General features: G+C 39.2%; 4 protein-coding genes across 5 annotated transcripts; all 4 read right to left on the bottom strand.

Annotated features, from left to right (window-relative positions):
- Positions 1–15765: 15765 nt before the first annotated feature.
- col12a1b (collagen, type XII, alpha 1b) lies at positions 15766–174178 on the bottom strand. Its single transcript, XM_062436907.1, has 76 exons — positions 174079–174178; positions 169410–169526; positions 166682–166825; positions 164709–164768; positions 163478–163741; positions 162915–163079; positions 161335–161508; positions 160414–160704; positions 159367–159969; positions 155730–156017; positions 155356–155631; positions 152060–152332; positions 141823–142092; positions 138344–138610; positions 137017–137209; positions 135658–135782; positions 132821–132970; positions 132072–132191; positions 131741–131905; positions 131250–131396; positions 129776–129915; positions 122621–122750; positions 120297–120442; positions 119797–119926; positions 117556–117692; positions 114672–114801; positions 114198–114337; positions 110989–111116; positions 107799–107964; positions 100872–101001; positions 98478–98626; positions 97280–97409; positions 96098–96237; positions 94633–94762; positions 93944–94083; positions 89625–89754; positions 88294–88436; positions 86037–86166; positions 84540–84679; positions 84225–84354; positions 82911–83050; positions 81849–81978; positions 80645–80784; positions 79366–79495; positions 74962–75104; positions 71939–72068; positions 70408–70550; positions 68761–68890; positions 66757–66876; positions 66045–66191; positions 65105–65221; positions 60118–60270; positions 59007–59081; positions 56611–56750; positions 55010–55133; positions 54582–54725; positions 54016–54180; positions 53857–53895; positions 53554–53692; positions 50716–50858; positions 48313–48422; positions 41789–41947; positions 40326–40403; positions 35690–35776; positions 33869–33922; positions 33308–33403; positions 31845–31898; positions 27682–27735; positions 27525–27578; positions 27089–27160; positions 26950–26985; positions 26189–26255; positions 25895–26077; positions 24546–24614; positions 20896–21066; positions 15766–16742 (listed from the first exon to the last, which is right to left on the bottom strand). The coding sequence occupies exons 1-76, from the start codon at positions 174155–174157 to the stop codon at positions 16618–16620; spliced, it is 10971 nt and encodes a 3656-aa protein (XP_062292891.1). The 5' UTR covers positions 174158–174178; the 3' UTR covers positions 15766–16617.
- A 7010-nt stretch (positions 174179–181188) lies between these two features.
- Positions 181189–192895, bottom strand: LOC133997344 (cytochrome c oxidase subunit 7A2, mitochondrial). The gene is made up of 4 exons (XM_062436919.1): positions 192809–192895; positions 190037–190126; positions 184309–184393; positions 181189–181463 (listed from the first exon to the last, which is right to left on the bottom strand). Exons 1-4 carry the CDS (start codon positions 192824–192826, stop codon positions 181405–181407), a joined length of 252 nt encoding a protein of 83 aa, XP_062292903.1. The 5' UTR covers positions 192827–192895; the 3' UTR covers positions 181189–181404.
- Positions 192896–193624: 729 nt separating this feature from the next.
- On the bottom strand, positions 193625–201936 carry LOC133997341 (cell cycle control protein 50A-like). Its single transcript, XM_062436915.1, has 7 exons — positions 201525–201936; positions 200191–200310; positions 199972–200079; positions 197683–197770; positions 197392–197535; positions 196364–196573; positions 193625–195250 (listed from the first exon to the last, which is right to left on the bottom strand). Exons 1-7 carry the CDS (start codon positions 201765–201767, stop codon positions 195057–195059), a joined length of 1107 nt encoding a protein of 368 aa, XP_062292899.1. The 5' UTR covers positions 201768–201936; the 3' UTR covers positions 193625–195056.
- A 2635-nt stretch (positions 201937–204571) lies between these two features.
- filip1b (filamin A interacting protein 1b) lies at positions 204572–248732 on the bottom strand. Of its 2 annotated transcripts, XM_062436909.1 has the most exons (7): positions 248719–248732; positions 228362–228643; positions 222961–223134; positions 221290–221468; positions 210312–213072; positions 207972–208029; positions 204572–204653 (listed from the first exon to the last, which is right to left on the bottom strand). In XM_062436909.1, the coding sequence occupies exons 2-7, from the start codon at positions 228635–228637 to the stop codon at positions 204613–204615; spliced, it is 3489 nt and encodes a 1162-aa protein (XP_062292893.1). In that variant the 5' UTR covers positions 228638–228643; positions 248719–248732; the 3' UTR covers positions 204572–204612. The 2 variants fall into 2 exon arrangements, with proteins under 2 accessions (XP_062292893.1, XP_062292892.1); XM_062436908.1 differs by lacking the exon at positions 204572–204653 and having other exon boundaries at positions 207460–208029.
- Between the last annotated feature and the right edge of the window lie 1268 nt (positions 248733–250000).

A 250000-nucleotide genomic window follows, 5' to 3' on the forward strand; every position in this document is an offset into this window, starting at 1 on the left:
GCCACCTGTTTCCTGTTGTTTAATTAGTTTGGTTTTCTAGTTCAGTCTTTGTTGGATCTTTTTGTCCTTGTTTGTTCAATACTCTTTTAGTTTTTATTGCACTTTCCAAGGAAATCTACCTTTTTCTGCAGCCCTGTCTTCAGTAGTACTGACGGTAATTGGCTTTATAATAATAATATTATTGAATTTTCATTGATAAGTGACTTTAAAAGCACTCATAGATACACGATAAAACAACTGTGCATCAAAAATCATAAAATCATCATAAAGAGCCATACATGTTTACGTTTGCAATGTCTATTTAAAAGGATAAATACTATGATAGTGTATATTTATCCTTCAACATATGAACAGAATAAAATATCACATGTAACTGAATTGCTAAATTATAAACTGAGTAGTTTAATCTTATTAAAATGCATCATATTTTATAAAGTGATGTGCTGCTGTGATACATTTAATGGACCAAACGGTACATAAACACAGTATTTGAGCAACTTTCCACTCGTGTGTGTGTGTGTGTGTGTGTGTGTGTGTGTGTGTGTGTGTGTGTGTGTGTGTGTGTGTGTGTGTGTGTGTGTGTGTGTGTGTGTGTGTGTGTGTGTGTGTGTGTGTGTGTGTGTGTGTGTGTGTGTGTGTGTGTGTGTGTGTGTGTGTGTGTGTGTGTGTGTGTGTGTGTGTGTGTGTGTGTGTGTGTGTGTGTGTGTGTGTGTGTGTGTGTGTGTGTGTGTGTGTGTGTGTGTGTGTGTGTGTGTGTGTGTGTGTGTGTGTGTGTGTGTGTGTGTGTGTATAATTTTTTTTACTTTACCAGAAATAATAATGTGTGAAATTGAGAGAAAATGTCCGTAAAGACCAACCAGCCTGCAACAATTAAACACATGAACACAAGACATTTTTATTGGGTCTAAAATAATAAAGAAGTGCCTTAAATTTGATCATGTGATCCGATCACCATGACGACCGTAAGTGTTGTGTCAAACACAGAAATTCAGCTCCAAATCTTGACTGAAACACTGTCTTCAGACTCCGCGTCGTCATCGTTTAGCTTTGCCCAGAAGCAGGACGAGCATTTTATTTGATTGTGTGTTAGTGAACAAAGCTTCATTGTCAGATCTGGGGAAGAAAAAAAAAAAAAAAAAGTTCATGTTTATGTTTCAAAATAAATCAATATCGGGCTCAACTTTTTAAATTTCCTCTGGAGATCGTCTGACTTTTCTTTGGAGGCTCTGCAGCAAAGTCTATTAGTGAGTGTCAGTGTTTAACGTGGAGGCTTTTGATTTGGGGTCAGACATCAGCCAGTTTTACTCTGATACATGAACAGAGGTTCACCCTCCTGGTGTCCTCGAGTTAAGGAAGGAAGAGAAGGAGGGAGGAAGGAAAGGAAAGGAGGGAGGGAGGAAGGGAGGAAGGAAAGGAGGGAGGGAGGGAGGAATGAAGGAAAGGAGGAAGGAAAGGAGGGAGGAAAGAAGAAGGAAGGAAAGGAGGGAGGAAGGAAGGGAGGAAAGGAAGGAAGGATGGAGGAAATAAGGAAGGAAGGATGGAGGAAATAAGGAAGGAAGGAAGGTAGGAGGGAGGGGGGAGAAAGGAAAAGAGGAAGGAGGGAGAAAGGAAAGAAGGAAGGAAGTATGGAGGAAATAAGGAAAGAAGGAAGGTAGGAGGGAGGGAGAAAGGAAAAGAGGAAGGGAGGAAGAAGGAAGGAAAGGAGGAAGAAGGAAGGAAGGAAGGAAGGAAGGAAGGAAGGAAGGAATGGAGGGAGGGAGGAAGGAAGGGGAGAAGAAAGGAAGGGAGGAAAGAAGGAAGGAGGGAGAGAGGGAGAAAGGAAAAGAGATGGAAGGAAGGAAGGGAGGATAGAAGGAACAGTCAAAACAGACGGGGTCAATTTGACCCGGGAGGACGACACAAAGGTTAAACTTCAGCAGCCGTAACTCTCACATAAATAACATGAGTAACATACATGTGTGGCTCTTCTCTACAGAGCCTCAAAGGATCATAATCATAGAAGAAGAATAAAATACACTAAAATGGTTATTAAGTCAGCTTCTTTTGGTTTATTTCATTTATCTTTTTAATTTAGAAACATTCTCAATCATAATCTCTCCCTGATACGAGCCTAAACTTTCATTTCTGAATCATATGTTTCCAGTTTTTGACATGTCGGCTATCTGGGTGACATAAAAGTGTAAAATACGAAGCAGCTGAGCAGACCTCTTACATTGTTTCCCGCCGCGTCATGCTGTTCACACTTTGTTACAGATGCAGAGTTTTAATGCCAGACTATGAGGTTTGTGTTCGCGTCTCCTCCTCCATTACCTGCTACGATGCTAATAAGCAACAGAACAAAGAGCCGCATTACGTCAAAGCCGATGTGATAATCAGTCAAATTCAATTTTTTTTTAAAGACTGGTAATCAGATATTTCACGGGCCTTTTGGGGTAGAAACTTTGGGGCAGATTTTAGTAGTTTTTAATAGAATTCAACTACTGCTGTGATACTTCTAAACATTTACTGCATTGGCATAAAAAATTTGGTTCAGAGTTTCTAATGACTTTGTTTTTTTTTCTGACTTTTCCACCATCAGTTGTAATTTTTTGTAGCTCTTTATTGAATCGTCTTGACATTTATGTGATTGCTGTGAAATTTGGTACAAACGTTTACGATCCCTTCAGGATGAATTCGTTTTTTTTGGAGATCCGTCGACGTCAAAACTTTTTTTATTTATCACCAAAATACCTTCAAACTAATAACATTCCCATCAGCGTCAGATATAATTTATATTTAGGGTTAATATGATTAACCGACACAGTGAATTACACCTGCTGGACATTAGCACATTAGTGAATGGTTTAACCTCATCAGTGGAGAATGTGTCCAGGATGTCTTATGCTCTTATGCTGAAAATGTTTATTGAAGCTCAGCCGAGGAGAATCAAAGTATAATCAATACACCGTCTGATGCATGATGTCACCACGACTCAGAGGAAACTGTCCTCCGTGGATAACGAGTTAATGATCAGAATCAGGTGTGATAGAGTGAGGAGATACCTGAAACATGTGGAGCAGTAGCAGGGTTAGAGATCACTGGGTTTAAACCTTCGTGTCGTCCTCCTGGGTCAAATCCCGGGTCTGTTATGACTGTTCCTTCTTTCTTTCCTTCCTCTCTCTTTCCTCCCTTCCTTCCTTCTGTCCTTCCTTCCTTCTTTCCTTCTCTCCTTCCTCCATCGCCCTTCATTCCTTCCTTCATTCCTTCCTTCCTCCCTTCCTCTTTTCCTTTCTCCCGCCCTCCATCCTACCTTCCTTCCTTTCCCCCCCCCTCCCTCCTACCTTCCTTCCTTTCTTCTCTTCCTTCCTTCCTCCCTCCCTCTTTTCCTTCCTCCTTCCTCCCTTCCTTCCTTTTCTTCCTACTTCCTCCCTTCCTCCCTCGTTTCCTTCCTTCTTCCTTTTCTTCCTTCTTCCTCCCTTCCTTCCTTTTCTTCCTTCTTCCTCCCTTCCTCCCTCGTTTCCTTCCTTCTTCCTTTTCTTCCTTCTTCTACCCTCCCTCCTTTCCTTCCTTCTTCCTCCCTTCCTTCCTTCTTCCTCCCTTCCTCCCTCCCTTCCTTCCTTCTTCTTTTTCTTCCTTCTTCCTCCCTTCCTTCCTTTCCCTCCCTTCCTTCCTTCCTTCCTCCCTTCCTCCCTCCTTTCCTTCCTTCTTCCCCCCTTCCTTCCTTGACTCGAGGACAACAGGAGAGTTAAACCTTCACGGATAGAACAACTAATACTCTTCGCCCATAAATGGTCATACTCAGTGCTTCTGCAGTAGTGCAGTTAGGACACACAGTTACCCCTCTGTGTGTTTAGGGAGTCAGACAGTTACCCCTCTGTGTCTTTAGGGAGTCGGACAGTTACCCCTCTGTGTGTTTAGGGAGTCGGACAGTTACCCCTCTGTGTCTTTAGGGAGTCAGACAGTTACCCCTCTGTGTCTTTAGGGAGTCAGACAGTTACCTCTCTGTGTCTTTAGGGAGTCAGACAGTTACCTCTCTGTGTCTTTAGGGAGTCAGACAGTTACCCCTCTGTGTCTTTAGGGAGTCAGACAGTCATATAAACCTCCATCGTTATCAAAGTGACTCCAGCTTCTCCTAAAACCCGTCACACAGCAGCCTTCACCGTCTCAACGAGAGAAACAGTGTCTCTCTGCCAAGATGATAGCGCTGCCTTTACGGTGATGTCAAGGCTCGTACTTGACCCCTAAATATGGAAAATTCCCCAACAGTTAGCATCATCATTATGAGTCCGTCAGCGGTGAGAGCAGCTTCACACACGGAGAACAAATGGAGAATCGGACGTTCCAGCTTTGTTAATGTGAATATTTGCTGGTTTCTTCATTTTTTACAATAATAAATAGATTCTCTTTGTTGAGTTTTGGACTGGAAATTATGATATAATTAATTGAATTTAGTGCTTTTAGTTCTGCTTCCTGACCAGCGTAGCAACTAATAATGAAAGATTAATCAGTTATTATTTATTTGGTATTTAAAGTTTTGATAAAATGGTGAAAAATGTTGATTACTGTTTCCCAAAGCTCAGGATTTAACCTAAAATATATTCATTTGTCCGCTACCCAAAGATATTCACTTTACTGTCATAGAAGACCAGGAAGTAACCAGAAAATATTCATATTTAATAAGCTGGAATCAGAAATGTAACAGTGACTCAAAAGATCAATCAATTATAAAATTGGTTTCAATTAAATACTTTGTTGCTGGACTAATTGATTACTCAACTAATTGTTTTGACTCTACCCCAAAAGTCAAACTGTGCATCTCACTTTGAAAAACTGCTTTTTGACTATATTTGGACCTCACCTGTTGTATTAATTAGGGTTAGGGTTTATATTTGTAATGTTCCTAGTTCTTCTTTTTTCATGTTTTATAATACATGTTATATTGCTTTTCTTTTCTTTTTTTAAAACTATGATATGTGCTATATAAATGAAATTATCTAATTATATGTTAATTAAGGAAATTTTGATTTTTCATTTTTGCCATTCTCTGACATTTGGTCAAACAATTAATCAATAAATGATCTTTAGTTGCAGCTTGACATGATTCTTCATTATTATTATTATTATTATTATGATTATTACTCAGTGAGACTTGCAGTCGGGGGTTCAGTGCAGTGAGACGGACCTCATGTTGTCTGACGGCTGGTGTGAATCTGACATTTCCATGGAAACAGTGACATCAGTGATCTCTCAAGTTTATGGAACATTTTCCTTTTTTTTCTCCTCTGACTTTTCATGATAATCCAGTGACAGTGACGACACGTCCTACTAAAATAAACGTAGAGTCATCATGTGTCGAGAGATGTGGGCGGCGGAGAATAATCAGAGAGAAACGCATCAAAACCTCCTCTGAACGCTAAATCAACACTTTAATCACACCAGAGGAAAATGTTGTTCTGTACATGAAAACACATGAAAACACATGTTCACAAGTACAGTTCACTTAAATCTATTTACAATTTTTATTTCACTTTAACCTTCGTGTCGTCCTCCCGGGTCAAATTGACCCCGTCTGTTTTGACTGTTCCTTCTTTCCTCCCTTTCTTCCTTCCTTCTTTCCTCCCTTTCTTCTTTCCTTCTGTCCTTCCTTCCTCCCTCCCTCCTTATTTCACTCCTTCCCTTCCTCCCTCCTTTCCTTCATTCTTCCTCCCTCTCTCCCTCCTTTCCTTCTTCCTCCCTTCCTCCCTTCCTTCCTCCCTCCTTTCCTTCCTTCCTTCCCTCCTTCCTCCCTTCCTTCCTCCCTCCTTTCCTTCCTTCTTCCTCCCTTCCTTCCTTGACTCGAGAAAAACGTGAAGATTAAATGATTGTGAAAGCAACAAACTCTTCTGAAACTGTTTTTGACCCCCTTTTTGAAAAGCAGATTTCAGAGAAGAGATTTTTCCTTCAGAGGTCTCGACTCCAATCTCACAACCATCTCTGACACGCTGCCCAGGAGAAATCAGCTCAAACTGGAAACGTTTTAATTACTTACTCTGAATTAAGACGCTTCATTTCCCAAAGATTCAGCTCTGCAACGCTTCACACTGAAGGTAGAAGTGATGGAAGTTAAATTATAACAATAAATCATCTTATATTAGCTTAGCAATGATAGAGTAGGGCTGCAATGAACAATTATTTTCATTATCGAATAATCAGCCAATTATTTTCTTAATTGATTGTTTGAATTTTTTCACCATTTTCGGACATGTTGTAGAGAGTCGGTGTTTCCCAAAGCCCAAGATGACGTTTTCAAGTCCATGACTATCATGTTTTGATCCAATCAACAGTTCAAAACCCAAAGAAACTGCTCACTGTCAAACCAGAAAATGTTCACATTTGAGAAGCTGAAACCAAAAAAATAGTCAGTTATCAAAATAGTTTGCAACTAATCATTGCAGCTCTGATAAATAGTAGTAATCTATGTACTGAAATACCAAAATCATGTTGACCAGTAGTTGATAACTGTGTCTTCTTTACATAATTCGTCCACTAGACAAGTTTAGTCTTGAATTGTAAAATTTCTTCGATAACCAAACTTGAAAGAATCCTCAACAAAAAATGTCTTGTAATATTTGTTTATGACAAAATGAAAAAAGGAAAAACACTTAATTATTGATATATGTTTATGCCTCAGTAGTTTAGTAAGGGTTGGACTCTATTAACCCTCCTGTTGTCCTCGAGTCAAGGAAAGAAGGGAGGAAGGAAGGAAGGAAGTAAGGAAGGAAGGGAGGAAGGAAAGGAGGGAGGAAGGAAGGAAGATAGAAGGAAAGGAGGGAAGAAGGAAGGGAGGAAGGAGGGAAGGAAGGAAGGAAGGAAGGAAGGAAGGAAAGGAGGGAGGAAGGGAGGAAGGAAGGGAGGAAGAAGTAAGGAAAGGAAAGAAGGAAGGGAGGAAAGAAGGACGGAGGAAAGAAGGAGGGAAGTAAGGTAGGAGGGAGGGAGAAAGGAAAAGAGGAAGGGAGGAAGGAAGGAAAGAAGGACAGAAGGAAAGAAGGAAGGGAGAAAGGAAAGGAAGGAAGGAAAGAAGGAGGGAGGGAGGAAGGACAGACGGAAGGAAGGAAGGGAGGAAAGAAGGAACAGTCAAATCAGACGGGGTCAATTTGACCCGGGAGGACGACACGAAGGTTAAAAATACCCCAAATTGTGTTAAATACCCAGAAATGTCCTTTTTAAAAACAATCCAGTAAAACTTTTTGGGGAAAAGAAGCTCAACACTTTATTAGACATGTTTATAGAACAAATTAAACAAATGCTGCTGCTTTCATTGACCGTAGTTTGTACTGAAATAAATTAGATAGGAACAAAATATTTATATATAATCTTTCTAAGCTTCTGAACCTAAGATGGGACGAGTTCTTAACCTCCAGAAAACATCTCACGCTGTAATTTATTCCAAGTTGAGTTTATATTTTGAGTGAATAACTTTCAAAGGTCAGTAAGTGTCATGACGGGAAAGAAGCTCTCATGTAAATATCACTGTTATTGTTATTAGCAACAATAAGCAGCACTGTTACCATCTCTGGCTTTGAATACCTGCAGCACACCAGATCAAGACCAGGTCTCTTTTTGCACCACCTGATTTTTAATCCTGATTCCGTTCAATAACGTAACACAACCACACAGACACCGGCAGACTCTCACGCTAATGATTCACCCGAGATGAGTTCCAGGTTTTCGTGCAGATAAACTGTTTGTTGGATAAAACTTCACAGTTTTCGCTGGAAAGAGTCTGTGCTTGTTTTATAGAGGCGACTCACGTCTCTGTGTTTAATGTTACGTTCCACTTACACATCATTACTTTCTGTCTTTCCGCTGCCTGACCTCAGGATTTACGGTAAGTCAGCAGGTAGTCATCATCAACAATGGTTCTCTTTGTGAGTTGTACTGAGGGTCGTCAGCCCGACATCTCCTAACGAGGTAAAAAAAAAGAAAAGCTCAGTGAGGCTGTAATGGTTTGGCTCGTTGCTGCTGCAAAAATGAGTCAAATTTGTTTATCAGAATATCAAACTACAAATATTATTAACCCTCCTGTCGTCCGCCCAGGTCAAATTGACGCCATCTCTTTTGACTGTTCCTTCTTTCCTCTCTTTCTTTAATTGTTCCTTCAATCTTCCCCTCCTTCCTTCCCTCCTTCCTTGCTCCCTCCTCCTTCCATACTTCCTAACTTCCTTCCTTTCTTCCTTCCTCCCTTCCTTCTCTCCTTACTTCCTTCCTCTTTCCCTCCCTCCCTCCCTCCTTACTCCTTTCTTTCCTTCCTTCCTTCCTCCCTCCCTCCTTACTCCTTTCCTTCCTTCCTTCCCTCCTTACTCCGTCCTCCCTCCCTCCTTCCTTACTCCTTTCTTTCCTTCCTTCCTTCCTCCCTCCTTACTCCTTTCCTTCCTTCCTTCCCTCCTTACTCCTCCCTTCCTCCCTCCCTCCTTACTCCTTTCCTTCCTTCCCTCCTTCCTTCCTCCCTCCCTCCATCCTTTCCTTCCTTCCTCCCTCCTTTCCTTCATTCCTCCCTCCTTTCCTTCCTCCCTTTCATGTAAATGAATTAAACTTGTATTGTCCTTCTGGGAATTTATTGCCTTTTAAAAAGATACATCACATATATGTAAGTCTGAATATGGCTGTAAATCTCATTATGTTGAAATTAAATTGTTGAATGGACGAACGTAGAAATTTAAAAGCATCACCTAAAACACTGAGAGCTTTTGACGCACTTTTCCACCATTTTTTTTTTTGACTCTTTATCATCTAAACATTCCCCCCCGATCCTGCTGAGTGGAAGTTTGATTAAAGAGAAGCACCAAAGACAGGATGCTGGCATTTCTGATGCTTATGCCACCCTGATTTGATTATACAGTAAAACTACTATAAATCCAAAAAGATTGATGACTGGTTGTCTCTGTTTTTACACCAGTGGTATCATTAGCACTCATCATTCTACAAATGAAGGCCACATTTCCCATAAATCTGTTGTTTTTGGTTGCAAAGAAAAGATTTGATTCTTTGTTTGAGGGGAAATTAATGTTAGTTCCAGTCAGAAGAAAACGGGGAAATGAACAGTGATCTTCTGTGTTGAAATCAGATTTTTATGCTCTGGAGGTAAAAATAACCTCGGTTGTTGATTTAAACTTCGGTGGGTGAAGCCAAATAATCACAATCCTTATTTCACTCAAACTCAGAGAAAATTGAAACTAACTAAATTAAACTCCCACTCTGCCTGTCCTCATGTCTCGCTCATAACGCCTGACAGCGTCAATCCCGCCGAGACAAACTGCTGTAATAAATATTGGAGTTGTGGACTGAAGTGATGCTGGTTCTGCCTCTGAACAGTGGCGGCTGGTGGGACACCTCAGACTGAGCAAACCAACACCGCTGCCAGACTTTCCATGAGGTCATCGCTGGCCGGCAAAACCTCTCAGAGTTTAAAGTTCTGCGAAGAGCCTCAAAAAACAGAGCTGGAGGATGAGTTTTTATTGCACTTAATAGCGACATATAAACACTGGTCTGCCCTCAGCGTTAACTCCTCCTGAACGCAGTGAGGTGTCATTAAACGAATTTGGATTGATTGTATAAAAATTTGCAGATAATTTGCTGCTCCTTCTGTGCAGCTGAAAGCAGAATGAAGCTCTGGCTCGGTGTTTGTTGAGCAGCCGCGCTCCATCAATCAAAGGGTGTCTCGTTAACAAATGAGGCGTCGCTCTGGTGTTTGATTATTTTGACCAAATGTGAGATGGAGGCAGATGAGCTCAGAGCTGCAGAAGCTTTTCAGATGCTGAAAACAAACCATTTATAAGTGTAGAAACTAGGACGGCGACTTAAGACTGAAGCTGTCGGGTCACATCGGGGAACCACTGTGGTCTCTCTTTCTCTGATCTGATGCCAACACCACGTTGCCCACTGTGGTGTCTCCTTCATCTGTAATTTATTCTTCTTGTTGATGACTTCATGTCTTTATGTCAGTCATTCAGTTTCCTTCTAAATCTCCCTGGTCTACTTCGTGTGGCTTTGAGGTCAAGTCGGCGTAGTGGCCAAGTTGTGTAATTACAACTCCAAGGTCTGTCAATTGATGCTATTGAGCCCAAAGAGATTTTTCCCTATAGACTTATATAGTAAAAGACATATGTAAATTAGCGAAACCCATTTTTTAGTGTCACAATCCCCACAAAATGACTCTCTCATTCAGTTTTGAAAGTCTAGAAGAACCGCACATTGAATCATTTTATTCCCATTCAAGCTAGCTGCAGTGCTAAACTGGAAGTTAGCCATCTTGGTTGGCAAAGGTCTCTAGAGAGCAGGCTCTACGGATTCACTGGGCCCATTGAGCATGCGCATTATGTTTTTATCGAGGTCATTTTTTTTTACAGAGGGAGGTTGTTTTTTTGTTGTTGTTTTTTTTTGGGGGGGGGGGGGGGGTTGACTTCATGTGACATTGAGCAATTGTCATATGAACGTACTGAGTCCTTCCTCCAATACTGTATCCAGTTCTCTTTATAGATCCATGAGTTAGATATTTGCATTTTTCATACTCCTCTGTCTCCACACTAACTACAAATATGAGTATAAAACTGTGTCCTAACTGCAAGACTTCATGTGTTGCAGATACTTTGGGCTCCTTCTGTGCAGCTGAAAGCAGACTGAATCTCTGGCTCAGTGTTTGTTGAGCAGCCGCGCTCCATCAATCAAACAGTGTCTCATTAACAAATGAGGCATTGCTTTAGTGTTTGATTATTTTGACCAAATGTGAGATGGAGGCAGATGAGCTCAGAGCTGCAGCTACCAAACCTGCTGCTCTGCAGATGCTGAAAACAAACCATTTATAAATGTAGAAACTAGGACGGCGACTTAAGATTGAAGCTATCTGGGCACATCCGGCTTTCCCTTACCTGACACTGATGTTGTTGGGTGCATGGCAAGTGACCATCTGGCTATCATGTCTCATTACGTAACACTCTCTGTCCACACTGAATCCATTAAATATGTACTTCTGTTACCTCATGAAACCAATCATGTACCTATCATCTGTGCACTCAAGATCAGACTACAGATGTAACCACTCAAGTAAAAGATGGGTGATGACTTGTTACTTTTGTTTGTACATTTTACATTACGATATTTAGATATATTTATTTACTGGAAATGACATACAAGCCATCTGCTCACCTCATTTAGGTTATAGCAGTGAAATGAGGAGGTATCATGGAGGAAACTCCTCATTTCAACTAAATGAATCAGCTGTTCCTAGTCCATGACACATTCCTTTGGCAGGTTAGAAAACAAAGCAATCAAACAGATTTTGTCACATCACATTGAATTAGGACAAAGAGATCATAATTCAATCTGGACAGTGGTAAATTCAGAACCAACATAATGTTAGTACTTTTTCTTACTTCATGAAGTGTTTCTGTGAAAATCTTCTGGATGGTCTTACTATATGAATACTTCTTCTACAAATTAAAACCTAGATGATATAATCCCTGTTGTCTTCTGTTGACCGCTTAGGACCTTTTTAAAACCTTGCATTTGGGTTCTTCTACTTTTTTCGGTATTTTAACTTCTTTCTTTACCCTGAATTTTTGAGCTTTGTTATTGATATAAAGATAGTAACAGTCCAATGCTACAGTAGCTGGGTCAGTGTTAAAGGTTGAAGGTTGAAGATGTGAGCGGAAGTACAGGACCAAACTGAATGTATACAGTTGGAAGATGTTCCACAGACAAGACTTGAGGGGGATGAGTGTCCCCAGTTTAGTGGGTTGAATGGTGTGACTGTCACCCCAGCATAGCTCTCCCTCTTTTTCTTTCTCGTTCTTTTGTGCTGTCTTTTTCTTTTCTTCTTTTCATTGCATCCTCCTAATTTGTGTAGCGGCTCAACTCGAAATGCCCCAGTACTCCCACTCCTTTGGTTCCACAAATAAACTGAGCTAAAATGATCAGAGCTTCTGTTGATGGCAGATGGTGGAATGGCCACTGGGGGGAAAACCATATTAAGTCAAAAGAAAATCCCTCAAGCAAAGAAGCAAAGACCCTATTTGCAACCGGAAACAACAGATTTATGAGAAATGTGGCCTTCATTTGTAGAATCGTGAGCGCTAATGATACTACTGGTGTAACACAGAGACAACCGGTCATCATCAGTCTTTTTGATTTAAAGTAGTTTTACTGTATATCAGTGTGGCATAAGCAGCAGAAATGCCAGTATCCTGTCTTTGGTGCTTCTCTTTAATCACATTTCCACTCAGCAGGATCGGGGGAATGTGCGTGCAGTTTGGGGTTTATTTCTAATGACCTCCAGTCGCCTGCAGTTAGAAAAACAGTGTCCTGAAAACATTTCATCATGCTGAGATATGTTTTTAATTTTGCCACCATCAAAGATCATATCTTAGTCAGTATTCTTTGTAAAAGGCCAAGGGAGGAACTTCAAAGCTGCTGATAAACTAGACCCACCGAGGGAACAAGGCTGTTCCGCCCTCCTCATCCCTTTCCAATTAGACTGCCGGAGGTTTCTGATTAAAAACATCAGATACAACATTTTCTGAAGCGCTTGTTTCCCCCTTCTTCTTTTTTTCCCCCCTCAGATACTTCACTAGTGTGCTGTGGTCACTGCTTTTTGTTTTCTTGATTCAACCAGTGAGGAAAATATGTAAACGCTCTTGTTTAGTCTTGAAGCAACAAACCTTCTCGTTGACAGTCGTCCAAACCCTCCAGAAAAACCATTGGGTCTTCACACACCATTAAAACACTCAGCAACAAATATGCCATGTCATCTACTTTTTACTCCCTGGATAATTCTCTCACCTTTTTTAAATAGCAGTAAAATGGGCATTTATTTTGGGTGTAGGACCAGTAAAGAAGCACTCGGTAATCTTTTCATTGATGCAGGACTTTAAAAAACGGCTCAGCGCAGATGTGAAGTTAAGGCCAGTTAGTATTTTTAATTTTTCCTCTCCGATAATCTAAACTGTCTTCATGGGATGATTGCCTTGTGTAACTGGTAGCTACAGATGAGTCACACTTGAGTAGAGATGAACTCATCTGAACAACCAAATGCTAGTGATGAGGTGTTTCCATGGTGGGAATCTGATGTTTACAGTTTATATGTGATTAGTGTGTCTCACTTTTGTGCTCCATTATTAAGCTTCATGTTTGTGGCAGTGATTCAGGGGGAAAATATCTGAGGAGAAAATAGTAGTGAGCAAATCAGGCCAGTGAAGTTAGCTAATCCTCAATGGCTCCTGGGTTCAGAGTCATAAAAAAAAGAAAAAGAAAGTGAGTGTTCAAAGAAGCTGAGAAGAATAGCACTTTAAGACACTTTCCCCAATTTCCTGACTGCTGTATTTATGCCTGGCTGTCCAAGTTTCCACTCCAGGATGGAGGTCTTTCCCTCAGAGAAATAAAACAGTGCAGATGAGCCTGTGCATGCACTGGGATGAAGAAAGACCGATTTTCTTAAAATTTGTACTCCGTTTGATGACTCATTTATAAGTAGAGAGGCACTTAAACTGTTCAAGATCCCTCCTAGTCTACCGAGGTCACCCCAAATACTGCGGTTAGCCTAAGTGGACCTGCAGGTGCCTCTCAAGTAGGAGAGAGTGTCTACCCGGTCGTCAAAAGTGTCCTCAAAATGACCCTCTAATACTAACTAATACCTCTTTAATTCTGATTAGCCAAAGTGCTTTAATCAGTCTAAGTGTCCATATAGTTGATGAAAATGCTCCTAGTTGGACTGATGGCCCTTGGGTTGAGCCAAAGTACGGCTCTAGTCTGTCCAAGTACCACCTTAGTCGAACTAGGTGTCCCTCCTGTCAGTCCAAGTTCTTCTCTAGTTCACCCTGCTTCCCCTTTAACCCTGTCTAGTCTGTCCAAGTACAACCCTAGTTGGTCTAATTGCCTGGGTGCCCCCGAATTGTCAGTCCAAGTTCTTCTCTAGTTCACCCTGCTTCCCTTTTAACCCTGTCTAGTCTGTCCAAGTACCACCGTAGTTGATCTAATCACCTGGGTGCCCCCGAGGCGTCTTTCCTGTCAGTCCAAGTTCTTCTCTAGTTCACCCTGGTGCCCTTTAGCCGATCACACTGCCTGTCTAGTCTGTCCAAGCGCCACCCAAATCGATCTATGTGCTGTTGTAGTGACGATCTGTGGTCCAAGTACGGTTCTAGTCTGTCCAAGTGCCACCCTAGTTGATCTAATTCCCTGGGTGCCCCCGAAGTGTCTCTCCTGTCAGTCCAAGTTCTTTTCTAGTTCACCCTGGTTCCCCTTTAACCCTGTCCAGTCTGTCCATGTGCCACCCAAATCGATCTATGTGCTGTTGTAGTGACGATCTGTGAACCAAGTACGGTTCTAGTCAGTTCAAGTCTTCCTGATCAGCCCAAGTTGCCCCTTGACTCTCTGGTTGGCTAGAACAGTGGTTCTTCATTTCTTTGGTACTGGACCCCCTGCATATTTTGAGTGTTCCTGAGGAGGGAAAACCTACATTGCTTTATTGCAATATAACTGCATAAAACAGCATAGGTATGCACAGTCAACATGAACTTGATGCAATCCTCTTTATATTGAATGGTTTTGATCTGTCATGGTTTTCTTGGCTTTCTGTGTCCGAAACAGACGGATTTGTTTAGTTTTGGTAATTTCTCCATATTGGCAATGCTGCTATGAAAAACAGTTCCACTTGTTCTTTGTGTTTGTTTGTAGCTACATTTCAATTGCCGTATGCTGAACCCTTCAAGTCAACAAGTTTTCCACAACACGTTCCTGCAAATGTTTCTGTCCGGGGTTTCTGTCCACTGAAACTCTATGGGGCTTTTAATATGAAATGGAAACGGGGAGTGTTGAGTTTATATTAACAGTGTAACGTAGTAACTTTAACAGGGCAAGCAGAAGCAGATCAATAATAGGCTTTGTACTAAAATATGACCAAACAAACACAGGGAATTATATAGATAATAAATAGAGGCCTGCCTCAAATAAAGGCCTGTTGCCTTCTGCAGCCAAGGTAAATAAAGGCCACAATCACTATCTGAGGACATACAATTTGTCTTTTTAAATGACATATTTTATTATTTCATCGACCCCTTTGCAATTACACAACAGACCACTAGGGGTCCACAGATCCCCGATTGAGAAACAATTGGCTAGGATGTCCCTGTTGTCAGCACAAATGCCCCTCAAGTGCCCTTCCTGCAGTTCTTTGTTCCTATTGTTGGCCAGCTGCCTCTCTAGTCCCCACTTTGGTCCAAGATCGTCAATATCTGATCAAACCGCCTCTGTTGTCAGGAAGAGTGCAGTTCTAGTTAGTCCAACTGCCCTCGAATGTCCTTATAGTGACCCAACTGTAGCCTAGTCTTCTCTAGTCCACCCAGGCGGTCCTTTAATTGATCACAATGCCAATCTAGTCAGTCTAATGGTCCATATTAAAAGTTTCGGTACCCCTCTAGATAGTCCAAGTATTCTTCTACTTGGACCAAACTGGTAAGCACTTGGACTAAGTTCCCCTATATTTGATCAAAGTGCCCTTTTAGTCGCAATGAGTGCCCTTTTAGTGTCCTTCTAGTACCGTCAAGTCAGGCCATGTGTCAGTTTGGTTAGTCCAAGTCAACCTTAAATGCCCCTCTAGTCAATCAACTCTCATGTGACCATCATACCCTCCTACCCAAACTACCCTACTTCATCTTTGCCCTCATCTTTGACAGTCTGTGCATTCCCTTAAAATAAACAACCAAGACTCACACAAAAAAAACACACCAGGTGTAAATTTTCAGTAGTTTTATTGAAAAATGCCTCTTCTGTTTTCAGAAATAAATAAGAAAATAAGGCTGTGGAATTCACAATCTGCAGTTGAAACGAGAAGCAGCAATACCATTTCCATAGTGTTGCATGCAGGCTTTGACTGCATTCGATACTGAGAAAATGACAAGAATGACAACAACTATATTCTGGTTAAAAACAAAAATGAAATGAAACAAAAACATGTACTAAATATACACCACAGACATGCAATTACCTTTGGTAAAATTAGCTGTGACGGAATAAAGGAAAACTGATAAATATTAAGTCTAGAGATACAAAATGAAAGCTGTGTTTAACTGCCATAATGAAACTGAACCTCCTTGGAAGACGACACTGAATGAAAAGGGTTATATTTAACATACTGGATGAACTGTGACAGAAAACAATAATCATTTCTCACCTGATGTCCCAACACTGTCAACAAACATTTTCATCCCTCCACTACCATCGCTAGCTTTGTTACAATGAGTGCACTGTTCAACACTGCTAGTTAATACAAACTCAATGCAAATATGTTACAAGCAAAAGACAAGTGGAAAAAGAAAAGCTCACAGGTTTTCATGGATTTTTTTTTCTTCCATTTAAAAAAAAAAAAAAAAAGTTTTTTTTTTTTGCTTAGCAATCGCCCCCCAAACTCCCTCCCTTTGTCCAAGCCCTTCACCTGCCACAAAAATGAATATTCACATACGTTTTAAGGCATTTAAAGGTATTTTTCCCAATAAAGTCGAGGTGTCAAACCCCTTTTTTTCTGTGTATAATGTGCATATTCCAACAACAAACACAGGTTGAAAAAAAAACAAAAAAAACAAAAGAAAAAGGAAAAAGTGAACGTGGCTTGTCTTATGATGTTAGCCTGTTGGATGCCTTTCTTGATAGTGATCTCTTTCGACGCCGGTTTTGCCAATCATCCTCCTCCTCCTCGGGGACTGGGACTACTTGGGTGTCGGGTTCGGATGGATATTGGCCTGCTCGGAGATAGCGTTTGGGCCAATTGAACATGAGTTGGGTAATTCTCTTAGTTTGTCTCAGCATGCACAAGAAGAACGGGTTACAATTTTAGTTGTTTGATTTTTAACTTACTGCTAAAGCTAAAGTCAAGTGAGTTTTTGTTTTTTTTCTGCTCTGATATGGGTGGTTAGTAAACAGCAGGGGCGTGTCCACACTTATTCTGGTGGTTGAGGGTAGTTGGAAGCAGCAATATTTGTGGACTGGAGCTACCGATGCACCGAAATAAGCCAGAAACTATAAAAAGTTATCATGATCTAACAGCTGCTGTAGGGACCAGTAAGCTTGTTCATTTAAGCATCTTAAACCATTTTATAATGAACCTGCAGGCTTTTGCACCAGCTATGTTTAAATGTTTAAAGTAGAGCCGAAGAGATAATTGAATCTGCTACAATTCTCATAATCAATTACTTTTCTAAGTCCTTTTTTATTTTTAAACATTCCCTTTTTCCAGCTTCTCTTTTCTGAGGATGTCTTGTTTTTAATCATATTTAAAAAAAATAATGGTCGGATGAATCGACACATGTAGTGTGGGAGTTACGCTAAATCAGTTTTTCACAATACATGCTTGTCACAATGACATTTTCATTATTTTAAGAACATTTTTTTCACCCAGTGAAAAGTGCATGGGACCAAAAAGTCTCGATTTGGACATAAAACAAAGAATCCTAAACACTGTCCATCACTTGTACTCATTAGATTGTTTCATGTTCATGTTTCAGACCTCAGACAGTCAGTGTGCAGGATTCTTTGTCTAATATCAAATTTTTTTTATCATAAGAAGATCACTAACATGTCAGCTAGAACACATGATTGCATACTGTACATAACTTTTTCCTTTCTAAACAACAGTCTAAAGTACATCCCTTACTTCCTGTCACTGGTTAATTGTGTTTTATTCCATTTTATCTAAATACCGCTCAGGATGAAATGTCAATCTCTATTTTTATGACTGTTTTCTTGCAGAAGAATTAAGAGCTCAACAACAGAGCGTGTCGCAAGTTAGCATGAAAATAACTGGTTACAACAAAGCGGTTAGTGGTGCAACAAGCTGCAGGTTATTAAATCAGCTTAGGATTTAATAGTTATGTACAAACAAGGGCCTCTTTATTAGGAACACCTGTGCAATCTAATACATTAATTAGCTTCTTCAATGCTCAATGTTGATGCTTTAAGAAAGGTGATGATTCTTAGTTTCTGAGCAGAACTGCTGCATCGGATTGCACAGGTCTACCAAACTAAATGTGACGATAAAGAAAACAAAAGAAAACATCTTTAACTTTGATGCTCGGCAGCAATATCACCAAATCCACGGCTGCTAAATGAACCAAATCAAATATGAGGGTTAGTGTTTGGGTGGACGCGCCCCTGGTAAACATGTCAGTGCATTCATTGTTTCCCTTTTTTTTTTTTTTGTTGACTACACAAGTTGAGGCGTGTTAGTCCAATTTTGAGAATCAGATGACTTCATCACTCAAGAATTATCAACACTGTCATTTCTCCACAACTCATTCATTTACAAAATACACAACAAAACATTTTCTACATAAAAATCAAGTACAGTTCTTCTACCACCAGCCTAGAGAAACTTCTTTGGGGTTGCATTGTGTTAGTATTTAATAACATACAGATACAGTATAGCTGGTACTGGGAGAATTGTTAAAAAATAAAAATGGAAAGACTAGATTTGTTTGGATTTTTGTACATGAAGTGGCAAACAAAGTGAAATCTAAACCTCAGGGGTCACATGTGCAGAAGTGATTCAGTATGGCCCTGAGCAGTTTAAAACAGCTACAAACACATGGGCAGAAAAAAATTTATTTAAAATAAAAGAGGCGTTTTTGTTGGCATTCAGCAAGCAGCAGGTTGTTGGTTGCAAGGCACAAGCTTTAACACTACAGATGTTAAAAACTAAATTTAGTGGACTTGATTCAAACATCATTTACAAGGCACAAATTAGTTTATTTACACGTCACCTCGAGAGTAATGCTGTTAAAGTTGTTTCTGCTGTTGTTTGCTGGTGATGCTGTGGTAGTTGCACTTGTTTCTGTTACAAATCCACCTTTGTTAGTATTTGTTTGGGTTGTTTGTTGAAGTTGTTGTTTGGTACATGCTCCTCCACTGAACACAAGGTTTCTTTGTTTGGTCTTCAAGATGCAAACAGGCCACTAAACAGGTCGGTGCCATCACCGCTGCTGCTGGTGGGTTTTGTTCTACTGGCTGTGAGTCGTTAGTACAGGTTCCCTCTTTGTTGTTGTGTTGTGTTTTTCAGCAAAGTTTGTTAATGGTTTCCATCGAGCTGTTATCCTTTAAACAGCTCTAGAGCGTGTGAGCAAGTGTTTCAGTTACAGGACTTTGAGTTTTGTTTTTTTCAGGAAGTCAGTGAAAGCAGCACAGGCGGCATAGAAATTCTACTATGGTGAACCTGAAACAGGCCAAAGAGGATGGAAGGTGTCAGTCAGGTCAAAAGCAGGAGACAGCGAATTTACAACTTTTAAGTTACTCTGTAATGTTTAGTGACTATAAGTTATCAGACTCCTCATAAAAAAGCACTCTGACATTTCAGGGAAAAGCACCGGTTTACCGTCTTTACCCACATTTAGACGAGAAGATGATCGTTTTCATCTCTGTGCATCCAGTACAGAGATACAGGACCACACATGTTTAGCTTAGCTTAGCATAAAGACTGGAAGCAGGTAGAAACTGTTAGCATCACTCCATCACACGAGAAAAATATTCCCTCTTACTGCGAAACTGTCTGATTTACTGAGCAGGTGCAGAAATATAAAAGTATAAATGAGACTAATTTATTGTGTAACTGATTCATTGTTTTGTCTGCAAGCTGCCAGAAAATAGTGGAAAATTCCTGTTGTAATATTCCAAAGCCCAAACTAACAACTTCAGATTGACCAGATGTCCAACAAATAAAAAGATATTCCATTTACAATGATAGGAAAAAGGAATGTTGGTATTTTGGGAATGCCTCAAAACTGAGTAAATAAATGAATAAATCAAGAAATGCATAATGATATTGTGTGAATTGAATGTGGACAAATATCTGCAATGCTAAATTTGGTGATATTTTATCTCATCATCAAAAGCCCAAAATTGGCTGTGGCTAAAAACGACCATAAATACTCACTGGAGCACCGAATGTGGATTCATTCGCCGCTGAAAATAGTTCCCAACAAATGTACAGTTTCCTTCTATTTGTTTGTGGCTAGCTGTTTTAGGAAGTTACTGATCTTTTAAAAACAAAACTACTTATGTTTGAGCTGTTTATTTATTTATTTACATCGTCAGTAGGAACCAATGGGCTTACAGCTGAGACGTTATCGAGAGCTCGGCTAGCACATTGTTGCTTTTGGTCTTTTACTGGGATTTGTTGAAATGAAGAGAATTACGGACTAGACTTATCTTTTTATTGTTCAAAATCAGCTAAACAAAATCATTATTTTTAAGACAAAAACGGATCAATACCACAGTTTTTGTTTTCCGAATCAATTTCAGCTTTTGGTACTTGATAGTTTTTGGTACTAGCTTGTTTGCTAACAATGGTACTTGATGGTTTTTGGTACTAGCTTGTTTGCTAACAATGGTACTTGATGGTTTTTGGTACTAGCCTGTTTGCTAACAATGGTAATTGATGGTTTTTGGTACTAGCTTGTTTGCTAACAATGGTACTTGATGTTTTTTGGTGCTAGCTTGTTTGCTAACAATGGTACTTGATGGTTTTTGGTACTAGCTTGTTCGCTAACAAGATACATGATACAAATCAGACAGCTTTGGAGGTTGTTAGAAGTTCTTTTTTTCCCTCTTGTGATGGAGCGAGGCTAACAGTTTCCCAATGTTTCCAGCTTTTTGTGCTAAGCTAGGCTAAACATTTCCAGGCCCCTATCTAGATAATAGACCCATCGTGTTATCTGACTCAGCAAAAGACGGTAAATACAGGTGTTTCCCTAAATGCTCGAGTGTTCCTTTACAGCTGTGTTAGTTTCTGTTTGAAGGGGTTTAATCCATAATTGAAACACCCACCAACTGATCAGATAGGTTTAGCAGTTGCTGGACGTTACTTCACTTCACGCCAGGCTAAGTCATCTTCTCAGTACGTACCTATGTATCCTTGCCCATTGTAAGGAATACCGACACACTGAGAAGAGTCGCAGTATCCAGGAGGTCCGGGAGGCCCGCGGACTCCGGCGTAACCGGGACGTCCGGGGGGACCACGAGGTCCGGCAGAGCCTGAAGGGCCTGGAGATCCTGTCCTGCTATCTCCTGGTGGGCCTGAGGAGAGAAACGTAGACCAGTTGAGATCAGTCACACAACACAGGGACACAGTCAAGGAATTAAGTCAGAGATGTGTGTTATTTATTATGATTTAAGTCCAAATTTGGTCAGTTTGAGTTTCTCATTGAGGGTTTAGAGGCCTGATGCTGCAGCAAAAGTGTTTAAATTAAAAAGGATTATTCAGACATGATTCATCAGTTTGGTCGGTTTCTTTTCTCCCAGCTGATGCTTAATGTTGTCTTTGCTCTGTGGTGAATCACAAATTACTACTTTATTTAACCCCAATTCAGTCCTGAGTAGCTTTTTGGTTCAGTTGCATCACGCTCACAGTCCTTTTGGGTCATTTCTCAAATCTATTTACATTAAGTCTTTATCATTTTTTAGGTATTAAAGGATATAAATAACTAAAGCTCCTTCTATTTAACAGATATTCCTCACATTTATTGTCTTTATTTTCATGGTTTAATGTTTTTTTTGTTGCCTTGCTGCATCATTTCCTCTTGTAGGATAATAAAGATCAGAGAGAAAATAAACGAACATTGAACATTTCATCGTTGCAGCTTCTCCATTCTGAGGATTTGCTGCTTTTCTTTTGTCTTATGTGATCTTAAAGAAAACATGTTTTGGGGTTTTTGACTGTTGGATGAAACAAATTAATGAGCACAGTATGGGTTTAGGAAATTGTGGTGGGAAGTTTTTAATTATCTTTTGACATCTAATTTATCAAATGATTAATCTAATAATTGAACCGGGGAACTTTTTTGTCAACATTTGGAACTTCAAGGCTCGGCACATCAACACAGGTGTGTTCACTTATTGTGTGATTATTATTTGTCTCTACATCTTATACATCAAAGAATTCATTTAATAATCAGGAAAATACTCGTTAGTTGTAGCTGTTTAGATTCTAAAGTACAAACTGGGGCATGAAAATGGGAACTTTTGTCAAAATTTTGCTTAATTAACCCTCCTGTTGTCCTCAAGTCAAGGAAGGAAGGGAGGAAGAAGGAAGGAAGGAAAGATGGAAGGATGGACTGAAGGAAGGAATGATGAAAGGGAGGAAGAAGGAAGGAAAGGAGGGAGGAAGGGAGGAAGAAGGAAGGAAAGGAGTAAGCAAGGAAAGGAGGGAGGAAGGAAGGGAAGAAAGGAAAGTAGGAAGGGAGGGAGGAAAGGAAGGAAGGACGGAGGAAAGAAGGAACGAGGGAGGGAGGGAGAAAGGAAAAGAGGAAGGGAGGAAGGAAGGAAGGAAAGAAGGAAGGTAGGGGGAGGAAAGAAAGAGAGAAGTAGGGAGGGAGAAAGGTAAGGAAGGAAGGAAGGAAGGAAGGAGGGAAGGAAAGAAGGAAGGAAGGAAGGGAGGGAGTAAGGGAACGAATGAAGGAGGGAAGGAAAGAAGGAAGGACGGAAGGGAGGGAGGAAGGAAAAGAAGGAGGAGGGGAGAAAAGAGAGAGGAAGGAAAGAAAGAGAGAAGGAGGGAGGAAGCACAGATGGAAGGAAGGAAGGAAGGAAAGAAGGAACAGTCAAAACAGACGGGGTCAATTTGATATTTGTTGATTTTCAGCCTTGAAGTGACTTTTTCTCCATCTGGTCGTGTTTTTCATGATCACGCACAAAGAATAGAAAAAGTTTGGATTTCATACATCTGATTAATGTGGAGGTTTAATTTAATTTGAATCTGTTCCTATAAACTCTTCTTATAATCTAAAAACTCAAAGAATGAAGGCAGTGTTTCACGACCACTGAACCAAACAGATAATTATAGCTCAGCATCATCATTGTGCTGCAGTTCCAGCTGGAAACGCAATAAATTAATACAAAAAAAAAAAAAAGCTGTAGTAAAGGCTGCTGACAGTCCTGGGCACAACATTTGGAACATAGAAATTAAAAAGACAAATCAATGGAAGGGGGGGAGGGGGGAAGGAAAGGGCAGAACAGAACTTGCTGAGTCTTTTTCCTCCCTTCTGCGTTATGTCTAGACGAGGAGAAAGCCGCTTTGGAAACTCTCCTACCCGCCGTCCGCAGCATGTGTTGTGAATGAACCTTCTACACCAATGACTCACTTGCCGTCAACTTCCTCCTTTCCCCCCCCCCCCCTCTAGACCCCTTCCTTCCCTCGCTCGCTCTACCACTCCTGCTTCCACTCTTTCCACAACTTGACCCCTGTCGGCTTTTACAAAACGTGCTTTTCTTTTTCTTTTTCCTTTTCTTTTTTTTCTTCTTCGTCTGTTTTACTGGATTATTACAGCAGGACTGGATGAACGTGTGATTGGAGGAGATTTTTCAAATGTTGTTGTTTGAGTTGCATTTTGCAGGACGACTGAAAACTCTGATTTATTTGTTGGGAAGTGGCTCGGACTGCAACTAATGATTGTTTTCATTATGAATTAAACTGAGGTGATATCAGGTTCAAGCCCCAGAAACCTTTGATATCAGATAATTACAGATACTCACGCACTGAAATAACATAGTAGACATTTTTAAACATGATACTTAATCCTAATACTGAAAGTTCTGGTTCAAAACTATTATATGAATCATCTTATATATGATTTAATTGGGAGGTATGACTCCTGTAATTGATTTGAAGTGATCCTCTAAAGAGAAGAAGTCTCACTCTGTTGGTTTTGTCGGAGCTAGAAATACTCACGAATGTACGGTGGTGTTACAGAGTGAAGCTTCTTCCCTCATAAATGATCTTTGACGCACAAACCGACACCAGACTAGTATAATTTTGGCCTTTCATCAAGTTATTCACAGTAATTAATACTAATTGGTGGCAGCTGATGTGATTTGCAGCCTGTGTCGTCTCTCTTTTTATTATTATTATAATTGTTATTAAAATTCAGCCGCTGCTCACTGAATGTGTGTTTTACTGATCTTTGCTAATAAGAATGTGAGACGAGAGATGATAGATGATAGATTTATTAAAAACTGCAGCTCTAAAGAAATATGCTTCATGTTAGCTGGTTTTAGCTTCTGAAATATGATGATTTAAAGCTTTTTTTTGTCATGGATCAATAAAACAAGATGCTCCTCCACAATTCAGGGCTGCTAACTATAACTATAACTATACTGTTACTTTCAGCATCAATTAATCAGTCAGACTATTTTCTTGAATAGTTATTGGGTCTATAAAAACCCAAGATGATGTCCTCAAATGTCTCATTTCGTCCACAACCCAAAGATATTCAGCTTTTATCATAAAGGACTAAAGAAACCAGACATTTAAGACATTTAAGAAGCTGGAACCGGAGAACTTTAGTGTATTTTCTTTAAAATATGACTCAAAATGATTAATTGAGTATCAAAATGGGGATTGGTGGTGATTGATTGATTGAATTGTGAATCTGTGGAACTGAGCTTAAGTTAAGCAGTGGAAGTTCAAGGAGTTTTTTTTCTTCTTTTTAATCATGTATTTCTTTTAATTTCCTTTTTTCCCCCCATTCAAGTACTTTTGATGTATAGATGTTTAAACATACCAGCGGGCCCTCTCGGTCCTTTCTGTCCGATTCCTGATGTTCCTCGTTCGCCCTTCTCTCCTGAAGTACCTGAAGGAAACAAACATAATATAACACTGTCATTTGGCTGCTTTTAAAACTTAAAGGACATAAAACAAGACTAAAGACCTTTTCTTAACTAGATTAAGCAGTAAAATATGTGCTTATGATTCATCGGTTAGTAAATATTATGAACAGAGATAATTTTTTAAAACCAGTTTGAGCTGCTCTGTAGCGAGCATAGATGGCAATGGATCAAAAGTTTAAAAGGCAGATAAAAGCTTCACAATCTGCTGTTTCCTATAATTCAATTAAGGATATAAAACTGTCATAAAATAGTTAGATAGTGAGACATCTTCCTGTGAATTTGTCTCTGTAATCCAGCACTTTTGTTTAAAATTGAACAATGATTTGAGGAGAAGTGATTCATATCAGCTTGTAAATGAGTGAGTTTACATCCACATCAGATAAACAGTGAAGTATAAACTTTATTATACAATCTCTTAATTTTGGAGCCTGTTAGACAAACTAAATATGCTTAAATCAATGAATCATGAATAATATTTGGTGTCAGATTTTTCTCGGTAAATGACGACAGATCGGATTTGAGTTTCGGGGAAATCTAGTCGCCTTCATCGTGATCGTCCTCAGCGGTGAAACACGTGAACAGCTGGACTGAGATCAGCTGACTGACTCAACCTGGCACCTAAAACCTGTGTCTTAAATGTCATAATCGACTACGAGTCAAACACTGTAAACGCCCTCAAATCGAAGCCGAGAGTCGACACTTAAACCTCGCCGTCACCGTTTTACGTCTGGTCCGATTTGCTCAGAGCAGCGAGTCAAAACAGTAAGAAACACGTCGCTGTCTTGATTCTTTCTGACAGAACCATAAGTATCAGATGTTGATATTTTTCCAGCATGTTTACTGCAGCTGGCGAGAATCACTTTTTTTTCTTCTTTCTTTTTCTCTCTTATTGTCCTTCTGTAAACACAGTAACAGTCTTCTAGTGGAATAAGTGACACATGCTTCACATGCTGTTACATAAGAGCTCCTTTAGTATGATAAACAATACAATTTTTATATCTTTGATTCAGTTAGAGGATCATTAGCAGTGAGTAGCAGGCAGCATGTTGCGCAATCAGGAGTGAAAACGAGGAAAGAAGCCGCCGACCCTCGTTAGCATCTCGTGATGGTTTTGTGCTTCATAAATAAACCTGCCGCAGTGTAAATATTCACTGTGGTGCTCATTTTGTGGGTTGAGCTGCCTTTTTTTCGTGATCCTATTTTAGAAATCGTTGGACTTCTCCGTCTCTCTCCGAGTCTTTACCTCTCTCTCCTGGCTGTCCGGGTAAACCTGGACTTCCGGGTAAGCCGTTCCTTCCTGCTGCGCCCAGCTCTCCGCGGGGTCCCTGCCTGCCAGTAGATCCAGGTGGGCCAGGAGGGCCGGGGTTGCTACGGTACATGCCGTTGGGGATCTGGTTCAGTAACGTGTTGACACGAGTCATTTGTGCTGCAAGAAAGGGGGGAAACAACAGTCAGTGATCAGGCTCGAGATTAGGTTGCTTAATGTTGTCAGAATGATTTAAAAATGGAGTTCAGGGGGTTAAATGAGACTTCTTACCGTTTACTAGCTGCTCGCAAACTTGTCTGGCAATGGATCGCATCATGTTCTGAGGAGCAAAGTCGCCCTGTGTGCAGAGAGGCAGGATTTAGATAAATATAAGGATACTGAATTCTAATAAGCAATTTTTTTTTTAATGCTGCCTGAAGTTTGTTTAAACATCTTTCCTTTTAACATGCTCCTCTAAAGGTTCCTAGTTTAGACAGCTAGTATTCTGACTCTCTGTGTTGACTCATCTTTGGTTTCTTTGGGCATTTCCCACGTGTGCTTGCATGAAAACATGCTGCTCTGCTCTATTTGAGGTCAAAATGAGCTGTGAAATCCCCCTTTTGTCAAACATTTGTGACGATGAAGGTCTGCAGACTGAAAAGCTTGACTCTTTGATTAAATATCTGCTGAGTGTGCAGAGCTGTGATGTTTTTGGCCTTCGTGAACCTCAACATTGTATTCGTATAACAAGTCCACCAGCTGCTCTAACAATGAACAATTTATGTTAACCTGGAGTGCTAAAAACAATCTTTAGTTTAGTTTATTTCTAGAAAATTCTCGAAACACGGTGAAGTGCACGGGAAACAAATGAAAAGATCTTACCAAACTGATAAGATCTTTCCTTGTTTTATGATAAATAGACATGAAACATCAATATCAGCCTATATTACCTGTAAAGAGGGGATGCTTTCTTGCAGTAAAGCATCTTAAAATCATATCTAACACAGTTTCTGAGCTTCTTAGATGAACTCAGACATATTTCAGGTACTCACTCTCTCTCCTTTGTCTCCCTTGGGACCCATAGAGCCCTAAAAAACAGAAAAATCAGCGTTCAATTTGTGCAAAACTTCTTAAAAATTCAGTTGCTGCTGACTGGATGTACAAAGCTGCCATGACAACGAGGACACTTACAGGAGTGCCCGAGTCTCCGGGATTTCCTGGTTTTCCTGCAGAACCTTGTATTCCTGGAGATCCTGGAGGTCCCTGTAAGGAAACAAGGAAAAGGCAGTGAGAACATTGTAGAAAAACAATAAAAAACAATCACATCCATCTATAAAAATGTTTCTTACAGATTAATTTCTCAACTGAATCACAGAAAAGACTTTTATAACATCATCTGTATTGATAAAGAACTTTAAAAAATTGTTGTGATTAGAAAAATCAAATCAAATCAGCAACATCAGCTTGTTAAATGTGTTTGGAGAAAATAAATGAGTCATGTTTTCTCCTCCCTGAAGACTAATGCCAGTTAATCCTTAAGCAAGGCACTTAAACTCTGACTGCAGGTAACTTAACTGACCAGCAGCTTCCAGGTGTACGTGTGTCAAAGCATTAAGCACTCTCTTACCATTGTCCCTGCGGGGCCTCTGGGTCCAGCTGGTCCCTCCTTTCCTTGAGGGCCCTGGAATTACAAGATCACAACTGAACAACTGAACTGATACTGTTCATGTCAGAAGAATTCAGAGAGCATGGTTGCCATTAAAAACCACCCTGCTCGCACTCACCCTCACTCCAGCTGGTCCGATCGGTCCGACGCCACCGGGAGGCCCAGGTGAACCCTACAAACACAAGAAAAAAGCATCTTAAAATGAAGCCTACTTTACCTTTCTTTTCCACCTTTTTCTCCGCCCCCCCGCCCCCCCCGCCCCCCTCCTCCCAACTTGAAGCAGTTTGTTTCAGTGCTGGATTTCTCCGTGTCGAACAGTAAATCTCCCTTTTTTTGCGCTCATTTGGTCGGAAACCCTGCTCGCTATTTTTATTGTCAATCCTCTCTGGTCTTTGATGCCTTGGCATAAGATTTACTGGGAACATAATATATTCCAGATCCGTTTTATTGGCCATTATAAACCAGGGCCCGCGTGGTCTGCAAGTCATTAAATGCATGTTGCTATAGCATCTGCTCCAGCATGGTCACCTGCAGCCATGAACACCATCCACTCAAAGATAAACTCACTGGGTTTGTTTTATTTGAGTAAAATAGAGCTGATTAATCAGTCGCAGTGCTATGCTGCTCTGAACTGTGTCTGTGTGGAAGAGGAGGAGGAGGAGGAGGAGGAGGAGGAGGAAGCTGATTACTGAAGTCACAGGTTCGATCCCCTATAATATGTCCTACTCTAGAGTCCTTCACCAAAAGGTCTTTGTCCCCTAAATATTCCCTCTAGATCAGGGGGGTCAAACTCATTTTCACTCAAGGGCCACATACAGTCCAAGATGAAAAGATGGAAGGAAGGAAAAGAAGACAGGGAAGAAAGATGGAAGAAAGGAAGGAAAGAAGGAAGGAGAAGGGAAGGAAGGAATGAAGGAAGGAAGGAAAGATGGAAGGAGAGGGGAGGGAGGAAGGAAGGAAAAGAAGACAGGAAGGGAGCAAGGAAAGATGGAGGGAAGGAAAGAGGGAAATAGGGAAGAAAGGGAGGAAGGAAAGAAGGAAGGAGAAGATGGAGGAAGGAGAGGGAAAGAAAGAGGGAAAGACGGAAGGGAGGAAGGAAGGAAACAAGACAGGAAGGAAGGAAGGAAGGAAGGAAGGAAGGAAGGAAGGAAGGAAGAAAGGAAAGATGGAGGAAAGGGAGGGAAAGAAGACGGGAAAGAAAGTGGGCCGGATTGGCCCCCTCGGCGGGCCGGTTCTGGCCCACGGGCCGCATGTTTGACACCCCTCCTCTAGATGATTCAGGACGGTCAAACTGATCTAATGTTTTAGCAGGTTTGTGTTACAGTTTCAACAGGGGGCGCCAGATCACCTTTTTGTTCTGGCCAAGTCATGATAAAGGTGAGAAAGAAAAGAAAAGGATTGAAATATGACTTTTGTGACTATATTTTCATTTTTTAGATTATTTTCAGTCTTTTTTATTTGATAGTTGCAAGTTTAGAGAGACGGGAAGAACATGCAACTAAAGTGTGTGTGGCCGATATCGAACCGACGTGCGGACATCGTGATTATGTGGTTAGCATCTTTCTCTAAAAAGTGTTGATTTTTCACTCCTCTGTTCAACTCATGAACATGTGGATGTCTCCTTCTGGTTTCTGCCTGGCTGACAGCTCAGACATCAATCATAACAAAATAATAACTATACAGAATTACAGATGGCTTCTCAAATCCAATTTTAAACCCTACCAAATGTTTTCTCACACCATCCGACATGCAGCTTCCATTAGTGACACGAACCTTCATGTGATTGAACCAGCGAATTGAAGCCGAGTCAGACACACACACCAACCCTGACGTTAGCAGCTATCGTTGTCATCACCACATGAGCGTAAACAGACACGACGTCGGCGGGGAGGTTTTTGCACCAGAAGCTTAAGTTTGTCACAACATGTGTCTGAAGGGAATCGGGCTGTGACAGGAGGAGGAAGTTATGATGATGGCTGCAAGTTTTACTGTAGCATCTCTGAATTCGCTGCAGTGCTGCAAACTCTAAAATCTATTTACTTCGTTTCCAGGTTAGAAAATGAACGCTGTGATTGTCTGTAGCATCTTTACTTAGCTGTGTTGTAAGATTAGATGCAGCTCTTTATTTTAAACTTGCATATTTGAACTGAAATCACATTAACCTACTGAATACACAAGGCCTTTTGCTGTGTGATATAAGTTCTGCACATTTTGCATGAAGCTTAAGATGAGCCTGAGCACCTCTAATATATCAAGTTGTAGTTTAGTCATATGTTTGAGTAGGGTTTCTTTTTCTAGCATTGATATTTACTCTGAAAAGGTGTGATGAATTTACTGTTCTTTGTGCAATTTAACCTGCACATAATGCTCATATTTAGACTCTTTACAGTATCTCCTCATAATTAAGTCTCTACTAAATTAATGCAAAACAAATCAATCATGAATACGTCATCAGTCAAAGATAATAGGCGAGATTCATTGTTAATGAGGCTTCCAGAGAGCTGAGAGAGTTTAGACTGGAGAAAAAATATGAACCAGTATTTTTTTTTTTTTTTTTAATTTATGAATGAATATGGGTCAAAAACTCTTCAAATTATATTTATCAGCTGCATTCAAATGTTTTAATGAGAAGTCATCACATTTCAGGCTAAAAGTAAGAAGTATTTTGAGTATTTACTGCTTTCAAATGTAAAAAATGGGTCAGATTTTACCCTAAGCAGTATGTGAGGATTAAAGTCCAAAAGTCTAAAAGCAGGAGAATGAAATGAACTAAAAGAATCAGGATTGATGGTGTTTTATAAGGCTAGAAAATAAATGCTGTGATTGTCTGTAGCATCCTTACTCAGCTGTGTGAAGCTCTTCATATTCAAACTTGCACTTTTTGGACATTCATCCTTTAAATATGACACATTTGTTGCATGAAGATGAATATTATATCCCATAAAAGTCTGATAAGAGGGGGTGCTCTTTATTTCAGGTGAGGCAGGGCACCTCCAGTATAATAAGTTGTAGTTTTTCCATCATATTTTTGAGCAGTGATTATTTTCTGGCATTGATATTTACCAGTTAGCTAACCTGCACTCTGAAAAGCTGTGATTCATTTACTATTTTTCTCAAACACAGCTCAGCTTCCAAGTAATTTTCATGCAATTTAAAGTTTAAAAGTCTAAAAGCAAGAGAACGGATCTCTTACATCCATGTAAGGAGAAAAAAAACGAAAAAAACCACCAAAGGGAAAGTCCAAAGGTTTAGTTAAAAGGAGGTAAACAAGCACCACTCAACAGGTCAGCATCGGGCACGTAGACGACGTATCATTTGCTCGTAACTGCGCCTATAAACACTTTTAATGGATTATATCTCCGCTGATCACTGCAGGCAGACAAGAGGAAGGATTACTGAGCTTCAAGTGACAGAAAACAGGCCTTGGGGTCACTTAGAGGAAGACTAGGATTCTTTTTTTTTTTAAAGTCCCTCCAGCATTTAGAGATCATTTACCCTCTTAAAGAGCTCAGCTGTGATCTAATCTTAAATGTCATCAGGCTTTTAACCTTTGCTGGAGGACACCAAGCTGCACCAGTCAGTCAAATGTCTGTCTATTATTCCTGCTCTGATCGTCCAGTTTTGTTCATTTTTAGTATTCTGTGAAGCTTTAGGTAAAAACTTCCCTTAGTGATGCTGCAGTATGACTAAAAGAGAAAGCTTTGAAGTTAAATGGATGAAGCTTTGACTCTTATCTCTTACCACCCAATAAAACTGAGATATGAGGGAAAAAGGAGGGAGTTTCATTCCTGGAAGAAATCAAAATGCTACCTGATATTCGTCACTCTGTATTTCAAATTCAGAGATTCAACAGTGACCCACGATGTTCTTTACCTTCATGCCAACAATCGCTTTATAAGCTGTGGGTGTCATCTTTCTTTCAAAATCCTGGATATCCCAGTTTGGACGAGAGCTCCTCATATATTCCCAGATAAAACAACTTGCATTAGCTAGCCAGCTGACCGCGGGCCAACACTCAACCACCGCCGTTAATCAAGGTGACTTGTTCTTGGCTCGTTCTCCGCAAGAACTTCAAGAAGAAATTTAATTTAAAAGTAATATTCGGAAACCTGCTTTTGCCGAGAGAGAGAGAGACGAACTCCCCTCGCTTTTCCCTCGGAATCCTCCCCAGCTGGAAAACTGTCTGCACACAGCTACGTGGACGGACGCCAGACTAGTAGTCAAGCTGTGAATTATCCCCATTTCCTGTTTTAAAATCCACAAGCAAGAGGCAACACTTACTTTCTGTCCAGGTAGGCCAGAGTCACCGGCGTCTCCCTTTGGTCCAGGGCGGCCCTGAAGGCATAAAGACATGAATGAAGAGCGGGGAACAGGAACATTTGTGTGAGATGACATTTTTTAAGAAGAAACGTGAACTGCCAGCGCTGCGGCTCGCTCCAGGATAAACAGATTAGGGTTGGAAATGTTATACTTTAAATATGGTTTAAGGTGATCTGTAATGCTGAAGGAAGCATGTTCTGTTGGGTAATTTAATCCATTAAAATACATGAGCACAAGGGGCATCATTTCCACAGAGGTTTGGCTCCATTTTTGGAGTCTGATTCGTTAAACTCAGACTCTAACGAACCTCTAACTGATGCTTTTATCCATCCCTCAGTCATTTTTAGCAATAAAGAAGGACAAAGGTAGCAGATTCTCTCACTAATAGTCATTTTTACAGTTTATAATTAAGAATATCACCACCGACAGATTGCATAAACTGCAGCTAATTAACACTAATCCCAATAATTAAACTTTTGTCTGTCATCTGCAGGAGTTCAAACTCACAAAATCACTTTTCTTCTTACTCATTGACTTTGAGAGTAAACTGTTGGTTTCTGTGGTTCAAAAGAAACCAACAGAGTGACGCCTCTTCTCTAGAAAAAAGCCCAACTAATCATATCATCTGTATCATATCAATATTTGGTTTAAACTAGCGTTAACAGATATTTTTTTTTTTAAGTCTAATACTTTTCATTAGAAACGAGCAGTGAACACAACACTGACATCAGCTGAAGTTGATATGTTGAACTTGTTAGAAAGCAGCTGCTTGTTTCCACATGCAGCAGTCACGGAGCAACATTATCCTTCATTTGGAGTCATGTTTCTGTCCACCTGCTGAATTCCAAGTCCAATATTCATTCTCTTTTTTTAGCTCTGTTTTTGCTTTCTAACCAACTCCTGAGGGGAATATCTGGCTCTGTAGCTGCTAAATGCTCCACTATGTTCACCAGCTAGTCTACAGCTAACTGAGTGTGTTAGCTGTGTGTTGCTGAGCAGGTAGAGTACAGCGCTGAACCGTAAAGCTGCAGCTAAAAACAATGAGCTGAGTCTCACTATGAAGCTCGGTGAAGCCGAGGGGGAGCTGCAGAGTCACTGATAATCCTTTTTGTAGCCACGACCAACACATTACACACTGACAGCTCTGACAAAATGAAGGAACATTTTTGGTTTAATCTGGGTACATCTCATCTCCGAGACGGAAATCCAAACTGTGATTTATCGACACCAAGTGATATTGAGGTCTCAGGTCTTTCTGGTATCACTTCTTTCCCCTCAGACATGAAGGAATGTGAGTTTCTGCCACAGCTACTCCCCAGCTTGTAAATTCCCTGCATAATAAATCGCTGTTAATCCCTCAGCTCCTCTGTGCCGAGGCATCATGGGATTTATGTTTTGAGGAGGTGTGTTTTTTTTACACTTACAGCCTCTCCTGGAATCGACAGCCCGCTTGGTCCTTGAGGGCCGGGCAAGCCCATGGGCCCAGGTGGTCCGAGATCTCCCCGTTGGCCCATCGGTCCCTGCGGTAAAAGAAGAAAGAGAGAAAGAAGAAAAAAGGTCACAAATGAAATGGTTTAAACACAGAAGGAATTTGTTGATATCTGGCCGGACACTTCTGCTCAAGTATGATACTGTTGCAATCTGTGGACAAAGCAACGGGAGGCGAAGAATGCTGCTGGATAACGGATCGAACCAAACCTCTCCCCCTCCTTTAATATCAGGCACAAAGAGAAAAAGCACTCATTGGATAAGTGGTATCAGATGTGCTTATTCTCTCTTCACAAGAGACTCGTACTTTAAACAATTTCTTGTTTTTATTGAGGGCAGATAACCGAGGAGTCGGATCCAGCTCAGAAAAACTGTGTCATGTCTCGGTTTGTTTTCTTTTTCCTTTCTTTCCTCCAGTGTTAAATCAAAAGGTGAAGCAGCAGGTATTTAAAGAAAGAGGATGAGTTTAGAAAAAAAAAAGAAGGAAAGGTACTTACAACAGCTCCGGCTTCTCCTCTTTCACCTCTGGGACCTTTGCTACCGGGTGCACCCTAAAGATGAAGAGGAGGAACATTTGTCATGTTAAAAAAGCAAAAAATGAGACAAGAGGAAAGACCAAAACTCCACTGTGGACAATATCTACTTTAACAAGTCTTTTAATGTCACATTCATACTTCACTTATTCCTTCAGGTAGAGATTTTAACACTTGAAACTAATCCAATAAAAACACAAGATTACATGTTAGAATAATCCTGAGCAACACAAATTATTATGATGTAGATATTCTACATTTTCCTTATTGTCAACAAACCCTTTAACCAAAAAAAACCTGCTTTTGATCTTATTTGTTTAAAGTGAGACTACTAAAATATGAAGAATACAACTCTTATGATCTTACATTTCCTGTTTCCCACACTACTTCTCCACAAGTTTACTTACTTATAGGCTGATATTGTAAAAGTACTATAGTTCTACAAGGCAAATAGTAAGCAGTAGGTTTCCTTTTTGATGCCAAACCTATTCAAAATCTCTCAAAAGTGACTAATATGATGCTTTTAAGTTAACATTTAGCTGCTGTAGAGATCAAATCTTCATCTTTCCTTAATGGTCCAAAACTTCACAGCTTCTTTAAAGTTAATAAATCACAATGGCCATTCAAGTAATATCTATTATTAGCTTCTCTACTTAACTTAAATTGTTAAAAATTACAAACTACAAACCATAAAAACAACTTTTTTAAAGAATTTGAAGATTTATTGTCTCAAGAGAAGACCCAAACAAAGATTGAATGGATCTATTATTATAGTATTATTATTGATATATATTATTAATCAGTGCCATAGACTTGCACTGAGTTCCTTTATCACCATGAACACACAAACACTGTAGTTTATTTTGACTCAATCACTACACACACCTGCCAGAAAAGCTCACTGGAGCATCAAATGTGGATTCATCCGCCGCTGAAAATAGTCCCTGACAAATAACACTAGCACTAATTTCAACTGTTTTAGTAAGATTAGATTAAAACTACAGTTCAGTATTAGTGCTAATTAGGAGCTGAGAGATTAACACACTGTTGGCTTGTTGACGATAAGCTAAACACAGAATAACAGCGGTGTTCAATAGTCGTTTACAGGAGTGTGTTTCTTTCTGAAGATGGATATAAGTGCAGTCAGAGGGGAGGAGAGGAGGACGGAGGCTCATCCATCAACTGTCAAACAGGTCGGCCCCTCAACACGCTGCACCACAGTTTACCTTTTCCCCTCCTCTTAAAAAGATTTTATGAGGCATTGCAAAGAAGTTTCCCATGGTTAATGTGCTTCAGGGCGCAATATTCCCCCATGTATAACATATAGTATATAAATAACCAGACATGGGGGGAAGGGGGGGGGGGTATGAGTAGAGATACTACAGTGGAAAAATGTTCCATTTCAAATAAAAGTCTGACGTAACTAAAATAAAGAAAACAGGTATCAGGAGTTAAATGTGCTCAGGTAGAATTTAAAGTGCTCATTATGATAAATGGTACCTGTCAGGATGTTAATTGAATAGCAAAAGCATGAAAACCCTCGTCGCTGCCATCTCTAAAAGTCAGCTGAGGGTTCAGAGGGATTTATATTCTGCTTTAATGGAAATATTTGTAAGGCTTCATGGATGAGGAGTTCTCTGCTAATATATCAGGGGAAACTTTTCCAACAGGAGTTAGTCAGGAACAGAAGTTGGAAAATAGACGTCTTATAATCAGGCCAAAGAAAATTACACTATAGATTTACAGATAGAGCCAGAAAATGAATGAAGTTCAGGTGAGTCTTACCACTGGTCCCTGAGGCCCTGGGAGCCCGTTGTTCTCTGAGATGCAGGTGCAGGAGTTTGGAAGAGATGGACACTTCAGCTCATCTCGCTGATTAAGAAGAAGAAAAGACTGGTTAGAAACAACAACAACAACAATACACAACATAAAGATAGTTACTGAGTGAATCTGAGGAGGACTGTAAGAGCCAAAAGAAATCAGATCCAAGCTTCAGCTGATTTGACTTTGGATGGAAGGGGCTGGACCGGAGTTAAACGTCTCACAGCGTTCATGTCACGTCATCAGCAGCAGATGATTCATACAGTCACGGTTCAAAACGTGAAACATTAACACAGTCTCTGATATAAACTGTGAGTGAGGCCTAATAAGGTGTCTAGAAGCAGAAAGCATCTCTAGTTTCTTTTGAGAATCATCCAAAAAAACACACTTGCTGTATCTCCGCGCTGGACGCTACATGGCGAAAGGTTCTGTACATTCGACTCTTACACAAGACAGAAATCAGAGCCAAGATCGGGATCTGCGAGGCCTTGAAGAGACGTTTTGCGGAGCTGATTCACTGACAGAAAATACCAGAGCAAATCGGTGGGAAACTTGACACAAACCCTGGGTGATTTTCCAGTAGAAAGGGGGCAAATTATCTGGTCTGGAGGTTTCAGCAAGACGATTAAATTGAGCTTTTTTCTTCTTTAAAAAAAAAAAAAAAAGTCAAACCTCAACCAGAAGAAAGGAGGAGGAGGAGGAGGGGAGGACGTTTAAGGACACCCAAGTAGGAAGATCCTTTTAAGATGGAGAGATGGGTTCTGTGTTGAGTTAAATGAATAATATCCACTGTTCATTTTAATCTGCTGCTTTAATTTGAGTAAATCATTTCCTGAGGTTTTTGGTACAACACAAACAAAGAGATGATCTGCAGCCTATAAAAGACCCTGAATACTGCGTGATTTGGGGCGGTGTCACACGAAAGTTGATGAAATCTTTGCGTGTTAATCAGAAACAATGATCCTAGATTACACTGAGAGACGTTTTCTGCATTTTCCATCCACTTTCTTTTTATGCACGTTTCAATTTTTTGCATAAAAAATTGAGTTAAGAGCTACACATTTAAAAAGAAAAAGTGTGAAAGTTGGCGTATTAATAAAAACTACAGACTCCACCGAAGAGCTGAAACATCAGATTAATGTGGATCGACTACAAGACTGTAACGTTCCTCAAATTAACACACGAAACAAACAGAAACGTCATATTTCCATCATGGTTTTCCATCATTTAAGCTTTGACTGTCGCTCTTTTAATGACGCCATCTTGCTGCGTCTTCTTATTTTGCAACAGTTTAAGGACACTTGCTGGAGAGTTAGAGCCACCAATGGTTTATCTCAGATTTGGATGGAAATGAGCATAAATTTACATTTTCTGTTGCTAATTGTCTGGAAATTGGTTTAAATGTTGTGCTAAACTTGGATGGAAACATGTTGAAAGTGGTTTTAAAACTCTAGACAGCAGTGAAAACCTTTCTTGTGTCATAAATTAAGTGTTAAAAGTCTCACAACATCACTGCTGCTACAACCTCAATCATCTATAAATCAAAAAATTAGAGTATGCCATGAAATGACGCACTTCTGCCGACATTGTGGTGACTCAGCTGTTTACGTTATTCATCAATACACACTGAAATGTGCCAAACAATGATATTTCTCTCTGTTTATTGATTACTAACATTCATTAATGTCTCTTAAGTGTGAGGATTTCCTTTTTTTCTGAGTTTTATTTAACTGTAACTTCAATAAAAATGGATGTTGTTGTTGTTGTGAAATCCTGACAGCATCTTTCAAAAGTTTTCTGACTCTTTAAAAGTAAATTAAATAACAATTTCCTACATTGGCCTTCAAAATGAGCCTCTGCGTGTTAACTGAGCTGGCGTTAAATCTGCTGGACTGTTCAAACAGAGCAGAGGAGAGGAGAGGAGAGGAGAGGAGAGGAGAGGAGAGGAGAGGAGAGGACACTGTTCTTTCAACACAAATCCATCTTATTAATGGTTTTAGTAAAAAGCTCTCGTGATTGATGTTTGACTTTATAACTTCTAATTAGAACAGACGAACCAGAATGAAGTGTCATTAGCGTTCTTGGCCTCGGCTGTTTACTCCAAACTAAATCAAATTTGTCAAATTGATGCGGTCCGAAAAGGAGCAGCTGGGAATCAAAGCGGAGGCATTAAGCTCCACATTTAGTGTGTGTTCCATTTGTAAACTCACTACTTCTTCAGGCTGGTTTTAACTTCATTAATCGGTGTCTTCCCTTTTACTTGCAGCTCTTTTTTCGACGGGAGTTTGACAGCGTTTAGTTCATCAGGTAGAAATATTCACTAAACTTTTGGAGTCAAACTCAGAGTCTGCTGCTCTGCTGCATGTTTGAATCACTGAACCAAAAAAAACTAAATTTGATCTCCTCTTAGAGCATCTTTAACATAACTAATCAAACTCTCGCTGTCTGGTTGTATATTTCCACTGAGTCCACGCTAACCGCCTCAATTCCGATCGTTTTAATTATCGTCAAGGAAACGGCCCAATCAAGCAAGCAGCTGTCCCCCGCGCTGCAGCAATTGAGATAATAATAATCTCAGAGAGTTGAATCCTTCCAACGAGTCTTGGAGACCCGCTGCTCTCAGACAAAGCTTTTCTTGTTAAGGATTCCCCCCGGAGATCTCGGCTGGGGACCGAAGCGAGAGAGCGTCAGATTGAGAAAGTCCAGCAACTAAACCACAGCGTCATGCTCTCTGTGTTGCCTTGTTGAAAAAAAACAAAAAACCTGAAATACTGTAGCTGCGGAGGATGCCAAAATATTTAACAAATCCTCTCTTTTTTAGCCACAGAGACTTGAGGAACACGAGGAGTTCATGTTTGAATCTTTAGTTCAATAGGTACTTAAACTGTAACAATCATCCTATATGTTGTTAAACTGCATGGCTCATTAATACTGATATTATACATTAATCATTTACATCAAACTATAAGGTTAATTTGTTTAAAATCAGTAAATACTTCGCATTTTTGCAAGGAAATTGAACAAAAAGGAGGATTTGATTATGAAATTAGTTCCTAATTGATTAACAGACTAATTGTTGTAGATCTAAACGTCACACATGAACATTTTAATGGTTTAATTATAACAATAAAAACAAGTAGGTTAGGGTATTATATTGCTGGACAACATGTCAGTCTTTCTGCAAAGCTGAAGTGTGTCATTAACATTAAAACACCTTATAAATGTAGCTCATCTCAAAATGATTTTTAATTTGCTGGACTTTAAAAACTACAGCTCCCATGATGCTTTGCCAACAGGCTAATGACTTAAGGACGAATCACACTGGAAGTATTTCTGTTATAATCATCCTATGTATTATAAAAATGCGTGGCTCATAGATACAGATAGTACAAACATTTACATCATGATTAGGGGTTGATTTGTTTAATATTTGCCTTTAATTTACTTTCTGAGGCTTAAATAATCTGGTTAAACTGAATTTATCTGACAGTTTGTGCACCTCAGAGTCATTTCCAGATCTTAACAATGTAGTTTGTGTGTAAAATAGATAATCTGTAGATAATCTATTCTAAAGTTTATGCTTTACATACACAACGCTGTCAAATGTATGAACCCAGATGGAGTTTTTCTGACTCTGTGTTCTGTATTATATCTCACACACTACTGTCCTTTCATCAGATGCATCAGCTGCATATCACATAATCCTTGTTTATTTATCTGATTTAAAAAAAAACAGATCTGATTCTGATTAAACATCCGCTGCGCTTTGATCCGCCGCTAAAGAAACAACTCTGACAAAGTCAAGGACTCACTCATCTGTCACGAGGCTTATTATTACTTCCACCTTAAAAAAAAAAAAAAAAGCATCTAAATGTTTGAATTATCTCCGAGGCTGCTGCACGCTTTCTTTACAAAAGAGTTTGAGGGAAACCAGGTGGTGTGATGGTTTTTCTGTGAGAAGATAAACAGCCAACGCCCCCCCGCCCCAAAAAAAAGAGGCACGAAATAAAAAATAAACACACAAACAGGAAAAATCAACACTTGGATACATTTTTGGAGGTTTCTTTTTTGGATTTCGAAGCTTAATCTCAAGGACAGTGTGTATAAAATTAAAATGTGCTTTGTTTTTCCAAATCTGCCTCCCGTATCAAGATGATCTAACTATGGCCACAAGCGATGGGTTCAAGCATTTCTTTAACTGTCAGGTTACAAAACAAGACGTGCATTGGAAGCATATGTCTAATCAGGCTACGAAAATCAACAAACTTTTACTTCTTACTTCATTTTTGCCAATAATTTAGATTTTTTTTTGTTTAGGGCAGAGTTCAAAAATTATATCAGAGAAGAAAATCTTTAGTCGACAGGCCAAAAAAAACTCCATTTATTTAATAGATTTCAGAGCAGATGAGATGCTCCTCACAGAAGTTGATTATCTGGATGCTAACGTAGAAACTAAAGCCAAGTTGTGATCATAATGCAACTGTTGTTTATGTGTTTTAAAGCAGGGATAATCTAGAGGAGCCTAAAGCAACGTATGTGGCGTTAAAAAGGCTCTCAGGTGGAGGTGGAGGGGGAGGTGGAGGGGGGGGGGTTCCCTTACCATAGATGGGAGGTCACAACATCTGTCCCTGCTGGTCCAGGCCAAGCTGCAGACAATATCAAACATCTGGAGCTGGAACTGTAGAGAGAGAGAGAGAGAGAGAGAGAAAGAGAGAGGGGGGGGGGGGGTGGATCAAAACACGGAAATGGTGTTGTGGTACATGTGTCTCTGATACGCCCTTCACAGCTCCCAGAAGACAAATAGAAAAACAGCAGAGAATGCAGCGCAGCCGAGTCCCATCAGACCCGACAAGAAAGGAAACGTCTCATATTGCAGCCATGTGGACGGTCGAACATACAGACGCTGATCCACTGTCAAATCTGTCCATCACTAAATACAACCTCTCATATCTGATAGAGAAGCTCAGAATCTGAATGTTTTGGGAGGGAGTTTGGTAGAGCTGCAACATAAATATAGGGGGGGGACCTTTATATATTCACTTATTTACACTCACTGTCAAACTCTTATCATACAAATGCACATTGAGCTCAATCCAAACATGTTCAGTTTACTATCATTTGTAATTTATTATTTTTAAAGCCTCAATTCATCACTTTTGAGAAGCTGGAAAAAGGAAATATTTGGCTTTTTTTGCTTAATAATTGACCAAAAGGAGCATTTTATCATCATATTAGTTGCTAATTGATTAATAGACTAATAAATGTCACACATGAACATTTTAATGGTTTAATCACTACAATAAAACAAGAAGTAAAGAGATATAAGATTTCTGGAAACCTGAAGTCTGTCATATCTATATCTAGCTTTAATAAACTACAGCTCCCATGATGCTTTGGGGCAGGCTAATGACTTAAGGGTGAACCACAGTGGAAGTATTTCTTTTGTAGTGTTTCTGGAGCAGATACTGTACATTTAATATTTTAATAAATGTGCCAAATGTTCCACACAGAGATCAGGAAGATGCACATGTGATGCTGTATTTATAATAAGTTATTAACTATATCTATAATGAGAACATGTTCATTTTACTTTGTTTAGCACTACTAGCTCCTTTCTAACACTGCAGACTTCATGCTAAACTTGCTTTTATTTTTGACATTTTTTACAGTGTTGACATTACATTCTGTAAGAAATTAAGTTACTAATTCTTAAAAATAAATCTAAAATGTTGCTCCTGCTTCAGACAGTGATGAACTGGAACATAATTTTAATTCAATGATATTATTAAACACTACACTGGTTCGGCTCTTTTGTGGTTTTGCACAGTTGAAATTAATTCCTTTTCCTTTTTTATGTTACAGTTGTTGAGTATTGAGGGTTTTTTTTGTATTTGTGAACTGCCAAACATAATACAGCTCCAGGCAATAACAGATCATTTAAGCATTAAAATGAAGTCTAAATTAAAGTAAAATACAGTTTAAATCTTTGTCCAATTACACTTTAATCTCCCCCCTCCCTCCTCTCATGTGTGTTTAAGTGCTTCAGGATCAGAGTTCACTTACTGTCGCTGATTCTCCCTTGGAGCCGATGGACTTGGACATCTTGCCGAGAACCTGGTAGCCATCGCTGGATGTGTTCCCCGCGGCCTTGATCGGCTTCTCAGCCACTTCTTGGCAATCGATGTTGAGTTTGACGGCGGTGGATGAAACCAGGATATGGAGCTTCAGAAGGAAAGAAAAAAAAAGAAAAGAAAGAAGAATAGTTTTTTATTGGCACATTCTTTGTTCTACGACCAAGTCTTGTGTCTGGTTTTTATCCTGATGGCCTGCGAATTATTAGGTCAAGCCGAGTCTGGTGGTGGGGCCTGCTGCTGCAACTTGGGGTGTATGCTATGCGCTCGCTCCGTCTCTGCTGTAGTTCTGTTTATTAAAAAACTGCAGGAATGTCAGAGCTCACACAGGGGGGAAAACCAGCGCTTCCTTTTCAATCCATTCATTCATTCATACAGGAGAAGAAAAAGAAGAAGAAGAAGAAGAAGGAGCAACACTGCTGCAGAAAGAAGGAAATTAAAGTTTGGATCCAATGATGGACTCGTGCCCATGAAGAACTCCTTCCTGTTGCTTCCCTGCATGTATGAGTGATCAGGAGAATTTAATCTTGTTTACTTTCTTAGGTCATTTTCCATGTTGTTGTACCTATTTAAGATGCCAAATGCCCTAAAAACTACAATTTTTATGACCACTGCTTTTATTTTCCGGATAACAGGGCATTTTAAAGTGGTTACTTCATGACATGCCAGTAGTTTGATGTCAAAAATTCCAACCAGAAGACTTCTAAAGGATCTGTTTGCTCTGTTTGACCACATCTCATAGATTCCCCCTCCGTCTTTACCCCCTCCCAGATTCAGCTGGAAGTGCATCACATTTTGGAAGCCGTATCGCCCCGAATTCCCTTCCTTCCACCTCATTGGAAGACACGTTTTTAAGGCAAAGCATCAACTGTAAAATAACTGAGGCAGCAGGGGATTTGTCTCCGTTATACACACAACACCACAGAGTATTTCGTCTCGCTCAGATCTCCCTCGCCACATCTCCTCATGATGTCATCCTGCGGTAAGCCATGAGTGCTGCCTTTACAATAACTTTTCCTCAGCGCTGGCCCCTCGAGGCCGGCTGTAAAGAGGCTGCTTGTGGTCGATCGGTGTCCACGGAAATGCACGGGCACGTTCAGTGTCGGAAACTCTGACACGTCCAAGAAAAACTTTCAGGGTGGGGGGGCTGTTTCCATTTGCGCTTTAGATTTCAGGCATTTATCTAAAGATAAGCAGCTTTCAGTAAGTCAGCAGGTACCGGTGAAGGTTAAGTGAATCGCTCTCAACACTCAAACAAGATAAACTCAACTGTGTGGACACTGGAGTTTAAGAGATATGAGTTTTAAAAGCCAGTAACAACACTGATAGGGTTACGCTCAAGCTGCCAATGATTTCAAGCCAAAAAAATTCCTAAAAATGAAAGTATTCAGCGTCTCGCTCCGATTTTTATTCCTGTCAGGCTGGAAAATCCTCCTGAGATTTAAAGGAAACTCTGATACACTGTTCCTGTAACCGGGAATTAAGTCATTAAAAACAGCAAACTGATGTATTGGTTTCATTCTTCTGGATAAGATCAACTATTACTGGTATCAAATCTGCCAAAATAAAGCCAGTGCAGATAAAATACTTTCATTTAGACTCCTGAACACAGAACTTCATTCATTTTTTTTCCCCCCACAGGACCGAGCTGTTCTTTCAGCCTCGAGAGAAAACTCTTCAGGGATCTTGATTTGATCAAATGTCACATGTCGGCTTGAACTTCTGTATGTGTGAACAAGACACAACTAATAAAAGGAAGAAAATGAGAGTGACTGAACTTCCTCCCACGTCCTCGTTCCTAATAAAAAATGGACTTGATTACAACTTGTGTTTTACAGGCTCCTCTGGAATGCACCTTTAACCATTCATACTGGTGTCTGAACAACAGGCCGTTACTACGACGACGTTTACTTAAGTAGAGACAAAACGGTCATTACTGCGACGTTTCCTTTGACTTTGGGTCAGTAGGACACAGTTTGACACTTTCTCTCTCTTCTCTCCTTTGATAGAAACTCTGAGAGGAGAAGTTGACGCTATAATACGACTAGTTTCTCTCTTCGGGTTAAAGAAGGAGGCCGGTGACCAAATGCTTCATCCGTGGAGCCGCTTGGTGTCCAACAGGTCAGCTTCCAGGTATAAATGTGTTAAAATGTGAGAGGCAAAGCTCCCTAAGAACCTGCCCTGGATATGAATAAAGAAGAAAAATCCATACAAATCCAAAGGGTCGAAGGTCTAAAGCTGAGTGTTACTGCAGGTGTTTATGTTGGACGGCATCCGAAATACCTTTAACCTGTTCAAGCTGAGCAGTGTTTTAATTTAGAGATATTCTAGTGTTCAGTTTCCTAAAATGATGATTGTTTTAACAGAAGAAAAACAAATTAAATATGCATAAACTATCTCATTTCATAGAGCACTGCAGATTTTGTGCTTCTTGTCTTTCAGTTACTGCAGTCAGGTAGAAACCTTTCATAATTATACTGGACGACATGATGAGTTAATCTCATGAGAGGAGATATTATCTGTCTTAACTTATTTCAAACTGAACTAAATTTCAACTCTAACTTTTCATCCGTCTTTCCTTTTTCACGTTGACCTCTCGTCTCTCTTTACGAGCTCTCTCTTATACAAACAACCGTAAATTACCGAGTTTTTCCTAAATTTCAAACATGCTCCCCGCATATATCCTTCTCCTGTTTGATCAGATGTCTCCAAGATGTTCCCATTAATCAGAGAGCATTTTTATTTCCTATCTCTTGTTTTTTGGTTAGGGTTTTTTTTTTTTTTTTTGGCGTCTCAGCAGAAAACAGTTACTGGCAGGACTGTTAATCTGTTTCTCTGCAGTTGGCGCAGAGATGATCCAGTGATGGGTTAGGGAGGATCTTCACTTGCTCACATAATCCCCTTTTCAATCCCATCGGAACAGCGAGATGCTCAGAAACCTTTCAGTCACACAACAGCTCTGACTGTTTGACTGATCTGTGCTATTAAAGCGCATGTGAGGGAGGATTTCGGAGATCCATCGGCTGCTGAATTAGCTGGTTGGTGAGATGCTGCGAGGGGAAAAGGATTAGCAGAGGCAGACGTGGCGATGTGGTGAACTCTGACGTCTTTACGAATCTAGAAAAACAACGGATCTAAACGTCAATCTCACAGGGACGTTGCGGCCAAGGTTTCTAAATCAACTTCGATGCGCCAACAGCAAGTTCACGACGTTCCAGCGAGCTGTGGGGGGGGGGGCACCAGTTCTACGACTGACAAGCTTTTAAATCCTAAAGTTCACAAAATGATTCCTCAGTGAGCGAGCCTCAGAGGTTCCTCCCCCTTGACATGCATAAGTCCACCTTGCAACAGTACCCTTGAGCAAGACACTGAAATCCTGGCAGCTAGCAGGTTTATGGCCGAGCCTGACCTCTGACCTCCCAGTGGAGGGAGAGAGGAGGCAGGGAAAAAATAGAAGAATTTCACCCTCAGGGATCAATTCTACATCACTTTCTCTTTTTAATCACTTCTGACATCATTAAGCCAGAGAATCTGAAGTTCCCAAGAATTTTATCACATCTGAAACAAAGATGTCAGGGAGTCTGTCCAGTACAAACTCCTTCTGAAAAAGCTTTAATTGTATTTTAAGCTGTCTGGATGAATTTAAATCCCACCTGGATTTCACAAATCACCATTCTCATGTCAAGAAAATCTGCTCAAATGTCCCTGTTTAGACTCTCCAACCGTCTCAGTTTCTCGCTGCCTGAGGGAGGAGAGAAGGCGCGGACGAAAAGACGTAGATAAAAGGAGATAAAGACATTCTACATGAAGGGTAAATTATGGCTGAAACAGCCCAGAGGAGCAGTATTATTGAGGGGCAGCTGTCACACCGTGCAGCAGGTAATCTAAATCACTGACAGCCTCCACTATTTTCACAAATTGTTGGACGAGAGGCAGGCTTTAACGCCTCCATGCAGATGTTGATGTTTCGGCCCGAGCTCGGCAGGTCGCGCCCTGCAGCAGACGCAGCGCACAGAGGCATGCTGGGAGGTAAAACCACAGAGCGACAAGAATTCCCCTGCGGTCTGCTACCAGAGGCAAAAGAGGCAAGACCGAGCGCCTGCCTTCCAAAACTCCTGAGCGGAGAGGGGGAGACGGGGGAGAGGGGGGGGCAGACTGTTGGGAGAGATGGATGTGGGAGAAGCCCCGCCCCCCTGCTGGCGCTCCTCAGCCCCTCTGATGTAATTGTTTAATAGCAATAGCAGTGACCCAATATTTTCCAGGCGAGCACGCCAGCAGGGACTGAAGTGCATTTTTTAACAGTCTCCCCCGTTTTAGAAGAGCTTATGGATCCTTCTGAAACTTTATGATATTGTATACGGCTGTCTTTACCCCCCGACAGTCTGTGTAGTGTCGCTATCAGCACCACAGCTCTGCTCTCCACTACAATATAAAACATATTCCCTCTGCTCGGAAACTGTCCTCAACCTTCTTCCACTCCACTACACATTTTGGAGCAAAAACGCTTGAAAAGGTCCAAATTAAATACAGAAATGAAAAGTTCTGTTGGTTATCATCCACAGTGACTTTATGCATAAATCAGATCTTTTCAAGACAGGATATCTTCCAAGGTTTGGTGTAAAAAGTGTCAAAAACACTTGAGGTGATACAGAAACAGAGCAGAAGGTCTTTGAAGTCGGTGAAAAATGAGAAATTAAATGCTTGTGTCTGCTTGGGAAGTACGGAGCTGTAAACTATACACCAGTAAATACCTGACAAAGTATGACAATCCTACAGTGTTTTATCCATGAAAAGGTCCAGGTGGATTTGGAGACTCCATATTTTTTTGTAAGCATGAAATCTTCCTGATTACAGCAAGAAAGAAAAAAACAGAAGAAAGGAGCAGAGGAACAAGTAGTGGACTCTGGTTCTGTAGCAGAGTGAGATTTGAGGTTGAAGCCAAAGTTTCACTGCAGAGTTTTTTGCTCTTTGTCACATCAGGCCAAAGAAAAGAAAAGAAAAAAGAAAGACAGAAAGAAAAGACGGCTTGTTTCATAACTGCAGCACAAGACACAGTCTGTGCTTCTTGCAGTAGTGCAACACAACTGTGCTGCCATAAATCTCAAGTGACCATGCTGCTCTAATAAAGATAGAAATCTAATGTAATCATTGTTTTACTTTAACAGGGACACATCAGTCACAGAGCTTGCATGACAAAAGGATAAAAGTGCTATCATCAACTGTCATGTTTTGTCTGAAGATGCAACCAGAGAACTAATCAATGATTGACTTATTGTTTTATCTCTAAAATAAAATCCAACATGGTGCTTTGATGACATTTCTGAGGATATTTCCAGATTCGTCTCTTTGCTGCTTGACTCTTATCTTTTTGGCCATCGTCGTCATTTTCAAAAGGAAACCTCGTATCCATCTGAAACCATAACGACATAATTTAAATTGCGTTTAGGTGAACTACGAGGTCTCACTTTATGAAATAACTAAGAACATATTTTCCTGTGCAATGACTGAACTATTCCTCATGTTGGCAGATTCTTTGCAGAGTCCAGTAATCTCTTCTAAAACAGTGTTTTCAGATGACCAAGCCGGCTTTTCAAAGTCTGGGTCATATCAGTGACTCCACTTAATCACATTAAAGTCTCAAATGAAAAAAAAAAAAACAATCATCTAAGAGGTAGAAGTAAGAGCAGCTGATGCACCTGCACCCTTTCTTTCAAACGGGCCTTTAAAGAGTCTTTTAACTCTTAAATGTCACGTAACAATAAGTCAAAAAACGCCACAACTGCAGCTCCGCCTCTGCCTTGATATTCAAACCCAAACCACTTCAACATGACTCAGACTGTCTATTGATGAATTTATAACATCCAGAAGATGCAGATTACTGCCTCCATCAGTCATTTAAAAGGGTCTGAATTATGTGTAATCATTAAAAAAAAACAAAAAAAAAAACACACAGCCTCAGTTTGCAGCATCGCTCAGCTCTGCGTTTTTACAACCTGCAGAGGACCATCTGTTTGTGCGAGCCGACATAACTCTTCAGGAACACGTCTGTAGTTGCATGTGAGGTGCTCTGCCTGTAATATACAACACATTTGGAATTTGAGGCATCTGCAATGTCTGTATGACCTCGGGACGTCCAGCAAGAACAAAGCGGAGTGATATGATGGATGTGTCATGCCTCAGTCACGCCTGGAACCAAATAGTGTTATATAATCCAACCATTAAAAGACATATTTTGACATTCGGGCGTGTTCTGCTCAACTTAAATATGACTGAAACATTTAAATACACATATGGATTCAGCAATGCTCACACAAATGCTGCCACACTGGAAAATAAACGTAGATTTTTAAATACGCCTGTAGTGTGTTTAGTCTGCTGTCTGAGCATCTTTTTCTGCACAATACATAGCGATAGAGAAGGTTTGTCAGTTTCCGTCTCCGCTCGTGCTGTGTTTACCTTGTGGAAGCTTCCATGGAACATCTTCTTCACTTTATCGCCGTCGAATGTGACCCTTTGGATCTCGCCGCGCTCGTCTTTGTTGTAGAATGACACAGTCTGGCTGGAGGCTGAGCAGAGAGAGAGAGAGAGAGAACAGATATTACACATTGCTCTCCTTATTAGTAGGTAGTAGTAGTAGTAGTAGTATTCGGGTCCCAAATTCAAAGAGGAAGGCCTTAAGAGGGAATTTGTGACTCAGTTGGTTGATCTAAGAGTGTAAAGTTTTTAGTCTTAGTCATAAAAGCATGCAAAATTGTGGTGATGTCAGAGATCATTTCTTCTTTATGAGCTCAAAGGTAATAATTCAAATGTGGAAAAATGATGAAAGGAACAAACAGGAGCTACTGATCTGATTCTCATGCAGTTTTTTTGCAATTGTCTGCAATGTAAAGACATTTAATGAACCCTAACTCTAACCCTAAGCTTTATTTGCCAACTGTTTCAGAGGTCCGTTAAAACTTGATGTCTGCATCTCTGACTTGAAGGAAATGTAAGCAGGCACAATGAAAGGACAAAAGTCTTTTCTGCCTTTTTAACCAATCTTATGTTTGAAATACTTGGGATTGTAGTACTTGATGCCCTTAAATAATGTGAGTGAGTTGTATATATTGCAAAAAAAAAGATGGCATGTGCACATCCTATACCATATGTTTAAGTCAGGTGCAGGACAACAGATGAAATAACGGAGGGAAAAAAAGTTCGATAGCTTCTCATTGTGCACGTCCTTCTCTACAAATAAACCCGATGTGAGCAGGATTTAAATTTATAAACTTGAAACCACAAAGATTAATCAAGAGTGACAGAGCGTTAAAAGCTCGTAGTCTCCAAAACACTTCAAGCTGGGACTAACCCAGAGCCAGAGAAAACATAACACACCTGTTTTTCACAGTAGGAACCCTGATGATGAGTAAATTGATCTTTGAAACTGCACTTTGCACTTTAAAAACTAACAAAAATGTGTAATTGAAGGTTAAAAGTTCTTCTGTTATGCATCTTTAATATATCATGGATAATTCTGGCCTCATTTTTTGTCGTGCAACTTATTGTGTCATTTCTATGCAGACGATATGGCATTATATATTTCTGTTTAATCTACTTATTCTTGTAGTTTTGCTGCCCTAGAAGTTTTGATGATATTAAGAAATTGGATCTCTAGCTTAAGAAGGATAAGACCAAGACTATTATATATTTGCCTGATCCAGCCTGACAATTTAATTTAATGGAAAACATGATTTCATGCCAACCGATACAAAGCAATCTACCAGAAATTTGGGAGTTATTCATGATTCAAATTAGAACTTTGAAAACAAAGTACAAAAGATTTATTCAGTCTTGTTTTTAATCAGTTGAGAAGCAAATGAGAAGGAAAATCTGTTGGCATGGAGAAAGCTAGCAAAGCCTTTATTTCAAATTGCCTGGATTACTGCAATTCTCTCTATTCTGCACAAAACTGTCTTTATTAGTCCAAAATGCAGATTTCTGAGCTTTTAACTGACCCAGAAGAGAGAACACACAACGCCAACTTTAGCATCTCTTCATTGGCTTCCCATTAGATCCAGAATATAAAATAGTGTTAATTACTTGCACAGCGTTAAATGGATTAGCTCCAAGATACATCGCTGGTGTATATATACAAGAGTGCACACTTAACTCAGCAGAAAAAAGCTCTTCCTGCAGTTCCTGAGTCTACACTTGCATCCAAAGCTGCCTGTGAATTTGCTGTTCTGGCACCTAAACTAGTGAATGAATGTGGTGTTTACAACCTGTGCAGCTACTTCTGTCTTTTCTGTTAAACATCCGCTGACAACATGTCTTTTAATACTGCTTTTTTTTACTCTTGACAATAATAGATTTTTTTTTAAATTGATCTGGTTTTACTTTTTAAAGCAAGCTGTTTCATGAAATGTGCCGTACAAATAAAGTTAGTATTAATAGTTATATCATGCTCCCCCTAGTTCCAATTTAATGATGCAGAGTTTCTTTTTTCTGTAGATGATCTGAACCTCGGTGTCGTCCAAGAACCAGAACAAGCGATCATCACTGGAGGATTTCTGCTGACAGACTAAAATTGAGGCTTTACGAGAGCCAGCTGAGCTTGGCTGAAGAAACGAGATTCTTGTGGTAAAAAGAAGTCGGCGTGGTTATCAACTGAGACCAAAGCAGCCGGAGGGCACAGCCAGCTCATTACACCCCACTCAGCTCCTTTCATGAAAAGATACATTACAATGAGGCACAGCTGCTCAACATCCCCTCACACATTTCCATTTCGCTCTGTTTTCATGCCCCCTTCTTCCTGTAAATATCCACCACCCCTTCCCTTGACACCAACATCAGTGGATTAGAATAGAGGATGATATTTACGGTCAATGGTGACGCCGGTTTCTGGCTTGTGGTCTTTGGTTGACACCTGCCAGATGTCGAAGGCGTCGGTGGGCGTGTCGGGCAGGAGGCGGAACATCATGATGATGGTGAAGGCGTGGGGAAGACCGTCAGGGTGGATGTCTCTGTTGAATAAGAAGAGATATTGATATGTTAGCTCTGCTGTTGTTTTCCCATTGACCATGCATATTTTGTCCTCCGGTATAAATTATCAACCAATCCTGCGTTAGACATTTTTTAGACCCTCATTCCAACTTATTACCACAGCTTGTATACATATGTTTTGGAAATTATGGTCAATAGGCCTCATTCAAATGAAACTATACATAATTTTTGAGTTATCGCCTGTTGGAGAAGGGTTCGATTTACTATAAATATTATCTGTTGCTATTATATCCAGACTGACTGAACTTAAATTCCTGCATCAACACACAACTACAATAAATGAGGATCAATCATCAGGCTTAGAAATCCCTGTAAGAGATTAGTGTCAAAGGAAAATGAATGAGGGAGAAATCAAATCATAACTTAAAGGAGAGGTGAAATGTACATGTGTATTTGAGAGGCAACAGTAAGTAAAGGGGGAATGCAGAAGTAGAGCATCTGTGTTTTTGAAGTAAGGTGACAAATGTGGACACTTCCATCCGGCACATAAGGGACATTTATGAGACTTTTTTGTCCTTTGTCCAATCTGTATGTCACAAAATGAAGCCGCCCTGGTGGCCAAGCGGTTAAAGTGATGACCATGAACCACAACGTCATTGTTTTGCATCATCTATTGCATGTTGTTTCGTATTTAGTGGATTTAGTTGGATGCTAATTCTAAAGCATACTGTTTACTGTGTAAGCATGGAGCCATTGATGTTGTTTTTAACATTTTAATCAATGAAGTGAAACGAGAGCTTCCCAAAAAGTGTGTTAAGGCCTTTTCAGACCAAGTTTGAAACTGAGAAATTGTAGCAAAAAAAAAAAAAAAACGGCTTTATTTCGGTAATAAACATGTTTATAAACATATTCTATAATGTCTAGCCGAGTCCAGGACTGTCTCGCTGTGGCGATGCTTCATATTTTTAGTCTGTCCAATTACATTCATGTTTGTGGTTGTTAGAAATCTGTCCGGCCAATGAAAACAAATCTAAGGAGAAAATATTTTGACCACAAGATTCATTGAGTAGCTTCTGATCGTATCACATTATCTTCTTTAGCAGATGGCGCTGTCACAGAGCTGCAGAGGTTCACATTTTCATGTAATTCCTGAATCCCTTTTGGCTTCAAATTTCCATTGAAAAAAATTGAAGATCTTGGAATATTATTGAAAGCTGAAGAACAGCTACATTGTGGTGAGCTTGTTTCTCAAAAGGCTGATTCCAGGTCAGTGAGGCAACCGAGCAGCCGAGACTCTTAATGTTGCACAAATCAGACAAAGCTCTCTAAGTTAGACATCGTTAACACAATAATACATCAGTAATGAGTACTTTTACTTTCACACTACACCATACTTTACTGATAATACTTGATTACAGTTATTAAATCAAATTCCCCAGTAATGAAGCTGCTTTTTTTTTTTATTGTGGTATTTTACTTTTACACTTTAAAGGATTTAAAGACTTTTTCCAGCACTTTTTTCGAAGCAGGATGTTTCCCATTTGTCCCTCTGATGTCACTACACGTTTTGGAAAGTCAGACTTGGTAAACACTCAGAGCTCAAGCTGTTTTCCACCACATTGGTGTTGCATGTGAGATTCTGGGATACGGGACGCCTTCGCTGGGTGTCGGCCAGTATTAACGGGCTAGTTTGTGGTTGGTTTTGCACTCGTTGGCCCGACGGAGGCTTGTTGTGTGAAGCGGCGTCAGAATGAACTGAAACAGGGCCGGCTGCATTCTGTCATGACCAGCAGCTCAGACAGTCCCGTCTGACCTCACACAGCATCGTAAATCCACTGACCCAGTTTGTAAAACGAGTGAGCTCAAACCGTCTGGACACAGCTGCGGAGGACGCTTCATGATTCTGACAAGAACAACTTGGAAGTGTTCAAGGGATAAACAATGACGACTAATGCGCTCTGACACTGGGAAGCTCCAGCAGAAGGTGCTGGTTGTGCTCAGCTGTGAGTCTTTTTCTCCCCGCGGAGTTCACAGGTTTAACTGTACAAACTCTTCCTGGAGAAGTTCAAGAACACAACATGTTTGGCATTCGAGTGGCTGAAGTTGTGACAACACTGTTGCCGGGCGACCGACAAAACAGACTTTGCATTGTTCTCCTAAAATATGGTGATAGAGTTTGAGAGACAAGAAAAATGGCAGAGAATATAAGAACGAATAAATCAGTGGATCATTAAAACGCTCTCTTCTCGTGAGCACTATAGACAACTACTGTAAATTTGTTTAAGTGGCTCTGGAGAGAAGAAAAACCTCATTGGTTGAGCTATAACTCAAAGAGCCGGGCCTAACGTTTAGAGGTGGTGCGATTTCATACAAATTGCAATGCTTTGGCTTTTTCAAATTACTGATGAAAGACACAGACAGTCAGGCAGGACTTTGACCCTCCGGTTCAATGAATAACCATGCTAATAATTAAAAGAAAGGAACTGCTATAACACACTTTTCTGCTTGACATTTAAGTTTAAGAAACTTAGCATCTTCTGAAAACATCAAATCAGCAGTTCTTTAGATTTGAGGTGAACGTCCTCATAAGGTTATTTTAGCAGCTTCCCTTTGAGACACGTTTAAGTCTTAAATCTAAAACTTAAGCGATGTTCCTCTTCGCCTCATTCAGGAATGTGCTGACAAAATAATCAAATAGTTTGCTGTGACACTCACGTTGTGGGCTGATTCAGGAAGGCGTTTTTGTGGAGTCTGTATGCCGTGTAGCTGTTGAAGGAGCCGGGCTCCATGGAGACGCCTTTAGTGTAACTGTAGGTCTTCTCCGTCAGGTTGAAGGCCTCGAGCATCCTGAAGCCTGTGACACGACAAAATCAGGAGTTTTAGTCTTTAAATGAGACATCACATGGACGTCTGAATGAGGAGTTCAGGACAAATTTAAAGGGCAACAATGATGACAGTTCTTGGAAAACGATGAATTTCAGCGCTTCTGCTAATTCCTGCGTCATTGTTTGTACTTACCAGGTGAAGTGAATCCATTCAGGAAAATCAAGGGACAGGCTGCAGAACAAGAGAGAAAAATTATGACTTTTCATCATAAAAATCAACATCCAACGAAAGCCAGAACAGTTGGGGTGTTTTTTTTGTCGTTGATTGCAGTAAAAACTGATGTGAACTTACAAGAGGTTGCTGTTTCACAAATGAACGTAATCAGGTTTTCTTTAATGGTGTCAAAAGCGTCAAAGTCGTCCACGACAAAGACGTGTCTGTCGGTGGGCTTGCTTCCAATCCCCTGCAGCTCAACGAAATCCACGTCTGCTACACCGATGGCAAAAACACTGTAACCTGAAGACAAGATTAAAAAAATACCATACAATCACATCAGAGGTAACATCCTGTAGTAGTTTACTGGTAAGATCTGCACAGCTTATTCTGTCAAATCAACCCTGCGAGAGGTCATGAGAGGGGAAACAATGAACCACAGCAAAGCTAAATCATTTCAAACTTTCGCCAGTATTTTAAGTTTCTAATCATCAATCATGGTGATTGGTACAAGCTGTTTCTCTGGTTTTTTACTGACAAACAAAAAGCTGGAACGGCTCAACAGTCGCTAAAAGTTCAGACAGCGAAGACAGCCTCCTAAATGCTTTTTAAAGAAGCTGTAGATCAGATCCAGATCCCATGTGGACTAAAACATAAGTATATATATATATATACAGTGTTTTTTCGGGATTGATGCTCGTTACCTGCGTGCTGCAGCTTGGCGGCGTTCTTCTTCACTTCGTCCTGAGAGCGTCCGTCAGTGATCGTTACGACCACCTTGGGGACGTTTCTCCTCATGCCATTATCAGAAGAAAAGGCCCTGTCATAAGTGTGTTTCAGAGCCACTCCTGCTCAGCGGAGAAGGACAAGAAGAAGAAGAAGAAGAAGAAGAAGAAGAAGAAGAAGAAGAAGAAGAAGAAGAAGAAGAAGAAGAAGAAGAAGAAGAAGATTATGTTAGAAAAAAACACTTTGGCTGAATGAAATCAATGTGTAGGAATCAGAAGAAAAGAGGTTTTTGTGTGACATCTTTATCATTATGAGATATGGTGTGTGTGTGTTTGTGTGTGTGTGTGTGTGTGTGTGTGTGTGTGTGTGCATGTGTGTGTGTATGTGTGTGAGTGTGTGGTCGAACCTGTTTTGGTGTTTCCTCCTCGGTAATGGATGTAATTAAGTGCAGCCATGGCGATGCCTTTGTCTTGATAGGCGTTCAGCTTGAACTCTGTCTTCGCTTCATCGCTGTACTGCACGAATGACACCTGTTGGGAGAGTCGCATCGTTGACATCAGCATCAAGTCGAGTTTATTATTGTTTTTCCCCAATTTGCCTTAAAATCTCTAAGCAACACCATCTGTGCTTAGACTCTAAAAAAGTCTTAAAAAAGTGGAAAAAATGAACGGGGGAGACTTCTGAATGACAATGAGACACACAATCAGTCTGGTATGTACTCAGTCTACAATATAATACTAGCAGAGTTATAACATAAAAAAGCAGAATTTATGATATTTAAACAAAGAACTACAAGCTAACAACACTATAAAGTAATGTAAATACAGAATAATAGAATTACTGTTATAATAAAGAACTGCAAAGTAGAATTTAGTGGAAAAAACCCTAAAAAAGTGCACAACTCTGCAGTTTTTAGTCTTCTGCTTCAAAAAATATTACATTAACTGCACAATAAAATAAAAGATTATAAACTGATTTCCTGATTTTTAAAAAAATATATAAATGTAGTTATAAAAAGATGGAAAATAGTCATAAAAATTCCAAACACTTCATTATGAATTTTTTTGATTTTAGTTCACGTTTCAATGATGTGTCACTTCCTGTTATCACATTTTTTTGTGGACTTGTTAATAAAAGTTTCGACCTGGAAAACACGTTTAAAATCGTTTTTATTTTATTTATTTTTTTATTGTGTAGTGGAAAAAAAATATTTCTTTTTTTTGTCTCCAGATGGACAAAAGTGTGTTTTTGAGGATTCTGGGAAAAACTGCTCAAAACTGCTGGAAGTGATGTTAAACCATCTTCAGGGTTTTTCAAAGATCATCAGGGATTTATTTTTCCCGAAAAACAGATGCGGAGCTCCGTGACTTGAATATAATAGATGAGGCTGAATCACAATACCCCACCGTGTGAGCTTTCGTACGTTAAACAAGCCTAGCATGTGAACAAACTGGCAACTTAACTTTTAGACTATTCTACGATATTAAGAGCTTAAACTCAGTGTTACAGTTTAATTTACTCTTATATTTATCACAGTCCTTTCTCAAAGTGTTATTAATAACATTAAAGTAAAGCATGTGAGCTAGCATGATCGATGCCAGGACCTTAAAACTGAAGCAGCAACGTGGGATTCAACTATCATTCATGTCACGGAAATCAAATATAAAGTCATCTGCTTAATTTTAACAGGCAAAATATTTTATTTAGCTTCTTTTTTCATCCTTTTTTTTTTTGTTTAATTCCCTTTTTCATGTTTATTTTACCTGCTGTTTTATTATCTCTTCTAGTCTCTTCTGTTTTTCTTTGGTTTGTCTTGTCTGTTTATGATTAAACTTAATTGAAGCTCTTTCATATCGAGGAGGATTTTGTAGAAACCTCATGGCTTTTCTTCCTCTTCTTTGACCTCTTCGACTTTTACCCATGATGCTTCAATTGTGCAAATAAAAACAGACCGACTGTAGCGTGATGGAGGGAGCGCACCGCCGGGTCAACGTTCTCAACACAAACCTGCATTCCTGTGGGTCCGATGACATCAAAGGCGCCGATCATGCCGTAGACGAAGTGCACGACTTTGAGGAAGCTCTCCTCGCCGATACTCCAGGAGCCGTCGATGAGGAACACCACATCTGCTTTGGCACCTTTGCAAACTGAGGAAAGAAAACAAGTCAATAAGGAGCTTTAAAGTCCGCCGGCCAGACCTTGGGGGTAGCATCACCAGCAGAGAAAATGGCATCATCACACGGTATAATTATTGTTTGTGAGCTACAGCGCACTAAAAAGTCAGCTAGAAGCGTGCAACAAAACAAAACGATTGAGAAAAATGACGTGATGGGGCCATGTATAGTAATTATGGGTTTCACCGATAAAAGAAATACTGGCAACACTAAACAAGTAACATTTGGTCACCAGAAGGGTTGAAAGTGAGCTCTCGTTAATGGGTTCCTCTCAGACGAAAACGAATTGGGCAAAAAACTTCGAATAATCTTTGCCTTATGTGATGCAGCATACTTGGTAATCTTCTCTATCCTTTTCCTCCCGGTCAGAGATTTATAAACAAGTTTTACACAACAACGTACGACTAACAGATTCTTTGGACTGCTCTGTCTTTCTTTTTTCAACACCTACGTTGTTGGTTCCCTTCATACGCCCCACAGGGCCAGCAGCACATGTGGCGGCTATTAATTCACTGCTGGCATGAGTCGGATCCAGAAGGAGCTGGCGCTCAAACCGTCGCCTCGGCCAAAACGCTGCATTGAGGACTTTCCAATCAGAGCTAAGCTTGAATGAAAAGACTCGATCCATTCAGTCTGATTGGATCGATTTTCTGGGGATTGATCAACTTTGCTGGACCTGAATACAGTTCAGCATTATGGAGTCCTCGAAGGATGTTTTAAGATGCTCAATTCACTTCTAAACTTCCATTAACTTCCACAGCAAAAAAACCTTTTCTGTGTTCAATCTATTAAATTTAAATTTACATTTGAGTTTAACAAAACAGGAATGATTCATTAAACAAAGCTGCTCCTGTGAAATTAAGCTGATGGGAGTATTTGATCAAAGTCCAACTGAAATCACGGTTAATCTTCCCTTTTTGTATTCAGTAATCATTCAAAATGTGATTGAGTGATTTAATTTATTAATGATTAACAGACTCAAAAAGGTCTGAATAAGTACAGAGTCAACAGAGACGTTAAGCTACACTGTAAAAAATAAAAAGAAGTTGATATCTGCCTTGTGTCTGTGACAAATGAACAAAATGCCCCAAAATTACTGCACAAAAACAGGTGATGCAGCACAGCTAATAAGCTACGATGATGTCATTCAACATTATGGATTCTCAGCACCATTGAGAGGACTATGCTATTGGTCAATGGCACAATATTTTGGTGCATCCCAGTAGCTTAAGTTTAAGGTTAAGGTTGTTCCTCATGGCCGCAACATCACCCACTCACTTCTTGCCTATTAGACCCTTCTCTCAATCCTTTTATGCCCAATATAGTTTAAAAAAAATCTTCTTAAAGCTACAATATGCAAGTTCTGGATGAGACTCAAACCCCTCCAATCCTCATCTTTGTGATAATGTGCAACCATTTCACTGTTTAAAGGAACTGAGCTCTTTGATTGCAAGTAATCAGGAGCTCGCCACCTCATGAGAAACAAATGTTAGCATCTTCCAGCAGCTAATGCTAGCATGGAGTTGCACTACAAGAGGAGTCATTAGCCAAAAATTCATTCTCATATTGATTGACAGCCGTGAGCTCCTACACCTAACTCTGGCCTTCTCTGATTGGTTGGAAGAGTTTCAATGAGTTACAGAAGCCTTTGACAGCTGCTTTTCACATTTAAATATGTTTTGCAGCATATTTAAATTCATACAATATAAAGAACAAAAACTCACATACTGTAGCTTTAACAAATGTCTGTGTAATCATAAAACTAATGATTTTATTAGGTTTTAAATGTTAATGTGACTCAACCTTTAGGACTGCAGCATGGAGCATTTAAAATAACCAATTTGGATCATTTTTTTTAAAGATATTCAATGTGCTGCAGCTCACTATTCAATCAGCTATCAAGCCCAACGTGACATATTCAGAGCAGTTTTCTCTGGTAGATGTTTGGTCGCTTGATCAGGAACATTTTTAGTGTTTCTACATAAAAGTGAGACTTTAGAAAAAGCTCTTGTGGCTTGTGGTTAAAAGTGTGAGGCTTTGGTCAGAACGCTGATTTTAAGCTGCTTCATGCAAATTAGTTTAAAAGTAAAATAAACTGATTTGTTGTGCGCCAAAAAGACCTAAAAACTAACAGAAACCCAGATATCTGAGCTGTAGCAGATGAAAACATGCATTTTAATATCAGTTAAATGGATAAACAAAGTAATATTGGTGCCGTTGGATGCTTACCTCCCCATCCAGGGGGGATTGTGGGTAGTGGGGTCGGGGTGGGTGGGAGCGTTGGAGCCGGAGTCGGCTTCACCACTGTGAGAAAAAGGAAACATTGAACAAACTGTTATCGACATATTTGTAATAAATAGAGCACAACAGTAAACATGTACATGTACGATGAGGTCATTGTTTTGGATCGGCGCTGTCAGATAATAACTCGCAGAGCGTCTGAGTCATGCTCCGTATCTCGAGACGCCACAGCTCACACATCATGTCGACTTTATACATCTCAAGTGATGAACTTTTTCCATCAGTGATGTTTACACTGCTGGTTTCTTTTCCTTTATATCTCATCACAGTGTTTGTTCATTCATGTGTTTCTCAGTTTAGGTTTAGTTTGATTTTAAATGAACTTTTATACAGAAATCAGTTTCTCAAAGGTTTTTTCAATCAATAATTTCATCAATGCACCAATTAATCAGTAAAATATGTTGCTGTACATTAGAGCTTGATGGATTAGTCAATTAATCACTTCCTGGATTAACAGGAACTTTATTGGTAACTGCTTATATCATCGTTTAAGTCGTTTTTCAAGGAAAAAATCCAAACATTTGACAATTTCAGCCTTAAATGGGAGAATTGGCTGCTTTTCTTTGTCTTTTATTACTATAAATCAAATATTTTGATTGGTAGTTTTGAAGACTTGAGCTCAAGAAGTTGTGTTCACTGGCAGTTTTTAGTGTTTTCTGTTGTTTTTAAGATCAAACCATTAAACAAATAGTGAACAAATTGAGAAAATAGAAATAACATCTATAATATATATATTTATAAATGATGAAAATAATCATTAGTTAGACAATAAACAATGGGACAATAATGGGAATAGGAGTTTATCTCTCTATAACTGACAAATGAATTAAATATTTTACATCATCGTCGATAAACCGAAACCAAAGCAAATAATCTGGGATATTTTGGGGGATTTTTATATAAAAACATTTAAATTTTGATTCATGCCATAATTGTGCAGACTCTATTTTAACAGCACATATGTGTCTTACAAGAAATTCACTTTTCTTTTCAATACTGATCTGCTTAAGTTCAGATGATTCACAGACGCAGCACTCACAGGTTCTCTCTTTGGTGCTGACTCCTGGTCCCTCCAGGTTCGGGGTCTGAACGAAGACGGTGGCGCTGTACAGAGCGTCAGGAGAGAGTCCGTCGAAGCAGTACTGAGGCTGCCCGGCAGGGATGGTGATCTCATGTTGTCCTTTACTGGAGGCTGAAAAGAGAAGGAAACAAAGATGTGTTTATTAAACCTCCTGTTGTCCTCGAGTCAAGGAAGGAAGGGAGGAAGAAGGAAGGAAGGGAGGGAGGAAGGAAGGAAAGGAGGGAGGAAGAAGAAGGAAGGAAAGGAGGAAGGAAAGAAGGAAGGAAGGAAAGGAGGGAGGAAGGAAGGAAGGAAGGAAGGAAAGGAAAGGAGGGAGGAAGAAGGAAGGAAGGGAGGGAGGAAGGAAGGAAAGGAGGGAGGAAGAAGGAAGGAAAGAAGGGAGGAAGGAAGGAAGGAAGGAAAGAAGGAAGGAAGGAAGGAAGGAAGGACGGAGGGAGGAAAGAAGGAGGGAGGGAAGGAGAAAGGAAAAGAGGAAGGGAGGAAGGAAGGAAAGAAGGAAGGAAGGAAGGACAGAAGAAAAAAGGAAGGGAGGCAGGAAGGACAGAAGGAAGGAAGAAAGGGGGATGGAGAAAGGAAAAGAGGAAAGAAGGAATGAAGGGAGGAAAGAAGGAACAGTCAAAACAGACAGGGTCAATTTGACCCGGCAGGACGACACGAAGGTTAAACCGACTGTGAAAAAACCACATTCAGGCTTTTTTCTCTCAGTTACTTTGATGCAAAGAATCCAAAACACCGGCTCGTGTGATGAGCGAACCGCAACGTTAAAAACAGGCTGTTTGCGGACGGCTGTTTATAAATGAAGATGATCTAGACTTCCCCAGTGTGCGCTGGAATTCCTACATGTGACAGTGTTCCCACATTGTTTCCTGCTTCCTGCTCAGCACCCGAGAAGATGAATGAGTTTACAGCTGTGCACAAGATTATCAGTGATGCTGCAAACATCCCACAGACTCTGAAAATCTGCATCTCATTCACAATTTTTTTAAAATGCCTATAAATTATTGACTTATAAAACTGTTACTATATTTAAAAACTCACTCACAATATCAATTTATATTTATTCACCCTTTTAAAATCCTTCATTTCAAAGGAATCCTTGTGTTGTATCATTTTGTATGAAATGTGTGATTAAAACTTTATGTTTTTAAGATGTTCTTAATAAAAAAATGTGCACAGCTCGGTCATTTCATTATATTTGAAATGGGAAGATTAAACCTATTACATGAAAATGTGTGATTCTTTGTCACTTTTTATGATTAATTTCTGTTTTCAGACCAGGTTCAACCACTTTAGTTGAGTCACAAATGATGCATTGGGAAGATGCTCCACTCTTGCATCCATTGTTGATTGAACATAGCAGTTAAATGAATGCATAGCCATCCAATGAGCTTTGCTATTGGTTTACCCTCCAAAGCTTCACCTAGGTACTTGAGAAACATTTTTGCACTAACCAGCCAATCAGGACGGAGCTTCCACTCAGCACCCCCCACCTATACAGCTCCAATGCATTTGCTGCTTTTCTGTATTTGAAACTCTCAGCAACAACAACTGGTGCTATCCAAAATCTCATAGAACCAAAGTTACATCCTGGTAAACCACTATTTCTATGTCTCATGTTCTCCACCCTCTATCAGGCTTTGCTATTGGTTTAAAAACCTACGTAGAAGCGATGAGATGTAATCCCAGCTGGGCCGGAATGACACAAGTCCAAACTCAGCCCACAACCGAAAAGATATATATCAGTCCAACGGTCAACACGCCTGCCTGAGGGAGTCACAGCGGACTGCAACAAGCCAGTAATAAGCTGGACGCTCTCCAAGAAACCCTCAGTGAGCTCCAGATGAGGTCCCAACAGACGGAGCACCAAGCACCGAACGAGACGCTGACTCAGAGATTACTTCCCCAGGTGCTCACACTTCTGGCTTTTAAAACTTACACCCAGAGTCGACGGATCTCAGACTGTTTCTTTTTTGCTAAGTTCTCTGCTTCGTTTCTAAGAGTCTGTTAGGGTCGTTTTTTAAAAGATAAATGGTTTATTTCACAGATTTAGCATCTGTAGAGCTACTTTTAGAGCTTCTCTCAACTTGGTTCAGTGTGTTTTTTCTGGCACATTCGTGACTAAAGATGTAAGAATGACTCAATGGCTGGAGTCTTAAGTTCATGGGGAAAAAACTAAACTACAAATACACAAAATCTCTCATGTTAAATCACTAGAACTGTTCAGTCTTTGTCAGGAAATGGTGCAATGTACTGTAGGTTGAGTTTGCTTGAATAAAGAAACTGATGAAAAATGAAAATATACTTTCAGGGCCTTTAATTTACATCCTCTCATTGGTCTTATTCTTTATTTTTGAATTAGTTTTATCTGATGTGTGAAGTCATGATGACATCACTTGTGTCTCGTAAGAAAACATTGAGTCAGTTTTGAGACACCATCACGGAAGAGAAGAGTATTTTTTAATGCTTTCGGGCTTTCATTTCGTTGCTACACTTTCTGTTTTGTTACCAACAGAAGAAAATAAAAGCCACAGATTTCTTTAGCGCTGTTTAAACTGTATTAAAAAAACTGCTTTCCATTGACATGTTTACTTATCCGCGAGGCTGGACAGTGATGCATTGCTAATAAGGTTTCCTATTTATACTGTGTGCTTCACTCAACGCAAACAAACACAAGCGTGTTTATTGCTAAGACAGCTGCCATGCTCGATGATCGCTACTCTTCAGAGAGTCCTCCGCCGGACTCTTAAAGAAAGACAGATATCGTCATTGTCTGTCAAATCGCAGGATCAAGGCAGCTCCGGTGATGTAATGACTGATGATGAGCTTTGTAATATCAACAAGTAATGATGGAATTTGCTTAATATTAATTCTTGGAAGATGATGTGCGTTCTTCTCCAAAACGGTGGCCTTCATTTATCAAGCGAGAAGAGACACATAGATCATCCAGACGAGTGATGTTTGACATAATTAATCCTTGAACTAGTTCAGCTGGAGTTAAAACTGGCATCCGATCGTTCTCCTTCCAACCAGTCTTTTCCGTGGCTTTTTTTAAAAATATGGAGGAAATATTGCTGGAGAAGACGATTCCCACTGGAGGAGACATTTTTCCACTTACTCATCTCACCACCGTCTCCGACCGCTGTTTGCGTTTCCACACGAGAACAAACATTTGACTGATTTGTTGACTCGAGCGCAACGTCTGCTGCCTCTCGCCGGGATGGATTCTTTCTCAGGCGGAGGATTTCTGATCCCTCGGTGGTAAGTGGTTAACCCGCCATCTGTCTCACGCTAGCGGACCTGTGTTTGTTCTGGCAACATGTCACGACAACCCCGATGGCTAATGACTACCATATAGATATTCAAATATTGACGCTCCCCTTCCTGCTTTTTCCTGCTCTTTAAACCGCTAACCCATGTCCATGTGACAATCCGAACCAGATGGGATTCAAAGACCCTGCAGTAATTGAAAAGGATGTAATCTTTGCAGACACAGACACAATTAAAGCTTGGTGGTCGGACGCTTTCAATCCCAGCCAAAACTTGCATCCTGCTTCGAGTAATGATCACAAGGAGGAGGCCTGAAGATAAACAACAGCCTCTCTGCGCGAGAAAGAATAAGAAGAAGGAGAAGGAGAAAAAAATAGAAAAGTCTAGACACGATCCCAACAGCCGTCACAGTCTGCTAAACACTGAGGAAGGGGATCAGCAGAAGATCTGTGGCATCCACGACCGCAGCGATGGTGACTTCATTCACAGATATGCATCCAAACATCTGCTGGAACTGGAAGTCTCACTGCACCTCAAACAAATCGCCTCCGATCTGGATCCGACCGGTGGAAGCGGACCACACCAACCCTTCATCAGGTGACCACATGACTCTAACGAATCTGCATTAGTAACAGCGGCAATAGACACAACTCAACTAATCCTGTTATCGAAGATGTTGAACAGCAGCTTGGACATAATTTCCTCACCTGTGATCTATTGACGGCCATTATAATGGATTTATGTGTTTTAGCCCACAACACCACTGGAGATTACACCATGAAGCAGCTAATAAATTAGATTAGTTTCATTATTGATGAATCTTTTGACTCAGTTTTCAATAAAAAAATGTGGATTCTCTCGTTAAAGCTTCTGAAATGTGCAGATATGTTGCTTTTATTTGTTTTATATCGATGTAAACTGAATATTTTGGGGTTTTGAGAGAAAAAACGAGACATTTGAAGACATGTCGTTCTCTGTCAGACATTATAATATAAAATAAAATAATAAATATCTATAAATTGATCAATAATGGAAGTAAATGTTAATTTTAGCCCTACATATCAAAATAATGCTGTTGTGTTTTAGAAATGCAGGTACAGGTAGTCTATAGTGTTGCAGGCATCACTTAGTTTCCATTCATTTTGAGTGTGGCGGGGCTTTAACTACTCACTTATTTTCATTATTGACTGATTTTTTAATTATTTCCATGATAAATCAATGAATTGCTCAGTCTATAAAATGTCCATCACAGCTTTCAAAGGACCAACAGTCCGAAACCAAAATATTCAAATCAAATCTAAAGATATCAAACAGGGAAAAAAAGCAGCAAAAACTTAATTTGAGGATCTAATTGATGATTTTGGAACAACTACACAGAATGAAAATCAATTAGCAGAGTCTGGAAATGTTCAATCACAGTGAACATCAAGCCTGCATTAATCTGTGCCGTTTAAAAATATATCTATTACACAACTCAAACAACCTTCAAAAGCCTGATAATTGATATCAAGGGCCTCGTATGGAAATCAATGGCAGCCTCGAACAGTCTGTGAAATACATTAAAGCATCTAAACCTGCTTATGATGCATTAGAAGACGAGGAATTCTCCTATAAAGTACTTTCCCATCTTCCGGGTGAAAGTGACGCACAGTATGTGGTGGAAATGGAGGAGACTTACGGTCCAAGGGGTTCAGCTTGATGCGGTAGGACGTGGCCGATCTGTGAGGAGCCCACTTGATGCAGAACTTGTCGTGACCGACGTTGAAGGTCTCGATGTTGGTCACGTTCAGGTACACTGGAGAGCGTAGGAAAAGACAGTTTCAGTGTTCAAAATACCTAAAATGTTTTATAACTATGCAAAAAGGGAAAAAGCAACAACATGATAAAGAGTATTAATGTGTGCCCTAAAAATACAATTATAGTTATATAAAGAGTCAGTTCACCCAAGTTACAAAGCTGAGAAATCAATCTTATCGTGGCATCTGCCCACTCAAACAGTTTGTGGGAGTTTTGAGATCTTTTGAATTTCCGTCCAGAAACACTGTCCTGCTTAATTTGGATAATACATCAAAATGTTAATGTTTTTTTCTTGAACTTTTGTGAAGAAATAGTTCCCATTGTAAACTGATCACTGTGTGCCTGTGTGTGATCCAGAGTATCTGGAGCTGTTTTTAAAAAATCTCCTTGATGTTGACTTTTTTCAAATATGCATTTTCAGCGCTTTTTAATGAGCTTTGTCATTTTTTATCAGACCACAAACCAGAGCCATGTCTACACTTATAAGAGACAGTTCAAGTGAAATTACACAAACAAAAAGCAAGTCAAGATGATCCTCTCACAGTTGAGTTAAAAGTTATTTTTTCTTCCTGGCAAAAAGTGAGACAGAGTCAGAACTTAAGACTTGAATGTTTGTGCTTTCAAATGTCAGGTAAGCCTTTAGATTAGTCTAAATTAGGTCAAATCACAGCTTCAAATCCTAATTTTTGTGACTCAAATCTGAATTTAAAGTCTCCAAAAATCAGCAGAATATGTGGACGATTAAATGCAACATGAGAACTTGTGTTTATTTTTAAAAATGTGAATCCTTCAGAGTCTTTTCACACAGTTACGGTACTCACATGTTGTTCCTTGCCCATCGAGCGGGGCGCTCATGCCGCCGGTGTATTGAGCGATCACTTTGAGATCGTAGGTGGTTCCAGGCAGCAGGTTGTGCAGAGTGTAAGAGGTCACGTCGCCCACGAAGAAGTCAACGGTCTGGTTTGAGCCTGCAAAAAGAAATGAGACAAAGACCAGGTTGTTTTCATTCTGTAACCAAACTGGCAGAGGACAGAAATCAGATGCAGACGGATCACAAATATCTGGAAAAGCTTTTTGGAGTTGGTGACACGCAGCAGGCAATCTGTTCTTCTTCACAAAATGAGTCTGACAGTTTACTCATAACAGTTTTAATTAGTTATTTGTTACTTTTATCACTTTTTTAAAGGTTTTTCTATGTTTCCACACACATGTAAAAATACTCACCTGTTACCTACAATTATGCACTTATGTTTCTTCTAGTGTGGTTTATAAAAAAATGTATTAAAACCAAACTCAATGTGAGAGGGTGAACATTTTTCTTTTGTTAAACTGTGTAAAGCACTTTGGATTAACTGTGTTGTGTTTAGAGTTGTATATAAATAAAGCTGAAGTTGACTCAACATATCTGTCATTTTCAAAAGCCGAGAAAACATTAAATCCTGTATTTCATTTTCATTAAGTCAGATTTAGCAGTGAGAGCTAGTAACCAGAGTTCATTCATTGTGTGGATGTGTCGTTGTGACATCAGCTCACCTTCAGGCGAGTAGATGAGTTTGTATCCCTGGACGGGAGCGTTCACCGGGTCCCAGGCCACCCTGAAACGGGTGTACCACTCGTCTGAGACGCGAAGGTTTCTTGGACTCAGCAGGCCGACTGCGACAGAGGAGAGACAAGTCAGCAATTAAAATGTGTCTCAGCAACCAGTGGAAACAACTTTATCTTGTTTTGATTCAAGTGCCCAGAGGAGAAATGTAGTTCAGGTCCTTGATTATATCTGCCTCTTGTTTCTGATGCAGTGTCATTTTTCAACGATTTCAGTCATATCTCTCTAATTTTTTTGAATGAAAGCTTCTTTAATCACAATTTAGTGCTGTTCTCTTCATAGTATGACTTGATTTAATAAAACAAGAGCTGCCTATCATTGATATTTTGGTGATATTGATATTGACTTTTCCCACATAAATCCAAGATCCTGTCTGTAGAAAGGCTCAATGTTCATGGATCTCAGTTTACCTGCTGTTTTTAAAAGAAGAAAACTTGGTCCACATTCATTTTGTAGGTTTTTGCAAGTTGTAATGCTGTGTTTTTGCAGTAATAAGCAAAAGAGCAAGAGCAACCTGCTAATTAAGAGGCTGCATTTTTCATTTAGTTGATAGATATACACCTTTCTTAAAATAGGAACATTTTCTTATCTAACTGTCAGATTAGAGGTTCAAAATGATATACTATATTTAGATATGGGCACACTAACAGCCTCATTGAGGAAGCTGGGTGACTGCTGTGTTCAGACTTTGATCAACACACACACACACACACACACACACACACATGCACACACCCGCATGCATATACATTTCTTTTTATTTGTATAACTAATGCTGAAGTGTTCTCCCACTTTAGCTCCTGTGAGATTCCCAGTGCCCACTAAAACATGTTGGCACTGTTGACTAATGTACATCATGTCCGCTTATTTATTTTCCCTGTACAGTCTGCTCTCTTTAATGCTGCTGGCATGCGGAGCTGCGAGCTGTCGGCCTGTTAAACTGAGCAGCAGGCGGCACAGTGAGAGCGACCCCGAAAAACACACCGAGTTCACAGAGTTCAACCACTGTGACCACAGCAAGATACAGATGTGTGAAGTGTACTCAGTTAAAAGTGGGAGGTCTCACTTCTAACTGCTTTCATCCTTATCTAATAAAAACATTTGTCTTTTCTTAGTTTACTTTCTTGTGGGATTTTTTTTCTTTTTTCCGATAACAGCTGTTAGAAAAACGGCTTCGTTTAAAAAAAAGAACGCTCCACTTAAATCTGTCTTTTTAGGTATCAGATTCTCTCCGTCAAAAACGTTCTCCACAAATGAGCTAAACACACAATGTCTTTGTTATAATATCACTTTCTAATGGCTCAGAAGCTCCGCCACAAGCAGTTATTGGCAAATTGGTGATTATCTGGAACATACTGGCATGGACGGTGGAGAAGTAGAGACTGCAGCAGGAGCAGATTCAGCAGCTGTTTTGCTTGACTTTGGATTTGTATTGGACTCAATGGATTTTTAGAGGAGTATTCCTTTAAAGTCTTGTAAAAAACAGACAGATGCATCTTTGGCAATCCCCCAAAAAACTTAATTAAGTAGTTTTTCAGCAGCTTAACCAATAAGCAGTCACCTTGATGCAAAGTACTGCTTTCTCCAGCAGGTAAAGCTCAATGAAATCACTCAAGAGTTATTAAAAAAGGTAGTAAGAAAGGGCCAAAGTTTGAGTTCAGAGGGTCTAATTTAGTTTTGACCCCCAAAAACCAAAGACAATAATCAATATTTCTCAATACCAAAGTGTGCAAATGATCTTGTTAGTGCTCATAAACATCTATATATATTGTAACTACTTGTACACCAAAGGAGGATAGGATTAAAGGTTTTTTTAGGAGTAGGTCCATGTCCAAATTAAGCGTCTAAAATTGTGATATTGGGCTCTATGAATAAAACTGGACTTGATTACATGAATCTGGAGCACCGAGCAGCGACTGAACACTTCGGCTCACCTGTGCGTCCGTTGCCGTTCAGATTTCCTCCGGGACCCTCGGCGTAGATGGCCTCTACTGTGATGTTGTAGGGAGTGTCGGGGAGCAGATTCTGCAGCATGGCGTTGTTTCTGTTCCCAGGAACGACAGTCTGAGGAGCAAAACACCACAAAGTTAAAAGGTTTTCAGCTACCAAAGAAACATTTTAGGCAATAATGAGCGTTGACATCCACAGATTATCCTGAAGTTGTTTCTGGAAAGACACAACGTCACTCTAGCCTGACTTGATTTGTTGTGTGCTTGTCTTGTAGATACATGTAACTAGCAGATGGGGAATGGTCATTTGGGCCGCTGACTGGGAACAGCTGGGCCCATTACGCCCAGTTCCCATAAAAATGGACACCTTGGTCCTTTTGGAGAAACTCTTTCCATGTGTTTTGTTTGGTTCCTTTATCAGTTTTCACACATCCACTCACTGACATTCACATTTTGGTATTAAATGCATGTTTTTGTGCATAAATTAGTTCATTTAAGTGCAGTTTTGGCATCTGAGCCCTTTTTCTGCTATGATCTATAAGCCACTCATGACACATTGGGGGCTCCTCCAAGATTTTAACCTGGGACCTCTCGCACCTCTCATCAAGATGACATGTTGATATGAGTTTTTCAGATGCATAAATAGAGATTATTGGGAATTATCTTTTGGTTTTGATTCGATATGTCTGCCTTTAATACTTTTCTAGTGAACAAATATTCACCCTGACCTCATATGTTCTTTGGGTTCCTCTTACTTATTCATTTTGCACAATGGTCGCTTCCTGTTTATATGAGAGCAGCTCCTTCTCTGGAAACATTCAAAGCCAGATTTGAAACTCACCTGTTTTTCTCTGTCCTATAATATAAAACTAATTATAACCTTCTGACTGATTCGACACCTGTGTTTGTTTTTAACTCTCTCTTTGCAGCCTTGTTGGTTTTATTGCCTTTGTTTTGAATGTTTTGTCTCAATCTGCTGTCTCTCTTTCTTTCTCTCTTCGCTCTCTTCACCCCTCGCTCCTCTTGGACCACCGCCACCGCCATTTCCTCTATCTCACCCCACCCACTCCTACCTAATTTCAAATAAATTGGAATAATTGCTGCCAAAATATTCAAAGCTCAAAAGACACACAAAAAAAAAGAGTATTCAGGGCAGCCCTAATTTTCAAATAGTTATAAGCTGCTCAGTCATTCCCAGACTGCAGAAATCCTTTCATCACTGTCCCTCTGCTGCACTTAGCTGACTCATAATGAACAGGTGCTTCACTAACAAGCACAAGGGGAGCACAGCTGGGCCGCCGCTGCCCTCAACTGCTGCTCCGACTCATTATTTGGGACAATTAATAATGTTATTATGGCCCAAATTATGCTGTTTGTTTAACTGAGCCTGTAATTACTCTCACTAATCGGTGATTTATAAGCTGAATGAGCCAAGGGAATCCTGAGATGTGACTTCATTGCATATGGTGGGAGTCATATCAACAGTTTATCCCAAACAAAAATGCCATTGGTTGATTGTATGAGATAAGCCTGAGAAGTTTAGTTCTGATGCATTTTCTTTGTCAGGTCTTAACAAACACTGAAAATTCCTCAAACAGATGTAAATGTTTTGAGTTTCTTCTGTCGACTTACAAACTCAGTGATGGGGTCTCCGGTCATGGGAGCGTAGGCGATCCTGTACTGCCTCACAGGACCCTCCGCGTGGTCCCAGCCGATGGTGAGGGTGTTGGTGGTGGCGTCAAACACACGCATGTTCCTGGGACCGGCACGGGGCACTGCAACCAAAACACACCAGATTAACATGAGGAACAAAACACTGATGATAGATGGTGAGCTTCTGCATGTTCCAGCAACATCTACCTTAAATTTAAAAGTGAAAAGTGAGTTTTTTCCCCCAATTGTTCTTGTTTTCAAGGGTTTAAATTAGTGTTAATTATATTTAATTATAATTAAGGACTAACTAGAACCACCTCAAGTCAATTTAACTAATTACTGTTGCAAGTAACATCAAAAGGATCCCCATTAGCTATTACAGGTGGTAATACCTACTCTTCAAACTATAATAAAATAATATAAAACACATACTGTACATATCTCCTCTCCATCTACACTATACACCAAGGGAGGAGTTAGATAAATATGATTAACAGTATATATTTATGACAACAGATAATTCAATTATTTGTCATGTTTGCAAGATGCGTTTTTAGACTTTCTACCTTTTAGTTTCTGTGATCCTTAAAGGTAGAGAGTTAAAAATGCATACGTAGAACTGTTTTGTCTGATTATTAAAGGGAGTGTAGATATTATGCACAATATCAATATATCTAAAACCTGAATATACATGACAGTTTCTACATGAACCATGAAGGCACCCTTGAAACTTGTCCAACTGTCAATAATAAAAACTGACTACTTTTTAAAATAGTTTCTCCTTCAACAGTCTCTGGAAAGCTGCTAAAATGATGTGTAATCGATCAGTGTCTTATCAAAGCTAACGAGCTAATGCTAACGTAATTTCGGTAGATTTGGTGTGTATCTTTTTTGTGGTTAATAAAGTGATTGATTGTAGAGTTTACAGGACTCCAGCAGCAGTGTTAAAGGTAGTTATAGCTCAGTTTGATAGTCAGTATGTTAAATTAATGAGACTTTAATGAGATTTTGACTAGTTTTGACAACTTGACTTGACTGCAAAGTATTTGGAGCAAAAGGCATTGTGTTCTTTTAAAAGTCACCAAGCAAACAGAGACAGAAGCTACCTGGATGTAACTCCAATTTTAGCACACAATAGAAAAAGAAATAGAGCTAACCAGTACAACATAAGGTAAGAAAACAAAGATAATGCCATTTACACATTTCTAAAGCTCCAGGATGTGAACTACTTATGAAATTCCTAATATTTGGGGCAAAGTAGGATCCTCTGTAGTAGCTGTTTGTTTTATGGTCACCAACATATGTAAACCATAGTTTTGAAGCACCACTAAATCATTAAGTGCCACTCATTATGAGCTAGATGAATAGTTAAGATGGACTCTTCTGCAGTGTATACAGCTCGCTCTATGACTCTGTGTCCTTCCGCGTAGATCTAAACAGCCTTCAGCATGAGTCGATGACTTTGATTGTATACAGTGTCAACATGTGAGATTGTTGTTGCAGCGCTTACGTGTTTTGCCGTTGCCGTTCACGGGCGTTCCCTCGCCGTCGGCGTACAGAGGTGCGACGGTGATTGAGTAAGGAGTGTCCGGGATCAGGTTGTCCAGGAAGGCGTTGTTAATATTTCCTGACACCAGGACCTTTTTGGAGAAGAAACCAAAGGGTCAAAACACAAATATAGACCTCATCATCATCATCATCATCATCATCATCATCCTTTCAGACTATTCAAATGAGCCTCGTCAGAGATTACATAGAGATCTGGCAGCGGTAATGTACATAATGACCTCACTGCTCATCCCTCATCCAGTTATCTCTCGGCCCCCTTCTGCTGCCAAGGTTTTACTGAAACACTAACAAAGACCTGGGAGGTTAGACGCCAAACAAATAATTCATTCAGTAAGTGGACCGACTGATAAACAGTTTCTGCGAGGAAGCGGCTGGAGAGTGCGGAGTCTGTCAGCGGCTCCCAGCAGGTTCTGACACGTAGCGCGACGTGTTTTCTAACAACAAGGACGACTGCAGCCCGTCTCTTGTCACTGGGATTATCACGGCATCTATCCTCTTCTTTTCAGCCGGGGTTACGAGCCATGAAAATCAGAGGTGTTACATCATGGGAAATATATCTGCTGCTTGAACTCGAGTCCCCCCTCATTGAGAGATGTTGTTTTGGTTAAAGCAAATATCTCAAAGAGTTTTGGGCCCAAATCTTCTGGCACGTCGGACCATGAAATAGGTTCCTCACTGATGATGTAGTGGTTGAGATCCCTCAACTGGAAGCGCATATACGCCTGCTGGACTTGGGTCAAATCCCTCCGGTACACTCCAATGCAAGGCCAACGGACTGGCCACTGTCCTTTTAAAACACAATTAATTGCTTCAGATTGAGGGTTAGTCATACTGTCATTTCCTGAAGGCTCTCAAGGGTTAAGATTCAACTCACTGGTTGAGTTAAATCTCAATGGGTGGAGCCAAAGAATCCCAGTTTGTTCTGGGTTTATTAATGGGAGTTTTGACTGGAGATGCATTCACCGTGTTAAAGAAATGAGTCGTCTTGTTCCCATCATGACAGTGAATTACAGAAAATACAACGTCATTGGCTATTTCTGAAAATGGAACAAGTTATTTTCAATCCTGTGGCAACAGTTCGAACACAGAACATATTGTGTACTCGACTTTTCCCGAAAATATAACCTCACAAGTTCCTTTTGCGGACATTTAACTTAATTATAGAGCAAGACAATAATAATATTAAGCTTAATGGTTTGTTCAGACAGTACGTGAAGCAAAATGTCACCTTGCGTCATTCGCACCTTGACAGCTGAACCATTTCCGGACAAGATTAATGATTTTGGGATGATGTGTTTAACGTAAATGGGGGTAATGCTCAGGTGTCCACATACTTTTGTCCAGAGTGTATATTTTCTTAACTTTACACTCAAAACACTGAGATTTAACTCAATAAGATAGTTTACTTTTGTATAGCCCTTTAAACATATCACTACACTTAATTCCTCTGTTGCTTAATAGACTTAAAGGAGCTTCAGGGTCTGAATTAATACATCTGTGATGTAAAACAAAGCCTGCTTGAGCTTAATTACATTAAATGAGTCATAAAGAGTTGGTGAATCTTTGTATTTCTGAGCTCATCTTTGTGTCTCTTCTGTCTTTGCCAAACCAGCTTCCTCTCAGACCAAACAAAATCAAACTTAATGAAAATAAAATACGGCAGAAGTGAAAATAGAGGAAATGGTGACTACATGGGACAATAAACTATACAGCACTGTTAGCATCAAAGCTGATACTTAATCATCAAAACACCCTCATTAGATTACAGCCTTATGGCCTCAAAACCTCAACCATAGGAGCTTTCACTGATGTCAGTCACAGATGTGTCTGCCGTGCAGCATTTCCAAACTTCAGTCACCGAGTTCAAACTCTTTGTGAGGAAAGAAAGCCCCCTTCTCTCTTTCTCCCTGTGATCCAGATATTTGCACCGGAGCATGAAATCAGTGCTGATGGAGAGATACAAAAAAGCTGACAAGTCATGATTTCCATATTTTAAGAGCATCACCACAATTACTGCTGTGCAAACATCTGTGCGACATCTACGCGAACGAACGCTTAATGAAACAAATATCAGGGGGGGGCGACCAAATGGGACCACCTGTTGTTTCCATGACAGAGTGTCCTGGTGAAAGCAGTGACTGTGCATTGATTTAAGTTTAATTAGATGTGGAGGAGAGAGAGAGAGAGGGGGGGGGGGACGTAAGAGAGATTTAAGATGGAGATTAATAATTTCAACCACAGTTGGTGATGTAATACAATCCACACTCCATATAAAGACCTACAGTGGAAAATAAAAGTACAGAGGCTGGATAAACTCATAGTCGAGCCTTTGTTATGAAGACCCAAGTCCAGACCGGCAAGTCTCAAGTCAAGACCAGAGAGTCTCGGGTCAAGGGTTAGAGTTAGGGTTAGGTTTCTCTCTGTTTTATGTCGTTATTGATTTAATATCTTTGGGTTTGGAGCTTTGGATCAGACATATCTGAAGACATCTGAAACTGTCACCTTGGGGTCTAAGGACATTTTTTTCAAGTTAATAATGACAATAATAATTAGTTGCAGCTCTATCTGTCCTTTGTTGGACCAAACCTGCTGGTGGAATGAGCTAATTCCCCCCTTTCTTTTTTTTCTAATGTAATTTCACTGATTTTAATTGGATTTTTTGGTGCTGCCTCACATCTAGCAATGAGTTGTTTTGTACTGAAATTAATATTTAATTACCTGACCTCACCAGCAGATGTTTATGAGTGTTTAAAGTAAGATACCATTCCAGATGTTGCTGTTTTCTGTCTTTACATTCTGAGCTGTAATCCTTTTTTCCTCTGTGAGTAGAGACAGCGATCTCAGGGGAGGGACGGAGGAAGAGGAGGAGGAGGGGGAAACCACCACCTCCTCCTCCTCCTCCTCCGTCCCTCGAGGCAAATTCTGCCACTAGTGTGTTTTAACAGCCAGGAGAAAGTTACTCACCGAGCCTGAGGATGTGGCTCCGCTCAGGGAGTTGAAAGTGACTCGGTACTGCTGAACCAGGCCTGTGGCGGGCTCCCAGCGCACGTTCAGGCTGTTGGGGGTTGGGTTGTACACCTGGATGTTCCTGGGTGGTATCCGTGGGACTGTTGGGGTCACAGAGGTTAAGAGAAAGTGAAGTTAGGAGGGAGGAAGGAGGAGGAGGAGTGTTGACTTTCTTCACTTAGCAACGCCAAACATCAAAACCAAGGGCTCATTCCAAGTGCATCCCATTTTAGGACCCAGAAAATGACGGCCGACGCTGATGAATTTACAAACACAAGTGATTACATTCCTGAAAATGTCACTGTTAGGAAGTGAAGAGCTAAACAGAGCAGGAGTTGAACGTCACGCCAAGAATTTCAATTGTCAGTTTTTGATGGTTTTTTTTGCATTTTTAAAAAGCTACGGCTCAAATTTTAAACACCGAAACTCTTCAAAACTGAAATGAGATAAAAAAGAGAGAAAATAAATCTGTTGCTTTTCACTTTTTACAGTTAGATCTGCTAATTAAAGCAAGCTGATTTGAGCTGGAATAACTTGAACTGTTTTGATACCACTGAATCTTTGGCTTTTATCAAGAGAAGAAAAAAAAAAGGTTTAACAGAGGATTAAATTGTCTCTGCGATGGGACAAACTGGAGATCGAATACGAATGCTGAGTGCAGCAAAAGCCTCCTGCAGCAAAGTCATTTTATAGTGTCTATGTGGAGAATGTGTAGAGAGAAGTAGCAAAGTTTTGGGTTTATGTAAAAGCCCTTAACTTCCCTTTTAAACCAAACCAGATGTGCATATTCCCTTGGTTCTTGGAGCTTTAGCCCAATAAAAAAAAACAAAAAAAAAACTAGATGCAGTAGGTAGATGAAGACGGAGCCTCCACTTCGATAAGGACAAAGCCTCCAGAGCAAAACCAGCTCCCTTATGTTGTATAACCTCATTAAAAACTCATCATTTAATACCTTTAAAATAGAGACGACACAGTTTGACAGGATGTTTGCCTTTGGTCATCCAAGGACAAAATTACCATCTATCCTTCAGAGAGATTTGGTAATTAGTTCTAATCTTATGTTATTAATCATTTTATTGCAGTAAGCGCCACATTTTTCCCTCGGTTTTTTTGGGGTTTTTTTGGAACGAAACGCCGCTTCACTCCAGACAAAATGTGACAAATTCCTCCCGGGACGTAAACAGTAAAACTGGACTGTGTTAGTGGTAATAAAAGATGATTAACGTCAGCAGACAGACTCATATTCATTTATAGAATTACTCACAGAGTGTGTCACTGCTGTGATGGAGAGGTGGTCCGACCTGCCAGCAGACACACTGGTTCACCCCTCACCTAGCTTAGCTTAGCTTAGCTCCTGCTAAACTATCCTCATTGACGTAAATTAAGTCATTAAAAGCAATAACGCAACTTTTTCCAAACAAATAAATGTCTGTGTTGCTCTTCGCAGTGATGGACACCATTAGCAAGCTAACAGTTGGTAATGGATGAAATGGTGTAAAATAAAGAATGAAGCAAAGATCTGGCAGAGCTCGACTGTGTCAGCAATATGAGCCTGAGCTCAGAGGTGTAAGTTGACCTCCTTTGTTGGAATATTAAATAATAGCTTAACGTAAGTAGAGGTTGTGGCAAGTGTGGGTGACGATTCAATATCTATCTATCTATCTATCTATCTATCTATCTATCTATCTATCTATCTATCTATCTATCTATCTATCTATCTATCTATCTATCTATCCACCTATCTATCTATCTATCCACCTATCTATCTATCTATCTATCTATCTATCTATCTATCTATCCATCCACCTATCTATCTATCTATCTATCTATCTATCTATCTATCTATCTATCTATCTATCTATCTATCTGTCTGTCTGTCTGTCTGTCTGTCTGTCTGTCTGTCTGTCTGTCTGTCTGTCTGTCTATCTATCTATCTATCTATCTATCTATCTATCTATCTATCTATCTGTCTGTCTGTCTGTCTGTCTGTCTATCTATCCATCCACCTATTTATCTATCTATCTATCTATCTATCTATCTATCTATCTATCTATCTATCTATCCATCCACCTATCTATCTATCTATCTATCTATCTATCTATCTATCTATCTATCTATCTATCTATCTACCTATCTATCTATCTATCTATCTATCTATCTATCTATCTATCTATCTATCTATCTATCTATCCATCCACCTATCTATCTATCTATCTATCTATCTATCTATCTATCTATCTATCTATCTATCTATCTATCTATCTATCTATCTATCTATCTATCTATCTAGTGGCCTAAGTTTGTTACTTTACATCCACCTGAAGTCATTTTTCCAAGTGTCTGAGTCACTAAACCGACTTCCTAACATCCTGTGAGTTTCTATTTTCTACTTTCTACTTTTAATAAATTGTCTGAGTCAAGCATAGACTGAAATATGAGGGGAAACCTCTCCGCACTGAGCCCGAAACAAAACCCAAACACATTTCACAACTGCTACGGGCTCCAAAAATTGTGCCCGGCAGCCAAATGTTTGCCCCTGTCTGGCTCACGGTCAAATTTCATCACATCACACCTGGATGACAAACACACCCACACACACACACACAGGCATCCAACCTAACCCAGACGAGAAATAAAATGTTGTGTCTAATGTCTGGAACAGTTTGTGGAATCGCTGGAGAACGTCGTTCCACAGCTCTCCAATTAAAAAAAAAAAAAAAAAGAGAAAACCCCAGGATGCATTTCTGCTGACTGAGCATGGCACGCCATCTGGGAGGAAACACAACCAACGCAAACAACGGGACGTCAACCCCACACAAAACGCCAAACGCCAACCAGCCGCTAAGGCAGCTCTCTAAACATAAAGAATCCAGTCTGAGAGTGAAAGTGTTTCTTCTTCATCCAGAGTCTTCAAGTTACCAGCAGTAGTTTTTTTTATATTGTCTTTGTTTTATTTTGTGCTATCAATCACTTTGAAAGAAGAAAAGCTTTACTTCTGTTACTCCTCCTGGGAGCAGAGTTAAGGCTTTTTGTGTGATATAGGAGTTTTGGCTAATTCTGCAGATTACAGTGCTTTTTCCACTGAGGTCTAAAGCTCAGATGGGAGATAATGTTTGTCTATAAAGACGTTTTCTGATGTCTTTGCAGAAAGACTAGAAGCGAGGAGACTGGTGAGTGACTTCAAATGCAGAAGACTCACATTAAGGTTCACATTAGGACGATAAATCAACTAAACATTTATCTTGGTTAACCCAGAGGTGCATCAACATGTTGGTATTATTAACTATTGTTTATGTCAGCGGAGGAATGACTCTCTGCTCTGTTTCTCTTCAGTGCTGTACTGTCGCAGCTGCTCTGTACAAAACCGCAATCTTTAACCTTGTTTGCCTCGTGAGGTGATGGGTGGAAGTCTCGCTGCAGGGAAGTTTGACTCAACTTACCTTCACAGCATGTCGAGTATCATCTAAACAGCTTTAAATCTACTGGATGCAGAAGGTTTGTTCACACTAAAGATCTCAGATGGATCTCGTATTATATTGAGTACAACCTGCTTTACATAATAAGCCTTTAATATTAACCCTCCTGTTGTCCTCGAGTCAAGGAAGGAAGGGAGGAAGGAAGAAGGAAGGAAGGGAGGAAGAAGGAAGGAAGGGAGGAAGAAGGAAGGAAAGGAGGAAGGAAAGGAGGAAGGAAGGGAGGAAGAAGGAAGGAAGGAAGGAAAGGAGGGAGGAAGGAAGGAAGGGAGGGAAGAAGAAGGAAGGAAGGAAGGAAGGAGGGAAGGAAGGAAGGGAGGAAAGGAAAGGAAGGAAGGAAGGAAGGTAGGGGGGAGGGAGGAAAAAAGGAAGGAGGGATGGAGAAAGGACAAGAGGAAGGGCGGAAGGAAGGAAGGAAAGAAGGAAGGGAGGAAGGTAGGGGGACGAAAGAAAGAGAAAAGGCGGGAGGAAAGAAGGAAGGGAGGAAGAAAAGAAAAGAGAGGGAGGAAAGAAAGAGAAGGAGGGAGAAAAGGAAGGAAGGGAGGAAGAAGGAAGGAAGGATGGAAGGGAGGAAGAAGGAAGGAAAGGAGGAAGGACAGGAAGGAAGGAAAGAAGGAACAGTCAAAACAGACGGGGTCAATTTGACCCGGGAGGACGGCACGAAGGTTAAGAAAGAGTTGCATTATGGGTTGTTTTAATGCATGTCTACCATAAAAGAAACGCCGCCGTGGAGGATTTAATGAATTCCTAATCAATTATAAAGCTTTTCCTACAATCTTTATTGTAGAAATTTACTTTTTCAATTTAAAAAAAGGAGCCTTGGATCATTTTTCAATCACTCGCTATGTTCCTGTCCAATTTTATGAAAGGTCAGTGTTCGAGGACTTACGTGTCTTTCCGTTGTCAGACTGGCGCAGACCTTCTCCCTCTGGGTAAACGGGAACCACGGTAACGGTGTAGGGAGTGTCTGACAGCAGGTTCCTCAGTGTGGTGCTGGTGGTGCCGCCTGATACTTGCTCCTGCTCGCACATGAACAGGGAGAAATATCATCAGTAAAAACGGGTCTATTATCTATTCTGAAGTTATAGAAATTAATATAAAAAACATGCAAAAACTGAATGAACTGCACTTATTCAAACTGTCTTGCTCGAAGGAAAGGAGAGGCGAGAGATTAAACCCTCGTAGTTATAGTCGGAGAAAAACAAATGCCATTAAAGAGTTTTTTGAGTTTGTTTGTTTTGGGTTTTTTTGCCATAATAAACAAAAATCTCCCAAACCAGCTGCATTTATTTAAAACATCAATGAGCAAAATTAATTTAATGAGACTGCATCATTCTGAGTCATATGATTTGCATGGTAATTATTTATTTTAACATTTTCTGCTCATTATGATAGCTGTGATCACTGTATCTGCTTTGGAGCATTGTGTTATGTGATCCAGTGATGTTTATTTCTTGTGTATTGAGCACCAATTGCAAACAATCTGTTTTTATTATTTCTGCTCTGAGGGAGACCCTGTGAGGTAGAAACGTTTTAAGCGATATGCCTGACTTAATAAAGGCTTTTAATATAACTAAGGACAAGATTTCTGATGTCAAATCTTATGATGATTATATAAATGCATCACGTGTTGAATAAAAACTCAGACTGTACCGTTTATTCTGACATGTAAGATAAGATAAGACAACTTCATTCCCACTTATTACACATATTTATGGAAATTATGCTCATTGCCTCATTTAAATGAAACTATACCTCATTTTTGAGTTAACACCTGTTGACCCAAGGAGAACAGAAGGGGTTAAAAAGTAGAGATGGGGTTGTGAGAAATGTGGAAATCATTTTAAATGTTGTGAGCTGATGGGGAAAGTAATCTTGGGACTGATTTTATACACCTGCATTCATGTGTTATGGTCCATTAAAAGAATTACAGATACTCCAACAAGACACTTTAGATACTCTTCTTTATATGAACTCTGTGATGACTTGTGTTTGTCTGTGTTTTTGCTGTTTTTATGGTCTTATATGATTTAATCTGTTTTTTTTTAATTGGTTTTCTTTCTTCTACTTCATTGATTATATGTTTTTTATTGCCTTTGTTTTTAATGTTTGCATGTTTTTTATGGTCTATTAAAAAATAAGTAGTAACAGTCGGTCTGATGCCTCACCATGTCCTCAGCGCCGCCGGATGCAGGCACGTAGAAGATGCGGTACTGGCGGACGTTGCCCTCCGCCGGCTCCCAGCGCACCTTGAGGGAGCTGGTGGTGGGATCGGTCACCTGCAGGTTCTTGACTCCGCCAAGCATCTCTGTCAACACAAACACAGAGACATTACACGATTGTCAATTTCCTGCGTTAAGAGTTACGGCCCGAGTCGGGTCAAAGCTACAAATTATTGCCGATAATGTTTGTTTTGACCTTGTCGGAGCGCCAGATGTTGAGGTAAGAGCCTCGGGGCGGTAAAGTGTCAATCACAGGAAAATGACATCTGCTGACTTTTAAATACTTTTCTTTGGTTATCTAAACTTCCTGCTCCTGCCATTACACCAGATTCTCTTGTTAGTGCTTTGTTTGTTTCATATTTATAACATAGAGACCCTGAGGCTTTTCTTTGATAATCTTACCTCCCGATAATAACTTATTTAGTTTTAAATCTTATTTTCTTCATACAGCAAATGTCAGAATCTTACATTTAACCCTCCTGTTGTCTTCGAGTGAAGGATGGAAGGGAGGATGGAAGGGAGGAAGAAGGAAGGAAAGGAGGAAGGAAGGGAAGGAGGGAGGAGGAAAGAAGGTAGGAGGGAAAGGAAGGAAGTACGGAGGAAAGAAGGAAGAAAGGTAGGAGGGAAGGAGGGAGGAAAAAGGAAGGAGGGATGGAGAAAGGACAAGAGGAAGGGAGGAAGGAAGGAAAGAAGGAAGGGGGGAAAGTAGGGGGGAGTAGAAAGATAGAAGGAGGGAGGAAAGAAGGAAGAGAGGAAGGAAAGAAAGGAGGGAGGGAGGAAGGAAGGAAGGAAGGAGGGAGGAAGGAAAGAGAGAAGGAAAAAAGGAAGGAGGGAGGGAGGAAGGAAGGAGGGAAGGAAAGAAGGAAGGAGGGAAGGAAAGAAGGAGGGAGGAAGGAAGGAGAGAAGGAAAGAAGGGAGGAGGGAGGGAGGAAGGAAGGAATGAAGGAAAGACAGAGGGAGGGAGGAAGGAAGGACAGAAGGAAGGAAGGAGGGAGGAAGGAAGGAGGGTGGGAGGAAGGAAGGACAGAAGGAAGGAAAGAAAGAACAGTCAAAACAGACGGGGTCAGTTTGACCCGGGAGGACGACACGAAGGTTAAGAGTTAAAACCTTCAAACTGTGTTTTCAGCTGCTAAACTTTGGCCGAACTCACTCGTCTTGCCGTTCTCCGACACGTGTTTCCCCTCGGCGTCGGGGTAAACAGGCACCAACGTCACTTTGTACTCGGTGTCCGGCTTCAGGTCTCTAAGCATCGTGTTTGTCGTCATTCCCGATACCTGAGTCTGTGAAGAACAAACACACAAGATAACCTGTCAGCCAAAGGAATCTCAACCATGTAAACACGACTTTTCTACTTTCAGCTAATCCAGGGTTGCTATTTATTTATCAGCTCTTCACTGCAGCTACATGATGTTCCGACTGAGTGAAATATTCAATCTCAATGTTTTTATACTTTATACACATTTGACATATTTGGCATCTCCTCTAGCATGTCACAAGATTTGAGCAACACATCTCAAATTCTTCTCTTATTTTTGGATTGCTCCATCTCGAAACCAAATTGAATCTTCTTCCACTTGTTTTTGCTGAAAGAACAAAGTCTGGTGATATTTTTCTTCTTATTGTTGAGAGATTTCACGAAAGGATCAACAAACTTCATGTGGAATAACACCAACCTGATCCTTTAATGCCTCTCTGAGGGCTCAAACCAGGTATTATTCAATTTATTTGAATATCAGCACTGAGATTCAACAGAGAGGAAAATCATTTTAACCATCAGGCAAATCTCAAAACTGATTCTATTGAGATTCTTCTCTGCTTCAGCTCGGAGTAAAGTTTAGTTTAATTCATTTCGTTCTTTACCTTGGAAGCTGTTCTGGAGCTTTCAATCATATCGCACTGTCTTCGTCAGCACTTTCCTGGCATATAAAGACTCTACATTAAAACCATCTGATGTTGGAGATCAATCCACAGCTACTGTAAATAAACCTTGTGGTTGAGCTTGTTTTGTCAACTAGTTTAATCCAGTTTACTTGGATCACCGTTGGCTCCTGTCATAGCACTTGGTAATCTTCTTGAAAGCCCACAAAGACTTATCCACAATCAACATCTGAGACATTTAAAAAAAAACAAATCAATTGGAGACAATATAAGTATGGGAAAAAACTTGGATATCTTTTTCTTTTTTCATCATCATCCCACATTAAAAACTGACCATGCTCTCAGGTCCTCCGTTCACAGGGGCGTAGATGACTTTGTACTGCCTGACGTCGCCCTCGGCCGGCTCCCATCGAACCCTGAGGGAGTTGGTGGTGGGGTCGGTCACCTGGAGGTTCTTCACCCCGCCCAGCGGTTCTGAAAGAGACGAGAGAGACATCACAATCTGGAACAACTGCTGCACGTAAACCTCCACAGGATGGCTCGAGTTCGCCTCATCAAGGTAATCCAGATGTCTCAAATATCGGGGAGGTTGTCAATCAAAGAGGATTGTCCTTTCCTCTCCTGCGTCTGTCTAAACTTTCTGGTATTTGCAGGCACAGACATCTCTATTAAAATGCCTCTGAGGGGGAAAAAAGGTTTGAATAACTGCTGCAAATAATCCTTTGCATTTGTTTTATCCTGCAGGGTGCACCAGATGGGTGGCTTTACCACATCAGGAGGATCCAGATGTATCAGAGGGGGGGGGGGGGGGGGTTGCCTAAACTTTCTGGCATTCATTATGTTCTTTTGTGAGCCACAAACATCCATAAAAAACAAGCTCTGTACCTCTTGTTCTCAACCTCAAGCATCTTGTCTTTAAGGTGTTTTTTTGGATTTTAGCCCATTAACAATAAACTGAGTCTACATTACATCGCATGCAGACGTTCAGATGGTTTCAGTTCATTTCAGCACTCTGTAAAAAACGACTTTTTTGCCAAGTTATGTTACTGTAGTTTGGTTTCGCTGTTTCGTGTGGAGACCGTTTTTTAAAACCGTGTCGCAACAACCACGAGTCAGCTGCAGAAAACATTTATATCTACCAGTTATGCTGTTATGAACACATCATTCAAGTTGTCTTTAAATGATTTCGGGTCACATTGCAGCACGTACCAACCGACTATTCAGTCATTACTTCATCATAATAGGGAAGTAAAAATACCATTTGAGGGTCTTTAATGGCCTAAAACTTGTAAAAATTGGTGTTAAAGGACCTTTAAAATAGTATTTTATTGGGTTTGTGAAACTGTCTGGTATCTTGCTAAAAATAAGTATTTAATCCGTCCTTCAGGGTGGAGTTTAGCAACTTTAACAGGGGTTTAAAGAACGTTGCCAATCAGAGAAAAATGCACTTTGTTTACTCTCAGAAACATCCCTGTCTGGATCCTATCTGCTGAACTCCGACACAAACAATCCAACACAAAAGCATGAAGGGTATTTTCAGATTTGATTATTTGAATCTCTGTGGAACAATACACACACACACACACACACACACACACACACACGGCTTCAGGAATGTGAGCCGAATTTCTCGATATGATTCACTCACTTGTCTTTCCGTTCTCGCTCTGCCGTATGCCCTCCGTGTCCGGGTAGACGGGAACAACGGTCACATTGTAGACGGTGTCGGGGTCCAGGTTCCTCAGGATGGTGCTGGTGGTGCCTCCTGATAACTCCTCCTGTTTCGACAAAACGTTTAAAAAAAAACAACCTGCGTCAGCACCGTAACAGCTTGATCTGATTATGGAGAGCATGAATGACGAGACAGTGAACAGAGCTGGAGCTGAATTCAAGCTTTAAGAGGCTGCTGACAGCTTGTAAGAACCAGGCTGTCTGGGATAAACCTCAAATCAAAAGTCTCTACCATTCGTTCTTCTCCTCCTGGCTGAGCTACGTAGAACAGCTTGTAGGTTCGGACGTTGCCCACTGCGGGTTCCCAGCGGACTGTCAGAGAGCTGATGGTCGGGTCGGTCACCTGCAAGTTCTTCACTCCACCCAAAGGATCTGAGAAAGAAGAGCAGTTAGTTAAAGCAGGCTGGAGATAACGCTGGCGGGATTAGTCCATTCATTAAGGACTGTAGATGTTTTACTGTCAATAAATCCTAAACAAAAAGATTTAAAAAATCAACATTACATTAACAAGAAGTTTGATATAGATCATTCCTTTGTGCTGCAGAGGACACACACTTGAGTTTATTTAGACTCAAACACCACACACACACACACACACACACACACACACACACACACACACACACACACACACACACACACACACACACACACACACACACACACACACACACACACACACACACACACCGTCCTGCTGCCAGAAATACTCACGAGAAAATCAAATGGATTCATCTGTTGCTGAAAATAGTCTCCAACTAATGAGGCATTTCCTCCTGTTTGAGACGCAGTGGCTAAATATGTTCACCTTTATCCTTCTTGTTAGTAATTTATTTTAACTGTTTTGTATTTTCTCCTAACCTATTGTTCTTTTATTATTTATCTTATTTAAAATTAACGAGTCACCTTGTTTTAATTTGGATATATTACATGTATCTTGGTGTGCGTTAGTCTTCCAACCATCCAGTATGTTTGTCAGTCGCTTATAAAGCACTTTAAATTGCATTTTACTTGTATGAAAGATGCTATCGAAATAAAGTTTCATTGATTGATTGATTGATTGATTGATTGATTGTCTCCAGGTCAAAACATAAGTAATAAACACACATGCTTTAGAATATGTTTCCTAGGAGTACTTACCAGCTAATTTACATTTTACTTATATATTCAGTGACAGAGCATCTTGTGAAGTTAAGCTTTACACCAAAGGAATCTTAAAAAGACTATTTTTTGTCTATGTTTCCTCTAAATTCTGATATGTGAAGCAAACTCAGACATATTTCATTTGAGCAAACATGACGAATCTACATTATCAGATTAATAAAGGGTGGTTATTACTGTTAAAGTTCTTATTTCACTTCTTTATCATTTAGGACAATGAATCAAATGTCTGGATTGTTGCGCTAAAATGTTGCATGAGAGTTTTAGGAGCCACGTAGCAAATGTTTTACATAGAAAACATATTTATATCTACCGTATGTGTTTTGATGAAGTCCTCAAGTCTGCATGCGATCAGTATTTTAAAACTCTGAAAGCAGACTTGTGTGTTTTTTTTATGATATACATTTTTATATTTTAGTCTGGATATTTTTCTTTTTAGCGATGTTTTAATATATCATAGTGGCCTGTCATTTTTTTTCCTTCCACATTCATACGAAAGACTTCTGGCTCTGCTTAGCTCTCGAGGGCCCGACCATATGCTCGAGGTTACAAATCAGTCTGAACTCACTTGTCTTTCCGTTTGCGGACTGAGATTTGCCCTCCATCTCGTGGTAGACGGGCACCACGGTGACGGTGTACTCCGTGTCCGGGTCCAGGCCCTTCAGGACAGTGGAGGTGGTAGTTCCAGACACCTGGTCCTGGTCGAGGAAAAGGAGAAACAACTTTGAACCGGGTGAACTGTAGGATTTGGAGTACTCCGAGAAAAGCAATACCCAAAAAAAAAAAGAAGTTTGGCACACAAAGAAAAACTCTCAGACTGAACAATGTCACAACTTAATGTGCTGCAAGCTGAGTTTTCTTGGATGCAGCTTGGGTTAGTTGCTGTCTTTCTGCAGCTCAGCAACAGGAACAGTAGAGGCTCAGAGATAAAGATGGATTAAAGCCGAAAGCTGCCACTTCAGAGACCATCCGGAGACGGTCTGGGCCTTCAAGCAAAGCACCAAACTGGCAGCGAGGAGAAGTGTTTGCCTTCATCTGGATGCACTCCTTCAGGCTTCTGCTGCAATAAACTGCTTCTTTGTCTATTTAATCTAATACTAAATTCTTAAATCTGCCAGTAGGCTGAGATAATTTAAATTGTTTCCAAATCAAATAACTTCATTTCACGACATTTTCTTGAACAAAGTGGCATAATTTTGAGGGTAATGAAATGGACCCCCTCGAGATATTGTCACTGCTTTAGAGATAACAGCTGAAGCTGCTTTTGAAATAAGTTCAACCCGCCTCACATCATCGTCAAATGTTTTCCATTAGTTGTAAGAAAATGTAGATATTAAAAGGCAACAACATTATCCAGTGTTCCTCTTCTGATAACTTGATATTGCAAATTTTCCAAGACAAGAAAAGAAAGTTCTTGCATGAAACTGCCTTGGAAACAAGTGTAATCATCTCATGCAACTGGCATTTTTCCACTTTTGAGCAAATTTAAGGGCCAAGACTCATGATAAGCTCTTTGCTCACACGGCACATCACCTCCTCTCACTTTCTCTGTGATGCAGTCACAGGCCTGCAAGATACACAACTTCCCTATCAGGCAATTTTCGTCTGCACAGATTCATATTAATACCATCAAACCAACAAGCCCCAGGAGGAAGAAGAAAACTTTCCATCTAAGGTCCAATCAGACGACTGAAGTACAGTGTGACCATAAACAGCTTAACAGTTTCTCAGCTACAGTAAACAGTTCAGTAGCAATGCAACACTGAAAAGGCACAGAGTCCGTTCCTCTCTTACAGACGTTAATCCAGTTAAACACATTCTTATTTTATTTGTTTTATTCAATCAATCAAAACTAAAGTTTCCTCAGTTCCTTTAAAGGGGACATGCACATGCACATGCACATTTCTTGGTCCATATTTACAGTTAAAAACTCCTTATTTATCTTATACTGGCTCTTTTTGCAGCCCCTCAGTTCAGCCTCTGTCTGAAACAGGCCGTTTTAGCTCCTGTCTCTTTAAGGCCCGCCTCCTGATGAGCTCACTCTGCTCTGATTGGTCGGTTTCCAAAAGCTTCTGGTGGCTTGAGAGGCCACATAAGCAAACAATAGTAGTAGGATTTCACTACTTTTATTCCTTTTTTTACTTAAAATTTAAACTCTCAGAACATCCTTAGCAACAAAAGCTACGTACTAGACATGTTTTTATCGGCAGGTGCGATAAGCTGATGTCATCATGTTTAACACAGTATAGAAATGACAGGAAGTTTAAAAAAAAAAAAAAAAAGCAATATTCTACTTAAAGGTTTTAATCATGATAATAATAGTTAATTAAGAGAGTTTTTAAAAGGATTATATGTTAAAGACAGCATGTAAATAACAGGATTTACAGGAAGGTCTTAAGCAAATGTAAAAGTAAAAGAAGAAAGGTGAAAAAAAGAGAAGAAAAAGCCAGTTACAGGAGGACAGAAAGACAGAAAGACACATTTTTCTGATTAAGTCAAGGTTAAAAAGCATCTCCTGACTGCCAATGAACAATAATTTTGACATCATGGTAGCTGAAATGCTATAAATTGGTTTGAATTAGAGCAAATGTATCTCATTTGACATTTCAGACAGTCCAAACCCAGATACAAATGGGGCATGGATGAAGTTCTCAACTCTTGGTGAAAATCCAACATGTGGAACTGGCAGACCCCGAAGGGTTACATAAAGCTGGAAGATTTCTGTCTGATTTCTGCCACTGAGTTTTTCAGTAAAGATTGACTCGTCTCAGAGAAATGTGTGTTTGAAATCTGCTGACACGACAGGATGTAGAAGCAGGACTTACCACATCCTGCTCTCCCGCTCCTGAAGCCGGCGCCCAGATCACGATGTATTCCCGCACTTTTCCCTCTGCGGGGTCCCAGCGGACGTTCAGGGTGCTGGTGGTGGGATCGGTAACCTGCAGGTTCCTCACATAACCCAGCGGCTCTGAGCAAAGAGACACGTAACAGGAAGACAACCTCAGCACTTTGGATCAGAGTGTCACACAGCTGCTGTCTAGTCAGAGGTTACTGGTGTCCGGGGGGCAATTTGTACAGATGTTTCCACGACAAGAAAATGGTGCTTTTCTGGCTGACTTTTCATTTTGGTCCAATGATTTGACTCAGTGTTACTCTGCAGTTAATGAAATTGATGCCTCTTCTATATTTATGTTACATTGGAAAAGAAATTTGCTGTTTCTGCCATTCAAATTGTTTTCTGCTGAAGTCGTAAATCAACAGCGGTTCACTGGAGATTAAAACCAAATCACCTTCGAACTTCATTTTTATTTGTTAAAGATGTTATGGAGCTTCATGCCTTTCAGCCATTTTTTTTGATTGACACTACTAATAAAGTATACAATAGGTACTAGAGGATAATATGTCAGTTAAACTAATAAGTCATAATTAGACATTATAAAAGGGGAAACAGAAAAAAGGCCATAGTCAGACTTTTGGGAACAATTTATACACTTAATTAGAATTAAATTAAAGATTTAAGCTAAAGTGACACTTGAAGACTAAAGCACTAAAGCAGATGGATTGTTGTTTTTCTATTTAAAGGGTGAAAGGGTTAGAAATACGAGCTCTAAAAGGAGTTGACGTGTAATTGTTTTCTTGCTGTTTTTCCGAGTAAAAACACTGATATATAAAACTGTAAGTGTACCAAATTGAAAACTGTTTCTTTCCTGGAAGATCTTGGGAACACTCTGAAATTATTCGGAAATTACGGACCCATATAATATAGTGTTACTCCCTAACTTTTCCACCAGCACACAAAAATATGAAAATCTAATGACCAGAACCGTAATGACAATAACTGATCACATGTCTGCTCCCCAGAGGATGAACCTTTTAGATTTTAAATGATCATATTAACTTTCCTGAAGCACTACCTTCAGGAAATTACTGACAAGACTCTAAGTAAACCTACATTTCTCTCTTTTCTTTTTGACTTTGTACTGAACAATCTATCATTCTTTTTTACTCCTGAGTCTCAAAGCTCAAAGCCCCGGAGAGGAAACGACCTGTTAAATAGCTTCACGGAGACTCAGGCGCGTTTCAAGGTTCACGGAGGCACTTAAACTTAAAAATACCACACAGCCGACAGCACATGACCGCAGCTACAGATACTCACTCGTCTTGCCGCTGTCGGTCAGGCTCGGCCCGTCTCCCTCGGCGTAGACGGGAACCACGGTGACGGTGTAGCGGGTGTCTGGTAGAAGCTTGTCCAGGACGGCTTTGGTGGTGCTTTCGGACACTTGCTCCTGCAAAGACACACACGGTGAACTCAACAGAATAACACAACCCTCGCTTTACCCGAGAAGCTAAAATTCCTATAAGCCCTCAAGAGCCCCGACATTTGACCACCAGCAGGTGAAGAGATTAACTTTGCCCCTAAGGGATCAACAGTAGCTGCATATCAGCACACTGCACTTACTATTGAATTATACTTCATCTGTTTGAGTCTTTAAAGGCAGAAACTGATCATTTTGTGCTTCTCTCTCTCTCCTATTCTTCCTCTCTCTCCTCTCTACCCCAACCGGTCGAGGCAGATGTTCGCCCACTTTGAGCCTGGTTCTGGTTCTGAGGTTTCTTCCTGTTAAAAGGGAGTTTTTTCTTTGCCATTGCCGCCAAGTGCTTGATCATGTGGGAATGTTGGGTCTCGGTTTAGGACCTGCTCTATGTGTGTAAAGTGTCTTGAGATGACTTTGTTGTGATTTCGCGCTATTTAAATAAAGATTGATTGAATATTTTGTGACAATATTCAAAATAGCTTCACTTTCTTTTTTTAAATTCCAATTCCATGATCCAACATTACAGGAATCCATAGTTTTTAGCATTAACCCTTACATACTGTTCAAACTCAAATTTGACCCATTTTTACATTTGAGAGCTGTAAAAACATCCTATACACATTTCTTCTAGGTGAACTTTTCCTAATGTGACCCTGAATATACAAAAAAGGAAACACATTGCATCATTTTTTAATTTTTGTGCAGCTGATACATAACATTCAAATATGTTTTATCCTTCATAATCTATCAAATCAAACATTTATTTATGATTGATTGTGAATTTATTAATGTAAATTGGTGTAAAGACTAACTATGAGTCAGTATATGAACAGTATGTAAAGGGGTTAAGACCATTTAGACCATTATGAGACATGAAGATGCAGCTGAAAGTTGTGGAGAAAGATATATTTTTTTAATAATTTTGTTTCTCAAAGTCTGATTTTATAATGATTACAAAGGTTACAGTTACATTTACCAAATACCATTATTAACTATTCTTGGAAACAGAAGAATATTTGTAATAATAATATCTTTAAATGCAAATTTGTTTACATAAAGATTACTTAAAATGTTGAAAATATGCAAAGAAAACACATTTTTGAGTCAGATATCCTGTATATGAATTTGATATCGATGCGAGTTGCTTCTGTTATGAAAAATGTGGAAACGTTTGTTATTATGGTTCATTTTACATGTTGTTTGTGTCTTATCCGTTTTCTGTTTTCTGTTTAAAAACTATGAGATTCCTCCGATTTAGCAATTCAGATGTTCTCCAGATCATAACTGAAATTATTCCAGTTATTCCACTTTTTGGTGTTTCATTTTCTCTTATAAACATCATTCAAATATCTCTCTGGCATCCTGTGTAAAACGTACTTTGACATGCTATTTGAGAGTAACACTTATGTCACTGCCAGAAACAAATAAGTCATTTTTTAAACATACAGACACAAGCGCGGCCCAGTTGTCAGTCAGCCACGTTCGGAGGTTGTTATTTCACAGCTCTTTACAAGCAGGTTAGCTTCCAAACCGCCTGAACCAGCCTCGGGCCTTTGATTATTAGGATTAACACAAACTTAGCCCGAACAAGCTGCACTCCAGAAACATAAACATACCACGCAACGACGAGGGATCGACTCTGCTTAAAGGATTTAGACGCTATTGTGTTAAAATTGCACGATGGGATTATCCTGTCGAAAAGTATGACTTCACTAAATCTCCGCTGAGGGCTTCGATTGTTTCTTCTGACGGCTTTTTTATTACTTCTGCTGAAAAAAATGTCGTTTTCTGAAGTGAGCGAGTGATTGACGACGATAAGTTTCATTATTAGATTTTGTCTATTAGATGCTTTTTTGTAGATTTGGCCTTTTTTTTTTTTGTTGGAGCCAGAAACTTTTCTGTCACAAGCATTGAACGGTTTGACCCTTGAAAGAGGAGTTTAAATTCACACAGTTTTCTCTCTGCATTTCAACAACATGATGACTTGCCTCAGAGCAACACAGCGCAAACGTGCCAGAAACATTTGATACTAGTTGAACGTGCTCCAGATCAAATTGCAAAGTCACTGAAAAACAGCCTCAGATCAGATATGAAACAACGGAGGACGACGCTGGTTTGAACTCCGTGTTGATTTACTGCGTTATATCAGTGATAGGGCAGATAAATGAGCTAATATTAATCTGACAGCCTCTAAAAGCTCTAATGGCTTTCAGCACTGACTGGCCAACATCCATTTATGATTAAAAGGACAGAATCAGCTGAATGTACGATGATAAATGAAAACGTATTAGTGTAATGAAACCTAACTAAACTAACTAACGTTTATTCTATTATGATATGAGTCATATTTTCTCCCACAGCAAGACACTTAAGTTTCCCACACAAATCATGAAACTTTAGTTTAATTCAGCTCAAACATAAAACAAAGTTATTAAACTCAAATTTAAACTCAAGTAAATTCATCTTGACTCAAACTGACTGGACTCAACTGAAGTTAACCCTCCTGTTGTCCTCGAGTCAAGGAGGGAAGGAAAAGAAGGAGGGAGGAAAGGAGGGAGCAAGGGAGGAAAGGAGGGAGGAAGGAAGGAAAGGAGGAAGTAAGGGAAGATAGGAGGGAGGGAGGAAGGAAAGGAAGGAGGAAGGAAGGGAGGGAGGAAGGAAGAAGGAAGGATGGAGGAAAGAAGGAAGGAAGGTAGGAGGTAGGGAGCTAAGTAGGGAGGGAGAAAGGAAAAGAGGAAGGGATGACGGATGGAAGGATGGATGGAAAGGAAAGAAGGAAGGATGGAGGAAAGAAGGAAGGAAGGAAGGTAGGAGGGAGGAAGGAAAGGAGGGAGGAAGGAAGGGAGGAGGAAAGAAGGAAGGAAGGTAGGAGGTAGGGAGCTAAGGAGGGAGGGAGAAATGAAAAGAGGAAGGGAGGACGGATGGAAGGATGGAAGGAAGGATGGAAAGGAAAGAAGGAAGGATGGAGGAAAGAAGGAAGGAAGGAAGGTAGGGGGGAGGAAAGAAAGAGAAGGAGGGAGGGAGGAAGGACAGAAAGAAGGAAGAAAGGGGGATGGAGGAAGGAAGGAAGGAAGGGAGGAAAGAGATAGAAGGAGGGAGGGAGGAAGGACAGACGGAAGGAAGGAAGGAAAGAAGGAACAGTCAAAACAGACGGGGTCAATTTGACCCGGGAGGACGACACGAAGGTTAAATTCACTCGACTTAACTCAACTTGACTCCAGTTAACTTCATTCAACTAGAGTTACATTAACTGGACTAAACTTGACTCAACTTGACTCAGGGTAACTCCACTGGACGACACTCAAGTTAAATTAATTTGATCTCTGACTAACTTAATTCATGAAACAGTCTTTGGCCTCAACTGAAGACTGAACCAGGCCTTTATTATAAATATCACATATTCATATTTTTTCATATTTTAGAATCAAATCTTCTCATTTGCTGATCTGCTCCAGTTGTTTGTGTTAATCTACAGTTTACTGCTGTTTGTTGTTAGCAGTAGTAGCACTTTGTTCATGTACAGCAGGGGTGACCAAACTATTCCCCAAAGGGCCATGTGGCTGCAGAAATTTTTTTATTCCAACCAATCAGGAACACACCAGGCTTGAATCATTTAATCAATTGATCTCAGTCTTCAGACAGTTGATTGGTCGAATCATGTGCTCTTAATCGGTTGGAAAAAAACCTGCAGCCACATGGCCTTTTGTGGAATAGTTTGGACATGCCTGACGTACAGTGTTAAACTTAAATATAATCATTTGATGTACTGTATTAAGAGTTATCTTATAGCTAATTTTCATCTGCAGCCCCTTCCATAGGTCAATATTAGAACATAAACAGTACAATAACTACTCCTTCCTCCGTTACACATTATAAACCTTCCTGTGGAATGAGCGATGAACTTAATTTTTATATTTATCATTTTATTTATTTTATGCTGCATTGGATTACTCAAACAGCGTTTCATTGTACACTTGCAATGACAATAAGGATCCATCTATTAACAGTGTCTTTACCTCATGAAAGCATAGTAAACAAGAATCCATGTGGGGTTAAAACAGTAATTATATTGTTGTCTTTCTGCACATTTTGATGAATTTAGCATGTGAGCCTTTATCGTACATTTAACAGGATATCAGGTTTAATTTGTGATTCTTACCACAATCTCCAGTCCTCCATCGGCAGGAATGTAGATCACTTTGTAGCCCTGAACGTTGCCGTCAGCGGGATTCCACGTTACTGTGAGAGTGGTGATGGTCGGGTTGGTCACCTTCATGTCTCCCACTCCGCCCAAAGGCACTGGAGGAAGAGAGAATATTATTGTTACAACTTTTATGTCACTTTTAACCATCCTGTTGTCCTCGAGTCAAGGAAGGAAGGGAGGGAGAAGGAAGGAAAGGAAAGGAAGGAAATGAGGGAGGGAGGAAGGAAGAAGGAAGGAATGAAGGAGGGAGGGAGGAAAGAAGGAAGGGAGAAAGGAAGGAAGGTAGGAGGGAGGGAGGGAGGGAGGGAGAAAGGAAAAGAGGAAGGGAGCAAGGAAGGAAAAGAGGACAGAGGAAAGAAGGAAGGTGGGGGAGGAAAAAAAGAGAGAAGGAAGGAGGGAGGGAGGAAAGAAATAAGGAAGGAAGGAAGGAAGAAAGGAAGGAAAGAAGGAGGGAGGGAGGGAGGAAGGAAGGACAGAAGGAAGGAAGAAAGGGGGATGGAGGAAGGAAAGAAGGAAGGGAGGAAATAAAGAAAGAGAGAAGGAGGGAGGAAAGAAGGAACAGTCAAAACAGACGGGGACGACACTAAGGTTAAAACACATTCAACAGATTCATATGAAAAGTTTCCGTCTCCATTGTGACTTACGTGTCTTTCCGTTGTCTGACTGGCGTTTTCCTTCCCTGGCCGGATAGACCGGTAACACGGACACTGTGTATACTGTGTCAGGCATCAAGTTCCTCAGGATGATGGTGGTGGTGCCTGCAGGAACTTGCTCCTAAGGGACGAAGATTTTCAAAAAGGTGTTTTTGTTAGTTTCATAACTGATAAACAGTTCATTTATATGCTGTATGTAACATTAACCTTCCTGTTGTCCTCGAGTCAAGGAAGGAAGGGAAGAAGAAGGAAGGAAAGGAGTAAGGAAGGGAGGAAGAAGGAAGGAAGGAAGGAAGGAAAGAAAGGAGGAAGGAAGGATGGAGGAAAGAAGGAAGGAAGGAGGGAGGGATGGAGAGGAAAAGAGGAGGGGAGGAAGGAAGGGAAGAGGAAAGAAGAAAGGGGGGAAGGAAGGAGGGAAGGAAGGAAGGAAGGAATGAAGGAAGGAAGGAAAGGAGGGAGGAAGGATGGATGGAAGGGAGGGAGGAAAGGAAGGGAGGAAAGAAGGAAGGAGGGAAGAAAATGGGATGGAGGAAGGAAAGAAAGAAAGAGAGAGGGAGGAGGAAGGATAGACGGAAGGAAGGAAGGGAGGACGACAGGAATGTTAATTGTGTCAGGTATCACTCTTTGAACTCTGGAAATGCGCAGAAATTTTCTTTACTGATGATACGCTATTTATTTTAACATGGTTTGCCATCATATCATATATATATATTTCTGATGACAGTTTTGTTTAAGCTTATTTTTATATGAAGTTTTGATGCTTTTGTGAGAAAAATATATATAATTAGCAACCAGTTTTACAAAGAAGAAAAACTGCATTTAAAACATTTGAAGCAGCTTAAATGACCTAAAACATTGACTCTTGGGACCTTTTGAAATGTATTTTTACTGCTATTAATAACAAATAGTGGGATTAATAGTTCACTCTAAAGTATGTCCATCTATTCAGTTCACTTCAGTTTTATTGTCATTCATACATATTAAAAACATGAAGGAACGAAATTTGTCACTCAGCTCCAGCAGCGAATAAAGTTGCAGTTGAAGGAGCTGAATGAAGTTGACGGAGCCAGTTGAAGAGTAACCATGATGTGTAAACACTGAGGAGTTTAAATGCCATTTTTAAGTGTAAACGTAAGCAATGAAAGTGGCATAAGTGTCTCTTTCAAGTACCTTTTTTTTTTCTGGAAGACTGAAAGAATAAATAAAGCTTTTTGTTACGTTGCCTCGCCGAAGCTGGCAGGACAGGATCTAGTTTAGAAATGAGACTCGGCTTTGGTACGAGCCTTCCAGCAGTCATATTGGAAGTCTTAAACCTCAATAAAACTGTTTTTCTTTTAAGGTATTTGTCTTTTGTAAACTCATTACCTTACTCAGTGATGCCATGAAATACCTGCCCTGAACAGCAGCCTGGGCTATTTTTATTCTAAATGGTATGACAGATGTAACAGAGCCTCACCATGTCCTCTTGGCCTCCAGCGGCAGGCACGAAGAAGACTTTGTACAGGCGGACAGCGCCATCAGCCGGGTCCCACTTCACATTCAGGGAGGTCATGGTGGGGTCGGTCACCCTCAGGTTCTTCACTCCTCCCAGTGGTCCTAAACACAACGGATGAGACGTTTATACTCTGGTAGGATGGATGATGGATCTTTGGCTTCTTTCCTCCCTTCCTTCTCTCTTTCCTTCCTACCTTATTTCCTTCCTCCATCCCCCTTTCTTCCTTCCTTCCTTCCTCCCTTCCTTCTTTCTTTCCTCCATCCCCCTTCCTCCCGTCCTTCTTTCCTCTGTCCTTCTTTCCTTCCTTCCTTCTTTTTTCTTCCATCCCCTTTCTTCCTTCCTTCTTTCTTCCCCCTACCTTCCTCCCTTCCTTCTTTCCTCTGTCCTTCTTTCCTTCCTTCCTCCTTTCCTCTTTGCCTTCCTCCCTCTCTCCTACCTTCCTTCTTTCCTCTGTCCTTCTTTCCTTCCTTCCTCCTTTCCTCTTTTCCTTTCTCCCTCCCTCCCTCTTTCCTTCCTTCCTCCATCCCCTTTCTTCCTTCCTTCTGTTTTTTTTCTTCTGTCCTTCCTTGCTTCCTCCCTCTTTTCCTTCCTTCTTCCTCCCTTCCTTCCTTCCTCCCTTCCTCCCTCCTTTCCTTCCTTCTTCCTCCCTTCCTTGACTCGAGGACAACAGGAGGGTTAAAGTAATCCAGGTAGGTTACAAAGGGGGGACGGAAACAAGGCCCTTTCTAACCTACTTGACTACTTTAAATACTGTAGTAGTAAACTGGCTCATTGACAAACACTTTTTTTTCTATCCAAGTTTAATTTGGAGACACTTAAACACAACTTACATGTCTTTTTTTTAAAACTTTGCTTTATGGTGTTATTTCAGATGTCTTGTTTTCAGCAAAGACATTTAAGGTTATTTAAGGTCTTATTAATTGGCAGAAATGACAAAATAATATTTTTTCTAGCTGAAAACCTGTATGAATGGGCTCCTTTCAGCTCCAAACCACAGGGAGTCCCCTACTCAAAATACCACATGAATGCTGTGTAAATACAAAAATGATCGTCCGTCTTTCTCACAGACTTTATGAAAACAACAAAGTACAATTTCAGCAACAGAAAGCAGTGATACGTGAAGATTTTAGTGTTCGGTCTTACTTGTCTTTCCATTTTCCGACATGGTCTTTCCTTCTCCCTCGGCGTAAACGGGAACCAGAGAGACGGTGTAGAGGGTGTCCGGCTGCAGGCCTCGGAGGATGCTGTTAGTGGTGCCTGCTGACACCGTCTCCTAAAATGTAGAAGAAAAATTACACATTAGAGACAAAGAATCAAAAATACAACACAAAGTAACGATGAAAAGTTTCTCAGTCATTGGAGAGGCATCAATAACTGCTCCTGAGGTTCCCTTGATTAGCTCGTGTCGTCCTCCCGGGTCAAATTGACCCCGTTTGTTCCTTCTTCTTTCCTCCCTTCCTCCCTTCCGTCTGTCCTTCCTCCCTTCCTTCTTTCCTCTGTCCTTTCCTTCCTTCCTCCCTTCCTATTTTCCTTTCTCCCTTCCTCCCTCCTTTCCTCCCTTCCTCTTTTCCTTTCTCCTTTCCTCTGTCCTTCTTTCCTTCTTTCCTCTTTTCCTTTCTCCCTTCCTCCCTCCTTCCTTCTTTCCTCCTTCCCTCCTACCTTCCTTCCTTCCTTCTTTTCTCCCTTCCACTTTTCCTTTCTCCCTTCCTCCCTCCTTCCTTATTTCCTCCCTCCTTCCTTATTTCCTCCCTCCCTCCCTCCTTCCTTCTTTACTCACTCCCTCCTCCTTTCCTTCCTTCTTCCTCATTTCCTTCCTTCCTTCCTCCTTTCCTTCCTTCTTCCTCCCTTCCATCCTTCCTTCCTTCCTCATTTCCTTCCTTCTTCCTCCCTTCCATCCTTCCTTCTTCCCTCCTTTCCTTCCTTCTTCCTCCCTCCCTTCCTTCTTCCCTCATTTCCTTCCTTACTCCCTCCCTCCCTTCCTTCCATCCTTCCTCCCTCCCTTCCTTGAATCCAGGACAACAGGAGGGTTAATCTAGCAACAGAAACAGACTCTGCTTGTAGTGAGCTATCCTGTAGATTTAAATCACATATAAAAAGAGAGAAAAGAGAAAAACATGTGTCCAGTTTGTGTTTCCTTTACTCTCATTTCTGGTGGATTGACAGCAAATCTAAGCAGCTCCAAAGCGTGTGAAGGTTTTTAAATAAATGCTAGATACAATCAGTCATTTCTTTTCCCATTAAGGTTTAAAAAAATGACAAGTTCAACACTCAGGGTCAATAATTCGACTCTGGGTGTAACACTGCTCAGTTCCAGCCAACAGGAAGCTGACGGTTTCCCTACCAGTCCTACCATGCTCTCAGCTCCTCCGGCTGCAGGAACATAGACGAGCTTGTACTCCTTCACTCGGCCCTCGGCGGGCTCCCAGCGCACGTTCAGCGTCGTCATGGTCGGGTTCAACACCTGCAGGTTCTTCACTGCACCCAGAGGCTCTGAGAGAACAGAAACACAGGAGTTACAGGAAGGGAATCAGATTATTTACTACATATCTGTATTTCTGTATCACCATTTTGGGAGACTCTCTATTCTCGCTGCTCTTTATAAATAGATGAATATATTACTTTTATTTGACACTTGGGATGGTTTTATATTCAACATGAGATACAACAAGATCATAAAATATTACTAATATCATCTTATATTGCTTCCTGTTTCCCCCTTTTTTTTCTTCTCTTCCCTCTCTTCCATTTTTTCCCCTTTTTTCCCCCTAGATCTTTCCTTCCTTTCATCCTTCTTTTGTTCCTCCCACTCGTCTTTCCTTCTTTTACTATGTTTTTCTTTGTATTTCCATATTTTCTTTGCTGTTTTTCAATCCTTTCTCTTCCTCTGAAGTCTGTCTTTCTTTCCTCCCTTTCTTTACAGGATATAAATGACATTAAAAAAAACTAGAGATGCAAGCTTTTCATGCAACAGTAAAACTGAACTCAACCCTTCTTCTTCCCTACTTTTAATTCAGATGCCTTATATTACATTTTTACAACAAATTTATTAGAAGTCATTAAAACATTGTGAAATCAGGACTGTTTATTTTGTAATAAAGTATTTTCTCACTCTGGCATTCCTACTTTTACTTACAAAGTTATAGTTCCCCTTTCTCACAGAATAAAAAATAATAATCTCATTATTTTTTATCTTTAGCAAACGTTTGCACCTTTTTGTCCATTTTAGTACAACTTCAGCAACAGAAAGTGCTGATACATGACTATTTTTGAAGTGTTCGGTCTTACTTGTTTTTCCGTTTTCAGCCATTTTCTTTCCTTCTCCCTCGATGTAAATGGGAACCAGAGAGACGGTGTAGAGAGTGTCGGGCTGCAGGCTTCGGAGGACGGTGCTAGTTGTGCTCCCTGACACTTTCTCCTAAAATTTCCCCCCCAAAAAAAGACACAAATGAGCTCATTTCAAACCCAAAGAAGAAGACAGAGAACCAATAATGCAACATAAAATAAGGCTGAAAGGTGTCTTAGTTATTGGAAATAGTCATATAAAAAGTGTGGTGAAATATCTGTAAGGAAGTAGCTGTTTGACATATTAGGAGTAGAGTAGATAGATGTGGGTGAGTCATAAAAAATGACACTCGGGTCACTTTGGGTGTAACAGGAAGCTTCAATCATTCCTACCATGCTCTCAGCTCCTCCGGCTGCAGGAACGTAAAAGACTTTGTACTCCTTCACTCGGCCCTCGGCGGGCTCCCAGCGAACGTTCAGAGTCGTCATGGTCGGGTTCAACACCTGCAGGTTCCTCACTCCACCCAGCGGCTCTGAGAGGACGGAAACACAGGAGTTACAGGAAGGGAAATGAGATCGTTTAATACAGATCTCTATTTCGCTATCACCATATTAGGAGACTTTCTATTCTTCCTGTACTACATAGATAGATGATTATTGTAATTTCTACTCCACTATATTTATCTGGCACATGAGATGGTTTCATATTCAACATGAAATACAGCAAAATCATAAAATATTACGAATATCATCCTACTTTTTTCCCCCTTTTTGCTATTTTTTTGTACTATCTTTCCTTCCTTTCACCGTTATTTTGTTCTTCCTGTTCCTCTTTTCTTATTTCACTATTTTTTCTATGCATTTCCCTATTTTTTCTTTCCTTCCTTTTCCTCTGCAGTCTGTCTTTCCTTCTTTTGTTTACAGGTCTAAAGGGCATGAAACTCCCCAAAAACTAGAGGTGCCATCTTTTCATGGAACATAAAACTTAAGTACTTTCCCAGCATTCCTACTCTTGCTTAAGATCCGAATACTTCTTTTTGAAAGTTTTATAACTTTGCTGCCCCGATTTTATCACAATGAGGACTGTCTTCTCTAAATGATCATAAAATATTACTAATATCATCCTATTTTTTTCCCTGTTTTTGCTATATTTCGACTATCTTTCCTTCCTTTTTTACTGATTTTTCTTTGTATTTCCATTTTCTTTCTGTCCTTCTTTTTCCTCGGCTGTCTGTCTTTCCTTCCTTCTTTTATATACTGGATTTAAATGGCATTAAACCCTCCCAGAACTAGATATACAAGCTTTTCATGCAAGACTGAAGTACTTTCTATAACTCCAAGAAAACCAGACACTGATCAGTTTGAAACTTTATAAATTTGCTGCCCTGATTTTAGCACAATGAGGACTATCTTCTCTAAATGTTGTCTCCTCCTGTGAACGTCTGACACTCACTGGTCTTTCCTTCTCCGCTGATTTCTTTGCTGTTGCCGATTTCATAGACGGCCACCAAAGTGACGGTGTACGGTGTGTTGGGCTCCAGCTTCGTCAGGACAGTCGTGGTCTTCTTCCCTCCGACCTGAATCTGTTGTGAAAGAGAAAGAAACGTTTTCAGCTGATGAGAAAACACGACCGTTACAGCAACATGTATCATATGATGAAGCTAAGAATCTGTGTCAGTGTCCTTTAAGGTGGACTCATTTAGTTCAGATAAAAATATGACATATTACAAGATTAAACAGTGATAAAAATGCTAAATCAAGCACAAAATCTTAACTTTTTAGTATTGTAAAAGTTCATTTAAGGATTCTTTTTTGACCAATAAAATAAAGTTTCTTCTCTCGTTGTCAGCCGTCCCTTTATCCAAGTACAAGCTCACACTGCTTGCATAATGGAAACTCTTCATTTCATCATTGTATGTAATTATATTAATATTAGAAGAATAGAAATTAATAAAACAATGATGTAACGAGCAGAACTGACTTTTTAAATTATCCTTAAATCTATAAAATCTACAAAACTATGAAAAAAAACTTAATATCTCTAACTCTGTAATCATTTATCCCTGATCTCATGCTTCGGTCTTTCCAGAAACTAAACTGACCCTCTAACGTCACAACAATTCACACTGTGTAATTTCCTTAAAGATTAAGCTGCTGCTCGATGTCAGACAAACCAATTTACAGTATTTATACATGAGTATGTTAAGTATTTCCCTGGAAAAAGGAATCCCAGTTAGGCCCCTTTGAGACATGCTGAGCAAACCACTTGGCAGTATATCATGAAACGGACTCTGTAAACACATTCATCGAGGGCATAAACAGTTTGTGTGGTAGCTAAGAGATAGATGATGCAGGGTATCACATCACAGTTACATCAGTATTTTAGGAATGTGGCTGAATTTTAACGTTGAGACACAAGCAAAGAATTAACATCTAACTTAATACAGTTATTATGGATTATATATTTTCATTATATAGTTATTAGTAGTTTTGGATTAAATCTAATGAGTGATAGAGCCAGGCTAGTTGCTATTCCTTATTTCTAGTATTTATGCTAAGCTAAGCTAAGCTAAGCAGCTGCTGGCTCTAGCTTCTTACTGAAAGCAGCAACAATTAATCAATTAATCAATTAGCTGATCACCAGAAACTAAATCTGCAACTATTTTAATTGATGATTAATAATAAGGTCATTATTTTTTAAAGGAAAGTGACCCAAAAAAACCCTCTGATCCCAGTTCATCCAGTTGGAGGATGTGCTGCTTATCTTTGTTTAATATCTGTGTAAACTGAACGTTTTTGGGTTTTTTTTGGATCGTTAGTCCGACCAAACAAGATGTCAACACTCCATTTTTTAATATTTTCTGACATTTTATAAACAAAATGGTCATTTGTTATTATCATTATAAAAGGATTGAAGGGCTCTTGTTTATTTTTTAGAAGATAATTTCTGTTTTTTCCTGTTTTTCTTGTCGGTTTGTCTGTTTTTTTGGTTTTCTGATTTTACTACAAGAGACGCTTGTTTGTTGTAAACTGTGGTGAGATATAAAAATCCAAAAGAAAATCAGTTTAAACATGTGCTTCTTTTATAAAAAAAAACATCCAGTTATTTTGCAGCGTCAAATCTGTTAAAAACAACCTAAAAAGGATTTTGGAAATGTCCGTCACATCTCATCTTTCATCTTCAGGCTGCTGTATCTCTTGCAGACTCCTCCCCTCGACATAATGAAGCATTTTGAAGTTTTTGTGACCAATAAACTGGCAGTTTGAGCTCAGATTTGGTCTCTTTGATTCGAGGTTTTAAAAGCAACACGAGCACCAAAATGCTGAAAGCTGTCAGACTTTAATTATGTTTTACAGACTCTGAGTGGAATTTTCCTCTAATATCACATTCCTCAAGTCAATTTATGTGAATTATACTTGTCTTATATTGTCTATACTCATCGAATTATACTTGTTGTTTCTCCTCCATAAAGACCTTTACTAAATCCTTTCATGTTTTTAAATCTTATGCATTCATATTTTCTGGATTGTGCATTTTGTTTCATAGTTTTTATACATTATATTGTCCATTTGATCCATTTGCTTCATTTTGTTAAAAGCTTTCTGTTTTGAAAAAGGACTAAATAAATAAACTTTTCTTACTTTCTGCAGATATAAAGTGCTTTTTTATGAAGTGTTACTGATATTTTGTTGATATCCTCTATTAACTTGGCTGTTACAATAAGTCTGGTCTTAGCGGTATTTATTTGTCTCCCATTAAAAGACCCAAACTAACACTTTCTGCCCTCCCACTACCTTCCCTGTGTGGCCCACTGGTTGCTACAGAAGGCATTAATCACATATAATTTCATTTTAATTTAGTTTTTTAATAAACATCGCTCAGAACGGAGGAAATACTTTGTTTTTTGGGATCTACTTACACACATTTGGTGGTCTAGTGAGTATTTATGGCATTAAAACAGTGTGTGTGTGTGGGATTAAGTCTAATTAAACTGTGTATTAATAGTTATGAAGGAACAACATGTCACCCAGTGTGCAGCGATGAGGCTCATTGATGTGTTTTTAATGGTTTTTGGACACAACAGCAGAGCTCTACAGCACAGAAGCTATATCAAGCTGTGGATACACGTATTACTTGGTAGTAGATCAACTCATTGTTGGTTTTGGTCTTTTTCGTGGGATTTAATGACAATAAAAAAAACATATCAAATATCACCAGACAGCTAAAAATCCTCTTTAGCCTGCAGATTCTCACAGGAGTTTCTCATACTTTCATCTCTGTGTGTTTTCACTATGATTTAATATATTTTGATTTACAGCAAGACCACCTCAGTGTGCTGCTATTATTTCCTTCTGACTCTCATATTACACTATATTTATCAATACAGGATAATAATACGACAATACATAACACTGGATTTACATCTACGTCAATGCAGATTTAAATATATCCTTTTTTCCTACTTTTCTGCTGGACTTTGAACCCAAATATTTCTACACTTTTCGGAGCAGTGAGGAAACCCTGAGCTCATCCGGCACAAACAAACATCCTGTCTGATATCATATGACTGATGTTAAAAACAACACAACACAACACCAGATGCTCTCAGTCTTCTGCTGCTCTAACAATCACAGATCCATTAGACAAGATCGGTATCACTGACATCATGATTCGACTCTTGACATCTTGTTTTGGGGAACTCTGTCATAACATCTCCGGGACACAATAAAAATGTGTAACTCCGCTGAAATTCCTTTCATACAGTCTCTTCACTTTCCTTTCAAGACATTTCCAGCGCTAATCACTGTTGAGTCATGGTGCAGGAATGCCAGTTTGGCGGCCAAATGCAGGACTCTTCTAAATACACCATTACGCTATGGGATGCTATCCTAAACTACATGTCAAGATATGATGAAGGAGCGCAGAATGGCCCGGAAATTTCTCTAACGGAGCATTTTGAGCATCTCAAGAGAGACTTAATCCAACTTGTGTTATTTAAATGCAACATGTTTCCTGCAGCTTCTGTCCCCTGATTTATTTATTTGTTGTTGTTGTTGTCCTTGTCAAACATCTCTATTAAGACTGATGATGATGAGCTGATTTTAACTTACAATTCATCATCATTTCTTCTAACATATACTCCAGGAGAAGTCGTGCTACTATTCCCATTTTCGGAGACTACTTTTCTACTTTGGATTTTTTAATGTTTACTTTTTTAGTTTTTTGGGGGTTTTAAATTCAACATGAGATTAATAATGTTGTTTTAAAACAAGTACAACTAAAGGTCAGAATTCATTTGTTCTTCTTCGCCTTCCAAGTGTTTTTCTGATCCGACACATATGTTGTGATATTGTTTGTCATTGCTTTCCAAAATACTGACACAAAACTGATGAATGTAAGTGTTTTCTGATCCAGTTTAAAAAAACAGCTTCAAGCAGAGCAGAAAGGTCTGCTCGCTAATGGATCTGCTGTTGATTGTGTTTGTTTCTGATATCTGCAGACTGCTGCTATAGCTAGTGTTAGTTAACCAGCAGGAAGAGACAAACTGAATAGAGTCAGATATGGAAACTGTTCATTTGACTCCCAACGCTTTAACTTTAATGAGCAGAGATGAAACATAATCTACAAATACAAACCAAGAGCTCAGATCAGTGTGCAGAGTCATTTTAAGTCTGTCTGTCTCATAGATGCAACGGTTAAATTCACTAACTCAGAGTCAGTTTATGGGATTATTGTGACTTAAAACAGCTACTGCAGCAGCCAGGATCTATGTTTTACTTACTTTCTGACTAAAATATCAAGTTATATTATAGTTATATTGTTATGATGTCATGATTTTGACCTTTTACAAATTGTGCAAAAACAAATATTCAAATTACATTGATCTGAAATGTTGCCGAGCCCTGTGATCATGGTAGAAGACAGACTTTAGATAAGGTAGGAACTGCTAAGCGAACACTGGTTTCAACCATCGACATGAACCTCCTCTTGAAGAGTTTACAACATTAAACTATTTACTAACTTAGAGAGTCAGTTTATGGGATTATTGTGACTCAAAACAGCTACTGCAGCAGCCAGGATCTATGTTTTACTTACTTTCTGACTAAAATATCAAGTTATATTAAAGTCATATTGTTATGATGTCATGATTTTGACCTTTTACAAATTGTGCAAAAACAAATATTCAAATTAATTACATTGATCTGAAATGTTGCCCAGCCCTGTGGTCATGGGAGAAGATAGACTTTTGATAAGGTGGTTTCAACCATTACACTACTTCCTCTTTTCCTTGGGAGGATCTTTGTCAAGTAAATGTAAACTTAGGTCGTTTAAAGCATGTCAAAAAACGATAAAATGCAGCCACTTCTCTCAGAGTTAATTGGTTAAAATCACTTTTAGTAGAAAATGATCTGAAACTCTGAAAGTAGCCTGATTTTTTAGCCCTGTTAGATATAATGACTCATATTGGCTTTCAAAGAGGTTTACAAACCTTAAACTGGACATTTAAGGTTTTATTTATCTCCAGATAAGATTAAAATGCATCAGAAGTGATTTTTGTTTTGACACTTAGATTCTAATGCAGATATTTGTTCATTTTTGTTTGAGTAAAAGTTCAAATGGAAGGTTTTTACTTGTGAAAAGTGAGTATTTTTCCCCACATTTTAAATACGCACAAGAAAAAAATCTACATCTCCGGTTTTCTGAATGTTTTTCTTGCTAATAATAACGACAGAGATTTATTACAGTTCTTTTTCCTTATCTTTTTTTGCTGTGAACATCCTGAATATGTATCTCCAGAGGAAGAGAAAACCACAATATAACTGCTTTTTTCCTGTGTGTCCACTGAGACTCAAACTGACGGATTAGAAACGCTCCGTCATATTAAGACATTCATCATTTTGTCATTAAGTAACTTGAACCATCGCTGGAGAAGTTTCCCGGTTCACACAAAAAAAACACAAAAGAAAAGCACCACAGCTGACAGCACCGCACCCCGAAAACAACAGCAGAACAATACCTCCGTTTATAAGAACATATTAGATAAATACTCCCTAACATGGAATTCATTCATAATGTTCTTCTAATCCCGGACAAACAGAGGATACACAGCAGAGAGGGATTCGTTTTCTGGTAAACGTCAAATTCACACAAAAAAACAACAATCCGTGACTTGAAGCCAGTTTGGGTGTAAAAGGCTAAAAGGCTTAAATAAACATTTTACAAATCTCAGAAGCCGAAGACGATTGTTCGGTGTCAGCGGAGCGGCTGCAGCTTTCGTCTCTTGATACGAGCGTGAGCCAAGTGGTTACGTGTGTTTTTAAAGAGGGAATATTTTATGGGATTTCTGCTTCTTACATTTACTGTACGTGAGATTTACAGCTTAGAAATATACTACGACTGTCACAAAGAGGTTTGATTTTAAATACACTGCAGTTTGGTTTTTTTCCAGGAGACTCGGTTGAGAGAAAATAAACCCTACTGTGATCAGAAATGGTAATATTTGTATGTATGCTTATATAACCTATACTATATACTTATATTTAATTATATGTATACCTACACTGTTTAACTGTTTAAATTTATTGCCAGAAAACACTATTATACAATTATTATATTTCCTTCATGCTTTGATGTGTTTTTACATAGTTTTACACATTTCTACTTATTTTTAATTCAATTTTAATCTGATGCTTTGATAGTTATTTTATTACTTTCAAATTGGTGCTTTTAATTTAATAGTTCTTGCTGTATTTTTTTTAAATTTCTGGTATACCTTTTGTTTTTCTTCTATTTGTTCATTTCCTCATTGTAACTGCACTCTAACTTTTATTCCTTTGTCCATGATTCTTCTCTCTACTGTTATTTCATTTATTTCCATTTTCTTTTCTTTTACTTCTTCTTTTCTTGTAGTCTTTTAAATATTATCTGTATTTGTATATGCTTAGTGTAGATGAAAACAACTAAAACACATTAAAACACAACACCAAAAGGTCAGAAAACAATCATTACTTGCAGCCTTTTCTGAGAAGACTGCAGATTTTTAATCTTTTATTCATTTTTTCTTAATTTCCAGAAGAAGAAAACATGAATAAAAGCATCGTGTGTATCTCACTTTGGGGGTAAAGTGAATCTTCTGATTTACGTACGCTGACGAAACCGCTCTATTTTTACCAAAACATCTTGAAAAGAAAACCAAAAAATCCTACACACCGACCATCACTTGAACTCACCTTAATAAAACAATCTTTTCTTTTCAAGTTTTTAATGCTACCTGTAACTACGACCGTATGGTGTGCAGGAACGTTTTTTTAAAGTTACAACATATCTAAAAATCTTTCCTGCTGTAGCTTTAAACAGTAAAATGATTAGTGGACTTACTGTGATCGGGTCTCCTCCAGCAGTGGGCTCGTAAGTGAGCTTGTAGCTCTTGACGGGGCCGGGTGGGGCATCCCACTTCACCGTGAGTGTGTTGATGGTGGCGTTGAAAACCCTCAAGTTCTGAGGAGGCTCTGGAAGCACTGGGAGAATACAGACAAATAAAGTGAGACAAACAGTACGATCATTACACGCTGTGTTTGATGAGCAATGGTGATGGTGATGGTGAGGATGATGATGGCAGTGTTGGTGATGCTCCCACAATCCCGCGGGTCATGGTGCTGAAAGGGTCAATTGTAGGATGGAAGTAGCAGGGTTATGTGGTTCAAAACAGGAGCGGCAGCATGGACAATGAAGCTGTTCAGAGCAGGGCTGGAGTCAAGAAAAACCTACAATTCAAATCATTTCTTAACATTTTAAATCAGGAGGAGTCAATAATGGGGACCAGGGTGTAAAATTAGCATCAGCCACCAACAAATGATTGGTAAAATTTGGTAGATTTGCTTCATTAACCGGCCAAAAAAAACAACTTTAATCTATAGAGAGGCTGGTAACATTAGAACATTCACCAACTTTTGACTGGTGGACAGAAAACATTAATTTTGCACCCTGGATGTGGACATTATTAGACATTTGGGGATTATAAAAAATGTATCTAATTTAGGGTTAATAACAAAAACCCTGGTGGCGATACAACATTTTTTTAATGGATAATAGCAAATAAATCTACAGGGCAATGTAACAATTTTAAGACATTGGATGGGCATAATAACAGGTTTTATAACATATCTATAAAATTGATAATATATTAACCCTCCTGTTGTCCTCGAGTCAAGGAAGGAAGGAAGGAAAAGAGGAAGGAAGTAAGGAGAGAAGGAAGGGAGGAATGAGGAAGGAAGTAAGGAGAGAAGGAAGGGAGGAATGAGGAAGGAAGTAAGGAGAGAAGGAAGGGAGGAAGGAAAGGAAGAAGGAAGAAAGTGAGGAAGGAAGGAAGGGAGGGAGGAAGGTAGGAAAGGAGGAAGGAAGGAAGAATGAAAGGAAGGAAGTAAAGGAGGAAGGAAGGACAGGAGGAAGGAAGGAAGGAAGGAAGGAGAGGAGGGAGGAAGGAAGAAGGAAGGAAAGGAGGGAGGGAGAGAGAGAGGAAAGAAGGAAGGAGGGAGGAAGGAAAGAAGGACAGAGGAAAGAAGGAAGGAGGGAGGGAGGAAATAAGAAACAGTCAAAACTGACGGGATCAATTTGACCCGGGAGGACAACAGGAACATTATTTTAGAATAATAACAAATAGATTTAAGGAGCTCTTAAATATATTTTGGAACAGTCACAAATAAATGTAGGAGATCTATATAATAGATTTGGGTGGGCAAGTAGTAATTTTGGGGCTATTAACAAATATAATACATTTAAAAGGTAAATCTAGTATAAGAGGGTTTTTTTCTTAAATCTTGAATCTCTGAATCAGAAGTTCCCTGACACCCAACCCTGCGTCAGAAACACTGTACAATAAACACGACAACATGCGACAACATTCATTTGATGACTGAGATGAACACTGATGGAGGTTGACATGATCAAATGACGTTACAATGTGAGATGAATGTGACAAGAGAGAATGTTAAAGTGACAAAAAATGGTGGAAAATGGTGGGACAACAACGAAAAAATGGTTCACAGTGGAATTAAAAACACACAAGGATGGAGATCTATGGAGGATGACATGTTACTGGTCAATTTTCACACTTTTTGCATTTGAAGCTCTGAATCTACGTTCACACCACAATAAAATACATGCATACTGTGAAGCTGACCTGGGCTAACTTTTATATAATTATATAACCTTTACCATGCATTGGAAATAGAGAATCCTAATGTCCAGTGTTAAATTAGACGTATATTAATCTCAAAGAACATGTGTGTGCCTCAGAGTCGTCATATATTTAGTGAAATACTGTACGCAGGCTCATGCAATAGTCAATAATCTTGATAAATAAAGTGTTTTTTAATTAAATGTTGTTAATGTTACAACATAACTTAACGTGTCAGAGTCAGATTTTGGTGTTTCGTCAAGTTTTCTAACACACACAGAAACAGATTACTGCAATAATACAACTGCAGTAGCTCGTAAGCACACTAGTATTTAGTGATGTTTCAGCATAATTAATATAATTCAAATCATAATAAACATATGCACAGATAACTGTCGGTTGCACTGTACAATTCGTACTTTGCGCTCCTTTCCGGCCGCCACAGATAATGAAACAGAGAAGAGAATTAAATGCAAAACTATCAAAATTTAAACTATGAAATTATGGGAAATTATTAGGGTATCACTACGAAATAATTCTATATAAGGTGAACTGATATATGAAGATAATGGACCAGGTGGAGACCACATCCAGTTCTTTGTTTTTCTGCATTATCGTGTTTATACCATGGGCAAAAAAAAAAGAAGCCCAACAACAACACAGAAAGTGAAATGTATTACTTTCATTTCTGAACTTCTATTAGCTAATAAAGTGCTTACCTTTGCTTTATTTTATCTGTTTATAAGAAGCCTGTTTATCGACATTCTGGAACAGATCTCAGCCTTTATAATGATATATATTATATATACACTAATTTAAAATGGAGATTACACTGCTAATATATCATTTTAACCAAAGGAGACGTGGTTTCTCCGTCCACATGTATACATTTTCCTACATTTCCTTAATCAGGCAAACCATCTGGTTGGTAGCTGTAGCACCAACGATAATGTTTCATAAGACCTGAGCTTCATCCAACATTTGTTAAGCAACACACTGGTAAATAAACTATAAAGTATTAGTAGTCTGCGGAGCGTCAGTGGTTGTCCTGTGACTGACCCCTTCAGTTTCTTGTGGTGTGAACGCACAGAAAGGCACTGAAATGCACACACATGCAGTTATGAGGGGGAAAAAAACAAAGTGTGCTCCCGTCAACACTGTCCCTGATCGTCCACATTACCATTCCACACAAAATCATGAACATTTCAAAGAAAAGGAACCAGTCCTTCGCATATGACATACCCTCCGGAGCCGATAACACTAGAAAAAGAGACGTTGAAAAAACAACAATGTTATTCCAAAGCGAGTCACATCTGTGAGCGTCAAATATGATGGTTGTGTGTAAGGGAGCTGGCAACGCGCTGGGAGTCTGCAGCGGCCGACTTACGGGTGCGCTGCGTTCCCATCAGGTCTTCGCTCTCCGACTCGTCCGGGTAGATGGCCGTCACCGTGACGTCGTAGTCGGTGTCGGGGTCCAAGTCGGGCAGAACGTGGGTGGTCTCGTCGCTGTTCAGGATGGCCTAGTGACAGAAAAGAGAAGAAAAGAAGATCAGTGTTAGTAGTGTATTTAAATATGTAGAGTAATGTATTTATTTTGCCATTTTCTCAGTTCTAATGACAGATAAGAAATCCTGAGCAATAAGGGTGAGAAGCAGAAGCAGAATCCATTATTTCCATTAGTATTTTACGATATTTTATTATATACACCCACTCACAATGGATGGTTCCATGGACTGTTTACAGAGTACTGCTGTGCAATTACACTTTTAATTTCCCCAGTTTTATTATTTTTAATATCAGCACATTTTAAAATTATTCTGCACTATTTTTTGAGCCAATACTACGAAATTGGCAATGCATAGTGTATAATCTGACTGACAAATAAAATCTATCCTAATCTTTTTATTGCTTTTGTATTGTTTCTTTTTTATTGATGCTCTTCTATTTTTATTGTCCACTTTGCAGCTGCAATACTGCAAATTTCCCAATCGTTGGACTAATAAAGGAATATTTTATCTACCATTGGATTGTATTATCATGCTATCCAGAGGGTGTTTTTATGATTAAAATAGTTGGAGAAAGACACATTTTAAAGTAGTCATTTTGACAAGGCTAGGCTAAGTCTTTAGGCTAATTTTGCTTTAAAACGTCTCTGTACTAGTAGTAGGGATGAATCTGGTGTCTGACATCGAGTAAGTCCAATAAAAGAAGCTGTTGCGGTCGCCCGATCTGTCACAATATCCCTCATACCGCTTTAAAAACATCTGTCATCTCTGCATTAGATGTGCTCATTTTTTTGGTTTCGCTGACACGTTCACATCTGGTTGGTTTGCGCTCACTTTCTAATCTGTAAACTTCACTTCATTTAACTTAAGTTTAACAAGAAAAGACAGGAAATAACATTTGAATAGTCTTCTGCTATAAGAGCTGTTATTTGTCAAAGCACATTTGGGTCTGGGGCGAAAACATATGGTCCTTGTTTTTGCTGCAACCAACTGTTTTTTTTGCTTAGTGGTCACTGCATCTGTATAATATTATATTCTGGGTGGTAAACTGTGAAAAATCAATGTACAGACTTGTGCATTTTGTCACAGAAGGTGCAAAAAGCTTTGACTCTGCATGTTGTTTCGTTAAAGTGGAGCATGATGTCTTTTTCTCCACCATAATTGCAAACGACCTAATTCTCCCTTCTCGGTTTATTCTTACACTTTATTCCTTAAAATCTAAAAAGAAATGTCATATTTTTGGCTTAAAGCAGGTGATGCGTGACACTTCAATTAAGTTCTTGATGAAAAATAAGTAGGACAACTCCTCCCATCATGCTTCATTAAAACTGTGAAGAAGTTGCCGTTTCGTGTTTTCACCGGTGAATAAAGAAAAGTCTAACAATGTGGCATTTTTGAGATAAAACTAAGACTGCAATAAACAACCTGGTATGGATTTCATTCACAGATTTGTGTGTGTTAAAGTGTGTGCTGGGTGGGGGAGACAAAAGTGGGCTCAAAAACAATGTTGGAGGGCCAAAGAATAACAAGAAGAAAACAAAGAGCGCATTATTATTGCTTCAGTTGAACTGGATGTTTTTACTTAAGTCTTGGAGCTCACAGTAAATTTTGTGAGGCATGGCAGTTTAAGGGATCTGTGAAACCACAATGGATCATTCTTGAAATCTCTCTTTTTTTTTTAACATCACTAATAAGAAAAATCTTAAATGACAACTTGACAGTGTTTCTTGTTCGTTTAGCATTTTAAACAAAACCATTTTCATTTTCAGTGTTGTAATTAAACCGTCCTCGGGGGGGCGTATGACACGAGAGGCGGGACTGTTACGGGAAGGTTGGCAGTTCGAAGCAGTGAAGTCAGAACCTGCAGGTGTGCTTTAATGCTCTTAGTCTGAACTCAAGAGTTGCACTGCTGCGTTCGAGCTCCAGTTTTAATCAGAGGAAGGAAACACCATCAAGCTACAGGCAAAAAAAACCCTTCCACCATCAGTTGGATACGGAGGAGCAACTGAAACCAGATGTTTACCGTTACTGCAGACAGGCGGTGCTGTCCAAGCAAAGCTAATCTGCATATTTCAAGAAAAAAAGCACTAAACTGGAGTATTTATCCAGCTGCTGATGCTGCATTTTTGATAACAAATAGAAATGTAAAGTGGACAAAAACAAATCCAGATACAAGCCAAGAAGCCAGAAGAAGCCAGATGTCTGCTTCTCAACAAGTTTTAGATCTTGACTGGATGTTTCCAAACCAATTCTCTCCAAGCTCGGGAAAAACTTTCAGCCTGATTCCAGTTTAGTTTTTCAACCAGTTTAAGGGGAGCCACCTGTGTATGATGCACTATGATTTACACATTTAAATATATCATCACTTAAAACTTACATCTGCTGCTTAGTTTAAAGTATGTTTGTACGGCTGTCTCTTTAATGAATATATACAACTTGTGTGATTTTTTAGGTTTATTTGCTTGATGTGCAGCTTTGCATGATGTGTTGTTGCCATTTGGGAGATGTGCATGCCAGCTTTCCTACTTGCCAGGTAATATTTAGTAGAATTAATTTTATACTGACTGAAAATGGCTAATCTATCGCAGTAAACACTAAAAAACTTTATTTGGTGGTAAAGTTGTGCCACCACTGAGTTTTAATGAGGGGGAATGATTATTTGAAGCATTTTTTATGAAACTCAGCTTTTAATGAAATATTATAATATAAGCTTGAGTCAGCAGCTAAAAAGGACTGCATGTACGTGCTACAGAGTAGTGAAAATGGGAAATGGGAAAGGAACATTTTTGTTTTTCAGCAGATAATCATCGAGTTTCAACGATGTCCAAAAGTTCTTGAAAGTGTTAAGGAATAGTTTTCGAAAGGAATAACTAAGAGACAAAATGGGAAATCAACCTAAAAAACATAGGTAAGCTGTGCCTTAGTAGTAGTAATGTGTATGCATCTATGTAATTTGTCGTAAACCATTAAAAAAACTAATAAGATAATGCTATTCTAATTTTTCTTAAGACATGAACATTGTTTATTGTCTATTTTAGTCTTGAATAAAACTCTGATCTCTGCTTTAAAAAGGGTTGAAGGGTTTCGCTAACTTACAAATTTGAAGTCGCTTTCTCCCTTCTTGGTCCAGCCGATGCGGTAAAGGGCCACATCGGGGGCTCCGTGCTCCCAGGAGGCTTTGAAGGTGGTCTGGGTCACCTCGGAGAACTTCAGGTTCTTGGGGGCAGGAACGACACCTGTTCACACACACACAGACACACAAAGGGGGGGGGGCAGATGTGGCGGTGATTACGAGGAGGAATGAGAGATGAGGCAACGTCATGCTGAAGCTGGAAGTGTGTGTGGATGTGTGTGTGTGTGTGTGTGTGTGTGTGTGTGTGTGTGTGTGTGTGTGTGTGTGTGTGTGTGTGTGTGTGTCTTTGTGAGTCTCCATGCCTGCTTTTGGGTAAAAATGTTGTATTCCTATCTTTGTCAGGAACAGATTTTAAAGACATTTGAAGAAAAAGTGACGTCAAGGTGAATAATGGAAGAACAGAACACATTCACAACAAATGAGGAGCAGATTCAGACCTGTGGTAGCCGTTCCGAGCATCGGGGTTCCAGGTCCCTCGGCGTACACTGGGGTAACGGCCACATCGTACTCAGTCTGGGAGAATAGACCGGACAGGTCCAGTGTCGTGACATCACCGTTGACATCGACCTGACGGAGGCGAATGTAATGATCAGTGACTAAGAATCCTTCACTGAGCACGAACCCTCCGCTGAGACTTGCACAGTCCTCTTATTTCATTACAACAATCACAGAAAATGTTAAAACTGCTTCAAAACAAACACGTTGGAAATATCAGAATTCAAGTTGAAAGAAAAGTCAAACTCATGACCTCAGTCACCCGGTTATTTCACCATGTTGCCGTAGCGCCACATTTAGGTGAAATAAGGTTGAATTTGTGTTAATATCTGCATTATTCTTCTTTATAATTGGCTGCAACTACATGATGAGTTTAGAGGTTATGACAGTTTGTCCAATAGCCTGCAAGAATTTGAAAAAACAATACTCAATTGTTGTCATGTTGTGTAACGTGGCTTTTGAAAATCCTCTGTTCTGATTGGCTGGAAGGTGCAGATTAACTGTTACCTATGAATCTATGACTCAGGTGTTTGTTCACAGCTCTAAATTAATGCAGCTCTGTCAAAATTATAAAGAGCTAACCAATAAGAATGTGTTTAATATTTGCATGAATCTCTCTGTATGTGTGTGCTGCTGCATGTCAATAACTATACTATACTATACTGTACTGTACTGTACTATACTGTACTATAATATAACATGAATATAGGCCATGGTATTTAAAATACATGGCCAACAGAAAGATCAAAATTCATTATATAAGCCAGTAAACTATTAGTATTTCATGCTATGGTATGGAGATTTGTTGGCAAGTAGACATTTTTGACTTTTCTTTACTACTTCTGCAGCTTTAGTCAAGATTTCATGTGATTTTATGAGTTTTTGGAACGATAACCTTTACTTCTTTCCCTGAAATCACCATTTTTACCACTGAGTTAAAAGTAAATGACAGATTAAACTGTATTTGTCAGGTCTGAGTGGATGTGAGGTGCTACGATAAATGAGTGTAACGCTTTGATGTATAAAAGGCAATGACGCTTCGCTTGATTTTTCCATTTTAAAAAGGGGAAAGCTGAGTCAAGTAAGCGGCAGTAGAGAAAAATAGACTCAACACTCTGCAGGCATGAATCCAAAATGTTGGCTTCCTCTGCAGAGACAAGAAGCCTTCAGCAGTAATCCTTAAGAGGAGATGAGTTGATGCATCATCCATCAGAACTTTTTCTGGAAACTTCTCATAGGTGTCCAACGACGCCACCTTCGGCTGTCGATTCATCCCAGACTGTTTGTCCTCCGCTGACATCCAAGTGAGAAATTATGAGGACGGAGTGGTGCTGGGATGATCCAGTCAGGCTGGGCTGACGGCCTGCGCTCTCCTGCCAGCAGACTGCTTTTCTCATAAAGCTCAGCCAAAAAAAAAAGTGGAGCTAAGACTCCGCTGAGAGGGCGGCTATAACTCTTGACTTGGTTCTGACTTGGTCGCTTTCCCAGAATGAAGATATGACTACTGACTTAAAAAACTTCACCCTTATAAAGCGGCTCGGGAAGGTTTCACTGTTTAAACCCCCACCTTTTGAATGACTCTAAAAACAATGCGAAGATCTTTAAACGGGTTTTGCCGCCACTCGGAAATGAAAAAAAAAGGTCATGGCTGTTCATCCCGGCTGTTACACATGAAACCGATTTAAACCATTTAAGACATTTCTTTCAAAAGTTGGAGAGTGTTCGAACAGCAAAACAAGTACGCAGGAGGATGCTGCTCGGAAATCAAGGATCCAAACCAAATACGACCACAACCTTCGCTGCAGACTCTCTTAAGAAGCCAAACTACAAATCTTCCATAACCATAGAGAACTGACAACCATTAAAAGCAAGTCGGAGGCTATATGATGACTAAATGCAGCCTGAGATATGTAAACGTGTTCATTTCACATTGGTACGACTCAATTAGCTCAAATCAACCCCCCGTTTCTATTTTTACTGGTTGTAGTCAAACATTTCTTCTCAGGCTGAAGCTAACAATCATTTTCATCATCGATCAATCTCATGATTAGTTTTCCAAAATGGTTTAGTCTATAAATATCTGAAAATAGTGAGAAAAGTCCCGCGGAGATGAAGTTGATACCTCCAGAAGTCTTGTTTTGACCGGCTAAAACAGTCCAAAACCACAAACATACTCATGTGATATAAAACATAACAACACAGAACTTAAAACCCAACTGAAATCACAATTAGTCATCTTTGTTTTGCAATCAAAAAGATGTCAAAGTGATTTTTTTTTTTTTAAATGTAGCAGCTGGCAGGCCGAACTCTGGCAGCAGAATCAGAGACCTAAAAGTAAGCAAACTTGACTGCAGCTTACAGTGAGTTGTCAGCGGTGGTATTAGAGAGCGAACCAGCAGTTAAACTGATCCGATTGACGTAAACAGGGATGTTTTGTCAAGTTGTTTAATGCGCTGAAGCTGATTTAATTATCCATGGATGGATGAATGATGGATGTTTATGTTTTGGTCGCTCATTCAGAAAGCCGACGCACAAGATGAGTCCGTGTTTGTAGACGAGGAGGAGAAATAAGTCTTCTTGTTGAAAGTTCGTGGCTTTTGTTGTGTCTCGGGCCGCCGTGTGGCCGACAAATACAGTTTAAAATGAAACTATTGAATCGGCTGCGTTAAAATAAGTGCTATATCTACACAGACGGGAGAAGTAGGGGCTGTCTAATAGCTGGAACTACCAAGATTTGTTCCATGGAGGTGACTTGACAAGCAATTCAAGTCATTAAGAACATCTAGTTTATCCTGTAAGCCCAGAAAACAAAAACCCCAGTATTACCTCTTTGAGTTCTCCGCCATCTGGTTTGTAGGTGACCGTGTACTTGAGGACAGCTCCGGGAGAAGCGTCCCAGTTGAGCTTCAAGGTGCTGTGAGTAACATCAGTGACCCTCAGGTCTCCAGCAGGAGGAATGGGCACTGAGGGAGGACAGGGTAAGACTTTAAGCATCCTGACTCATGCACAAAAAAAAACCATTTCAATAATTCTGTTAGGACTTTAAAAAAGATGCTGATTGATAAGAGCAGAGCCAACGCTTAACGAATGGCTGGAAAACAGACAGCGGCTTCTTTTTAAGAGCTGCCACCTACGATATTCTGTTTTCTGGTTCATCTGTTTTCTATCGGTTAGTTTTCGATCCAAAATATAAACTCCAACATAAACAGGCTGCTGACATGAAAATAAAAGTCTGTTAAAGTTTGTACCTTTAAGACTTTTTGTCTAATAAAATTGGCATTTTAAACAATGTAAGATCCAGGACGTTAGAAAGGATATGCAGGGAATATGGCGGGATCACATGAGGCAAAGCTACTCTGAAGACAGAAGTTGTGGCATTACTTGAGATAAATATGAATAAGATAAGAGTGTATGAATAACTTGCCCACTTTCTTTTTTTGTGGACCCAGCATCAAATTTCTGCTTTTAATCCATTTTGAGAGAATATATTAGAGGATTACGGCAAAAATGTCTAAGTGGTGTAACCATAAAAACTTTGTACCAAATAATTCAACTTGCTTAAAAACAGTAAATTGTCAATAAAACACCATATCAACTAGTTTGGCATGATCTTACATTATAACTTTTATATTAAATAAAGGTAATGGAATACAATTGTTCTAAATATTACATTTAATCTGGGGAATCATGTCAATCAGAAACCATTTAAATTTTTTAAATGAAGTCATTATTAGTATAAGTCCACTTAAATACACTGCAGGTGGATAAAATATGTAATATTTATCATTCTTTTGTGGTTACACCATTTGACATTTTCAGGAGCATTCAGTCTTATTTTTGTTTAAAAATGGTGCAAATGTCATTTCAAATGACATAAAACCAACAAAAATACAAATTGTACATTTTAACAAACCTGATGCTGCTTTTAAAACTATTTTTTAACATATTTTTGAATTGCTCATCTTGCCAAACCCTTATTGTCACTGATCCATATCTTACAATGACAGGATATTTAAGGAGTGATTTATAAAAGTTTAGTCGAGAGTCGTATATCTTTTCATTTATCGGGTTGTGTGCTAAGAATATAAAACACTGGCCGGTCAGCTTGACATCATATCTTCATGTTGAGCCGCTTCCTGTCGTGAGAGTGAAGACAGCTATCTTAATGTTTTTCCACAGCAGACAGAAATATGTCAGTTTTTAAGAGTTGTTTTTTTTTTTTTTGTACGTAGACTTACAACAACCTGTGCAGCTGTGTTGATCTCATCCAATGCTTTGGTAACCAGCTATGTAGGAAGGTGATGTACCCTTTCTTATTACTGCCTAGAAAGCTCTAATTAGACTGACTGATGAAAGCAGCTTTCAATGAGCCACAACACCAAACCAATTTAACAAAATCAGAACCAGGCGAGGCTTATGTTGCTTAATGAGGTGGATGGTTTTATGCCTGTCGGTTATTTATCGTCCCTTTATTGGTTGCTTGCCTCGGCGTTCGCTCACATCGACTTGTTTCACTAACGACAAACAGATAAACTTGACATATGTTTGGTTTGATGAGTATGAAAATGATGGGATTCGTATGCTGCGCTTAGTTGCATTGAAAGGAAATCTTAATACCACCAGATTTAAACCCAACTGGACTTTTTTGGAGCGACGTCTTGGACCGAGCTTTACGTTACCACGGTTATAACACCACATGAGGGAATATCTACTGAGAGAATTGGGTTCAATCTTTCAGTGGAGAGTTGAGAGATTTAGGCAAGCGGCACCGCAGCTGTTCTCGAGCCTCGACACCTTAGTGGGACACTTCTGTTGGTTTTTCCTCCCATTTGTCACTCGTCTAGACAGCGGAGGGATAGATTATGCTTAAGTGGGTTTTTCTGGATATTACGCTTATGTTTTTTCCACCATGACAAAACGTTCAGTCTTACTTTAAAGCTTTAGTTCAGTTTGGCTCTTTGGCCTTAGAGGTTTAATCCAATCAGATAATTCGTCTTCAGAAGAGCTTTGCCCCCAATTAAATGCATGCAGATTATTTAATCTAAAGAAGTTCTTCAGGTTACATACAGGTGACTCCTTTCCCGTTCAAAGGGTCGCTGACAGCTTCGCCGTACAGAGCGTACAGATTGATGGAGTACTCCGTGTTGGGTATCAGCTGCACCAGCTGGACATCATTCGCATCGGCTCCGGCACGCACCTACAGCAGGATGAGAGTGGAAAAATAAGAAAATGAGAGAAGAAGAAGAAGGACGCAGGTGGACGTTGGACAGCAGAAAGGAAACACTGACTTGTCAGCAAGATGTTTTGGAGTTGTGAGGATTTTTTTTTTTTTTTTTTTTATACTCAACACCTGGTGAACAGGCTTGACTCTCCGCTGACCTCAGAAAACTACACACAACACACTAGTCCTTTATAACATACCTGCGCTAACACGTCATGGTTAACAAATCTTACTCTGCAGCCACACAAACACAACATGTGCACACAATGCGAAAGATGTCACGAACACCTTATTGTGGTTTGAATTAATGGTGTTTAATGGTCAGCCGATGGTTGTGTGGCTTTACCTCTTTCTCCAGCTGAGGCTCTGAGGCGTTGACGGACTTGTACCGCAGCATGTAGCCTGTGGCCTTCTCCACTCTCACCCAACGCACCTTCATGGTGCTCATGGTCTCATCGAACACATCCATGGAATTCACTGCTGGCAGCGGCACTGAGAGGAATGATATATGTAACAGCAGTGATTGGTAGGTTTTAGGAGATCAGCGATATGAAGTACAAAGAGAGAGAAGGCTGGACAATCCTCCATGTTTGAGTAAATGGAGGTTTTTATAAGACTAAGAGCAACATTTGGGGTCAGAAGTCTTTTTTGATATTCAGTATATGTAGGAGGTTTTGGCACAGAACAAAAGGGATAATGATACAACCAGCTGAGCAACTTCCACTGCATATTTCATCCACTGCATATTTTTTTAAAGCATCCCAGAAAGTCCCAAAGAGATCATAAAGTTCAATACTTTTGATGTCCTGCATATTTGGTATCACATGTCCAGTTATGGCTTCTGGGTTTATGGAATTTTTTTTTTTAGCTTCTGTTATAGGAATGACCTGATTTCTGACTGATTTCTGCAGGAGCACAATTTCTTATATGTTTCTAATCCAGTGTTCTTACTAAAACCCTAACCCTGAAACTAAAATGCATGAGTCTAAATAACTCTGCACAGCTGAGCAGATTATTTGTAAATGTTATATTCATGCAGACACAACTCATTGAGCTTCATCATTACAGAGCTTCATCTTCTTACAACACTCATGCTTCAAGAAATAAAGAAATAGATATCTTTTGGAACTATCTTCAGGGACGCAGCATCGCATTGACTCACTTAAAATAATCCAGACGCGGTTAAGACAATACAAGGATATGAAAGAAATATGTTGACCGACTAGCTGACAGTAAAAGCCATGTAAACAGTCGTTGTAATATATCCAAATAATCTGGTTTCTTTGTGTGTGTGTGTGTGTGTGTGTGTGTGTGCTTGTAAAGGCAAAAAAATTCAAACCCGCAACAACAACAGAGTCACCAGACCATAACGATATTTTACAGACATTTCATATGAAAAAGGATGCATCATTGTGAGCATCTAGACAACATCATAAACTGTTTTAACGCGAAAAATGTGTGATTTTTTGGCTTTTTTAAGAGTGTGGTTTTGGACTCCTATATTCTAACTGCTTTGGCTTTATAAACAGATCAATAGAGGACATCTCCACCCAAACCTCAGCCAGCCTTCAGCCTTTATAGATGGAGTTTTGAGTTTTTAAGAAAGGACATTATGACCTAACTGCGAGTGTTATTTTAAAAAATGACAGTATAAAAATAAATAAAAAGCCACAGTGATCTAACGGCTGCTGGTGCCATCCAAGTCAATGACAATAGAACAATCGGTTATTGTTTTATGACAGTGGGAAACAGCTCATTGTAAAAATCACTCGCACATTTAAGAACAAATAAAGAAAACATTAAAGGACAAATGAGCAAATAAAAGCACTTATAGCCATGCACTTAACACGTTGTTAAATTATATCAGTTTATTTAAGATATGCTCAAAGACCGCAGACCTGATGAATAAAATTTTAACTGTTGTCTTTATAGCTCGACGTGATTCAGACTAACATCAGCTCACTGCATTGCATCATGGGGCGTTGTTTGTGTTTGTCTTCAGCACTTTTCCGCCTCAGATCAGACACTAAATATACATTATATAAACAGACATGTTGTAGATTTTGCCGGGGGAAGAAAGAAAAACGAGTAAACAAGCATCCGTCGATGTGTGTGTGAATCGGGATAAAGAGCAGAGGAATCGAGTTGTTTATCTCACACACACACACACACACCATATGGAAGAAGCAGAACGCTTTCCCATAACAGTTAACCCGCCGCAGAGCGATGATGCTATCCCCGCCTTTGAAAGTTTCCTCTTTAATCACGCCTGTCGACCCAAAAGGGCAACGAGTGTCTTGTGAAAAAGCCATCGAGCGTGGAAACCGAGCGCTTCTCTCATAGGGCAAAAGAGGCGATTTGCTTTGTGGGGGGGGGAAAGGGAGGAAGTCAAGTGAGGTCAGTTTTATCTGTGTGTAGAGCCAAATCACAACAGAAGTTATCTAAGGGCACTTTTCACATAGAGAAGGTCTAGACTATACACTTTATTTTAAGCAGACTTGGTGGCAAACTCCCCTTTAACAGGAAGAAACCTCGAGAAGCATCGGGCTCTATAGCTGGGCGACCGTCTACCTTCACCAGTTGGATTTAGAGAGAAAGAGACACAGAGAAGCACAGCAACAACAACAATAATAATAGAAGAAGAAGAAGAAAAGGTAAAAAGACACTTACAGGTGGTCTCGGTGCCCTTCAGAGGCTCGCTGACCTGCTCGCCGATGACGGAGAAGACATTGACGATGTACTCGGTCTTTGGGTTCAGGTTCTCCAGCACGACGGTGAACACTGTGGCGTCGACCGTCAGCTGAAACTGTAAAAGGACGAAACATTAGTCAAGTGTATAGGATCAGAAATGATCAGAAGTGAGGAAACTAAAGAATCTCCGAAACTATTAAGGACATTTTGGGCCTCAGACCTTCATGAAATCCACCAAGGTATCAAAAGGATAAACAAAGTGGGTAATAAATTGGTTGCTTTTTATTCTTAAACCTTATATATAATGTTCCAGGTGGATAGATGACCTCATGTCTATGTTTACTGGTGTTTATCACTAGTACACTCAGGATAATCCAAATCCAAATTCACTGCTGTAGATATTTTTCATATTTTTTAGCTTTGGAAGAAAAACACTTCCCAATAAAAAAAACTGTTGATAATAAACTTTGTGGATTTTCCAGAATAACAGGGACGCTGTTTGAGTTTTTCAAATATCATTTTTCAATCAACAATCAACAGACATCAAAAAAGGGGAAAATAAAACCCAAACTAGGGTTAAGTAATGCATCTAAATACTCTAATTGTAAAGTAATGTGTCCACTATGTGGAACTATGAAACACCAAATATTTAAGATATCATTTATTTGGTCTTTGATCTGATTTAAAACAAAAATATGCAACTTTTGGACTTTATATTTAATAAGATTCAACTCTTCTAAGGTTGCTTGTGTTTAGACACATAAGTTAGATATCAAAAAAGTATTATTTAGGTATCATATTGAAACTCTGGCACTGTGTTGGCATTACTATCAAAACCTTTTAAACCATAAAAGATATATTTTGTTTTTTGGGTCACTCATGTATGATTAATCCCAAGAAAATCTCAAGAACTAATCATCTGAAAAGTCACAGATGTGGATATGATCATTATCATTGGTTTCGCTGGTTTTTCGAGGTTTTAGCGTGTGTGTGTGGTTTTCTTTTGGTTTTGTTTTTTTTGGGGTTTTTTTTGTATGAATGACTGTAAGGAGGTTGCTCAGTATCTAAGAATGCCTGCAGATAAATGCTTTTTGATGCAGAAGCCAAGAAATATTTCCCTTAGGGGACAATAAAGCGCTATATATCTCATCTTATCGTACTCCTTTAACCTCAAAAAGCTAAAAATATATTTGAGGTATTCATTCAAAAATACCAAAATGCCTGAATAACTTCTTTATAATATAATATATTCCATGTACAGATGTGTAGTTCTTTCTCTGTCAAGTGTTGTTAACCAGTGAACCAAAAGAGCTTCTGCCATTGAAACAATAGTCGTGATAAGTTTTGGGAAGTAAGTAGCTGGATAAGGTCTGCCAAGTTTTTGTTCTTTTCAAAAAAGGGAGAAAATCTCATTTTAGAGGAAATCTCTATTCAACTATTGTGAAATCACAAAAGCAAAATAACTGCGGTTTGAAAAGGACTTCTGTGCTGATGGAGGTAGAAGAGCAGGTTTGAGAAGAAAATGTTCTCACCAATCAGACAAGTACAAACATATGCTTTCCTTAAAAAAAATAAAAAAAACTTTATAATGCTGAGTTTGAGCTTTTATTGTTTCAGAAACTGGTAATGACATTTAAAATGAGATGAGGCAAAGTTCTCAAACTGACTTAAACCCCGTCTTAAAGGACACAGGGGAGGTTCAGAGGAGATCTGGACAGGAACTTTGCCTCTTCTTTCTTGTCCGCCGCGGTGAATGGAGAATTAAAAAATCACCACAAACCGACATAGCCAAAATGATTTAACGATTTAATGATTTATAAAGTCCAGAGTTGAGCAGGACCAACCTTTTATTTCTCAGCGAGTCAACTTGGCTGCCGTATGATTGTCCTTTCCAGGCTTCACTTTCACTAAACTAATTGTCCAATACATCACTCAGGTCACATCAAAAGAGGAACACACACACACACACACACAGGACTCAGGAGTGAGCAGTTTGTAAGTTTGATATCTACATGTTTAAAAAAAAAAAAAAAAGTCAAGATTTGGATTAAAATTGGCTCATCAGCTCATCAGTAAATGTCAATCTGTGTTTTTGGTGGTACTCCAGGTATTTCAACCGTTAAATGATTTGAGTCTGTAAGCTGAGGCGACCGTGCTGCGTTCATGTGTTGGTGGGAAAGTCGTCATGTTGGACGTCCAAGTTGGCCGCTGAACGGTGTCACATTCCTGAACTATTCTGTTGGAAAATCAAACCCAGAGGACAAATGACAAACAGAGAGAGAGAGAGAGAGAGAGAGAGAGAGAGAGAGAGAGAGAGAGAGAGAGAGAGAGAGAGAGAGAGATAAGGAGAGAGAGAGAGGAGAGAGAGAGAGAGAGAGAGAGAGAGGAAGAGAGAGAGAGGGAGAGAGAGAGAGAGAGAGAGAGAGAGAGACAGAGAGAGAGGGAGGGGAGAGAGAGAGAGAGGGAGAGAGAGAGAGAGAGGGAGGGAGAGAGAGAGCGAGAGAGAGAGAGAGAGAGAGAGAGAGAGAGAGAGGGAGGGAGAGAGAGAGCGAGAGAGAGAGAGAGAGAGAGAGAGAGAGAGAGAGAGAGAGAGAGAGAGAGAGAGAGAGAAAGAGAGAGAGAGAGAGAGAGAGAGAGAGAGAGAGCTGCAGCTTAACCAGCAACTTTTCTTTTTTTTTTGGTGCTCTGCAAGTTATTTATGTCTTTAATTCATTAAGTTCAAACTGTTTCCAATGCAAATCAAGTTGTATAAAGTGTTTTATAAAATCAACTTTTGTTTTTCTTGACTCATGTGGGGCGACAGAGACGCTCACTTCTGGGAAAAATCGTGAAACCAGTTGATTCATATTGGAACCAGGTTAAAGGTTTTTTTTGGAGTTTTTTTTTTCTTTTACTTGTTTTCATGAAATAAGGTTTGTAGGACTCTTTTTATTTTATCAGTTTTTGGTCATTTTTGTGGGGATAGTTCCAAGAGGCGTGATAAGAAAGTTATTTGAGGAACTTTCACATATAATTAGTCACCTCATGACACGTATCTACTTTTAGTTTCATCTGCGGGGGCGGACGCTAAAAATGGTTTGTAGATAAATCCAGTTCCAACGGGCAGCTTGGAGCACGCTCACTAAGAGCCATGCAATGATTAGTCAACGAATAAATCAACAGAAAAAAAGGAATTGGCAACTATTTTAATGATGAATCGTTTCCTTTTCCTTGTCTTAGGTTATAATAAATTAGACATTTGGGGGTTTGCATTTGACCTCTCCTTTGGGTTCATGAATGTATACTTGGAATAATTAGGGTTAGGGTTAATGTGTTATGAACTACATTGTGATAAAGCTCCAAATTGGGAAAGTTTAACCTTCGTGTCGTCCTCCCGGGTCAATTTGACCCCGTCTGTTTTGACTGTTCCTACCTTCCTCCCTCCCTCCTTCCTTCCTCCCTCCCTCCTTCTTTCCTTCCTCCCTTCCTTCTTTCCTCCCTCCCTCCTTCTCTCTTTCTTTCCTCCCTCCTACCTTCCTTCTTCCCTTCCTCCCTCTCTCCTTTCCTCCCTTCTTCCTTCCTCCCTTCTTTCCCTCCTCCCTTCCTTCTTCCCTCTTCCCTCTCTTCTTTCCTTCCTTCTTCCTTCCTACCTTCCTTCCTCCCTCCTTTCCTTCCTTCCTTCCTCCCTCCCTCCTTTCCTTCCTTCTTCATTCCTCCCTCCCTTCCTCCCTCTCTCCTTTCCTTCTTCCTTCCTCCCTTCCTTCTTTCCTTCCTTCTTCCTTCCTTCTGTCCTCCCTCCTTTCCTTCCTCCCTCCCTTCCTTCCTCCCTCTCTTCTTTCCTTCCTTCTTCCTTCCTCCCTTCTTTCCTTCCTCCCTCCCTTCTTTCCTTCCTTCTTCCTTCCTTCTTCCTCCCTCCTTCCTTGACTCAAGGACAACAAGAGGGTTAAGGTTCTTTTCTCCTCAATCTATGAGCTTTATTAGACCAAATATACAAAGAAAGAAGCTTTTTTTTGGCGTGGTATTACATATAATCTGAAATATGTATAAAAAATGTTGGTAGCCACATCATCATATAAAAAAAGGTTTATTCTACCAATTAAATTGATCTTCAAATCTTCAAAAGACCACCTTTCAATGTTTAAATTAATGAGAGAAAATGGTCTTTATACAGCTGTAACTTATCTGTCCAAACATAGCGAATACCGAATTATTTAATATTCCTAGTTTACACTTTAAATTGTTGTATTATTAATTCTGTTTTTCCTTCATTCATTTTATAACCTGATAGCTTTTAACCAATTCTGTCATAATTATAAGTACAATAGAAGTGTTTAAATTACTTAAATAGAGTCGTTAATCATCAGCAAATAAACTAAGCTTGTGTTGCTTCTTACCAATTATAATGCCAATCATTTTTTCCCTGCCTGCCTAATTCTTTTGAGCCAAGGCTTTGATGACTTATTTTAACAGGGAGTGCTGTAATTTTGATGCTAAATTCACCAAAAAATCAATCAATCAGAGCAGAAAACTATCAGCACGGAACGAACATCTGGACGCTGAAAATGTGATCGCTGTTTTTTACTTTTCGAAGCCGTTTTCTAAATAAAAAATAATGTGATCAAACTCTTTATAATGAAGGAGCATGTCCCTCTTTACAGCCGTGTGGCTCGCTGACATGTTTTTAATAGTTTTTGGACTAAGAAGATATATCAGGCTTTGGATACACACAGCTTTGGTTTGGGTCAGCTTGATAGATTTGTGATCTTTTCCTCGCCTAAAAAGCTAAATTAGCAAACCACAGCATTTTAACACACTACAGTAAGATAGCCATGACCAACAAGTACAACCTCACAGTGCTGCTAGATCTTAATCTTCTTCCATAATACATAAATATTCCAAGTTTACAGTAATACGTTATGTTTAATTTCCTGTCAATGTAGCATAGCGTGAGCACTGACCCTCCTTTCTATTGGCTACACCTTGCATTGCTACTAAATCACTACGAGATTAGACCTGAACTATAAACATCCGGCATGTAAATATCATCTATATCATATTCTTTTGTAAATACGAGCTCTGCAGCCCAATGTAAACACACGAAGGAAGAGAGAAGGCTGTACGATGAGGAGGCTTGACCCACTGTGAGGTCTATAACGTTAAACTAAGTGGATCCAGAGGAAACTCTGCTCGATTTCAGACGAGCCCGATTATAATCACACAGGCTCCGTCTGACAACGGCCAATAAAAGCACAAAGGATGGAAAAGACCCAGTACTCTGTTTTTAAAGACAGGACTGACAAGAGGTTAAGTGTAAACTAAATGCAGGTTCACCAAACAACTGGGATCCAGATTTAAAATCCCGGAGCCAAATAAACACGGCTTTGAATAAAAGCCAGACCTGGGTATGTGGAAACACTTTCAAAAGGTTTTTTTTTCACCTGCATCGTGAGCTTTGCCAGAGAAGATGACAAAGAGAAGAGGATTAAACCACAGGAGGGGATTTAACTATCAATTAGTCTGTTTTCGTGTGAATGACAAACTGTCAGTAAATCTCACCTGAGTGGTTCGGGTCACAGATATAAACAAACCAAACAGCTATCTGTTACGGGTTCAGTCGGGTTCAGCAGGGGCCAAAGGGAATTAATAAGTAAACAAGATGCTATTTCATATTCAGGATCCTATCCAGCACTAACAGATGGTAAACATAAAGTTTATGAACCAGGAAGCTAACTGGGCAGCTCACACTAACGAAGCTCTATGAAACATTCAGTGAATTACCAGAGTGTTGTTTGACTATTTAAGCCTCTAGAGACTAAAGTTGATGCTAAAAACAAGCATGGAGTTATCTTTTCCTTATAGCTAAACCTGTTTAAAGAGAAGAGAAGAAAAAAAAATCCCTCTTGTTCCTTTTTGATTGTTACCTTTGTGCTGTCTTACACATTTAAGCATCTTTACACTAGTTTAATCTATATAGTTGTTGGTTTTTCTAGCTTTAACGGCCATTACTGAGCTTGGAAATAACAGTATGACACTAAATTGTAATAAAAAGCAGATGGAGTTCAATCATTTGATGAAGGATGGCGATAAGGGCCCAATATAACAACTGAACCATTGTTAAAGAGGAAAGAAACTGTTGTGTGTCTTTGCTGAGTGAACAAAAAGTGTTGTTTTTTTTTTGCTTTTTAAAAAATAACACTCAGTGGAGGAGTAAAGGGTTACCATGACCACGAACAAGTAGAAACTCACTTCAGCAGCACAAGAAATGAAACAACAGGTGTGTGGATAAATGGTGGGTCGGGCCACAAAAATCACACAGGTGATCATTGATTATCATCTCCATGACAACTGAGCAACCAAGCCACAGGATGAGGCTTCTTTTCCAATAAATAGACCTCTCTATCTTGTTTTTTTTTAAACTCATTTTGATGTTATATTATATGTAAAACACTTTGAAACTGCATCAGTGTGTCAATTGTGTCACAAAAGTAAACTTAAGTTGATTTAATTTGCCTTTTTAACTTGTTTACCATCTACAAATATGTGTATTATAACTTGTTAATAGAAATGTGAAATTGGAAATCATAAAATGTATGTTATCTTGTGTGTATGATTTAGCAGCAGCAGTGGTTAGATGGTTTTAATGAAGCAGTAGAAACCTTGTTTTGAGTATGAAGTACCTTTTAAGTGCCACCGATAGTCGCTAGATGCCTCAACTTCTCTCTAGAAATACTGAGTCATCCATTTTTTTTTTCAACATGTCGTTATGACCTCAATCTGTAAAATTCAGGCCCAAGTGTGCTGGTGGTCATTTCATTTCAGAAAGTGTTTGTGTCAGTCCAAGGTGGCGGGATGTGTTAAAGGCAACACCCTGCACGCCTTATTAACAACCAGCCAACCATAACCTGCAATTCTGGGCTTCAAAACCTGCTCCAATGAAACCAGCAGGTGACATCACACCTCGCTACGTCCGTCTTTATACACAGTGTGTGGCTTCCAACTCCTGTGTCCTCTGATTTGTTTGGTTTAAGTTTGGTTACTGAAGGACTGAGGCTTAAACTAGTGTCACTCTTATGGACTCATGGATCCAATCTGAAGGCGAAAGTGAGTCGACAGCAGCACCAACGCTGCAGAGGCCCGATTAAAAGCCGATCTTACCTCCTGTGTGGGATTGGCCGCAGGCATGTAAACGACGCGGAAATTGTCCACGGGACTGCCGGGCGCCGTCCAGGTGGCACGGAAGGATTCGTAGGTCACCTCAGAAGTCACCAGGTCGGTGGGCGGCGCCAGTACGGTCTCTGAAAACGGAGCAAAGACGAGCGAGAATGTGATCAGACACGTCAAGTATTTCACACGGTGAACTGTGCCGCCACAAATCTGCCTTCGTCGTGTTGTCTCCTTCTGACAGTGAAGCTGGGAGCTGTATATTTTAGTCAGGCTTCCTTTGAAAAATGTTTTTCCCCAGCTGTGCTGTAAATCAGTTTTGTATTTCCTCCTTAAACTGATTTACAGACAAAAATACTTTCAATGTGAAAGTTTCCATCAGATGTTTGGATCCCTGTTGCGACATCTTTTGATCGTCTGGTGAAATGATCGAGATTGTCAGGCAGAAATGTACCAAATTTATCAATCTCTTCCCTTTTCTTTCTTTTTTTTAGCCTTTATCTTTGCAGTGTTTGTCATCGTCAGCAAAGTCAAACTGATCTTCTGTTTCTATATTTCTTATAGTAGAATGTATTCTTAACAATGACTGCATGACTAATACTGTCATCAGTCATTAGTTTCATTGTTCAGCTGTCAGAAAGAAGTGTAATTTAGCTGATAATTATGACTTTACGTGATCTGGGGAAGGTTTATGTCGGCATTCATAAACAGAGGAACTTTTCAAGCCCTCAAGCACCTGTAAAACTCACTGAAATACTGCAGTAAAATTGGAAAAAATGTCTGGTTGTCAAGTCTTAAAAACTGGTTTTGTACTTTCTGAAGCCACAAAGTTTCCATCTGACCTCCTCTACCAGTAATTACTAAAAGGTGTAATTCTGACTCAGCGGGATTCAAAGACTAGGTTGTAATCACAGCTGCAAACAGCAGCGACCAGGCTGCAGTCGAAGCACTGAGTCATAGAAAATGTGTTCAAAACTCAACAATAGTGAAAATAAAACCTGAATGGTTTCATTTTTATGTTAAGAAAACATCGTGACAACCATAAATTTAAATTAATACAACGCCTCACTGAACTAAAGCCTCCTTGAAAATAAGTATTTAATAATTTTTTATGAGGCTGGAGCAATCTGGGGAAGCATTTTTACCAAATTGGACCATTAATCACGTCGATCAGAATCAACAAATGTGAAACAAATTACATCTAATTTCCGTTAAATTTAATAAATGTCTTGCTGTGGAAAAAAAATATATTCATTGACCCATTCATTTCAAAATGAATCTCTAATTCCCAGCTAGCACTTTGCATGCATATCGTAGCTATTAATCTACACATATCACATATCTATGAGTATTTCCCAACTATAAGACAACGTGATGTCTCATTGTGAGAATACTGACTTCTCTTAAAGTTAATTCTGACGCTATTCTCTTAAAGTTAATTCTGACGCTATTTGGACTCATTTCCTACCTGGACCCTTGACGCTGTTGCACAAGTTGTTGGAGAGTTCGTCAACTATGTCCACCAGGAACTGGAAGTCGTTGACGTTGTACATGTGAATTTCGTCAGGGTCGGAGGCGATGGACTTCAGCTCATTCTCGTCGGCGTTCTTCACACCTGAGAGAGAAAAAATGTCCCATCAGAACTGTGCTTCAAAATCAAGATTAACACATTTATATGTACTGTCAGTGAGAACAAGTAAGTTAAAGATCAAATTCTAATGGTAAAGTGCTGTTTACGCTTGCTAAACTCAAATAATCCAATCTACTACAAATTGTGTGTACTTTACATATGATTATACTAAGATAAAGAAGATAATTTGTTCCTAAAGGAGCTAGTAAGTGAATCACCAATCACTTAAAATGGAAATAAGCATTTTAAATTCATGCTTTTATCACCTAATTCACAGCATGTCCCCAAATGTTTCTCAGACTGCGTTGGTCTTCCTGCCATTCACTTACCGATAGCGTAGAGCTCGATGCCGGCTTCTCTCAGCTTCTGCGAGTTGAAGACGATTTCGTCCTGGGACTTTCCGTCAGTGATCAGGACACCGATTCGACGGGATTCGGGACGCATTCCCACGTTGATTTGGAAGTTGTTATCGTGGATAAAGTTCAGAGCCATTCCTGTATGACAGAAATAACAAAGTAATTAGCAATAAAAAAGCAGGCTCAATAAATATTCTATTTTCTTGTCACACTTTTTGAGCAATTACAGCTTTGGTGGGTCTTGTTCTCTTGCTAATAAACCCCAGTAAGGAAACTGAATACATTTTGCAGATTGTTAAATCACCTGTCATGGTGTTTCCTCCTTTGTACGGCAGGTTGGCGATGGCATTAAGAAGGGAATCCCTGGTCGCGTGGGCGTTCAGGTGCCACTCGGTCTTCGGATCTCCACTGTACTGAGCCAGACCTGCAGAGAAGACACAGAGATATGAGTGAAAAAGACCAAAAAGGACCTGAGTAGTTACACGAGTTGTATTATTAGAAGAGTAGTTAGCAGTAATACAATAAGAGCTGCAATGATTAGTAATGAAGTCAATCAACAGCAATTATATTGGAAACTTCTGCTAACCATTTAAACCATTTTATAAGTAACTTTTTTTTGGAGTGGTTTTGGACTCTTTGTCAGACATCACATGACACTGGACTGGATGATGTCATTTTTCATTGTTTTCAGGTGTTTTATAGACCAAGCAATAAATCGGAAAAGCAAGAGATTTTTGGAATATAAAATATAGCTATATAAGATATTTTGTGAAAAAAGTCAAATGTCTGGCATGAGCTTAATTGGTACTGTGAAACCATATAAGCCAATGTGTGCTCCACATAGGCCCACTTCAATGATTTTTTTTCTTAGTAACTGTAATGGATTGCATGTAATTGAATTAAACGCTGTTACATCTAACTAGTTACTCTCCAACACTGAGTATTAATGGGAAGTAGTAGCACAGGTAGTAGTTGCAGTAGTATAAGATGGAGGATGGATGAAAACATTGCCGTAAGAGCGAGAGTAATTAGTGATAGAAGTGACAATATTACCAATCTGGACTTTGTCAGGGGCGATGTCAAACACGCTGACCATGCGAGCGATGAAGTTGCGGATGGTTTTGAAGTTGATGCGGCCGATACTCCAGGAGCCGTCGACCAGCAGCACGATGTCGGCCATCGCATTGGTCTCACACTGCTTGCCTGCAGAGAGAGAGGGGGGGAGGGGTGGAGGGGACGATAAGCGAGACCCTTGACACGCCAAACGGACGCCCGCCACGAGTGTCCGTTCAGTCTCTCGTGAGCTAGTTTGAGATGAATGTGCACCATGAGAAAAAGTGACAGGAAAAATGTGCAACAGAGGATTTTTTGAGATACATCAGGGAATAGAAGGAGTACATCACACAAGTCTCACAATCACAAGTGGAAGATGTTTATAAAGCAGAATGTATTACACGGCATTATGCAACAGAAATAATTCACATTCGTAACACATTGTGTAACAGCTGTCATTTCAGGATTAACTGCTCTCTCTTCAGGGCCCTTTTTTTGTTTTTTCTTCTTCTTCTTCTCCGTCTTCTTCTTCTTCTTCTCCCAGCACAGAGAGTCGGTTTGTTTTTTTACATCCAGCGTTGAATCAGCCCTGTGGCCTTTTTTTGGTTTCTGGCTGTCCTCTCCAACAGCCGCAGTCAGCCTCTCTCTGATATATGAGGCTTCCTGCTTCCCCCAAAAAAAAGTTACTGCATTTTCTTATTCCAGGCACCTGTTTGGGTGAAATACAGTCGCTTTCTTCCTCTTTTTCTAGGATGACAAGCCCAGCGGATGCAGAGCAATTAAAAACCTGGCCCCTGTGTGTGCAATTGAAAACAGGTTAGGAGACAATTGATTTAATTTTTCTTTTTTTTGTTCTTTTTTAGCAGGCCGCAGAAACAGATGCTTGATGCTAAAAGGAACTGAGTCGGATGCTTGGCCACAGTCTGTTTGAGTTATACCACCGCCGGCCGGTAAACAACATGCTCATGTGTCCCTCCGACATTCATTAATAAAAACAGATGTCATAAACAGAGGCAGCTTTAAGAGGCATCTAATATGCTGCAGACGACTGCTGGATCCAGTGTCTCTGGGTTTGAGTCTCAGAAAATAAATATCCAGCACAGTCTGACTGTGGTATATAAATCACTGGTGTTCTCCAGAAACCTTCAGCAATTCTGACTTTTGTTGTTTTTGCGCTCAGGCCAGGAGCTGACGTTGCCTCAAACACATAAAAGAAATAACGTTTGCGTTCCAATAATCAAAAAAACATCGTTTTCAGATAACCTGACGTGTTCGGAGAAAAACTTGTCGTAAAAGTCACTGTGTCAACATTGAGTCAGCTAGTTTTATTTCGCAGAAATCTATCTAAGGAAATCACTTTCACTGAATCCTCTCATCAGATAAAGGCACATTTGGAAAAGCTATGTGCTAAACCAATATCCGTTCAACCGTGCATTTGGTTTAAAAATGTCATTATAAGTTTAAATAGTGACAGTGAATACACAGATATGATTTTATTCCCAGTGTTTCCTTCATATGAATAGTTTAAAATGTGAATTTAAGGAGCGCCCCATAGCTGAGTGGTTACAGGGCATATCTCATACTGGCAACGTCCCTGGATTACATGTCATACCCCTCCCTCTCTCTCTCTCCGCTTGTTCCCTGCCAGCCTCTACGTTACTGACTATCTACTAATAAGGGCAATAATAATAATAAAAACAAAAAACGTGACTTTATTCGAGGCTTTCTACTCTTTATTCCACGTCAAATAATTCAACTGAATATTGCTGGAAACAAGTTACGTTTTCTCACTTCTCAGTCATGTTTTTCACACTTTAGTGAAAGAAGAAGTTTTAAAAAAGGAATAAATCATTTAACGACTTGTAAAAAATAAAGTTTTTGCAACATATGAAGGATGCCTCGAAGTAGTTCTGCCAGACCATATGGACCTGTCAGAAAGTCTGGTTTAAAGCCTCCACTAAGCAGCCTGCCATGTGAGGAGAGCTGCTGTGCTGCTGCTGTTTAATATGTGAGGATCTCTGAGTGGAACCTCGGTGGAACATCCTGGCCTGTTCCTCGCTTCGTGGGCAGTCGGTCACCGTGTCTGCTCCCCATTACAGCAGGAATTTCTGCTCAGGGTCAGCCCCTCCTCGGGGTCTTATGAAAAGCATAACATTTTCCTAGCCGCATGCGTCTCGATGGCAGCTAACACTCTGAATCATAAAATATTCTGTAATTGCAAGCAGAGCCCCCTTTTTTCCGTTTCAGACAACATAAAAATGGGAAATATTTACTTTTGCATGACCAAAAAAAAACATTTGGGCAGCAGATATTGAGCTCAGCAGTAAATCATTGGGAGCTAATGAAGATGTATCTATGTGGCGAAACCATTAAAGCTCAGCGAGTCATGAGGCGGCTGCCCACGCGCTGGCAACTATGTGAGCCGGTCTGGAGCTGCGTTATGTCCAAATGGGCAATTCAGAAATGTTAGTGTCATCACTCCAGTACATTTCTATTAAATGGCGTGTCATTTAGCTCCAGATCAAACTCCAAACTAGATATGAGGGAGGTTGGGGAACTCGGAGCCAAGCAGCACAAAATAATTTGTACTAATTAAATTCATATGTATCTAATTCCTGTCTGCAATTCAACAGCGACAGTGATAGTAACTCCCTTCGACAACAAATAATTCAACTCTCTGGCACTGATCTCGGGGCGGCATTTTTGAAGTCAGACCACTCATCTGCTGCTCTGAAACGACTTGGATCTGAGAGCGTCTCGTCTGCAGGCCTCCGCTCTTAAGCTGCTAATACAGTGTAAAGTACGGTGTGGTGCGGTGTGGAGTTATCAGCTTTTACCAGAAAGACCGGGATTAGGAGGCTCAGGAGCGTCAGAGAGAGTCGTCTTCTCCTCTCCGGACAGAGGCATGCTCTGTCCTCCATCATACATCCCAAATACTGCCACAGAGTACTTTGTTCCTGCCCTGAGGGGGGAAAGGAAATCACATAAACCTACATTAGTCTTTCATAATCCCCATTAGAAGACTTTGATGCCAAAATGAAAAGACAAAAGACATAGTACATGAGTAATGAGATTAAATTGTTCCCAAAGTCTTTCATTCAAACATGGATATCACAATGTTTCAACCACTGTGAGTCGTCTCCACCTAAAGATTTTAGAATATTTTAGCAGCATACAGGCACTCTTTTGTTGATTTGGGTATTTTTGTGTTACCCAGCAGCTGGATGGATGTACTTTTTTTTTTTTTTTTTTTTTTTTTTAAATGACGGCTATTAACTCGTAACAAGTAAACTTTTACTGGATCTTCTGCAACTTTGACTCAAGAATTCGATGTCCAAAGTGTTGACTCACGGCTAGTAATGTGAAACTGCACAAGGAACGTTTGTAAAAATCCAGGTGGCTTTATTAGCTTAATACTTTACAGATAATGGATTTGTAACTGTGTCAAAATGGTTCCTATTCCCTTAATACAATTTGGTTAAATTATGGTGAGATAATCATATTGAGAATAAATTTGATGTTGAAAAATGTGAACACAATTCAGTAAGTTGCACAAAAAATGTTTATATTAGCAATAACTTGAAGATACTTTTTAAGAAAATACACATGTAATTTTTGCATGTATGTTCAAAAATGTTTGGTAGGGTATTGCTAAGTGGCCAATACTTTCACAGAGGCTCTGGTGGGTTGGCTAGGTGGTACAGTGTTTGGGGTGGTTGCTAGGGCGTTTCCAGGTGGATGCAATGTGCTTGCTCTCATGTTCTGGGTGGTTGCTAGGGCTGCACTAGGTGGTTGCTAGGGTGGTAAAGGTAATGAAAAAGGCATCATTCATCAAATTTGGTTAGCTCGGGTGATTAAGAAACATACTGTGTACCTAAGTTGTCTCCTTTACCCTAATGTTTATCATCTATATTTCTGGGCAATTCTCTGATTATGTTTTGGGTGGTTGCTAGGGCTGTACTAGGTGGTTGCTAGGGCGGTAAAGGTAATCAAAAAGGCATCATTCAGCAAGTTTGGTTAGCTCAGGTGATTTAGAAACATACTGTGTACCTAAGTTGTCTCCTTTACCCTAATCTTTATCATCTATATTTCTGGGCAATTCTCTGATTATGTCCTGGGTGGTTGCTAGGGCTGTACTAGGTGGTTGCTAGGGCGGTACAAAAGGTAGTAAGGTAGTAATAATGATGAAAGCTCACCTCAGTTCCTCGAGAACAATGGTGTTATCATAGGGGCCGACAAGCAGCTCCCCAAGGTCCACATCATCCCCAGATGGGTGAAACGTCACCTTGTATCCCCTAACTGATCCCGGCGATGGATCCCATGTGACTCTGAAACTGGTCTTGGTGGGTTCTGAGGTCTGAAGGTTCCTGGGAGACTTGTAGGGCGACACTGAAATAGAAGAACCCGCCCAGAACTTCAGGACAAACTTGTGCAAAGTAAAATTCAACACAACTCCAACTCTTGCCAGAAGGTTTCTCTTTTTTTTTTTTTTTTTTTAAGATCAGCCACACCACAGTCAAGCTAGTTTCTCATTAGTCCATAATACAATTCCTTGAACCCGGTGTCATTCATTAAAAAGCCCAGTGTCATGCTGTGTGTTAGTAGTGCTAGCGTGTGATTGAGCATGTGTTTAACTGTGATTTTAGTGTTCTGGTGAAAGGATGCTGCGTCTCTGCAGCATTGCAGCACCTGTAGTGTGAGAAATATTCATCTTAACAAGTCATTTAAACTTACAGTTAGACCTTAAAATCTTATTTTTGGTGGAGCAATGGGAAAGAAAATCTACCACTTGGATGATAGCATCACATTTGTGTCCAAGACAGCATGACTTGTCTTAAAATTTCTCCAGAAACAAGTGTCAGTTTCATCAAACAAGCCAGGTTCCTCTGGTTGTTTCACAATACTGACGTTAAATGTGAAAACATCCAGCTGAGATAGAAGTGAACTCATCTCCGTCCTGACCTTATGGGGATCGTTTGGGTTTAGGAGAATATTTAACAACTTTACCCAAAGTCATAGATGTCTTTTCTCTCTTTCTATGAACAGTTTGGAAGTACACGAAGAAGTGAGACTGGCCAAGCTCTGGATGTCCATGCAGTCAAATATCAGCTCATTTGAAAATACTTTGTAAATGCTGATTTAGCATGGAGATTTAAGGACAATTTCATACTAACAATTAAGTCTAAATTGAAGGATTTGCACGATACTGAATAAAGGGTGAGCAATGGGAATGATAAAAAAATAGGCTCATCTCAGTTTTCAGGTTTTTGAGTTCAAGTTTGTTTGTACAGTATTTAGTGACATTGCAAAAAGCCAAAAACCAATTTGGCTAATCCCAAAAGTGCCTTTAACTCTAATGGGATCCATAATAAGCTGAAATCACCCTGGCAGCAGATTTTTTAAAATCTCAATCCACCAACAATAACGTTTTAAGACTGGACTGAGGTTTAAACGTCTTGGTTAAGATGGACATGTTTCTGCAGTGTACTGTTTCTCATAGGGTTGAATTATGGACCAACGTACGTGTCGTTCCTACTCCTTGCCTTGCTTTTCCTTCCCCGCGCTTGTAGATGGGGTGAACGGTGATGTTGTAAGTGGTCATAGGCTGCAGGCGCTTCATGACGGTTGAGGTGACGCCTCCTGGGATCTTGAGGACCACGTCTTTGCCTCCAGTAACGGGAGCATACTTCAGACGGTAGTTGACCACCTTGCCTGGCGCCGGCGTCCACGCAACTTTCATGGTGCGCTCGGTCTCGTCTGACACGGTCAGCCTTTTACCGTCAGCAGAGGCTGAAAACAAAGAATAGATTTTTAAAACAGGATCCAGAGTGTCTTTGTAAAAGTGAACAACAAGAATTTAAAATGATGCTCTTGTTAAAGCTTAATATCTTTCGAGAAGAACTGTTTATATTGCTTTGGTTTCATTTACAAAGCTCTTTCCATTGGTTCTATTGGTTACGGATTGCTGAGGTTTCTGAACGTGGTGACATTACCAAAGGTTGGTCCAATGTGGCAACAAACATGAGCAGTCAGCTGTTCAGACAGGCTGTAAACCAGGCTCAATGCTCAATTAGCTACCAGTTTATTTGGAGGCAGTGTGCACAAATACGGTAAAAATGGTAGGGAAAGGTTCCACAAAAGGTGTTATTTACAACCAATAAATGGGCTGTAATTTTAAATCTAGCCTCCATTTTTTCTACAAGGTAAATTAGACTAACCTGGCCTGACTGCCTCTTGCACGTTGCCAAGTTGGAGCTTTTTTTTTTGCAGAATTGCTTTATTCAGAGAGCTTAGTAACTGCTTTGGTCTGTAAAAATGAATCACTGTCTTTAATTTCAACATTACTATAGTCAGATACAGCCAAATGTATTCTTCTCAGTGCAGGAAAAAAGTTTAACAGACTTAAATGGAAAACATTCTCTTGCTTTTTCATATATTTAGGCTTCAAAATGTCTCAGTTCAGGATCAAAGGCTTTCAACAGGGTTCCCATAAAGTATCAAACAATTCTACAATAAATATCAAATCAAACAAACTAAAACATATTCATCATATTAGAAGTGGATGCCACTGACTAGCTGATCATAATATATCAATTTGTTTGAGATTGAGTATGAAAAAGTATTTAAGCTGGGAAATAGAAAAAACACAAAACCTGTGTTTGGCTGTTAAGATATAAAGATGTGTCTTTATAGACCTACTGGTTAAAGAAATGTGTCCATAGATTATCAACACTCAGTCTCCTTGTGTTCAATCCACCTAATTTTAGACATCATTCTTTCTACCATCAAGTCTTTAACCTTCACTTGTGTATTTGTCACTTTTTAACATACAGAACAGTCAGTTTATATGTTGTGTGTGTGCAGTTCAGTCTCCTTCTTCAGACTAAACAGCCATAATCATTTAATTATTTTCAATATAAGCCCTAAAACCAACTTATCCCTTGTTACTTTCAGGCCTCGTGTGGTTTCCCTTCATGTTCCTTCAGTAATGATTATGGATTCATAACTGTAGGCATCAGCTTCATGCCAGAACTAATTGGTTATGAATTAGGAATCAACCCAGAAGTGATTAATTGGGAGGAAATGCTAACCACATTTTCCTTTTCCCTCGAAAGAACTGGAGCCTTATAAAATGCAATGAGCTTATTCCAATGATTCTGCAATTGGGTATAAAAAAAACAAAAAAAACAAGGGAAGGGAATAATGTGTATATTTAATGATCCCAAGGAAAGTTTCTTGATTTCACTCGAGAGGTTTTTTACTGGCGGAAAGAAACATGGCATCCAACTTCTCAATGTGTTGATTGATTCAAGCGAATCTGTGAACGTAATTCTGCTTGGACGTGTGCATCGAGGAACAATATGTACTAGGACATGTTCGTTTGGTTGCATGTCGTCGTGTTTTTGGGTGGCCTGCCTGATCAATTAAACAGTCAATCAAAAGTGTTTCACATGTAACAATATAAGATATAATTACAGTGAAATGTAATCCTGCCAACTCCTCCCATCTGTGACTTAAAAAGAGTTTAAATTGAGTAGGAATAGATATATGTGTGTATGATTTGGGTGGGGTGGTGGGGGGCAGTGAGTTCATTTAAGATCATGGTGGCCTGAGGGTAAAACATCTTCCTGAGCCTGTCAGTGCTGGTCTTGGTATTGGGTACCTTTATCCCGACCGCAGCTGGGAGAAAAAGGTCGTTATCCGGTTCGTTGGGATTTTTAATGATTCTCCTACCCTTAAATCTTGGAGCACCTGAGGTAAATATCCTGTAGAGCACCGCATACTGTATGTTCAGCTGAATGAAACACCCTTTTGCAGAGCCTTGAGGTCCTATTTAGTGCTGTTTCACCAGGTAATTATCTTTCTCTCATTCCCTGAATTTCATCTAACGTCTGAAGCTGCTTTTTGTTGCCCTCGGCGATGTGGACACCAAGGTGCTCGAAACAATCTACCTTCTTCTACACTGAGATTTCCCATGTGTGCATATGGAGTGAGGAATGTGTTGAGATTTTTACAGTGTGTCTTGCCACTGATGCAATATGTCAGTACGCTGTTCACGGTGCTTCATTCAGAGGACACGCTCGTTGTACCAATATTCTCCTCGGACTTGAGTAGGATTACTTCTACGTGAATAATAAAGCAAAACTGTCACCACTCTCACTACAAATTATAGTTTGAAAAGAATCAAAATTGAAAATCTTAATTAGATTTGGACTTTTTCCACCGACTAGAAAGGAGAAACCTTTTGGAGTAAGCCAACAGTGTGATTATGCAAGGGCCGAATGTCTGTTTGAAATAAGGAAGTATCGAATCGACTTTGACTTACATTCATATGGCGCGCTGCCTCGTAATCAAAACAAAGTGTTTGCTGCCAAATGTTTGACACTGAGAATACACTAAAAGCTTTTTAGAAACTTCCCTCTGAGGGTCGAAAAAAAATGGGTTCATGGCTTGACCGATGACTTTTAAACAACTGGACTAACCCTTAACCATAGACTCTATGTGGATGCGGGACGTCGTCAAATAATTCATTAAAATCAAACTTATCAAAGAAACGACTACTTGAATATACATCAGCTTGATAAGAACTGCTTAAAATGACAGAAAATGGTCTTTGGGAAAAATCTATTTGACGTTCACTTTGGGATTTAAGTTCGTATGTGCCACTGTGATGTATAGATGAAATAAAATATTGCCATTATATGTATTTTTACATTATAATTCAGGTCCTTCTTTACATAGTGTGACAATTATATGTACTGCTTATTATATACGCTATCAGGTATTCCCAACTGTGGCCTACGTACAGCTAATTGTTCAATGTTTCTTAATAATCTTTGCTTTTTAACAAGATAAATTGTCTTCGATTTATATATTTCTTGAAGTCTTATCACTAATTAGGTAATCTGGTGGCATTGAACTTAACCAAAGGCAAAACCAATTATTTTAGGCTCCAGAGCACATTCACTAATGTCTATATCTGCTTGGTTCCTCATTCTTACCATCAGTGGTTTCCTGTCCCGTGAGTGGGTCGCTGTCTTTGTGTCCGTAGGCTGCGACCACAGAGACCTGGTAGAGGGTCTCCGGGCTCAGACTGTCCAGCACAGTGTTGGTTTCACCTCCTGGCACCATTTTACTTCCAGTCTCTTCGGAAAACAGCGACTTCCATCGAACGCGGTACATCTTCACGTTCCCGGGAGCCGCCGTCCAGGACACTGCAAAGCTGGAGTCGGTCACATCGCTGGTGACCAGATTTTTAGGAGGGCCAACCTCTGAAAACAACAAACAAAGGTAGGGATTATTGTAGTTTATGTAAAAAGTACAATATGAAAAACATGTATAGTACCAGGCAAAAGTTTGAATTGGTGCTATATATAAGAAAGTTCAAGTAGCATGGTTTGTGAAGCATTGTCCCCTTGAAAAATTTGTGTTTCTATTACAAATGAAATGGGTTTTTTCTGTGCACTTAGGTTCTGGATCAACAGATTCTTAAGATTTTGCGCACATATTGCACCCCCAGATCCCCAAATTTCCTTTCATCTCACTACAGACGTTTTTGAAACTCAACTGTGAACAATTTCAATATTGTATAAAGTCATACAGTCTGGGTTCCTCACATCTTCTTGCCAGTATTTGTCAGTTTTTTAATAAATCCATCTTCCCTTTAAAACAAAGGAGCCATTTGGATGTGCTGGCAGAATAGATTATTTCTTTTAAATGGAAACCATTAAAAGGTCATCAAGTGGACAGCAGAACCGAGCGGCTCGCCACAGCTATAAAGGGCAGAGAGGACTGGAGAAACACATGTTAGGAGCTGTCCAGACTGAAAGGGGGTTTTTAAAACATATTTCTGAGGACATTTCTTGCCTCATTAGCGTGTACAGAGCAGACAGAGACAGGAGACATGTGAGTGGGAAAGACATAAACCATGTCAGGAACCGGATGAACCAAAAGTGTCCAACTGAGCCAACAGGATAACACCAGGAGGAAGAAATTTATCTTGTTGTAGTTCACCAGACAGCTTTACTTCATCAACTTATAATTACAGTCCAACCTTCCTGATTAACTGTTCACTGTAAATTTCAACTCATTTAGGTTTTAAGTAGCTTGATTTCAGTTCAGTTGCTTGGTAACCTAACATCACTTTTTCTTTCTTGAAGGTTTTATGAACTCTAATGATACAAATGGTTTTCTAACTTAAAGGAAATTTGCTGTTTATTATTCTGGTTTTAGTCTTATTTTTGTCACTGTGATGAATGTTGGCTTGTCCCATGTTGCAGAGCTCTTGGATCCCATTCATTAAATTTGTGAGTTAAACGTTATTATTACAGATAATTCGTCATAATTATGAAAAGAAACTCTTAGTAGTAGTCATAAACCTGAGTTATCCTCCAAATCTGGTATCCAGTGTTACTCTGGAAGGACTATTTCATTTCTAAAGCTTTAATTTGACTAATTTCAGTTGGTGGTTTTGCCTCACTAGTGTTTGAACACTTCAGTCCAGAGGAAAATATTCAACTACTAACAATGTTAACATGAGATTTGCATTGGTGTTCATGGTCCCTAAAACTTGCTTAAAAACATTTCTGGTGCCTCCAATTTTCTCCAATGCCAAAATTAGGCAAACATGTCTAATTGGACACAAGAAAACAACATTGATAACAGAAACTTAAACAAACACATTCATGAACCCTTTTGATTTTGGACTCTACATAACTTCTATTTCACGAGCCTCAGGATAAAATGTCAACTTTATAAACAAATAAATCCTTCCAAGATGAACTCTTTTGATTTTTATGACCCCTTTATGGCCTTTAAGACCTTCAGGAGAAACTTATTTTTTCCTCCAATGGCTCCACTGGTAAGACTTTAAGAATAATTACCAACATGTTGGTTTTTCCACCAAACATTTTGGTATTATTTGGTGTGTAATGAACATTGTGGGCTGGGTTGCTAGCTGGGCAACCATTGTTAAAAGAAAATACCCCTTCTCTTTGCAGTGGTAAAAGCAGGTTAAAAAAAAAGAAAGAAGAGGGAATGATATTACTGCTCCACTGTGACTTGTTTAAAACAAGCCTTGTTTAAACAAGATAATTTAGTTTGCACAAAGCAACTCTAGGAAAATAGGACAGGTTCCAAACATACTGTGAGTTTTATCCCCTAATTTAACCCTTACTCAGACTCCAACCTAAACCAAATGCTAAGTCAACTTCTAACCAGTAAGCTGACTTATTGACATCACCTTGCAATGATGCGCTCACTCTGAAACTAGTTCTTAAACAGATGATAAATCAAAATCATATAAACACACACAAACTCACTGTTGACACTGTTGAAGTGTTTTCAGACGTTTTTCTTGTTGCCTGACCTCAACTCAACTCTGACTGCTGCTGAGGCGCACAGAAGCCAAAATCCCAAGGTTTAGATTTGTTTAACCAACTGAAACCAAATCTTACTCCCACCACCGCGACTAACGCTGCTGCAAGCAGACATATGGTCACTTTCCTATAGACTGCAGACTGCTGGAAATATCTGTGACTGATGGAGGAGGAGGAGAGGGAGGCGGAGGACTGATATCAAATTATAAGCCTTCAGTTTAGAGTAGGCGACAGTATGTAAAGAGGAGGCGCTGGAAAGACTAAGGAGCAGAGTTTTTCCACAGAGTGATAATTATCACAAAATATCAGATCCAGATATATAATCAAGAGAGTGACCATGAAATGAATCGTATTCCAGCTTTTGCAAATTGATACAGATCCTCAGAGAAAAGGGACAAAAAAGAAAAAAAAAGAAAAAACCTCTCTCCCGCTGTTTATAGCTGGAAAAAACATCAGGATTCTGGACTGCATTCAAAACAACAAAATTCAAGATACTCCATTCATTTACACAATTTCTATGTGCACGCTGACGAGGATCGGGGGGCCAAAATGTGCGCGTGTGTCTCTGCACAGAACGAGCAACTATAAAAACACAAAATAACTGGAACGAAATAAGTCTGGATGTCATTGAGTGCAGGCCGTTTTTCTTTCTGATAAACCGAAACATCGTTTTGATCATCTTTTTAAAAGTGCAAAACATGTGGCGAGACTGAAGGATGAGCAGTTTGTTATGGAAGAGAGATTAGTGAGGCAGACAAGCATATCATGACTGAGATGCTGATGTTAAGCTTTTAAATGGACAAGCTGCATCTGATTTAAAGTGTTTCAGATAAAGATAACATCAAAGCCACACTATTTCAATTTTGGATATCTTATGATCTTCATTAATGCATGCATCTATCGGTTTATCTTTGAGTGTTGCTGCACATGTGCTGCTGGCTCGCCGTCACTCACAGACGCCACTGGAGCCGCCGCCATTAGCAGGGAGCTGGGAGCTTTGCACGGCTGCTGCCATTTTTTATCTGCCTCAAGCAGCGCTGTCTCTCAAAAGCTGGAAGCCGAGTCTGGAGGCTTTTTTTGAAAATATCAGCCACAGACAGACGGAGTGTGGAATATCTGCTGCTCTGCAGACGCAGCATGAAACGCACTCCGAGACCTATTTTTCCACAGTCCATCACCGAGTAAATCTGCACTCAGCCGCAGGAAATTTAATGCATGTTTGAAGATATTTCCACTGCTCTGCATATCTCCCTCGTCCATCTATTCCTCTATCCATCTATATATCATCTATCTTAATCTGTCTATGTTCGGAAATTGAAACTACACATACAGTACATACGTAGATGACTGTATTTATGTAACAGCATTTTTTAAAAATTGATCTTCAAAGTCTTATTTGGCGGGAAGAATATTGTCTACAGTTTTAATTTTGTCATTTTTAAACATTTTTCACTTGTTTATTGTTGTTGGATATGTTGTTTTCTTGCCTTTTCTGCTTCCATCCAATGTTTCTTACCACTAAAGTTTTGAGAACAAAATGAAGCAAAGACAACATCCAGTATGGTTAGATCTGATAAATTATTTGTTGTGGTTTTTTTGTGGCTTTTTTTCTTTTGGATTTCAAAATTTTCTCAAAACCAAAACAAAAGAAATCCTTAAAGCCCCTCAGAAAAATGGAATAATAATAATAATAATGATAATAACAATAATAATAATAATACACGACTTTGTAAAACTATCAAAAGCCAAAACTAAACGGATTGTGGTGAGACTGTTTTCAATAAATTTTGGAAAGTATCTGGTTGTTTTTTTACATACTATCTCCTTTTTTTACATAATAAATAATAAAACTGTGGTTAAGATTTGACGTTGTTAAGTGACAAACCCAACAGTCGAATTGCAGTTAAAAACATTTATCTAGAAACAGAAATCTTAAGACGGGGTTTAATCTCAGTGGCTCGATCCAAAAGAACCAGATACGGCTTGAAGAGCAGCTTCACGTCTTTATCTTATCTTATTGACCACATACTAATCCTCATAGTAGACTGTTTTTGCAGTTATAATACATTAAAGCAACATACTACATTGTTTTCCATTAGAAGGATATTACGCAGTACATGTGGTGTGTAAAGGCAATCAATCAGTCGCCACTTAAATCTGACACATTTTCCTGGAGCTCTTTAACCACCATCATCTACTATTTTTTTCTATTTCATGAAGCAGTGAGTAGCTCCTCCTTTTTCTCTTTAGTGTATCAATAACACACTCAAAAAAAATCAAGTGTTACTTAGTTTGTACAACTATTGTATTTACAGTATACTTAATTTCATCACTTTTGCAGTGTGAACCTGCTCGGACTTATTAGTGTGAAGTTTGGATGGATTCAATTTGGGACTCTGAGCTACTGAAGCCTTACAGTCACAGTGGAAAGTCTCTTGGCGCATTACTTTGTGTAAACTTGGCTACTTGACATGTTCCATCTACCATCAGCCATTTAAAAAAGCACCTTGCAGAGCAGCGAGTGACTGCACTTTTTTCGTGTGGGTGGCCCAGACGTAACTTGAAGTGAGGTCATGTTTTTTTGTTGGTTTTCTTTGCTGAAATTCTTTTGCGGTGATTGGCCAAATGCACAAAGCTGTCAGACTTTTCCTTTTTCAGTTTTTTTTCTTCATTTCTCACACAACCGACATGACCGCCTTCAGGGACGCTGTACAAAAATCTGAGCCGATATCCTTATTTTGTCAGAATCATGTCGTCAAGACTACAAATACACATTAAAGACGTTTGATTTTTTGGTGTTTGGAGGTGGAACCTTTTGCTTTTGTGTGGTGTGTGTGTGGTCATTTATTGTTCGACACAGGACGACGTATCTCGTTAGAAGCATATTGAGGCCTTTAAGTATACAGCTTGATATGATTAAAAAAAAACTATATCCGTAAACTCATTAAGAAACGTGTTTTTCAATTACTTTTACCTTTGAAAACACACTTTTTAATGGTGAAATATGGACCCGATGAGTTTCCATCATTCACCATCGTAGTCGTTTATATGATATATCATCGGTTCCTAAATTTACTTTGCATTCAGTCTGAATACAACCTAAAAATTTGATGAAGTCCAGAATTATTGAGCAGGATTAGAATCTCTATTGACAACTATAAATGATACTAACTCTTTTTTGAAGGTATTTTAATATTTAAACAGTTTAAATTGTCTCTTCTCTTCTTTGAGCTGCATTTTGTGTATGAATGGTATTATAATTATTCATATTATAGTTGGGTATAGAAAAATTCAAAATTCATTGCACTTGTTTGCACTTTGTATAAAAGTGTCCCTGCACACCGCGATACATCTGTTAATTCGATTTCACAGTCAATTTAATATATCAGTTAAAATATCTTCCATTATGAGAGAAAATATGGAAGAAACATCAAAATTCGTTTATCCCAAACCTTTATTAACCAATGGCAGCCTTTGTAGGGGAAATATTTGTTCACAGCCAATCACTATGAAACCCAACAGCACTCGTGTTATTTTTCCATCCAAATTTTTTCCCCAACGTTTTTCTTTTAAGCCAAAAATATATGTTCAATCATAACGACATTAAGCTGGGAGCTAAACCGAGAAACAGTGCGTTATCAGCCAGAATCACCACAGAAAATAGTGAGAAAAGCCCGACGGTAGCCAAACTCTGTGGCTTTCTGATCAAGCTGGAAAGTTATATGAGAACTCGTCATAAGTTCTTCAATAAACCGGATAATAAACCTCTGATTAATTACAACCTTCACCTCACTGCTGCCCTTGAAACCAACCTGGAAAGCTAATCCAGGTGAAATTGCGAGGGAAGAATTGGTGGTTCAAAGCGAATCATACTTTGGCCGGATAGGAAAATCCATTTTTTTAAGGCTGAGTCAAATATGCCTGATTTCAGATTGAAAGTTGTGTATTTTTAAATTGTTATATGGCTTAAAATTGGTGTTTGGTGGACGTTTGAATCATGACAGTCATTTTTAGTATCAAGGATAACATAATAGCCCTGCAGAACCCACTTAAAAATCAGTTGTATAATTTCAAAGATGCACAATCATCAATCTGACATTAAGCTTTTCTTATGCACTTTCTAAAATCTCCTCTTTTCTTGACACTTTATAGAAAGGTTTTCCATCCCGCAGCTGCACCCACGCTTATCTTACTCCTACAATCAGGAAGCCCTGGTTAATGTCAGCTTTTTTTTTTTTTTTTGGGATTCTTTCCAAATGAGTGTTAAAAGTGAAGGACTTGGTGAAAAAAGGCCAAAAGCAGCTGCAGTTACTTTATACATCAGCGGTGGACAGATTTACACCAACGTAACCGAGCGGAATGGACCAAATTTATACAAACGTCATTCGGCTTTATCCGGAGATCAACTGTGACATGTCTTGAGAAAAAAGAAAAATTATAAAAATTAGGAAAGAATGAAAAACAAAGTCTCTCCTTTGAATTTATGCAGTAGTTTATGCAATGATCTACTAAATGAGCTTTGATATGTCACATAAAGCATTGTAACCTGCTGATTTTGGCATGAGGAAGAGTTTTCCATTTTAGCCTCCAATTGGTCGTAAACGGAGATCTTTTGCGCACGAACGAGGCCCCGATGAAGCTTAACGTGAGCTCTTACTGTACAATAAGAGTTTTTACAATAAGAAAGAGTGAGCTCACTGGGTTTTAATGTGGGTACAGTATCAGTGCAGCAGAGTTTTTTCCACTGTAGATGGGAGCAGGTTTTAAACCCTGCATGAGAAGGAAACAAAAGGTATAATAAAGAACCTCCTGCCAGCTGCGTCTGATGTGAGCCAACACCGGGAATGTCTGCAGGCTTTACGAACACAACTTCAAGCGTTCTCACACTGAACCAGACTGTGAATTCAACATGGCGGAACAGATGCACTGTGCTGTGCCTGTACGGGCCCAACACGACAACCTGAAACAGCGGCGGGGTGGAAAAAAAGAAACATAGAGGAGAGGAGGTTTGTATCGATTGCACTTCCCTGCGACCACAAAGCATCTGGAGGCTTTTGCAGAAACCGCGGACAACACTATTAAATTCCAGGCAAGCCCTCACAAGGTGGAAAAGAAAGAAAGAAAGAAAGAAAGAAAGAAAGAGAAGCACAACAAAAGAGAGACAGAAAGATAACAAGACAAAGTGAGAATGGAAAATGGAAAGACAGAGAGAGAGAGAGACAGCAAGTAAAAGAAAGAAAGAAAAATATTGGAAAGAAGGAGACAGAAGGTGAGAGAGAGAGAGAGAAAGACAGTATGAGTCAGTCTTCCCCTGCTCTTAACCTTCCAGCCTCGCTCTCAGCTGGGTTACATTCCTGTCCGGTCTTGCTGTTTCTCATCTTTACCTCTCAGCCTGTGTGGCAGGCTGCTGGGTCCACTCTCACTGTGACTGTGACTGTAAAATACTGAGATGCAACTCCTCCGTCTGACACACACTGGAGAGCTAACACTGCACAGATACATCCCCCAAAGATCCACCATGATGCAATGTGTTCAAAAGCACACTTGCTTCTTTTACAGCTCTGTTATTTTAGTGTCATTTTGCAGTTTTTTGCACAGTGACAGCTTAGATACAAACAGACACATAACAGATGCTCTTGTCTTGTATGTATCTTAACTAAAAGGCCACATGGATGCTCTGCTATTACTCATTTTCTTCATGTTAAATTCCCCCGTGCACCTGTCCGCTGACCATCTGCACGCAAAATTTAAGGTGCAAAAAACACACATGCCAACAAATGTGTGAACACGTCTTTTCATGCAGACACTAAATAACAGAACCCTCCGCATGTCAGCTGGCCTTCACACTGTTTTTGTAGCATTTTCTTGCAGTCAATCAAATTAGATAACATCTGACAGCTCGTTCATAACTCATACCTCATAACACTTTCCTAAAACATTTCCTATAATAATGATCTGTTTCTAGATGCATCAAATTACACTATTATGGGAGGAAATATGCTAGATTTACTCAATTCAACTGAGCAAAACTTACAAAAGTCTGACTCATAGAAGTACAATATTAGCAATGCATCCACTTTTAAGTCATCTTCTCTCTTTCTCCCTCTAAATCACACTCTGCAAACTACTATGATCAAATATTATAACTTTTTATTTTAATTGCCAGTTAAAATAGTAAGAAATCTTCTAAAATCAAAGCTAATCATTTTAGCATTAAAAGCTAACAAATTATGAATCAATAATAGTCGCAGCCCTCTACCATCATCTACCATATGCTGCAGTTTTTTCAATGCAATGAGTGATTATAACCAACTTTTCGGGTGCACTCACTTTCATCTTCACTCTTCAAACAATACAGTTAAACTGGGGGGGGGGGGTTATTTACAACCGGTATGAACATGATGACTACAGTATGTTCCTGACCCGATGAAGATTGTAGCGCCTTTGCTACATCCCCAGAGGCCCATTTCCGCTAAGCATGTTAAGGCCAAGATGAAAGATAAAACTCTATTGTTGTAAATCTGCAACTTAGATTAACTCTAAGTTGATCTCAGCAATTAACTTGGTAGGTAAACCGCTATCACAACTTATGGGTATGAATATAAGACTGAGGTTGCAAAAATGTTCCTTTAAAATCTCTAAAACACCAACCAGTAAACCAATATGAAAACTGTGTGGCTTCCTCTTCTTCCTCCTGACCAACATCTCTCCACTCTTGCTCTCAGTGTTTATTAATCCTCTCCAGCAACAATAAGCCCGACTCTTGAAGTATTGAAAGAAGGATCACTTGTAGCGTTTTGGACTCGTATTAAATGTTTGTTTAAAAAGCTCTTTGGGTGATTTGGTCGTCCTCCAGGGTTTGATCACAGCACCTCAAACATTAGCGGTGCGGGTTTTTTGAACCCTACAGTCATCATTTTTTTTAAAAAGAACAATTGCTTAAGCTTGATGGATGAGCGTGTAACAGCTACGTGTCAAAACTGACATTGAAGTAATGTCGAGCTTTTAAATGGATCTACTGTTTATTCTACTTCTCTAGATTTAGCTGTGAAGACAGATGTGGAGATGACCTGATATGTGGTTTTATTTACTGTATCTTTAGTCGACAGCGCGTAACTAAAAGCCCTTAAATACACCATCAAGTCAGTGAAAGTGTTGCCAAGTCTTAATGTGTTAAGACACTGGATACTTAAACACAATTTAAATGGAGCTGTATCTTAATTTAATTTGTTTCGCAACCAAAGATAATCATCGATGTGCTGTGAAATCAAAATGTTTTTTGTATTAACGTCGAAGGAAATGACTCACAATAAAGTCAAATTGCCAAAATCACAAAGAATTAGCGCCCCAACTTAGGAACTGTACATGGCCTTTTTTAGCCTCTTTTAGCGCATTGTTTTGTCTTTACGTCACATTTAATATATGGCTCGGCCTCAGTGCTCCCATCAACCTCATTTCCAGCAGCAGCATCAGGAAGCTGTTTTCAGTAAAGCTCTGATAAACCAGATGTATACTACAGTACCTGCCAAGCACCGAAAAGCTGGCAGACACAGTTAACGAGGAGTTAATGAAGAAACATCTAGCAGCTACAGAGCCAAATATTTCTCTGAAGAGTTTGTGGAGACCAAAACAGAGGTAAAAGAGAGTGAAAATTAGACTTCCAAGCACCAGGTGGACAGAAACGTATCTCCAAATAAATGCTAATGTTCCTCTGTGTCTGCTATATGTGTAAATACGACATTGTTTATTAGCATTTACCCAGCAGATAGGTGGTGGCTGTGTATCTGTGCTTGTTTTCATGTTTTTTCTGCCAACTGGTGAGCAAAAGTCCATTACTTTTAACAAAAAATGGCAGACATACCTTCTAGCGTGGCTCCTTGTCCCTGCAGAGGGTCGCCCAGGCCGGATACGTATCGTGCGCTGACTGAGATGTCGTAATCGGTGCCCGGCTGCAGGTTCTTTAGGGCGGTCGCCGTGTTGTCACCCTTCACCGACACTTCCTTTTTGGGGCCGCCGGCGGAGGGTTTGTACGCCACACGATACTGGAGGACATTACCCGGTGCCGGATCCCAGGAGATCTTCATGGAGGACACGGTCTCGTCGTAAACCTTCAGGTCAGTAGGGGAACCCTTGACTGAAAAAAGGCGGGAAAAATAAGGTCAGAAAACGAAGCCAGCCATAGAGCAAGAATCTGATGATGATGACTTTTTAAAGGTTTTTGGTTTCTTGCTTGTTTGCTTGAGAAATTCAGAAATCAAGAAAATGAAAGGCTGTATATAAATGATTATATAAGTGGAGACAGTGGTTTTTACTCCTCCTAATTATTATGGCTGCTTCTAATTATTAAATACTATGAAATAGAAGAAACCATAATTGACTGATTATAGCCATTTTTGACTTTCAGATTGTCTGTAAAATGTAAATACATGGCAAAAAATGCACATCTCACATTCAGAGTAGGTAAGATGATGCTATCAAATAACTTGTATATGTCCGAAAATCTATTTAAAACAATGAAAAGCAACAAATCTTCTAAGTGAGAAGCAACTATTTTGGTATTTTTTCTTACATAAATGAATTGGAGTCATAACATTTGTTGAAGATTTGTCCACAATTCACCCACGGACCACCTGTTATACTTTCATGCACCAATAAGTACCGACAGACGGTTGAAAAAACAATGGTTAAGCAAGGCTCGTGGCCTAATAATTATTCATCACGTCCTTGACTGGATGAAAAAACCCTGGATGAGAAACAGTTGTTGAGGTATCCTTGACCAAGACAATGAACTCCCAGTTGAAGCTGCCCAGTGGCTGACAGTATAAAACTATTTATTTTGGGCAGCTACCAGGATGTGAATAATAGTGGGAGACTTTGAATGTGAAGTAGAGCCTGTTCACACAATTCCCCTTTGAAAAAATAATTGTTAAAATAAAGGGATGACTCATGTGCCCTGTTTAACTCCCTGGAGTTAACGCCTACTGCTGTATTCATACTTTTCTTTTCTTGCCTGACTGATGAAAATGTCAGGGATTTGGGTCAAATGCCCTTATTTCTTTAATCTGAATAATAGTCAGAACAAATGAAAAAAGCAGCCCTGAAATGTTTCCAAGTGGCTGCTGTAACTATGTATTATGAGCTTTTGTCCCAACACAGGACTCAGTGGAAAAGACTGCAACCAAAAGGGCAAATCATGCAAAACCTCAGGGCTCTGCATTGATTCATAGTTTTGAGATAAAGTCATGGCACAGTAAACATTGTAATGGGAACAATATTGTTAGCCATACAAAAGGCGGGAGGGGGGGGGGGAGAAAAACATAAATCCATCTGAGGGGCAGCTGTGTGTTTCATGTCAAAGAGGTGCAGGCTGGGATTAATCCTGTCTCTTTTTATAAACTGAAAGAAAAAGAAATTCACCTCAGACGACAAGCAGCTGCAGCATCTAAAGGAGCTGGACGGACCAGGAGGTGAACAGTAAACTCAGAAGTGGTATGAATTGCTGTTGCCATGGTAAAGAGGAAGATCATTTGTTTGTTTCCAGCTGTGTTTCTAGCTTTCAGACTCAAGGTTGATAATTATAAGTGTTTCCGGATGATACGTAATCCCTGCTGGAAGTTTCTCCATGAGATAATCTCCCTTCAAGAATTAATCGAATATTACAAAAGTCTGGGAATGTCCCTCTCTCTCTCAAGAGTGTTGAAGTTAACAACTCGTGGGGGGAAAAATCTCTCCTACTTTACTTTCTTCATTGTTTATCACCTTTGAGTACATCTCGACCCGCTTCTATTTCCCAGCTTCTGTCTGTTTTTCATTCCTTTCCCTGTGAGGAAGGACAGATCTGACGAAGGGCTCGATGGGTGGCAGGTTGTACTAACACTGCAGGGTTAAGAGTTCACTTTCCACTGGGGTCAAAAATGTGTAGACTCCTGACACTCCCAGGAATTTTTTTTTTTTTGGAAATAAAAGTAAATGCCAAAAGTCAGACAAAAGCTTTAGAAAAAAACCCGTCACAGTGGACAAATAGAGTCACTGAAAATGTCAAAATAAAGTTTGAACTTATTTCCATTGTGGCCTTTAATGACGCAGAAAGACAGAAAGACAGCTTGGACCAAGATTGTTGCCAAATCTTTGTGATTTAAAGGTGTAATAAGTTCTTTTATGGTTTTTACTATCCCATGGCACAAACAAAATGATCATAAGACATCCTCAGGCACCTGCTGTGGAACAGAACCAGTGACTCAATGATTACTTAAGCAGCTACTCAGATTTCTGGACTTCAGAACTTGATTCCAAAATCAGTCTTGGACCAAAGACTCTCCACCTTTTGGAGCTTCAAACACTCCTGTAGTTTTAGTCATAAAAGCATCTGTTGATCACAATCTGCAAAGCATTTGATCTCTTGGAAAGTTTTACATCTTAGAACATGCTTCAAGTGTACTGAAACACTTTTTATGACATAAAGAAATTACGTGAATTTATTCTTTGCAAAATTCTCAAACAGTAGATGCAATAAGTCAAATTTCTTTTGTTTCTCAGCTCCATTGAAGGCACCTTCTCATAACTCCAAGGCCTCTAATCTTCCAGACACATCTATTGTGGTTTAACAAGCAGCTGACCTACAGCATGTAGATATTTCCCTCACCAACAACAGCTAGCTTTCGACAAAATCTGGTGATTCTTGAATCTATCTTATGAGTGAGAAGCCAGCAGCTAAGAAAAACAAGTTAGGAGTCACAAGGAGGTGCAATGAAGAAGCATATATCCACCTCCTCCCACTTCCAGCCCCCATACCAAGCTAACAACTCTTGGACACTGTCTGTCCGCCAAATGTAAAATGAGACGAAACAGATATCAACCTTCCATCCAACTCCTGATAAAACTGCAAACAAGCCAACCCACAAAATGCCAAAGTAAGTGGGGGTTACTGCAATTAGTAATGATACTGGTTTAAATACTTTACGCTGTTTGTTACAAAAAATTGGCATGCACTGCTCATAAGTCCTGTTTGGCAAATCCGCTACCATGTGAAGTAATGAAATCGTCATCAGTGTTCATTAGAGATAGATTTACTATCATTGGAAAGAAGCAGGGACATTTCCAGTGCTAAGAAATGCCATTTGAAACAGCATAATTCTGTTGCCTAAAAGCTACATTCACCTTCTTTGGTGGTGCCGTCAATCTGGCGCGGCTCCCCAGAGCTGGACTGGTATTCAGGAGTGACGCTGACGCGGTAGGTGGTTTGAGGCTGAAGATTGGGCAGTACAATCGTCGTCTCGGAACCAGCGGTGGTCGTCTCCTGCCGCGATCTCTCATCCCCAACAGGTTCATAGGTCAAGCGGTAGCGAGTGACGGGTCCTGGAGCTGGCTGCCACGTCACCCGGAAGCTGTCTGTCGTCTCTTCAGATACTTTCAGGTTGCGCACTGGGCCTTGTTCTGCAACAAATATGAATGAGTTAGGGCTTTACTGCTCCCATGTGTGTCCCATCAGGCCCCATTTAAAATAACATGTAAATGTGGAGTCCTGAATTTACCTTCTAACGTGGTCTCATAGCCGGTCACAGGCAAGCTGTCTGAAGCGTCTGTGCTGTCGTATTGAGCGTAAATGTTGACTTCGTAGCGGGTAACCGGGTTGAGGTGGGGGAGGACGGAAGTAAGGGTGTCTCCAGGAACAGACATGGACACAAAATGTGCATCGCTGTCATCTGCAGGCTTGAACTTAACTAAGAAGGACTCAACACTGGTGGAGTCTATCTCCCACGTGGCTCTGAAGCTTCGGGAGCTCACCTCTGAAAAGGTCAGGGCCTTAGGTTGGACCAGTCCTGGAGAAAACAGAAAGCGAAAAAAGTTAAACGTTGATTTTAATCAAACTAAAGCAAATAACCTGCCATGTGAAATATATTACAGTTAGTATTTTTATTCTTAAAATCTGTCACAGCCACACATGGGACCTGCCAACTACTGCTAGTTGATAATATACAGAAGCACCTTGTTTTAGCTTTTTCCTCAGTTTACGAAAAAATCCAAGGCTTCATCACAAAAAGTCTGTCTTTTTTCTTGTTCTTGAAAGTAGCATGAACTTACAGCCCCAACTAGACCAACTTAAACCAACTAGCACCAATTATAACGTGATGTTAGCTCCTGTCAAACAGATACCAGTATTAAACAGTATTTTATCCCCTGTCCTCAGAAAATGGTCCTCTTAGGAGTCCCAATAAGTCAGTTGAGGTCAGACCCAACACAACCCTGATTTAGTAATACAACAAAGTCAGAAACTTATCTTTCAATATTTGATATCTCCGGAGCGATAAGCATGGTATCTTTTTAATCACGTTTCCAAAACCAAAAACACCACAGCAGAATTGTAAAGATCAGATTAAACTGCGTGTTTGTAGTGTTGAACGTTAGCTTGAAATGTTGGTAGCCATGTTAACTACCTACAGTCTTAACCTAGCATTACCTCCAAAGCCAAACAGTATTAGCTTCGTCATTATGTGGAGTTAACAGGTTATGTTCGCCAGTCTTGGATGCTGCTCTGCTCTTTATTACATTTAGGGAAGTTTACACTCAAGCAACCTAAGCCAAACTTGTAATTTGAGAATAAAACAAAACATTAGCCAAACTCATAGGATTGTACTCACGTTCAAAGACTTTTCACTTTTAATTTAAACATATTATTTGAAATATACAAACAATAAAACAAATATATCCTCCCACAGACTAATCTCTAACAGATATGTAATCTGTTGCCAATTCACTGAGCTAATTAGCTGGCTAGCTAGCTAAAAACTGATCAATTTTGTAGTTGCAACATTTTAGACAACAAAACTGCCAATTATAATTGTTTTGTCTACTTCTGCCTGAAATCAAAGACCTATTGTTTCAATAACAACTACGAATTTGTGTGAGACGTGAAGCTTTAACAGGTGTATCAGCAGTAACTAAAGGGAGCAGGGCTAAACAGACAGGTAAGAGTTATATCAACATACAGTTAAGCCCACTTTTAGCTATTTAACTTTCCTAAAATCTTCCAACCTTCATTACCACACTAGGGTATTTTCTGATAAATATTAAAAGGTAGATAGCAGAAAAATCCAGTTAACAGATGATGCTAACTGAGCTGAGTTCACATCTTGGTTAAAAGAAAGTTTGGACTGTAGAAAAACAAACAAGACTTTCCCAACAGAAATGAAGGATCAATGGGAGCCTGACCTAAATGCCAGTTAATCAAGCTGTATCTACCACCCATCCGACAGCTCAATCATTCATCCGCATCATAAGGAGGGCGGCTGCTGTGAAATGGCCCAGTGCGGGAGCTCATTGGGCTGTTATGTTGGGTAGAAGCTGTGACCATGCTGCTCATTCAGGCTCCTGTACATTTCACTTTGTTCACATAAAATCATTATTATATAACAATTATATAAGCAGCCATCAAAGCTTGTGTGAGTCACATTCTGCGCTGGCAGACTTGGAAGCTCTCTTTGGCAAAGTACCACACAGTGATTAATATTTGGTTTTAAAGTAAAACAGCATTTGCAAGCAACTCTTACTCCCTTTAAACTTGACTACCAGATGGTCAGGGGCAACTGATTATTTCAGTACAAAGAATGCATTCAAAAGTCAAATTTTGTTTACAGCTTTGAAACGGACAACACACCTTATAGTGAATATTGTCCTGATGTGATGAGTCACCTGGTGCTCCAACCAGGTTTAAACGAATGGTAAGAAATCTCTGCTACAACTATTTGACCTAGTTCAAATATTTCCACATGCAGGAACTCTCACTGCCCTTGAAAGATCAAAAGGTGGACATGTGTTTAACACATTGAAGCAAAAAGAGGGCTCAGCTGAAAAAGACATGCTTGGAAAAGTGACATGAAAGTAATTGTATTCATATGTCTGACTGTTGGTACTACTCTGTGGTCAGCTCCTCTATGAACAGCGGTAGAGTTACATCTGACTGCTATTTTGATCACAACAAATGATCCACATTACAGTGATTTACTGGTAGTTATACAACATGTGTCTAAATGAAAAATCGAAACTCTGTCAAATTAATTTGCTGAGCATTGTGGTGAAAATGATTCATCACAGCTGATAGTTCAGTATACCAATTAATAAAATGTAATATTTTTTTATTATTAAAGAACTGTTTCACCCAACTACAGTGGGTGACATTATACTGAGGAAATCGTAGCTTGAACTGGCAGCAATTACACAACTGTTATCATCCATAATGAATAAAGACAAGCAAGATAAACAGGATGTCACTGTGCTTTTGAAACTAAATAGTTCAATATTTTATGATATCATGAAAAGAAAAGAAGAAAATGCAATAGCTTTGAGATTTGCGTGATTGCTTTAACAATCGTACACTAAAAGAGTAAAAATAATTATAACTAATAACAACCTGAAACAGGCACACTGACTTTTTGATGCTAGATGGTTTGTTCATTTCACAGATTCAACAAAGCTAGCATACTACATATTAACAGGAAACTTAGCAAACTACTACCAACCCTAAACAGCCATCAATCGTACAATCTTCGTTCGCTTAACACTTCATGCAATGAAGGAAATCCATCAGATACAAAACTTTTCCTGAGGTATATTAACCTTGTAAACGTAAGTGTAGGTACGTACTAAACTGAATGAAACCATTCAAACCAGAAGCCGACTAAACTGATGACAATCGGAAACAACACCATAACATCACAGCGATCTGAGCAGTGGTGCTACTGCTTAGTATAAAAACAAAATTAACAAACCACATAATGACCACAATCAAATCAGAAAGTGATTCATAAACTCCACATCTAAAGCTTAAGACAGAGTCCACTCTGAGTTAAAATAGGTGGATAATATTAGGCTACTCCATGGAAACATACACCACAAAACATAGTTATTTATGACTAGTGACGATAGAAGCCTAAATCTGCTGAAAATACAGTTGTTTTACTTACATTCAGCAAAATCTGGTTTCTTTTCTTTTTCTTTATTAACTCAAACTCTAACAATATGACTGAAGTATCAGAACCAGAATTTGGTAAGAACTACAATCAATCAAATCTAAATGGTACCCAACCCTAAAACAACTGTAGACCTGAACACACAAGGGGCCAAATAAAGCACACTATCATCTGCATAGAAAATTAAAGCTATGTTACTCACGTCTCTGCTGAATTTTGCGCAGTTCTTGCTCGATCCTCAAGCAGATGGACTGTGTGAGTTCTTTGGAAATTCTCTGGAAAGCATCAAAGTCCTCCACGGTGTACACATGGGTCGCTGCAGGCTCATTGGCAATGGCTTCAAGCTCAGATCGTACAGCATCCTTAACACCAACTGCAAAAACCTCCACATCAGCATTCCTCAATTTGCTGGCCGGGTCATGGAAGGCATCTGACGACTTCCCGTCAGTGATGAGGATGGTAACACGGGGAACGTTAGTACGTGCCCCCCTGCCGGACTGAAAGATCTTGTCCCTCACATAGGTCATGGCCCTGCCAGTGTTGGTGGAGCCACCTCGGTACGGGAAAGTCCTCACAGCCTTGACCACAGCGTTCAAGTCATGGTGAGTGTTCAGGTAGAACTCGGTGTGGGGGTCCCTGCTGTACTGGACCAAGCTGATCTGGACCTTGTCTATTCCGATGTCGAAGGTGTTCACCAGCACCTCCAGGAAAGCTCTTACTTTAGCAAAGTTGGCCAGACCAATACTGTATGAACCGTCAACCAGGAGGACGACATCAGCTTGAACATCCACCCCAAGCGAACATTCTAGGTTGGAAAAGCAAAAGGCACAATACAAAGGTTTAATTAATGGTAAAAAACATTTTCAAAGAATGATCACTGTAGACTTCGACCTCGATGAGATGTATTTGTTGTCAAACTAAAGACTAGTTGTGATAAGAAAAGATTGCCATGTTTACAACTTAGTAGTATCAAACAATTCAAGAAGGTTGTATGATTGCAGAGTTAGCCATAGAAGGGTTATAATACAATGTGCATGGCCTATATTGGACTATATCATCTTAAGTAGATGAGATTGATATCAAACTCTTTTGTCTGTGCTAAGTGCTGGACTAAAGCTGGGAAAAAATTATCTTAGTTTAGCATAAATACTGCAATCAGAGGGAAACAGCTGGCCTGAACCTTACTAACCATCATGGTCTGTCTTAATTGTTTAAAATTGACTGATTTGGAAAGTATTTTTGTACTCACCAAGTGACAGTTTAACTGGTTCCGTCTTCTGCATGGCTACGGCGGGCTCGCTGGGCAGCAGGCCCTTCAGTGCAAACAGACTGATCTGGTACTGAGTGTCTGGAGAAAGGTCTCTGACCACCACCGAGTTCTGGTTTGCCCCCACGTACAGCTCCTGCCGTTTCATGCCGGCCATCATGGGGATAAACTGCAGCTTGTATCCTGAAATGTCGCCGATGGAGGAATCCCAGGTAACCCGCATGGACTTTGAGGCTGCCTCCAGGACTTGGAGGTTAGAGGCTGGCTCAACGACTGCAAATACCAGAGACACAATCAGAATTATTTGCTATGTTCAATTTTCCTGCAGGATGATGAACATCAGTTTAACTCTAAACTGTGAGTATTTTTTTGTGAAAATCTGTAAAAACAGCAATGTAGCATGCATGAACTACTCTATAACAAATGTTATAGACAGATATGACATATTATAAAACAGTGCATATTTTATATTGATACCACTCGCATATCTGTTCAATAAATATGAAACGGAAGGCAGAAGATGGTTAGCTTAGCATTGAGACTAGTAATGAGGAAAAACAGCTATCATAGTCTGTTCAAAGGTTTATTTACTAATTAAACAAATTATATATAATATGTTTAATGGTGACTTTAGCAGATGCTGGCAGGAAGATTTTATTACCTTCCGACAGAGAAAGGCTAGCTTTTTCCCTGTTAAAAAGTCGTTATGCTAAGCCAAGCTAATAGATTGCTGGCTATAGCTTCATATTTAACGTACAGACATCAAGTGGTATTAATCTGCTTATTTAAGTATTGTTTTAAGAAGACAGTAGATAGCAAACTTCAGAAATGTAAAGTGTTTTATTATATTATATTTATTATAAACTCAGACAATTTATGAAAGTAGTTTTTACCACATCTCACCTTCTTCTCCGCTGACGAGTGTGTTGAGTTGATCGTCCACGCTAGCGCACACTTGGGTGATGAGCTCTTTTTGTACAGTCTTGATCGTGTCGAAGTTGGCGACTTTATAGATGTGACTTCTGTAAGGGGCGGAGGCCATAAGCTTCATCTCATCTTCATCGGCCTGTTGGATCCCTGAAACAGACCAAGGAAAATTAAAAAAACAAAACAAACAAAAGGCTCTGTACCTGATACTTTATGAAAACAAGGACAATGGGTCGTTGCCTGCCAACTTTAGGAACGTGTATCCATTCTGGACTTAAAGGTGAAAAACCAGTTAATTCATAGAGGTGCTTGTAAAGTCACTGGCATCATGTTGGGATCCCTACGTCAGAGGTAATGGGTGTACTTGCTCCTGGTCTGTAAATACTTGATGAAATAAGCAATCTATAAACACGTGAAGTGAAGCATTTTGTTTTCCACGTCTGCGTGTTAAAAGTTTTCCAGCTGGATTCACCACCAAAGGACAACAAAAAATACCAAGCCTCAACCTATTTTGTTCTGCTCTGGCTGGAAAGTGTGACAGCATGGGCAGTAAATATGACACTGGTTGGATTTCATTTTAAGACTGGAGAGTTTTACAATCCTATATTCTTTTTTTAACGCTTTGACACTCTTACCGAAGCTGCGAGTCTCTACAAAGTACAGTTAATTCAGCAAGTGTCTGATGTCAAATGGTTAATCCAATGCAGCAGTAAACTACAATATCATTAGTATTTGACAATTCAGAGAGAAATGTTGTACTTTTTATTCCTCGAGTTCTGATTTTTACATTCATAAGATGATGATGATGAACATATTTTATCCTTCCTTGTTTGTTTATCTCTTTTGTAATGCAATTTTGGCTGCTTCCTTCACTTATTCCCTTGCTTTTTCTTTCATTTCTTTGTTCTTCACTTCTTTCCTTCTGTTTTTCTTTCCCTCCTCTCTTTCATCAACCAATTTGCTGGCATGAAAACACCAAAAAACTGGAAATACTCGTCAGGTTTTACCATTGAGAAATCAAACAACACTCTTCTGTTCATCATCATTTAGTAGATTTTACTGCTCATATTTTTTACTTGTAACTGAACACGTTTCTTCTGTAGTGTTAACTGTGTATTTAAGTTAAATTATGAGGTACTTGTACTTGGCATGGGTATCTTTATATGCAGATATGAAGCTTGTTTATGTTCTTATGTTCAAGAAAAATGGAAACGTACAGTATTTCTCTGAGCAATTATGTATCAGTTACCTCTTTTCATCGACAGTAGATGATGAGTTGTTAGTATTTAACCACCAGGCCTCTTAACACCATGGCAACAGCATACCTCTGTTTCTCCATCCTAAGTTCATGGAAACTCTGACAGTGCTGCCTCAGCATAAACATACATAAAACTTGCTATCACTCGCTTGTAATGTTAATGATATAGGAATTTAACCGTTTTTTTCTGGTATTACGTCATCCCGGGCTGCTTTTGTTACTAACGACAGTTAAACGCATTAAGTACGGATGGAAAATGTAAGATGTGGAATGTAATAAACTTGTTCTGGCTACGTACCGAGGACAAAGATCTCCACCCCCCTGTTCCTGAGCTGCTTGGCGTAAGTCTCCACTGCATCCTCAGATTTGCCATCTGTGATGATCACCAGCACTTTGGGAAAACCCTTCCTGGCACCGGCTGCCTCGGTGAAAGTGTTTTTCAAGAGGTAGTCGAGGGCGTCGCCTGGAGCAACAAGAAAGACAGATTTTACTCAAGCGGGATTAAATAAGGCACAGTCAGAAGGTTTCTGCTCACATACTGTTGGTTTTATTAATTAAAGCTGCTGAATGAGAAGGAGAAATTAGTGCAAAATAGTAACGATTAAGTAAAATCATAGGAAAAGTAGATTGATTTGATTTAGGAAAACTGCACTCAATATTTATTCAGCTAAGTAAATTTCATTTGTAATTTTTTTTTTTTTTTTTTAAGTGTTCGGTGTGATGTTATGTAACTAAAAATGTTATGTAATTACAACAAACTAATAGAATAAAGTAAAATAATAATACTAATACTAAATCCAGTGAAATGCATGAATCAAAAGTGTATGAATCAAACATTAAAGGACATTATTAAGAGCATACCTGTCATGGTGTTGCCTCCTTTGTACGGCAGTGAACCGATGGCACGCAGCAGCGCCGGTCGCGTCAGGTGATCCTTCAGGTTGAACTCTGTCCGGGTGTCGCTGCTGTACTGTACCACGCCCACACGGGTCCTTTCCTCTCCGATATGAAAGGCTCCGGCCACCGATGAGATAAAAGTGCGGATGAATTTAAAGTTCGGCCTGCCCACGCTCCATGAGCCATCCACCAAGAATACCACGTCAGCGATGGCACCCGTGGAGCATTCTGGGAAGAAAAGGGAGGAGTGAAGAAAGTTTGAATAAGTCTCAACATTTTTGCGTGTTTCTGACACTCTTAAATATACAAAAATAGAAATATCATAACGACGAAAGAGAATGAAAGCATATATACAACTCACTTTAAGACCGAACATTCCTACATAAACACTCACTTTGTAACTTTGGAAAAACTACTAGAGCAGAATCAGACTGTAGGTGGGCGGCTATCTGCTTTGACCGCTTGGATTGACGTCCTATTTAATGTATTAACAGGTTTTACTCTCTTAATTCCTAAAACCTCGACTTTTGCCAATTTTGCCCAAAGTAACTCTTGGTTTCAACCTCATTATTTCATGGACTTTTGGATTCTTTTCATTGTTTAGTCCTCTGACTGTACTGCTGTTAGTAGAAGTACAGTACTCTCCTGCACTGCCCTGCTTTCTTTCTTGGAGCCTCCTCGTGACTCTCATGAAAAGAAGGAAAAATCAGCACAAGCTCGTCATCATCTGCAGAACCGAGCCAGGCAGCAGCAGCAGCGCTCTTGTAAATCAGCATCTGTAATGGTTTCCACTTCTCTCAGCACTTAAGGGTTGGGCTCCTCTCAGCTCAGCTCCCTCAGCTCCAACAGCAGCCTCATTCCCCACCTACGACCCCCGCACTGAGCATGTGCAGCTTCTACCATATTGGCATAATTGGCCGGCAGGGGACCAAACAGATGACAGAATACTTCAGAGATTTATGGGGGCCTCATTTTGATTATTGCTATACAATGGGGTGTTGTGTGGTAGGAGCCTCCCTTCGCTGCTGAGCTCAAGCTTGATGGATGACGCCCAAGAAAAAAAAATTTGAGAGCAAAACGTGGAAAAGTCGAGGATGTATAGCGGCGATTTGAATGATTGCGGCTGATTATCTTTGCAGGAAGTAAAATCCCGTCATTACATTTTGATTTAAAACAAACGAACAAAAGGACTTACTGACTGAGTCTGAAGCGTCTGGTTTCTTGGAAGTTCCTCTCGAGCTGCCACTTGACTCGACTGGAAAAAACACAATACAGTTATGTTGTTATGAAAGTTAGGGACAATGTATCCTCAAAAGAAACATCTCTTCTTTTTAATGTCATGTTATGAACCATTTTCTGCCAGTAACTGTCCCTGTTTCTCTTCAACAAATGGAAGACTTCTCAAACTGGAACGAAACTTGCCTTTTGTTTCCATACATGAGATTTATTCTCTCATCGGAGGGTTTGTTGTGCAACATATCTTCCTCGTTGATGATCCTGACATGCAAAACTAGCTCCTTAATAATGATAATAACAGGCTGATGTCATTCTTTCTGACAGATATCCAAGAAATCTGCAGAGTGGTGAGAGTTTCTAAGATCTTTGCTGTATTACAGGCGTACCCATCAATCTGCTGCCTTGTTGATTAATGAAAACCTCACGCACTGCTGGAAATATGGGTCACTACTCATCTAGCGATCCGTATGTAATGTCAAATTAGACTATAATCTTCACTGTAAACCTGCCAAATCCCTCTACAGCTCATTTTCTGTACAGTTTACCATCGAATCTTGTCTTTTCCAGTTAGGATATTAAAACTATTGCCTCCATATGCCACTTTCACCAACTACATGTGTTTTGGCTTGTAATCCCTTAAAATGAAACAAAAACTAGTTATGATCCTTTAATTTGGACGAGAATTGTGAGCAGTTCAATCCTTTGAAAAATTTCCCCCAAAGATTTCTCATGAAAAAAAAGCTAAAAAACTTGAAACAGTAATATATTTGCTTCATTTTAATGTCTTTAACTGTCTTGTGATCCCTTATATTTAACTTGGGGTCCCATTGGAGGTGATTTTTGTTTTGCAAACACCTTTAAAACTCATGCTGTGACTTTGTCTGTTTTTAAATTATTGCAGTGAGTCGTGAAGCAAATTACTGTAGATAATAAAGCTCCTTACTTACTGTCTAAATAACCTACTCTCATACTTTGTCTTCACAAAAGTGTATCCAAAAAAAATCAACGACTGCTTCCAAAAAGAAGGAAAATCAATAGACTCATGTTTGAATTTCATTCTTGGACTTGGAAACAGCATTTCCATTAAGAAGCTGTTCTGGCGTTTTTGATCATATTGCATGATCGTCAACAGCAAATTAAGTTTGTCCAATTATCTTGGAAATGTAGATGTTCAAATTTTCCATGTTGTTGACCCATTTTTTGGTTAACATATAATATAACAGAAATCTGGCGATGGCTCTGTTTAAATTTTTGTTAAATTTGACTGGTTATGTTTAAAATGGTAATAAAATAATGGATTTTCCTCCCTGTCTCTATACTGACACACAGCTCTCACATTTCTACAAAGCTGAAAAATGGCCTTTAAATTAGACATCATCTAACTACTATTCTGTCTCATAGACGTATTTGTACCATCGACCACTGTCTGCATTGCATGTCTCTTTTCTGGAGCAGTTTATACTACAATAGAGGAGGTTAAATAATTGTAGATGGCTTTCTACTCTCTCTGATTGCTTTTGATCAGTGGCAAAATTTGCAAAAGCTGAACACAACATGAACATTTTGTGCAGATCATTCTCATCCTGAGCTGCACTGTACTGTACTTTTCAAAATATGAAGTCTTGAAAAATGCTCAATTCAGGAGCGGAAAAATAACAGAATCAAATGTCCGTGTTGAGGCTCAAGTCGGAGGTGGTGTTTTTTATTGAACTGCATTTCACTGCCAGGAGTTCTTGTTATTTTGTCCACTCTCTCTGAATGAGACCTTCAGCTGTTCTATCATCCAGTTTAGTTTTTAGACTGCAGCAGGTCGAGGTGTCTTCTTGCCAAAACTGACCAGCTGCAGACAAATTTTACTAGCATTTGGTCGAATGTCTGGTGCTAATTTATACATAAACACACACACACACACTGAGGGACACGATGACTCACTTGTGATCTGGCCGGAGATGGGCAGACTCTCATCTGATCCGGCGTATGCAGTTATCGTTACGGTATAATCCACATCTGGACTCAAGTCTGAGATGGAGGTCTTAGTCGCAGACGCAGGCAGATTAAATTCTTTTGTTGGTTCATCTACAAGAATGCACAAAGTCAGAGGGAAGCCATTAGGAAACTATTGCATTACTTCATTTCTCCAAGAGTCAAAACAGGGCCTCAGAAAAACCTGATTCCAACTGTTGACCTGAGGACTGAAAGAGACGTGTAAGAAACAACAATATGATTTAATGAAAACTTTCCGCATTTCTATGAACCAAAACATATTATTTTAACCTTGAAATTCCTCCATTAAGTCAGGAGTAATTATTCCTTAAAATGCCTTATTTTCAAATATTAAGAGTTAATATCAGGTGGATTATAGGTGTTTATTCAGGTATTATTTGGTTTTTAATGTCTTTTTTTAATTAGATAATTATATCACCCTCAAAATTTCATTATATAAAAGGATTTTTTTATTATCGTATTATTTGCTTTCTAATGACGGAAGACATGGTTGGTGTAGTTTAGCATGAAGATTTTTGAAGCAGGGGAAAACAGCTAGTGTGTCAAAAGTTAGCAAATAAACCAAACTTAATTAACGTGTGTACAAATGTGCAAACACAGGAAATACGCAAGTTTTAGCTAAACTAGTATTCTTTAATTTAAGAGTGCAATGGAAATACCCATTTAAGCTAATCTGACCAACATTATTGGGTATTTACGCTAATATTATTGGCGTAATGTTACAGACTGAACTTGAGTTGTATTTTGGAGTTTGTTAAAGGTCACTTTAAGTCTGTTTAACAACATTTTGATCATATATCACGTCAGATACAATCACTCAATCAAAACGAGTCAAACTGTATTTTAACACGCTAACATTGGTTCTGTCAGTTAGCTTATTCAGTTAGCTAACGGACAACAAATCTCTTCATATGAACTAGTTGGTTTTAAGTTAAATATGCCAATAAATAAACCAAACACTTTATAATTAGCTTAAGTTTGAACTTACAAACAGCTGGTGCTAACTGGCTCCTGGCTTTGTCGTTTTGAAGAATGAAAAGGTAGTAAAATGTAAAAATATTCATCTTGAACTTAAGCCTGGTTATATAAACGTATCTAATTAAATGTGGTGTGGAGTGACTAGTTAACCACAACCATCATACAGTCTAAAACCACATTTCACCGTTAGCTTGAAGCTAAATACGTAGCAGAGCGATATCTTCTTTGGTGGTCGATTTTAGCTGGAAAAAACTTTGTTTAAACTTACTAAAGAATGTGGTCGAGGTCTAATTTATTAAATTCATCCTGATCCCTGCTTCCCAATACAACAAGGCAATCATGTCCATGTCTAAAACCACATTTCACCGTTAGCTTGAAGCTAGATACGTAGCAGAGCGATATCTTCTTTGGTGGTCGATTTTAGCTGGAAAAAACCTTGTTTAAACTTACTAAAGAATGTGGTTGAGGTCTAACTTATTAAATTCATCCTGATCCCCTGCTTCCCAACACAACAAGGCAATCATGTCCATGTCTTATTAGAGTTACAGTATAAGATTCCCGCTTGTAATTAAGGTTCACGCCAACTTCCAAGTCATAATTACGACTGGTAATCTGACTTTTCTAAAAACTCAGATATATGCAACTTGACACTTCGTAATATGGACGTGCCAGAAAATCAAGCAACTGAAGACACAGTCGTCCGAATGTCTCAGATGAAAGCCAGTATTGCAAATCCAAATGAAATATGGTCTAAATGAGGATGTTTAATCAACGTTCTCGAGCAATCAATCATTTAACCTGTTCTTTAACATCTTTGACCGAAGCTGTTTCTTAAATGTCTTCTCAACAGGAAAATACTAATTGGGAAATCCATCATTTATACGGATGAAACCCAAAATCTGATGGATATATTGTTAGGATGTACGTGCACAGTGTTTTTAAACCTTATTTGGCCGACTCTGATTATGGGAACGCCTACAAGTCGTAAACGTTATTATATCTATAATATTTCTCATCTTTCTCAATCGCCCATATGACATGAACGTGGCATAAAACCCAGCCAACGTATTCCATTACACTTGGAAGTAAATCACATTACTGAAGCTAAAGATGCTCCAATTTTACTTTGACTTTAATAAATCGGTTTCCAACCTTTATTGGCACGAAGGCGCCTAGACCGAACCTCGAAAAGTGAACCAAACCACAGGGGAACAATATTATGTTGACATTTACCTTTAGCCATATAATTGAGCTTCAGAAAGGTCACCATCTGTATCTTTAACGTCAAGGGTGATTTTTCAGCTTTAATAAAATAAAATTGAAGTAATTTAAGTTAAGTGTTGAGGTAGCTTATTTCAAAACCATCTAAGCCGTTAAGTGAACGCTGGTGGATGTGACATCTACACTCATGAGTTAAACCAACACTGACAATTTTCCATGGGAGTGTTAGTTGAATTGGCAGCTGACGATTACACTTATCCAAACATAATGTTTTTCTTTTTTTCCCTCCGCTTTTATCATTAGAGCTCCGGGAGCCAAACATGTGTCTGCAGAAATCTTCATATAATTGCAGTGATTGTTGAGTCTTGCCGGGCGGAGTGATGAGTTGGAGATTTTATGGCACTCGTAATGTTATGGGCTCGGCAGGACAGAACTCGCAGGTTTAATGAGCACCCACCTGTGTCTGAGGTCACTTGTATTCTGTAGCCCTGTATCCTCGACTGTCGTCTGGTCCAGATCATTTGCACTGTGTTTTCATTTAAAATCTTAAACCTCAAATCTGATGGAGGGTCAACTGTGAAGAGAAAATGAAAGCACAGTTAATCCTGCGGCTTTAGGAGGTGAGTGTATTACATTGCTGATAATGGATGGATTATTCTCAACAGTCAACACTTCCAGGATGAAGTTAGACAAGTTCACTGTTGGTGCAATCAACACAAGACAAAACCAAACTACAGATGTGAGGAAAGCCATTTTGTTGGGGGGAAAAAAATGACCTCCGTTTGAGCTCGTGTGGCCAGTGGCCACAGTCAACAACTCAAGCAAACAACAAACTGAGACAACAAACACAACAGAACAACACGACACTACCTTCCTACAGTTTAGGACATTCAAGAAGGAAAAACAAACAGGGCGGGAAGATTAATTGTGGTTGTGACCATGTTTGTGGAAGCAAAGAAAAGTCCATTTGAATTTATAAGCAACTAAATACACACTTGTGAAATTTAACCACTACTGAATTTACCATTTACCACTGAATATATAGCATTGTAATATTTTTACACTGAACTGAGAGGGTTTGAATTCCCCTCAATTAAGTTTTTGTTCTAATGTTTGTGCTTTAAAACATTCAATATCTTTCGGATTCAGTATTTAAAAAGATTGTATTGATGTTTCTGAGACTGAACTAGTCGTTTTTTGTATGTGAATCTTAAATCTTAAGAAGACGAATCTATAAAAACCAAGTTGCTCATATTGGATTGGTGAAAGTTTAACCCTAAAATTGAGGATGGCAAACTCAAAATTGGACATCTGGACTACCGAGGATAATCAATCTTTATGGGGCCTTAATGGAACTGATTAAACCTCTGTCCAATCAGGTTTGTTCGCTCAGTCCCAAGACCCAAAAAATTCTACTTTACTGAAATGTTTAATCCTATTATGGCAAATCGAATCTGAGCAACTTAATTTCAGTTTCTTAATTATTTGACGATTACATTTTCTGACTGAATTTTAAGAATAAATCAATAAATCACCATCTGGAATTTAAGTAAACATAGATTCAAACAGATGGTTTAAAAATGCTATAAATTTGCTATGCTATAAATTTAAGGGCATTTAAATTTCATTAGTAGATACATTTCAAATTCAGGTAGTTAATTGCTTGTAAAATCATTATTATCACGTATTGGGCATTTCTTTACTTCCATACTGGTCACTTTGACTGATAACCAGCAGGATATTAAAGTACTACAACATGGACCGGCTGACGACCAGCAGACGGTCCATGACCTCAATCCAACTCCAGTGACGTTGAATTGACAAAAACACACAAAACTGATCATATTGTGCTTTATTGATTATACAATGGATAAAGATCTGATTGATCACTTTCACCATCTCCATTGCAAACCTCATAAAAGATTACGCCGCATCACTGAAGACACGTGTACGTCTTTTTTCTGGTCACGTTTCCCAAAAATCTGCACCAGAGGTTCTTAAAATATTTTATCTCCAGATCCCAAGTGTTGTCTCTTTCTCTTTTAGCAGAAAGTTAAAACACCCAGAAATCTTTTTTTTTAAGGATCTGGATCATAAATTAAGAACCACTGGTCTTTGTGACGTAAACCAACAAAACACGATAAAAGTGCACACAGGATAAAGTGTTCAGATGGTGATCTCTGACATGGAGGTGTCATGCATGTGTACATGAAAAGTTGTTAGCAACAACTTGGGGCAACGAAAACAAAAAGTTTCCATGTACACGAAGGGACCACAGGTTATGTTTTTATCTTTAATATTTTAAAATGATATTCTTCAGGTTGGCGTGGAAATCTAGATTAAACACGAACGCAGATAAAATGCTTCCTGAATATCTAGCTTGCTATAATGATATAATACACAGGTGTTTATGTTGCCTACTTGGCGTAAAGTGTTTTTAATCTTAATAAGTGTTTAAAATACCTAAAATATCAATTTACACGATTTAAAGTAACTTCATTATTCGATGAGTTAAAGTCTGTAACTAACAGCCTAGTTCTGAATGAGCTCGACGCCTTCAGGTGTAACTAACGAACAATGTGTTTCTCCAGCAAGAAAGGACAACCTAAGAGTATGTAATGCAAAAACATAAGTATGTTTACATTCAAATTTGGGGGTGAAGTTTGGTTTCAAGGGGGAAGATGAGCAGAGATAAAATGGCCTGCATTGAACTCTCAAACTACAAGAAGTTTGCTGCAGCTCTAAATTTTGATACCAGATTCCAGATCATTACACTGAATGAAACATTAAGTATTTCATTCTGCTATTCTCTGTCTTTATAGCTGTAAATAACAAAAATCCTATTGTGTGTTCCCAATCCAGAATCAAAAAGACATTTTATCTACTCTTTGATAATAAGAGATGTAGAATGAGACAAATCCATCTTCTTTTTGGTATTAGTCCATCTAACAAGATAACTAGACTTAGTATTGCCAGTATCAATAAAATAAGTATTTATCCAGAGTACTGGATGTTTTTTGAGAGTTTATGAGATGTTTCTTTCTTTATGAATCTATCCAAAGCCTTTAAACAAACTTCCACTTGCCTAAATGAAACATTATGTAACATTCAAGGTGGAAACTATGCGTCCAAATCTTAATCTTTTCATGCTGGAGGAACGTTTACTTCACATATTCGCAAGCAAGTAATCTGAGCTCCAGAGTTTGTACTGATTTCATGAAGCTTTGCAGCTGCACAGATTCTCCGGAAGAACTGCGGAAACACAAATTACCCGAAGATACATAAGGTAGATAAATCATATCAGACATAATCTAGCTAGAGTTTAAAGACACGCTCTCTCTCTCTTTTTCTCTCTACGCCTTTATTTCATTCTAGACCACCAACCAGTTTAGTGTTGGAGTGAAGAATATCATTGGAAAATATTGTCGTGAAGCCGAGACTCATGTCCAGTTGACCTGTTCAAGGCTTGACCGGGAAGATTACAGGACGGCAAAAATGGAGGAACTACCAACCTGATGAGTCAATTCACGGGCTGCGGTTGAGCTGCTTCTGTTTCCAAACGGCCAAAAAATAAAACTACCCACAAAAAAACCCACAACATCTCATCTCAGCCATCACACAGTCAAACACACACACACACACACAGTCAAACACACACACACACACACATGCATCATCCTCTTCTCACATTCAGACTTTCAAGGTTTTTTCTTAGCGGGTTTTTTTTCCTTCCATCTGCTTTTATTTGCAACTTCTGTCACTTAAAATGTGACAGCAGCATTGCAGACGAGCCCTCGCTGTCCGGAGTCTTTTTTTCTCTTCAAGGTGTTTCGAGCCTTTCAATCTGGCCCTGACATGTCAAACTATTCCAAACGGTAGAATATATACGACCCGTTAAGATCTGGTGACCTGTGGAGAGGCAGCGAGGGCCCCAGCTGGGACGTTAAAGGAGGAGATTGGGGGGGGGGGGGGGGGGGGGGGGGGGGGGGGGGGGCGCGGGGGGGGGGGGGGGGGGGGGTCACAGGAGGTCAGAATCTCTCCTGGAAGCAGAGAAAAGAAGGATTCTCCCTCTATGATCCAATCAAATTTTACTGCACTCTCTCCTTCTTTTTGGTTATATTTTTGAGAGAATATCCAGAGGCACAGAAGAGCAGATTTTCTCCTCTCCTAACCTCTAAAAATCTCTGGAAAATAATGTGAAACTCATATTTTGTCTTTCCGTTCCATCAGGAGAAAGACGTAGGGAGGAAACTTGGCCACGCGCCGTCTGGGTTTTTCTTTTCTTTTCTTTTTTCTTTTTCTTTTTTTTTTTTAACAGGATTAATGTAGGCTACAGTATAGATAGTAGGAGAGTTGAGCAAGGGCCCCTCCTGGTGCAAAAAACATCAAACTACATCTGTCTGAGGAGGAAAAGTTGTCCTACTTATCCAACAGATGGGCATTTATTACAGCTCTAAAGCCTCACATGGGATGCAGTCGAGGCTAAAATATGTGCTTTTTCTAGTTTACGTTAACTTAAATATAACTTTTAAAATAGATTACTTCTCTTTCTAGACTGACATAAGTGAATTTGTGGCATAAAAGAAGCAACAAAGTGTTTAAAGTGCATTACTTTTAGAGAGAAAAGCACAATAATTGAGCTTTTCTAACAAAATGGGTTGCACCTGGAGACCAGATTGTATCATACTTTTAACTTGCAGCCACATCACAGCTTTGAGCAAGTGACATTCATCTCTTACTGCTACTGGTTTTGAAAAAAAAAAAAAAAAAGAAGCTCCTATCCATAAATTCAAACCAGATATTTGAAGCGGAGACTGGTTTTCTCCTAGAAAGGAAGTCATGAATTATTAGAGTGGGAGGGGGAGGGGGGGATCAAACGTTGAAGGGAGGCTGAAAAGGCAAATTATCAGTTAAATAAATCATTTCACAAACACACACATTGCTTTCTCTATGTGATTTTTTTTATTCAGACTAAATATGCAGCTACACATTGCAGGCAGAAGAAAAAGACAGAGGTGAGAGGAGTTGAAGTCAGATGTGTTGGATCAAAGTGAGAGGAGAAGGAGGAGGAGGAGGAGGGGGAGAATGGGAGGAGGATGAGGAGGAAAAGGAGGAGGAGGCTTTACCTTGGTCCTGGGCCTGAGAGGAGGACAGCAGCATTAGTGCCAGGAAGGCAGCCGCCGCCAGAGACAGACTGCTCTTCATCTTCAGCTCCTCTGGCTCAGCAGTACATGAATGAAGCTGCGAGAGGAACGAAGAAGGCGTTTAAGACCTTCAACATCAGCTCCGGCAACCCCGCAGCATCCTCGGGGCTTTAAAACCATTATACTACCTCAGTGAGCTCAATCACCTGCCACATGTACAACTGGTATCATTTAAATCTGAAGCCAGAATCAAATAATTGCGTAAATGTCGCCAGAAAACGCAGATTTCCCGGCAGGAATATATAATAAATCCTCTTTCCACTATTCCTACATGCATCAAACTTGCTCCCCATGTAGCCATTAAAACATTTAACGACTTTACACTTTTGTTTTAACAGATAAAGTCACATACAATCACAACTAAACTTCTGTTCATACACAATAAAACCGTTTTCATATCATGCCAAACTTGTTACAATAAAGGCGCACAAAAAGCAAATCTGTCTCCTCTCCTCTAGATGCAGTTTTCCCTTTTCTATAACTGCTTCAATTTCTATCAGAGCATGCACACTGCAAAGCGTCTAATCCAGTCTCTAATATCTTTGCTGATCACATATAACCACTAGAACTGACAGAAAGTCTTTCCACCGTTCAGAATAAGCGAGCATCAAGAGCTGGCGCTGTGCGCAATTACGCACTGCAACGCCAAGAAATAGTCCAATCTTCTGTCGAATTATCCCGAATAAAATGTGATTTCGACTTGTATAGCAGAAATAAATTTAGTCTAGTAACAACATAGCCTCTAAAATTGCAATAAGTTAATTTATCTTTACTTCATGATATCACTTGGAATTCAAATAAATCACCTAAAACTGCGAAAAATCAAAAACACCATGCAGGACTGACCTAGGAGAAACTGTTGAAATTCTTTTGGTTGATTGAAAAAAAAATTGAAAAAGAGAAAAAAAAATGGTTTAAGCCTTTGTTGTAGAACCCCAGCCTGAGAAAAGGGAGAGTGAGGTGGTCCGGTGTTGAAGTCAGAGAGCTCCGCGGGTTTTTGGTTCCCTGACGCGTCGGCGAGCCTCTTTCCAAGTGGGAAGAGTCTCCACACAATCTGCTACTTAACAGGGGGGCTGCTCCCAGCTCTGCCTGCCCCGCCGCGAGCTCTTACGACATCCAGCCGGGCCAAAAAGTGATGTGTAACCTCTGAAAGTGCTGGAAGACACACAGACGTGGACGCGCACGAACACACACATTCGGAAACTTTTACATAGTTTTCTGCATTCCTTTCCGGTGATGGAGGGCTTCTGTGCGTCTCGGCCGCAAGGAGACAGCAGTGCAGATCTGCTTTTCGGGAAAGAAGGAGGAGAGGGGGGGATCAGTGGAGAGAAGCTGTCAGAGGCTTTTACCCCCTTTCTCATTTCGTGAATCAATGGGAAAATATTACACAATCTAGTAAACTAAACCCCAAGTCACTCTTTTCCCCCTTTTTTAAATGCATGGTTCTTGTTTTCAGGGCCGGAACAGGAGTCTCTGGGGTCCCGAGCAGGATTTGATAAGCCATGAAAGCAAAAAAAGGAATGTGTTGAAAATAAACTCCTTTGAAACTTAAAGAACTTTGAGATAACACTTGCTCATCTTGTCAACACTTTCAAACACTAAATCTTGGTGCAGGACCCCCCAAAACTGGACATTTGCCACGGTCAAAAAAGTTTTAAAGAAAACCCTGAAAATCCTAAATTTGGATGATACCCCAAAAAGATACCAAACTATTATAAGACCCAAACTTGTTACAGATCCCCCAAATCGCAAACTATGCTTGAGGAACCCTTAAAGTAGTCGGAGGATTAATCAAACCCCCAAAGGTCTGTGAAGTGTCCCCAAAACTAGTTATTAGTCATAATCCAGATTGTGTTCTAGCATCCTTAAAATTCAGCCTGGTGCCCAGTTATTCATGCATTACTGTGGCCAAGTTTGTCAAAGCAACCCCCAAAAAGTTGTGATCCCAAAAGTTGTTGTACGGCTCTCTAACTCTAAAATTTGGTGTAGTGACAAAAATATGTTGGTTGAAATATTTAAAAAGTTGTTCAAGTGCCTGCAAATTCCAAAAGTTGGCATCACTCCCTTTTCATGGCCCCTCATGTTGGGTTAGTACCCCAAAATGTGTCAAAGCAACCCCAAAAGTTTTTGAATTGTAATGCCAAACACTTATTGTATGACCCCATAATCCTAAAATCCGGTGTAGTGCCAAAATATGTTGGTTTTAATATAAGAAAAGTTGTTAACTCCCTCAATATTGCCTTAACAAAACCTCATTGTGCATTGGTACCTCACAAATTTGTAACAGCAACCCTCAAAATGTGCTAAATCCTTTAATCCCAGGACCACCTAATGCCAATTCTTTGTTCAAATTCAATAAAATTCAATAAAGCTCCCAAAAACTGTTCTCAACCCAAATCCCCCTAATCTCCAAACTTGGTATAGCACCTAAAAATCACACCTTTTTATGCATTGTACCTGGATTTTGTGCACAATCTTGTATAAACTGGATATAGTGTTGACTTGTTTGTAGTCTGTGACAGTTTAGGTTATTTGTATTTATTGCTGTAACAACATGTTTGTCCCTCCTGGTCGAGTCTTTCCTGAAAAAGAGATTTTAACCCTAATGAGACTCTTTACCTGGTTAAATAAAGAAATAAAGAAGTGCAAGTTGTACTATGAGTTTTTAAAAAGTGCATCAAAGTGTCAAATTCATGTGTAGCAGCTCAGAAATCCGACACTAGTCATAATCCATTAAATATATTTGTTACATCTCCACACCCACAAAAAAAATGCAACACTGTCTTAATCTTAAAATGCATTACATCACTATTTGGCTGCTTAACAACAAAAAAAAACCCAGTGAGTTGAAATAATTAAATAATAACAAATAAAACCGGAGCTACTTTTCAGTGAGTTTGTGCTCCCAGTGTTAGCCTTTAGCTCGCTCATGTCTTTGATCAACGCTGACACTCATAAATCAAATCATCACTCGCTGGGTTTTCTCTGCAACATCCAGTCAGCAGAGATCTTACACAGCAGATTCCTCATATAATAAGTGTTGATTTTGCTTTTTTTTTTTTTTTTTGCTTTTCATTCCCAGAGTTGATGGAGGAGTCGCAGATTACCTGAAAGTGTTAAATGATGTGTGGTGCGGTGGGTGTGGACTGATAGCAGGAGAAGGCCCCCGAGGCTGTTTCTTCTCCCCACTCTGAGTTAAATTAAAACAGACAACGGAGACGAACCCACCCCAGCGCTGAACATCTATAGATGAACACGTGCCAAATAAAACATGATTATTCGATAGGTTTTTATGTGATTTCTGCTGCAGATTATTAACATGTGGATGAGTTTAAGACAGAGCGTGAAGTTAAGAAAAAAAAGAAAAGAAGGAAAAAAAAGTCTTTTGCACTGATTATGCAGAGTTCACCCTGAGTGTCAGCTGATTTATGTGGAAACGTCGCCCTCTAGTGGAGAAAAGTGCAACATGCATGCTGACAGAGCTGCAGGGTAGATTTTTGGAAATGTGAAGCTTTGGCACTTTAACCCTCCTGTCGTCCTCCCGGGTCAAATTCACCCTGTCTATTTTGACTGTTCCTTCTTTCCTTCCTCCCTCCCTCCTTCTTTCCTTTCCTCTTTCCTTTCCTCCTTCCTTCCTTCCTTTCCTTCCTCCCTTCCTTCCTTCCGTCTGTCCTCCCTCCCTCGCTCCTTCTCTCTTTCTTTCTTCCTCTTCCTTCTTTCCTTCCTCACTCCCTCCTTGTTTCCTTTCCTCCTTCCTTCCTTCCTTTCCTTCCTCCCTACCTTCCTGCCGTCTGTCCTCCCTCCCTCCCTCCTTCTCTCTTTCTTTCCTCCCCCCTACCTTCCTCCCTTCCTTCTTTCCTGTCCTTCTTTCCTTCCTTCCTCCCTTCCTCTTTTCCTTTCTCCCTCCTTCCCTCCCTCCTTCCTTCATTCCTACCTCCCTCCTACCTTCCTTCCTTATTTCCTCCATCCTTCCTTCCTTTCCTTCCATCCCTTCTTTCCGTCCTTCTTCCTCCCTTCCTTCCTCCTTTCCTCCTTTCCTTCCTCCCTTCCTTCTTCCTTCCTCCCTTCCTTCTTTCCTTCCTCCCTTTTGTCCCTCTCTCCCTCCTTCCTTCTTTCCTCCATCCTTCCTTCCTTCCTTCTTCCCCCTTCCTTCCTTGACTCGAGGACAACAGGAGGGTTAAGTTAAATATGTGTTTTTTTAGTTTGTGGTTGTAATAATTTGTGCAACATTTAATATTTATATGCTGTATATTCTTATATATTCTAATTTCAGCCCTCTTGTTATTGGTCTTTATGTATTTTTCTCATCTTTAGGTGATTACTTTATATTTCTTTAGAGGTGTTCCAGGCACGTATGACAGGGAGGAAACCCCCGGGGATAGACCCAGAACACACTGGAGGGATTACATATCTTTCCTGGCCTGGGAAGGACTTGGGATTCCCCCCCCCGCCCCCCCACAGGAGGAGCTGATGAGAGATGTTTGGGTTTCATCGCTCAGCCTAATGTCACCACGACCCCGTCCTGGATAAGCGTCAGATAATGATAAGGATGGATGGTGTTATTCCATGTGTGTGCTCGGAGACGATCCACACAACTTCCCTACGTGTGTCACAGTTTAATCCAATTTAAAATACATCACTGACTAATTACATCTTCTTAGAAGCAGGTTTCATCACGTTCATCCGGACAGTTTATTGTGAAAAAGTTCACAGACCCAGATCAGAGTTTTTTTGGGAGGGTTTTGGCCGTGTGGCTCTTCCTGATATGAATTTCCATCAGGTTGCAGTTTCATTTAACCTTTGTGTCGTCCTCCTGGGTCAAATTGACCCCGTCTGTTTTGACTGTTCCTTCTTTCCTCCCTTCCTTCCTTCCTTCCATCTGTCCTTCCTCCCTCCCTCCTTCTCTCTTTCTTTCCTTCCTCTCTGTTTCCTCCCTTCCTTCTTTCCTTCCTCCATCCCCCGTTCTTCCTCCCTCCCTCCTTCCTCCCTCCCTTCTTTCCTTTCCTTTCCTCACTTCCTTCCTCCTTCCTGTCCTTCCTTCCTTCTTTACTTCCTTCCTCCCTTCCTCCCTCCCTCCTTTCCTTCCTTCCTTTCTTCCTTCCTTCCTCCTTTACTTCCTTCTTCCTCCCTCCCTCCCTTCCTTCCTTCTTCCCCCCTTCCATCTTTCCTTTCCTCGCTCCTTTCCTTCCTTCCTTTTTCCTCCCTTCCTTCCTTGACTCGAGGACAACAGGAGGGTTAAACTTGATTCTAACTGTCTCCATGGCTTCGTCTCTGTTTAACTCAGTTTGATCAGAAGATATTCACCAGATCACTTAAATCACTGTGTGCTAACTTATTTTCCATCTGCCTCATATTTCAGTGACTTCGGCCTAAAACTGTGGCGTTCCCTCAGGGTCTGAAGGGAGCTAACAGACCTCTAGTATCTTTTTAAAAAGTATCTTAAAACAAATTTAATTCCACATGTAACTAAGTTTTTTTAATGCACTCTATTGTTTTAGTATCATCTCTTCCTTCCCTTTGCTATCTGAAGCATATTACATCTCTGCAGTGATGTTTTAGTCAGTTTTCTCTCTTTTTTTAATAATGTTCAACTCTTTTAAACACAACTAATATTATGTTTTAACCCTTATGTGCTGTTCAGGGTTGAATTTAACCTATTTTTTACATTTGAGAGCTGTAAAATCATCATATACTCACTTTCTTTAGCTGGATTTGTTCCTCACCCTCCTCCAGTGTTTGGGTCAAATCTAATTTTCAACATTAATACATCCTAACTATTGTGTTTTTCATCTGATTGTCTCATCCCTTCATGATATCCTCCACACGAGGCATTTGAACATGTAGAATTGTCGATCCCCACATTCAGTGAAGTTTGAGTGGTTTAGTGAACATTGTTACACCCTTAGTTACCGCCATAGGAAATGAATGGGTAAAGCTATAATGTGTTCATCCATCAGGAGGAAAACATGCCCATACACACACACACCCACAACCACAACCCCCTCACCCCCTAACCATCCACCCCGAAACCCCCTCGCCCATCTTCCCCCACATGAACGACACATTTCAGACTAAACAAATAAAAGGAAAAACCAACGTAAAGTGTGTTAGTGAGGTTTTCAGCCACCAGAACAGATTAAATTCACCTTAGCATTGCATCTACAGTCTGTGAACTCTACTCGAGGGTTAAACACCATTCTTCCAAAGAAATATTCCCTCATTTGGTGTTTTGATCATAAACCAACAGCTGCCTACCCTTGACGACGTTTTCATCTCCGGCTTCCTGCAGAAGACACATCTTAAAAAGTCATCACCTGTTTATGAACAGTTTTTATCCCAAAGCCATCACCATCATATACTTTGAACTGATTATTTAGTTAGTTATTATGTGCAATAATATCTTTTTAAATATCCCATTTTAACTGCATATGCTGACAATAAATGACTGTTTGTTTTTGCTGTTTCAGAGAGCAGATAGTGTATTTTTTAGGTTTTACACCACTCATTTATAGAGAAAAAACACCCACTATCACACAAGATCATGTCCTATTTTACCTAAGATGTGAAAATATAACAAAGCAATAATGATTTGAATGTATTTCATAACTTTATGGAGCTGTGGGGTTTATTGTATAACCATTAGAGCCATCAGTCTTCACTGCTACATCATAAAAGAAATCCTCATAACTATCTTATTAAAACTATTAACTATTCATTTCACTAAAACACATGTCAATAAATACGGGGAAAATTTGACCCAGAACAGCCTCAATGGATTAAAATGTATAGCACCTATACAAAAGTGTGATTTTTGTGCATTTTGGGCCAAGTCATGAGTAAAAGACAGAAAGTATTGTAAAGGGTTAATAATGAGCAACATCAGACCTGTGAATGAAATACGATACTTTATACGATATGATGCAGTAATAGCAGATATTCACCTGTTTGGGTCATTTTGCCTCCTAACAAACACACATAAGAAAATAAAATGTACCAAACTATTAAAGGAAAACAGACGAGAGCAGGTTTTTTGGTCATGAGAGGTTTTTTATTGTATTGATCCTCAGGTCGTCAGGTAGAGACAGGAGAGTACAAGAAATAAATATTGATCCCATGAACATGAAACTAGATTTCCCACCATAACAGGAGTTATTTATCACTTATATTACAAGGAGGAGCACCTGGCCAGTTGTTGTTATTTATTTTTTTTAAAACATTGAAATAAGACAGCGGTAGCATTTAGGAGTTTCAGTCTTTCTTCTTAGGGAACGCTGCGCTCACCAGCTCGTACACGACGTAGCCGGTTCCTGCAAGAGAAACACACAGCAGCCATGGTTAGTGAAGCAGGAAGGAAACAGCTGCTGGGTCACTAATAACACATTAATACATTTATTAACCCTCCTGGTGTCCTCGAGTCAAGGAAGGAAGGGAGGAAGAAGGAAAGGAAGGGAGGAAAGGAAAGAAGGAAGGAAGGAAGAAGGAAGGAAGGAAAGGAGGATGGAAGGGAGGAAGGAAGAAGGAAGGAAAGGAGAGAAGAAGGAAGGATGGAAGGAAGTAAAGGAGGAAAGGAAAGAAGGGAGGAAAGGAAAGAAGGAAGGAAGGGAGGAAGAAGGAAGGAAAGATGGGGATGGAAGGGAGGAAGAAGGAAGGAAAGGAAAGAAGGAAAGGAAGAAAGAAGGGAAAGATGGAAGGGAGGAAGAAGGAAGTAAAGGAGGGATGAAGGAAGGATGAAAGGGAGGAAGAAAGAAGGAAAGGAAAGAAGATAGGAAGGGAGGAAAGGAAAGGAAAGAAGGAAGGGACAAAGGTAGGGGGTAGGAAAGAAAGAGAGAAGGAGGGAGGGAGGAAAGAAGGAAGGAAGGAAAGAAGGAGGGAGGGAGGAAGGAAGGACAGAAGGAAGGAAGAAAGGGGATGGAGGAAGGAAAGATGGAAGGGAGGAAAAAGAGAGGAAGGAAAGAAAGAGAGAGGGAGGGAGGAAGGACAGACAGAAGGAAGGGAGGAAATAAGGAACAGTCAAAACAGACGGGGTCAATTTGACCCGGGAGGACGACATGAAGGTTAAACATTAATGAGTTTCTATAAATGTTCTGAGCTTCTGTTTTATTTTTAGAGCCTTTAAACCCTTAAAAGATATTAATTTAATACCTTGTGGTGACAAAATGAAACAGTTGAAAATAACTAAAACACTGATCCTTAAAACATATTCACACACACACACACACACACACACACACACACACACACACACACACACACACACACACACACACACACACACACACACACACACACACACACACACACACACACACACACACACACACACACACACACACACGGAGCATAATTTGTAAAGAAGAAAAATGTGAACTAAATGTGTTCGGTCCAGTTACGTTTTGTTCTGAAGTGATCCGACGTCGCCAAAGGAAATAAATACTGACTGAGACGAGGTCGGGATCTTGTTATTTTTTAAAAACACATGTCTTTGGTGAATTTATTGTCCTCTGTGGTTTTTGTATGTTTGGAAAATAAATAAAAAATTCCTGGAAATTTGGAATTTGAACAACAGAAAATATTAAAAAGGGATCAGCAGCCGTTCATACTGATTTAAAATCGGAGGATTTGGCTGCAAGCTGATTTAATTTACAGTGTAGTCGGTTTGCTTCTAGAGCTGCAACAATTAACTGATTAATGATTGATTTTCATATTTACATAATCATTATTTATTCATTGGTCATTTTTTTAACGCAAAAATGCCAAAAATTTGCAGGTTTCAGCTTCTCAAACGTGTGTTGATAAAACATCAAATCACAACATCACAGTAAACTGAAGATGTCACCTTTGATTTTGGACATTTTTTACCATTTTCTTACATATTATAGACAAATCAGACAAATTAATCAAGTAAATAATGGGCAAAATAATCATTAGTTGCAGCCTTAGTTTGCTTCTTTTCAAATAAAAACATAAAGTAGATGGTGAAAGACAAATAATGTCTTTTATTTATCTCATTGTTTGTTGTTGTTTTTATGTGTTATCAGCCATTGGAGACACATTGGCTGTACAAAGACAATAATAAAGGTATTGATTTGATTTGAAAAAAAAAAAGATTCACTAAAAGTAGGGTGAGGACGTTCTCTCTCCTGATTGGTTGGATTTGTCTTTGATGGGAGCGAGAACGTAAACATATGAAGGTCCTGAAGAAGCCAAACAACAGACTTCTTTGCTCATCCAGGTCAGAAACTTGCAGCCTTGTAGTCGGTCAGATGAAGGGAGGAAAGGAAAGAAGGAAGGAAGGAAGGAAGGAAGAGGGAAGGAAGGAAGGAAGAGGGAAGGAAAGGAAGAAGGAAGGAAGGATGGAAGTTAGGAAGAAGGAAGGAAAGGAGGAAGGAAGGATGGAAGGAAGGGAAAGAAAGAAGGGAGGAAGGAAGGAAAGGAAGGAAAGGAGGAAGGAAGGATGGAAGGAAGGGAAAGAAGGAAGGGCGGAAGGAAGGAAAGGAAGGAAGGGAGGAAGGAAGGAAAGGAAGGAAAGAGGGAAGGAAGGATGGAAGGGAGGAAAGGAAGGAAAGGAAAGAAGGAAGGAAGGGAGGAAAGGAAAGAAGGAAGGGAGGAAAGGAAAGAAGGAAGGGAGGAAGGTAGGGGAAGGAAAGAAAGAAGGAGGGAGGGAAGGAAAGAAGGAAGAAAGGTAGGGGGAGGAAAGAAAGAGAGAAAGAAGGAAGGAAGGAAAGAAGGAGGGAGGAAGGACAGAAGGAAGGAAGAAAGTTAGATGGAGGAAGGAAAGAAGGAAGGGAGGAAAAAGAGAGGAAGGAAAGAAGGAGAGAGGGAGGGAGGAAGGACAGACAGATGAAGGGAGGAAAGAAGGAACAGTCAAAACAGACGGGGTCAATTTGACCCGGATGAAGGGCGGATCACGTTCTCACCACTACCTCATCACTCTAAAATCATTTGAAGCTCTCTGTGTGGTTTTTATGGTCCAAATAAATCACAAATCTCACCAACCAGACTTATATTTAGCTGTACTGAAACACAATCAACTGTTGACTCATGCAAAAACAGAATAAGACCAGAAACCACGTGTTGGATATTGTTGCTCTGCAGCTTTAAGTGAAACATTTCCTCGAGCACACAGACACACGGAGAGAGAGACTGTCTCACCCAGGATGGTGAGGACCATCGTTGTTCTGTACAGCAGAGCGTCGGCTGGGCCTCCTTTCAAGTGAACTGGGATGCCGTTGTCCTCCTGCAAAAAAAAAATCCCTTAATATCACATTTAAAGGATTTAGTCAGGATGTTTAATGTCTGGTTTGTTACAGACTGAATCTTGACTTATTTTAATAGAGGAACAACAGGTGAAAGGTTGAAGCAAAGAGCGATAAAAGGTTCTTTCTTACAGTACGTCTGATTTTATCGTAAGGATTTTTTTTTTATTGGAGATTGAGAAGAAGCTGCTTTTTGGGAAATGTAAAGTTAAGTCAAATTCATTTATAAACCACATTTAAAATCAACAGCAGTAAACAAAATTGCTAAATAATAATAAATAAACATCAAAGCATATTAAACATGTCAACTGTAGAATTTCTGCTAATTGTTTCTACAGGAAATATAATATATAATAAACAATAACATCTGTAAATGCTGATTTAAAGCTGTAATATCACATTATTCAAGTCAGAAAATTCATTTTAACTATTCAAAAATACATATTTGCGACACTACTTTGCTTTAAAAGAGAAGTCGAGTGATTTCAATATATTTTTTCTTATTGTGAATAAATCTCATAAAAAAAGACCAAAACCAACAATGAACTGATTTATTAACTTAAATTATATGTTGTGTAATTACATCTTATTTATCTGTGCTGTAGAGGAAATTAAACTCTACATTAGCTGTTTTTAAAGATTTACGTCATCAGGAGGAACCAATGGGATTAAAGCTGAGAGTCACATGTGTCGGTCTTTTATGAGATTTGTTGACAAAGAAAAATATAGATCAGACTTCTCTTTTAATGAAGTAAAGCTTTATACAGAACAAAACTGCATTAAAAAAACACAATAAAACAAAGTAAGCAAAGCAGCAAATAGCAACACAGTTCAACCTGAGATTATTATAAAAATCTGGCTTCTGAGGCTCATAAAATAAGATCATTCATAATAAAAATGATCCTTTATTAGCAATAAAATAGAAAGAGCATCAATTAAAAGAATAAAGAAGCAGTTTGCCAATTTTCTAAGTCATTTAATGTACAAATTGATCTGTTGCCTTTATCTTCTTCTTCACAGCAATTTCATTAAAGCTGCCACGATTAATTAAAATCAACATTTAATAAATCTGCAACCATTTTTAAATAATCAAATAATCATTTTTCAAGCCAAAATGCAAAAAAATGTCTGGCTGCAGCTTCTTTAAATGTGAAGATTTGACACTTTTCATGCCAGTAAAGTAAATATTTTGGGGTTTTGGACTCTTGCTCAGACAAAACAAGACATTTAAAAGGCTGAAGCAGGCAGTTTTCATTATTTTCTGACATTTTACAGACAAAACAATTGATCTAAAGGGAATAATCTTGATCAAATGGTGATTAAAATGATCTTTAACTACAGCCTGAAATCTGATTATCCTCTTATGTGCAAGTCTGAGTGTAAAGCCAATATTCTGCTATCATGACGCAGCAGTAACACTCAGAGTATCCTCTAAAAAAAGACTACACTGACTTTTTATTCACTTTTTCTTACTTGCAATTTTTCCACAGTTAAAAAAAAAAAAAAACCACCATTAAAGTTTTTAAATGGACTCAGAGTGAGTCAGAGCTCGTCGGTTCTCGCTGCCAGCAGTCTGGTCACATTCGGGGTGAATGACAAACATCCTCCGAGAGGTCTGCGTAGCTTTTTAAAAATAAAAAAAGACATTGCTTGGATTCATGCGCTGCTTTTGCTTTTGCTGATGCTGACATTATAAATTCCAGCGGCGGTTGCCAGCGTCGGAGAACAAACCAGCCATAAATACAAAAAGTTTGTTTAGTCTACAGAATATTTTGGCAGGTTAAAACATCTACGAGTTTATCACTGAAACACCAGCAGTGATGAGGAGCTATGGAAAGCAGTACGTCCGTTTTTTTAGATAGAAGCATTATTATTGCTCACAAAACTTCACAAAATGAGCTAAATGAGTGTTTAGGTACTAAAGTCACTGCAGCTCAAACACACAGAGTAACATGCAGTGCTTGTTAGTTCTACACATTTCTTTTTGGCTACTTATCTTTTTATCTTTGGGGCTAAAAATGAGGGATGAGGGTCCTCATGAGAAGAAGAACCACTGCTTAAAAGAGATGAAAACATGCACTGTTCAGCATGTGAGGTGTGTTATGTATCTGGGTCAATGACGTATAAGGATTTACAACAACTCAATTGTAGAATAATAAAAACAAGCATATCTAATGCAGTAGTTCAAACATTCAGAATGTTGTGTACCTGAAGATCCATATTATACATTTGATATTAAATGATTTTAGTGGGTTTTTCAAGATTAATTGGCACTGGCCTTAAAAAAGAGTCATGTGGTGCGACCATGATTCATCTGGAAATAAATTAATTTACTTAAGACGCTTCACATCTTTTTTTTTTTTTACAAGTTTTCAGTAATATAAAGTGTTTGGAAACAAAGTATTTGCATTTTTTAAATATTTTTTGTAAATGATGATCTTTTATTTATATAAGATATTTCAAGATGAATCATGGTCGCACCACATGACTTTTTTTTTTAAGACCAGTGCCAATTAATCTTGAAATTGTAATATGAATGTTCAGGTACACAACATTATGAATGTTTGAACTACTGCATTAGATATGCTTGTTTTTATTATTATAAAATTGAGTTGTTGAAAATCCTTATACGTCATTGACCTGTATGTGTATATGATGATGTATTTCTGTGATGTTTCTCTCATATGGTAACCTGGCAACTTAGAGGACACACAGTCTGAAAAAAAACTGGAAACTGCAACAAAATTGAGGAGAAAACCACCAACAGTCAAACATGTGAAGGTTTGGTAGAGTCGATGTTCTGATTTCACATTTTTTGAGGGTTTGAACCCGAAACTGATCTCACTGAAAAAAGGAAAAATGATGAAACGTTGCTGCTTTTAGCCTGTCAGAAATACTCAGTTGTGTTTTTTTTTTGTTTGGGTTTTCAGGAGCTAAAAACAGCAACGTGTCTCATCGCTGCTTCTTTCATGAGGCTGAAGTCAGTTTTCTGATGTCTGACCCTAAAAAATGTGGACTCAGGATTATTTGTATTTACCGGTTTCATGAAACATTAACACGTGACTCATCTGGGTTTTTTTATTTATTTTTTATGATATAATCCCTCGTGTTCACATGTGTTCCACGTTAACGGCACTCTCCAAACCTTTTATTTGTGACTTCAGCACTTTGTGATTCATAGTGTTCTCCACGTGAACCTTAGGGGCAATAAAATCTAAATATTTATCCAGCAGCAGGTTGCTTTTTTTTTTTTTTTTTTTAAAGATATTTCAGATCTCACAGATGTCTGTTTTTCTTTTTTTAGGAGAGGAAAAATGAGGAACTGATGTGTCTGGGGAGGCTTTTATAATCTTTATAATCCCTTTAATCTCTTTAAGATGCATAGAATAGTGTAATGGTATTATAAACCAGCCTGTATAAACTTAATAAGGGAACAATAAACAGGATGACGAGTCTTAATTTAACCCTTACATGCTGTTCATATTAGTACTCCTTTATAATTTAGTGTCTATACCAACATTTTCTTTAGATTTGACATTATAGTGAAAATACACTTATAATCTAAAATGAGATAATTATTTCTGTTCATTCAGGGTTCCCACTGCAGTATGACAGACAAGTACAGTTTCTTCTGTCGTATTTTATCATTTATTTTTATCACTATTTTAATGATTTTTTTTAATCTTTTAGTCTTTATCTTGCATTGTTTTATCTACTCATATTTTATAGCTCAGTGTGCATTAGTTACCAAGTACATTTTTACTTTGCATTCGATTTGTTTGAAAGGTTTTATATATAAAGAAAATGTGACTGATTGATAGCTGTGATGCTAATTTTCGCTTCTGTTCCCCCCGTTCATTTATGCTAACGACATTAGAAGTAAGACACCGTTTGCGTTCACTCACAAGGCAGAGAGGAGCAGAGGGAGGAGAAACTCAAGCTTTTCCAGGACATTAGACCTTTCCTCTCATTTGCCAGGTGTTTTCCATGACTGGAAAATTGGTCAATCATTTACCAGGTTTTTCAGGACAAGTGGGAACCCTGTCATTTATTTAAAGTGAAGGATGCCACTTTTTTTTTTAAATATTTGGCTTCACTATTTAACTTTTAACACCATCTATGCAAACATATATCATTTTAAAATATTTCCATTTTTTGGACATTCTAGGCCACCAAGGTCATAACATTTCAGGCTTTTAGAAATTAATTTATGGAGGTTTTTAATTGTTTTCAAATGTCAAAATGGGTCAATTTTGTATTTATTTAGAAGATTTTGCTGTAACATGCCACATGATATCAAACCCCTCCCAAACAAAGAAGACTCAACTCTCACTTGATTGTCCCTCCTGGCTCCCGTACAGTCAAAATGGCAGCAAAGCAACAAAATCAGGGATTTAATATCTTCTCATATTGTGCCTAACTTTAGCGGATCGTAACACATCAGGTATGAAATTAATCTGTAGAAGCGCCGGGTCAAGATAAGACTAAACTTTAAGTTTTTAAGTCACGACAAAAACCACAATGACGGTATAAAATGAATTTTAAATAGTTTTTTCCACAAGTGTGAATCACTGAAACCACCTTGAGCATACAGGAGGTGAAAGTCTGAAGTCTAAATGTAATATTTACTCAGGCTGTGCTGCTCGACTCTGCTCTGATTCTTTAGTGGATGTACATTAAAGTTTGAAGCGGAAACATTTTCTCATTCTCAACATCTGTGAGATCAAAAGGTACAAACTGCAGCTGAGTAAATAATGTTTAGATTATTTAGCAAACACTGTGAGGCTGAAATAAGCTTCACTAACCATTTTTATCATCAATTTATCAGCCATTAATTTCTCCATTAATCATTCAGAGCAACACGCAAGTTGAAAATACTAATTTGGACAAGAGAAATTAACGGGATGAATTAATGAAGAGTGAAAGTTCCCATCATGATAAGATGATTATTAATGTTCAGAGTGCTGAAGTCACAAATAAGGTGAAATATGCTCTAATGAAACACCAGTGACAGTCCCGGTACAGTTTGGTCACATATGGGAAGACTTTAGACTGAGTGTAACATTTATGACATTTTACAGGTTTTGAATCACATGTTCACAATTAAAGAGCATCTCTGCAGGTCGTAAACTGTGGTGGAAGAACTATTCAAATCCTTTATTTAAATACCAATAAAGCAGTGAAAAAAATACTCTATTACAGGTTAAAATCCTGCATGAAAAAAGTACAGTAGTATTAGATCAATGTAGTGTTTTTTTGCTAAATATTGGATAATTTGAACATTTATTGAAATGAAACCATGTGAGAAGTTTAGAGGGAAAAATCACTGTTTGGTGGAGCTGTTAACAACTCATAGCCATCTGAAATGTGAGCCGACTGCACACTGCTTTTTGGAAGACGTCAAAAGACAAAAAAGTAACTAAAGCTGTCAAATGTAAAATGAAGTGGAGTAAAAAATACAATATTTCCCTCTGAAATGTAGAAAGCAGCATCACATGGAAATAATCAAGTAAAGTACAAGTACCTCAAAATTATACTTAAAATAAATGTACTTAGTTACTTTCCTCCACTGATTAATGTCCATTTGAGCTGTTTTTAGTGTTTTAGTGTTTGTTTGTTTTTACCTGAAACAGTTTCTGCTTCTGTGGGACCTGGTTCTCCACCTGGCGACGGCTGGAGCTGGAGATGCTCCGCCGCACCATCCTCTGCAGCGCCTGAGACCAGCAAAGACACGGAAAAGGTCAGTGAACACATTACATCATCCTATAAACCCTCATCCTACTAACATGTTTAATATACAAGGACTACTGACAAATAACACACTGTAAGAAACAAGGCTGGGTATCTGTACTCATAGTATTGAACCATCGCCCGTCAAACGATGCCTGCAATCGATCCTTTTTGCACTCACAGCTATAATATATGACTATTTTGCCTCCTAAATAGTACACAAGCATGCATACATTGCACTTTCATGACTTTCATTTGCCAGAGTATGCATCTATGCACAAACACACGCATAGATTTTTAAGTGTATGCTGTGACCCTCATGCTGATTTTGAGCATTTTGTATTTTATGTACTTTCAAAATATATTAGTGTAAAAATCAAATCATTTAGATGTGGAGGAGTTTTGGCATTTACTGTAATTTAATGCTTCTATTCACATGATGGGTATCGAATAAAGTACTCAGTTGGCATCAGTATCACTTTAACCTCCTGCGTCCTCATATCAGGACATTACATTTTGGGTTTTGCTGAACGTTATACTTTCATTCTGCTGAACTTTGACCTGTTGACCTTGTTTGTACACATGTTTTTGCGCCACCTAGTGGTCACAAAAGCACATTACATCAATATGTGTAAAAAAAAACGTGATGGCAGGTGTCTTGATGAAGTCAATTAACAGCTGATAGCCAGATAAAAGTGGGCCAGTTATAAAGCCCGTATCACATTTTATGGTTTAATTAAGCTTAATGACATTTGTAGTTTGATATACTCACATTATATAAATGTGACTAATTTTAGTAACAGCAACAAGCTATGACACTGCTAATCAGGAAGTACTTGTTTGAGGACATTGGGACTTTATTATCATTCATGTAAAGGGAAGATGTAAATGTAAGGAAATGAACAGTTGTATACACTGGTGAATTAATTGTTTTATACAGTAAAAACAACATAAACAACCATTGTCCCCATCTGAGGACATTTCCCTTTTTCAAAACCTACTTCCTGTTCAAACACAATGCTAAGTTATTGTACTTATCAGGTCCAACTAATCCCAAATATCTAGGAGAGATTAGAAATGCCAACCAAACAAAAGCTCAAGTCTCACGAGGTTAAAGGTACTTAGATTGGTACTGGTATTGTCAGTTTTTAAACGATACTCAGCCCTATGAGGGGGGCACCTATAAACCACTGTAAGAATCAACCATTACAGCTAAATGTTAACTAATTTCATCCCTAAACATTATTAGTTGTGACCTTAATGCCATCTGGAAAAAAACATTATTTTAAGAAATTTACAGTGAATTTGCATATTGTGTAAAATGAAACACAATCGTCTTTAATACAAATTGCAGCTTTTATCCCAAGTACAATATAATATTAATAATGATAATATTCCACTATTTGTAACACTTTACATTTGAAGCGAATCTCAAAGTGCTACAAAGTAAAAGCATCAAAATAAAAGACGTCTTTTTAAAAAAAAAACATTAACATTATAAATATTAACATAAAAGCAGCAGCTAACAATGTTAAATAAAAGCTTTTACAATGACTAACAGAGGCACCTTAACCCTGTAACTCCCTTAAATTAAGGCCTATAGCAAACATGAACCCTGCATATATAGTTAAGACACTTAACCCCAAATTGCTCCCGTTGCTGTGCCAACGGTGTATGAATGTGTATGAATGATTAGTTTCCCCTGATGTGCAGGTTGGCACCCTGCGTGGTAGCTCCTGCCATCAGTGTATGAATGTGTGTGAATGGGGTGAATGAAATGTATTGTAAAGCGCTTTGAGTGGTCGAAAAGACTAGAAAGGCGCTATATAAGTACAGGCCATTTACCATTTACCATAGTTTCATCTATTAAAGCTGCATTAGCCTGAGGTCACACAGGACTCAAATGCATTGATATTTCTACAAAAGCATTAATTAAATAGAAATAGAAACAATAATATTAAATAATTAGGAGCAAAATCATGTTAAATTGGAGTTATAGCATAAAACACCAGCAAGATATGACACAAATTATACATGTGAGGACTGCAGGTATCAGAGTTAATAGGCCTAAGATTAAAAAATAAATAAAAATAGATACAAATGTTATCCCAAGTACAATTTCAACATAATAATCATAATACATTTTATTTGTCACACTTTAAATTAAGGCCTTTAGCCAACATGAACCCTGCATATATAGTTTCATCTATTAAAGCTGCATTAACCTGAGGTCACACAGGACTCAAATGAATTGATATTTTCTTAAATGCACTAATTAAACAGAAAGAGAAACAATAATATGAAGTAATTTGGAGCAAAATCATGTTAAAAGTGGAGTTATAGCATTAAACACCTGCGAGATATGACATAAAATATACATGTGAGGACTACAGGTATGAGAATTAGTAGGCCTAAGGTTAAAAAATAAAGAATAAAACATAAAATAAAGCCAATAGAAGCTATAAAATGTTTAAAATAAAGATAAAGGATGAAAGCATGAAGCTAACGTTATCTGACTTTGACCCTTTTTCAGCTAAAAGGGTAAAAATAGCCATAATTACGTTTCTGTTGCTTATCCACACAATATAATCTGACACATGCGATAAATAACAATCATATAAAGCTGATTCTAGTGTGATAAATTAGAAATAAACAGGTTTACTCACAAATATCTGTCTGTTCATCTTCGCTTGAGTCGCACAAGGACACCGAAAGAATCTACTTCCGCTTATAGCGTCTGCGTCGGCGTCGTCGTCTTCTTCTTCTTCGCGGGGTGAATTAAAGGCAGATCTCTGCCGCCCCCTGTGGTGGTGACAGGAACATACATGTGTGACTCAGAGGGCTCATTAAAAAGGTCATTGCACCCAAAAATATACAGTAAAAAGTGTCCTGCATCCATCTTATATCCTCCTAGTGTTGGAAAGTAACATTTACTGTAGTTAAATATTACTTGAAAATACTTGATTATTACTATTTAAAGCTTCTTTATACTTCCACTCCACTATATTTATTTCACAGCTATAATTAATAGCACCTCATTATATATTTGACTATTCAGCAGTATAATCAAATACTTGTGTGTATATGTAAGTTGATCAGTATTAATATCCCAGAAATTTAGACTAATAAATAAATAAATCTAAATAAATGCATTGCTCTAACTGATGCCATTTTGCTCGAGTACATTTACCTTTAAGTGCTGTACTTTAGTAACTTGTACTTTACTTGAGTATTTCCACTTGATGCTACTTTATATTTCCACTCCACTACATTTCAGAGGGAAATATTGTACTTTCTACTCCACTACATTTATTTTACAGCTTTAGTTACTTTTCAGATTAAAATTGGACACAATGGATAATATAACAAGCTTTTGAAATACAACACATTATTGAAGATGATCAACATAGTCATCATCCATCTTTGTCATAAAAATTTGAATAAAATCACACATTTATCATTTCAGTAAAGAAGAAACCAGCTTCAGATTTTTAAAAGACATATTTATTTCTTTTTAAAGCAACAATACAATTACAGATGAAGTATCAAAACAAAAAATCAAATCTATTGCATCTCTTAATTACAAATGAATCATAACGAAACATAAGAAAAGAAAAGAAGAAGAAAAAACACATTTTAACTCAGTACATTTCAACATGCTGTGTTTATTTGACTAGCTCGTTATGTTCTCAGCAGTTCTCTAAACAGCTGAAAAATGGCAGGAAGTGAGTGTTCAAACGTGTTAAACTCTGCAGTGTAAATGTTAAAGTGACATAAACATAGAAACACATTTAAATCACATGTATTGAATTCTTACTGTACTATTGATCCGTCATGCTGTATTGATTATTGATTATTACTGCATGTAAACGACAATGAATGAAGCTGTGACACCATTGAAAAGTACGTGTTTTTCTACCTTTTTCAGATTCACACACAATTTTTAGTTACTCAAAAAAAACGTGAGGTCAGGCGTGCAAATACTGGCTTCACAATGCAAACATAAAAAATAAAAAAACAATCAAATAAATACAAAAAAAACAAAAAACATGTCATTTGTACAGCTTCCAAACTGTCAGGATGATCACTCCTGGCACATTTTGTCAGTGCTATGACTCGATTAAAGCGTGATATTAGTTTTTAAAGCGAGTTAGACGTTTACCAGGCGAAAAACGAGGCACAAAGACGAGCCGCTCGAGCAGCTCCGCGATCACATTAACAACTCCGATACCCAGCATGCAACTCAAGACTTAGTAGTAGTAGAAGTAGCGTTCACTTTAACTGCACCTGAATGCACCGTAACACGTCAGAGATCCTACACAGGTCCGGAAAGTTTAACAAATATTACTTCTTAGACTCCAAACTCTTTTTCTTTTTGCCAGGATTTAAGGTTTCTGTCGGGCTTTTATTAGATTTATCTGATAGTATCAAGGCAACAGCTGATTTACTCAAGTTTCTGATTCATTTTTCCTTGATATAATTAAACTTTCTCTTGTTCCAGGTAGGACAACATCTGGAAAAAAAAACTTGAACAGACCTGAAATATCTTTTTTATTAAATCTGCATTACTTCTCAAGTCTTTCCAGGCCTGAAGAGGAAGTCTCTGAATTCATATCCGACTCTTAAGGCAGTTGATCATGTGACACATCAGTCTGATATCCAGCCAGGACTAAAAAATCTGCACAAAGTGGTAAGACGTTGACATTGGCTGCTGATTTTTGACTACTTTTCCGTTCACTTTGGCAAATATAATCAGCCGAAATCTAATGTTTGACAGCTGAGGAAGTTCACGTGGATATTATTTTATTCATCTACAACTCCAGCCGACAGATCAAAGTTTAAAAAGGCCGATGTGTCACAGGATCAGCGTTCTCCGCAGTGCAGAGGGAGCTGAACTAGACTACAGCCGGCGTCTCAGTTGGAGATGTCGGCGCTGTTGTTGCGGTTGCCGTATTTGTGGTGAATGATCAGCAGGACGACGCCCAGGAAGAAGCAGACGGAGCCAACGGTGATGTAAGCGATGCCCAGGAACGGGTTCTTGCCTCCCATCCAGGAGATGGTGCTCAGGATCATCCGCTTCCTGCCCTCGAAGCTGCGGACGGGATAATCTGAGTTCAACTGGTTAAAGATGGAAACTGTAAAAAGGTTTCTGGGTTTGTTTTTTAACAGATCAAACTTTTCTCAAAGATCCACAAACTCACAGCTCTGAAGAGTTTTTGATTTATTTCCAAACTTTGTCCAGATCTGTTAGTTAAGTTTCATTTATTTCGGTCATTAAACTCAAATAAACATGTATTAATAAAGCTAATAATAATAATATGTCCTTGTTCCTTGTCCTTCATCTCCAAAACAGAAAAATAATAAAAGTAAAAATAAATAAATAAATAAATAAAGCAGGCATTTGCTTATAAGACCGACCCTTTTAACATTAGTTATTCAACAGATGCCGATGCACATACCAAACACAAACCTTTTATAATAATTGGCTATATATATATAATGCATATATAATAATAAACAATTCAAGACTTAAAAGGTCTGTAAATGTGTGTGAAAGCTATTTGGACAAAGACATTTCATCATGTACTTTTCTGTGGCTGATATGGAGCAATTACTGGGATACTGGTTATAAAAAAAGCTGCTTTTTGACGAACGTTCTGTGCAAAATAATAAGGAAACATCAATACTAGCAAGTATTTTCTGCCCCTAGGAAATCAAAAGGACTTACAGGAGTTAGCTTGAGTAAATAACTTTAATTTTGATTTTATTTTACTTGTTTTTAAAGCACTTCATATTCCTGCAGCAGCCAATTTATCTGACTTTACTCTGACTTTTCTAATGTTTCATGGCTGTTATTAATCTTAGTTGTTTATTTTATTCACTTATGTTTTAAACCCTTGTATCTATTTATTTTTTTATTGTCTTTTATTTGTTTTACAGTTTAGTTTTTCCTCCATTTTATTGATTTTATTATGACATTTTCATCACTTTTATTTTGTTTAATTCTATAATTTCTAATTGTTTGTATTTGTCAGTCATCTGTAAAGCATCATGACTTACACTACCCTGCATGAAATGTGTTATACAAATAAACTTTAATTGATTAATTAATAAACATCTGGGTACAGTACAGATTCAGAGGTTTTAGCTTTTAATTCTCTCTATAAACTCACTTTGATGCAGACTGACATCCCATAATGAGTTTTTAATGTAAAGGATACTGTAGACGACTTCCAGGGTGTAGTTTCCTCTGGCGAGTGTTGGCACCATGTTGTTGTTGTTCTTACTGATGATGCGGTAAAGCTTTCTGAAGGTGGGCAGAGCGGCGGTTCTCATCCACACGATGAAATCCTCGTTGATGAAGCCGGTGTTGTTGGCGTCGCCGCTCAGCTCGTACACGGGCCGGCGCCAGTTCAGCGGCTTCGTCGTACCTGAATGAAAAGATGATTGATCAGTGAATTATGAATGAATCCTATCTGATGTTCACTGCCCACTCAAACTCTCAGAAGTCCAGTTCTCCCTGTAACAAGTTATTAAGTTACAAGATGAGATTTTTACAGTTTCAATTTGTTTCAAGTCGGCCTTTAACAAGCTTTTACACTATTTATTAGTTTTACCTCCAGACTTTACTTCTTCATAGGGTTACAATTCTGCACACTAAAGTGGAAAATGTTTTTAAAAACTTTAGTCTTGGTCTCCAAACAAGCTACTCCTGTGCTTTTCCCCACCAGAGACCTTTTTTCAAAGCACTTTCCAAAAGGGATGATTTTGAAATGTTACATTTTGGATGAAGAAACAATAAATGCTTTTAACACATCAATAAAAAAAAACACCCAGAGGGACTGAAGACAAGCTGCTGACTCACGACCGACTCAACAGAAGATATTTCATTATTGTTTTAACTGTCCTGGCATTTCAAATTTGGGCAAAAAACACGTTTAAAGATGCGAACGTTGATGGAAAATAGCATTTTGTTTTCAAATGATTCACATGTGAGACGATAGAGTCCAAATCAATATTTAACCCCTGACTAATGACGTTCTCGTAGGAGGGTTAACGACTCTAAAAGGCGAGGAAAGGCAGGTATGTTGTTTATTTTACAGGCAATCACTTCTTCACCTTTAATATATTAACACTGTGCAGCTTTAGTGAAGAGATTAGAGAGATGAAGGCATGTTCAGGCCCTCAGGATGCTTCTGAATGGGCCTCACGCGGAGCCTTGCATTAAATAAATCTATCCTGATGGTACCTTGGAAAACAGCGGTGAGGTTCGGGCTACTTCCTGGGTTCCTGAACTTCACGTGCTTATCCGTCCACCAGGCGATACCCGTAGTCATCAGAGGAATCTGGATCTTTGTGCCGTTCGGGTCGTTGTAAAACAGCTCCAACGTGTCTGCCGGGAAAAAAAAATATATAAATAGATGTTTGACAATTTCGCTTAATCTGTTTTAAATCTATCACAGACACACAGAGGAATATACTTAAAAACTAATATCAGGATACACATGTGTGGTCCATGAGAGGAAGGAAACAGGCTGACCGTTGAACATGCTGTTGGCGATGGCTCCACACGGCGCGATTGGCTTGTTTTCATGAAAAGCATATGGCTCACACTCCTTGCTGGGTCTCTGTGAACGATGAAGAGGAGGAGAAGAAGAAGAAGAAAGAGGATAAAGATTGACGGCACCACATGTCAATCGCATTTGAACACAGCTTAACACAGATCTTTATTGCACACACATGATGAGAAACCTTTTAACTACGACCATAGAGGCTATACGTTTCTACTTCTTCTTCTTCTTACTTATCGTGTGACTCTTTGCTGAGTGTTAGATCTGGTTTAATACCATGTGGAGCTTCTCTGTTTACCGAAAGCATCAGACAACCGAGACATTACTGGAACTGACACGTTACGGTGGTTTGATGCGCTACTAAAGACCGCCGGTGCAGCACGAGTGAAAGCAGTGGATGCATTCGGAAATGAAATACGACGCATCAAATCCACAGTGGAGCCATTAAGCGACTGACGTTCCTGCATCCTGTTAAAAAAGACGTTTTGACATAAAAATGATGGATCGCCTTTTTTAAGAACTTTCTGTTTCTTTCTGCTTTTTTTTACCTCCCAGATAAATAGTTTATAAATGAAAACAGATGCATAAATATGCTCTGTGGTTAATATTTCCTCACTTACATCAGACTTCTACCCACATGAAACACAACACGAGGATCCAGCATCCATCCGATCAATTAATCAATTAGTTGCCAACTATTAAATCAATCTACAACTATTTTGATGATAGATTCATCATTTTTAAATCTTTTTCTTAAGAACATTTCCAAAGTCTCTGATTCCAGCTTCTCAAAAGTGAATATTTATAGTTATTTTAGTCCTCTGTGACAGTAAACTGAATTTTTTTGGGATATGAACAAAAAGGCATTTGAGGACATCAGAATGAGCTTTAGAAGACACTGATCGACATTCTTCACCATTTTCAGAAATGTTATGCACCAAACAATTAATCGATTAATTAAGAATATAATCAGTTTAACCAATAATGAAAAAAATCATTATAGTTGCAGCACTAGACTGCATGTTATTCCACTTCTGTTGCTCATTGTTTGGGAGTTCATTGCATGGATGTATTATAAGAGCTGATAGAGCGCAGCCGCTCAGCCATAAGTTAATTTCCCCCAGTGGTCACTCGCGGTATTGCAGCTAAAAAAAATCCCCCTACAGCCCAAAAACCATTTTCCCCCATAGACCACCATTGTAAAAGAGATGTCTGTAAAAAATAAGTTAATTATAACTCTTTCTATTATGAACTTTGGATCCATGGAGGTTTAATATGTGTAAAACTTTCCTCAAGCCGCGAAAAGCGATGTAAGAAAGTGCGACGGCATCACAATGTAAAGTCTGTGAGTGGAGCAGGAACCTGTGGGTGCAGCCAGCAGGGGAAACACCACTGTATATATTCAGTGTGTCGCATAACAAGGAAGTTAAACCAGGAAGCTAAAAAACTGCTTTTGGTGTATTTGCCAGCTGAGTAGTTCTTATAGGACTGAATGGACGCCAGTTTTGGTCCATATCCAGCTCTTATAATACATTCATGGTTCAGTGTTGTTTCTTCTTCTAAAAGGTGATAAATCCTAATTTCAGCAATAACACTGAAGTGACTAACCCTTAATTCTGCTGAGTGTTTTTGTTTTTTTACCAGGGAAACTTCTTCCAGAGAGATCTGAGCTCGCTTACAGGAAATGCTTTGCTCATTTTTCTGCCTTTAGCGCCCTTTGAACGATTAGTATCAGATTAACAGACTGTCTGGAGTCTGTGTGCAGCTAAGTGAAGCTGGAGGAGATGTAGCCATGCAAATGTGGTGGGGGTTGTGTGTGTGTGTGTGTGTGTGTGTGTGTGTGTGTGTGTGTGTGTGTGTGTGTGTTTTCACTGTATTGTTGTGTGCATTATTTATATAGCCAATAGTTGTGGATGTTTGGGTTTATTATACTCATTGGAAACTATTGAATAATTAATGAAAGAAGGCTAGGTGCTATAAGCCTAATGCTTCAGCCTACACCTTTTCAGTCAAACTGCTATGTATTTTTTTATTTTGTATTGTTTTTATTGTTTCTTTTGTTTTCCTTTTGGCTTGTTAGTAGATGTGGTGGAGATGAGGGACACCGAGCGGGGAAATATGATTATTTGCTTTGTAAGTCTTCATGTACATGACTTCATGTGACAGACATAAATAAATAAAAGGAAGCTGAAATCGCCTGTACTCGTGCAGCTTTGCAGTGAAATAATGTATTTTTAAGTCAGTCATGTGTCTCATACCTTGAGGGACTCCAAGTCTCCATTCAGCTGGCTGTCGTCTCTCGACTTGACGTAGCGACGGTGGTTTTGGTAGAAGTTGGAGAGGCCGTAATACATGAAGACGTTGCTCTGTTGATTAAAAAAGGAAAGTATAAAGGGTCAAATCAATTATAAACCAGCTGTGTGAATGTGTGTGGGAAGTATTCTGTAGTGTTGAATGTTTAAAACCACGTTACTGACGTCATATGGCTGGTCCAGGTAGAAGGGGATGGTACAGGTACACGGCTTGGTGCTGTTCCAGCTGAAGTGCTGGGAGCAGTTGAAGCACGGACTGGACATATCGACTCCTGTGTAGTCGATCTGTTGGCATGGAAACAAACACTTTATAACACTTAAGACACAAAATGGAAAAAAGAAGACATGGAAGCATGAAAACAAGGACATAAAGTGGAGAAACTATAACTGTCAGATTAAGTTATTCAGTGTTTCTCATAGAATTTTGAGAGACAATGGTGGCTGGACCTCAGTCGGACCCTCTTAGGGGGGTCCGGGGGCACATTTTTAAGTCAAATGCATCATTCTGGTGCACTCAGAGAGCAAAACTAAGAGGTTATATCTTTTTTTTAAGTGCTCTAAAACAATTTAATGCTTTAGTAATTTGTAAAGGTATGAATGGGGATGACACAGCAAAAAGGTCACACCCACAAAGCACAGGAAATACATTTTACCAGTTCATAAATGTTTCAAACCAAAAGGACTAATGTCCATATTTCAGCTCTGAAACAAAGGGCAGAATGTGAGCTGCTTTTGGACATTTCAGAGAGTGTACAGACATGTTTTGCTCATTATGAAACTGTGGTGGCACAAATTAGACTATGGTGGGCCGCCAGTCCCGCCGCATTCTGTATCATTAATGGGAAACACTGGTTATTACTGGTTATTATGCAATGCTTTTACTAGTCCGACCCATTTGAGATTAAATTAGGCTGAACTACAATGAGTTTGACAAAATTCAACACTGATCATATTCTGAGTTATTAAATAATGCATTTACAATCTGAATATCAATAAATCCAGCTGCAAATAATGAATTCAACAATATAAACGCAGTAGAAATGGTTCCTGTGCCTCTGAGCAGGACACAGCATACAGTATAAATACAGAATGAAGGATTTTATTCATGGTGCATCTCTGCAGCTGATCCAGATGTGATCAGCTGAATCAGGTGATGCCAAAACACATAATATTTCCTCGTCTCCTTTCCTTGCATGTCTCCTGCATCCTCGGTGGGAAAGTGAGGGAGGATGCCACAAGGAAAAAAGATGCAAGTGAGATAAACATGGCTGCAATTATGAGAAGTGACATGAACCATATGACTTCACACATGTGCATGTCATGTGATTTCAATTACATGACACATAATTTCACAGCAGCCCCTAATAATTATTAACATTTCATATAAAAACAGACACATGCATTTGAGTTTATATATATCCTCACATTATATTACACTACTAACATGTTGTATTAACTGTCATGTTGTTGTTGTTTTTTTATTTTTTTACATCTTTTACCTCAAACTCCTTGATGTTGTTGGACGTCACAAACAGGCCGATGCCGATGGGGATGAAGATGAGGCCGATGATGAAGAAGGCAGGCAGCACGGTGCCCGCAGTGAGGATGGGCTGCCATGCTGGTAGTCTCTGCTGTTTGAAAGCCGTGTTTTCGGGCTTCTTCCCCCGCAGAGAGCCTCCTCCGGGCCCGGTCACTGTGATGTGTCCGTCCTCGTCTTTGGCGTTGTAACTAGACGCCATCATGGCTGCAGTGTTGCTCCTCGCTGCTTAAAAACTTGTTACAAACACCGGATTTAATTCACTTTACGTTGTCATTTGTTTGTTTTTCTGTCTGTTTGTTGTTGTTGTTTCTTTAGTGAAGTGTCGAGTTAATCCATTGCTTTAAAAGGCTTATAGTTAGGTAGAAAAGCACAGTCACATCCTGCAGGGAGTTTACAAACACGACAGTGAACGTAACGCGATGACGTCTCTCGTGTGGTGGTTGCTGCTGCTGCCTTCAAGTACTGGCCAAAATATCGGAATTTATACAAACCGAGAAAATAGTCCAGCAAAGATAATAAATCCTATTACATGTTCCTGATAATTATGATTAAAAGTGACTTATATTTGTTACAAGATGTGTATATATATTTTCAGTTTGTTTTAAACTTTGTCGTCATACATTATTCTTCTCATAAATCTGCTCTTTCATTCTTTGTATGATAAATGTATGCACAAGTTGCTTTTGTTTTGTCTCTTTTTAGTTTTCCAGTGGTCTGTTTGTTAATTATTTCCTATCTAAATGCTTAGACTAATAACAACATGAAGTATTTTACATGTTTATAATAACAACATTTGCACTGCACATTGCCCTCCATTTAATAAGAATAACAACTCTTCTCTTATTCTATTTTTTAAAATCATATTTCATTATATACTATGTATATAATCATTGCACAATGGATAATAACTTATTTTTTAAATCTAGTTATCACCACTCTCATGTTATTATATACTACATATATTATTGCAGCACAAATATAATAATAACCTTTTCCATTTTGCTATTTGATTGATTTTATTCTATGTTTGTGTGTGATGTGTGCTGGTTGGTGCTGTTGTGACATGTACATTTCCGTCAGGGCTAATAAAGTATTTCTTTATCTTATTACGCCAACGTCTGAGTTTGGATTTACGAGTTTACATGAAACACTTGAAGGTGTCATACAAGCTTCAACTGGAATCAACAGAAAAAGCTGAAAATCACCAAAAGTTAAAAAGTTAAAAAACAACAACAACACAACTGATTCTGAGTCTGATAATTGTGTCTTTATTTTAAGTGATTATAGTGTCAATTGTATTGCCTCTCAGACATCACATGAACCTTCGATAATTAAAACCACTTTCATTCTCCATAGTTGAGGCTTTTTTTTTTTTTAAAGAAAACAAATTATCAGTTTATATTTAGGATCATTGAATACATGTACTCTTTTGTTTATTATGCCATCAAAACATCTTAAACTGACACATCCCCAGTTTACCATCACTATACTTTCAGTACACTTACATAATTCAGCAAGTCTCAAAAACATTTTCTGAATCCAGCGTCAATCCATTATTCCATTTTTGGGCCAACTTTCTGTCCAGGACCAAATTTTAAACAAACTTAAACAACTTTCATGCCACCAAAATACACATATTAACAATCCTACATATTTTTAATGCAACCTGTTTTTGTTTGTTTAATATCTATCTCTGTCTTGCTTGTTTTCAGTGTATATGACGATCCAGGTGTGCTTGTTGGTACAACTTATACATCTTAAAAGCCTCCTCCACCCCAAAAAATATGTTATTCTTCTTCTTCAGTTCTTTTCTCTATGCAGAATAAAGTATGTGCAGACTTTCATATTCATCTGCTGAAGGAGGAAAGTTTCTCTGCTCTCACTTTAAAGGACCAGTGTGCAGGATTTAGTGCCATCTAGTGGCGAGGTTGCAGATTGCACCCACCTGAACTAAATTCTACACACAGCACCTTTAAATCTGAGTTAATGGGGTTTGCCTCTGAGCCTGATTTGAGACATCACAACTAATTTGGAGCCAATCGTGATCCAGTATGTGACTTTTCATTGAAGTAGAGGACATCTTATAGTTGCTGGATTTTTCAACAGGGAAAGAATAGATGTAATTTTAACCCTTACATACTGTTAATAATTGGACCCTTCACAGTGTCCCATCATAATTAGTCTCTATACCAAATTTTGGTACAGCAAACCTTATTTTTCATTCATAAATACTTCATCAATCATTAATAAATAGGTGCATTCAGAGAGCAGAGAGAGTGTATTTTTCAAGTTTTTACAATATTTGTTTATGGAGAGGGGGAAAAAACATTCACAATTAGACTATATCATGATCTCATGTTACCTAAAACAGGGGAATATAACAGCCATAGTTATGATTTCAATTAATTTTACTTTTTTAATAAATGCTGGTCAAATTCACCTTGGAACACCACCAATGTAAAAACAAAACAAAAATGTATCACCTGCACAAAAATCACAAAAAAGTTTAAATATTCCTATTTTTCCATATATGTGGATCACTTTAAGGAAGAATCATAAAATTCAACACTAAAAAAGGGTGTTTAGGGTGTTTTTACTTCTCTCAACTGTGAAAAATGGGCTATATTTGACCTGAACAGTATGTAAGGGTTACGAATTTCTAATAAATAGTAATTTAACTTTTTAAACACCGTTTTAAATCATGTCTGGTGGGGATCTTTTAGTTTGTTCATATACTTACTGTATATGAATTGTTTAAGATATGCCTCAAAATATGGAAAATAAACTTTTAGAACTGAAGGAGGAGGCAGTGCACTGTAAATGTAACCTGGACGTCCCTGAAAAGCAGAGACAAGATAACATGATTCTTTGATTTCACACCGCTGCCTCCATTACATCTTCTCTCAGACGTGAGCTGTATTATTGCTGCGAGGCGGGCAGTGTAGCATCCCAGGATCCACGAGGTGCTTCGCTGTTCATCCCGGTGCTTTGAGTCTCAGACCATCAGACACTTTCAGATTCCTTCTCTTGACATCAGAGGTCTCAGCTCAGCGTCGGCTGGTTGCTGAAATGATGTCCATCAGAATACCTGCGGCAAAAAATAAATAAAAGAAACAACAGAACAGATGTGTTTCCTTCAAGGCCAGCAGAGAAGGACTCGCCTTTTATATGCTAACATCTTTAAAAGGTGTTTTCAAGTTTGTCTTAAAACTTAGTGAGGTGAACACTGGACATTTTCTCACTGTAATCACTCCTCCTGTTCATACTGACCATTAAGAAAAAATCCCCTTATAATGTAAGTGATGGGGGGCAAAATCCACAGTTCTCCTTCTGTGTAAAAAAAGTATTTAAAAGTTTATCTGAAGATAATATGAAGCTACACATTAGTTTAAAAAGATCAGTCTCTGAGGTGATTTTAATGATCCTGTTCAGCCTCTGATGTTGTTCCCAGGAAGAGCTTAATCCCACTTTAATCTGACGAACATGCTGCAGCTAAAGCAAAGACACTGTTTTACACTTTCTTCATGTTTTTCTAGATGTTTTCTCCAGACTCTGCTGCTCACTGCTGGTCTGGTGTTTCAGGTCTCAGTGTTAAATATCTTCTTTCTTATCCCTGGTTTCTTTACATCAGCAGTATTTCCAACATGCTCACTGTCTTGGCTGTTTGGTTATAAGAAGCTCATTAAGACAGCAGAGCTTATTGTTTTAGTACCTCATATGCTTTAAAACAACATGATACGTACAGCAGATAACTGTAGTTTATTGAACGTTTGCAGTGAGATGAGCATTAAGAGGCTGCTGCTGTAGAGGATTTTAATGATTAATATGTGATGAGATGTAACATTTCATGAGTCATTCTGTATTTTAATACTCGTTCACAAGAGGGAGCCACACTGTGTGTTCACTGTGTTTCTCACATAACGTTAACATGGATCATTTATGACATAATAGAGTATAAGTATATTATTATTATTATTAGCATCATTATTGTATGTTTTATGCCATATCATATTTCCTTTAATTGATCTTCTTCTTAGTATTGTATTATTACACTGTCTATGTACATATAATGCACATATATAAAACATTATATACTGTACTTTATCATATTATTATTATTATGTATTTTGTACTTATTATTTATACCTTTACCAATGTATTTATACTATATATATTTCATGCATCACAGCTGCCCGAGTTGCAGTATTCGACTTTTTTGCACAAATATTTGCACATATAAATGCTTTGCTTATAATATACATAATAAAGTTGTAATATTGTAATATATGTGAGATATTTAGCTATTTTAATGCCACTTCTCTAATGTTTTGTTTTATTATTTTTATTCATTTCACTTAAATTTTTATGCATCTGTTTTCTTACCTTTCAGTCTGTGTATGCTGCAGTGATGTGACTTTACTCTCCTCGTTTCAAACCACTTGGCCACAGAGTTTGGCCAAAAATATGCAGACAAATATTTAGTATAGTTCTGGTTTGGGTCTGTTTTTTTTCTCATTTGGGCCCCTTAATTACAGTGACGGATTACATATGCTACAGTATACAATATTTTAGACAGTAGTGTTTCTCCCAATGGTTTGTGGTTGTCTCTTTCCTCTTTTAACATCTCAATGCCCTCATGCCCTCAGCAGCTCCATAAAGAAATGTTTTGACTGGCCTGCACAGAGCTCTGACCTCAACCCCATCCAACACCTTTGGGAAGAGCAGACCTTAATGATTTAGAGCAAATCCTTAAAGCCAGGCCTCAAAAAATCTTCACAGAAGAGTGGAAGCAGTAAGTCCGTGCCTGCACTCAACAATTATACAGTATATTGTGTGTAATGTTTTATGTCCACATACTTTTGGCCATATAGTGTAGTCTACGAGGGTACAAGGGAACATTTAAGGAATGTGAAACAATAGCCAATAAGTAAAATCAAAGCATATGTACGGGATCTTTTTCTGGCAAAAGGGTTTTTCGGCATGATCAAAAGACGCCTCTCTTTAACCCTCCTGTTGTCCTCTAGTCAAGGAAGGAAGGGAAGAAGAAGGAAGAAAGTGAGGAAGGAAGGACGGAAGGAAGGAAGGAAGGGAGGGAGGGAGGAAGGAAGGGAAGAAAGCAAAGAAGGAAGGGAGGAAGGAAAGGAAGGAAGGGAAGAAAAGGAAAGAAGGGAGGATGGAGGAAGGAAAGGAAGGAAGGAAAAACAGAGGAAATAAGGAAGGAGGGAGGGAGATAGGAAAAGAGGAAAGGAGGAAGGAAGGAAAGAAGGACAGAGGAAAGAAGGAAAGGAGGAAGGTTGGGGGGAGGAAATAAAGAGAGAAGCAGGGAGGGAGGAAGGACAGATGGAAAGAAGGAAGGGAGGAAGGTAGGAAGGAAGGAAGGAAGGAAAGTAAGGAAGGAAGGAGGGAAGGAAAGAAGGAGGGAGGGAAGAAGGAAAGAAGGAAGGGAGGAAAGAAGGAACAGTCAAAACAGACTGGGTCAATTTGACCCGGGAGGACGAATGGAGGGTTAAACAGCATTTTCCATTTCTCATATTCATCGTATTCATATCAGTAACTTCAACTTTAGACTATTAAGTCAACATGATTTATGAATTTTGGTCAGTGCACTTTATGACTTTCACCCACCTTTCCCTTACTGGACATTCCTGTAATGTGGTAATATGTTCACACAGGCCACCGAAACACCGAATGAAACATATGAACATCTTCACATTTAGTTTCCATGGCTGTTCAGTTGTCAGAAGCAGCATGGGGTTAATATCGTGGAGGTTTCCTGGTCGATACTCACCACACACACAGACAACACAAATGAAAATCTACGAAGCGATGCCATTCATGGTTCAGAGATAAATAGCTTTTATTTAGTCACATATAATGACAATTTCATACTCCACAAAACAATTCACAGTGACTGGAAACCTCCTTAAGCAGTGGTGAAATAAACCCATGCTGTGAAAAAAAAATGTGAAGGACGAGATTAAAAAAAATAAAAATAAGTCTAGAGCAAATGATCACCTAGAGTTAATCAAACACACTCAACATAAGCAGCGCTGTCACATGCAAAGAGATGCTTCATGGAAACTGTAACAGCCTGGCTTTCTAATTACATATCATATTTTCTGAAAGTATGAAAAGATGCAAATTGAAGATCTGAATGAAATAAGTGTCCAAGTGTTGTAAGTGCACTGATGTGGCCTTTAAGGCATAATTGGCAGCAGTAACTCAATCATGAGTCGTTGCCATGGCGGCTTGTTTCAGCCCCCTCAGCTCTTGCCTGCCGCCCCGAAGGCAGAGCCGCACACCGTCGCCTTCCTCAGCTCGATTTTCATCGACTGGCCCTCGGCCCGCGAATCTAACCTCGTCACCGTGGAGACACCCAGAACCGCCTTGCTGCTCGGTTTCATACCTTTTGAAACAGGGATCCGTGTGGCTGCGCTACGAGCTGATTGCACATCCGCACTGGGCTGCAGACAAAAAACGAGAAAACAGCATAGGAAAACAGGGCAGGATCTGGATCACAGAAAAACATACAGACAACAGAATACACAACTTTTTTTCAGTAACTTTTGACAATTTTCCTTATTGTCAATAACTCTCATTTTTGGATCCAAACTAACAATGAACTGATCTACTAGCAAGTATTGTGTGTGTATCCAAAGGCTGATATATCTTATTCCTCTGTGCGGTAGACCTCCGTTGTTGTCCAAGAACTATAAACAACATGTAAGTGAGCCACAGCGCTGCACTGGGTGACATGTTCCTTCATTATGAATAGTTTGGTCATGTTAGTTTATGTAGAAACAACTCTAAAAACTAACAGTGATCACGCTTTCAGTCTCCAGAGAGTAGTTCTGTGTAAGGCAGCCGCCACTGAGTATATGTAGAAACACTGTTCTGTTTACAGCTTCGCTAGGTTGCTAGGCTACATATCACAATCTCTTACACCTTGTACTTGGACGTTTTTTGAGGTATTTACAATGTACAATAAATGTAGTAAACATTTTCTAAACAAACTAACATGATCAAACTCTTCATAATTAAGGAACACAACTTCTACAGGTCTACACATACAATACTTGTAAGTAGATCAATTCATTGTATGTTTGCTTCTGCACATTATATTTTTGGACAATAAGAAAAATATAGAAAATGGAAAGGCTTAATCTTATACATACTACTTATACATAATTAAACTAAAGGTGACAACCCCTTTAAGCATTGTTTTGATGATTTGAAAGTCAAAAGATGTGTCCGTCACAAGGTTACAATAAGGCTTGATCACGGACAAAGACATCTTGTAATTATATGACATTTCAGTGAATGAAAGACTCATAAAAAATTGTTACAGGAGTGATGAAAGTATGAAAAAGCTGATGTTAGGTAGGTGCAAAGTGTAAAAAACTGAGCTCATAAGAGGAAACAGGTGTGATTCAGTTTGGTGCCTTGCCTCAAAAAAGAGGGCTTATATTCTCCAGGACAAATCAAGGGAAAAAGCACTCCATAGTTAAAAACCACTAAAAGCAATAAAATATTGTATTGGGCTTTTAGATGACTTTATTCACAATGACTAAGCTGACAAATCTGCTGATGCCTTTCTTCAGCATATGAACACCAATCAACAGAACCCTAACCCTTATTTGGAGGGTCCTGGCTCCAAATGGATAAGATACTTCAAACCAACAGGTCACATCACACCTCACTATATCTACCTTCCATCCCAACCCACAAAAAACAACACCGATCACTAATGGTTCTGCACTGATAATGGTAAAGCCTTGTTAGGAGCTGACAGTTTTGAAAAGACAACTGAATGCTTTAGACAACCTTTATTCTCAGGTGTTACTGTATCTGTTGATTGGTGACAAAATCATGTGTTGCCTACATGCTAAGGAAACCTTTATACTGAATTTGCCAGTGTCCTCCAAAAAGGTTTAATGCCCAACAATGTCAGCAGATTTGTCAATTCATTATTTGCACTTAAAATGATCAATAACTGAGGTTTCCTGAGCATCTTTTGGATCAAAAACACTTTTAATTGACTACATTATAATTTGTATTTAGGATCTGCTTCACACTAAAGTGTAGTCATTGAAATGTTGTTGAAAAAACAGTTATATGTAAACTTGTAACCTATGTAATCTTAACATTTTAACAAAATGTGCCGGGATTTATGTCAGATGCCTTTGATTTGCTGACCACCAAATCAGGAAATCAATGCTTACTGGGGTCACTTACACCCAGAGTCTCTTAGAAATTAACTGACATCAAGTTTTGTCACATTAAGGTAGTTCGAAGGTTGTGTATCTGTAAACTTTTACGTGCTCAAAATGACAATGTCAAGCTTCTTGCCCGTTAAAATGAGTGAATTGTCAGTACTGTTGTTAAGCCCTAGTTTGTGTACACAAGGCCCTTAGAAAGTATTCTCCAGAGTGGAATCTAATGCATGTCAGATCATTCCAGTTTGTTAGTGTGGTTCGGTGAGATTATATTATAATGCATTTATATCTACAGTTTTTTATACCTGGAGAGAGTCCTATCTAGGGAGCACACACCACCTGATTTCATTTTGAAACATTTCAGAAGCAACTGCAACGTAAAAGATTAAAGACATCATTCAGATATTTTTGTTCATGAAAATGAACAAGAAAATGTCTTTCATGCTGCTTTGTTTTGTGCTGTCACAGAGGAAAGAAAGAGAGAAAGAAAGATGGATGACATTAGACATAATGATCTCAAAAGCTCTCACCACAGACTGTGTTGGCCTGGAGGCTGCTGAGCTGACAGGTGTGATTGTTATGCTGCTTGTCATTTTGCTCGTAGTCGTCTTCCCCGTCGAGTGTTGCCGTGGGGAACGAAGCACTGTTCCCGTCTGCATTTCTCTGCTTTCTGAGCTCAGACCAAGAGGCTTCAGCGTCAACAAAGGACTACTGCATCCCTCAGAGGGCCTCTTAAACTGCGGACCCAGGTGGATGTGTATCTTGTTGTCCTCTGTCGTGATGATGTTGCTGTTGCCGTTATATTTCCTGACAGGCGGAGACCCAAGTTGCTTCTCCGGTGACATCTTGATCACTGTGCGCCCCGCACTGATTTCATGAGGGTCAGATGAAGCACATGCTTCAGCCACAGGAGTGGTGCTGACTGTGATGATGGACACTGGCGACTGAAGGCTGTCAGAGTTGCTGCCGTTAGTCTTCTCTGGACTCTTGGCTCTGGAGATGGTGGTTATTGTCACTGGAGATTTGGCTCGATCAAGGCCTCCTGACATATCACCGGCTTTGGTTTTTGAAGTCACGGTTGTGGGCTGAGGGACAATTGTGATGCGAGGTTTTTGAAGTCCGAGAGTCGGGATGATGGTGGTGCTGGAGAAGAAATCCTCAGCTCGAGGGCTGGTGATCTCCAAAGTGGCCGTGCTGTTCTCATGATCAGGCGTCACACGGATGTGCAGCGGCTGACCTGGCTTTGGAGTCATGGTCATCTCTGGTGGATGGACCAACGTCTTCTCAGGAGTGACCTGAGTGACTGTGATGCCATCTTTCTTTTTCATCCAGGGTATCCAGGATTTTCTCGCAGCAACTTCTGCCGATGCCGGAGGGTACCGCTCCAGAACTGCCGGCTTTTTAAGCCCTCGCTGTCTCAGATTGCTCATTAGGTGGTTCTCCTCGAGGACTGATTTCCGGATAAACCCTGCCGCTGTGTCATCCTCAGCGGGCTCATTAGCCACAGCATCTGTCTGCACTGCTTTGGAGGTAACAGGAACATCCACCATCCTTCTACCGTTAACACTCGGCCTCATGGCTCGACTGTATCGCTTGGAAGCTTCTAGTTCCTTGGTAAGGTTAGCCACTTCTTGACTCAATCTCTTCTTTTTCTCCTCCTCCTCGATGAACCTCTGCTGGAGGACAGAATAATCCACCTGCAGCTGGGAGAGCCGGTCCTCCTTGTTCATCAGCTCATGGATTTTCTCCTTCAGGGCATGGACGTCCACCCGCAGCTCTCTGCTTTTGGCTTCTTCCATCTTGCAGCGCATTCTCAGCTCGGCCTCCGGACTCACGACTTCACCTTTCTCTATTGCTTTGTTCCTGGCAATTTGACTTTTCATTTCCTCCACTAGCTTGGAAAGGGTGTTTGCTTTGTCCTGCTCTGTCCTGAATTTCTTCTCCAGTAGATCATACTCGTCCTCCGTTTTCATTAAATCCCCTTCGACCACTTCGAGTTGTTTGAGCCTGCTTTTGAGTCTTTCGATTTCTAGCGTTAGTTCTTTTACTTTGTTATCCTCATCTGGATTTCTGTTTTCTTCTTTATTAGCACGCTTCCTCTCTGCCTCATCTATTCCATCCAGTCTTATTTTCATTCCACGTAACTTTGTATTCAGCTCCTTACACTTTTCCTCCTCACTTGCAAGTTTAGTTTTCAAGTCATCTTTCTCTTTGGTTAAAGTTGTTACTTTGACCTCCATCTCAGATTTGAATTTGAGAAGTTTCTTGCTCTCCTCTATAAGCTTTTCTGTGACATCTGTAACCTTGCCTTGCTCTGCTTTGAACATCTTACTTAAATCGTCACTTTTCTGTTCCTCCTGTTTAAGTCTCTCCGCCATGTTTTTTCTTTCGTCTACCAGTATAACTGTGAAGGACTTCAGCTTCATAAGATCATCTTTCAGGACCATCTCTACCTTTTCAAACTTTAACTCCGAGGACTCTAGTTCCTTCAGTCGTATTTTTACTGCCTCTAGGTCACCTGCCAGATCCTTCATAATACGTTTCTCCTTTTCCAGGTTAGTATGAAGCTGAGAGCACTCTGTTTTGCTTCTATTGAAAGCACCCTCAAGCTTTTCTAGTTCAGCCATTCTTTTCTGCAGTTTGTCCACCTCCAGTCTCAGCTCTTTGCTGTGGTTCTCCTCCTCCTGCAGCCTCTTCTTCAGATCCCTGCACTGTGTCTCTGTTTTGGTTATCTCCACATCTTTGCCCTCCATCTCCAGCACTCTTTTCCGCAGATTCTCCAGCTCGGCCATGAGAGACGAGTTCCCACACTCCCCTTTGCTGATCTTCTCCCTCAGCTCCTGCAGGTCTTCGTCTGATTTCTGTAGCCCCTTGTTATTCTCTTCCAACTCTTCAATTTTGTGTGCCAGTCCGGCCAGCTTCAGTCTGAGCTGGCGGCTTTGGGACTCTTGGTCAGCCAGTTTGGTGGTCATATCGTCGTGCTCCTGTGTGAACTTCGCCACTTTGTGTTCCAGCTCCGCCTCCAGCTTGAGGACCTTCTGGCTGTCCTCCTTTGCTGTGCTGTTGACTGCCACCAGCCGCTGCTCTTTCTCCTGCAGCTTCTGACTGAGGTCCTGGACCTTCTGGGTCTGCTGGTCGATCTGCTCAATGTGCAGCTGCCGCTCATCCACCAACATCAGGGCAAAGGACTTGAGCTTCACCAGCTCTGCTCTGACCTTCTCCAGCCGCTTGCTGTGGTCGTTGTCCTTACGAGCCTGGTAGGCCTTTTCCTGCTCCAGCAGTCTTTTGAGTCTAAGAAACAGACAGAGGCAAATACAAAAAGATGAAAGTTAATATCAAACATATTGTAATAGAACATTGTTTCAAGCCAGATGACACCACTTCTCAATAATTTTTACATCAAAATGATGTGAAATATGCAAACAAACATGAATAATTGGATGCAGAACAAGAATATTCCATAATTATTATCAAGCACTGCCACATCTTCATACAACAAAGTTTCTTCCATGACAGCTGGTGAACAAATTGCGGTGAATCTCTTTAAACAATAAAGCCAGATCAAACCCCTGAGAATAAATGGCTGCAGTAGGATAAGTGAGGGAACAAAGGAAATTAAAGGAGAAGCAGATTTGGATCCAAGCACTTGTGATTCTCATTGACAAAGCTTACCCAGTCCTGTCCAGAGTGGAGTGGATGGAAGAATGGCGACTGCAAGTTAGGAATTACAGGAATACATGGGTACTTTTAGTAAGATGTTTTGTGGGCATTAGTAACTTCTGCTTTAAAAAACCAAACTGTCAATACCTTGAGAAGCTTACAATACCCATCGTAGAATTGTATTGATCGCTTTTCCAGGCTGTTAAAAATAAAATCCTGCTGCAAAACACTGATAGGTATCATTCGTAAGTCTTACACTTACCACACATAGCACACTTTCTTTTGCGAGGACTGTTGATTCACGAGTTTTTAGTTAGTCTACGGTTCGTGCACTGTGCGTAAACTAACTAACTTGAGTAAAAACTGGAAAGGTTGGTTGTTTAATTTTAGAGCTACTACAAAGTTTGTACAAACTGCTTTCCGACCACATCTACCGGCAAAAGTGTTTAAACCTTCTCCAAACACACTTGAAAAGCCTGCAGTCATAGTGCATTACACTCACATTCATGGTAGTTGTATGAAGAATGAAAAACGAGCTTAAAAGAGAAGTTTAAACATTGCCTACTTTGCAATTACTGTGTGAAGTGAACACGCTTGTTGGGTGGGGGTCTCACAACGATTGTTTGACCATCCGAAGCTTATGTTTGAAGCATTACACCTCAACTTAAAGGTGCAGTGTGTAGAATTTAGTGGCATCTAGCAGATTAGACTTGGCATAAATTTAATATATTCATAAGTATGTGTAACTAGTGTATAATCACCTGAACATAAGAATCATTGTATTCTTGTTATCTTAGAACGAGCCCTTTATATCTACATGAGGTGCAAATCTCTTCCCACAAAGCCCATCATGTTGCACCAGCATGTTTCGCCAGTAGTGTTTTTTGTGAGTTTTGCGACCACCGAAGGTTCTCAGGGAGGGAGAGGGAGGAGCAGGATTCAGTTGGTTGCAATCTACAACCTCACCACTAGATGGCACTAATTCCTAATTATTGCACCTTTAAGGCAACTTGGTTTGCCATTTTCTCTGCAGGTGTGCTCTGGCAGAAAACAAAGCTAAGTGTTGTTCACCCAAATTTACCGTTGAAATGTTTGTGTTGTCTCGGTATTTATTCACCTCACAAACATCCATATGTAAGCCAGCAAGAAAGTAAAGCAACAATTACAGTCAATTCACATTTTATTCAATATCACATCACACAGCCCAATATCACATATTTGCCTCAAGGGGCTTTACAAACTCTACAGTCCTTAAACCCTCGATTCAGATAAGGAACAATTCCCACCTTTAATGGGGAAAAGAAACATCTGAATAGACAGATGGACAAATAGATATGATATATAATTGTGTTTGTATGTCATTATACTCAAGTCTTCTTTTGCATCTATAAGTTTGCAAGTAGATTCATAAAGCACACATTTTTTGCCCCAATTTAAACTCTTTTCAACACGTCTCTGCTTCACCTTTCTGCACCTTGCTGCACCTTAGGCAAACCAAAGGCAAATTACCCTTGACTTTGTATACAGTCACAATCAAATTTGACTCGTGTTCTGTCTGAACACATCTTTAGAAGACAGGTTAAAGTTAAAGAACACATCCAGTTGCCTTGACATACTTTAGTTCCTCTAAATGTCATACTACCTGGATGAGTGAGATTCTTCACAGATATGTAGATAATGTATTAACATATTAACTAATTTAAACTTCAGCATCAGCACACCCAACCACCAGGATAAAGCAACAACAAGAGGCTGTGCCAACCAAATTCTGAGAGCTGAGTTAATGCTCCTGTTGGTAGATGTTTAACTAATCTCTGCAGGAGTCTAAATATGTGTCCTAGATAATCTGCTGCAGTTCTCCTTTCATATGTGGCATGCACAGTCACATCAGACTCCAAAATACAACCAGCACTTCAACTAATCTTCTGCAAGTTATAATCAAAACTCTACTGTGGTCTTCCTTTACAGTCTGCTCCTCCTGCGTCAAAAACATCTGCTCTTAAAACTCTAAAACTTACCAATAAGTTGGGATGCCGGGCAGGTTGATGCATATCTGAAAGAGTTTTTTTTCGGCTGAGCAGGAGCCAAACTGCTGCTGCTGCTGAGACTCAGAGGGTCAGACAGGGAAGGAAGGAGGGGCCCCGGCTCCGCGGGGAATTAGCCATCACATTCCAAACATGTCATCAGTGGACAATGAAAGGTGGATGTTGTGCTAAACAGCATCGCTCCGCTGGCTGGTGATGTCACCCACCCCTCCATATATGGCCCAGAGAGGCACTGCCCTTGTTTGGACACTGAGGAGGAGGGGTTCAAGCCAGGCTCTTCCTCCTTTTTTGTTCCCCCTCAGGGAAGGAGGGTTGACTGGGCAGCAGGTATGACATAACACATGAAGTTCAAACTTTGTTGTTTTTTTTTTTGCTCTGGTTCTCATGCTTTTCCTAAAATCCACTTTAACCTAAGTGTCCACTCTCTGTCTTGCAGCCAACTGTGTTTCCATGGAAACAATGCAACAATGCAAGGCGAGAGTTTTTGTTTTGGGGAGGACAATGCCAGACTTGCACGGCCTTTCTCATTATAATCCCCCTGTATCGTGCAAAGGGAAAGGACAAGGATATAAATTCTCCATAGCAGCTGAATTGTATGTGTGTGAGATCATAGCTTCAGACAGCAGCGGAGGGCTGCGGTTTGCGTCGCAGAGGCTCCTAAATGAGCCAAATATGAGCGGTGCAAAGAGTTTACAGATGCAGAGGCTTTCTATCACTGCTCTTCATTACTCCAAATACACGTCCTCATAAATATCACCAGGATGCAAGATCAGTTTGTACATTTATTGCTTGTGATTTGTGGATTTGATAGCTGAACTTTTCGTGGCTCCCTGAAATTTCTGAGATAAGAAATTATCCATTTCAATTTCAGCAACAAAGCTTGTGGTTTGGAAGAAATTGGAACAAAGAAAATGACACGCTGATGTAATTTGTTGTATAAATGATAAAACATGCATCACAAGAAGCAACTAACCTTCAGACAGTCTGACTGGCCTGTTATTAATGTTTTATAATTTGTCTTTTAAAATCTGTTTCTTGAATTTCAACCACACACAAAACTTATTGCTTATCCACATATCCTTAATCCCCATCTCCTCAATGTTCTTCCTATGGTCGAGGTATAAAATTGCATAAAATGATGAATGAACATAGCCACAGTATGAACTAATAGCCACAGTGTGTGTAAATATAGTACATTTTTTTATACACTGCACTGTCAATTGAACGTAAGTATGTTGATGAGACGTGACTGATTTAGCACAAAGAAATCTTCTAGTAACTAACGACCACATTCACATTTACCAACAGGGATCGGATACCATCTAAATTTTGGGGATTTCCTCTTGAAATAAAAGGCTAGCTCGCTGCAATTAGGGAGTTTAAAGTGCTGTTGTGTTGCAACACCTGAAACAGCACTCCTGGTTGTTTTCTGTCTCCAATGAGCTTAATGAGGTGAAAGTTACTGCTGCATTCATGTCACATCAGAGTTACAATAATTATGAGTTCTGAGCTAGAAAATAACGTTCAGCATCCACGTTGTAATTAAGACTGGGAAACTGTGATTTATCTGAAATCTCTAATATATACAACTTGGCACAAACAGCTTAACAGCTCCATCAAATAGTGATTTTTCCCTCTAAACCTCTCACATGGTTTCATTTCAATAAATGTTCAAATGATCCAATATTTCACCAAAAATCAAAGATTAGAGAAAAAGTCAAAAGACTGAAAACACATTTGTGTATCAGAACTTTGTTTTTTCTTCTTTCCTCTCCCATTAATCATCTCACCACCCCTCACATGTATCTACTGACCCTTTGGAGGGGCCCCACCCCTAGGTTGGGAACCACTGGACTAAACTAGCTAACTGTATATAAAGTAGTGTAAACTAGCTCCACCTCCAGCAGCTACAACAGTAACACGCTGCTCTAACACTGATGCTTCACTATTAATAATCTAATGATGTCATTTATAATAATATATCAGTCAGAGGACCAAACCACTACTTTTACTGTAACACTGCATACTACATCACTCATAATACTGCAGTACTTTTACTGTAATACTGCATACTACATCACTCATAATACTGCACTACTTTTACTGTAATACTGCATACTACATCACTCATAATACTGCAGTACTTTACTGTAATACTGCATACTACATCGCTCATAATACTGCAGTACTTTAACTGTAATACTGCATACTACATCGCTCATAATACTGCAGTACTTTTACTGTAATACTGCATACTACATCGCTCATAATACTGCAGTACTTTTACTGTAATACTGCATACTACATCACTCATAATACTGCAATACTTTTACTATAATACCTCATCAAGCTCATACTACCTAAATACTACCTATACTTACTTTATTTTTCATTCACGACTTTCACTTGAAACAGTATTTTTCATTGTTGTATTGTCACTGCTACTTTAGTAGGTGATCACATTCCTCTAACATATGACTCAGATTGCTCCTCTTGCTCTCAGGGCTCAGAGTATCTGTCATTATAACCCTGTTGGCAGATGATAGTTCTGCAGAAAGCCTCTCTGTCCTCGGGTCTATTCATAGCCTCGCTGCTGACAGAAGCCTGTTAGTGAGAGCAAAGAGAGACCCGAACCCTCATAAAACTGAACCCGCAGCAAACACATCAGACCAGGAGTTGCTGATCTGAAGCTAAGTATAGTCGCAACAATTACCGCCCATATTAAGATTCAGAACAGACAGAGAACAACAAGAACGCTGTGACACCGAGGAGGCACATTTTGTTGTCGACCATCTAGGGAGTAAAAATGTGATTTTATTTTCAAAAGCTGCAACTTAACTTGAATCAGAATTATCCACCGCTGTGAAATTACAGAGGATCAAACCTACATTTTTCTGAAGACAGATATGGTGTGCTGGTTGAAATCCCAACCTCGGGAACCACATGTGCCCCTACCAGACTGGGAGGCCCTAGTTCTGTTGCCTAGCAGCCTCAGCGAAGTAACCATCCCTTAAACCATCCCTCTACATACTAAGCCTTTTGTGATTTTCTGTTATTCATATGCTGTTACAATGTCAGATATTTATTCATCTACCTTGCTGACGAGCTGACGTCGGTTTGTCATGCATGCCCATATATGACTGTCCACTCTGTAGCCTTGGTTGCTAAGGTTCTTCATGAAGTCCACTCTCATATTTCAGATCAGATTTCAGCTCAAACTTGTACATTTGCACTACTATAGTTTGTTTCATGGCTTGTGGCCTCCTGAGACGGCAGAAGTCTCTTGAGTGGCAGTTTTCGAGAGCACGAAAGTATATTAAGCTTCTCATAATGTACTGATATTAATGTAAACCATGCTGATGAGCTGAAAACATGTGAAATTAGCTGCGATGTAAATATGATTTGCATGTTTTGACCTCATGATAACAGGTCTTTACTCAGTTATTTCGCTTCAGTTTGTAATATTAAAACAAACTCCTCCAAACTATCAAATGCAGATTATTTTATAATTTGGAGTCAAATTAGCTTCACATTTCTGACAGAGCTCTTGTGTAGTTGCATTTGCCCGTCATGGTTGTTCTGTAAACAGAGCCTCTAATCGTCCAGGAGGATCTGTGTTGGGAATGACATCACCACCCCGGTGTTCAGGATCGACCCGTTCATGATATCACCTGCAGTGAATCTGCACACTGACGGCAGCCGACAGGAATGTGTTATCAAACGGAGCTGAGGCACAAAAAATTCCCCTCTTCCAAGTATTTGAGAGGCAAAGCGAGCCTTATTTATACGGTGCGTTTCATACACAGGAGGGAGAAACTCAATGTGCTTTTCATAAAAATGAAAGCAGGGAAAGAAAGAAGGGAAAAAACATAATTATCATTCTCAACAAGCTAGACACAACAATTCTTTGCTCATTTTATATCTGTCCATACTTCTGTCATCTTGATTTCCTATTCTGTTTATTCTGTACAAACATAAACATATATTATATGCCTGTTCCTCCATCCAAAAAATAGTTGTCTTCTTATCTGATTTGATTCTTTAAGCTGTAAAGCCGCTTGAGGGAAATTTGTAATTTGGGATACTGGTCTATACAAATATACTTGACTTGAAATATAACAGAAAGAGGTGAGCATCAGGATTTTGATTGGCCAGGGACGAGAAGAAGAACACCAGTACTAAATGCCTTTAAGCCTGTCTAACATAGAGTACACAGTCAAATGAGATGAAACTTCACTATATGGGAAGTGTGGAAGTTAACCAAATCAACACTTTTGATAAAGTAAAAAAAGCCAATAAAAAATCATATACGAGAACATAAAAACTCCACATTATGGCTTTTTAAAAAGTCAGAGTCAGTCGTATCTGTGCACTGTGTGTCTTTGATGGAGTGATAAAGCGCCAGTCATCACCCATCCTATCAGATCAGATCTATCATCCAGAACCTGCTCCTGGTTTTATCTGATGTCTGCTGCAGCCGCACAAATAAACAAACATCTGCCAAACATGCATGTTTCCAAGAAGAATTACTTTTACATCATGCATTTTTGCACAGATTCAAATAATCTGAGGCTCATGAAACATACACACACAGTAAAGGACTGAAGGTGTATGTTTCAGGACATGCAGGTTTACAGCATTATTACTGACCACACTGTGTGCGATCTCAGCAGCTCTGTCCTAACTCGCTGCACCAGACAGATGAGGTAGAAAGGTCGCTCAGATTAACATCTGGATTCCACCTGTGTTATGGACTCATCATGCTGGTACAATGCCTTTATATCCATTTACACACATCTTCTCTTTGTGTGCTGTGGTTAGAAGATGAAGATGGGCTCATATACCAGACAATAAGGGGGTCTCTATTCAGAGGACCATGAAACTCTCTCAGTTTGAGCTCCGAACAATTATCACAATGTTCAGAAAATGTTATAGACAGATCATAAAATGAGGACATATCATACTTTTTGTGATATTCTGTTATTTTTTATCCTGTTCTGATGACTGATGTTAAACATGGTTAAAATACCAAAATAAGGAGTTTTTAACTGGAAATCATGCAAAGATATTCCAGTAGAGCCCCAGAATATAAACATAGAGCTGAACATGTGCAGAATATTACACCTTTAAGATGCAGATACATACATGCAAAAACTGCCATTAAACTGTGATTAAACTTTGCTAATGATTCCAATCTAAAGTTTGTTTTATAAAAAAGTGAGTGTTTAGTTGTTTTTACTGGTCTCAAACACAGTAAGAAGTATTTTATTGGGTATCAGTGAGCATGTAAATATACTCGGTAATATCCTGTAATACACACACAGACATGTTTCTATCACCTCAGAGGATTTTATAGTGAGTTTCAATGATTTCATGGAGACTTACTCTGATCTAACCTTAAACCTGAAACCAAGTCTTCACCTTGAGATTGAAAGATTTACATGATGGGGACTTGAGTCCCCAAAAAGGAGGCGAGTCCCCACAATGTGACTGTGTAAAAAGGCTTAAGTCCCCACAATATTAGTAATACAGGTAGACACACACACAGACATGTTTCTATCACCTCAGAGGATTTTATAGAGAGTTTCAATGATTTCCTGGAGACTTACCATTATCTCACCTTAGCCTGAAACAGTCTCCACCCTAAGATTGAAAGATTTACATGATGGGGACTTGAGTTTTGTCCCCAAAACGGAGGCGAGTCCCCACAATGTGACTGTGTAAAAAGGCTTAAGTCCCCACAATATAAGTAATACAGGTAGACCCACACACACACACACACACTCACTCACTCGGCCCTCACCTCTCCCTCTCCTGTTCCAGCAGGTTGGTGAAGTCGTCGCTCTTGTTCATGAAGTCGACGTGTTTGCGTTTCTCGTTGTCCAGCTCCATGACGGTGCGGCGGTGACACTTCTCTGCTAGCAGCAGCTGCTCCAGCATCCGTCTGTACGTCTCCTTCTGTTTGTCCTCCAGACGGTCGAGCTGAACGGAAACAATGACAAACTCACACTGTGACACCACATCTGCGAACGCAATATCCACAGGACCATTAGCTACGGTTCTGGTGGCTGTTGTGTCAGTGGGATAACAATGAGCCTCTCTCTCTCCTACAGCAGATTTGTTCACCCTTTTTTATTCCAGTGAGTGTGGAAAATTAGGGTTTTCAAGAAGAAACCGCTGCTAATCAACACACAAAAGGACATGATTTCAGTCTTTATTTGTATGAACTTTGGTGTAAATGCAGTATCAGTACTCCATCTATCAATCTGCTCTCTAAATTATCTGAAAACACTTTAAACAAAGTTCCTCAACTGTATATTTACCCACTGAAATGTTAATATAAAATGTCCTAATTTGGTAAATGTTGTTTTTAGCTTCTTGCATGTTGCTGTTTGTAAAGAGTTTTCATTGGAGGACGCTGAGGTCATGTTTTAAGATCAGTTTCCTCTGGGACTTTTCGGGGGTTTGAACAACCTTAATGGAGTTTATATTGTAAAGTTAGAAACATTAACACGGATTTTACTTTATTTTTGCACTTTTCTATTATATTTATCCACCAGGATTTAGTATTTATCCACCTGAGGTTTATTGTAGACAGTGCGCGGAGAACAATGAGACCTTCATGTTGAGAAATAAAACAATAATGCTCCATTTTATGACTCAATAAAGTACAAATTATTTCCATGAAAGTTTAGAAGGGAGTTTGGAAAGAACTTGTGTATTCTGGCATTAATTACAGGGCTTTTTTCATGCAGGAAAAAGTGGAAAATGTAATAGAATAGTAGAAGAAAATGTGATCAATCAACAGCTGTGCAACTATAAAAAATTAAAACTAAACATTTGGAGGCTTTCTTTTGTGGGGTGAAAGTATTTGTGGGCTTCAGCTCACGACCTCGGTAGCAAACATGTGGCCACTTAACATTCTGTCGAAGCCAATAATGAGTTTTTTTTCTTCTTGCAAGTATTTCAGTTTTTTTATTTTTTAAAGATTTACCACCGTTTGTGAGATTTTGCAGGACATCTGTTTCACCACCCCTCATGTCTTCCAAATAAAACACATTAGAAGTAAAACATTCTGCTGATGGAGAGTTAACACTGATGACTCGGCTCTGTGAAGCAGCTCATCTATTAGTATTATTAGTATTAGTGTTGGACTAATCACGGCTGATGTTTCTGTTTGAGCTCCAACTAATGATTATTTTCCTTATCGATTCATCTGCTGATTATTTTCTCATGAAAACTGATTTGTTGTTTTGTCTAGAAAATGTTGGGGAAAAGTGAAAATGACATAATCTTTCCACATTCAAAACCAAAGATATCCAGCTCAATACTCACATTTAAGAGTTTAAAAACACATTTTTTGGCATTTTTGCTTTAAAAAAAATGACTAAAACAACTATTTGATTATAAAAAACAGCTTCCAATTGATTTTCTGTTGATCAGCTGCAGGTCTTCGGTACATCCTCTTCCTCACCTCGGCCATGGGCCTCTCGTAGACGTCGTCTGTGGCGCTTTTGCTGTTGGTGAGCAGGCTGTCTCTCTGCAGGGCCTGCAGGGCTTTGATGGGGACAGCTGAGCCGTAATGAGCCTCAAACGTCTCCGGTCTGGTTTTCTCTGTCTTCAGCATGCCGATGATGTCCTCTCTGGCCTGAGGAGACAAAATACACACTTTAAAGCCTCGTATAACACAGAAAAACAGGTTGAAACCTTTTAAATAATGTACATCTAGAGCTAAGTATATCTTTATTATATTAATAGTTGTTTTTTCTGACGATGAGGCTACTACAGATCTTTATTGACCACTTCAAAATTAAGCTATCAGATGACGCTTACATACTGTGATGCCCCCTGGTGTCATCTGTGTTTGGCCTTGTAATTTAACTATCTGCTCTGTTTCTGAAGGGGTTCGTTAAGGTAACTGGAAACACCTGAGAGTCCACAGGGTTGCCAGGTTGTTACAGTCCGAGATGTTCTCCAACTCTATTTCGTTTGGTTTAGTTATATTTCCTTTGTTATTTTATGTTTTACTGTCTTGCACCACACAACATATTCATACGCTTATGTTAAGCCCATGTGCATCATATAACACATATTTAATTTGGCTTAATTTAGATTTTAATGAAGTTTCTTTTGTTGAATTTGTTTTATCACGGTTTGTGATCCTCCCTTTTGTTGTGGCTTCTTGAGCCAGGTCATATAACACAAACCAAATTCTTATAATAATAATAAAATAACAGCAAATCATAAACTAGCAATAAAATGAAAACAAAAATTCAACCAGACCGGATCAAAAATAAAATCGAATAAAAAAAAAAAAGTAAATCTGACAATTCAAGTTCACGTAAAAACATAATTAATTTAATTAAAAGTTCAAGAAAAATCAAGATGAGCTCTCCAATTGAGGTTATTGTTATCAGAAAGAAACACTTTTCGTTGACTTATTTATTTAAGAAAAGCACTAAAACAATCAAATTATTAAAATGTATTAGATCAAATATGAAGAGTGTATGTTTTAAGCTGTGATGTTGATATTGTTTCCTCCTTCACACCTCAGCTGTAACAATAAACAGCAGCCTTACTAATCCTGTCTGAATTAATAGACTGTAGATCTGAGTTTATCAGTTTCTATCAGACATCCTTCAGTTGTTCCAGACTTTCACCAGCAGAGGGCGCTGTTTCCTTCATTCTGCTCAATATTTCACACAACAAAACACTGGACACAAATTCCTGCAGAGAAAAGCAACATGACTCATTGTTTTGAGGCATGAGAAGATTTGATGTTTTGCTTTAACTGTGCAGGCTGAAGAAATGATGTTATAATATTATTCATGAAGCCTTTTTAGGAACAAGTATGTAGATGCATCAGAAAAAAGACTTTAAAAAAAGAGAAATACATGTGACATTGGTCTCTTAAGGTAGTATTAATCACTTCAGGAGGAACTGCTGATACAGTGTCAGGTGATTAACTTATTAGTAAATATATTGACGTTTTCAAGGTATTATCTGTCATATAGTAAGAATCTTATTATGAAAACATGATTTTGAAAGTGTTTTTTACTCGTCTGTAATGTTTATTTCATATTAACTGGTTTGTATTTTGTGCTTTTTTGGTCTGCATTGTTTGTAGTTGAATGTTTTTTATGCCTATTTTAACCAGTATGCTCCTTTAAATTATACTTTTAATCATAATGAGGATGAAGAAAATATGATTAAAGGAAAAGAGAGTGTTTTATTTTTCTTACTATCAACAAATCTTATGAAAAATGACCAAAACCAACAAATGTTATGATCACATTAAATATCAAGCAATCACTGACTGTAAACTGTGTATTAGAGAAGTACGATAATGTACCGAAATTGATTATCTTAGCAGATTAGAATAATAACTTCTCCATTTCCAAACTGACCAAGCACATCCACTGGGTCAAAATGGACGAAGGTGAACTCTGACCTGCAAAAACCACTTAGAGCCGACGAGATATCATACTGAAACAGGAAACGCATTCTCTCAGTGTAATGTGACCATCAGTACTTTCCATCTTCACTTCTCTGTCTGCAGCTTTCAGCTCCAATCGCGTCGTTTCCTACCGAAAACTGTAAATGTTCAAAATGACTCACTAATATATAGTTTCATACTTTTAAAAAAGGGCTTAAATCATTTCGTCAAACAGCTGGTCACTTTTGGTTTTAGCCAACGTTATGCAATCAGGAGTAAATAGTGTATTTATAGGGGACTATTTTCATCCACATTTGGTGCTGTAGTGAGTATTTCTGGCAGCAGGTCAGTGTGTGTGTGTGTGTGTGTGTGTGTGTGTGTGTGTGTGTGTGTGTGTGTGTGTGTGTGTGTGTGTGTGTATGTGTGTGTGTGTGTGTGTGTGGTCGTGGTGATGAAGGAACAGGTCACCAAGTGCAGCGGTGCGGCTCATTGATGTGTTTTTAATAGTTCAGAGGTCTACAGCAGAGAGGAATAAGATATAACACATACTATACTTGTTAGTACATCACTTTATTGTTGGTTTTGTCCTTTTTATGGGATTTATTGACAATAAGAAAACATAGAATAACACCAGATTTATACTTTGAGTGGTTAAAAGTGTATTAGGGCCACTGTTTTATATTGGTTTTTTTGATTTGTATATGTATTATTGTGGTATTTCAAGGAATAATGCATTAAAACAATTTGAGAAATAGTCACAAAATAAGTTGTTTCAAGAGTAAAATGTCATCTCTTGTAAGATTTCTAACACTTGGCTGCTTCACGTTGAAGCAAATGTTCCTTTTCTGTTAAGTATTCGGTTTTCTCTAAATGATAATATTTCCTTAAACACCATTTCACCAATTCGCTCTAGTCCAGTGGTCTCCAACCCTGCTCCTGGAGAGCTACTGCCCTGCATGTTTTAGGTAGCTCCTCACTCTAACACACCTGATTCTAAAAATTAACTTGTTATCGAGCAGCTGAGGCTCGTCAAAGGGCTTGATAACGAGTTAGTTATTAGAATCAGGTGTGTTAGAGTGAGGAGAGATATCTAAAACATGCGGGGCAGTAGCTCTCCAGGAGCATGATTGGTGACCACTTCTTTAGTGTTGTGCATATTTTGATGCATTTGAAAGCCCTCGTTGAACCCAAAGTAGAAGATAATCAGCTCTTCCTGTGTGAAATGTGTGTGTGTGTGTGTGTGTGTGTGTGTGGGGGGGGTATTCCTCTGTCGCATCATTAATGGAAAACATTCAACACACCCAAACAGATGAGCAGGATGGAAATAGAGGGTGAGGCCGCAGCATCCTGCCTCTCTGGAGAGAAGTTTATTATAAATATGCCTCCGTTACAAAAATCATTATCAGCCTGGAACGCCGCAGCATCCAGAAGGTTGTTTTAAAAAATCTAAACACTGTGAAAATGTGACTATGTTTCAACACTGATGACAAACTCCACTGTGTTTATATTCTTACATCAACATTTAGAGGAAAATTAAGCTTTTGATTATGATACAGTAAACCTCTCATTTCCAGTCCAGAGACCAAGCTGTTAAATGAGTTCTTCTGAGTCATTTCGATCAGTAACAAAGCTCTCATTGCAACAGATGACTAAACTGTAACAGAGGAAGCTGGGCATTAAAAAAAAGAGGGGGCAAAAAGTTGTTTATGGACAGTTTATTGATCAATTCTACTGACTCAACAATTGCTTCATCAGCTTTTTGAAAGGTTTGGCTGTGAGAAAAATCACTTCCCAGCATGAACACTGTTTATAACGAGCTGTTTTAGTTGTTTTAAGGCCATGGGAGAGTTAATCCTCCTACTCATGATTTAAACCAGTCATCAAAGTTTGGCAGAGAATTTATATAATCCAACAGATTCTTATTAAAGTTTATATCAAGAATTTAAAAATATCATTAGACTAAAAAACAAAGGGAAGATTGATCTTCATTGTGCAACTGAGAAACTGAGTAAACAGTGACAATAAGGCCTGTAAATAGAGATTGTGTTTGTTTACATGACGTGTAGTTTTCAACAAGGCTGCCAACTGTTGCATTAAAGGGATTTTTTGCAGGTCTCAATTGAACCGATGCTCCACATGCCAGCAGGGTGTCGTATCTACTCCCAGATAAACAAAGTGATCTGTAAAAACAGATTAGCTCCAGCAGGGAGAAAACTGACTCAGTGGCGTGAGTCAGTGAAATGAGTCAAACACTGATGATAGATTCTACTTTGAGAGTTTCACCATCACTGACACTCCACCAGTGCAAAGATGGGAATAGAAAGAACATCACCAGTACCTTTTAAAGCTATTACAAAGAACTTTCATCTTGTGTTGATTTGGCGCCACCTGTGGACAAAAGTGGTATTGTTTCCCAACAGGACAAAGGAGTGAAACAGGACAAATAGATGGGACATAATGTTGATTTGAATGTTGAAAAGTGGACATGTCATAATGAATTTTTGCTCTGTGCTGCTAAAAGTTGAAGATTGATGGTTGGCTGTTAGTATATTATTAATTGAAATGGGTTGGTCCATTCCTATGTAAGCGCACATCAAAACACAGTTGGATTTTTATATAAGAATTACCAAGAAAAGATCTTTAATATATTATTAAATGTGTGCAGAATATGACCGAAGATTGGATCTTAAAGGGTTAAAAAGGCTTTCTTTTCTTTTTTTTTATTCATCTGGACTTTAAACACAGCTGTTTGCAGGATGTTTAGTGATGAGGTAATGCATCTGTTTGTGGTTAAATAAGATTAACAATTACAATATGAGGATAGCGAGGCAAAGTACTGTTCACACAGAGGTTACATGTAAGGCTTCATTCACACCTTCCTGCAGGGTTGTGCAGAGGTGTGTGCGTGTGTGTGTGTGTGTGTGTGTGTGTGTGTGTGTGTGTGTGTGTGTGTGTGTGTGTGTGTGTGTGTGTGTGTGTTTGTGTGTGTGTGTGTGTGTGTGTGTGTGTGTGTGTGTGTGTGTGTGTGTGTGTGTGTGTGTGTTTATTTCTGCTTTTAATCACATAGCTGCTGTGAAACAATCAGAAAATAATGTTTTATTTATCTGATTCGCTGCTTTGTTCTCTCTACAGCTGCTCGCTCTCTTTATTCGCTCTCCGGCTCGCTTGACCATCGATCATGCCTACACAGAGCTGAAAAGTTACCAGCAACAACTTTTACTTTACATATAATCATGTGGTTTATCTGTCATTTATATACGTAAAAATGTAGCCCCATCTAGAATAACACAGTAATTTATGATCCTTATAACTTTAGGGTTAGGTTTGGTGTACTTAATGAAAGGATGTATGGACTCTCGAACCTCTGACCTGTCATTAATCAGAGGTTGATAAATCACAGAGTACCTCATTTCCCTTTTAGAGTGAATCTCATTCGTACCTGAACTTCTCCTTCCATGACTCCCAGCAGGTGAATCAGGTCTTTCTTGGACAGCTCCTTCCTGATCTCTGCCGGTTTCTGAGGTTTCTTCTGTGTCTGTGTCTGTGTCTGTGTGTCTGATACCGCCGTCCTCCCGTCCTTCTCCTCTCGCTGGACTTTCATCTTCCTCTTCGTCAGCTCTGTGTTCTCCTGCCTCTCCTCCTGTTTGATGAAAGGTTTCGTGGGCTGAATCTGTCCGTCATCTGGACCCTCCATGGTGCAGGTCCTGGATCGCATTTTTTCCTGAGAGACGGGACAATATGGATACCAATGAGTGAAACAGATGCAATAAAATGAGGGCACGTGTCAGTCATTTATATTACTTTTCAACCTTCTTGCTAACCATTGGGTTTATTCAGCACACTATAAAAATCAACTTGCCAAGGCCTGAAGCTAGTGAACGTTCAGTCACCCTTATTATTTTGTCACAGATATGTTTTAGTGTATAGTATTTCATTTTAAAGAGGGCTTTGATTTGGAAAGTCTTGCTGTTGGTGTGTTTATTAGCGCTCCCAGATTTTAGAGGCACATATTTAATGCAAAAAACAATCAAATTTTTCATTATCCTTCCAAAAACGAACAATATTTGCTCATTGTTTCACTTCTTGGCCTCATTTTCCTGCAACATAGTCTATAAATGCAGTGCTGTTTGGCAGCCCGGTCTTGAATCTGTGTGTCCTTGAATGCACCGCGAAAGCACATCGCCCGACATGTGATCATAACATGATTTTGACAGGTAATTAAAGGTGAAGAAATGTTGACCATGATGGATTACCAACTGTTTCTTAAGCAAGTTTCAAGTTCTGCAAGATGATTTTCATCGCCTACTGAAATCAACCGCCACCAGCAGCTGCCGCGAGTCAATCCAAAACCTAATGGTATGTCCTGGAAACCGTCGGGCAGTTATGTAAAACGGTTGGTGGGCTTAAACATACAAAAACACCAGCTTGGTTCTTTACAGGCCTTTAACCGGAGGACGACTTCTGTGTTATAGTTTCATGTGTCAAAAACTAAACCCAAAAACTACATTACTTTGACAGTATGTTAATGAAGAGCAATCAGGGTTCACATCATAATTAATGCAATTTTAACATAAAATATATTAAAATGTGTGTGTAGATATGCAATATGTGTTGCCAAGATATTGGCCAATAGTAGTTCATTGCAGATAAATTGATATTGGTGTAAATGTCAGTGTACATTTTTGTTTGTTTTGGGTTTTTTGCAGTTAAAACACAAATTTAAAGGATCATTAACAAAAGTGTTCAATCTTATGAGTTACAGGAAGACAATTTGTTTGAGACCATACAGATTCTTAGAAGAGTGAATTTTAAATACGGAAGTTTATTGTGTCCCATGTTGAAGCAAAAGTAATAATGGGAACAGTTATCATGTGATTGTGATATATGCATTGATTTAATCTGCCAGTTTATCTATCAAACCATTAAGCAGGTCAGGTAAGGGTCAAAAATCTAACTACATTTTTACCCTTTAACAACACAGCAATTCAAAGTGCTTTACAAAAGACATAAAAAGGATAAAATAGGATAATAGAGATATTGGTGGATCAGTAATGAAAATAATAATTACATAACGCACTGAACCTTTTTACCCTCTGATTTTGTACCTTATGAAATACATATTGAGTTAATGTTGTAATCATTATTGAAATAGTGATTCAGTTAAGCCTTAGTTTAAGACAGTTGAAGCCAACCTCCTGAAACAAATTTTCTTGGACTTAGTTATGTGATGCATAAAAGCTGAAATCTGTAAAGAAGAAGAAGAGCTCAAACAGACAAGCGATGATGAAATGGTCAGCTGGACAGGCTGATGTTTTAAGAGTCCTGAGAAAGGAGCAGTTTACGGCCTATCGGATCTAAACGAGGCCAAAGTTCCCCGAGTCTGGAGGTCTGGATGAAAGCAGGTAGTGACTCAGTTAGAGAGAATCCTGGCAGCCAAGTGGTAGCAACCACGTCACTGCTGCCTGTTATTAATAGTTGTTTCAGGGGAGCCGCCAAGATCTCCCACACGTCCAAAACCACAGAACCGTCTTCATTTTGACGGTCAGATCGGTGAACTGGAAGAAGGGAAGGTAGAGCTCCGAGGATAAAATGTGAAGCCAAGACAAGCCCGAGGCAGCAGCTGGAGGTTTGAGTTCACAGGAAGAATAATTTCGAGAGGATCTGGCCGAGTGTCTCGAGTCAGTAAACATCACCCTGCTGGAGGGCTTTTTATATTAACTCACTCACTGTACAAACACTCAGATACACATAATGCAAAATGACACGCTTGTCCGCTGTTTTTAAATAGAATAAAGATAGGGTTCTTAACTTGAGGTCTTCATTTCAGCTGACGGACTGGACTTTTAATAATTTTGTCTTTATCCTCAATCAACGGTGGATTACCAACTGGGAAACTGTCCACAAGGCAAAATCTCAAGTCCTCCATCCTCCATTTGTGGTCATAAAGTTGTGTTTTATCAAACTGCACACAGAAAACTGAGAGACAGGCCGTATTATTCCATCAGTTAGTAAAAGTGCAGCCAACTGAATTCCTTAATGATCAGAGTATAAAATGTCAGCAAGTTGTGAAAAATGCTGATCATTATTCCCTAAACCCCAAGTTAACAAATTCAAAGTATTTGTTTTGTCTGGCCAACCGTCAACAGTCCAAAGATGTTGAGTTTCTATCATGGAAAAACTGGGAAAATTAGAAAATATCTGAAAATTTGGGGGATTTTTGCATTAAAAGTGACATAAACAAGTAATCAGTTGTCAAATGTTCTGTCAGTTGACTAATCGAGTACTTATTTCAGCTGCAGATGTTCTACCATGTGTAATGGATGTTGATGGTCCACAGCAGGAAAAGCAAAGATGTACCTGATAACATTAACGATGGCTCTGCTCCATTGAATTGTGCTGGTGAACCATCATGCACAGTACCAGACTCACGAATTTGGACGGACTAAAAGGGATTCAGAGATAAGTAATCAGCGTTATTAGCTGCACCTGTTTTTTCTTGCTTTTATATGTCAAAATGTGTCCTGTAAAGAAGGTCTGAAGGAGCTCCAACAACAAGGTTAATGTGGTCATGTCTCAAAGGATTGTAGCTCAACCTCCTTTTAGCATGTTGCAAAATCTGTTTAATTTGGCAAAGAGTTATGTTATTCAATGGATCCCATTAACGTTTTTTTTACCATGTTTGTTTTAAGAATTTAATAATATCAGTGTTATGCCAACAAAAACAAAGTAAAAAACACACACAGATTAACTAAAAATGACTCGGACATCAAGCTTAAATGAGACTAAAGCTCCTGAAATCTAACATTTATGTTGAGGCAAATCTTTTTAATAAATATCCATAAAGCTGGATCTTCATTGTGCAACAGAGAAACGGAGTAAACAGTGACTATAAGGCCTGTAAATAGAGACTGTGTTTGTTTACATGTCGTGTAGTTTTCAACAAGGCTGCCAACTGTTGCATCAAAGGGTGTTTGCAGGTCTCAATTGAACCGATGCTCCACATGCCAGCACAGTGTCGTATCTACTCCCAGATAAGCAAACTGATCCGTGAAAACAGATTAGCTCCAGCACAGACGGCGTGAAGTGTATCAGCGTTACAGAGTGATGCCAAACAGTCAAACACTGATGATAGATTCTACTTTGAGGTTCTCACCATCATTGACACTTCGTTAGGGCAAATATGGGAATAGAAATACCAAAGAACATCACCAGATCTATCTATCTATCTATCTATCTATCTATCTATCTATCTACCTATCTACCTATCTATCTATCTATCTGACTTCATAATGGACTAAATTCATAATGGACATTAACAAAAAGGATGAAAATCGATGCAGCATAAGAAGAGATATTGTCCTTTTTACTCCAACCATTCTTCTCCCTTGTCAAAACCTATTGCCTACATTACCCACATTATCCTAAAACAGCAGTCAGGTGTCGATATGAGCAGCGAGAGTGGTTTTCCTCGCTGTAATCATTCCTCCTGTTCATACTGACTATTAAAAGATCTCCTTCAAATGTAATTTCAGTGGAAGTGATGGAGGACAAAATCCACAGTGTGTCCAAACAGTCATTTAAAAGTAAATGTGAAGCTTATATGAGGCTTCAGCAGTCTGAGTTAGTCATATCAAGTGATATCTGACACATTTACAGTCTTTTTAGCATCAAATTCCCTCTTTGTGTTTCCCTGTTGAGCTGCGGTGGAAGTATAGTAACAAAAAGACTTTGGTACTAAAAAGACTGTAATGTTGAAACATAGAAGACTTGATTTGACTCATTTGAAGCCTCATATTATGCTCAGGTGTCCTCATCACTGTATATTATATATACAGTAACTGACTCATAATCATAACATACAGTCTTCTGTCTAAACAGATGACATAAGAGCTGTAAGTTTATAAAGGCTAACTGCAGGTCTTACATGTATTTTGAGGCTTTTAAATTATTTGTGTACATTGGGATGCTGGCAACCACCGCAATCAAAGAGGCCTTCATGTCAAGTTGGCTTTGTGGTCTCCATCTACATGTCAAACTCCTATGGAACAAATGTAAATAAACCCAAAATATAACCCACCAAATAAATTGTATATTGCATCTTTCGTCCTCCCTGGGGAGAGATATTTATGGAGACGTGATGAGGTTAAACTGGTCTCTCTGATTTACTTTTCAGCCGGAGTAAAATCTCAGACAGCTGTAGCCGATGGTCGACACACGAGAACTACGGTGGATAAGTGGAAGAGGAGGTATGTTGGCAACAGGGTGGTTCAAGTGGTTAGAAAGATAATCCTATAATAAGAAGGTCAAAGGTCCGACCCAGAATTGTCTCCAAAGTAAATGTCTGATGAAATGCCTGGCGTAGCACATGTTGGTCAAAAATTGTTGAAACTGTTTTTTACTTTCTTAAAGGGAACCCAGACATGATGTTGTCTGATCCATTTAAGTAGAAAAAGCTTAATATAGTTCATATTGTTGACATGCTAACAGTGTAGCTCAACAGTAAGTCCGTTGTGCAGTTTGTCAATCAAACACTTTTGCAAGCCCTTGACTTAATTTATCGACACCAACAGGTCAAAGTTCCTTCTCATCCAACATTTCAGTTCATGTTAGCTCATGATATTATTAACATCAGCATGGCATTGTGTAAATGTGCTCACATAACACATTTACATAACACTGTTAGCATTTTTTGTTACATGTAAACACAGTAATGTTATGCTAACGTTGTCGTAGCTATGCAATGCTAGTGCTAATACTAAGAGCTAATGAAATATGAAAACTCTTGGGGACCTTTCAGGCATATTTACCCCATTTCTAGCCTTGATTCTAGATCTATACATGTACTAAATTAGCTATTTCTATTGTGTTACATGCTATTGTTGACATGCTAACAATGTGCCACTAAAGAATGTCTGTCCATTACTGTGATTTTTGCTTTCGTATCAGCAGATATTCACAGTCCCCAGAAGATGAATCCTGATGACTTTTGCAATCCCTTGACTTTTGTGTAATGACACCAACAGGTCAAAATTCCTACTCGGCATAGCAAACTCCTTGGGACCTTTCATGCGTTATTCCAAGATAGTTAGCCCATTTCTAGCCTTGATTCTAGATCTATATATGTGCTAAATTAGCTATTTCTATTGTGTTGCATATTGTAAATTGTTTGTGATTTTCAGGCTCTGGGGCACAGCTAATGGGAAATGTCAAAACTGTTTTTGTGATATATTTGACAACTTAGAAGATATCTTGAACTGGTTTTCCCACAATTTTTCGTAATGGTCTGTAAAGCATGGTGTGAACGTGACTTATTACTTTATATGCTAACAGTACTACTGACACTTAGCGTTATACTTTACTGTTACTATCACTTATTACCAAATTAAACTAAATGTGGCTCAGTGGTGTGTTTATTTGATCCGATGTCGGAAAGGTTCGTGCTGACTGAAAAAGACATCCGAATCATGTTCTGCGTAAACTACAACCGTGTAAATGTAACTAATGGCCGTACTTCACCTCTGTTTATGAGCTGGATGCTGTGCAGCAATCGCAGCTGTTTGTTTGGTGAGATTTTAAAAGGAGTATTTTTAGGGTCTTCCCACTTGGGTCCAGACTCCAACAAGGGGGAACTCCAGGGCTATCACTTTATAAGCCATCAGCAATCCCACGGATGCCTGAACCTCCTTTTTACTTCACAGCTGCAGCTCTTAAACTCCACCGTAACACCGCTTGTTGTAAATAAACAGCCACTGCCTGTTTATCGGACAAGCTTAAAACGTCTCAGCAGTTGTTACCTAAGCAGAGGTCACATACAGTACATACCGTATATCTGTTGGTTTGTATTTCTATTTTAAGCTCATATTATAATGAAACATGTGGTTAATATAGATCACATAAGCATTTCCGGCCTCTGTGGTCAGTAATTGTTTTCTGTATGTAATAGACACCATCATAACACAATTGTTGTCATTCCTTTTTCATGATAAAGAGCAACTATGACATAATTAACTCTGTTTATTGTGCAAGAACATGTTAACATTGGTGATCCGAGTGGTAGAAGAAGTATTCAGATGTAGCATGTTACTGTTGTAGTTGCTGGAGGTGGAGCTAGTTTACACTACTTTACAATCAGCTAGTTTAGTCCAGTGGTTCCCAACCTAGGGGTGGGGCCCCTCCAAAGGGTCAGCAGATAAATGTGAGGGGTGGTGAGATGATTAATGGGAGAGAAAAGAAGAAAAAACTAAGTTCTGATACACAAATGTGTTTTCAGTTTTTGGACTTTTTCTCTAATCTTTGATTTTTGCTGAAATATTGGATCATTTGAACATTTATTGAAATGAAACCATGTGAGAAGTTTAGAGGGAAAAATCACTATTTGGTGGAGCTGTTAACAACTCATAGACATCTGAAATATGAGCACAACTACACACTGCTTTTTGGTTTCATCTTTAACAATGTGTTTTAAAAGCTTGTTATATTATCCATTGGGTCAAATATTCATCTGAAAAGTAACAAAAGATGTCAAATAAATGCAGTGGAGTAGAAAGTACAATATTGCCCTTTAAAATGTAAATGTGTGTTGGGTTAAATATGATGCGTGACACAGCATGACTTTAATGCAACTGCATAGAGCTCCCTAAGGTCTGCTTTTTCAGGAGATGGCAGCTGTCCAAATCCACCAAGTCAACTTTGTATTTCTTGAAACTTTGTGTTTTTCGAGTGCAATATGATTTAAACTTGTAGTTTCAAATATGACTATATATGGGAACGAGCAGCTTTGTGAGGAGGTTTGAAGAGGTCCAGCCTGTCGTTGTAACTCACCATGAAGGGGAAAGTAATGCAGTCAGTCATCTGCTCTGCAGGAGGGATTTCAGGATGTTTAGAGTTTAGATACAAAGTCCTCAGAGGAAGGATACTGTTTGCAGGCATAGTATACATACAGAATGTACTCTGTCATTAATCCACAGTTCAATTGTTTGTTTAATTTTGGTCATGATATCCACACAGTTTTTGACCTGAAAGATCCCCCTAAAACCTTTAATACTGACTAATTCATACATTTGATTATTGACTAGATGTCTCTCACTTTGCACTTTACTGGTCTGAAGTCCTCAATACTTGCAGGAGAATCAACACTGAAAAATAAATAAAATCCTAGCATTGCTACCAGCACTGCATTTCTCGACAACTCTACAAGGAAGACAAATGAGAGAAATGCTTAATGAGAGATTGCATTGAGTTACAGAAGCTAGTGGACTTAAGCTCTCTATTGCGACCACATTGAAAGGCCATTTCAACCATTGCAAAAGCCCTACAATCCACCTGGCTCAGTCCTAATGACCACAAGGAATCAACTGACTTCTCCAGATCATTCAGATCATTTCAGCTGGTACCTCCTTTTGGTACACTTCATTTAAGTGCTTACAGTTATTGTTAGACTACTTAATTATACTTAGACCCAATGAACGATTCACCCTTAGTTCAGCCCATACACTTCAACTCCTTTCTGCACACTTCAGCTCATTTTTAGTGCTCATTTTTTTCATCTTTTAGCTCACAGAATCCCCCGTGTTTCTCTTATAACTTTCCTTTTATGCCTTTTTACGCCTGACGTAAGGTTCTTTGGATTCCTTTTGTTGTTGAAAGTACACACAACACCATGCCATGGCTGAACAGGGCAACAATTATCCAAATAGCTACCACATCTCAGTAAGGAGAGCTAGTTTTAATGGGAAACCTCCACCAGCCACCGGCCAAAACTTTGCCTCCTCCATGAGCTCAGTTGGCAGGGGGCCACCGACTGTTTGGAGGTCTATTTCTACGCATCTGAGCTTGTAAAAGATTGAGAGTGGTGAGAGAAAAACTGGGAGGTAACTGCTGCTGCTGCCAGTGGATGAATAAGGTGGTTTCCCAGTGAAAGAGCAGCGTTCCAACAGCAGTCATCTCTGTGATTATTAGCCACATCACATGATGTAAAGCTGCACTGAAGTGGAAAAGCTGCACGAGTCATGAGCCATCAGGTTCACGTGCAGGTCAAAATGTCTTTTAAAGGGTCACAGTTTCAGTATATTCACAACAGGGAAATTAGATTTACTGTAACGGATTATCTGGTTTATGTGTAGATTGGAGGATTATTATTTTAATCCTGGGTATAGTGTCCTCCTGTCACTCTGAGCTGTGAGTAATAAAGCCACTCAAATAAATATTCTTTGACCAACGCCGACAAAGCAAGACAGTAAACAAAGCAACTTGACTCCCTCATGATTTATATCAGACACCCTCGGTTCACCACTTGCTACTTTTACACAACTTTCCCCCATAAAACAACAGCAGCAGGGATTAAAATAAACCCTGTGGCAAGGAGACAAGACTTAACACATAAACAATAATATAAGTGCTGCAAGTCATAGTAAAATGGACTAAACTTCATGGAGTTTTAAGGATAAATCTTAATTCTGCATCAATCCAAAATCATATAGAAAATGTATTACCTATGAAAAATGTGTAACTCACCAGCTTACACAATATAAAGTACAATTAATTTAAGTAAAGTAATCCATGATGACAGTATCTGTCTGATATCTATGTGATACAACCTAAAGCCCCAGAACAAGTGGAGCTTTGCAACTTGACAAATACATTAATTAAAATGTTCTCAATATGCTGAGAGAAAACATAATTCAGCCAACCATCTCTAGCAAAACATATTTGCTGTTGCAGTTATTTCTAGGAGGTTTTGCAAAGATACATGACCATCAAACAGACAAAAAATAAATACATTTACTTTTTGACTTTGAACAACAAAGAAACAGCATGCACACTGCTGGACTCCATTTTCCACTTGTTTTGCACCAAAGTGATGTTTGGAGAACATCTGGGTTGGGTCCGAAATCAACCCCTATTTATCATCTGGTGCATGATGGCAATTTAATTGAGTGTCCGAATGCCAAGTGTGTAAATATACTGTATAGAAAAAAGCAGTGTCCACGGCATGTACACAGCGATTGTCCGAAATCTTGGAATGCTGCTGACTATTGAGTAAACTATTTAGTAGTGGTGTAGTGAAGGAGTGAATAAGGGAGACATTTCGTACACAGTTCTGCTCTTCATCAGACTCAAGAAACATAGTGCAACGCCCTCTTACACATGAATATAGTTTGCTATTTCTTTGTTGTATGGCTTCTGCTTACTTTCAGTTCAACACCTGCCTGCTTGAGGTTTGGATGTACCTGCATACTCCTATTCTGGACATTTTTGACTTTACAAGGGTAGTGATTCAATCGAGGGGAAAAGCTACAGAGCTACTCCTTACATACTTCCAACAAGAGCCATCAGAGTCCCAGACAACCTCTTTGATCCAGTAAGGGAGAGGTCCAAAGGTAACAAGCAGTTTAGAGGCCCAATGAGGTGAGAAAACACATTAAACGTTTAAATATGCGTCCACTTTGCACTTATATACCTGCATTGAGAACTATATGGCAATGAAAACACCTCCCAAAACATGTTACGAACCATGGACGTCACAGTGTAACTGAAGAAACCAGTGGAGTTTTGTTGCATCAGTGTGTCATTAAAAGCTTTTATGAATACATGGAAAACCACTCGACATTTCAGGCTGCTATGTACTGTACGGTGCTTGACCAATATCACTCTATCAAGCACCCATGCTTGAAATAGTGACACTTATAGTCAGTGCTTGAATGTCACTACAGTCTCACATTACCATCTTTAGCACGTCATAGCGACATCCGAAATAGAAGGATCATAATCGACACTCGTCAGTCGGCACGTGTCATTTTAAGTACTGTTTCTATATCCAGACGGGAGGCTGAACATCTTCAATATAACTGTTTAACGAGTTCATCTCACATTTCTTATCAGAAGCTCACCTTTAAGAGCCGAAGGTGACTGTGTCCTCAGCTGCACTCACAGTTTGGAACAAGCCTGAGATACTCATTCAGTTTTTAGTCAGTATCACAGCAAGCCACTACTTTCTAATTATCACTGAACACAAAGAGAATGTCATTATATTTTAGAGGTATTCGGTTGTAAACCAAAGTGATGGACAAATTAAAAGTTTGACCTGATAATGGCACAAGATAAAAAGTCAGAGAATCACCAATTTCTGTATTAATGTGAGATGTGACATATTTGCTGTGTAGCCAAGTCTGTAAATTCAAGCATAAAAGGATGGAGACATTGGTTTAAGTGTTCATTAATGATTTCTTCACTGTATTCACTGTTGAATTTGTTTGATTTTTAAAATCCTTTGCTTCATATCTTGACTGTTTCAGTTTTATAGTTCTGACCTTCATATTTTTAGGACAATTTAGTACTTCCCTCTGGAAAAATAAACACATATTTCTCAGTCCACTGTCAACCTTTCTGCTAGTTTTGACCAATATATTTATTTTTCAAAACTCCTACACTCCAGCACAATCTTGCTAACCATGGCGACTAGCAAGCAGCTGAATGAATACAGCTGAGATGATGTAATAGTGATGTGTCAGTCAAAAGTGGTCCAGGTCAGGTTAGGTTAAATCTTGTTCCCAGTCTGGATCACTGACTGTATATGAATATGAACGACACGTCCCCATTTTATGCCACTATGCAAAATTAAAGCCAAAAACTCCTTTTCTGGGAGCGGCCATCTTGCTTGTGTGACGTCATTTGGAGCCAGAGTCTCTGCAGTAGAGTCAGGTGGCGGGATGACGGCTTACAGGATACGCCCCCTCAGCAATACCGACTCTTGATTGAGGTTTTAGAGCAGCTGTCACAGTTGTCAATCATGAGATCCCTCCCACTTTTGATATCTTCAAATAAGTGATTACAAATAAACTTAGCAGAAAAATTAGCAAGCATCAGGGTGATAATAATGACATAAAACGACTGAAACCATCTATGAGAAAACATCTATTTGACATATACTTTCATTTTTTTAGTTTGGTTCATGTCCCATCTGCTAACATGGGGGTGAGATTTATGACCTATACTGCAGCCAGCCACCAGGGGGCAATTGAGATATTTTAACTTCACTTTTGGGAAACTGTCATGACGTCCATATTCATATACAGGTGTTGGTCTGGATTAAATTGTTAGTTGGTCCAGAGTCCGCCTATTGAGTATGCATGACGTAGATATGGAGATATTTAACTGAATAAGTGAAAACTTCCAATGGTCATGGTGGATTAACCCTCTCAGGACCATGGATATCTATACCAAATTTCGATTTTGATTTTTTAATTTCAAATCTGTTGAGCTAACTGACCAAAGTGGTGGACAAATTCTGCCTTTGTTAACTATTTCTTTTTTGTCTTGAAAATACTAAATTGCTGCAGAGTCTAAATACTAAGAATAATCTCAGTGAAATGCTGTATAGTAGTTATAATGCTGAAATATTCAGGCTAAATAGCTAAGTTTGTAAAGGCTTATTTTCGGTGTATGTATGTATGCATATCGACAGTAAATTGCATCAAATTTGGTATGTTAATATGATATGTTAGCGTGTTTTAGCTCTACCAAATTTGTTGTAATTATGGCCACAAAAAGTGCTATTTTCACATTTTTAAAAACTGATTTTTGAAGATTCAACTCCATAGTCTAAACCACAAAGTTAAAAGGTCAGGTTTTGACTGCTGAAAGGAGACGGAGTAAAAGAGCAGCAGTAAAGTTTTTACGCAGTGGCAAAACACTTCAAATCATATGAGATTCAGCTCTATCCGCAGTATCATGTTGCAGACAACCTCTGCCATTCGACTGCAACGACCCTGCCATCATTACCTGCATAGAGGTCTTAAAGTTCCACAGATGAGTGAGCTGCAGGGTCCTGAACAGACCGCGATAAAAATAGAAAACAAAGAAGCAGTTTAATGCAAAACCAAGCGTGGAAAACAGGTCAAAGGTTTGGACTTAATGGATACAAGTTATTTCAGAGCTATCTACATCTCTGCTGTAAAGAAGAAGAGAAGTCATTTGTAATCCTGATCTTTCATAGCTGAACATGACCAAGTGCTACAAGCATTTTTCTTCAGTAATGTAGAGCCACAGTAGAGTGCCTTTGGTCTTATTAATACAGCCAATCACAATACAGCTGTTGTGATTGATCCGTGTAAGCTGCAGATGATTTTGTAAGTTTAGTAATTTGATCTACAGTCTAAGGAATAACTGCTTTGGTGCAGACATTGTTATTTATGATGCAATCAAATCATTGTTTAATAGCAGTTTATTTGCCTGAAAACACAAAGTGAAAATACATTTAAGGTTCAGGGTAGCACACGATGAAAATTTAAAGGATCGCCAGAATTTCATGGCAGTCCATCAATTCTCAGAGAGGCTAATTATTTATTTCTTCACTGCAATCGATTATGTTGCAAGTATAAAACAGTGATTTGATTGACAGCAGAGCAGGGATAACATTGGTCAACAGGTGACAATTATGAGCCTTGATTACCATTTTTTAGCTGTTTATTTGGCAGAAAACAGAAACAAAATTGAGGCTACTTTGATGTAAATTTGAAAAAACTGTTAAGTGTAGATTGTCCATGGTGTTAATTACAGAGTGAAGGTTTAACCTGCTAGAAATATCTACTGTTGGAAGATTTTGACAGTTTAGTTTATTTTAGTTTGGTCATTAAACTCAAATACACATGTATACATAGAGTAAATAATGATGTGTCCTTTGTGTCCCTCCTTCATCTTTTTCTTCAGCAGGAAGAGAAAGAAAAAAATGATTCAACAACTTTGTTTTCTGTTTCAGTGTGAATGGAGAGATTATCAGAAATTACCTGAAAAAAGCCAACGTGTTGTAAAGGCATTTTCATATGTGAACAATTTATATTAAAAGTGTGAAGGATCAAAGTCCAACCAGAATGTATATGCTACTACTTTTATATTTGAACAAAATAAGGAAATATTTTAAAGAAAACATCTACAAAGTCTGCCAAATATATTTAATTTGTCTTCTTTAAAGCATGAGCTCATATCAACTAAAGCATGTTTAACATTTATCTTTGTGTTTAGTCAGCTCTATACTCTATGTTAAAGGTTAAGGAAATGATCGTGGTCTTGGTTAAATATTGAAAGAAATCATTAGACACAAGGCCTAAGGTGTTTAAAACTACGATCTTTCCCTAATTGAATGTACTGCTTTTTGCACTGTGTTTCCTCCAAAAGGTAATTTCATAAAAAAACATTTAGCAGTGTATAATTGTGACTTTTAGGAGGTTTAGAGTTGAGTGGAAAGTTTTCAAAAATGACCTGGGAAGCTCTAGTGTGGAAGGACGTCGTTATATATTACGTTTATAGTATCTGACACTTAAATCCGCAGCTACTTACACTGCAGCCTCAATTAAGATGTCTATCAGTGTATATATACACATTTGGGAGCAGTTAAGTTTTGCCTGAATGAAGAACGTCTTTGTTTCTATTTAACAAAATGTCTTCATGGTTAAGATTTGATTTGTTATTTCCTTAACAAAGAGCCAATGTCCCATTATGACGCCTTAAATGCATTGGGATGCTGCTCTCTGTTGCAACCAGTACGAAAATCTTTGCTCAGGGAAGCTTTAATAGTCCAAATTACATTATATTCCCAGACCACGTCAGTCATCGGGGGGAATTCATGGGCTGAGGCAAGGCAGGTTTTTATCCTCCCAGCGGTTTGTGCAAGAGCTCTAATCAGCGGTGACCAGTCCAGAAAGCTGACATCACTCCCAACATGCAGCCGACCAGCAGCCAAGTCTCACATGCCTTTCAAATGGAATGAGCATGAGGTCACTTCCCTCATAAACTCTGAGAGGAGAGGGGTGGTGGGGGGGTAAAGAGAGGGGAGCAGAGTATCACGAGGGTGAAAGAGGGTATGGTCACTGCTCATTTTGCGTCATTTAACATTTTTACAAGCCATTTAGCTACTGATGAATCTTAAGTGGTTGGTGGTTAGCCCACCAGCAATTATGACTGTCAACTGAGTTGAGAAATGACTCACGAGAGGCGAATAGACTCCCACTGTCCCATAAGTGGCCTCAGAGAAGACTCTCAAAGGCCTCAGGGGAGAGGTTTAGCATGCAAGTAAAGACATAGAAATTGATTAAGTAAGCATGAAGCTTTTTATGTTGGTGAGAAAGTTTTGTGTTCTAATTAAAGCTGAGTTTAACTCTGGCTAAATGGTACAAAGACTAAGAATTTACAACCATATTAGTGGCTCTTTGAACTAAATGCATGTTGTAGTTAGTTTTTTTTACCATGTTCCTGCCTTAGTTTAGTGTGGTAGCATGGAACATTTGTTCAGATGGAGGCACTAGATGGAAAGTCAAGGGTTCAAGCAATCCCTTTCATAGTTTTTGAGACATTTCGCTCAAAACTACAAATGTGAACCACTTGGTAGCAATACAGGAAAAGTTACAGGATCACCAAAGTCAGTTGGATTCATCCTCCAATGAAATTCGTCCTGTATATATTTTGCATGTGAGTATCGTTTTAAGAGCTGATCACAAGTGTAACAATATGCACATGGCAAAAACAGTATGGTTAAGACTAGAGAAAGGTTGTGGTTATAGTTATAAAAGGGTGATCATTACGTTGTTGTTCATGCTACACAGCCAACCTCCAAACTGTTTATTTCCACCTTACTTTATAAAGAACACTCTACTTCCTGCATTGTCCAATATGGATGTAGTTCCTAAGCATACTGGGCTGACCTGGAGCCCCAATAGCGGCACATTAGCATGCTAACATGCCAAAGTAAGCATTATAGCATGCCTATAGATGGGTAAGATGCTTTCTAGGCTGCAGGGGGTTTATTTAAGTTTCGGCACTCGGACAAATTGGCAGCAAGTTTGCCGCTGCTACAGAGTATTTTTAACTTTTCTTGAGGAGAAAAATTTAATTTTGAACATTGATGCAGCCTCCGTGGGTGACAGAAATTTTGATATTTTAGATTCAGAAAAGCAGCATAGCGACACCCCGCCTTTTCATTTCTCCAACACATCTTAAACTTGTCGGGGGGCTCAGAGAGGAGCTGTGAACCTGCAACAACAAAGAGCTTTAATTTAAAGATCCCCAAAATCACAATTTTCCCAGTGCAATCCATCATGATATTATCAGTTGTTTAATGTACCCTCCTTGAAAGAGAAACTGTACCCAAACAAACCCACTCCTCCTCGCTGACCCCTGTTATGCTGTCATGGGAACATCAGTTGCTGTTATGAAACCAAACAAGAGGGCAGACTGCCGAAAGTCGCCCCTGTTAGCATCCCTGACAGATTACTGAGCTGAATTAGCAGAATGATCTCATGGTTCCCGTCTTATCAGTTGGCCTTGGGCTGCCGCTGGAAGACACAGTGGCACTGTTACAACATGAAGCAGCCGATTTCAAGGCAAACAATTACATAAAAGCTCTTCACAGTGGAGGTGGTGAAGTGGATATGAGGGTCTTAGTCTTTTTTGGTACTTTCTGTTTATTAAGTGCGATTACTTTTTTAGGGTTCCCTGAGTGGTGCTCTTCTCTCTCAGTGAATATCAATATCAGTCAATATCAGCAGCAAATGACAAAACTTTCCAGATTGATGACGAATGAAAGTAAAACCCAACATTACGCATGTCATTAAGGTATTGTTCCACCAAGCGCCTCCAGAATGTCTCCAGCTCTCCTCTTCATAGATTCTCCAAGTCTTTTAACTCTACTGGAGGGATGAACACCACTGTTCAGATGCATATTTTCTTGTTTAGTGTTTTGATGATGGAGGTTTGAGATCTGGCAACGGTCATAATCATTGTCATACTCCATACAAACCAGTCAAAGAACACCAATGGTCTGTCTGGAACCATCTGGATTTGGTACATTCCTGCACATTTATTCAGGTTTTTTCTTTAATTTCTATGTTGTGTTCACAGATGAGAGAGAAAACTACAAACTGAGTATCAATGCAATCTCTTCTCTATCTTTCATGGTCAAGTAGGAATGTTGTTTTGCTGGTGCTGCGGGTTTATTGTGAATAGTCCTCCAGGGAACATTAATTATCCACAGATAATACCATTTCAATCCATCTATGGTCTACTTTTGATGTCTTGTGAACAAAATTGTCAGTGTGACCTGATGGTGGCACTTAAAAAATGTGTTTTGGTATTTGTACCATGTCTTAAATTGGAGTATGTTATTCTTAATGTTGTGCTTTCAATCTTGTGTATGCTTCGTCTTTAGGGTCCAGTGGGATCAAGGACATTTTTTTGGATTGGCGACCAAAGATTTTACCACGTTTCTCTCAACTTTTGTCTAAGGGTCTCAAAATCTCACAGTTGGATAACTTTACTGAGTAAATCTGTAAACCCTCCTTATACTTTTATTTGGTTTTAATATTATGTAATTGTATAATTGTAATTACCTTGGCCTGTGGTACTATACTAAGCCTCATTTTAAGCATTTCATTTGTACAGATTATGTGTTATTCTGCATAAATGACAAATAAAGTTGATCTTGGACTTCTGAAATCTGAAAAATGGACTTTAAAAAGACCTGGGTTGGCTTTGATTCTGGAAAGTTGTCCAGATAAGTTAGTCATCCCGCTTCTGGGAACAGACCCCAGGCCATTAGTTTTTGAAATACCTTGTGATGGCCCTCAGTGGAAAGTTTGACCCAATGGTGACGTTGGACAAAATTTAGGGGGTTACCAAAGGATGGGGAACAATTGTCTAGGGATCATCATGAGATATTAATACAGTTAAATGACCAAAAAACAAACATCACCACCCATAAAAAAATGACACAGCATTAATTCATCACCTTCTGTTACAGCCAAACACATCATTTCTATTAACACAACGTTAAATTATATGTTCTTGACCCTTTCAACATCCCAAAAGGATTAAGAACAACTGATAGAAATCCCAGATCTGGATCATCACCAAAACCCAATCAGTGGTTCCCTATCCACCAAATCTGGAAATGCGTTGATAAACTTGAGCTTAAGATGTCCTGCTGACAGACAGGGCGCCAGAGGTGACGTCCAACACCCAGTATTTTGGGGGGGATCAACTTCAAATGGTTATATTCTGTTTCTATCTTGAAATAAAACTGAAGATAAGTTAAAATGACCCTTTTTACAGTCTTGATTTGTGTTGCCTTGATGTTAACAACGAAAAAGCCTTTCGGTAGGTTTCTAAAATAACCTGCAATGAAAACTGGAAAGAAAAGCTATTAATGGACAGGAAATGTCCCGGGAGATCTGGGCAGGGCAAAGCACGCTGGGTACAATAACACAGAGAAGGTCGAGCCAAAGAGCCCCTCTGTTTATTGTTTGGCTTTCACATAGATCAAATGGGGCACCTTTTCCACATTTAAAAAGGAGAGAGACCTGTCATTGAAATGTCTCAACAATCAACAGTACCCTTGAGTTAAAAAGTGGTAACCTGCAAGAAATGTGTATATTTTTTCTCGATCTTTTTTGCTAAAAAATCAAATATTGAAATGGCAAAAGCAGTGTCCATGCACATGCACAGTACTTTCTGCTACGATTACACCATTTTAAAGATGTAAAAGTTATGCTGTATGAATCTACAGTTGACAGTGTGGTGGTGTTAAATGGTAATACTCAGTTAGAGTCCGAAATCTTGATTTTGCTGCTATTCTAAACTATTGAGTGTCTGCTATATAAGGAAAAGTGAATACGTGAAGGACAGAATGATTTTGCAGGTATTCATAAACCAAAAAACTGGAAAAATTAAAACTTTAACCTGATTATGGCCAATAGGAAAAGTCAGGGGGTCACCAAAATTGTTACAACTAATCATAATAGGGACATGAATGTGTGCACCAAATGTCACACCAATCCAATAGTCGTTGAGATATTTCACTCAAAACCAAAGATGTCAGCCTCATGGTGGCACTAGAGTGAAACTGAGAGGATAACCAAAGTCAGCGGGGTTTATCCTCTGTGGACCATGAATGTCTGCACCAAATGTCATGCCAATGCACCCAAAAGTTGAGATATTTCAGTCTGACATTATCATTCCTACACTCCTCCAGCTACCAATACTTTGTGTGTTGCATCATCTCTGTGCGGCTATCAGTAAGAGCAGCTCGTCCCCCAGAGAAGAAACAGATCTATTAAAGTAATGCCGTCTAATGTATGGCTTCCTGAAACAAGCATTTAGTGGGCTGTGAATGAAGGGATTCATAACTCACTGATTCACTGTGTGGCTGCACAGCCGCTCTATTCATGAGTCAGTCTGAACACAGACAGACACTCAACATGGTTTAGTGGGTATAGGCTCGTTCCAGAAACTCAGAATCACACTTACCCTTTATATGATCCTATTACGTATTATGGACTCAATTTAACTCTCCATTATGTCATTTTCTATGATTTATTCTATCTGCTCTTTATATGACATCTGTGTCATCCTCTGTTTCTCCCTTTTTTCCGTTAAAGGTTTTTTTTGAGTATTTGTCTTTTATTTGAATCAAGGGTCTAAGGAGAGAGGATGTAATGTCATACAGATTGTAAATCTCTTTAAGACAAATGTGTGATTTTGGGCCAAATCAGTAAACTTTACATGGGATCAGAATTTAAAAATATTTTTGAACGTTTTTGTTTTAACAGGAAATGAATTTATCGGTGATTACAATAACAAAAAGGGCCGGATTCACTGTCATTTATCCTCTGTTGACGTTTCACTTTTATCACTACACCCGCTTTTCCACCTCAGCCAAGCATAAAAAACTAAAATAACTAAAATAACCACTCATATTCATTTATATGCATAAATTGAAAACACAAATAAAAACAGGTGAGTAGAAATGCACCTAATGAACTGTTAATGAGTTGTCACCCAAGTAAAAGGGATCAGTTGCAGGATTTAGTGGCATCTAGTGGTGAGGTTGCAGATTACAACCCCTCACTCCACCCTTTAAAGCATGTAGGAGAATCTTCGGTGGTCGTAAATCTTATACACTGGTCCTTTAAGCACAAATGTATTTAACAATATGCAAAATGCATGCACAATATAAACTGAAATGAGTCGGTGAAATTAGATTTGATCTCAGGACCTTTTTTTGTTGTTGATATAGTTTATACCATATATAGCATAGTTTAATCATTAAAAGTACTATTAACAAAACTTTACCTGAAGTTGAATCACAAAGTGCCAAATATCTACAAATACAGTTTTCAATATCTTCATGCATTGCTAAGCAAACATCATGTAAATATTTAAACTATTGTCAATTAATCACTGGATAATACTTTATATACTTTTATGACTTAATAATAATAAATAATACTTAATAATAATTTTGTCTTTAAAATGTCAAAAATATTGACTGATGTCTGCCAGGCTTAACGTCTCATCATGATGCAGTTTGAATATAGTCCAAACCCCGAAAAGTCTTCAAATAACAACAGTATTAAAATAAAAGTAAATAAACAAACAATAAAAACAACAACAATAAAATCTGCACATTTCAGAAGCTGTCATGTGATGACATTTGATATTTGTTATGTTTAAATTGTGTAATAAACTCATCCAAATAAACTGACAAATCACTTCTTTGTTAAATAATAATAAAGTTATTTTGTTTGGTATTACAATATTTAATAAGCATTTACTCACCAATATTAGGATTTTGAGTTATTCGTTGTTCAATTTCCTCTTTTCTGATAATGTATAGATGATATACAGTCTGTATACATGATCAAAAATGAGTTTTTTTCCCTTCCACCAGCAATCATCCAAATCTTCTTCAACGCTAACAAGTGAAGTTTTAATAGACACCTGTTCATGATGACATCATATGTTTCCTACCTGTCGTTGAGCACTTCCAAGGTGTCGCAGCTGTTCAGTCCCAAAATGACTCCAGTTCCTCTTCGATAAGCTCTACTGGCAGCACGACATGTATCAGTTTATCTCTTTAAATATATTCTTTCCTTTAACTTTCCTCTAAATCCCCACCTACACTTCTTTTTCTTCTTCTCTGTTTGAACTGAGCAGTGTGAAGCTTCTTTTATCTTCTTCACTTCAGTCTATAAACTCACAATAAGAGAGGGAGAGAATAGGAACAATCTGAGTATTTGAGCTTTAATAAAATCTGCTCTTCTTTTTCCGCCACAAGATGTTCAGCTTCTCCTTCAGCCTGTTTGTTCCTGGACAGGAGTGAGAGTCTGCTCTATATATAACCTGTGCTCTCAGTCTGTGTTAGCAGCTGAACTGACTGAGGCTTTTCCAAACCCCCAACAGCTGAACTATCAGTCCGTCCAGCAGCATGACCACTCCTTCTTCTCCTCCTCCTCTTCCTCCTCCTCCTCCTCCTCCTCCTGCTGCTGCTGCTGCTCACAGCCAGGGGCTCGGCTCTGCTCGGCCCTTCCTGGTTAAGTTTGTGTTGGTTTAATGAGGTTGGCATTAGTTATGTGATAGTTTTACGTCGGTTTGGCTTTGACTATAGTGTCGTTTTGTGTTTCAAAACCACAAACCTTCACTTTTAGATCTACAAGAGATGCTAAAGTTACATGTCACGTTAGATTTTAGTGGGGACAGATCATAACATACTTCCACAAAGGCTTCATAATCCTCTAAATCTGATATTTTAATAGCAGAATGGTTACAGATGTGTAATTTTGGATCAGAACAAGGCTGCATTTAATTATTATTTATATTATCGATGAATCTGAATCTGAAAAATGTCGATCATTGTTTCCCAAAGACCAATGTCACGTCTTTAAATGTCTTGTTGTGTCCACAACCCAAAAGTATTGTGTTTACTCTAAGAGAAGACCAAAGAAAACCAGAAAATATTCACATTTGAGAAGCTGGAGCTGGAGGATTTTAACCACTAAAAACAAAATAGTTATCAAAATATTGGATGAGTAATGTAATAGTTGGCAACTTGATTAATCGTTGCAGCTTTATATCAAAATACACAGTGATAAGACGACTATGCTGTGATGTCTTTCAGTTCATGAGAAAATATGAGAAATGTTCAAAAATACCCTCCCAGAGTTAAAATGAGAGAAAATCCAGTCAGAAAATTGCATTAAAACATTGTTGGAGCAGAGTTTTTTTTAAAGTGGCTATAATCAATATTTTCATA

This window comes from Scomber scombrus, chromosome 17, assembly GCF_963691925.1.
Source record: "Scomber scombrus chromosome 17, fScoSco1.1, whole genome shotgun sequence".
NCBI lineage: Eukaryota > Metazoa > Chordata > Actinopteri > Scombriformes > Scombridae > Scomber > Scomber scombrus.

What these genes read in the sequence shown, in the direction of transcription:
- col12a1b (XM_062436907.1), bottom strand. Translation starts at nt 174,157, where the DNA reads ATGAAGAGCAGTCTGTCTCTGGCGGCGGCTGCCTTCCTGGCACTAATG. An exon ending in GTCTGACAACGGAAAGACAC is followed by an intron (nt 75,105 to 79,365) that starts GTAAGTCCTCGA and finishes TGACCCCAACAG; the next exon opens with TCCCACGGATACCACCCAGG. An exon ending in CGGACAGCCAGGAGAGAGAG is followed by an intron (nt 24,615 to 25,894) that starts GTAAAGACTCGG and finishes TGTTTCCTTCAG; the next exon opens with GTACTTCAGGAGAGAAGGGC.
- LOC133997344 (XM_062436919.1), bottom strand. An exon ending in AGAAGCAGAAACTGTTTCAG is followed by an intron (nt 184,394 to 190,036) that starts GTAAAAACAAAC and finishes TTTTTTTTGCAG; the next exon opens with GAGGACAACGGCATCCCAGT. An exon ending in GATGGTCCTCACCATCCTGG is followed by an intron (nt 181,464 to 184,308) that starts GTGAGACAGTCT and finishes TTTCTCTTGCAG; the next exon opens with GAACCGGCTACGTCGTGTAC.
- LOC133997341 (XM_062436915.1), bottom strand. Translation starts at nt 201,767, where the DNA reads ATGATGGCGTCTAGTTACAACGCCAAAGACGAGGACGGACACATCACA. An exon ending in CCTCACCGCTGTTTTCCAAG is followed by an intron (nt 196,574 to 197,391) that starts GTACCATCAGGA and finishes CTTTTCATTCAG; the next exon opens with GTACGACGAAGCCGCTGAAC. An exon ending in CACCCTGGAAGTCGTCTACA is followed by an intron (nt 195,251 to 196,363) that starts GTATCCTTTACA and finishes AGTTGAACTCAG; the next exon opens with ATTATCCCGTCCGCAGCTTC.
- filip1b (XM_062436908.1), bottom strand. Translation starts at nt 228,637, where the DNA reads ATGCGATCCAGGACCTGCACCATGGAGGGTCCAGATGACGGACAGATT. An exon ending in ACGAGAGGCCCATGGCCGAG is followed by an intron (nt 221,469 to 222,960) that starts GTGAGGAAGAGG and finishes GTTTCCGTTCAG; the next exon opens with CTCGACCGTCTGGAGGACAA. An exon ending in CTGGAACAGGAGAGGGAGAG is followed by an intron (nt 213,073 to 221,289) that starts GTGAGGGCCGAG and finishes TCTGTTTCTTAG; the next exon opens with ACTCAAAAGACTGCTGGAGC.